This window comes from Dunckerocampus dactyliophorus, chromosome 15 (genome assembly GCF_027744805.1).
Source record: "Dunckerocampus dactyliophorus isolate RoL2022-P2 chromosome 15, RoL_Ddac_1.1, whole genome shotgun sequence".
NCBI lineage: Eukaryota > Metazoa > Chordata > Actinopteri > Syngnathiformes > Syngnathidae > Dunckerocampus > Dunckerocampus dactyliophorus.
In genome coordinates this window covers 511,733-800,090 of record NC_072833.1, presented here as the reverse complement: position 1 = coordinate 800,090, position 288,358 = coordinate 511,733, and the positions used below count along the sequence as shown (strand labels likewise).

At 44.5% G+C, this 288,358-nt stretch overlaps 11 protein-coding genes and 2 long non-coding RNA genes across 53 annotated transcripts in view; 4 read left to right on the top strand and 9 right to left on the bottom strand.

The window, feature by feature from the left end:
* Window positions 1–7,720, bottom strand: part of cacna2d1a (calcium channel, voltage-dependent, alpha 2/delta subunit 1a) — a 52,566-nt gene extending 44,846 nt beyond the window's left edge. The window contains exon 1 of the mRNA XM_054800474.1: window positions 7,506–7,720. Coding sequence (XP_054656449.1) covers window positions 7,506–7,585 — 80 coding nt within the window. The 5' untranslated portion in view covers window positions 7,586–7,720. The remainder of the gene's footprint in view (window positions 1–7,505) is intronic.
* A 3,391-nt stretch (window positions 7,721–11,111) lies between these two features.
* Window positions 11,112–52,267, bottom strand: pcloa (piccolo presynaptic cytomatrix protein a). Of its 6 annotated transcripts, XM_054800487.1 has the most exons (26): window positions 51,785–52,266; window positions 49,563–50,490; window positions 48,040–48,996; window positions 40,397–42,580; window positions 36,304–40,273; window positions 34,449–35,977; window positions 32,287–34,363; window positions 28,716–28,763; window positions 28,225–28,307; window positions 28,069–28,144; window positions 27,693–27,818; window positions 25,576–25,684; window positions 25,049–25,113; window positions 24,813–24,979; window positions 24,664–24,714; window positions 24,472–24,602; window positions 22,913–22,939; window positions 21,415–21,508; window positions 19,023–19,094; window positions 18,710–18,944; window positions 17,325–17,501; window positions 16,949–17,090; window positions 16,812–16,867; window positions 15,924–16,058; window positions 12,883–13,028; window positions 11,112–12,825 (listed from the first exon to the last, which is right to left on the bottom strand). In XM_054800487.1, the coding sequence occupies exons 1-26, from the start codon at window positions 51,991–51,993 to the stop codon at window positions 12,682–12,684; spliced, it is 13,938 nt and encodes a 4,645-aa protein (XP_054656462.1). In that variant the 5' UTR covers window positions 51,994–52,266; the 3' UTR covers window positions 11,112–12,681. The 6 variants fall into 6 exon arrangements, with proteins under 6 accessions (XP_054656462.1, XP_054656463.1, XP_054656464.1 ...); XM_054800488.1 differs by lacking the exon at window positions 22,913–22,939; XM_054800489.1 differs by lacking the exon at window positions 28,716–28,763.
* Window positions 52,268–56,722: 4,455 nt separating this feature from the next.
* Window positions 56,723–58,888, bottom strand: LOC129194943 (uncharacterized). The gene is made up of 3 exons (XR_008573831.1): window positions 58,831–58,888; window positions 56,987–57,124; window positions 56,723–56,835 (listed from the first exon to the last, which is right to left on the bottom strand). It is a non-coding gene; the product is annotated as an uncharacterized LOC129194943 (long non-coding RNA).
* Window positions 58,889–59,328: 440 nt separating this feature from the next.
* sema3aa (sema domain, immunoglobulin domain (Ig), short basic domain, secreted, (semaphorin) 3Aa) lies at window positions 59,329–103,966 on the bottom strand. The gene is made up of 17 exons (XM_054800956.1): window positions 103,444–103,966; window positions 82,076–82,236; window positions 78,249–78,311; window positions 70,747–70,866; window positions 70,526–70,616; window positions 70,342–70,461; window positions 67,115–67,257; window positions 66,344–66,458; window positions 66,200–66,269; window positions 64,920–65,064; window positions 64,188–64,407; window positions 63,980–64,071; window positions 63,851–63,892; window positions 63,011–63,168; window positions 62,102–62,169; window positions 60,893–61,047; window positions 59,329–60,757 (listed from the first exon to the last, which is right to left on the bottom strand). The coding sequence occupies exons 1-17, from the start codon at window positions 103,547–103,549 to the stop codon at window positions 60,098–60,100; spliced, it is 2,529 nt and encodes an 842-aa protein (XP_054656931.1). The 5' UTR covers window positions 103,550–103,966; the 3' UTR covers window positions 59,329–60,097.
* Window positions 103,967–124,054: 20,088 nt separating this feature from the next.
* tspan11 (tetraspanin 11) lies at window positions 124,055–199,628 on the bottom strand. Of its 9 annotated transcripts, none has more exons than XM_054753672.1 (9): window positions 199,393–199,628; window positions 189,782–189,889; window positions 188,498–188,689; window positions 186,118–186,192; window positions 185,939–186,043; window positions 185,700–185,858; window positions 185,537–185,623; window positions 183,107–183,140; window positions 171,588–180,902 (listed from the first exon to the last, which is right to left on the bottom strand). In XM_054753672.1, exons 2-9 carry the CDS (start codon window positions 189,866–189,868, stop codon window positions 180,754–180,756), a joined length of 888 nt encoding a protein of 295 aa, XP_054609647.1. In that variant the 5' UTR covers window positions 189,869–189,889; window positions 199,393–199,628; the 3' UTR covers window positions 171,588–180,753. The 9 variants fall into 9 exon arrangements, with proteins under 9 accessions (XP_054609648.1, XP_054609647.1, XP_054609645.1 ...); XM_054753670.1 differs by having other exon boundaries at window positions 189,782–189,892; window positions 199,393–199,627; XM_054753669.1 differs by lacking the exon at window positions 199,393–199,628 and adding an exon at window positions 191,373–191,501 and having other exon boundaries at window positions 189,782–189,892.
* Window positions 193,485–205,317, top strand: LOC129168419 (protein arginine N-methyltransferase 8-B-like). Of its 3 annotated transcripts, XM_054753668.1 has the most exons (10): window positions 193,494–193,913; window positions 197,694–197,906; window positions 198,288–198,443; window positions 198,682–198,745; window positions 199,423–199,565; window positions 200,767–200,854; window positions 200,928–201,043; window positions 201,454–201,604; window positions 202,683–202,804; window positions 202,887–205,317. In XM_054753668.1, exons 1-10 carry the CDS (start codon window positions 193,845–193,847, stop codon window positions 202,968–202,970), a joined length of 1,206 nt encoding a protein of 401 aa, XP_054609643.1. In that variant the 5' UTR covers window positions 193,494–193,844; the 3' UTR covers window positions 202,971–205,317. The 3 variants fall into 3 exon arrangements, 1 of the variants encoding a protein (XP_054609643.1); XR_008566255.1 differs by having other exon boundaries at window positions 193,492–193,913; window positions 201,454–202,804; window positions 202,887–202,922; XR_008566256.1 differs by lacking the exon at window positions 198,288–198,443 and having other exon boundaries at window positions 193,485–193,913; window positions 201,454–202,804; window positions 202,887–202,922.
* cracr2ab (calcium release activated channel regulator 2Ab) lies at window positions 200,568–217,001 on the bottom strand. 16 transcript variants are annotated; one of them, XM_054753664.1, is made up of 20 exons: window positions 216,856–217,001; window positions 216,204–216,390; window positions 215,820–215,983; window positions 215,216–215,460; window positions 215,033–215,144; window positions 214,289–214,475; window positions 214,072–214,218; window positions 211,707–211,797; window positions 211,551–211,646; window positions 211,300–211,487; window positions 211,155–211,226; window positions 211,034–211,082; window positions 209,949–210,028; window positions 209,286–209,832; window positions 207,720–207,855; window positions 206,615–206,696; window positions 206,380–206,494; window positions 206,210–206,311; window positions 204,557–204,633; window positions 200,568–204,484 (listed from the first exon to the last, which is right to left on the bottom strand). In XM_054753664.1, exons 4-20 carry the CDS (start codon window positions 215,360–215,362, stop codon window positions 204,397–204,399), a joined length of 2,316 nt encoding a protein of 771 aa, XP_054609639.1. In that variant the 5' UTR covers window positions 215,363–215,460; window positions 215,820–215,983; window positions 216,204–216,390; window positions 216,856–217,001; the 3' UTR covers window positions 200,568–204,396. The 16 variants fall into 16 exon arrangements, 14 of the variants coding, with proteins under 14 accessions (XP_054609639.1, XP_054609630.1, XP_054609636.1 ...); XM_054753655.1 differs by adding an exon at window positions 216,018–216,129 and having other exon boundaries at window positions 211,034–211,226; window positions 211,300–211,646; window positions 215,820–215,929; XM_054753661.1 differs by having other exon boundaries at window positions 211,034–211,226.
* On the bottom strand, window positions 216,499–219,243 carry ccdc59 (coiled-coil domain containing 59). 2 transcript variants are annotated; one of them, XM_054753679.1, is made up of 4 exons: window positions 219,007–219,243; window positions 218,412–218,766; window positions 218,232–218,340; window positions 216,499–217,345 (listed from the first exon to the last, which is right to left on the bottom strand). In XM_054753679.1, the coding sequence occupies exons 1-4, from the start codon at window positions 219,131–219,133 to the stop codon at window positions 217,163–217,165; spliced, it is 774 nt and encodes a 257-aa protein (XP_054609654.1). In that variant the 5' UTR covers window positions 219,134–219,243; the 3' UTR covers window positions 216,499–217,162. The 2 variants fall into 2 exon arrangements, with proteins under 2 accessions (XP_054609654.1, XP_054609655.1); XM_054753680.1 differs by having other exon boundaries at window positions 216,499–217,333; window positions 219,007–219,241.
* A 212-nt stretch (window positions 219,244–219,455) lies between these two features.
* Window positions 219,456–225,307, top strand: mettl25 (methyltransferase like 25). Its single transcript, XM_054753681.1, has 11 exons — window positions 219,456–219,732; window positions 219,843–220,129; window positions 220,195–220,686; window positions 220,745–220,892; window positions 221,419–221,513; window positions 221,586–221,615; window positions 221,925–221,998; window positions 223,895–223,988; window positions 224,055–224,129; window positions 224,339–224,410; window positions 224,578–225,307. Exons 1-11 carry the CDS (start codon window positions 219,519–219,521, stop codon window positions 224,701–224,703), a joined length of 1,707 nt encoding a protein of 568 aa, XP_054609656.1. The 5' UTR covers window positions 219,456–219,518; the 3' UTR covers window positions 224,704–225,307.
* Window positions 225,308–228,187: 2,880 nt separating this feature from the next.
* On the top strand, window positions 228,188–257,703 carry LOC129168416 (protein O-mannosyl-transferase TMTC2-like). 3 transcript variants are annotated; one of them, XM_054753650.1, is made up of 12 exons: window positions 228,195–229,450; window positions 241,031–241,613; window positions 246,662–247,472; window positions 250,349–250,463; window positions 251,037–251,122; window positions 251,839–252,023; window positions 252,087–252,165; window positions 252,275–252,396; window positions 253,141–253,222; window positions 253,544–253,658; window positions 253,741–253,804; window positions 256,018–257,638. In XM_054753650.1, exons 1-12 carry the CDS (start codon window positions 229,227–229,229, stop codon window positions 256,207–256,209), a joined length of 2,658 nt encoding a protein of 885 aa, XP_054609625.1. In that variant the 5' UTR covers window positions 228,195–229,226; the 3' UTR covers window positions 256,210–257,638. The 3 variants fall into 3 exon arrangements, with proteins under 3 accessions (XP_054609626.1, XP_054609624.1, XP_054609625.1); XM_054753651.1 differs by having other exon boundaries at window positions 228,188–229,450; window positions 246,662–246,959; window positions 251,839–252,165; window positions 256,018–257,703; XM_054753649.1 differs by having other exon boundaries at window positions 228,194–229,450; window positions 251,839–252,165.
* Window positions 257,704–259,148: 1,445 nt separating this feature from the next.
* On the bottom strand, window positions 259,149–266,353 carry LOC129194644 (protein mono-ADP-ribosyltransferase PARP11-like). The gene is made up of 7 exons (XM_054799870.1): window positions 265,493–266,353; window positions 264,939–265,059; window positions 264,814–264,883; window positions 264,665–264,743; window positions 262,805–262,932; window positions 262,424–262,575; window positions 259,149–261,585 (listed from the first exon to the last, which is right to left on the bottom strand). The coding sequence occupies exons 1-7, from the start codon at window positions 265,607–265,609 to the stop codon at window positions 261,269–261,271; spliced, it is 984 nt and encodes a 327-aa protein (XP_054655845.1). The 5' UTR covers window positions 265,610–266,353; the 3' UTR covers window positions 259,149–261,268.
* Window positions 266,354–266,502: 149 nt separating this feature from the next.
* On the bottom strand, window positions 266,503–274,447 carry LOC129194645 (uncharacterized). Its single transcript, XR_008573776.1, has 3 exons — window positions 274,305–274,447; window positions 267,995–268,068; window positions 266,503–267,838 (listed from the first exon to the last, which is right to left on the bottom strand). It is a non-coding gene; the product is annotated as an uncharacterized LOC129194645 (long non-coding RNA).
* LOC129194641 (sodium- and chloride-dependent betaine transporter-like) lies at window positions 269,055–285,419 on the top strand. 8 transcript variants are annotated; one of them, XM_054799868.1, is made up of 15 exons: window positions 269,242–269,588; window positions 270,350–270,484; window positions 270,799–270,939; window positions 271,032–271,149; window positions 271,420–271,473; window positions 274,347–274,476; window positions 275,013–275,147; window positions 281,859–281,962; window positions 282,031–282,155; window positions 282,219–282,331; window positions 282,409–282,546; window positions 283,497–283,599; window positions 283,687–283,787; window positions 283,856–284,002; window positions 284,082–285,419. In XM_054799868.1, exons 1-15 carry the CDS (start codon window positions 269,387–269,389, stop codon window positions 284,235–284,237), a joined length of 1,902 nt encoding a protein of 633 aa, XP_054655843.1. In that variant the 5' UTR covers window positions 269,242–269,386; the 3' UTR covers window positions 284,238–285,419. The 8 variants fall into 8 exon arrangements, with proteins under 8 accessions (XP_054655841.1, XP_054655837.1, XP_054655838.1 ...); XM_054799862.1 differs by having other exon boundaries at window positions 269,189–269,243; window positions 269,393–269,588; window positions 282,031–282,331; window positions 283,497–283,787; XM_054799863.1 differs by having other exon boundaries at window positions 269,192–269,243; window positions 269,396–269,588; window positions 282,031–282,331; window positions 283,497–283,787.
* The last annotated feature ends 2,939 nt before the right edge of the window (window positions 285,420–288,358 follow it).

The following is a 288,358-nucleotide window of genomic DNA, read 5'->3' as shown; positions in this document are numbered from 1 at the left end:
AGTTACAAAATGTTATCATTCGCCATGAGAACTGCTAACTAGACATGTTAGCGTTCACCATGAATAATAACATCTTTAGCCAGAAGTTTTTACGGGAAACATACTGTATTAAATATAATTATGAATGAGTTAGGCTGTTAATTACTGTTACATGTCACGCTTGCGAGCAAGTCAAGCTATTTTCTGGTTACACAGATCCTGTATAGCGCAACTAGACATACTAGAAACAGGCTTCTCGGTAAGTGGGCGTCATTAGTGACTCAGCGAGAAACGTGCGGGGGCCAAGAGGCTAGCGGTTCTCACGCTCGGCCGACTTTCACATGGCCGCCCTAGCGTCTGCCAGCCGAGGAAGGGATTGCAACGCAAAAGAGCGGAACAAAGCTGGGACGGTTTGCTTGGGTGTTCTCTTACTGCGACAAGCGCCGCATTCTTGGCAGCGCTGAGGAAGTTATGCAAGCGGTGTTGATGCTTATGTGTGGAAACCGCTAATTAGCCTGGAAGCGTCTTTCAGACGCTTTCAAAGTACTTATTTGGTTGGTGGCGTTGTGTGCTGACAGGACAGTCCACCGTCTTCCATCAGCAGCAAGCAGCTGTCCCTCGCAAAAGGCTAAATATGTCCGTCTCACGTTACACCGTAATTGCTTTAAATAAGACAACACAGTCCTGCACGGATCCTGTGTCAAAGCCCCCCCTCAACGCTATGGCAGGTCAAGAGGTTGTCACGCCGTAGGGAGCGGGGTGGGGTGGGGGGGCGACAGGTTAATTTTGACTCTAAGCTCATGGATTGCTTGGACTGGAGCTAGCGAAGGAAACAAACACACGAGTGCTAGGAACTTACTTAGTTATCCAAAAGCAAACGCTTTTAGCCGTTAGCGGTTTCAATGAGGAACGCTAACAACGCTAATAAGGAACGCAATACAAGTCATAGTTCTCACAGTGGATACCACCATATCTCACAGTATCAACATTCTACCATGACATTGTATCATGGTATCCACATTACACCACTTACCATATCTTTCAATATCGACGTTGTACTATCAGACATATTACCACAATAACAATATTATACCTTGAGTGATATCACTCTGTCTCACAATATCAACATTGTACTATTAGAGGTATCGCAATTAAAATACTGGACCTCAAGATGTTATTATTTTGATATCACAATATCCATATTGTACCATGAGAGATATTACGATATCCACATGTACCATTAGACACATCACTTTGTTGATATCACGATATCCATACTGTATGAATAGTGATATCACAATATCAATACCGTACCATAAGAGATATCAAACAATTAAGATGGTATCATTAGAAATATCACAATAATTATATTGTACCATTAGCGGCATCAAAATATTGATACTGTACCATTAGACTTGTCACAGTATGTTGCGATATTGATATTGTATGATGAGATATATGGTGGTATCAATATTGTACCATTGGATATCACTATAGTTTAAAATATCTCATATTGTATCAGTAAAGATATGTCCCAATTTCAATACTGTCCCAGATATATCGATATTGTCCCATAGATATTATCCCATTATTGATATCACAATACGCATATTGTATCAGTAGAGATATTTGCCAATACCGATATTGTCCCATTGGAGATATCACAATATCAATGCAGCACCATTAATGATATCACAACATCAATATTGTACTTTTAGAGATATCACAATATCAATAGTGTATCACTAGGGTTACTGTAATATCTCAAACTATCTCACATTATACCAGTAGCAATATTGCAATAACTCCCAATATCGATATTAGAGAAGATTCGCAATATTGCGCAATATCAATGTTGTACCATTAGCGATATCGCAATATCTCCCAATATCGATATTAGAGAAGATATCGCAATATCTCCCAATATCGATGTTGTACCATTAGCGATATCGCAATATCTCCCATTATTGTCCCAGTAGAGATATCACAGGCCGCACGGTGGTCTAGTGGTTAGCACGTTGGCCAACACAGTAACAGCCTGGAGATGGGAAGACCTGGGTTGGATTCTCCCTTGGGCATTTCTGTGTGGAGTTTGCATGTTCTCCCCGTGCGTGTGTGGGTTTTCTGGGTACTCCGGTTTCCTCCCACATTCCAAAAACATGCATGTTAGCTTCATTGGAGACTCTAAATAGTCCATAGGTATGAATGTGAGTGGTTGTCTATATGTGCCCTGCGATTGGCTGGACACCAGTCCAGGGTGTACCCCGCCTGTCGCCCGAAGTCAGCTGGGATAGGCTCCAGCATGCCCCCGCGACCCTAATGAGGATGAAGCGGTATAGAAAATGGATGGAAATGGAGATATCACAATATCAATATTGTACTGTTAGCGATATCTTGATACCCGTCAATATCAATAGTGTACGATTAGAGCAACACGATACCTCACTATAGTGATGTTGTACCATTAATGATATTGCAATATTGATACTGTACCATCAGCAAAAACACAATATTGTTCAATTCAAGGTATCATAATATCAATATGGTCCCAGTAGAGATATCACAATATCGACATTGGTGGTAATGCAATGTTGTGGCTATTTATCATAAGTATTTTAGTATAATAATAATAATAATACAATAACCACCACGGTGGTTTGAATGAACAAGCAGAAGAAAAGGCAACACCCCCATGCAGGCCACCATGTCCCTGGAGTACCGCCGGGCGTTGGGTGTTGGGCTACGTAGCTACAGCGCTAGTTCCCCCTCACTGTGCCTGGGCTGCTGTGTCTTGGTGCGGGGAGCTCACACGGGAAGTGCCGCTCTCACCGCTGGTTGATAAAAGGGACCAACACTACGAAACACGTCCAAACCTTGGACACTCCTCCGGTACGGAGCGGGAATGGAAGCTAGCGGGGTTCACTTGGTTTAGCTAGTGTGTGTGTGTGTGTTGTGTTTTAGTGCTTTAAAGTGAGGGCCACGTGAGTGAAAAAAGACGAGAGGCACGTTCATCTCGCACCCGGCGCGTGTCAAAAGTCAGTTGCCATTCTCAACACACACGACGCATTCCGGCTTTCAAAATAAGAGCGCTCTTTGTCACATTTGTCATTGTTGCAATTGTGCAAACAAAGAAGGGTGTCATTAAAATGTGTTGCATTGTGTATATCACACTTGTGTATATCACACTTCTCCCTGGCAGAGTAAATGTGTTGAGCACTTGGGGGCATTGAGATGTACAATTCTATCTGCTTTAAAGGCTGGACAGGACAGGGGGAAAAATAAAAAAATAAATAAATAATAATAATAAAATGTGTTCCATTAATAACGCGACTCATCCCGAGCATGGCCAGGACGTCCCGTTACAAGTGTTAGCTGAGCTGCCGTACATCCATTTCTCAATGACTGCAGTTTACAGTTCACTCTCTCACCCAAACAGCGAACACGCTATGCTGCTCAAACGGGGACAAAAGGGCAAAACAAACGAATTGTAAAAAAATAAAAAGGAGAAAACGGAATTTGGGAAAAAAATCAAAAGAGATTTCATTGGACCTGAAGAGTTTGTAAAAAAAAGTCATGTGTTGTAAATCATTCATGTTTTATTATTCTTATTATTCTTTTAATGCTGGTTTCATAAGCACTTTCATGACACTAATTCGTGTTGGGAACAAAAGCTGATTATTATTATTATTATTACTATTATTATTAAAACAAACTACAGAAAACCATCGGTACCGGATCGGATCGGCAAGACTTTAAAAAAAAATCGGATGGGATTAGAAGCCAAAAATATGTGGCTCGGGACGTCCCAGATTCCACTTGATAGCATCATTGAAAGTGATTGACCTTCCAAAGGCCCCCCCAACGCACCCAAACAGTCACGCTCCCCCCCCCCATTCTGCTCACTGTCACTTCCAACTGGGCTGCAGAGACCACGGGGATGAGCCCCCAGTCACCTCCACACATTGCCGCCAACGTCGCTACGCATCCATCCACTTAGCCGCTCTCTTCCCAACAACGCGCACACGCACACGAACACATGCGCACACGAACACACACGCACATGAACACACACGCACACGAACACACACGCACACGAACACATGCGCACACGAACACACACGTACATGAACACACACGCACACGAACACACACGCACATGAACACACACGCACACACACGCGCGCTAGTGTATCCAGTGTGTATAAATAGGCGGATTACAGCCAATCCAGACCCTCTTTGGACAAATTGTCCAATTAATGTGGACGACGTGGTCCCCTGATGGCTTCAAAAAGCGTCTATTAAACACTTCCTGTCTCGCCACTACCACTCCATTAAGGGGGAGGCCTCTCCACAAAGCCGTCACCGGGTGTCTAGTGCCCACTTTCGTCTGCCACACCTGGGAGGGGGGGCTCCTAGCACATTTCAAGCACTTAGAACGCCTCCGGTGCGTCATCACAACCGGGGGGCTTTCATTTACAGACCATGTGTACGCACGCAAACACGCTGTGCCGTTACCACGGCAGCCGTGCAGTGCAGGAAGCATCTGTAACGTTTTACACACCAGGCATGGCCGCCCCCATTTAGCCTTCTTTTCCCGACGTTCTCCAGCATGATGCTTGACTCTGGATTTGTTTGCATTTTGAATTCCTTTTCCAGCTTCAAAGAGTGTTTGCCAAACTCTCGTGTTTTTAGTAACCGTGGTTATTTGTCATCAAAGCGTAAAAAGAAGTTATACAAGAAGCTAGCGTTAGCATTGCTGCTTTTCAGCCTCACTAACAACACTAATCGGCGCTCTCTCCTGGACTTCCTGCCGCCATGTTTAGAGAGCCCCACCCCCTCCGCCTCCAATGCCGTCGTGTTCACATGAAGCGCCTCCTCACGTAACCACGGCGGAGGAGATTGGCCGAGACAAGACACGAGCAGAGCGGCGTGACTCTCTCGCTGAGCATGAAATGGACTTAGCCTTCACAGCAGGGTAGAAAAGGACAGCAGATAACGTGGAAGACGAGCGTGCTCGTGACATCAGGCTGCGTCGCTACACTGCAATCAATACTCAGACGAACTAGAAGATGAAGACGGTGATGTGGGCAGACATGACGTGGAGGCTGCACGGGTGGAGACCACCACTACGTAGCCCACTGGACTGCTTGGCACAACCCAAATGCTTCGTAGAGGTCACATGACAAACATGTCTGAGAATGTTGCATAAAGAAGGCTGCACATTATCATGGTGAGAGGCGGGGGTGGGGGGTGAGTGCAGCCCACCGCGCCCGCCCGCTTTTGAGCCACGGATCAATCCACTTAGCGGCCATGAAATATCTGGAAGTCTGACATCAGCGCACTGAGGAGCATTAGGCTGAGTGCCATCACGGCTCCCCCACCCCCACCCACCCCCACCCCCACCGAGGATGGAGGACGGCACCACGCCCCTTGACGACCATCTGGAACTTCCTTATTTGGGAAAAAACCTGCTGGTATTTGCAACTTCATCTTTGAATTTGGGCGCCAAAGCACAACTAATTAGCATGAAGGCATGCTTGGATGAGTTTGGTGTGGAGGAAACCCATCAAGCCAAGTCTCTCCCTGACCTGTTTGCAGTAGCACCTAAAAAGCAGTGGAACATTTTTGTCATGTAGACAATCTTTATCCTGTAGGTTCCTAAAAAACAGCTCAACTCTCCTGGGATGTAGAGGATCTTTGACTAGGTAGGTCCTAAAAAACAGCAAAACGCTCCTGTCATATGCCGCTTCTTTGACTTGCATTTTTGCAGCAGGTCCTTAAAAACCGCAGAGCATTCGTGTCATGGAGACAATCTGTGACTAGTCAGGTCTTAAAAAAACAGCAAAACGCTCCTATCACACTTTGACTAGGGTTCTTGCATCCTAAAAAAACAAAAAGCAAACATTCCTGACATATCCAGGACTTTGACTAGCATTTTGGAGTAGATCTTTAAAAACAGCAGACTGCTGCTGTCAAATAGAGGATCTTTAACCAGCGTTTTTGCAGTGGGTTCTGACAAAACAGCAGAGGGTGTCTGTCAGGTCCTTAAAAACAGCACAGCGCTCTTGTTGTATAGAGAATCTTTGCCTTGCTCTGTCCTAAAAAACAGCAAAGCGCTCCTGTGACGCAGCGTGTCTTTGACTAAGTTCTACAAAAACAGCAGAACACTCTTGTCATATATACCATCTTTGACAAGCTCCATTAAGTGATAAAAAAACAGCAATGCCGTGACGTTGACATTTTTTTTAGTGCCTAGGTCCTAAAAAACAGCTGGACATATGGACGACCTTGAAAAGTGTTTTTTTTTAGTAGGTCCTTAAAAACAGCAGAGCGCTTGTGTGATATAGCGCATCTTTGACTAGCTAGACCATAAAAAACAGCAGAACACTCTGTCTGGTAAGTTTGTTTGACCCCCGTTTTTTTGCAGTTGAGCCTTAAAAACAGCAGCACATTTTGGTAATCTTTGATTGGCATTTGTTCATAACCAGCATTTTTTTTCACATAAGGCCTTAAAAACAGCAGCACATTCTTATCATAGAGAACATCTTTGACCAGCTACATTAGATGATAAAAAACAGCAAAGTGCTCCTGAGATGTCGACAATTTTTTACTAGCTTGGTCCTAAAAACAGCAAAAAACAGACCTTGACGAGCGTTTTTTGGTCTTTTTTGGAGTAGGTCCTTAAAAACCCCAGAGCACTCCTGTCCCATAGAACATCCTTGACTCGCTAAGTCCTAAAAAAACAGCAGAACACTCCTTTCTTAAGGTTCTTTGACCCCAATTCCCCTGGTCGGTCCATAAAAACAGCAGCACATTTTTAATCATACAGGTCATCTTTGACTGGCATTTTTTGCAGTGGGTCCTTAAAAACAGCAGAGTGCTGCTGCCAAATAGAGGATGTACAGCACACGTGTCAAACTGGTGCCCTGGAGGGCCGAGACGCTGCAGGTTTTCTCTCCAACCAGTTTCTTCAGCAGGTGATTTCATTGATGAGCTCCTTCCCTCAAACTGAAGGTGTTGATCATTAAAATCACCTGCTTTAGTGACTGGCTGGAAAGAAAACCTGCAGTGTCTCGGCCCTCCATGGCACCACTTTGACACCCCTGGTCTACAGTGTGCCCAGTGCGGGTTGTGAGTGCTCCTGCCATGTAGAGAGGATCTTGGACTAGCGATTTCCAAACAGGAAGTACACACAAGAACGCTGTGATGTCAATAATAACTGTTGTCTTGTTGCGATGACTGTGAAGAGATGGGCAGCAAACACGCGAAGGGTGAACTTAAATCAAGAAAAAAGGATCAAGTTTGACACATTTGAACCCCCACCCCCCACCCCCACCCGGTGGGCACGCATGTGTCACGCCGCAGAAAATAGCTCCCCAAATATATCGGCTTTCACAAGTTGTGTTGCCATGTTTGTTACCTCCGTTTTAAAGCACGCTACCGGGGCGAGCACAAAGCACCCCAAACAAACTGCAATACTGTGCAATACTGCGAGGAATACTGCGATAGGACACTTTAGTGCTCACATGTGCGCGTTGGGGAACTGTCCGGTGGACACGCAGGACACGCTGGAGAGCAGCAAAAGTACACACACGCCGTAATCCATCGCTTTCTACAGCTGAAAACAAAGGGGGGAATATCCAAAAGAATAGTAAAGCTCCACAAATCCACAGCGTCGTCCTGCTGCTGCTTCTTCTCCGTTGTCGTCGTCGTCTTCTCCTTCTGCTGCACACAAATCACATCAGCCCGCCCCCACTCCCACCCCCACTCCCACTCCCAGTGGCTCCGTTACACTGTCATAAAAAGACCGGGAAAAGGGGGGCGGTGTCACACACGGGCTCCAAGTGTGGACATGTTGCACTACTGGTTACTTACATGCGCTTTTCAAACACTTCCATCTTCCAATAAGCGGTCCTAGGATAGCCACAGCTTATTGTTCGTGATGGTGACTGACTGCATCTGATAGTAAATGTATGATTGATATGGCGCGTACATGCTAACTCCTAGCAACTTTGAATACAGTACTGTATGGCGCCTGATTGTCACGACCTACACTAAAAGTGTCCACTAGACGGCAGATGGTGGCTTCACTTTGACTTGCTGTCCTAAAGTAAACTACTGCAGTATCGCTCCCTCATTGTGTGAGGCTTTTCAACTAATAACTAATAAATGATGGTTGACGATGGTCTATTATTAGTCAAAACTATTGAAAGACATGTTATATGTAGTATTGTGGTCACTAAGCATCAGTAAAGTTATGGGACTGGCTACTGAGCTAGCAGAGCCACGCCGAGGCTGAGATCGGGAGAAAAAAAGGTTCTCCTCTTGTTCCGTCTGGAAGTGGAAAGATTTTGTCTCCTTTGTACTACTTCCCCACTCCGTTTGAAGCTCTAAAGTTTTGCATAAGGACATTGGAGAAGCTAACTAGTTAGGTCGCTAGCTTGCTATGCTAGCAGCAGCCATCTATTTTGTCCCTGCAGTGTACCCGTAGCCGTTGCAATCTGACATAAACGAAGAATAACAGGCGCGCAAACGTGAATATTGGGGTGTTGTTTCATGACTACATGGTTCTAACAATGTTAACAACCGTCTTTAGAAAGTCATAAACAAGATTTTTATGCTCTACTACGAAAATAATCAATTTATTACCATTGACTCGTATATCGCGGACATTCAACGTATTAACCGAGGGATTATTGTACTTTTGTTGTTGTTTCCTTGCTACAAAGAGGAGTCAAAAGCCTGCTGAGTCACAAAGGTTTGTTTCAGCCGGAGGGAAAGAGCATCCGCCAAACGTCGATGCGAGTGCGCACGTCAAAGATAAGCTTGTTTTTCTGCGTGAATTAGCGATGAGTGCAACATGTGCGTGTGCGTGTGCAGCAGGTGTGGCCTCAGTCGCCAGCTCCCGACCCCACCCATCTATCCGGGGAATTAGCCAGCTGCCGTCTCCTAGCAACCCCTCTGCTGTCTCCACGCCGACTCAAGGATGTTGTTGTTCAACACAATTGTTGCATTTTTACATCTTTTAGATGCTGCATTTGAGCATCATTTTGGGTGTCATGGCGGACAGACAAGGACCTTATTATTATTATTATTATTATTATGCAGGGATATTCTTTGAAATGTTGGTGAGAAATTAAGTTGTTATAATTTACTTTTTAAAATTAATAATTTAGTTAAGTCGTTAAATTAAGCTAAAAAAAGGTGAGTAAATCAATCCAGGAATATTAACAATTTAAATCTAAAAAAAATGCATTTATACATGTATTTATTTCTATACAAATGTACATTCAGAAATGTCAATAAAAATAAATCTAATATTTACAATGGGGTGAATCTTATGGTTAAATCTAATCTACAAAAAATGTAAATAACAGTGAAATCCCAGTGGACAAAAGCCCAGTTAAAACCTGACAATTGAATAATTACAATAATAGAAATAAAATCTTTATAATGGGCACATTTTTGTTTTAAAAAAGGAGAAAAGCATTAGAAAAAATACATTTGTCAAAAAGGGATGCAACATGACCCAAATGTGTGACGTGTCTCACACTGAGTTTGATCTTAAAAAAAAAAAAGTATAAAAATGTTTTAAAATGGATGAAAAGGGAAAAAAAAGAAGGCTTTTGTGTCTTTTATAACGGGCCGAACTTAATAGGAAAAAAATATTTAATTAAATAAATAATTGCTGAGAAAATTACAAAAAAATCGGTTTTGGTTTTACCACAACGTGAAAAGCAGGTTTAATCGGATTCTGATCCAGATTTCCTTGTAAACATGACAAATCCCTTCACGTTCCATGTTCGCAATCACATCTTGATGGAGTCACGGGGACATTGTGGAGGTCATCACGTATTTTTTAAGTGGTTTTCCACGTCCTCGTCATGTGATGTTGGGTTGTCATCCTGGCGCCTGCATGGTTGACGGAGGCGAAGGGAAGCGACGGCGCTCGTGTGTTTGATATGATGCGTGTGTGTGCGTGTGCATGTGTGTGTGCGGACAGAGTGACTGGTCACATTACCATGAGGACAAGCTACTCTGTCAGGAGTCTGGGCCGGGCCGCGGGACACTGGAGGCATCCAATGACAGCAAGATGGCTCAGTGGTGGTGGGGGAGTGAGGGGGGGATTGGATGTGAAGAATCCTGACTTCCATCCATCCATTTTCCTTCGCATATCTGGGTCTGGGTAGCGGGGGCAGCAGTCTCAGTAGGTGAAGTCCAGACTTCCCGGTCCCCGGCCACCTCTTCCAGTTCCACCGGGAGGACACCAAGGCGTTCCCGGGCCAGCTGCGAGACATAATCCCTCCAGCGAGTCCTAGGTCTGCCCCTGCGATCCTGACTTGAACATGAGCGACCACGCTAACACTCAAGGAACATGTTTGTGGAAGACATGAATTGACGATGAAGATGGTAGTCAACTGGTGGACCAGAAACACCAACACACCGGCCCGCGTGTGTGCGTCTAAACTTTTCTAAAACAGGCAAAGAACTTATCCAGGACCTTTAAAGAACATTTTTGCAGTCGGTCATTAAAAACGGAATGATTTTCCCATCTAAAGGATCTTGTAGATTTGTTTTTTGCGGTTGTACCTTAACACAGACGGGATCTTTGACGAATGTTACCATGCTGTAGTGTACAACACCGCCCTCTGCTGGCCCAAGTGTACAAGTACAACTATCCAGTTTAGGACCACTAACTTTCCACGAAGCAGGCAAGAAAATCTAAACATTAGAAATAAATAAACATGGGCACAAACAGTGTATTTTTTTGTAATTTTTGTAACTAATTTGGACAAATAATGAAACATATTGACTATTGTAAAGTTGCTTATCCATCCATCCATCTTCTATGCCGCTTATCCTAATTAGGGTGGCGGGGTATGCTGACCTCGGGCGAGGGTACACCCTGGACTGGTGGCCAGCCAAAAAAAGTGAGACATCCACAGATGTTTTATGGTTCGTCCCAAAGTGTTCCTGACCAAGACGCAACAGGTCTCGTCAATATTTCATTACAATGTACAAGAGCACCCTCTGCTGGCTGACGTGTACAGGTGCAACCACCCGCTCACCCTCACCCAGAAGAACACTATTGAAGCCCAACCCCTCAAAAAGAACCAAAACACCACCATTGCTTCATTTGTACTCATATTTAATATATTTCCACATGGGGGGGAGAGAGGGCAACAGCCATTTTTACAGCACAATTTGCATAATGTATCAATACCTCCTGTATACAACCACAAAAGCAATAGACAGTCAATTTCTCTTTACTTACAAGTGAAAAACAAAACAGACGAGTATCATCTTTGTGCAGTCAGCATATAATCATCATGAATAAATACCCCCGCACCCCGCCCACTTGTTCTAGATCCTTCTCTACACCTCACTCTTTGTTTTCTCTAATAGTAATCCAGACACAAAAATATTATGAGCCACCAACGAAACATGCAACATCCAGAGTGAGCACATTGAAGACTGATACTGCCCTCGTGTGGTGAGTTTGCGCTGTACAGCCAGAAATGGTGTCTTTTTCACGTGGTCCCCGGAAGGACCTATTGCTCCTAAGCCCGGTGTTTTTAAAAAAGGTGACGTATTTACACGGCTGGGTTGTTCATCATGTGTGTTGGTGAGCCGATGACGCGTAAACGCAACTGAAACCAGGTCATAGAAAATACCCACGTTGACTTCAAAACCACAATCGGTGGACAAACGGTGCGTCTTTTTGGTCGTCGCTCCAAGTGAGGCCAGGAAATGATGAGGCGCTTTTATCGGAAAATTATTTGTTCTTTTTTTTTTGTAAACAGAAAAAATTCACTGAGTTTCCAAAAATAAAAGCATGATGTATACAAAAAAGCTCACTAACACCTGTAAACACTCCCGCACGTATGGGGAATAAATCATACATAATTCAATGAAAAAATAATGTTTTAAATACAAATTGACAAAAGAAAAATGCATGAAAATGCAGCTGTGCCACGTTTGAGTCTGGTGGAAAGATGGTGCTGACTGCATAGGAACAACATGAAAAAACACAATGAGCAAATACTCTGATGTTACTTTGCAGCACGATGCGTCCATATCGGATAATATGGTATCGCCGGGAGAGAAAGGATCTCACAATTTACATTCAAGGAGGAAAAAGTGCTAAAAAAAGCTTTTGTTGTGGAGAAATAAAAACAATCATTGAGACGTGATTGTCTGTGATAGTTAGTCATTTGTACTGTATATCTATATATGGATCTATTAGCAGTAGAATAGGACTTTCTATTTACAGCGTGTGAACCAGACTGACTGACACATGCGCATACATGCACGCACACACACACACACACACACACACACACACTAATTACATGGACTCCAGTTCAATATAATGCTAATAAATGAATCATCTCATCATTTCATAGAAGTCTGTTTAAAGTGAACACGCGGCATGGAATGCTAGGTGGTGTGAGTGTGTGAGTGTGTGAGTGTGTGAGTGTGTGTATCAGATGTCCTGCTTGGTGCAGACATGAAGAAGTGGTGATATCATACTAGAAAAATAAAGAATCATCGTAAAAGGCTTGGATGAAAGAGTGTCCCTGTATTTAGCGTGTGTTGTTGTACCTGCTCTTGCTCGCTTGGGCCATCCTGCCAACACTTCCTGCCACAACCCTTCAAATGTTTCAGTCCACAAAGAAATGGGGTGAGCCTCCCCCCTTCCTAGGAGTGAATCTGGGCGGTGCTGGCAAGCAGCTTGTGCCAGCTCACCACGCGCTTGCGGAGGTCCACCTTGTCCAGCCACACGTACGCTTCACCGATCAGCGTCTTCTTCACAAACTTGCCGCCGTTGGACACCAGGAAGAGCTAAAAAAAACAAAAAGGTTACAAGAAGTACCTTTTTAGGCGTGGGGGGGTGTTCACCTGTAAGGAGTGTCCGGCGGGGTTCATGCAGAAGCGGAAGGTCTCATTGAAGGACGGCTCGCGATCGTGCCGACACACCCGCGTCTTCTTCTTGATGATCCTCTTCTGAGTGGCGATGTTGACCACGTAGAGCTTCACGTAAAGATCTGATAAACACATTTCTATCACACGAGATTCACGCTCACTGACTGCTTATGTTATTCATACACGTGCACGCACCCACACAGTGTGTGCACTGCATGACACGTACTTCATACAGCATCCAACACCACGAGGACATCACACATATTCTCTCATTTTCAACATCAGGGGACCTTTGCACAAATCCAGGATGAAGGACGGAGCAGGGATGTCTTGGTTGCAGAACGGGGGGGCAGCAGAGAGTTGGATGTGTTCCGATGTGAGTTACACGGTGGATGGTAGATGGTGGATGGTAGATGGTGGCTGGTGGATGGTAGATGGTAGATGTGAGTTACACGGTGGATGGTAGATGGTAGATGTGAGTTACACGGTGGATGGTGGATGGTAGATGGTGGATGGTAGATGGTGGATGGTAGATGTGAATTACACGGTGGATGGTAGATGGTAGATGTGAGTTACACGGTGGATGGTAGATGGTAGATGTGAGTTACATAGTGGATGATAGATGGTAGATGTGAGTTACATGGTGGATGGTGGATGTGAGTTACATGGTGGATGGTAGATGGTGGATGGTAGATGGTGGCTGGTAGAGGGTGGCTGGTGGATGGTAGATGTGAGTTACACGGTGGATGGTAGATGGTAGATGTGAGTTACACGGTGGATGGTAGATGGTGGATGATAGATGGTGGCTGGTGGATGGTAGAGGGTGGCTGGTGGATGGTAGATGGTAGATGTGAGTTACACGGTGGATGGTAGATGGTAGATGTGAGTTACACGGTGGATGGTAGATGGTAGATGTGAGTTACATGGTGGATGGTAGATGGTGGATGTGAGTTACATGGTGGATGGTAGATGGTGGATGGTAGATGTGAGTTACACAGTGGATGGTAGATGGTGGATGGTAGATGTGAGTTACATGGTGGATGGTAGATGTGAGTTACACGGTGGATGGTAGATGTGAGTTACACGGTGGACAGTAGATGGTGGATGGTAGATGTGAGTTACACGGTGGATGGTAGATGGTGGATGGTAGATGGTGGCTGGTGGATGGTAGATGGTGGATGTGAGTTACATGGTGGATGGTAGATGGTAGATGTGAGTTACACGGTGGATGGTAGATGGTAGATGTGAGTTACACGGTGGATGGTGGATGGTAGATGGTGGATGGTAGATGTGAGTTACACGGTGGATGGTAGATGGTAGATGTGAGTTACACGGTGGATGGTGGATGGTAGATGGTGGATGGTGGATGTGAGTTACACGGTGGATGGTAGATGGTAGATGTGAGTTACACGGTGGATGGTAGATGGTAGATGTGAGTTACATGGTGGATGATAGATGGTAGATGTGAGTTACATGGTGGATGGTGGATGTGAGTTACATGGTGGATGGTAGATGGTAGATGTGAGTTACACAGTGGATGGTAGATGGTAGATGTGAGTTACATGGTGGATGGTAGATGGTGGATGGTAGATGTGAGTTACACGGTGGATGGTAGGTGGTAGATGTGAGTTACACGGTGGATGGTAGATGTGAGTTACACGGTGGACAGTAGATGGTGGATGGTAGATGTGAGTTACACGGTGGATGGTAGATGGTGGATGGTAGATGTGAGTTACATGGTGGATGGTAGATGGTGGATGGTAGATGTGAGTTACACGGTGGATGGTAGGTGGTAGATGGTGGATGGTAGATGTGAGTTACACGGTGGATGGTAGATGGTGGATGGTAGATGTGAGTTACACGGTGGATGGTAGATGGTAGATGTGAGTTACACGGTGGATGGTAGATGTGAGTTACACGGTGGATGGTAGATGGTGGATGGTAGATGTGAGTTACACAGTGGATGGTAGGTGGTAGATGTGAGTTACACGGTGGATGGTAGATGTGAGTTACACGGTGGATGGTAGATGTAGATGGTAGATGTGAGTTACACGGTGGATGGTAGATGGTGGATGGTAGATGTGAGTTACACGGTGGATGGTAGATGGTGGATGGTGGATGGTAGATGTGAGTTACACAGTGGACAGTAGATGGTGGATGGTAGATGTGAGTTACACGGTGGACAGTAGATGGTGGATGGTAGATGTGAGTTACACGGTGGATGGTAGATGTGAGTTACACGGTGGATGGTAGATGGTGGATGTGAGTTACACAGTGGATGGTAGATGTGAGTTACACGGTGGATGGTAGATGGTGGATGGTAGATGTGAGTTACACAGTGGATGGTAGATGGTAGATGTGAGTTACACGGTGGATGGTAGATGGTGGATGGTAGATGGTGGATGGTCTTTGCAATACTTTGCCACGCTTTCTCTCTTTTTTTCATGACTGTGGCGGTGTTGCCTTTTGCCTCCTCTATGAGGATTTCTGCTTCTGTCGGGGGAAAGTACGCACTCTCGTTGCCGTGGTGACTCGTTGACTCGGTGATCAATAAGTGGGGATTATGTTTCACCTGGCTTCATGAATCCGTGTCTACTCATCCTGGCTTGGCTTTTGTGCTTAGAAGCTCCTGCTGGGGTTTGGTGGAGCTCAGCTCAGTCATTTATCCTGGATGTCTCAATCCTAGCTTTGTGCAATCGGCCCCAGGACCAAAAAGTAACAACACAACAACAACAACAACAACAATAATAAAGAAGAACAAGGAGAAGATAAAGAAGCAGAAGAATAAGAAAAAGAAGAACAGGAAGAACACCAAAACAAACGAGACAAAAGCAAGAAAACCAAGAAGAAAAAGAAGGAGAATAGCAAGAAGAACAAGAACACAAAAAAGATCAAAGAATGAAGTAGAAGAATGATGAACTAGGAGCATACAGAGTGTAAGAATACAATAGTGTCGAGTAGGCCTATGTGTAGTACGTGTGTGTAGTCCTGAAATATGTGAGTATGTCCTGAAATACCCGGCAGGTGGTCTGCAGTCTTGAACTTGTAGGTGATGTTGCGACACTGAAGGATTTCCAGGACCAGGTGGTCTCCCTCCGTCCTCACCTCCTTCTTCAGAGCAATCTTGATCTCACCCATCACCTGAGACTTACCTGCAAGACAACACACACACACACAGTATATGATGCTCCCCTCATCCAGGATGTACAAAAGACACATGTACACGTCAATGAGTGTATATGCTAGCTACTCAAGCTCAGTAACATCACGTACTAACAAATACTAGAACTAGTAGAAACTACTGAACAATCATTTATTCATCCCAAACACTTTCATTTTTCTGCCATTTCATATGAAAAAAACATTTTCCCCACAATGTGCCAGTAGTGTGCCGGTATTGTACCAGTATTGTTCCAGTATTGTACCAGGAGTGTACCAGTAGTGTACCAGCAGTGTACCAGTAGTGTACCAGTAATGTACCAGTAGTGTACCAGTAGTGTACCAGTAGTGTACCAGCAGTGTACCAGTAGTGTACCAGTAATGTACCAGTAGTGTACCAGTATTGTACCAGTAGTGTACCAGCAGTGTACCAGTAGTGTACCAGCAGTGTACCAGTAGTGTACCAGTAATGTACCAGTAGTGTACCAGTATTGTACCAGTAGTGTACCAGCAGTGTACCAGTAGTGTACCAGTAATGTACCAGTAGTGTACCAGTATTGTACCAGTAGTGTACCAGCAGTGTACCAGTAATGTACCAATCGTGTACCAGTAGTGTACTGTTTGTGTGATGAATGAATAAGAAGTAAGATAAGAAGAAAGATATGAAGCAAGATAAGAAGAAAGATAAGAAGTAAGATAAGAAGTAAGATAAGAAGAAAGATAAGAAGCAAGATAAGAAGTCCTACCATCAGAACCTCCCACAGATGATTTCATCCCATCGGTACCATTTGGAATCTTCCCACTAAAGACAAACAAATAGCATTTTTACATATTTTGGAAGTGATATTGTAACGTTTTTAAATCCTTTTTGGATGGGACTCACAATCGTGGCACCTGGAAGATGGCGCTGTCCACCTCGTTCATCTCCCCGTCCTCGTCCAGCAGGCTGTAGGCGCTGCCGCTCAGGCCGCTGTCCAAGGAGGCGGCCGTGACGGGGGCGTCTCCTGACCTGTAGCTGGACCGTGCTGGGGGGCGGGGGCGGGGACAAGACGTCAACAAAGAGGAAAGAACGGCAGTGATGCGAAGATGAAGGTGGTGGTCAGAAGTAGCGCTGGCATGAGACGTGCACACGTAGAAGGATGACATCATTCATAGTTTAGATCACTTCAAGTTATTATTTCCTTATTTTGGTTCTTTGCTACTCTGCTGTCGTGCGTGGGACACGGGACTGGGGGAGGGGGACTTTGGGGGGGGCTCACCTCGGGCGACGGTGGGCCTCTCCTCCGACACGGCCTTCCTGAGGGTCAGGTGTCGGCCGTCTGCTCTGCTCCCATTGGCCGGCGCCAGCGACGGCAGGGCGGGCAGCCAATCAGACTGAGCTCTCTGAATGGTGAGCACGCCCACGACGCTGTGCCTCTGGTGGCCTGCTCGCTGGCCTGGCCGTGTTTGTTTTTTAGGGGGACCGGGTGGGGGGTCAGCACCAGGAGACAAATTTTGTGGGTCAAAGTTGAAGATGGAGGGCGAGGAGGGAGGGATAGAAGGAGCAACATCGCATGCAAGCCCCTCCCACATGGGGTGCGGCAGAGGTGCATTGTGGGCCCCATAGTTGTTCAAAGCAAAATGGGGGTGGGGGGGGGTCCATGCATAGCCATCCCAGAGGAGGAGCCTCAGAAATGTGCTTTTTTTGTTAGAAAAGAAAAAGAGGAGGTTAAGAAGAAGGGAAGAAGCGAAGCTTTCTTCTGTGTTTTCTTCCAAAACATCCACAGAACAAAAACAAACTTCTACTCTCAATAAGACTTCAAGTAAATACGAAAAGTTAGGCTTTTTAGGAGATGAGGTTAGTTGGTTTATGTTAGCTAGCAAGTTAGTCTCTTTAGCTTCACTTAAAGGGAGGAATGGCGTCCTCTAGTGGCCAACCTCTACACCGTTTGTACAGAAGAGAAGCAGTGGGGGAGCATAGAGTGAGTACAATGAGGGTGAGGGGAAACATTAGCTAACCCGGGGGAGAAAGAAAAACTGAAGAAAAAGATGGCGGCCATGCTGCGTCGGGGTGGGGGTGGGGGTGGGGGGGTTTATCTGCGTCTTGGTTTACTTGGTTGGAGGCGTTGAGGCGGGGGCGGCTGCTGAGGCTGCTGTGGGCCGTCGCCCGCTGTTGTTGCCGTTGTCGTTGTTGTTACGGCCACGCCTCCGCCACTCCCAGTGCCACCCTCCTGATGGCGTTGCCATGCGGCGCTTTTGGTGGGGCGCGAGTGAGAGTGTTGCGCGTGTCCATGGTGGGGGCTTTGGCTCTGGCCTTCGGACGGGGAAGGCTTGGATGTGCCGGGGCTACTGCAAGATTTCTCAAGGGGGGGCACCTGCGTGTCTAAGACAATCAGATTGAGCATATTACCAAATGAAAGCGGGTAAAGTTAGGCAGTGTAGTTGGGGGCATCTATCACATCTTAGTTCTATTTGATTTGATCCAAAGCCTTCCGCGGCCATGCTGCCCTCTGGCAGAGCCGGGTGACCATGGCAACCAAGAAGACAGACCATGGCAAAGCAAAAAGCATGACGCTGAAGCTACAATGTGTGGGTGGGCGGGTTGGCGGGGTGCGCAAACATCAAGCAGCAGGAGGGGGAGAAGTCAAGGCATGCTTTGCCCTACCCTTTGCCGGATCTGGAAAGATGCCGTGGCTTCGGCTTTTGATCACTGACGACTTCGGGGAGTCCTGGTCTTGGGCGGAGCCTGCGGTCTTAGGTGACGAGTGCGAGGAGGCTTTGGAGGAGCTGTGTCGGCCCTGGTGGGAGCGCCGGTGGTGGTCCCCCTCGGTTTGTGGCTTGAGGGGGAGCCAGCGGGGGATGTTGTCCAGCTGGGCCGTGTTGGACAGGTCGATAAGGACCTACAGATAGACACAGAGATATTTATTCACGTGGACAAATGATGAATCAATTAAAACAAGAACCTGCTTACTGCCTACCTCGCCCAGGAAGTCATTGGAGGAACACTTGTCGTAGTCCCACACGGTCACTTCCAGGGTCTTCTTCCTCAACTGAACACACACAGTCACACTTTCAACCAGCAGAGGGCGCACTACCTCTGGCCCAACCATGTGAACTAACTCTGACCACTCCTGTGGAACTAAGAGAGATCACAACGGATTCAGACCCAACTCTTTGCAGCCTGAATGGGCAGATTGCGGCCTCCTTTCACCTTTTCCCGCTGAGAGGGTTGGAACGGCTCCCCCGTCTTCATGCTGTGCTTGTATGGAGTGGTGCAGGTCATTACTATAATAAGCTTTGAAAGGGATGGCTGGTAGCTGTGTCAAGCGGACCTTACGTCCCAGCGTACGTGTTACCACACGCACGGGCTACGCAATTTTTGGGAACTGTGTTGGGCGTGGCCAGCACGTAGAGGAAGTAGGGCATCAGAACGGTTGCAAGGGTGTCGTACTTATGGAGGAAGTGATTCGCGACACCCACATGCTTGCCGCTCGCCCTCCGTGGGGAGCTTTTAGATGGTGAGTGTGGCGTGTGACTCGTGCGTGCTGCGTGCGCTTCATGTAAGGCCTTCGCATGTTTCATGTGCGTGTGGGGGCGTTGTACGAGGCTCATGCAGCCTGTTCACTTCAATGGCAAAATGGCCGTACTGGCTTCCTACAGCTATCGGGACCGGGAGAACCAGAGTGTACAGCTGGAGGAGTCGCCTGCCGCGGGAGGAGCCACTGCCATGGCCGGGCAACTTTTAAACCTGCGACACACACAAGGTCACGCACTCCTCCTCTGCCTTGCCCTTGTGACTTGGCTGTGCTCAACAAAAGCCTTTCCTCTCGCCTCCATTTATGGCTTCCGCGTACGTAAGCGTACACATGCACCACACCCCAGACTAAAGATACACACGTATAAGCCGTCTCCTACAGCGCATTGGAAACATTTCTATCAGCAAGGCTATGTTGTGTGGTCGCTAGGGGTCTTGTTAGATGGAAATAGTAAAGCTACACTCAACCAATAAGGAACTTTTACCTCATTCATTCATTCATTCATTTTCCATGCCGCTTGTCCTCACTGGGGTTGCGGGGGTGTGCTGGAACCTATCCCAGCTGACTTGGAGTGAAAAGAGTTCCTGGACTGGTGTCCAGCCAATGGCAGGGCACATATAGACAAACACTCACATTCATACCTATGGACCATTTAGAGCAGGGGTCACCAACGTGGTGCCCGCGGGCAGCCCCCCACGACCACATGAGGTGCCCGCAAGCCTGCTTTTCATTCAGGTTTTCAGTTAATAATGTGAGAACACTAGAAAAGTATTGTGAAACATAAAATGTGAGTTGTGGATACCAGCATTTTGTGAATGTTCTGGTAAAACAAGCACATTTGATCTGTTTGGGTTGAAATAAGCTATGAAAATCATTTCTACAAAAATGAGTAGCCCATTTTCATTTTCTAAAAGTAGCTCTCACAAGAAAAAACATTGGTGACCCCTGATTTAGAGTCTCCAATGAAGCTAACATGCATGTGTTTGGAAGGTGGGAGGATGAGGCACAGCCAGAGGAGTGAAATACATGACTCACTTCACCTAGCAGGTTGATCATAAAGTTCAAACTAAATGTGAACTTTGAGAGTGTTTAAACAAGAGAGAAATGTGAGAAAAGGTGAATGCCCGTCTGAGAAAAGCGGAAACAAATAAAGTTGGTGGCTGCACGGTAGTCTAGTGATTAGCATGTTGGCCACACAGTCAGGAGATGTGGAAGATCTGGGTTGGAATCTCCGTTGGGCATTTCTGTGTGGAGTTTGCATGTTCTCCCCGTACGTGTGTGGGATTTCTCTGGGTACTTCGGTTTCCTTCCACATTCCCAAATCATGCATGTTAGCTTCACTGGAGAATCGGTGAGAATGTGAGTGGGAATGGTTTTCTGTCTACATGTGCCCTGCCATTGGCTAGCCACCAGTCCAGGGTGTACCCCGCCTCTCGACCAAAGTCAGCTGGGATAGGCTCCAGCATACCCTCGCCACCTTAAAGAGCAGCATAGAAGATGGATGGATGGATGGATGGATGGATGGAAGGATAAAGTCGACTATTTGGTGGATTTGACTTATTTTGGGCTTTTTTGTGAACCTATCCCCCACGATAAACGAGGGAACACTGTACTCGCTACGTCCTGAACCAGCTGGGCCCAACTTGTTTGCTACCTAAACAGAACCAATGGAAGACATTTTTTAGTTTAGAACTTTGACTATCTAATGTTTGATTGAAGGAAGTTGCTAAACTTTGAAGGAACTGATATGTTTGATATGAACTGACATGTTTTCTTCTGGCTCAACTGGTTTCAGTTTGTAGCAACCGGTTGAGAGGGGATCAGTAAACAGTACCTGCTCCAGGTGGATGTTCTTATAGATGACCGTCTGGTTCCACTCGGGGTTGAGGCTCTTGCCCGCATGTTTGGACCTCCTCTTGTTCTCAGCACTGGTGGGAGCAAGGAAGGACGGGGTTTGGAATGAGGGGATACATTTCATGTTATTGCTTACACACAAAAGCAGCACAGGGTGCTTAGTGTACTGGACGTGGGGGGGGGGTTCATTTGGGTGGGAGGGGTGAGAATGAATGGGATGCACATTGTTAAGAAACAATGGCGCGGTCCAAAGTCAGGGCGTGCTGCAAGAGTGCATGAGTGCTGTGTCTTTGGAATGTTGTTTTTGTTGGACCATAAGCTAAGAATGTGTTAGCTTGTTAGCAGTGTGCAGGGTTAGTTGGGTTAAGACAAGGGTGACCCATATTTGATCAGAATGAGTGGGACCACTGCAGGCCACAACCATGGAAGAAGTGTTCACTTGAATGGGTCAAAGGATTAGAGGATGTGGGACATTACTGAGGGACAAAACGCTTGCAATGGTTAGGAGTAGAGATGCACGATATCTTTTCTTTTCAACTTTCTGCTTCTCAAGAACGATATGATACCGATAACACATTTTTTTTGTAGATCTCCTTTTTTACAATTTAGATTTACGTGTAGTTTGTGCACACCTGGAGGCATGCAGGACTCAAACAAATTAAGATTTGACTCTGCCTGTCATGATAAACGATGGATCGGTTAATCTAATGATAAAAAAAACAAAAACAGGTGGTAATTATGACGCCCTGGATAAACTGACATGTGCATGTATGCGTGTGTTTCATCTCTCTGTGCCACGCAGGCTGGATGCCAAGAGGGTTCACCCTGCATCTGTCTGTGCAGAGAGAGTGGGCCCTCATCCCATTCAGCCTCTTTGTGGAGGCGGGGCTACGAGTGACTGGTGTGAATCCACGGAGGTCTCTGGCAAACCTTTTGCACTTTTCAAACGCCGCGGCACAACAACATGCCCCAGGCGTGGTGGTGATGTGGCGTTTCGGGTGGGTGATAAGGTTTTTGGTGTGCTCAATGGGTTTTTTTCCCCTCCATTGCAGAGCAGCTAGCACACGAAATGTCTCTGAAACATTGAAACATTGAATGTTTGCTTACAAGTGAGCTCAGGGGAAGTTACGGAGGAAAAGCAGCATTTGATTTGCTCACCCGCACAGGGTAATCTTGCCTCATTGGAACATTTTTGTTCTTATGATCGGTTATTGGAGGTATTTTTAATTTATTTATCGGTATGACATCATACTGTGATTCCCTCACATCGGCCTGATAATTATCGGTCGGATAATTATCGTGCACCCCTAGTTAGGAGATTAAAAACCACACAATGAAGTCACTCCTGTCCTCTTAAATAGAAAGCAATGCAGAGGCTGGTCATCTACTGAGGAAGGTTAGTGGGACTGAATGTTCAGACCGTCACCAAACTGACAAAGCAAAAACACAACCAAAGAGTGTCAAAATCCATCACATACCTGGCGTTCTGGACAACCATGACCTGACTGAGGGGGGGGTCCAGCATGCATTAAATATAGAGAACAACATACAAAACAAAAACAATAGTCAGAGGGAGTGAGTGTGCCAAACAAGAGTGGGTGGGGGGATCTGACTTGAGTGTGTAAGGGGGAGACAGGAAAGCAAAATTCAACCCAAACGATGACAGCAGCTCCAGTATTTACACTCCGGTTTAGTACGTCATTTTGGATTCAAGTTCAGAGGAACTGCCCAACTTTCCACAACAGAACTGAAGACGTTGTTGCCGTTCCCGTCCAATTATTTGTGTAAGACTGGATTTTGGGCGCTGACCGCCACCAAAACAAGACTCTGCAGCATACTGCACCTGCTATCTTCCCTCCACGGGTGTGCATGTTGGCACCAGGAAGCGGATGATTACCTTGAGTGCAGTTCCAGGCTAGGCCTGGTATCATATTGCAGCTAATGATTTTCACACCCCACAAAAGGGGAACGACAGCAAAGCAGAGGCATAAGCCGCACAATGATGTGAAGCCAAAATCATGAATCTACAAACGGAATGTGAATGGGAACACCTCAGCAGGCAAGTTAAAGGAAAAGTGCACTTTTTGGGGAGTTTTGCCCATCATCCACAATCCTTCCGTGAGACATGAACACGTACGTCTTTCTCTCTCTTCTGTGCGTTTTAAAGATATAATGACAGACAACAAAAGGCAGCTAAGAATGCACGTGGTGGAACGCACCTATTCCGCCTATAAAGCCGTCTGCGAAAACTTCCCAAATGCACCAACAACGCTCCATTTACATCATGTGTTATACTGTTCGATTGTTCGTTATCTTTAATGCTTCCAAATAAATCTCGGAAACAATAGCTCAATTTTGGCAGTTTAAAGTACCGGGAAGAATGATACACAGCTGCGGGGGCTGGTCTTCTACATGAGTGCAGGAGCGAGTCCGAGGCACTTCAGGTCAGCCCTCCCGCCGCCTGCATGCCTTCTATGTGCGGCACAGAGGTCTTCGCTGGTTGGCGCCAGTCGCTTCTGAATGTGCCAAGGATTGTGATAATAGAAGAATCACGACCAAGAGATGGTGACAGCAACCAGACAGTCTGCTCTGGTCACACTAGGCCTTGATGTAACAACAGTACATCTCACAAAATGAACCAAGCTGCAGTGACTGTTATTATTATTATTACTATTAACATCTTTACACCCAAGAACTACTTTAACAGCGTCGTGACACCCCACCAGCTAGCTACTAGCCGGCTAGTGACTAGCTTCACCACACAGGATGTTGTGGTAATGCTTAAAATGACCAAAAATACTGTAAGTATGACACGTTATCATGAATGTAGCTCTTACTACATGCTCACAGCATGGATAGAAATACAGAAAACCTTGTTGGAGGTTTTTAGAGCGGGCTTTGAAGGCGGAACAGGTGTGTCCCATTACGTGCATTCATTTGCTGCCTCTTTTTTTTAGCTGCTTTTATATCTTTAGAAGGCAACGTTACAAAAAAGTGCAGTTTTCCTTTAAGTGGTATGAAATATCTTTCCACGTACCCTCGTCCCGGCAGGAGGTAGACCTTGACAAAGGGGTCTGAGTAGCCGTTGTTGTCACGCGGGGCGAGGTTTCGCGCTTGCAGGACATGGACGATCAGGTTGCCCAGCTGCTTGTCGTAGTGGATTTGAAGCTGCGAGGAGAAGATACTGAGTTTTGTCGTGTTGTGACTAAAAGATGGCGTCATCACTGACCTGTATGTCACCAGTGACAGGGTGTGAGGGGGTCCTGCTTCCATCTGCAGCCTGGGATCAAACAAAACAAAACAAAAAACCCCATAAATGTACTTACTTGGGACGGTTGTTGATCAAAGCACAATGGCGACAGCATGCGAGTGCCTTGCCTTGCTACTGTGCCGTTTCTTGCTGACTGACGGCGACCCCGGCTGGGCGGGGTCGGTGGTGGCCAAGGTGGTGGCGGCGGCGGACGGAGCCTGCTGTTGGGACACCTTCTGTAGCTCGGCCGCCAGCTGCTTGGGGTCCACTCCTGGAGACCTGGGCAGTCTGTCAGCTGCACAAGCGACACACAAAAAAACACGAGTAATTTAAGCTTCTACGCACCAACAATGCAATCGCTCACTTTTGCTCTGCTCCTGGAAGTCCAGGCGCTCGGATCCTTCAGACTCTGCCAGCATGTTGAGGTCTCTGTGAGGTTAAAGAAGACCAAAGCTCAGAAGATGACACAAGAATGCAGCACTCTGTAGGGGTGTCACGAGACTAGACGATACACAAGATTGGAGCGAGGGACGAGACGAGGCTTTAAGCGGGCCAGACATCCTGCTGTACGTGTTACCTCACGTCCGGGCTCTGCAATTTTTGGGAAATGTGTTGGCCGTGGCCAGCACGTAGAGGAAGTCGGGTATCAGGGGGGTTGCAAGAGTGTCGTGCTTATGCTTAACTGTGCTTAACTCTCCTGCCTTTTTGAGGCGACAGGAAATCAGATGCGCATGCACATGGCAAAGTTATCCAATTCATTTTCATATATTGATGAATGCGATTAATTTATTAGAGTCCCAGGCCGAGTGCCCACGATCTTGTCACGTTGTAATCTCGCAAGATCTTGTGACACCCCCGCCCCACTAACACACGAGGAAAACTTCTACTCACAGCCTGACGCAAACGTCCGCGTCGCTACACGCGTGGCCCACCAGCACTTGCACCTCTTCATAGGTTTTCCCCGTGAGGGGGACACCGTTCCACTCCAGGACTTGCATTCCTGTTGGAAGAAGTTCACACAGGACTTGCGGATGACACCTTTAAGGAAGGAATACCCACCCAGCATAAAACAGGTTATTATAACAACAGTTGACATGAAGTAGCACATAAACAAACAAATCCACAGCAATGTAACCTTTGGTCGGTTGGTGGTAAAAAGAGTTGAACCCACAAACAGCACTCCGTTAAAAGTCTCACTCCAGATTTAATACAGTAGGTTGTAGTGAGTCACACAGCACAGCAAAGCCAGACTTACACGGCCTGAAGCAGCTCATCAGCAGCGTCCTCTGCTTGCGTCGCACTGCACGCATGGCACATACCAGTTAACACAAGTACACAATGTCGCCCATCTTCACACCTGCCGTTCTGCACGCACGCGTGGCTGCACATGCAGCTCGACTCAGGAAGCAGGAAGCGGCTCCAAGTAACAGGGACAAAATGGCTTGTACAGTACTGCTGTGCTCTATTGATGCGTCTACGCAGCCATGAACCACTGAGGCGTACAACAAGGGATTGGAATCATCTGTCAATTCATAGTAAATTTCACAACTTTGGAGCAACTAGCATCCAGCATTATTGGTCCAGGCTCGTCTAGTTCAGGGGTCGGGAGCCTTTTTGGCCAAGAGAGCCATGAAGGCCACAATATTTTAAAATGTATTTCTGTGAGAGCCGTATCATACTTTTTAAGCATGACCAACAATTTTAGTATATAATAAGGATTAAAATGCATAAGGAAGTTTTTTTTGTTGTTGTTTTTTTTTACTCTGGGATTTCTGTTATGTTTTAATTTAAAGCTATTTCAGCTATTTGGATTGATACTCCACAGCTATTTCTTTTTGGAATATTAGGACTTTATTCCCACAGTATTACAGTATTCATTCCCATAATATTATAACTTTTTTGCCTAACCTAATATTTAAAAAATGAACATTTTTACTCATAGTATTACAAGTTTATTCTCATAAAATTGGGACTTTTTTTCTCTTAATATTTTGACTTTCAACATGTAAAATTACAGCAATTTTTTCCATTGCTGCTGTTTTGGTTTTTTTTCCCCAAATATTTCAACTTTCTTGTAAATTCTCTTCTCGTAAATATGACTTTATTGCTGTAATATTTTGACTTTATTCTCGTAACATTATAACCTTTTCTGCAAACAAATTTTCCAAAAATGACAACTTCATTCATTCATGTTTTGTTTTTTCCCATAATATTACCACGTTTAAAAAACAACATATGTTTTCTTTCATATTCCAACTCTGTGCAACTCAAATGAACATTTTTTTTCCTCATAGTACCACAGCTCCCCAATTCTGGCAGCACTCATGCACTATATAAAAGTTTCATTTTTATAGCATTGTCCCTTGAGAGGATATGCTGTCATAAAAATTCTTGCTGAAATGCGAAGGATGAAAATGACATAAGAGGTGGAAAAACAGGACGTGCAAAGACAATTGCCTGCACACGCACGCACACACACACACACACACACAGACACACACACACACACACACACACACACACACATTTAGCGAGCACAGACAGATGGTCTAACGTGCCAATGGTCCAGTGTCATTTTCGCCCTATCTCAGCATCCATACATCAGCCACATGGCAGCATAAGAAAGGCGGCCCATAAAGTCCTGACACGCTCAATGTGACGCCACGCTGACAATAAAGGCTGAACCGCCAGCAGACGGATGACTTCGCGGACTCTCCTCTGTGCAGAATCAATAACACCTCCTGAAATGTGCTGTTGTTCATGTAGTAGCACACCGCACTTGGTTCTGGTGGCAGCGTGTGAGGGTTGAGATAAAGGTTGCTTATCTTTTAGGTCAGAGGCCCACCCCAACCTTTTTGAGGCCACAGACCAGCTCGTTTCTGTCTAAGCTCTGACAAAACGCGAGAGAGCGTTGCGCTGCAAACCTCGTGGTAATCTAGTGCTACTGTCTTGGAAAGATTTATACAACAATGAAAAGCTAAATATCAAAATGAAAATTGTTGACTCACCTTCAAGAATCTTTCCCGTTTGTTCGGCGGCTCCACCTGGTAGAACTTTGGCAACGTAGGCTCCGATCTCCCCACTGCTGCCAGGCACATCTTTGCCACCAACCACGCGGATACCCAGACCATTCCCTGTGAAGAGAGAAGCTCCCGATGAACCACGACGGCTCCATTTTATGACACATGGTCAAAACCTCAATTTGTCCAGTTAGTTACGTGAGCTAATCGTGAGAGTGATAATCCTGCGCCATTTTGAGCATGGCAATGGCAGCCGAGGAGCGGAGGGGAGCCAAATGGAAAGGGTTGCCAGGAAAAGCTTTATGAAAGCACCAAGACTGACTGACTGATGAGGGATAACCGTGACAGATGTTAGCTAGCTTACCTGAGACACTGCGGTCTTTAGGATCTCTCTGCAGCTTGACCCTGAGGTGAGGGAAGGGGTAGTAGGGGCCTTTACCCTGTCGCCCACATATGATAATCATGTTACATCCTGTTTACACTGTAGAAGTCCATATTGTGTGTTTTTTGTATATGTCACCTGTCTCTTCTCGTGTCCATTCTCCGAGCGCCCGTCCCTGGGCTTGTCGAACCAGTCGGTCTCCTCTCGTCTCAGGTGGTAGGCTGGTAAACAAGAAGCATGAGAACGTCTACACAACACGCTGCACGGGAAAAGACTTCCTCAAATGAATGCATGCCTTTAATTCATGGGGGGAAACCAGCATAGATTTATTAATGCTTGATGTTCCTGTGAATGACGATGAAAAGTAATGGCAACTTTTTTTTCCTGCAGTACAGTAATGCAGTTTGACATTGTATGATTTATTAGTACACTGTGGTGTTATTTAAACCTACAGCACATCTACAAATGCAAATGTTGGGTATGCATTTACTTCTCATTTGTGTTTATTTTATTTATTGGCTTACATAACATGCATGTCCTTCTATAACATTCAAATGACAGTTCAAGATCATAGCATTTGGATGTAGAGTTAATAGATGTTAATAATGTGTTGTGAACTAATACTCTACCCTTGGCCGCATCGTCTCTGTTCAAAGGCATCAGGGAATCACTTAGGGCTGCAATCAAGGCAAACGAGTTTACACTGGGATCCATAAGCATCTATCAATAATAATGTTGCTGTTATGATGCATTCAAGAGCACAGAGCGGAGAGCTGTGTGCTTTTTGGGCAGATAAACAATTCTTGAATGTGAGCAGCCCATCTACTAAATATCTGCAGTATAATACAGAAGCAGGAAGTAGAATTGAGGGATATTGATGACTTCATACATTTGGAAATACTGTTGAATGCATGACACGTTATGCAAACGTGCACTTATTTATTTAGATGTATATTTATTACAGTGCTTCAAACAGACACCATCTACTCATGGAGCCATCATGTGTTTATTTTTGCCATTTTGAATGTGTCCATGTTTTGTCATACTTTGCAACTATGTCGATTTTCCAAGATTTCCCAAGATATGGGAGGCACTTGCCAGTTCATGCTTTCAGCAGCTTTAATGGAAACATGCACTTTTTTGGTCATTTTGCCTATCATCCACAATCCTTATGTATGACTTGAACACACATCTTTCTCTTGTCTGTGCATTCAAAAGATATAAAAACAGATAAAAAGAGGCAACTGAGGCCTTGCCCACACGGGAACGTTCTTGAGGTGATATTTTTTGGGGGGTTGAAAAAAAGTTGCGTCCATACTGTGCCGGATTAGTAAATAGTTGCATCCAGATGGAACAAATCACCGTGGAAACGATGTAATACACAAGGCACACCTACGTGTGGCGCTGTGAACAAACACACGGGTGGAAGCACGTGACACACCAAACCATAGAAGAAGAAAGTCCGTCGTCTTCCGCTTTTCAAGACTTACATCACTGCACCCAGGAAGGATTCAAGATTCAAGATGAACTTCATTGTTTCACAGAGAGAAATTTGTCTGGGGTCATTCCCCCCACACTGCAGCCACAATACACCACTTACCATATAAGACAAAGACAATACTGTACTAATGCGTCTGTGTAGGCTCTCAGTCGTACAGAGGTTGTCCATCGAGGGAAAGGCTTTTTGAGACGTCATCTGTACTTCTGTGAAGAAGGTGTCGGACGTTTCGCTCCTCATCCGAAGAGCTTCGTCAGCGAACTAATAAGTGCTGGTAGCCTAGGCCTTAAATACAGTAAGAGTGGGCGGAATTGGTGTGCCAACACCCTCCTCCTATTGGTTCCTTACACTAAGCCTGGGCGGAGTAGTGGTCTAATCCTCTCCTGCCATTAGCACCTCCAATAAAAGGGAAGTGTCGCTCCCTGAGTTGGGTATGAACGACTCTGGCTCGATACTGGCTCGTTAGCATCTATTGTTCTGGCTCGGCCCTGGCTCCACCTCATTTGCAAGACTAAGAGCTGTGGGTTTTGGTCTCAGTAACCTGCTGAACACAGGGTCCAAATTAAACCTCAAACCACCATTCACCAGTCTCACCCATAGTGGCGAATCTGTACATGGAAAAGATGGAGAAACAGGCTCTCACATCCTTCTCAGGGACAAAACCAAGGAACTGGTTTAGATACGTGGATGACACCTTTGTCATAATCAAAAAACAGGAAATTCAGTCTTTCACAGATCATATCAATACGGTGGACACCAATATCAAATTTACTTGCGAGGACACTAAAGAGAACCAACTAGCCTTCTTAGACTGCAAGGTAATTATAGGAAAGGACAGACAGCTACTTACAGAGGTCTTTAGAAAGGCCACACACACTGACCAATACCTGCTTTTTGAATCAAACCATCCACTACAACATAAACTAGGGGTTATTAGGACCCTCCAACATAGAGCGGAACAAATACCAACTAGTGCTGAGGGAAGGAAAAAGGAGACACAACATGTCCACAAAGCGCTCTCAACCTGTGGGTACCCGCGGTGGGCTTTTAACAAATGTCAAAAGAAGAGAGTAGGGAAAGAAACCCAAAAGCCCACAGAAGCAAAAAGGAGAGGAGTGGTAGTCCCTTATGTAGCTGGGGTCTCCGAAAAACTCCAGAGGATCTTATGGCAACACAAAATTCCTACCTATTTCAAACCAGTAAATACCCTGAGACAAAAATTAGTGCATCCTAAAGACAAGGCTCCAAACCAAAAACAGAGCAATGTGGTCTATTCCATCCACTGTAAAGATGAGGAATGCAAAGAGCACTACATTGGGGAAACTAAGCAAATGCTCCAAAAAAGGCTTTATCAACATCGCAGGGACAATTCTAGTGGGCCTCAATCAGCAGTACATCTACACCTTAAAGCAACCAATCACCCTTTTGAGGACAGCGAGGTAAAGATTTTGGGCAAAGAAAACAGATGGTTTGAAAGAGGAGTAAAGGAAGCTATTTTTGTCAAACAACAGAACCCATCATTGAATCGGAATGGTGGTTTGAGGTTTAATTTGGACCCTGTGTTCAGCAGGTTACTGAGACCAAAACCCACAGCTCTTAGTCTTGCAAATGAGGTGGAGCCAGGGCCGAGCCAGAACAATAGATGCTAACAAGCCAGTATCAGAGTCGTTCATACCCAACTCAGGGAGCGACACTTCCCTTTTATCGGAGGTGCTAATGGCAGGAGAGGATTAGACCACTACTCCGCCCAGGCTTAGTGTAAGGAACCAATAGGAGGAGGGTGTTGGCACACCAATTCCGCCCACTCTTACTGTATTTAAGGCCTAGGCTACCAGCACCTATTAGTTTGCTGACGAAGCTCTTCGGATGAGGAGCGAAACGTCCGACACCTTCTTCACAGAAGTACAGATGACGTCTGAAGAAGCCTTTCCCTCAATACTGTACTAAGTAAACATAAAAACACGAAGCCGAGGACTGCAAAACAAGGTGCTGTCACTACCTGTGGCATGGCATATGTTCCGCTGACGCTTAAAATGACCAAAATGAGGGCAAAATACTGTAAGTATGACATGTTATCATGAATGTACCTTTTACTACATGCTCACAGCATAGATATAAAACCATAAAACCTTGTTGGAGGTGTTTTAATAGCGGGCTTTGTGTGCGGAATTGATGTGTCCCATTACGTGCTTTAATTACCTCCCTCTTTTTTGCTGATTTTATATCTTGGCAACGCACAGAAAAGAGAAAGACGTGTGTCCTTATGTCTCACATAAGGATTGTGGATGATGGGCGAACCTAACAAAAAAGTGCACTTTTCCTTTGAGGGATTAACTCAAAGATTGGTTTGACTGATTTCAAAAGCAGAATATGAAAGTATGGCTACTGTGTCAAACATCTGAAATTAAAGTGTCAAACAGCGTATTTCTGTACATACTAAGCCCCGAGTGAGGTTGTTACTGGAGAACACCTCCCACGCACAGTGTAGCTGGAACACACATGCAGAGGACCAAGAGTGGATAATGTTACATAATATCTGAAGCATAGACAAGGAAGCATATGCATGCATAAAGGTACATTCCAGAAGCATCCCTCAGAAGACATTTTGACACCACAAAAAAACGGCAGATACAGAAAGTTACACACAGTGACAGCAAATGCATGCAAGAACAGAAAGGTAGTATGACGTGTCCATTCTTTACCTTCACTATCTGACATGGTGCCCTGAAGGTCATCCAGCAGCACATACCCCCTACCCCTGCTTGCTTCCTCCCTCATGTGCTGCTGCTGCTGTTGCGAGTCTTGCAACGACAGGCAAGAACCAAACTGGTCCCTGGAGTCGGCCGAGATGGGCGGCAGAGGTCCTGCCGAAGCACGGGCCATGCCCATGGGCTGCCCAACGGGGCTCAGCGGACTCTCTTCCTCAGAGTTTTGCGCCACAATGGGTATTCTCCCGCGCCCGCTTTGCACAATGGGCAGGCTGGTGGGTTTAGCGCGACCGGAAGGTGTTTGGAAACTGGGACCATCTGAGGAGGCTTCGCCGTCACCTTTGAGTCTCAGCGACGAGCTGGAAGGGTCTCTTTTGATGGACAAGTCCAGGCCATAGCAGGACGTAGGCCTCGATGAAGGTCTTGAGCGGCTACCACTAGGATAAGCAGAGTCCAAGCCCAAGCTCTGGCCCAGGTTTAGCGAAGCAGCCAAGTTTGCCCCCAAGGTGGACCCTAAGTATTTTTGCTGCTCTGCGATATTCTTACGAAGGCCAAAGGTAATCTCATCCTGCATGAGTCGGCTGGATCTTGGGGAGCCACCGGTAGAACCCAAATAGCTGGTATAGTCCATGTCCAAACCTCTGCTTTCAGTAATAGAGGAATACTTGGAGGAGAGCTTAGGATCTAATAATGGAGTCTTGTGTTTTTGGTACAACATTGACGCCGGGAGCTGTTTAGCTGCCTGCTTCTCCAGAGTCAGTCGACTGATGCTGTACTTTTCCGACTTTGGATAGTGTCTTTGGGAGTAACTGGAGACGCCAGAGCTTGGGGTATAGTAGTGTTGGGAGAGACCCGTCAGTGGGTCTAAGCTTTCTGTCCCACCTGTGCTTCTCCTGAACTCTTGTTTGAGCTGCTGCTTCAGGAGCTTCAGCTCATAGGGCTCCTCCATTGGATCCTCTTCATCTGGGGTTTTTCCATATGTATGCAGCCTGGAGGTGGACCCCAGATAGTCAGTTGACCCAAGGTCAGCAGCGCTGCGGTGGAGCAGCTTCTCTGCTTTGGCCAACTCTCTTTCAGCAAGACTATAAGATGCAGACAGACCCGTGGAGCTCTTAGCCAGCTCTGCAGCGTCTTCCAGTAGCAGGTAGCTCCTCGGTGTATGGTGATCAAGGTCGGTGTAGTAGGACTCAGAGACAGTTGACATGGGGCTACCTGCTATACTTCCTACATCCAAGGCTCTGAGGTCCAGGTGGTTGCCGTATTTGTCGTATTTCACACCGAGGTAAGACGACGATGCGGGATCAGACTGGCGGCTGATGACGTCATATTTGGTGGCATCCAGTTCTGAGAGGAGAGCGGCTTGTCTGGCAGCTTTCTGCTGCAACAGGAGCATCTGTTGGTAACTTTGCTGCTGGGAGCTGGTGAGCGAGGGGACAGATGAGTAGATGGAATGAGACTGGTAGGACTGGGGGGTCTGATAGAGTGACTGCTGCTGGTATTGGCCTTGAGAGTATTGGTACTGGGAGTATTTTCCATATTCATGTTTAGTTTGAGGTGGGACAAAGTCGTCCAATTCGGACTGAGGTGCCGTCCTCGGACGTTCAAGACCATGGCTGTCTATTTCCTCATCTTCACCGTCTACATGTCCACCTCTAGCCTCTCGGATGTTGCTAACCTCGCTGTCTGACATATAATCTCTGTCTTCAGCCACACTCTGCAAATAAGCTCTCTCTCTCTTCTCTCGCTCCTTCAGCAAGACGTCTTTCCGCCGATTAATGCCCATCTCCAAGTACCTCAGCTTGGCGTCTATCTCTTTCTCCTCCTCGTCCAGCTCTGCCTGTCTTTTGCGGAGTTTGGACGACTCGCGCTCCACCAGGTCGAGCTCACGATCGATGTCTTGCAGGATCTTGGCACGCGCCATGTTTGAATTGCGGCACATTCTTCGGCGAGCGGAACCGGTGCTATATGCCGTCTGTCCACTGGCTGTGGACTCCTCCTCTGAGGGGGGGTTGGGGAGAGTCCTCTTCACCTTCTTTTGAGTGCCTGTAGGTGGGCCACCCGAGCCCTTCCCCTGCAAATCAACAAGAGTACATTACCTTAATACATGACATACTGCATACACATTAAGTGAAGCTAATTTAACACATTGTACTCACAGTTTCACCATACTCGGTCCCAGATGTTGCCCTGTCTTCCCCTGTTGGACTCATGGGTTTCGGGTCAGACATAGATCTCTGCATGGGCTTTGGTCCCCTTGGACTTCCTGGAGAGACGTTTATTGGGTCTGTGCTTCCCCTTAGCTTCTGAGGACTTTTATCCCCCAGTGACTTATCATAAGATACAAACTCAAGTGACTTGCTTGGGGAAACACAGGGTGATAAGGGAGAGTAGAGAACATTGGAAGACTTAGAGGGGGCTTGAAGCGTGGAGGACTCAGCTTTGAGGTTCAACTGACTGATCTCCAAGGGGGTGAGTCGTTTCTTCGGCGAGGTCCTTTCAGAGTCGGAGAGTTCCATTCTTGTGTCCATTATGATGTTTCCATCAGTATCTGTTTGTATAGAAATCTCTGTGTGGGCTTGAAGAGACATTTCGGATTGGCCTCCCCTGTCTCCCCTGGCAGTGCGTGGACGATTCTGCTGGCTTCTCTGAGCCTCCCATTCCTCTTGATCTTCATCATCAGTCTGCACACAACTGTCAACGCTCTTTTTGACATTCTTCTTTTTCCTCCCTGCTGTGTATGCTTTGCTTAGTGTCTCATCCTCTTCATCCGTTTGACATCCACTATCTGTGATCTTTCGTGACAGAACTGTGCCATCAGGACCTAAGACAACGGCCTCTTGGACGCCGGTTCCTAGTCCCAAGTCACCACCTGGGTACATCTGACGAAGCTTTTGCTCTTCCAGCTGCATGCGGAGTTGCTCTTGCAATCGTTGAATTTGCTCAAGCTGCTGCTGTTGCTGAGCATAGGTTTCTTTTTGCATCATTAGGTGAGCTTGCCTTTCCTCTTCCTGCTGGGTCAAGATCTGCTGCTTCATGACCTGCAGCTCTTCCAGCTCCTTCTGCACCAGCAGTTGCTCCTGCTCCCGAAAACGTTGAATCTCCTGCCGCTCCCATTCCAGCTCTTCAGCGAGGCGCTGCTGCTTGAGTTTTTCCATTTCTAGTCTTTCACGCTCGGCCTGATACTGACCATCCCCGGGAACCATGGGTGAGGAAAGGGCCTCCAGTGAGGCGGCTATCGCCTCCAGGGATGCGTCCGTATAAGTGTCAAGGGTCAACGACGTCGCTGTGGCAACAGAATTACCAGTGGCATCCTCCTTAGTTAGCTCGAGGTTGAGAGGGGTGTCGCCTTGCTCTGCTGCTGTAGTAATGGACACAGTAGACAGGAAACTGTGGGATCGCGTCAGTGGCAAACTCTGGAGGTCAGACAGCGAAGGCATGGTATCACTGGTATGCATACTTGACTGACTGTTGTAGGATGTACAAAATATGGACCCTGGCTGAGTTGTTATTGCATACGTAGATGGAATTGGTGCAGCAACTGAGGAATAAACCACCCCATTTGATGACCTCAAGACACTACTTGTACCAAAAAGAGTTCCAACCCCACTTGTTACTCTGGCTTGGGAATAAGGAGGGATTGTCATTCCTGCATATGCCCCCTTCTTGGAGTAGTCAACGGCTTCACCTGTTAGGAACAAAAATAATAACAATAAACATTTGTTGAGGCCATATCATTCAGTTGGTTGAAGTAAATGAAGTGGGACATTCCTTACCCAAATCATAAAGCGATGGAAAAAGAGGGTAAAAAAAAAGCTCCCAAAAGTATAAAAAATGTATATAGAAAGAGCATGCAGGCACAAAAAAGTCACAACAAAAGGAAAAACAGAAACAAAAAAATCACTACCATGCAAAAAAAAAAATTAAAATGAAAAAAGCCATGTTAGCCATGGATGAGGGGTAGCAGTTCAAAATGACATTTAAGTGACAGGTCTGCAATGTCACAGCACTGACCTGCATCAGACATCTTTGTAGAGGAAAGATCTACCGCACCCTCTGTGGTGCCACTGAAATTATAGCTGTTCTTACTCTTGTAAAAGAACAGGCCAGCCTCTGCCAGGTTGGTGTCTGACATTGATGGTTTGATACCACCAAAGCCCCTCATGCCATAGGGCGAGCGGTCATACTGGTAGTGGTCATCACGATACCCAAAACGGTCTTCAGGCAGAGGTGTGGTGGGCTGCTGTGCGGTGCAGCTCCCTGCAAAGGGGAGCTTATACACAACATCGCAGCACACGGCTCTTTTCCCTGCAGTCAGATCTACTGGCTTGCCGTCGTCTTCTGTGATCACCGCTGTGATGACCTCCGTAGAGGCGGTGTCCATTGATACCATGGTATTGAATGGTTTCCCAGTGCTCAGGTCAACTGCTCCTGCCACTAATGTTGTGCCTGCCGTTAACCCATTCGCAACACAACCAGCGCTGGAGTTGGGTGCCATTATTACAGTTGGTGTCTGGAAGGTTCCACCACCTGTGCTGGATCCAACTGTGAGGTTAATGGGGATCTCACCAGAATGAGAGGGAGGTTGAGAGTCCACTGACCGGTACACAATTTGAGAGACTGGTTCAAATATTTTGTTTTTCGTTAGCTGGAGGGGAATTGAAGATGCTTGAGTGGTTTCTAAATTGTCGCATCTCTGAATGGTGGCAGCACAGGTCACGATTGTGATGCTATCAGTCACGATGGAGACTGTGGAGGATTCAGCGCTCAGGTTGACAACAGGCGACTGCACTGCACTGCTATGGCGAGTTACATCAGCAGCAAAAGACTGACGTCTTGAATCTGGACCAGCAGACAGATCCACTCCGTTCATGTCTGAATCTGCGTCCACCTTCATAGTCCTCAAATCCACCACCTCAGCAGGCAGGGCCATCTGTCCATTCTGCACAGCCAATGGCGTCTTTTGTTTTGCCAGGGAGATCGGTACCCCATTTGCCCTTGGAGTTGGCACAGGTGGTGGCGTCCTTTCGTGGACAACAGAGACGGTGGTTCTTTGGACCTCTGTGGTAACCACTTGAGAAATGAGGTTTGGCATTACCACAGGAACCTGTGCAGAGGCTGACACAGCCTCGATGATGTGACAGGAACTAGATACATGCTTTTCTGCGTTGCATATCTCTTGGCTCTCTATGGATTCCGTGACTCGAGTGTAAGCTAGAGGCATTCGAGTTGTATGAGGAGGGGGTGACTGCTGGTATGATTGTGGTTGAGCCTGTGGTTGGTGATAACTTTGGGGCTGAGCTTGGTGTGCAATTGGCGGGCCAGGGTCAGAGGGAGCTTCAGTTGAGATGCCGTCGACTGGAGAGCTGGGCTGAGATGGGAGAGTGATGACCACGTATGTATCGTGAAGATTCTTGGCGTATCTTGGGGAAGGAGACTTTGGTGAGGGTTGGGAAGGCTTGCTCTCTGATGAAGGGCTGAGATTCAAAACAATTTCAGAGGAGGCCGTGGTCAGCACGGTCGGTCTTGGTGAATGCGCGGCATGTGCGAGTGAGGAAGCCTGAGAGGAAGGTTTCGGTGCAATTGGTGGTTTGACATGTGCTGGTCTGTGGCCTTCCCCAATCCCAGCAGGGATGGAGGGCTTTGGGGGAACAGGAGGTGGAACATGAGGTTTGTATGTCGGTGTAACTGATTGTTTTGCTTGAGAAGTCACAATCACAGTCTCTGGCTTGGCTGGAGTAGCTGAAGCTTGAGGTGGGAGCGGAACCGGAGGTTTCCTGGGAAAGACTGTAGGTTTTTGTGGTGTGGGAGGAAGCAGTGGTGATTCAACATCTGCTTTTTCCTGAGAATTAGCCCGACACAGAACACTTGGTTTTGGGGGGACAGGCGGTGCGGTTGAAACAATGCTAGGAGTACCTTGTGCATACTGGGGGACTGTGGGCAAGGCAGTCACGCTTGCAGTTACAGAGTCCGATGTCATTGGAATTTCACTTGCTAAGTCAACAATGTCAGTGTGGGATGCTGTGACAGGGGTGCATGTTCGCTGATCTGATGGAGGAGACGTGGTTTCCACAGTTGATGTTGTGTCTGATATGACCTCCTCTTTTTTAATGATAGTCTCTTCGTCTGAGGACAACTCACCTGAAGAACACTGTGTGACTCTTAGGTCTGGGATTGGATGGAGAGCCTTTCTAGATACGGTGACTTCCACTTCTGGCTCTTGTAAGGTAGGACTTGTTCCAGGAGTCAGGGCTTTTTTCATGAGTTCCTCATATGCAGTTTCAGCATCCAACAGTGGTGTTCCGTCTTTTCCCAGAGTCACTCTACTGCCTTTGGGTGAGGTATTGTGAGAGGGCTGCAACACAATTTCTGGGTTTGTACTTTCTATTTTTGGTTGCATATTTTGGTATTCCTGTTCTAGTTTCATAAATTCCTTTCTTTTCTTTATCATGTCTTCATAAACTTCATCTGGAGATCTCAGCTTCTTCGGCTGAGCAGGAACACTCATCTTTTCTATCTCTCCCACGTCAATAACAGCATAATCTTCAATGAGCACACCTTCATAAAGAGAATCCTTTCCTGGCTGTAGCTCAACGTTTTCAACAGTAGGGGACTTTGCCCGCAGCATGATCTCCTCATAAGCTTCATCAGCAGATCGGAGAGGTTTTTTCGGTGCTTTATCTGTGTTTTGATCTTCTGTTGGCGAGTGAAGGGATACAGGCGTGGGTAATTGATATGTTTTCTGCACTGCTGCAATCTTTGCCGCATGGATTTCAAACCCTTCAGGGTCTGATTCAATGCTGGGGGAGAAATCAGAGCAGGATGAGCGCCTGATCTCCTCCATCTCAGCCTCTTGCCTCAGTTCTTCCGTTGGCGAGGCATCTTCAATTGGTGAAAGGTTGCTTGGTGGCGTCTTTGAGCGGTCACGTCTCCTCTGGCCTCGAACCTCCTCTTTGTCTTTCTTTGATTTTTTACCAGATCCCCTCTGTTTTTCCTGCTCCCTGAATAGCTCCTCTTCTTCACGCAGCTCTTCTTCCTCTGAGGAGTCCTCAATTGTCGGCAGCATTTGTCCAGGTTGTCTGTGTTTGGCTTTCCTGTGCTGCTTGCTCTCACCAGAGCGGACATGGCTGGGACTGCTGCTGTCGCTGTCCTCGTCCAGTGAGGATAGAGATGTTGGGGATGTCCCGGGTGTAAAGCTGGATGCGTGTAGACTGGATGACCCCTCACCTTTGGATCGATCATCTGGTGAGTCAGTAAGACTTTCCATCTCTGGCTCTAGATCAACACTGGGTATACACACGGGGCTGCTGGTTGTATTCAGCTCCATTGTTGGAAATATACGAACTGCAGTGCCTGGTTGATGTTCCTCTTCTTTTGGCTCTGCTGCCTCCACTACTTGAGCTTTACACAGAGAGCTTTGCAGTTCTTTATCTTCTTCATCGTTTGGACTTATAGAGTTCTTCTTGGTTAGCCTTTTAGCCTTTCCTGACGCACTCCTCTCCACAGAAGCTGTTTTCTTCTGCTCCACTTTTTTCCTCTCATCCTCTCTGATTTTCTGCCGTATTTGGTTCTCCTCATCGGACGGCGAGGCGTCCTCATTTTCACTCATTTCTATGATCTGTTTGCGGATGAAGTCCTCGTCATCGCCTGACATCGGGCTTTCTTTTCCAAAGCTTTCGCTGCTGTCGTCCAAAGAATCTGCCTTGACATCCAGCGGGACAAGAAGCTTTTTCTTTGTGTTGCTTTTACCAAGTTCTCTGTCATCTTCTGAGCAGGGGGAGTCAGGTGACAGAGGAAGGACCTCTAATTTGCGTCTGGTCTTCAGTGTGTCTGTTTGATTGACCTCATCACCCTTTGCTTGTGCCTCAAGAATGGGTAGGACTGTGCTTTCCAGCTTTGCCAGGTCTGAGGGACTGGTGTTACTGCCCTCCTTGATGGCACTTTTTCTTTCTGCAGGCTCCTTCAGGGTCTCATCATTTACGACCTGTTGGATTTAACAAAGATATAAACACGATTTCAATTAAAGTTCAAATGTCTTGTAAAACATAGCAGACAATAGTGTAAAACCACTACTTTTTCTTCTACTTGAGCTAAATACGACGGTCACCTCATGCATTGCATCTCCTTGACACTGCGTTTCCTGAGGCTCAGGTTGGGCCTCCTTTTTCTCCATCAAACTAGCGTCTTCTGTGTTCTGCTCACAAACTACAAAGTCTAGGCTATGGGTTTCTGCTAGAGGGGCTGAATCGACTACTGCATAAGTGTCGCTATTTTCAAAACCTTCATCTGACGCTGTGTTGTTCTGTGATGTCATGCTCTTCTCTGCTTCAAACTCCGCAGTGCCGTCTTTGGTGCTGACTACACTCGCCTCTGATATTGAAATAGATTCCTGGATGTCGCTTGTTACGGGTAATGAGCCAACACTGTTTTTGTTTGTGTCCCTCTGAATGGCGGAGTCTTTTTCCTGCATCTCGAGTCTTCCCTCCATATTGCCCGCTAAATTTTCACAGATACTGTTTGATGTTGATGTGGTTTCATCTGGGATGACTCTCTCCTCGAGGGTTTTAATACTGACTTGCGTCTGATTAATGACAGCTGAGGGAGAAACCAAGTCCTCGCTCTGAATTGGCTCCTTGGTTTTGACCTTTTCGCAATCTTTGGAATCTGGGACCACAGCTTTGTGAACGTCATCATTCTTTTTTAGCAAAATATCTTCAGCTTTCTCTGTCTTTTCTGCCTTCTCTGGGGATGAGTCTGTCTGGACAAGGCTCTCTTCAGCAGAAGGTGGCCTGTACTTTATTTGTGGCTCTGCCTCTTTAAGCACAGCTTGATTTTGAGTGTCATGATTGTCACTTAAAAGAGTGTTCCCTGACACTGTTTCAGTAGAAGCCAGCTCATTAAGAAGTTTCTGCTCATATGCCTTCATCTCGATTGTTTCTTCAACGGGACTTATTTTATCAGCTTTCTCCTCACTCGCTGCCATTGAAACTGTTTTTTTATGAACCTCTTCAAAGTTATCACACTTTATCTCAACACCTGCCTTCTCATCGTCGTTTCCCTCAGTGCCCTCCTTTTTGTCTGTATTTTTTTCTTCAATGGATGGGTCTTCTATTGTTTCTAGCTCAGCTGTGTTTTTCACACTGCCTTGCACGGATACTTCCTGATCGGCAGCCATAGTCAATGACGCATTTTCAACAGATGTGGTATCAGGAAGTGACTTATTTTCGGTGTGAAGTGGACTAACCTCTTGCTGCTTTTCTACAAATTCTAATTCATCCGCCTGACTTTTCTGCTTAGCAGTAGAGTCAGGTTGATTAGTGACTGATTCTATGCATTTTGATGGCTCTGACTCTGTTTCCTGCATCCTGTTGTGTTTAGGGCCCTCGGTTTCAGCTAACACGGGTGCATTTGCGAGAACGTCAACAGGAGTATCCTCTTTGCTCGTAGGCGCCCCTACAGCTGGTTTGGGCTCTGCGCTGATTTGACTCATGTTGTCTCCATTTTCAGCCTCAGTTTCAGGGGTGATATTTGTACGGTCCATGTTCAAAGTGCAATCCAAAGTCTGATTTTGTGGAGTGAGCTGGGACTCATCTATAGGAGGCACCTGAGTTGAATCCAACACTTCATTCTGGAGTTCTTTTGAGTCCAGCTGAGGGATAGTTTTAGGCTCTAGTGGATTAGTGTCATTATCAGTTAAGTCGCTCTTACTTATAGCGGGATTTACGTCTTTTTCTGCCTCTGCGGGTGTGGTCGCCTCATCAGAACCTGGATCAGACACCTCAGGAAGGTTCTCCCTCACCTCCTCAGAGGTACTTGGCTTTCCCTCAGCTGCTGCTATTCTGCTGTCATTCTGCGTCGTGTGTTCATCTATAGCGGCAGCTGTGTCTGAGTTAGGATTATGTTGCTCCACTACTGGGATTTCCTCAGCATCAGACCTTTCTATGACAGAGCTCTGTCGCTGCTGCTCTTGGATTTCAGGTGCTATGGCAGCTGCAGTCTCTGGGATGTTAGTCTCGGATGCTAGTGGTTGGTCTGACTGTGGCTCTTTGTGAACAGACTGTAGTTTGTCGTGGTCATGCAATATTGGTGCAGGTGTAACTTCTACCTTAGTCTCAGGGGCTGGTGGGGTTTGGTCTTCTACTATGGGTGTGCTATCTACAGCAGCAGGGGTGGAGGAGGGAGCGGGAGCGATAGTAGCTGGTGGCTTCTTTAGGGAAGCCATCTCCGGTGGTTGGACGTCGTCCGGCTGACTGGCTCTTCTCGTTTGACACTTGAGGCAAAGCCATTCTTTCTGAAATGACAATGAGCAAAATAATTAGTTAGTTATTCATATAAATGACACATTATGTATTATAGACCGTGATGGTGAGAAGTGAATTTCCACAAAGTAGTATTCCTTTTTTAGAAATGGAATATTTGCAAAGTTAGAGCATACAAAATCTGTTTACGACATTCTAAATATGGGTTTCCACACTATTACAGTACTCTTGACATGAAATAACACCCCCATTCAGTGTTCCCTCATTTAGCGCGGGGGATAGCCTCCCAAAATAGCCTGCAATAAGTGAAATCCGTGAAGTAGGCAACGTTATTTGTTTACAATGATTATATATGTTTTAAGAAAAAACCCTCACCATACACTTTTCTCAGACAGGCATTAACATTTTCTCACGTTTCTCTCTTGTTTAAACACTCTCAAAGTCCCAACCTTCATTTGAATTTTAATGATCAACCTACAAGGTTGGACACAAGAAAGTATCAAGTGACTCACGTGTATTTCACTCAACTGACTGTGTGTCTTTGTTCATATTTCTCCTCCCTTGTTGAGAAGAATTGTTTCATGTTTTTGGGTAGCAGGTTATTGTTTGCTTTATGCATCATTTTAGCTGTTTGAAAGTTTACCAGATCAGCGAATTTGAATAATTGTGATTTTCGGAATAAAGGCTTTGTATGTTCCCTATAAGCAGCATTATGGATTATACTAACAGAACTTTTTTACGGTACAGTTAGTGAGCAAAGTGCACTTTTGTAGTTATTTGCCAATATCTCCACAGAATAAGTTAGATATGGTGATACCAGAGAACAATACAGCGTATGGAGTGATTTTTGATCGAGAACAAATTTTGCTTTATTAAGTACTGAGGTTTTTCTTGCCACATTTGGACACCTCTGGTATATACAGTATACTCATATACACATAGAAATGGATTTAACGAGCTTGTCTGACCCTAGTATTGGTCTTTAATCTCAAATCTGAACAAGTGAACATCAAACAGCGTCCAAGAATGGGCTGTGTGTGTTTTTTGAGGCGCAACTGTAAACCACTTTTGCAGTGTCGTGACATGCCTTAAAGCAATTCCCATCTTCCTGATTTAAGGCCACGCATAGCTTCTACTTCAACACTGAGAAAATTCAACAAAGGCGTCTCATTCTGCAGCTCGGATGAACCACAGAAGTCAGTCTTTTCAAATCGGCGCCCTACAAGGACACACTGTGGGGCAAGGCACGCGTGCGGCTACTGACCGCAACACCCACAGGGAGCTGGTGACGATAGCGATGCCATACGCGGACAGCCCCATAAGAACTGCGATGCCTCGAAAAAGGACTGGCCACTCATTTTATCCACCCCAAAATAGTGAACTAACTGATCAGCAGCGGGTCAGTCAGAGTTCCAGACTAATCACGCGCCATCTAAGGACACAGGAATAAGGCTAATAAAAAAAACAAAACCTGAGCTGCAACCTTGTTTAAAGTATGGTGAAGGCATGTGCTGCTCTTTTATTAAGACAAGGGGCCCAATGAGGGCTTTACCCGTCTAAATTTAGACTGGAGGCTGGCACACAGACAAGGAAGATGGATGAAGACAGGGAAAGGAAGAAAGTGTGGTAGCAGTGCTGAATGGATGGTGAAGAGGCAACCAAACTTAATGGATGTTTGGGTGACTCCATACACACAACATGATCACGCTCTTTAGCCGTAAATCGATGGCCTATTCAGTTCGGAACAAGCGTCAGTTCACCAAGAGGGACTGTAAAGCTTTCCTAGCTGAAGCATCTTTCTTGTGTCCTTACTGCTAAAATACGAGTCCTTTCCCCCCCGCCTCAATGATGAGTCGGCGCTGGATGGGAAACACCACCTGGCAGCATGAGCCAAAAAAGATCTTTACGCGAATAAACATCCCAAATTTATTGATGGTGCTGCCTTTTTGTGCGTGGAGTTAATGTAACTCCCATTTGATTGATGAGGGTCAAACGTTACGAGAGTGGTGATTAGCTTAAATGCCTTGTGTTTGTGGCTGGCACGTTATGAGCATCATCTCCAAATAAAGGTGCATCAGGAGGATCTCATGAACAACTAGAAAAGTGGTATTTATTGCCAGGCGCTAAACCTTATTTTTGCTCTGTAAAATAAAATAACTCAAATCGTCCATCAAGTCTGTCCTTTTATGGTACGTGTACCTTTTCCCCATGGGGACCAAACAAAATGCAAAGAGAAGAAACAGGAGTGCGACAAAAAAAGACCTCAAACAGGCTGTTCTTTAGCTGATCAACAGGCCTTAAAAAGTCCAAATCCAAACCAAAATCTTTCTTGTCAAGTTCTGTCAGACACTCACGCTGTCATGACCTCCTGATGGCAAAGGCAAAAAGGCTTTCTGTCTTTGAACCGGGCAGGATTGTTGAGTTGCGCAAGCAGGTACTGCAGACGTGATCTCAGATGCATTTGAGTCACGAGTGCAAAGGCGAATATGTTGAGGGTGCACACTGCACTGCACTGCACGGATGGGCTCGCGTACTGTATCCTTCCTGACACCCTGCCTCCCCCTTCCCTCTCCACGCTTGCCTTTGGGATTCATTTTTCGGTTCATATCATCTCTCTCCACCGCGTGAACTACACATTAGCATCCTATCTGTCATCACGCTACACCATCCGCAGAATGTTTTTTGGGCTACTATTTGAAATGTGACTGCCACCTAGCAGTTTTTCACAAAACGCCACTGCAGTTTCTTTGGTGAAGTATTTGACTTACTGTTTCCACTCTGGGAGAGCTGCCACTGCAGTTAAGTGCATTGAGGGGGAGCCAGTCAGGATGTAAACACAACAGTCTGTGCTAACCGAACGTGACGAGTGCCAAAATGTGTGTGTGTGTGCTGTCGAAAGCCAGCCCGTCTGTCTCACCAGCGCCTGCGCTCTTTTTCTCAGTACCCAGGGTTCTAACAGCGCTACATGCGAGCTTTTATTACAATGCAATCAAATTTACAGCTTGTAACGTTGCCAAATGAGATGTCGCACCTCGTGAACAGACAGAAATAGCCTCACATGCACACACACACACATTTAAAGAGGTAAATGTGAATAGAGGGCACACAAAAGGATGTGTGTTTAATAGCGAGCCTGCCCCGCAGTGGCTCGTCTTGTCCGCCTTTGTGGCTCGTTTGCGGCCACGACTATTTTTATACGCTTGGGCCTCCTGGGCACGTGATGGGAGAGCTGTGAGGAAGCTGCACTGAATTTGACAAGGGAAGGGGGAGGGTGACAAATAACTGGACTGAATGTGAAATACACAGTCGTATGCAAAAGTTTGGGCACCCCTGTCATTTGACAGCTGTTTTGAGGACCCCTTCCTCAAAAAGAGCCCTTAATGAACTCACCAAAGCCATTCTGTGTTCCAAACAACTAGTGCGAGGTAGATAGAGGTATGACAGGGGTGCCCACATTTCTGCACCTGTCTATTTTTGTTTTGATGTATATTTCACATCTCATGTTAATCCAATAAACCACATTTCACTCCTGAAATCTTACTCTGTCCATCAGCTATTTGATGTATTCAGACGAAATTGTAGTAAGAAACACCCCATCCTTTAAAAATGAATGAAGTTGTCAGGGGTGCACGTATGACTGTACATGCTAATTTGTCTCTTACGATTCCTCGTGTTGGTCCACAACTGGTATTGATGGGGATTAAACACCTGAGGGGAGGATCAAGCCTCCATAGAAATAACAAGATTCCCGTTGGCTTTTAAATCCTTTTAGGAAACTGGGATTAAGTCCACGTTGGTGCACATGTGGCGCAGCTCCGTACACTTCTACACGGGCCGCTCCTTTATTTCCCGTCTATTCCAACAGGAATTATGAACAACACGTGAGCGAGAGTGTTCCGACCCGTTGTGACGGCGTTTCATGTAGAACAAGTGCAAGCACAAGTTCTTTGTGACTCATCCCGCAGTCGAGCGGAGCGGCCTCAATCGAATTACAGCCTAGCCATTTCTACAGCGTAATTACTTCTTGTGCTCGGCTGACTGATCGTACCATTCCGGCTCATTACGAGCAGCATTTGCAATTACAAAACTCAGAACTTTCTTTGCAACAATTAAGACCGCACACATAATGCTGACTTCATGAAAATGTAGCTTTCATATTCCGATAAAACCAATGGAGGTGAGATTGTGAGATGATTTCCCAGGAGAATGACGGTGCGGTGGCGCCGGGAGGTCATGTCCAGCTTAACAGAAAGACCAGGAGAGATTACTAAAGGATCGCCTAAACCGGAAGGTACCACGTGAAGCCTTGGATGGACTTGAAATAAGAGGGGGAAAAAAAATTGCATTGTTGCAGCATCGATCTTTTGCAGCCCCACGGATCGACTCGCTTGGTCTGACCGCTCAACCGGAAACACTTTTTGGCCTCCGTTCCTACAACCCAGCGTTGCTGCACCATAGCGGCCATCTGTTCCCAGCCTTGTGATCCGTGTGAGGAAACACACACAATGTGCTAACGCAAGAGACGCAGGTCAAAAGGTGTTTGGCTTCTTGAAGCATAAAAACACTATGTGTGCTTTCCACCACACACACACACACACACACTAGTCCCTCTCAGTGTTCAGTGGCGATGGCTTGAAGTGTTGCGTGATGGCGAGATGAGCATTTAAACAAGCTCATTTGTCTTCACCTGGCCTCACTCTCCATCATCTATCTGGTGTCACAAGATCGTGACAAAAATTCCTTGTTCAGAAAAAAAAGTCTTGTGGGCACTCGGCCTGGGACGATAATAAATGAATGGAATAATCATATAATAAATGAAAATGAGCTCGGTAATTTTGCTGGCCTCAATGTACTTGCCTCCTAACAGCATGGAAAGAGGTTTCACTCTGCATTGGTTCCATAGAACAACAGCATGAACGGAGTGAGCCCTTCTGTCAGTCATACAGTCTCTTTGTCTTGGTGGGTGGAGGCGGGGCCGCTAGCATACACACAGAGTGCAGAAGAGGGTAACGTAGTACTAATTATATTAGTAGATTGCAATATATTGTCATTGTGCTTTTTAAAAAAAGGAATGTTAAAATCCCGTCTCGTCCCGTTCTCATAGACCCAATCTCGTCCCGTCTTATGAACTGTCTTGTGACACCCTTAGTATTTACACTCAAGGAAAAAATTATACGTGCGCGCCCCCTATGGGTTGTGCTCAAAATGCTTTCGAAGACAGGCTAGCATCCACGTAAGTTACCTCCCGCAAAGACGCTTTGTTGATGGTGGCCAGTCCTCCTCAAATTTTAAACGGCCAAAAGTTACAGCAGGTTTGGTTTTGCACGGCGCACTGAGCTTTGTGAGAAAGTAGTCAATCCCACTTATGGGGGTTAGTAACAGCGCCACCATGTGGTGTATTGGTCAGCATAGGGGGGTGCATGTTGACGCTTATTCCCCCTTTTGACAAGGGTCATGAAAACATGATTGTGTGTCTGGGAGTGTTTCTTACCTCTCCTAAGTTGAACCCACACAGGTTGCACACAGTCTTCTTGCACTTGGTGCAGAGGCTGTAGTTGGGCGCCTCTGATGATGATCCAACGTTCAGCTCCACGTTGCAGAGAGAACAGTTGTCCTTAGTTTTGGATGTCACACCAGCTGCCTCTTGCTCCACAGAGATGGTCCTTGGTGCCTTCTTGGGTTTAGCCGGTGGAGTGTCAGGCGCAGAATCCGAATCAGGGGGAGAGCCTGGAGCAGAGAAGGGAGAATCAGGCGGGGAGCCTGGGGCCGAATCTGGTGGCGACCCCGGGGGAGAGGCTGGTGCCTTCTCCTCATCTCCAGTCACGAGGCTGGTGGCCGAGTTCAAGAGTGACGACCCAAAGCTGAACATCTGAGAGGCGGCGGCCGGCGGTTTCGATGCCTCCGACAAACCCCCGAAACCTCCAAACAGCTTCCCGGTCACGGACTCGTCCTGCTTCGGAGCCACCTGAGGCTTGGCCGACTCCATCAATCCACCGAAACCTCCAAACAGTTTCCCAGTGACGGACTCGGCTGCTTGTGAGGAAGCGGCAGCTGTCTTGGCCGAATCGGTCAAACCTCCAAAACTGATACCTCCCAACCCCCCAAAGAAGCTGGACTCCTGTTTGGCTTTAGCCGGTGACTGCTGCGGGCTGGACCTCTGCTGAACAGGGCGGCCGGTCTTGGGGTCGATCTTGGGGGAGCCTCCCAATGAGGACCCCGGGGAAAGTGGTCCTGGAGAGCTGGGGGATTTCTGCCTTGGAGTCGTCGGTGGTGTCAACCCTTGGTCGGTGGTGCTTTGCTGCTTGATGAGAAGCTTGCCAGGCTTGCCCGAGGCCTGTTTCTGCGGTGAGGGTGGGGCCGAACCTTGTTTGGGCTTTGTCATTCCAGGGGGGTCCATGCCCCCCATGGCTCGCTGCATCTGGCAGTTAAGACACAGCCATTCTTTCCCCTGGGCATCACAGAGAAGATAGTTAGAAGACACACTGCAGTCATACAAGCATATTCAAATAAATGGATAAATAAATAAATAAAATAAATAATGTTTTTATTTCATGTTATTGTTTTGTGCTTTTATACTGTATATCTACGGCAAATTAATGTAAATGTGTATCTATTTTGGACATGATCTGATTTCTTTTATTTCATAAATCATTTCATAAATATATAAGTCTTTCTTTACGCTTTATGCCAATAGCACATCTCTCTTTTTATTTTTTTAGCGGTCGCTCAGAGGTTTGACAGAAATGAGTCTTGTCTGGAAAAGGCTGGAGACCAGTGTGCTCTGTGTTTAACGTCCACTTGTGAGAGAATGTTCTGGCTGTCTGGCGAGCACGCTGTCTTCCTGTGGCCACAATATGAGTCACCGCCTTCAACATCCCCCCCACCTCCATATGCTGCCTCTGCTTCTTAAGGTCCCTGACACACTTGTGGGAAGCTCACGCAAACACTTGGCTAAGTCAGGATTCAGCTGTGCACAGCAAAGTGGAAAGGAGGAGACATGTACAGAAGACTTACTGCAGAGTCTGGAGGGCTGAATCCACACAGGCTGCACACTTGATTCTTACACTCGGTGCAATTGTTGTAATTTGGTGGGTCCTTAGATCCAGTGTTCAGTTGCGTGGTCTTACACAGAGGACAAAGCCCACCTCCGAGCTTCCCAGACCCTTGTTGACTCTTGGCTGGATCTCCAGGATAAGCGCCTGGGCCTGCTGGTCCTTGCTGTTTGGGTCCAGGCTTTCCAGGTTCTTTTTGTGGTGGAGGACCACCTTGTGTCTGTTTAGCTCCTTGCTGTCCTGGTGGACCTTGGCCTTGTTTGGGTCCTTGCTGTCCTGGTGGGCCTTGACCTGGTTTAGGTGCTTGCTGCCCTGAAGGCCCTAGTCCTGGCTGCCCCTGGCCTTGCCTGGGGGCCTGGCCAGGAGGTCCCTGAGCTGATTTGGGCCCCTGGCCTTGTGGTCCTTGCCCTTGCCTAGGCCCCTGTCTAGGAGGGCCTTGAACCTGTTTCTGCGGAGCCCCTTGTTGTGGCCCCTTTGGACCTGATCCTTGCTGGGGAGCCTTGCATTGTGGTTTCCCTTCCTGGCCGGACTCAGGCGTAGCTCCTTCATCCTCGTCTCCAAACAGTCCAAACTTGGGGATGTTGACGGTGTCGCCCATGGAGGAGATGGAGGAAGAGACGGAGGAGGTCATGGACGACACGGCGCTGAGGGGGTTGGCCCCGCTGAGGAAGCTGGAGCCAAACATGCCAGACCGCTTGCTTTCAGAGTCCTTAGGCTCCTGCCGCAATCGGGACTCAAAGAGGTTGAGCGACGAGGGGCTGCGGCCTGTCGCGGGCCTGCCGGGGGGACTCTGGTTGAAGGCGTCTACAGTGCGACTCTTACTGAGGCCTGTCGGGCCCTTGGAGGCCCCTGCCTGCTGGGGTCGCTGCTGGACACCAGATTCAGATGGTCTGGGAACAAAGAAAAGAGAAAGCAGTTGAAAAATATGCTATTTACTGTGATGCTAACTTAGCAGCCTACTAAAGGGAGATCAGGCCACACTGAAGGTTCCATAAAAAGGATGTAAGTTGGTTTGAGGTCGCCAAGGGCTAGGGCCAAAAGGGAATTGAATATGGCTGAGTGACACTGAGCGTACATCACACAGATGAAGAGGGTGTAAGCAAAGACGCCTTTGTTAGCGCTGAGACGAGAGGGAACCAATTCCATCAGTGCTGTGATGAAAGTGAAAGCAAGGAACCAACATTGGAAATGGTTTTAGTTCACTCGCTATACACCAGCACTGACTTCACATGCTTTGCTACACTATTAACAAGAGGAATATTGTTATTTTTAAGGCTCGCTGCACAACTCTGATGTTCACAATGCGTTGCAATGTAGCATTCAGCACCACGGACAGAGGCGGCACGAATGAGGCTTGCAAATATAAAAAATCTTCCTTTTAAAATGAAGAAAGCAGGAGGAGGGAAGTGACATTAACACTGCACTTCTATTTTTAGTCATATTAATATTGATGCACCCCCACTGCCTCCTCCATTGCCAGCTTACATACTTTTAACAAATCACCTTTCAATAAAGGAGCCAAACTAAAGAGTTGGCACCATTATTTGAAGAGGATGGAGGATGTTTGAACAAAAAATGTGTTTTGTTTGCATTTGAAGCCTTTAAATCCCTCCCACACTTTCTCCGCAAGCCATTAAAACCCAAGATGGGTCGACGAGTCTAATTGGCAACATTAACGTGGATACAAGCGACCATTTTGTGTAAAAAAAAAAAAAAAAAAACAACAAAAAACACCAAGTTGATTTTTTTTTTTTACCCAGCAGGCATTTCGACAATTTCTCACAAATACGGGAGGTGTGTCCCCTCCTCTGAGCTCACCACACTGAGACGCTGACATAAACAATTCAGCCATCTGGATGCATATTCTATGATATTAATAGAAGACAGCGCAAGAATCCAAGCGTGCACAACGCATGCAAAACAGTCAGCATGTAAAGATACACGCTATAATGACAAATAAAGCTGCAATTAGACGAGAAAGACGTTTTTCCGCCGTCGATCTGCACGGATGCTGATGATTAGCCATGGAAATTGGCTTTAGTAATGAGATCACGTCTCGGAGGATGTAAAAATGGGCGTGATCTGACTCCCTCTCTGCCACAACACATCCATCCACTCACGTAAAGGCAGTGTAATGTTGGAATATTCGGTTAGAAAGGTGAAATATGGTGGAAAAAGCCCTGCCTTCGTGCGGCCGCTGCACCCCCAGGCTGCCTGCCCTGCGCCCTTGACACCGCGGCGAGCTGCTTCCGCTGCTCCTCGCTCAGCTCCGCCAGGTCCACCGGAGCTCCGCCGGGGACCCGCACGAAGCCTCCGGCCCCGTCGGGTTCCAGCCCCTCGGGTAGCCCTGAGAGCGGGCCTTCGCCGCCTTCCAGGCTCGCCTCGTTCCCCATGATGAGACCCCTCCCGAGTGCGTCCTGGATCGATGCGCCGCGACCCAAGCTACCCTGGCACTAAGAGAGGGGGTTTAGCTCCGAAATGCGCAGCGGAAACGGCCTCTGTCGGCGTCTCGGTGCATGTCAGACAGTTGTAGCCATCCAATGATTACTTTCCCCGCAAGACTCCACCGCCTCTGGCATGTTTTTCTATGCAGAGCATCTCTGCAGCTTTACACACCAGCGACTAGCTTTCCTTGACTGGGGGGGGTCTCCCTTTCACTCCCTGGGCAGCCACCAAAAGCCACTTCCGGATGTTGTTTCAAAATAAAACCCCATTTACTGCCATTTCTGCCTGATATACAGTCGATCGATGCACATTCTCTTAGTCAATCACACGAAACAAGCAAACAAAATGTGTATTAATTCAAAATGATAGAACTGAGCAAAAAAAGTTATATTTACTACCATGTTTACGACCCAAAACCGTCACGGCATGACATCACTTCCGCGTTCTTACAGGAAACACTCGCTAGCTTGACCGCGCATGCGCAGTCTTTTGACAAGTGAACTGGATTCTCCAGTGGAGCAAAATGTGTCTTTAAAGGGTACAACCTCGTATTAATGAATTAGAATACAGGAAATGATGCCGTATTTGGGGAATTGTTGTGTTGTTTATGTGCTGAAGCTTGACTGCTGCGAGAACAACAGTGAAAGAAAAAATGTCACATGTCAAAAAGATACTCAGAGTACAAACACAGTGGAGCACCCTGGGATGACTCATATTATGAATAATAATCATTCACAGCCTTGGCTTTTTTCCCTTTTTGGCAAGTGTACTCGAGATGATAATATATTGACAGCTAGAAGGAGGAGGAATCACAGTTCATTCCCAATCCTTTCACATTTGGATGAAAACGATGTTGTTGTTCCGGTATATGATTATTATTATCATTATCATATAAAAATGTGGAAATGGCTCAATTCACTGTGTTGCCACTGTGATGAGAATAAGCACACGACACGCAGCCAGCATTACAACGCAACGCAACACGTCAGCTTCACTGAGCGTCAAGCCGATGTGTTGCAAGACGACAAGGAACGCTCATTTGCTCTGTGTGTGTGTGTGTGTGTAGCTCTGGGCCACATGTGTCCTCCATGCATGAGAGCATAGCCTAGAACCTGTAGAACCTAGTCTGGAGGCCACTGGATAACTAGTGTCTTGAACAACCACAAGAAGACCAATTGTTACCTCTGCCAAGGAGGCTGTTGGTTTTGGTGCACGGATCAAAGCAACATTTAGCACTTTTTCTCTCTCTGAATGTGCTCTGTGTTCGATTGGCTTGGTCTTAAAAGATGGAAAAGCTTTAAAAGGACGTGTAAAAAGTCACTGATGGTAGCATCAGCCCTCACATTTTGTTATGCTAACACTTAGCCCTGTTGTTAAGTATCATTAAGCATTCGCTATGGCTGATACTGCCAAGATCCTTCTCCTATCATCTATATCGGGTTGGGCAAACTTTTGGACTCGCGGGCCACATTGGGCTAAACAGAACGACACACTTTCTCACAGTGCAACGAAACAAAAACACAACAGAGCCACAGCAAGTCAACAACACATAACTTCAAACTGTTATTTCCAAATGCCCGCAAGGCATGCTGGGTAGTCCAGCTGCAACAACAATATGAACTATGAACAATAAAACATTGAATATCAAAAGTCATTGTCTGAAGTCATTACTTCAGACTCCTCAACATATTTTGCAATCAAGCAAAAAAAAAAAAAATGCGACAAACATGGAAAAATGTTGAAAAATGAGAAAAATGTACCACAAGCTACCCAGCATGCCTTGCGGTGGGAATATATGGGTGTTTTTTGGGCATGGGTACTGTGTGTAGATATTTGTTTGTATTCCCACATGGTGCAGTAGGTAGGTTACTTGTTGTGTCAAGTGTGTTGACGTGTTGCGTTGTTCGGATGGATTTTTTGTACAAGCTACAGATGGCATCTGATTATTTTGCAGACTCAAGGGTGCCACAATAGCACTGCAAGTCATGTTGCCGGCCACACTTCCCCGGTGGGCCAGATTAAGACACTTGGTGGGCCTGATGTGGCCCGCGGGCTGCAGTTTGCCCACCCCTGGTCTATATCGATACTCAAAAATCGCCTCGGGAAAATGTGAAACGTGCACGTTAGTAACATTAAATTTGAATGTATTTCCTTAACAATAAGGCTGATATCACTGCTACTGAAGATGTTAAAAAAAGTGTGTAGACAAACTATAAAAAGCAAAACAGTCGCTTTACAAAAACATGACAATATCATTTTATGGACTTTCCACTGGTCACAAGACACACTTCCCCCAACGTTTGTCAAGATATGGATCCTTTCACACCAAGAATTCATCCGGTATCGGACCGACTGGCACCAAAGTATGGATATGTCAGGATAGCGTGCTTTTTATACGCTTTGGGAAAGACAGAAATGCTAACAGACACGCTTATCGGATGCATATCCACACATGTAACACGACTCCGGTAACCGGATAGCAAACACTGCACACTGTTCATTAAATTTGAATAGCAATAAAAGAGAAGCTAAAATTGCACCTGAAACAACCAAATAAGTGAAAAAGTTCCATACCTGGATGTCCCTGCAGAGGACTGTGTGGTTGTCTGTGAGCAGAGTGTGCGAGTGATTCCTGCTGCGTTCCCCCTGAGCCTCCCTCATCCTGATTAGCGCCTAATTCCAACCTCCTCTCGCCGCCGCCAATTCCTCCTGACCGGCCCGGTGTGCCACACTAAAAATACCTTTAAAGTCACGACAACGGAGGAGGAAAGAAGGAGGGGAGGCGGCTTTTTTCTCCTTGTTGTTCCACCTGACACAAAACAAACACAACCACGTGATGTCAGACAAAGATGTACAAACTTAGGAGGAGGTGCCGCTAATCCTCTTTAACGCTAATCTGCCTCCTTGTACACTCGCCGCTTTCATTCCTGAGATGCTACAGTAGCTGACTGGATATCCTAGAACATTATTATTCATTGATGGAATAACTCATCCACACCTTTTGGTACCTCAAGGGCGGCGCTTAGTCACTCAGTCGTGTAACGCCACTTTTCAATGGTTTTAAAAATAGTACAACATTTAAAGGAAAAGTGCACTTGTTTTGGACATGAACACACATCTTCATCTTTTCTACGTTCTAAAGATATCCTTCCATCCAAGGGGGTATGCTGGAGCCTATCCCAGCTGACGTGGGGCAGGAGGCGGGGTACACCCTCGACTGGTCGTTCTAAAGATATAAAAAGAGATAAAAAGAGAGGCAGCTAAGTAAGGGTCCCTGACATGACTTATCAAAATTGCTTACATACGTTATATATTGTTTGTCATTAGCTCTCCTGCTAAGGTTTGTTCAGGGGTTCTGGAGAGGAGGATTTCCCAATAGTTGAATCTCAGACTCAGAAGGAGCAGTGTGGTGTTCTTCCTGGTTGTGGAACTGTGGAGCAGCTTTACACTCTGGGCAGGGTCCTTGAGGGTGCATGGGGGTTTGCCCAACCAGTCTACATGTGTTTTGGGGACTTTGAGAAGGCATTGGGCCGTGTTCCTCAAGGAATTCTGTGGGGAGTACTACAATTTACATTTACCATTCTGTGTTTTCAAGGCGACCAATCTTCATCTCCATGTCTTAAGGCTGAAGTGCATAGTCTGCAAGTTCTCCATTTAATCTCCAAACATTTCTTCCTCCACGAAAACTATGGACACATCACTCAAACCTTGGCTATAATCACTGTAAACATCCTCTGTCATGTACACCGCCAGGTTTGTTTGCCTAAGTGAAAGTACCCCAATAGCCAGGTTTGTTTGCCCAAGTGACAGTACTCCGATAGCCAGGTTTGTTTGCCTAAGTGACAGTACCCTGATAGCGTCGCTTCCAGAATGAGGCTGAACTGCAAGAGCTATCTTATCATCAACTTTAAATGTCATTTTTGCAAATTTACCGTTCGCTTTCAAAAATGGAACAATGCAGAACATACGTACAAACAATGCATAACATATTTAAGTAAAGTTGATGAATCATGTCTTGACCCTTGCATGTACGTATGGGACACAGCTATTCCACCTACAAAGCCGCTATTAAAACACCTCCAACAACTTTTAGTGGTTTTCTATCCATGCTGTGCATGTACTAACAAGCACATTCATAACATGTCATACTTGCAGTATTTTCACACATTGATTTCACATAGCAACATAGAAAGGAACGCCACACCTGGCATCAAAAACAAAAACACAGCAGCAGTGGCGGCAGCTCCGATATGTAGCGTTACCTTTGGCTAGTGGCCTCACGCATAGTGAGCGAGTGTGCGCTGAAGCTAGTCCCTAGCCGGCTAGTAGCTAGCCTGTGTGGTGTGGCGAGGTGTCACTACGCCAGTAAGGTAGTTATTGGGTGAACAATGTTAATAAGAATAATAATAACAATGTGCTTCATATGCAGCACATTATGGAAATGGATCCTTTTTGGAGTTTTTTTTCAGATGGCTTTTCAGGCAGAATACTCACATCCCATTATGATCATTCATTAGCTGCTTCGTTTTAGCTGTTTTTATATCTTTACAACGCACAGAAAAGAAAAAGACATGTGTTCATGTCTCACAGAAGGATTGTGGATGAAATTCCAAAAAAGTGCACTTTTCCTTTAAGGTGGAAGAGCATTTTTTTTTTTAAGTAAAAGATTTATTTGATCACATGACTTGTACATTTCTATGATAATTCATGAAATTAAAAATAACCCAGCAGTCAAATATCTCCTCCTCTTCCACGTTGACTCACTCATGGTGGATGCTGTGTTGCCCACGCTGAGCAAGAGGATGGGAACACACACACGCTCGCACACGCACACACACACACACACACACACACACACACACACACAAAGATTGAATGTGGCAGGGTGGCTACAAATCCCTCCCCCTTTGGGGAACGTCATGAATTATTAATGCAACCTACCTGTTGTCGCCACAGCAGTGCGTCATCATCGCTGTGCGTCGATGTGGCTGGACGTCTCCCCGGTGGCTCGTGGAGGACGTGACGTGGATGAGTCACACTGAACGCGCGCACACTTTGTCACTTTGTGACGCTAACAAGCTGCTGACAAAAAAAAATCTCTTAAACGACAACCAGCGGTGTTTCTTTACTCAAATTACAAATAAGACATTATAAGTTAGGTACAACGTATCCCCAAGACATCACCCGGGTTTTCTCATGCATTCTAATCAAAACACAAGCAGATAAAAGCACAAGAGCGTAGTGGTGCCACCTAGTGGACAAATTGTTGAACCACACTAACTGTATCCGGAACATATCCAGTATGTGAAGAAAAAAAGTGGTTTTGTGTATTTAATCCGCGGTTTCTTTGTCTATTAGCAGGATTGTATGGAAATTCGATGTGGATCCAGGAATTATTCTTCATTTTTTTGCGACTAATGGATGAATCTTAACAAAATTCCAATTAATGCATGAGGTGGTTGACATGTATTGCTTTCATTCTTATAACCTTTTCTGCGCTCATCCTGCTAGTTAATGTTCACTTGTTTCATTTTATAATCAATGATAAATAACTGTGGGCCGCTAACGGTCCCTGGGCCGCACTTTGGACACCCTTGCTTTGTGTGTAGTTTTAAAAATAAGGGAGAAAAAAAAGTGTTCATGAAAAAGTCATCTCCCATCAAGGAGCTCTACTCCTGGTTGCCATGGTTTCCTAAGGAGCTTCCTCTCTCCTGCAGGGCTTCTCAGTAGAAAATACCTTTGAATAGATACACAACTGAATCAGCGTCAACAACTGTCGATGTCAGACGGCTTTGCACGGCAACGAAAAGCTTCATCCGATAGGGGGCAGCATTCCATAGGGTTTGTCACTATTAAATATTCTTGCACGAGCTACTGACAGCTGCATCAAAAAGCAGTTTAATTCAACAATATGCTCACTGAATTGCAGGACTCCCTCGCAGTCCACATATAGAGTCTCAAGGGACGTTCAAGGACGGTTGCCACGGTAGCAAGAACAGCTTGTTCTCAACAAGTGTGTATCTTAAGAAGGAAGGGGGGCATGATTGCACCACTTGAATCACTTTAGTCCAAGAAAAGCATGAATCTAAATCGCAACTGTTTCTCTCTGGGGAATTGTGGTCTTTATTTTTTATTATTCTTTTTTAGAAAACACTTGTTATTACAAGCCCACGGTGAACACTGCCCTCCTGTGGTTCAAACAAGCACGGTCACCATTTGCTAGCACTGTGTGCCATATTCGCCGTAAACACAATTCATTTATAATTGTAGCTAAACAGTATACTTTTGAAATAAATTAGGTTGTACAAACTGTAAATTACTCATTCACCATTACTTCCGGTGGAAAATATCTACGTCATAAACGATCTAACCACAATTAGTGACAGGTGGCAGGAGTCGCTGCTGCCGCCTACTGGCCGGCGGTATTAACAGTCGTTATTGCCACAATGCTTTTTTGATTTTTTTGTTGTGGCAAACGGGTTAATAAAACTAATATTATGCGATTAAATGTATGTGTTAAACACAGAACTGAGTCTAAAACAAACTTTTAAGTGCCTCCAAGAGATAACGTTTGCGAATGACAATTAATGCTAACGCTGGCTAATCGCTACATAACATAGCCTACATGAAAACGACATATATGTCGTTATGGCTGAACAATAAAGAAGTAGCATGGTAAAATTGGGCTGCAAATATTGTTCAAACCCACCCAGTCGCTCTTTAAAAGCTGTCACCAGCTCAGTAACCTGTAAGCAGACACCTTTTAACGCAGTCTCGGTACACACCTGAGTATGTAGTTCTCCCTCACTCCTGCGAGTGGCGCTGTTGCATGAAACAGTAAAACCCGGCAATGAAAGCTATATTGCAGAAAATCAGCTTGTAACAGATTTTTATTGAGACAACATGCCATAAAGAAGTGTGTTTTACAGCAGCAGTCACCTTCAGCTCTCAGTGTTCAATTAAGGATACGCTAAATGTATTTTTTTCTGTGCCAACGTGTGGACGCTCAACTCCTTATTGTGTAAAAAGGGACATTATTTATGAACCACCAGCAGCTTTTTGCCAGCTTATTGTTATCATCATCAGGTTTTCGCAGCAAAAGTAATGCCGTTAAGGGTTAAGGGAGCTGTCTCACACACAAAAAACGCTTAAAAGACAATAGAAAGATGCACTTACTGTAGGCAGCATTCACATGCAACATAACATGTCTTCTCCTCTGACTAGTTTTCTGCACTATTTCTTACAGAGATTCACAGCTAACAGGGTTATTTTTTTTGGGGGGGGGGGGGGGGGGGGGGGAAGATGAGCTTACACATGAAGGATGGGAACTAAAAACATGTGTTGTGCTTATTATTGCTGGGTCTTTTTTAATGTATGTTCTGGATTACTATGTCAGTTGGTCCGAAGTTTCCCTTTCTAATACGCTGATGACGCCCCCAAAATAGCATAAATCAAAAATAAATGCACCCCTTTCACAAAAACGAGCAATAAATAAGGATCAGGTGTACTGTACATACACAGAGTGAAGTTTGTTGTGTATTTGTACACAGAATGAGCGTGTAATGTAATAAGTTACACGGGCGCGGGGGATGAGACCACTACAGTGATGCTGTTGAAGGTTTGGGTAGGAAAGTCAATATAAAAGAAAATACCAAGAAAAAGGCTCTAAAATTCCATAAAATAACTAGCTTATTAAATCATGGACAACATGCACAATTCTTTTCCTGCTTTTTTTTTGTTGGTCTGCATGTGATGCTGTAATGACACATGGAAGGCTCTTCAAAATAAGAGTTTTTTGTCACTAGGTGGGGTTCACATGCTCAAGTCAAAAGGTCGTGGAGAATGTGCTTTTTGTTTTTTACTTTGAAGCATCCAAGTCACAGTTTGTTGTGCGGCTTATCTGAGTAGCTTTTGTACAGGACGTGGACGTGTCCTTTTTCCACTTTACTCGCTCTTCCTGTCTTTGAAGCAGCGTGTATGGAGAGAATCCCAAACAATCTCTACAATGTGTGTGTTGTGTGCGCTCATCTTTGTGCTTCTTTTTGCCAGGTCTCAAACACTACGCGGGGGTCTCTGCAGCTCGTGGGTCCTCCTGTTGCGTCCCTTCTTGCTCTCCTGCACGCGTCTCCACTTGGCGGTGTGCTGCTGCTGCTGCCCTCCCGCCCGAGGAGCACTTTGGGTGAGGGCGGACTGCCCCTTTTGGCTGCTTTGCGTTTTGGGTTGGTTCTTGGGCGCCTGGACGCTGAGCATGCCCAGTTTCTGGTTAGCGTCCGCTGTCGGCGCTCCAGCCTGGAGCCACGCTTTGGCCTGCGCCGGACTCGCCTGCTGCTGCTTCTGAGAGTTAGGAGCCGCAGACTTGGGCCGTAACGACGGGTTGGCGTTAGGCGCCTTCGCCTTCTTCTGCTTGCGTTCCTTCTTCCACACCCGGTCGCAAAACTCCTCCACGCTGTTGAGGTCCGGGTGATCCAGGAGAGACAGGAAATCCCGGTACCACACCCGCTGCTTGCCCGAGGGGGCCGCCCCAACTGCGGGGAGCCCCGTCAGGATGTCTCCCAGCCTCTGGGAGGGAATGACCTGGAGGTTGAGGCGCAGGAGAGGCTGAATGAAGCCGTGCTCCACCGCCTGGCAGTGGTAGACGCCCGTGTCAGCCTGGGCAAGACTGCGGATGAGCAGGCCCTGGTCCGTGCGGAGCAACCTGTCGTCCAGCTTGATCTGGAGCAGACACCGATAAGTAAGAAGAAGCACATTTTATTTATACAGGCACATTTCATGCGGAAGGACTTGACAAACGGAGGTCACATTTCCCGAGGTGTAAAAGGAGCCGCTGTGATGACGGTAAAAGGTTACCTCCTGTTTGCGCTCGTCGTCGGGCCTCTGCAGCTGCCAGTAGATGAGCGCCCGCTGGGACTTGGGGCTGCACTCCAGGAACATGCTGCTGTTCTCCACGCCGTACACCACACGGTCCTCCACGCCGCCCACACCGCCACCACCATCCACGTCATCTGCTTGGACGTGAGCATGAGTTAGACCGCTGGTTCTCCACCGGTTCCATCACCCCTCAGTGACACGAGGTCACCCAAATGGCGGGCATTTTTCAACTCAAACTTCTCATGTATCTTGTACTTTTAGAGACTGTTTTCAACACAACGTGAACTGCAGGCGCTGAGTAAGAATAAAAACGCGCCGTAAAGAGACGGCGCGCTCTTATTCAGTGGCTCACATGTGTTTCACTCCTCTAGCCGTGCGTCTTCATCCTGGTGCCGCTCCGTTGTACTGCAGCGTTTTTTCTTCAAAAATATTGCTCCTGTCGTCGTATTTTACTCCTCCTTCAACCGAAGATTCCTTTATTCGCTTCTTCTTCTATTGCTTATTGACAGCTAGCAAGCAGCTCACACGCTTAGCTAGTTTGCTAGCAGCCATTGACCACAGCAGGAAACGGCACGAATGAGATTGCTTGATTGACAGTGGTCTACAGCCAATCAGGACAAGAAGACAATGGGCGGTGCAGACAGAAGAGAGACTAAGCAACCTTGTGCTAAAGCACAGAACCACAACACGCAACTTGCCACAATGCAGTTCTTCTTAAAGGGCCAGGCTCGGCCTGTAACTGCGTTCATATGTTGTTAAAAAAACAAAAAACATTCAACTCTAAAACATGCATCAATTTCAATTCAGTTTTGTGTGGAATTGTACAAAAATCCTTTTACAAAAATGAAAGTAAAACCCCCCAAAAAACTAAACCAAAAGTCTATTTTTGAATAATTAGCTATTTGCCAGGGGCCCATGGCCAACACCACCTATCATAAATACTTAGAAAAATGTTACTCCATGTGATCTGTATCGGTAAGGGACGATCTCACTCACGGATGATCGGTATCGGAATCGGCAGCATAAAACCCTGATCGGAGCACCCCTACCTGTGACCCACTGAAAACGGCTCTGTGACCCACTTTTGGGTCCCGACCCAGCAGTTGACAACCACTGAGTTAGACAAATACCACAGACATTCTAGAGAGTGTGTGTGTGTGTGTGTGTGTGTGTGTTTTGTAACGATACCGTGATGCTGCAGGTCTGAGCACTGGGAAAGCGGGTCTCCATTCCTGATGTCCTGTCGTCTGGTGCGCCTGTGATGGAATTAAATGGGATGACTTGCAATCCCATTTAATGAATAAGCAACACACAGCTGACATACATGCCACGTTTCAATGACGCAAGCGTGCATCACCCTTTAATGCCGCTAGGGGCCACTGTTACCCAATGCAAGATCTCAATCCAAAACCCCTTTTTTTTTAGCTCAACCTCCTCCTCTGTTAAAGTACTTGAGTGAAAAGGAGGGAAATTTAATGACCATCCACGCTCAGTGCCCTCTGATGGGCCGCTATGATGAAAGTCGCCTTTTTTTTTAACGACAATGGCGAGAAATGGCGACGTCAGGCGGTGAAAGAGTTTCCCTTGTTCCTCTTTATCACGGCTGAACAAAGCAGGAGGCAAGGGGGGTGAGCGTCAGGAGTCCCTTTGTGTGCCCTCAAGCTACATGTCCCCCATGGGGATCATTACTGGACTTCAAGGTCATTTCCAGCGTCAAAAAAGGTCAAAATCAAGTGTCAAGGGTGCAATAGTAGAACTTATAGTGCGGTAAACCTACAATGTCGCACGTTTTGTGGTGAGCACACGTGGTTCCCATTGTGGGAGTGAAAATACTTGCAGTGGAGAAGAAGAATGGAGGCGGAGGAGGCGGCACCCCTGCAGGGCGTGCCACCTCGGCCATATGCCCACTGGCCCGCTTGTGCTGCGGATGAATGAGCTGCGATGTGTGTGAGCTGAGGGTAATTTGAGGGTGTGTGTGTGTGTGTGTGTGTGTGTGTGTGATCGCAACTCCCGTCTGCAGGGTTAAGCGGTCAGACGGACAGCTATAATTTAGCATGCGGTGAGCACGGAGACGTGTATGCGGACATGCTCCTGTACCTCTTGGCGGTGGGAAAGTATCTGGAGCACTCGGCGCCGTCCCAGGCGCAGTAGGGGTCCCGAGCCAGGCAGCACTCGGCGCAGGCTTTGCCGTACACCTCGCAGCGGTGCAGGGGCATCTGGGAGACGCCCAGCGACGAGCCCAAGTATAATTGTTGCTGTGGAAAGAGTCAAAATGAGTGTTTTTCTTAAATCACGTCCGCTATGGACTTTCGTGCAGACATGCAGCACACAACCACACCCTCACGTCCCCTATTTGTCCTTGAGAAGGTTTTGGTGCACTGCCTCATGGGTTCCTAATATTTTGGCTACCTCATTTAGCATGTGCAACTGCATGAAAAAATACAGGTATTGTTACTCTCCAACAGCGTCAATCAAAGCAAGACAATTATGACTTTGTTTGCGATGATGATGTCTCATGAGCTACCAAGGTCTTCTTGTTTTTGGTTTCAATAAAAAAATGTAAAAAAAAAAAATTATAATTTAAAATAAACAATAATAATAATTAGTGCCGGGTCAAACAACATTGGCATGGAGTCAAACCCCCCCCGGATGTGAAAGATGGCACTAGCTGAATTTGTCTATCTCTGCACGCGCTTTAAAATGTTGCTACTCAGCTGCCGGTGTTGGTTACCATCAAGTTAACGCCGGCTGAGTATTCGGCCCCGTGCCGCTATTCCAACATTGGTTCTGTTGCTGGCTCATGAACGAGCATGTGCTCAAAGAGAGCTGTGTTCTCATTTGCACTTTCTCATGCACTCCAAATCATTATTCCATTTGAAACAGCCTCTTCTGATGAAATCAAATGCAGTATTCTTGCAGTACGTGGTTGTTGTTTACCTGTTTGGTTGACAGCTCCATGGCAGTGATGGTAGTTGGCTCCTGCATGACATCAACACAACCTTCATTTATAAACGGACCTCAGAAATAGTTTGGAAAATCATTTCTATTTTTCCAGTGATGGTTTACCCTGAAGACGGTCATTTCCTCCAACACCACCTCCTCCAGGTCATGCCAGCTCTCTCTGGGGATGGTCACCACCTTCAGCACCGTTCCTACGTCTGGAACAAATACCCACAATTCCCATCATTATCAGCACTTCTACACACACACGCACACACACACACACACACACACACACACACACACACACACACGCACACACACGCACACACACCCGTGCCAATGAACATCACGTCGTACTGCCCGTCCTCAGCCTCCACGCGGTCCACCACCAGCTGGGAGAACTGGTAGCCCACGTCCGTGCGCACCATGATGGGGCGCCCGCCGATGGGGTGCACGGGGTTGTACATGGCCGGGTGGCCCCTGGCGAAGGTGATGACATCATCTGGGAGGTCTTTGGTGGAGTCGAAGCCGCCAAAAGTCTTGCTCGGACACTGGGAAGAAGACACAGCAGGTGGAAGGACACGTCCTCAACGTCCATGCATCCACTTTCTATGCCGCCATGCTGGAGCCTATCCCAGCTGGCTGGTCGCAGGGCACATATACAGGTAGATACACTCCCACTCGATTTAGAGCGGCCATTTCACCTAACATGCATGTCTTTGGAGCGCCACGCACGCACCACCTCTCCTGACTGTGTGGCCAACGTGCTAACCACTCGGCCGCCGTGCGTCCATGTCCTCAATGTTTTGGTTTTTTTTTCCGTTGACGCTAAGCTCCAAATAAAGAAAAATATCAGATTTTACGTCGAGGACATCAAAATCATATAGTTTTCTTTAGATTTGGAGTTTAGAGTCAACGGAATTTTTGTTTTTATCTCGACTGTTTTCATCCAGAAAAGGCTTCTGATTGGCTGACGTGGTCTGAGCATTGCTCTGGCGTGCACGTGACCTGGAAATAGTCATTTGGTCTTGTATAACAGCCATCAACGAGTGCCTCCACTTACAGTGCCAGGTCGTGGGTAGGGCACCCTGCCTTGGAAGGGCACCCACTGGTAGTTGGGTCCGTCTCTGTGGGCATACGGACCCAGGAAGACCCTCCTGATGTCGGCCATGTTGTACATGCACACCGCCGAGCCTTTAAAGATGTTGCTGCGAGGAAGAAGGAAGAAGAAGAGGAAAGAAAATAAGACTGATAGCTGATTGCTTCCAGGTTTTATTTTTTCGACAGGAACTTTGGCCGGGAACTGCAGAACTTCCAAGATCAATCAATCTCTGAGAAAAGGGAAGCTCTTCTTTGCTATTTATGCTCCACTTGAGGTCATCCAGGAGGCGGCGTGAAAGCAAACAGGAATATTCCAGAGCTGCTGCGGACGTGGAAAGCTGGCCTCGCAGGCACCCGCCTCCGTCGCTTCGATATCGACTGGCAGACGGCGGCATTTGCAGCAAACCGACGGCGGTTCGGCAGCGTTCTTTGTCTTGCTTGCTGACGACGACGAGAAGTTAAATGAGACTAATTAGGGAAGTGCGGAAAATGAAAGGAGGGGCACTTGGAAATGCTAATTCAAGAGAAATTCAATTAACGTGCGATATCACATCTGTCTGTGCAGATATTTGAAAAGCGGCTCACAATCAAACGTCCATCTGCCTTCCTGCGCCGTTAGGCAGCCGTATCACAAAGAAGCTGTACTCTCGTCTGTGCAAACTGGCCGCTGAGAAAACCAATTAAGGCGTTCTCATTCCCCGGCGGCCCTCTTAATTGAATTTAATGTGTGTGCGCACGTGCCGTGCACTGACCTCCTGACTCCAACGCATGCCACAAAAGTGCTGAAAGACGTAGCATTAGCACTGATTGATGGCGAAGCGTTGGGACAAGATGCAAATGAATTATAAGCATCTGTGCAAGCGCAAGCCATCCCGCTGAGCCCCACACAGCGACTCTCATGCCCCCCTCCCCGGAGCCATGAGTCATGAGCCCGCTTCTCGGTGAAAAAAAGGGTGCGCAGGTAAACCGGAATCAGGGCCAGCGTAGGACACCTGTAAGTGGATTATGGGATGTGGGATGGGGGGGCGCTGTCTGGGAATGCAACAATAATAAAGGATGCTGGCAGAATGCTTCACAAGTGAAATAAGAAGCATGTGTGCCTTTGCTGTCCAGGAAGTACGTCTGTGGAACAAACATCAGCTCCTACTGGTCTCCTAGCAACAAAGCTAACAACACAAATATGATAGGAGGAGCTCCTCTGTGTGTGTGAGGAGGAAGATGAGGAGGAGGCGGCTTGTGTACCTGGACGTCGTGAAGACGGCGTAGATGACCGGGTTCTTGGGGTCCTTGGCGCTCATCAGGAACACGTCCTCTGAAAAGACAAAATAAGGCGTGAAGGTGTTTGAGTGCGCTGGAGCGGAGCGGAGCGAAGGAAACCACACTCACGTAGTTCATCGAAGTGCGTGTCGATGCCGTTGACCCCCGGCACGGAACACACGAGCCGGGCCTTGAGGAAGGTGGTCCACTTGTTGACCAGACTGCGGTGACCTCCCATGTCGTTCTGCAAAGAGGCGTGGTTAGCGCCAGCAAGTCTTCTAATGGCCAACGCCAGACAAATCAGCTTAGAGTAGTCAGTGTGCAGCTTTCATGTCCGCTGATAATGAGCCACGAACGCAGTGCGACATTCCGAAGCATAAATTGTGTTTTCCAAGATGATCAAGTGCCTTGCTAAGGAAGCTGAAGGTGGTAAGCGATTGGCCAAGTAGCATCACGGTCTGAGGTTGCATGAGTGCTGCTGACACCAGAGGAACTGCGGTTCACAGATAAATTCCAACATGTGACATTCAAGTGCCTGGCTGAGGAAGGTGAAGGTGACGGCGCGCAGACCTGAACCCCACTGAGCACTTTGGGACGTCCTCAAGCGGAAGGAAGGAAGGTGGAGAGCACGAGGTGTCAAACATCCCCCAGCTCCACCAGCCACGCGGTCACGACCTGTGCAAGCTTGGTGAATTTCATGCCCAAGAGGATCAAGGCAGTGCAATGCCTTGCTGACACAGCGTAGGAACACTATGGACACGATGTGGACATGTCTGCACAAGCTGTACACTGACTACTCTAAAGTACATCCGCTTGTCTCTTGAGGAGACATACTGTCATGAAATGTTTGCTGCAGTGACGTGATCATGACACAGGAGTCTGGGGGGGCTTTCATGTTACCTTACACAGTTGTCCGATGCGGGCGATGGTGGCCTTGCCCGTGTGCTCGCCGTCCATGGCGTTCTCTTTGAAAAACAGGAAGATCTTGTCGTCCTCGGGGTTGTCGCTCTCAGGGATCAAGTGAACCCCGACGAATCTCGGATCTGAGCGACATGAGAGAAGAGAACACTTGTGGTGTTACGATGTCTCGGGAGTCCAAATCCCAGATAACCGCATCCTCTCACAGACACGTGCTTCTGATTGTCCCGTGCGCCCTTCCAATAAATTCCTCCCCCCGCCTCAGGAGAGAGAGGAAATCGAGGGCGAGCGGGGATACATTTCTCGTCAAAAGCGGAAAAGCCAGCCAGCGCTGGAGTCCAACAAGCGGTGCCGTGTTACACCTCTTAAGGCCGTTTAGGATTTGGAGTAGCTGTGAAAAAAAGAGGGGGGAGCGCGGCCTATAAGTGGGAAGTGGATTTATAAGCCGGCTGCAGGTGTGAGACCTCTGCTATGAACGCCTCACACACCCCCCGTCGTGAATACGGGCCGTTAAATCCACACTTTCCGAAATGAAAGTCTACAAGTACGATTAGAAAGCAAAAGGCCAAGAGTGGGCCTGAACAACAAACCTTCTTTTGTTATGTTATTTGGACTTAACCCTTGGGGCAGGGGTGTCCAATGTGCGGCCAAGGGGGCCATTTGTGGCCCACGGCACATTCTAAAAATATTTAAATATTTAAAAAATAAATCAAACATAGAAACTATTCAATATAAAAATTGACCAGATGAATAAATATTTCAAAACCAACAACAGCAAAATGTAGAAAAACCAGACGTAATTTAATAAGAGGAAAATCTAAAACATGAAAGAAAACTGTTATTATTTGTAATATAAGTTGCAATATTATAGAAAAGCAAACAAAACAAATGACAATGTTAACAAATGAGGTTGGGAAAAAGTTTGAATGTTATGAGAATAAAGTCAAGACATGAGAGTCACGTCGTGAACACATGAAGGAAACAAACGTTTCAAAGGTTGGAAGAGAAAAAAAAGCAGCAGCAGGAGAAAAAGTCAAAAGAGAAAGAGAAAAAAAGTCTCAACTTTATGAGAATAAACTGGTAGTATTATGAGTAAAGATGAGAACATAAGCATGAAGCTGACATATTCCAGAAAGATGTTAGCATTTTTGAAGTTGCAATATGATGGAAAAACAACACCAAGAAATAAACAACAAATCAGGTGGTGAGAATAAAGTCCAACCAGGATGGGTTGTCAAAGTCATTTGACAAGCTGTCATTTTACGAGAATACAGTCAAAGCATTAAAAGCCTCAACCTTACGAGAAGAAATGTGCAAGATGAGGAAAAAGTATTAAAGAAAGCACACTTGTAACACGAGAAACAAACCAAACTGTTTACAAAAGTTGACATTTTTGTCAGATTAGGTTGGGAATAAATCATAGTCACAATATTAGAAAAGAACATTTAAAAATCCTCGCCATATGAAAGTGGCCCTCGCACTGCAAGACTACATTTCAAGAAAGTAAAAGAATATCATATCATTTATATCATTTGCTTCATGAACGCTACATACTGTAACTAACATGCAGGCAAGAAGACATGTCAGCTGCACGGTGGCCGAGCGGTTAGCATGTTGGCCCCACAGTCAGGCAGCTAGGCTCAAGTCCCTGTCGGTGGAACCCGTTGCTATTCTCTGTGTACTCTGGTTTCCTTCCACATTCCAGCAAGCATGATAGGTTCTGCCACAGGTATGAGTGGTTCCATAGTGAATGTCTACGGGAACACCTGGGAATAATACTCCTACATCTGGAATAGCTAAAACCATTTAGTTGAAATCTAGTCTCATAAAAGCTCATTTGACGTCAATGTAGGAGTCTTATAGGCCATCGGCAGGATCTTCTGCTTGAAATATGAAAAGTTGTGTCATTTTAAGATCATCCGGGCTTCTTTCAAGGATGGCTGATGCCATCCTTTCGTGCCTCCTTTCTTCATCTGCGGTCCTCTGTGGAAAACGTTTGGACACCCCTGCCTTCTTCAGTTCACAAACACATTTCGGACAGTTCTGTGCGTCCCATGTGACGAGAGTAGCGTGGTTTCGTGTTTGCACCGTCCGTTTGGCTGCAGAGTCCAGCCTTCGAAGCCACTCGACTTTGATCCAAAATAGCCGAAGCCGTCGTAGCTGCAAATATGCATGTGTTCTTTGATTTCCTGCTCCTGCGGTCAACCAATACCTATCCCCAAACGGGGCTACTGCTCTTGTTACATGCATGTGAGCCCCATGTTGATAAGTGCGTACGCCAGAGGAGTAAGCCATGTGAAAGATGGATGAGGATTAGCGTCTGGACGCTTTATTAACATCTCATCAGCAGCGCTTGTGTGGAGGATTTTTCAAGCTGGTGGCACAGGAAGAGGAGGAATTTGACTCCACAACAGGAAAACAGCTGAGAGTGGATTAGATGTGTGGGAAAGCAACTGAAGGGAGGCGGGGGGGGGGGCTTTTGTGGCTGGCTCGGATGCTGAAAGATAGCCGGAATGGGCACTGACGTGGCGCTGAGCTGACTTTGGATGCGCTCTGAGACTTTTTGGGGGGGGGGGTTGTTTTGGTAAATAAACAGGACTTGATGGAACGTGTCCTTTGTGCCAGTAGATGGTAATCACATGAGGAAGGGGGTGGGTTTAAAACTTCATTTGGGGTCGTCAGGTGGGCATGCTCCTTCATTGGCGTTTCAATGACAGGCCAGTGACACCCCCACAAGGCTCATCATCAACACCCGGGTGCGCCCCCCCTCTGCTTTGAGCCCAGCAAGGGTCCTTGCGTTTGACCCATAGCCTCTGGCTGCTTCTTTCGGCCGCTTCAGACACCCATCTTGTTGTCTGTGGCAGCGCCTGCCCATGAATGCCAAGGTCGTTCATGAGCCACAAAACCTCTGCATCCTACTTAGCTGGACAGACCTTGGCCTTCCACCCTCGTCGTCGTGCATCTGGTAGGTAGGCATCTTCGGTGGAATCCTCCCATGGGACCGTGAGCGCTATGATGTTGACCACTTTGAGCACCAAGTCAGGCCCGAGGGTGATGGTTGCCATCTCTGGGGCAAACATTAGTTGCTTGCCGATATCAACCCATGGCTAGCTGCCCATCTTCTGGTCTGGTAGGGGGTGGTGAGGCTGTTTCTGTCCCTCTCGAATGAATGTTGGCACAGAGAAGGCAGCTGGGGAGTAGTTTCTTACCATTAAGCCACCTGGAGTCGTGCTGCTCCGTTCTGACGGGATGATGATCGCCCAGCGTCCGGAAAATAGCAAAGTCCCGGCCCATGAAGTCGGCCGACGTGCCCGAGTACAGCTCCCCGTCTGCAAAGGCGTCGTTACATCAGGCAGGTCCGCTTGGCACGCAGCAACTCAGGACCCCACTCACCTATGAGAAGCGACGCCGAGAGCATTTTGGGGTCGTAGGGGCTCTTCCCGCGGCCGTTCTCGAAATGGGGGACGAGGCGAAAGACGCTGTCCTGCTCGTGAGTACAAAAAGAAGAGCAGTTTGAGAGAAATAATACCTGTCAATGTGCCACAATACACAATACACGTGCAATGCAGGCAGAGATAAACACCACAGGATTGTGTGTCTTCTCCACGCGCTACCTCAGCTCTCTTGCCCAATTCCAGGTAAGCGCAGATGGGATGGAAGGCTCCGGTGCCGCAGATGTACAGGTGGGTCTGGTTGTAGGGTTGGAGCACGCGGATGAAGTTGGAGCACTCTTTCTGGAGGACAAAACAAACCACAAACCTTATTTTTTAAAAAGCAGTCAACACAGAAGTGTCGTCCCTCGCTACGTCGTGGCTTTTCAAAGAATTCGTTCGTGAATGATCAATGTTTCATGGTTGAATGCGGCCTATTCTTAGTAACAAAAATGCATATTTAAGCTAATTGTTGGCATTCTTGGCCCAAATGAAGCATTTTCAAGCATAAAAATGGCTAAATGAAGGAAAATACAAATAAAAGGTGTTCAGAAGCTGTGTGCCTTTAAGAGGCGGGGCTTGGGAAGTGACGTGTGTGACGTCAGCTAGCTAGGGTTGACTGTTAGCTGAGTGCTAGCAACAGGTTAGAGCAGGGGTCACCAACGTGGTGCCCGCGGGCACCAGGTAGCCCCCCACGACCACATGAGGCGCCCGCAAGCCTGCTTTTCATTCAGGTTTTCAGTTAATAATGTGAGAACACTAGAAAGAAAAGTATTGTGAAACATAAAATGTGAGTTGTGGATACCAGCATTTTGTGAATGTTCTGGTAAAACAAGCATATTTGATCTGTTTGGGTTGAAATAAGCTATGAAAATCATTTCTACAAAAATGAGTAGCTTGTGGCCATTTTCATTTTCTAAAAGTAGCTCTCACAAGAAAAAACGTTGGTGACCCCTGGGTTAGAGAGTGGCTGACAGCAGCTCCTGTGTGAATGTTCATCACTGCGTATGTGTCCTCTGCTTGTTATTCTATTCTATTCTATTTCCACACTTCCAAAGCCTCCGTGGAACATCACTGGACATTCTTCCAGGTCGCTACCTTTCTCCAACAATGTTTTAACTTTGATTTTCGTATAAAATGTGCTTCTTGTTGCTCGTGGAAACTGGAGCGTGTTTACTTGACGAGAGCAAAAGCTGGTCAGCAAATGCCAAAAAAAGATGGCTTCTCTGCACTTGCTCAACTTTTTCCCCGTTATGATGGACTATCTTAGTAGGAGCGTTTTCTGAAAAACATATTTGAAGGATTTCCACATGCGAGAACGGCGCAACCGTGATAAACGAGGCTTGATTGAAAGCTGTGATGTCCCACTCGGTTTGGAAAGAAAGCAAAACTATCCTGAAGCTCTCTTGTTCAGCACCTGAATGTCTCCAATGCTCCACATGTTGGCCTTTGCTGGACGTGTTTGGCTAGGTGCTAAAGCTAAAGCTAAAGCTAAAGCTAAATCACAAGTAAGTCCCAATGCAGTGAGGCTGTTTAGCACCATGATGACCAGCAAGATGGCGTCACTCTTAATGACCTCCAGTGCATGTGTCAAAAACATTCAATCAGGTTCCTAATTATTCATCCAAACGAATGAAAGGTGCCCTCTTTCACGAAAATATCACATCTGTCATTTCAATAAGAAAGCCGGAGCCAAAAGACGGTTCGCCTTAGCCTAGCAGGAACGCTCCAAACGATCTCCCGAACAGTCACTACCTCTGACCACAGGCCTCATTCTTTTCTTTCAAAGTCTACGTCAAACCCTTGAGGGAGGAAACGTGTGCAAATATTCAACAATGCAGACTATGGAAGCCCCTTTCTGCCACTTGGAGAATAAAAAACAATGGCATGATTATCAGATCAAAAGTGGAAATGATGACATACAAACGGCGCATGCGCTGAGTGCCATGTGACCCATGCGCTGAGTGCCATGTGACCCATGCGCTGAGTGCCATGTGACCCATGCGCTGAGTGCCATGTGACCCATGCGCTGAGTGCCATGTGACCCATGCGCTGAGTGCCATGTGACCCATGCGCTGAGTGCCATGTGACCCATGTGACCAAGGCTCCATGCAGCTTGTATCTCATTTCCACTTTTCATCTCAGAGTTTTTATCTCTACTTTTTATCTCATAATTTCAACTTTTTATCTCATAACTATGACTTTTTTTTTTATCTCATACTCTAATTTCGACTGTTTATCTCATAATTATGACTTTTTTCCTAATTTGGCCTTTAATTTTGACTTTTTTATCTCATAATTTCAACTTTTTATTTCATAATTTCGACCTTTAATCTCATAATGATGACTTTCCATTGAGATATTTTTTTCTTTAAGTGGTGGAAACGAGCTTGCATAGAAGCTTGGAGTGCGTGGAAGCGCATGCTCTTGATGGACAGAATGTGTTAGCGTTGGCAAGCGCCAGGCGAGCCAATAACGCCAATAACAGTCACCAATATATATATATATTTTTAAACTTTTGTTCCACTGTTCCAGTGTGCTAAACGTTCCCCCAGTTCACCCGTTGGACCGTTGTTGAGTTGTCCCATGATGTATTGCGTGCATTGCTTCTCCATACGTGCTGTATATGCTGTATATATGCGCGTCCACGCAGCGCTGCGCCCACTTAATGACTTTACCCCGTGTCTTTCTCGTTGCAGCGCTGCAGGAGCACGCTCCCGACATCATTCTCACACCCTCGTCACACGTGGAAACGTCCCCTGGCGCTCCAAATGACTTACAGTATGTGTCTTGTCTTTGAGGTGAACAGAAGACCAACAACTCCAAAGAAAACATGGCTCAGGATGAGAACCTGAGCAAAAAACAGATGATCCAAATTGACTTAGCATAAGCGTAGGTCACACCAGGACGGAGGATTTTTTGGCTGCGCAATTTTCGGCGTTCCCCAAATTGTAGCGTTTGTTTTTTTTTTCTTTCTTTCACTAAAAAACAAAAAAACAAAACATTTTTTGTATGACTTCTTTTTACACTTTTAATGATGGTAAAAGTTTTGTGAAAACAAATCCTCCTTCCATGAGGTTTAATGGCTAAAGCTAATTAGAAGGAGACGAAGAAAACGTGTTTGAGAAGAGCAAGTCGAGCATCAGTGTGACTTTTTCAATATCATGTTTTTGTTTTCTTTATTCTCGTAGAATGACAACTGTTTTTTTGTCATTTCTGCTGTTGATGTTTTGTTTTTTCCAACGAAGATGTTCTTCTCAGAATTAGAACTTTATTCCTGGAATATTTTCACTTTATTCTTCTTCCATTGAAACTTGTTCCGCAACCAGGTTTTCCAAAAATGCCAGCTTTATTGGTTGTTGTTGCTTGTTTCTCATCATGTTACCACCTTGAAAAGCATATTTCATATTTCAACTCATTTTGCTTACAATAAGACTACGTTATTCTTGTTCAATTTCCTCGCTAGATTACAACTTTTTTTCTCTTCGTTGTAAAAGTACTGCTGATGTCTCCAGTTTTTAAAACGTTCCATGTTAAATTTGATTTTTAGAATGCGTCGCAGGCCAATACAAAACAACCGTGGGCCCCAAATGACCCCCGGGCCGCTATTTGGACACCCCTGCTCTAAATGGTAACAATAAAGAGTGAAAAAGTGAAGGTTTGCTCATAAAACACTTTTTGTATGACTTCTTTTTACACTTACATGACTATGAGCGCTGATTAAAAGATGAATCCGACCTCCATTCTTTTCCCAGGGGACGTGAGGGTGGCGGCCATGCATGGGGCATGTATGCCATGTGGGACGTTTGTACGTACGGTATTAGGATGAGCAGATGCAATCATAAAGCTCACGCGGCCTCCTTGGCGTTTCACAGCTGCTGCGTTTGAAGCGTCTTCTGCCGTAAATCGTGCTTCTGGAGAAATGTTTTGGAAAGTTGGAGCATTGTCCCAATCAAGACCCGCGCTGTGTGTTCCGCTCCATCTGCTCTCTCTGGCTCGCACTCAAGAGTAAACATTTTGTCTTTTCTTTTCTTTTTTTTTATTTTTAAAATGGCACGCAAATGTAACGCTGGATAATCCCTAAAACGCATCCGGCCGTGAAATTAAGATCAGATTGACGACCACGCAAACAAAAGCGGGGGGCGGATAACACAGTCCCACTTAACACATGCATGGATAAGGTTAGGGATGGCCCCATACACGCTTTTTGGCCTCTGATCCGATCCCATTTATTTTTAATAAGCTTTTGTTCCCAACATGAGTTTGTGTAAGTGGACATGGTTATGAAAATAGCATTAAAAAGAATGGAGGCAAAGTATTGCTGAATGTGCTTTTTATTCCACAGCATGACCAACAATACTGTTTGGCTTTTGGAACAAACCTGAGAGTCAGCTCCCTAATCCAATAAAAGATCCAATAAAAGTCCATCCAACAAAAGATCACATTGGAAAAAATGGGCGTGCTAAATACTTTCAGGGCAGGACCAATCATGTGATAAGGTTCTAGATCCATTTGTGCTGTGGTTTACAATATATGACTTTTATTTTTTAACAAACTCTCTTCAACACAAGTGTAATTTATTGACGGCCCCTAGTATAAACAACCAGCGTTTAGAGCGGCACTTCCAGCAGTGGTGGAGCCAGAAATGTTTCATTAGGGTGGCCAAGGTGAGCCCATTACTCACATAGGGGTGGCAATAAGGCCAGTGGGGTGGCCACGCCCGCCATTGGCCACCACGTAACTCCGCCACGCAGTGAGAGGGAACTAGCGCTGTCGCTACGTAGCCCAATATCCCACGTCCAATGTGAAACTAACTTCACCACGGTACACCATGGACACGTCTGCACGGTGGTGTTGCCTGGTCTTCTTCTTGTGGGTGGCGGGGGTCGAGTGGCAACCGGCTTTGGGGTGCACTGCAGCACCTCCCGTGTTGGAGCGTGGCCCGCAGTTATCCCATCTTCAAAATACACGCCGACACCCCTCATGATGTACAGCAGTCCCTGGACTTGTCTTCTTTAGACTGAAATACTCGTGTTTGTGCACGCTCGCCTCCACGACAGCACATCGGTGATGAATGACGCACCCACACACTCAGCACTGCGCACTAAGCATGTCCTTCAGTGAATAGCCCTTTTCGTTGTACATACACGTCATCAACTCTGAAGGCTTTTTTCTTTTTACGATAAGAAAAGTTCAAGATGACTGATGAAATACTGAAACAACCTGACTTTTTTATGTTTACCGTACATGCATGCGCAGGACTCTTCATTAGGTACACCTCGGCAATTAACAGCAGGGGTCTCCAACAGGTAGCTCGCCACCCATGTGTTTTTAATTAACACTAATTAACTAACACGCTAACTCAGACATTGTGCCTCTTTTCTAAAGACAACTTAGCACATCATAGAACCCCTGAGCAAGTGAGGCACCCATCAAATGTCTATTTTTGACACTCTAATCAAGCTTGGGCTATGAAACGGCGACCTCGCTCACGGTGCAACCACAAATACCACAAGTCACACGCGTGAAAGAGACAGTGTAACTGCTCCACACAACTACGGGGGTATCCAAATAAACACGTACACGCTAACATGCATGCAAAGCAACACTCGCTTGTGACGGGTAACTTCCTGTTGGGGGAAGTGCATGCGTGGTTGCTGTGCATGTGTATGAGTGTGTCAGCCTTTATTTGGATGTCCGCATAGTCGTGTGGTGCATTCCCATGGTGTGTTGCACATGTGTTCAAGAGATTCAAGAGAGTTTTATTGTCATGTGCATAGTAAAACAGCAGTTATACCATGCAATGAAAATCTTATTCTGTTCATTCTCCCAAGGAAAAGAAAGAAAAACACAAGAAAGAATAAGAACATAAGAAACATAAACACATATACATAAATACCAAGAAATTAAGCAACAACAGAAGAGACATTAATGCAAGTAAATAATACAAATAAATAAATAAATAAATAAAGTGCTATGAGTGTGTGTTGCGTGTGGCGTGTCTGAGTGCTTCATTGAGAAGCCTGATGGCCTGTGGGTAAAAGCTGTTTGCCAGCCTTGTGGTCCTGGACTTCAAACTCCTGTAGCGTCTGCCTGATGGTAGGAGTGTGAATAATGAGTGTTGTGGATGTGTGCTGTCCTTGATGAGGTTGTGTGTTCTGCGTAGGACTCTAGATGTATAAATGTCTTGCAGTGAGGGGAGGGCTGCCCCAACAATGTTCTGTGAGGTCTTGATCACCCGCTGGAGTGCCTTCCTATCACGTGTTGTACAGTTACCGTACCAAACAGTGATGGAGGCGGTAAGGACACTTTCGATGGTGCATCTGTAGAAGCAACTCAGGATTGTGGTGGACATGCCAAATTTCCTCAGTCTTCTCAGGAAGTACAGTCTCCTTTGGGACTTCTTCAGAATTTGTTGGGTGTTGTGAGACCAGGTGAGGTCCTCGCTGATGTGTGTGCCAAGGAACTTGAAGGTTTTCACCCTCTCCACCTCAGTCTCATCAATAAACAGGGGACTATGTGGCTCCTTTTCCCTTGTTCTTGGGTCGATGATCATCTCTTTAGTCTTATCTGTATTGAGAAGGAGATTGTTATCACGACACCAAGCTATGAGGTCCGCCACCTCTCTTCTGTATGATGTTTCAACACCACCAGTGATCAGGCCGATGACTGTAGTGTCATCCGCAAATTTAATGATGCTGGTGTTGTTCTGGGAGGCCACGCAATCGTAGGTGAAGAGCGTGTAGAGGAGTGGACTCAGCACACACCCCTGTGGGGTCCCAGTGCTCACAATTCTTGAGCTGGATGTGCGGTTGTGGACTCTGACTGACTGGGGCCTGCCTGTGAGAAAGTTAAACACCCAGTTACAGAGGGAGGGAGACAGGCCAAGTGTGAGGAGCTTATTTGTGAGTTTGTGGGGGCTGACTGTATTAAAAGCGGAGCTATAGTCTATAAATAGCATTCTGACGTATGTGTCCTGGCCCTGTAGGTGAGAAAGGGCTGTGTGGATGGCAGTGTTGACTGCATCATCCGTGGACCGGTTCTGGCGATATGCAAACTGTAGAGGGTCCACAGTTGCCGCCGGGATGCTCTTTTTGATGTGGGTCATGACTATCCTTTCAAAGCACTTCATAACAATAGGAGTGAGTGCTATAGGGCGATAGTCATTCAAGCAGGTCACGTTGCTCTTCTTGGGTACGGGCACTATGGTGGTGGACTTAAAGCAGGTCGGTACAGATGCTTGTGCAAGCGACAGGTTAAATATGTCAGCAAGCACATCAGCTAGCTCTGATGAGCAAACCCGAAGTGCACGTCCTGAGATGTTGTCTGGGCCTGCTGCTTTTCGTGGGTTTGTTTTGTTTAGAACCCTGTGCACATCAGCTGATGTCACCATGAGAGGTGAGTCCTGTGTGCTCCCCAGGTTCAGCCACCCTCTCTGCTCATCAGAAGTTTGGGTGTCAAAGCGGGCATAGAACTCGTTCATGTGTTGCTACTTGGTTGCACCGTGAGCGAGTTGGGCTCGATGAACCCCTGTTGGTTTGTGTTGTGTGAGTAAAGGTGCAAACGCCAAGCTGACGCGTGAATGTGCTGAGATAAATTGAACGTTTCTTCACTAACTAAACGAAGGAGCGCCATTGCGGAGCAGACGTATCATTTTGGTCAAGAAAAGAAAAAGCAAAACTTACCCCGAGGTCCTTCCCCGCCCACTTGCACTCGTCCCGCTTGGAGGGGGTGGCGGGCCAGGCGATCTGCGCCAAACAACACAAAGTAAAGTCACACACGGAGTGGAAAGAGAGCGTGTTTGAATGTTTCATGAAACAGGAAGGCTGTGAGTCACCGAGAAGCAAGTTTTGTATAATTAAAGAAAAACCAAGCTAATTTTATAGCTGGGATCCTGAAGGCCGCCTGCACCAAACATCCGTGCGCTTTGCACTTCGTCCCGCGTGTGCTTCACATGACGGGCGTTTGGCAAAGTTTGTGTGCAACATATGGACGCGCTTTGCCTCGTCTGACGTGAGAACAGACTGCACGCTCGAGCGCCGCCCGCCTTGGAAGAGACAACACACGACGTCAATGTAAATAATGGATTCATATTGTCCTTTCCTTGCTAAGCCATGCGTGCACACGTTCTAAACACACTCCAGTCTGGTGTTGTACACAACACTTACAGTACAGTGTTCCCTCCTTTATCACGGGGGATAGCGTCCCAAAATAAGTGAACTCAACTTTATTTGTTCCCAATGATTGTATATGTCTTAAGGCTGTAAAAGCCCCCACCACACACTAGATATGCTTTTCTCAGACAGGCATGAACATTTTCTCCCATTTCTCTCTTGTTTAAACTCTCAAAGTTCACATTTCCTTTCAATTTGAATGATCAACCTGCTAGCTTGGACACAAGAAATGATTGAGTGACTCACGCATTTCACTCCTCTGACCGTGCCCCGTCGTCCTGGCGCCGTTCTGCTGTACTGTAGCGTTTTTGTATCCTTGTTAAAACATGTTGCTGAAGAAAAGTCGCTAGATGATGTCATCTAATTTGCATATGAGGATGTAAAAAGGTGGAGGAAAGAAGCATAAACTCATAGGAGAGACAAAAAAAGTGAGTAAAAACACCTTCATTAGGTTTCCAACTACAAATAAACTTGATTCTTGGTGCGTTTATTTCAAATTGTCCATCATTCCATCAAAAATAAGGCCAGTTCGCCCACACATTGGCTGGGGAGAACGTTTTACACAGCCAATAAGAGACGATGCTGCGTGTGTTCTATGGCTCACATGACTGCATGACTCCGTGTGCTTTGTGAGTAGCGCACTCTTCTGGTGAATGATGTAACAGCAATTCATTTGCACTTGGGATGCGTAGAGCTCCACATCACGGCTTGTGACTGCCTTTGGGGGGGCAGACCTGTCAACAGCACCCGCAGCTGCTCAGTGACAACACAAAACGCAGAACAATGTGTGCTTTCACCATGCTAGAAAACTCCCCAACAATGCCAGAAAAAGTCGCTAGATTAGTCGCTAGCTGCTTTTGAGAACATATGCGCCAAGGGGGTAGGGAATGTCCTCAGAGCTACGGACAAAATCACCAAGTTCACCAAATCACCAACACTGCCTTCGAGCCGAAGGTTCCTTTACAAGCTAGCATGCAAGCAAGCTAGCGATGACACAGGAGACACGGCAGGGCAGCACAAAGGAGACTGATTGACAGCAGGGGGGGTCCAAAGTGCGTCCCGGGGGCCATTTGCGGCCCGCAGCTGTGTTTTTATCGGCCCTTGACACATTTTAAAAGTGCAATTAAACAAGAAAACTAACAAAAACAAGAACAGAAGTGTATGAAAGTGCAGTCATTTTAGGAAATATGCCAATAAAGTCATAATATTAACAGAAAGCATCAAGTGGTAACACCATGAGGACAAAACTAAACTGTTATTTGACTTAACATATTAAATAAAACATATCTACATGGGTTGCTTTACAAAATGTAAAATATCAAAGAGGCCCGCGTATTCTTTGATTTTATCGTATGGTGGGAAAAGTTTGGACACCCCTGCTCTACAGCCAATCAGGACGCAGAATACAATGGGCGGCGCAGACAGAAGAGAGAGAGAGAGAGAGAGAGAGAGAGACACCGAACTTCCCGCAATGCAATTCTTCTTAAAGGGCCAGGCTCGGCCTGTAGCAGCGTCATAAAAGAAGAAAGAAGCACTAAAACAACCCCCGTGATAGAGCGGGGGGGAACACCATACATACACCCCTAAAATTGCAGCAATTTCCATTTTGCACTGCTGGATCTTAAGGAGGTTCTACGTAGAGCTTCAAATTGCAAAAAGAAGAAATGGGAGTGAGATCATTATTTTTTGGAGTCAGCAATTGATTGCAACGAAGCATGAAAGCGAAACAGGCTGCTCATCAAACGCTTACGAGCACTCGTGTTGGAATCAGCCACAATCCTTGTGTGAGACACGAACACACGACTTTACATACGCTCTAAAGATAGAAAAACAGCTAAAAAGAGGCAGCTAAGAATGCACGTCACGGGACGCACATATTCCTCCTATAAAGAAGCCTTCTGAAAAAGCCTCCAAAAAGTGCCGACAACGCTCCATTCTATCATGTGACCTGCAGATCAACCAAGATACATTATTTTATTAGGGGGGCCACCGATCAGTATCGGCCACCGATCAGTATTGGCCAATTTCCGTGAGAAAGCACAGCTTTTTGATGCCAATCACCTTGCAGATCAGCTCCGCCCCCATTGTGGCATCCAGCCTAGAGCGACCGTCTCCCGCCCACGTCCCCTTCACAAAGCCAAAACACGCATGTCCCGTGTGGGACTTCCTGTCCTTGTGAGAGTGATAGAAGTTTCGCATCCTGCAAAACATGCCACCAAAAATATCTTAAAAAGCGGCATTGGGGGGCGGGCGCTTGGCAGGGTGTGCTGCGTGTTTACGGCTCGCGATGTCATCATCGGTCGCGGGGAGGCTAAGTTCCATCCATTCTCCTTGTTGAAAAGCAACCAACGTAACTAAGATGCCCACAAGATGCCCGTGTTGAAATATATTATCCGTGTGGAAGCATCCACGCTTCTCTTGGGTTCCAATCTTCTTCTCTCTTTACTCGCTTTCTGTCTTCCCGCTTCTGAACACGATTCCGTCAAAGATGCCCGTCTTAATGGTAATGTGGCCAAGTGGTTAGCATGTTGGCCCCACAATCAGGCAACTCGGGTTCAACTCCCTATCAGGACACCTCCGTACAGACCCCACACGCTCCCCCGTGGGTATTCTACGTGTACTCCGGCTTCCTTCCACATTCCAACAATAAAACAGTCCTGACAGCTTGATTGGAGTCTTTTCGTCCGTGTGGTACGACCAACATTTGACTTCAATCTAGCTGTGTGATTAAGAACAACTTGCTTATTTTAGGACTTGTTGTATTTTTCAAAGTCACAAGACAAATAGTGTAGACATTAGAATTCTAGCCACCAACATTTTGCTGACCCCACTGGCAGGATTCTTTGCAAGAAACAAGACAGGTTGTCTCATTTTGAGAGCGTGTGTATGGCTGATTTTGCAGTGAATTTGTGTTCTTCTGTGGAATGCTATGATGTGCTGTGATCATTAACCAGCGTTGTCTCCGCATTCACTTGCAATCGATGACACGTGAATGACAATTCCTCATCACAGCCACGTGCGAACGCGTCACCGTTGTCTATTTTTAGGCTTTGCGTCGTGGAGATGAAGCTGAGTTGGGAATCTGCATTGCAAATGTCAGGCTGACGACGTTGCACACGCTAATTACTGCTTTGCTTTTCTTTCGCATTGTAGTGATGCAGAGATGACAACCACATGAGAGCACAAATAATCTCTTTGCGCACTGACAAGTGTGCTTTTTCATCTTTCTGCAGCCTGCAGGCGAGAATGTGGCCGCCCTGTCTGCTGGGGGGGGCCACATCCAATAGAAAGATAGGGTGGACTAATGGAAGTTCTCAACTTTAAGCGCCACTGTTTACCTGTCTGTGGCCCCTGTTGATGTGGACCAGGTCGAAGGAGAAGACGTGGTCCTCGGCGCCCACCAGGAGTCGTCCTCGCTCCTCGTCCAGGAGGAAGGTGTCGTAGCCGGAGCTGTTGGCCACGCCGCCGAAGTTCACCAGGTTGCTGGACTCCAGCATCTCTGAAAGGACAACATGTGACGTTAAATGTCAGAAATGGGTTGAGTTTCTCTTTGCGGCCTGAACACGCATCAGACAGGCGTAGCGTGAGACATGCAGAGTGAACACAGCACGTCCCAATCAGGGACACGGGCCAGTCTCTTCATCTGTGTGATTGGCTGAATAATTCATGCGCCATTCACTGTGTGTGTGTGTGTGTGTGTGTGTGTGTGTGTGTAAATGTCCTAATATGTAAATGAAGACAAAGGGAAGCATGACTGGATGTGAAACACAGCTTTGTCCATCCAAGTGTGACAACACAAGTGCAGCTCGTGTGACCCTTAATTGACATTTCATTATAAAAGACGGGGCTCGCCAAGCCTGGAGAGTATTTTATGAACAAAGAACCATCCAGACACTAAACAAACCCCATTAATGCACATGTGTAACGTTAACCCTTTACTGCCTAACACAAGGCTTTTCCTTCTTTTTCTTCAAAACAATCTTTGTTGTTACAGTGTGATAGTACTGTACATTCACGATTCATTGCATATTGCTGCTAAAAATGTGTGTGGTCGTTATGGCAGTCAGACTTAAAAACTACTGATGTAGTCCTGCTTGTTTCTCTTGTTTTGTTATTGCCATTGCAGTTGTTCTTGTTGTCGTTCTCTGCATTGTCCCCACTGTCTTCTTTTCTCTTCTTCTCTATCGCCTCCTGCTCCAGTCCAGATGCTCCACACTTGCATAACAATAAACATCAAATAAAATCAGTATAACAGGGGAAGAGTACCTGACACAGAGCAAACTGGTCGAGCATGTAAGGTCATTTAGATCAACAATACTATTTCCTCGATGGCTGGACAGGACAATTACATAAATCAATAAAACTGCGTGTATCGCCACATATGTAGAAGAATCCATTAAAAAACATTAACAAATGCAGAAAAATGCATAAAATATGCATATAAATATGTGTATATAATATGAATGTACATAAATGATATATATATATGTAACACATAGTATCTTTTTCTGTTCATTTTATCCAAAAACAAAGGCATACATTTAATGTATAGTATCATGTATAGTTAAAAAACACACTGTGTTTTAATTATTCAAAAAACATGAAATATGATAAGTAATATATTGTATCTTTACATAATGAGTTTCTTTTTGTATTCACATTTTTTTAGAATGTTCTATTTTGATATTGCATCACTCATTACGTATTGTTGCCACACAACATGTTGTTCCCAGCGCGATGTGAATACGTGATTGAAAACCAGCTCTTCATTCACGGCTAACCATGGCTAACTAGTACTGTTACAGCTCTTCATTCACGGCTAACCATGGCTAACTAGTACTGTTACAGCTCTTCATTCACGGCTAACCATGGCTAACTAGTACTGTTACAGCTCTTCATTCACGGCTAACCATGGCTAACTAGTACTATTAACGCTCTTCATTCATGGCTAACCATGGCTAACTAGTACTATTACAGCTCTTCATTCACGGCTAACCATGGCTAACTAGTACTGTTACAGCTCTTCATTCACGGCTAACCATGGCTAACTTGTACTGTTACAGCTCTTCATTCACGGCTAACCATGGCTAACTAGTACTGTTAACGCTCTTCATTCACGGCTAACCATGGCTAACTAGTACTATTACAGCTCTTCATTCACGGCTAACCATGGCTAACTAGTACTGTTACAGCTCTTCATTCACGGCTAACCATGGCTAACTAGTACTGTTACAGCTCTTCATTCACGGCTAACCATGGCTAACTAGTACTATTACAGCTCTTCATTCACGGCTAACCATGGCTAACTAGTACTGTTACAGCTCTTCATTCACGGCTAACCATGGCTAACTAGTACTGTTACAGCTCTTCATTCACGGCTAACCATGGCTAACTAGTACTATTACAGCTCTTCATTCACGGCTAACCATGGCTAACTAGTACTGTTACAGCTCTTCATTCACGGCTAACCATGGCTAACTAGTACTGTTACAGCTCTTCATTCACGGCTAACCATGGCTAACTAGTACTATTACAGCTCTTCATTCACGGCTAACCATGGCTAACTAGTACTCTGGGGAAGCAAACATGGCTGCTGACTGATGCTTGTGCTTATGCAAATGAAGTCCAAATAACTGTGCTTGCTTCGCTCCATGTGCTTTTTATTTGCTCTCGACATCATCCATCATCACCAGTGTCAGCACATGGACACACAACGCACACACACACACACATATAAAGTATACTAACACACACACACACGTATACAGTATACTAACACACACACACGTATACAGTATACTAACACGTATACAGTATAATAACACGTATACAGTATACTAACACGTATACAGTATAATAACACACACACACGTATACAGTATACTAACACGTATACAGTATACTAACACGTATACAGTATACTAACACATATACAGTATACTAACACACACACACGTATACAGTATACTAACACGTATACAGTATACTAACACGTATACAGTATAATAACACACACAGCGGGTTGTGGTGTGATTGACGGGCGGTTATAGGAGCCATCTGTGGAAGATGTCTGCGCCCACATAGAAGAGGAGGAGGAGATGGAGGAGGTGGCTGACGACCACGTCGGTTGACCTATTGAGTATTGGGGGCGGCCGCCACCCCATAAAGGTGCTCGCAGCTCATCTGCTGAGGTCTGGGTGGGTGGGTGTATGTTTTTTGGGTTTTTTTGGGGGGGGGCATGAAAGGTGTGTGTGTTTGTGAGAGAGGGTCTGTACTCCACCACAGATGGCTTGAGCGTATGTGTGTGGGCTTGTGTGGCTTTTTCTCCCACAATGGACATTCCACCATGCTACAACGGAGTCGAAGGACGTTGTCATCATTGACACGCACACACGCACACACAGGAAATGACACGGGAGCGAGGAAGCAAGGAAATGCTATTTCCAGTCAACAGAACACGAGGAGGTCGTCTTATGTTTCAGTCGCTGGGAAAGATGCGGCAGGCAGGCAAGCAGGGTGGAGCTACAGTTTCATCCACAAAACACAGAACAGTGATGAACCTTCTCAGGGGTGGCCGGCCAACCAAAATGAGTCCAAGAGTGCAGCCATGAGGTCACCAAAGGCCTCACTTGCCTCAGTTAAGGTCAGTGTTGATGACTCCACCATAAGAAAGACACTGGGAATCAACGAGTTCCAAGAACAAAAACAACATGAAGGCTCGTCTCAATTTTGCCAGAAAACATCTTGATGATCCCCAAGACCTTTGGGAAAATACTCAAAAGTTGAACTTTTTGGAAGGTGTGTGTCCCATCACATCTGGCCTTTCAGAAAACGAACATGATGCGCAAGCGTTAATAACGCTAAAAGTTTTATCGTGAATAATGAAATAAGTTACTTACCGCCGTTGAAGCGCTATTTTTGACAGCCCTATTTCTAACATTATTAGACATGAAATAACATCCCATAGTCACCTTTATACTCCTATTATTCATTATTTACAGCACATTGCACAACTCCTGATGGACTCAAGAAGGCTGTGAGCTATCAAGCTAGTGAGCTAACCAGTTAGCCTCAAATTGATTTCTTCCAAACGTAAGATGGCAAGAATGTACCACTTCCACACAGAATGGGAGGAGAACTTTTTTTGCGTCTACGATGTGGGACATGACTTCATGCAGTGTTAAGGTAATGTCATGTAAGCTAAGGTCTCAGTGTTTTGTGTCATTACTGCTGCCTAGTGGCCACAATACCACATATCACTTGTATTTACGTGTGGTTTGAGTAATACTAGGCCGTAGTCTACCACCGAACCGCCATCATGAGGTTATGTTTTTGCTGGTGTTTATCTGTTTGTCTGTTTGCGTTCAAAATAACTTGAAAAGTTTGGAAGGCCGTGGCGCTTGGCCAGACCTTCTCTCATGAATTCATGCATTTCTGAAAAACCGCAATATAGCAAAGGAGCAATAATGTAACCGGGCTATTGCAAGGCATGTCTGTATGTCCAATCATGCCTTGAATTTATGCATACATGTCAGGAATTAAGTAGGATTGAACTGATATTGAGGAAAAAATGTCAATATTTTTTGCATAAGCAGGTTAGGAAAAAGAGGTTTGCCTCATATTTGGTTAATACGGTAATTCCTGCATTCTCACACAAAACCAGAAGCTAATAAAGGCCGCTTCATGTAACAACGTGTTTTATTGTGCTTGTGCTTCTCACTGCATCCTCAAGAGAGGTGTTTCTAATATTGTGGAAAAGCAAACACACACACACACACACACATGGGAGCTTTATCACGGGTGGGCTCTACTGCGGTTTTGCAGGATGTGAGTGGGGGGTAAGTGGGGCGTGTTCGCCTCACGACCTCCAACCTAAACACGGACACGCTCGTTTGGTAAGCCAACACACACACACGTGAAAAACTGAGCGCTGCGCAACTTGCACAAAACGCAACCAGCATCTCTTAGCACACACGCAAAGCTGCGCACGTTCACCTGAAAACACACACACACACACACACACACAAAAGAACTAAGACGCACTCTTTGCTCCCAGACTTGTAATCCAATCAGTGTTTTTGTGCTTATGCAGCACAAACCATTGGAGCGGCCAGCGCACACTCAGCAGCCGCCATCCCTCACACTCGCTCTTCCATACAACAGAACACAAAGTACGCATGCCGCTTCTTACATTGTCCTACAAAAACACACACACGCTTCATTCAAGAGGAAGCCTTCATAGCGGTGTGTGTGTGTGTGTGTGTGTGTGTGTGTGTGTGTGTGTGTGTGTGGAGGAACAAAGAAAAAGTGAGATGCAACAGATGGTTAATGGAACACCTAAATATCCATACACTGTACAGTATGTAAATGTACAAGTATACAGTATATATACAGTATATGTATCGTGTACAGCATCATGTACACACTACAACACTGCCTTGCATGGGCCGTGCACGGTGTCCCCTCGCTACATCGTGGTGGCAAGGGGAACACTGCTTTGCAGATTTTTTAAAGTGCAATTTAGCTTGTAGTTTGTGGTTTGAACAGCGTATTGTGTTGTGCGTTCTTGTGGCGTATATGAAAGATCTACGCTGCTCTGTTGTATGTGTCTGTTACTGCATTTACTACTGCTACCAGTACACTGAACTCCACCCCTTCCCAGTGTGTTCACGTGCCTGTACGAGCATATCAGGAACCCACGGTACACAACAGCCGGCTAAATATAGAGTCACAACCGTCCTCATTGGCTAAGGGAGAAGCCGCCTATTGTGTTCTGCGTCCTGATTGGCTGTAGACCACTGTCAATCAATCTCCTTTGTGCAGCAATGCCGTGTTTCTTCTTGTATGATCTACAGGGCGCCATGACGGAATAAATGAATCTTCGGTTCAAGGAGGAGGTGGAAGAGGAGAAAGAAATATGTTTTAACAAGGATACAAAGACCTATCCCCCGCCTTAAACGGGGAAACACTAACACAGGACATCCGCGGTGTCCAAAGCGTGGCCCAGGGGCCCATTACATTGGCCAAAATATGATTTGAGGAGAAAAGTTAAAAAACAACAACCGGAACAAAAAAGGGAAAATCTGCTGTAATTTTATAAGAATTAAAGTCGTAATATTATGAGGGAAAAAAATGAAATGAAAAAGTTGTAATTTTACGAGAATAATTTGAGGGAAAATAACATCATTTTATTAGCATAGAATAATTAATATAATATACACCTATTACTTTATTGCTTTACATGTATTACTCTATTCCTGAAATATCCATCCAGCGATTTTCTCCTGCTTATCTGGGTCTGGGCTGCGGGGGCAGCAGTCCCAGTAGGGAAGTCCAGACTTCCTGGTCTCCGGCCACGTCTTCCAGTTCCACCGGGAGGACACCAAGGCGTTCCCAGGCCAGCTGCGAGACATGATCCCTCCAGGGTGTCCCAGGTCTGCTCCGGGGCCTTCTCCCGGCTGGACACCTCACCAGGGAGGCGTCCAGGAGACATCCGGACGAGATGTCCGAGCCACCTCAACTGGCTCCTCTCCATGTGAAGGAGAAGCTGCTCTACTCTGAGCTCCTCCCCCTTTATTCCTGAAATATTAGGAGTTTATTGTTGTAAAAAGTGCTTATTCCCTAATTCCCGGATTACGACTTCATTCATGACTTCATCAAATTGAAAAGACTATTAACATTTTGACTGATTCACGTAAAATGAATCAAAAATGAATGAAAGTTTACGCACGTAATATTATGAGCTTATGGTCGTAAAACATCGTAATATTACAATTTCATTTGCACAACATCGAAACCATTCACACCATATCATATTGTGACTTTATTCACGTAATATTAGGAGTTTAACTACACATTTATGAATCATAAGTCGTCATATTATGAGTGTGTTATGTTGTTGTTTAGTCCATCCATCCATCCATTTTCTATACCGCTTCTCATTAGGGTCGTGGGTATGCTGGAACCTATCCCAGCTGACTTCGGGTGAGAGGTGGGGTACACCCTGGACTGGTGTCCAGCCAATGGCAGGGCACATATAGACAACCAATCACTTTCATACCTCCGATGAAGCTAACATGCATGTTTTTGGAATGTGGCAGGAAATCAGAGTACCCGGAGTATTTTGGGGGGGGTCGGCATTTTTTGTGAGTAAATTGAGAAGTAATCTGCATCAAAATGACAGGACATGCCATGTTTTCTCAGGGGGGGCAGGTATAGAGCAAACAGGATGGGCACAAGAATCCATCCCTGGGGGACTCCACAGACAAGGGGGGCGGCGGACGAGGTGGAGTCCCCAAGTCCCACAGTGAGGCATCTCCCTGCACCCCCCCAGCTTCCCAAGCGACATAGAAGACTAGTACGGTCCGCTGTGTCCAAAGCAGCAGTCGTGTCTAAACGTCATCTTGGCCGTTCCACATCTTTCCTGTAATCTTGTGACTTTACTCACGTCACATGACATGTGGATTCCCAGAATATAGTCCTAGATATAGTTAGGCCACATGTCCAAAAATAAATCAAATACAGGATAGTGCATCGCCGCCGTGCCGTGAAGAGCACGCATCCCCAAAAGTTGTCAATTTGACCCAACAAATGATTTTGTCAAATAAATTAGGAGGCAGAGCGCTTCTTTACGCTGCACAGCGACAACACAAGCATGACGGACGTGCCACGCTGCATACGGCACGGCGGCCACCTATACATCCTCATACGCAGCACATGCACTGTACTGGAACGTGCCACACGACACGCAGGCTCATTCACTCCAGACCTCGCTCCTTCAGGTCAAAGCATGCGAGGGGAAAAGCGGGTCGGTGCACAGAAAGCCGTCCGTCAGGCGGGATTTGAGCTTTAGAAAAGCAAAGACGTGCACCGTTTCTACGTTTTCTTTGGCGAGTCAATCCCTCCCGTCTTTCACCTCCAGCCCCGCCCTTTCCTTTCTTTCTTCTCCGTGTGTGGCGCGGCGTAGGTTTTTTTTTGTTTTGGGCCACAAAACACAGGTGTCAAAGAAAAGCCGTGGAAAATGTGCACAGCGTGCTCCACAAAACGTTCAAATATTATCCTAAGCTCAAGGATATCCAAAGTTCTCCTCCCTACCCCCCTCCCTCCCTTGTGGGGCTTTCTTCTCTTCTTCTCCCGCCTCTGTGAGCACAGTAGCAGGTGTGGGCTGGTTGCCATGGCGACCGCCTGAACAACACAACCAGGTGCCAGGTAGAAACATGGCGGTTTGCTCGTCTCCTTGCAGCAACGCTGTTTGCTTTGTGCGCCAAAGCGACGCCGTCAAGCGGTTGGCAAGTTTCCTGCATCGTGCTGCTTGGAATATTTCATGACATGTCATAGAGCATGTCTAGCTGTTTCACACGCAGTATTTCTATAGATGTAATAGTTGTATACATTGGACATGTAATATACTGTACATGTAATATTTGTATCTATTGTACATGTAATATACTGTACATGTAATATTTGTATCTATTGTACATGTAATATACTGTATATGTAATATTTGTATCTACATGTAATATACTGTACATGTAATATTTGTATCTACATGTAATATACTGTACATGTAATATTTGTTTCTATTGTACATGTAATATACGGTACATGTAATATTTGTATCTACATGTAATATACTGTATATGTAATATTTGTTTCTATTATACATGTAATATACTGTATATGTAATATTTGTATCTACATGTAATATACGGTACATGTAATATTTGTATCTACATGTAATATACTGTACATGTAATATTTGTTTCTATTGTACATGTAATATACTGTACATGTAATATTTGTATCTATTGTACATGTAATATACTGTACATGTAATATTTGTATCTATTGTACATGTAATATACTGTATATGTAATATTTGTATCTACATGTAATATACTGTATATGTAATATTTGTATCTACATGTAATATACTGTACATGTAATATTTGTTTCTATTGTACATGTAATATACTGTACATGTAATATTTGTATCTACATGTAATATACTGTACATGTAATATTTGTATCTACATGTAATATACGGTACATGTAATATTTGTATGTGCTCGCACACACACGAGCAGCGTGTGTCGAACGTCACCCGGCAGCATCATCCGTCTCACTCGGCCTAAACGCTCCGCTCCCCCCTCGCCACTTAGCGTTCCTGCGGGCCCCTCCAGAGGGAAGGTCAAAGTGCACCCCGAGAGAAGATTTGCAAGTGAAAAATGATTCCACGTATGAATTCAATGCAGTACTACGGTATTTCATACTTCGGTTATACTGTGTCTCCCTTTTTTGTAGAATTACAAAGTAAATGCTTTTGTTTGCTTTTCACACCCAACAAAGTTGATGGTAATTTTTCACAAAATAATGCAAAAAAATAAATAAATAAATACTACTCAACCAATTTTCATAAAACTGGTAACTAACATATATACAGTATATATACAGTATACAGTGTATGTATATATATATATATATATACACACACACACACATAGTTTTAAATAGTATTTATTTGATGTGACTAATATAAAATGCTAATTATACTTTTATGAATGTAGTTTTGTTCTGTTTATGAAAACTGAATGAACGATGCCACAAATATTTGGTGTATTTAGTGTTTTTTATTCGATGTATTTTTCATCCATTAATAAAAATGAGGTGAGGTGTGATGTGTCCTGAGTATTTGATCTACTTATTGATTTACTCTTGTTTTAATTTCACAATATATGTGTGTACTGTATATCTACATTATAATTGTCATAATGAATATCCATGTACATATACAGTATATACTGTATATATTATTTTTGATGATGTGAGGGGTGTCTCTTTGTGTGTTGTTCTACGTTGTTTTACATGTTCTCATTCATCAAAATGAGGTGAAATGTGTTCTTAGTGTTTGACTTCTTTCTTTTTTTCAACAATATGTGAATTTGCCATATTTACTTATTTATTGCATTTTTATTGATTTCATTTTCTTGTTTATTAAAATGAGGTGAAAGGTCTCCCTAATATTTGATCTTATTTATTGAATCTTTTTCCCCAGTTGACCATAAATGCTGTGAGGTGTCCAGGTCATAGTTTTATTTATGTATTTATATTTAGTTATTTATGAACATGAGGTGCTTGGTATTTCTTGATTAGAATTGATGAAATGATTCTTAATTGATCCTAAATGATGTAAGAGGTGTCCCTAATTTGGTGTATTTAGTTCTTTATTGTTTTTTTGTATTTTCTTGTTTATTAAAAGTATTTCATCTATTGTTTTTCTTCTGTCATTTTTTTTTAGTTTCTCATAAATGATGTGGGATGTCCCTAATTTGGCTTATTTGTTGTTTTTATTTATTTTGAAATGGATTTGCTATTTATTGCGATGAGAGGTATTTATTGATATGACTTTGATGAAATGATTGGTCATTTAGTAAAATGACGTGAGAAGGCTCCTTGGTATTTGATCTATTTATTCATGTTTCCTTTTTTGCTTTTCGATGAGTGTTTTAGTTGATCATAAATGATGTGAGAGGTCTCCCTAACTTGCTGCATTTAGTTTGTTGTTTGTTTGGTTTCTTGCCAACATGCATGTGAGGTCACGCTGGAGTGCATCTTCTATTTACACCTCCACAGTTCAACAGAGCTTTTCTGTGTTCTTATTTGTTCCAATGACTCATGTATTCCCATGAGTGGCAGGAGCACAAGGCAGCGTAAGGAAGACCTCCTGCTACGTGACTAAAACAACAGTCTGGGGCATCATCTGAAGACCTTTTGCAATCTAAACATGAGAAATGAGAGAAAACTGCCTCATGAGAGCAGCTGGAGAAAATGACACACACACACGGGAACCATTTGATTAGTGCGTCTCCTCCTGTCACCGCACGGCGGGACCACAGCGAGCGACTTCCCCCGGCGCGCCGACCACAGACAGATCGAGGCCCAATGGCGCCTACCGCAGAGATCCCACACTCGCGCACCACTAATGTTCACACTAACAAGCACGCTCTCTGCTTCTCATTTCAAGAGAACACACACACATCATGTGCTTGTCTGCAAAGCCGCGCTGCAGTGAAGATGATAGAAGCTGGAGAGGAGCTGTGGTTGCTGCACGGTGACCGGCGTGCTTGCGCGTGTCAGCGCTGGCGTTTTATTAGGGAAGTCATGAGGCCAGGCTGCCGATCAGACTGCAAAATAACAGCAAACGCAATCATGGCGGACGGCTCACTCAGACAAAATACCAACACACACACACACACACACACACACACAGCAGTGGCTTCACTCATTCATTCAAGCTAGCAGCAAACTGCTGTTGCAATTTTAGGTACACCCCCACAATCTAACGACATCCATGCTCACATTCTGCCTTTGCAGACTCAGTAATGCGCCAACTATGTCTGTCCCATGCTCATTATTGATCATGATTGTCTTATGACGTAGTAGTGACTGCTGCTGGACCACATTGTTACACCACCTGAGCGCTTTCCTACGTATTTTAAACCAGCAAGAAGTGAACACATGTGTGGCAATTGATGTACAAGGGATGGGGGACATGTGGACCCGTGCATTGTACTACGTGATGTACTCCAATGTAACCTGCATGCATGTCCAAATGTCATACATTTGGACATACTTCTGCCATACTTCTGTTGTAATGCGTTTGTCATTTTGCAACAATCTTTTTTTATATAATATTATACATTTATTTTAATATTTCTTTATTCATCTTTATTTTTGAAAAGTGTTTAATATGATTAATTAATGAATTTGATTTAAAATCAAATAAAAAACATGACCATTTGTCCTTGTAATACTACAACGTTCCACTTTCTCGCATGTTTTCTTTTACTCCTTTGCCGTAATATTTTGCGTATCCATCATGACACGCAAGTCACACACCGGCGCCATGGGGGTACCTAATGAACTAGAATATCATTATTGGTGCTTGTGCCATGTGTGCGTCTGTTGTCTATCAGTGCGTCTTCTGCTAATTTGTAACCCGATTCTGCCCGGATTGAACGCCCTCTCTCGCCGTGCACGCATGCGGCTGACGAGGCTCAGCAGGTGGCGGCACCCGGTCATACCCACGGTTCAGCTATCTGCACCCTCCTGTAACCCAAGCCCCCACATGGCAAACACAGACGCAAAGATGGGGTGGAGAGCTGCCCCTCCAACTTGGACCCAACTAGCCAGCTCACATGCTTGTCCGGGGGGGGCGGGTGGGCATTGCTCTGCTGCTTTTGTACAAACAAAACTGAAGCTCACATCCCAACTGCTGATGCCAGTGACCACCTTTCCAACAGGCTCGAACAAATGGCATTGTTTGGAGGAGGGGCGAGGAACTAACCCACAAACGTGATATTAGGTTATTATCCCTGGCTTGTGGCGGTTAACTGGTTCCGTGATGAAAGTAGGTTCCTGATTTCTAAATGAAATATTTCTGTTTTACGACCTTCTCCATACTGTTTTTAACATTATTAGAGACCTCCGGACTAGAAACAACACCCCCGTAGGGACCTCTACACTCCAATTAGCCAATACAGTCGACATAAGTAAGCCATTTAAGACATAATGTGTGTGTAGCAATAAATGTCTTCCGGACATGTGGACAGGAAGTGACGTCGGGGGTTCAGATGTGACTTTCAACTGGATTACGGCCACAACAGGAGCCCGTGTTATTGTTGTGATTATTGTGTTATTATTGTGTCTGTGCCTGCAAATAAAGCCTGTTGTTTCGGTGATCAAGTCTGCTGCATGTCTTCCTAGTGACACCTAGTGGCCAGCGTAGAATACTACACTGAATCGATCTTTGAATGCCTTATGCTCTCCTTGGTTGGACTTTAGTTCACTGAATCGTTTGTATGCTTGAAAATGCTTCATTTAGGCCAAGAACATGTCAAATTTGACTGAATATGCTTTTTAAAAAACTAATAATAGGCTGCAGTCAACCACAAAACAGAATAATTCATTCATTACGTTTTGGAAAAACACGATAGCACCATGATCACACTGCGAAGTGGCGAGGGACGACTGTGCGTGTGTATTTGGACACAGGCTGTCATGCTATTGGATGGGAAAATGTCTTCAAATGTAAAACATGGACATATAAAATATTTATATTCAAACTTATGCTGAATACGTTCCGTAAACCAACATTTGAGTTACCTTTTTATTGATTTATTTATTATTTAAGAAGATGAGGCCAGCTGAAAAAGCTATTGAAAAGGTATATGAAAATAATATTGCCTTTATTAGCCCCCACCCCCATAATAGAGACATTTTGTGAAAAAAGTGCAGTTTTTTTAATCATTTATTTACTTATTCTGTTTTTTGTTTTTTTTACATTATTTATCATAAATGCAAAAGTTGTCCCAAATTTGCTGTTACCTATTAAATTACCTATTAAATTAGGTATTTATTTAACTATTAGTATTTTCTTTTATGAAATTATTGTTAATTAATCATAAACTATGTGAGGTGTCCCAAATATGGTGTATTTTAGTATTTACTGTTATTAGTTACATTATTTTTTATATATTGTTTATTAAAATTAGGTGAGAGGTTTCCCTAGTACTTGATCTATTTTATTTATTTATTTGTCTTTCTTTTGTAATAGTGTAGTGTATATATAGTGTAGTGTATAGTGTAGTGTATATATAGTGTAGTGTATATATAGTGTAGTGTATAGTGTAGTGTATATATAGTGTAGTGTATACTGTATATAGTGTAGTGTATATATAGTGTAGTGTATATATAGTGTAGTGTATAGTGTAGTGTATATGTAGTGTAGTGTATATATAGTGTAGTGTATAGTGTAGTGTATATATAGTGTAGTGTATATATAGTGTAGTGTATACTGTATATAGTGTAGTGTATACATAGTGTAGTGTATATATAGTGTAGTGTATATATAGTGTAGTGTATATATAGTGTAGTGTATAGTGTAGTGTATATATAGTGTAGTGTATATATAGTGTAGTGTATAGTGTAGTGTATATATAGTGTAGTGTATACTGTATATAGTGTAGTGTATATATAGTGTAGTGTATATATAGTGTAGCGTATGTATATAGCGTAGTGTATATATAGTGTAGTGTATATATAGTGCAGCGTATATATAGTGTAGTGTATATATAGTGTAGTGTATATATAGTGTAGTGTATACTGTATATAGTGTAGTGTATATATAGTGTAGTGTATATATAGTGTAGTGTATAGTGTAGTGTATATATAGTGTAGTGTATATATAGTGTAGTGTATATATAGTGTAGTGTATAGTGTAGTGTATATATAGTGTAGTGTATATATAGTGTAGTGTATAGTGTAGTGTATATATAGTGTAGTGTATACTGTATATAGTGTAGTGTATATATAGTGTAGTGTATATATAGTGTAGTGTATATATAGTGTAGTGTATAGTGTAGTGTATATATAGTGTAGTGTATATATAGTGTAGTGTATAGTGTAGCGTATGTATATAGCATAGTGTATATATAGTGTAGTGTATATATAGTGCAGCGTATATATAGTGTAGTGTATAGTGTAGTGTATATATAGTGTAGTGTATATATAGTGTAGTGTATACTGTATATAGTGTAGTGTATATATAGTGTAGTGTATATATAGTGTAGTGTATAGTGTAGTGTGTAGTGTAGTGTATACATAGTATAGTGTATATATAGTGTCGTGTATATACTGTATAGTGTCGTGTATATATAGTGTCGTGTATATACTGTATAGTGTCGTGTATATATAGTGTCGTGTATATACTGTATAGTGTCGTGTATATATAGTGTCGTGTATATACTGTATAGTGTAGTGTATATATAGTGTAGTGTATATATAGTGTAGTGTATAGTGTAGTGTATATATAGTGTAGTGTATAGTGTAGTGTATATATAGTGTAGTGTATATATAGTGTAGTGTATATATAGTATAGTGTATATATAGTGTAGTGTATAGTGTAGTGTATATATAGTGTCGTGTATATACTGTATAGTGTAGTGTATATATAGTGTAGTGTATATATAGTGTAGTGTATAGTGTAGTGTATATATAGTGTAGTGTATAGTGTAGTGTATATATAGTGTAGTGTATATATAGTGTAGTGTATAGTGTAGTGTATATATAGTGTAGTGTATATATAGTGTAGTGTATATATAGTATAGTGTATATATAGTGTAGTGTATAGTGTAGTGTATATATAGTGTCGTGTATATACTGTATAGTGTAGTGTATATATAGTGTAGTGTATATATAGTGTAGTGTATAGTGTAGTGTATATATAGTGTAGTGTATAGTGTAGTGTATATATAGTGTAGTGTATATATAGTGTAGTGTATAGTGTAGTGTATATATAGTGTAGTGTATATATAGTGTAGTGTATATATAGTGTAGTGTATAGTGTAGTGTATATATAGTGTCGTGTATATACTGTATAGTGTCGTGTATATATAGTGTCGTGTATATACTGTATAGTGTCGTGTATATATAGTGTCGTGTATATATAGTGTAGTGTATATATAGTGTAGTGTATATATAGTGTAGTGTATATATAGTATAGTGTATATATAGTGTAGTGTATAGTGTAGTGTATATATAGTGTCGTGTATATACTGTATAGTGTCGTGTATATATAGTGTCGTGTATATACTGTATAGTGTCGTGTATATATAGTGTCGTGTATATACTGTATAGTGTAGTGTATATATACTGTAGTGTATATATAGTATAGTGTAGTGTATATATAGTATAGTGTAGTGTGCTGCTGTAAACCTGGAATTTCCCCTTGTGGGACTAATAAAGGCTTATCTTGTCTTGTGTGATCTGATCTCATCAATGAAGCCATGTTGAATGGATGAATTGACCAAAATAAAAGAACTGAATGGAAGAAGCTTCCATCGGGTTTACCATGGCCGGCTCTCGTAGAATGTGCGGCACGTTGGGCGTCTGCGCACGCTTGCCAAACACATGTGTGTGAGTCAGAGTCAGAATATGTGATCTATTTGGGTTTAACACACGGCCGCGTTTCAGAAAAAAACAACAAAGCCGCGGCAAAACACGGGTTTGGGGTGGTGGAATGTGTAACAGGACATTTGGTAAATGACAGCCAAGCGACGAACAGCGCTACAACCCAAACATCCTACTTATAGTCGGCACTGCTGTGGTTTCTCCGCAGGAGGAGGTCGGCTGAGAGGAGCGACACATAGGACGGCGTCTCCAACGCGGGCGAGCGTGGAGAACACCTTGTAATTATTCACGTCCGGCCGTCGGCGGGGTGGTTGGACGAGACCAAGAGAAGATGCTCCCTCGCGTACGGCAGACACGCTGATTCGCCAGCATTCCGAAAACATCCAACGATGGCCAGGCTGGCTTATTGTGGGGCCAGACTGCAGTGAATGCGGTTCAACACTGAGTGTCTATTTAGGAGGCTTGTCAGTCTGATCCAGATTCCGGGCCTTCTTCACTTCACAGTCAACGCCCATGCGAGGACATCACGTGCTGGCAGAGCGGACTCCATAATTACACCAGCAATTATCAGGCTGCTAAAGCGTTCCAGAGTGGCGCTTGGGATGACTGTGGGGTCACCCTTTGCTGTCTGACCCGGAGGAGAGGCTCCTGCAGGTATGGTGTTGAGGAAGGCATTGATCCATGAGAGCCACGCATTGAGCATAAGAGCAGGGGTGTCCACACACAGTGAACAACGAAAGGATGCAACTTTGTCACTTTGATATTTTCTAAAGATATGCTCTAAAGTTATGTCTAGTTCAAGAAAAAACTGCATCTCAGCTTTGTCATATACACTCGTCCCTCGTTTATCACGGAGCTCGCACGCGGTGGCAGAACTACGTGGTGGCCAATGGTGGGCGTGGCCACCCCACTGGCCATTTGGACATTTCAGGTATCAACTTATTGCCCCCCCACCTGAGTAATGGTCTCACCTTGGCCACCCCAATCAAACATGTCTGGTTCTATTTACTAACTACTACTGCGCTGATGAGAGTTTGTTAAAAAAAAGTCATATATCGTAAATCACAGCACAAATGGATCTAGAACCATGTCACATGATTAGTCCAACCCGAAAGGTAATTTGCACACCCATTTTTTTTTTGTTCTTCATTTTTCCAACTGTATTCTTGTAATATTGGAACTTTTTCCCTCCAACCTAATTTTCTCACTTTATTGTCATCAATTTACAGCTGTTTTCCCTCTTTTTAAAATTTATTTTCCATCTATTTCCACTTTCGTCTTGTATTTTTTCCCATAATTCCTCCTTTATTCCATATTTGAACTTCAATCTCGTAAAATTAGAACTTTTTCTGCATTTTGATTTGTTTCTCATAATATTCCAACTTTTAAAAGATGAATATTTCAACTAAAATGACATTTTTGTTCCTCATAATATTACAACTATTTCTTGTTGAATTACAACTTTTTTCTGTTAATATTTTGACTTAATTCTTAAAATTCTTAATTCTTAAAATTACTGCTGATTTTTTTTATGTTTGCTGCTGCTGCTTGTTTTTTTTAGAATGTGGCACGGCCAATAAAAAAACAGCCGTGTCCGCACTTTGGCCCCTGCGTTAGCGGCTTCCTAAAGGCGACCATAGAAGGAAAAGAAGTCAACAGAAAGTAGAAAACTATGACGATGTACTGCTGTGGAAGTCAGGTAGAATGTAGTACATACTGCAATACTGCAAATAACGTCAACACAGATGAGTGAAAAGCCAATGGAGTGAGGTTCCCTTCGTTGGCAAAGTTAGCACAAACATTTTGTTTGCATTTCATTTGTGTTGATGTGATTGAACAAAAAAAGTAATATAAATAGTAGAAATACTTAAATATTTAAATGTTACATTTGAATGGGATCTTTAGCTCGGAGCCTCCAAATTCATCAACAATTGAAGGGAAGTATGACGCATCCCCGCTTTTCCTGGGAGTTCTGTTCTGGGACCACCAGTAAATGGAGAAAACCCAAGACACAGTCCAAGCCTAAGTCATCCAAGTCATTCTCCTACAATTTCAGATCAACATTTGCAATAAAAGTGATTTCTTAGTATTACATTTGGCTCAGCTGCAGAACCCTCCCCTTCTCTCTTCAATTGCCATTGTTCACTTGGAGCACAATCCAGGTTTAAGCCCTATCATTTCCCCCCACTTATGAGCTCATTCAACACCAACAACGTATTTATACGTTTTTTAAACCCGAGCACCCGATCCCAAAGACGTATTTGAACCTCTTTTACGTTTGTTTGCGCCACGGGCAAAACGAGGTGACGATGCAACTGAGCACTGTTGCGCCATTTTAAGCCATAAAAACGGCCACTGGGTGGCAGAAGTGCATGTGATAAGAGCTCGGCAGCACTCATGATGATGCAGGAAACACAGAAGACAGGAAGGAGGAAGTTGGAGAGCACGGGGGGGAGTGAAGCGTACAGAAAGTTACCATTGTAGGAACATTTAAACGCACACACACGCAGGCAAACACGTGCACACACAACATGCTCATGCACACACACACACATGTACGCGCACACGTGTTCACACACATAGTTTAGTTGCAAATGTGAAAATTGTAAATAGTTGATGGTGTTATATTCGTAAAGAAATGTTTATTTTGATGTCAAAGAACACCCTTTTTTGTGTTGTTTATGTTGGTGTAGTTGTTTAGATATTTCAGCTGCCACAAAACCAAAATATATTTGTGTCAAAGTGAAAGTTATGCTTGGAATGTATCTTCTCACAAAAAGCTGGTTTTGTAGTCAGGAACTGATATTTTCCTGAAACGTGCCTATGTTCTACTGCTGATTACTAAAGAACAGAAAAAGGTAGAAACTTTTTTTCTGATGAAAGACGGGAGTCTAATGTTTCTTTTGCTAGGTTCCGTGTTTATACAGCCGGGGAACACAATATTCTGTGTTCCTTGAAGGATCAGTCAAAATGGTGGAACATGGCCGCTCCTGGAGGGGTTGTCTTTTGAAAAATGTCTGGGATTGAACAAGTAGAAGTACTACTCACCAGCAATGGGTGATACCGTAAGATGACTGGTGAACAGATGGAATCGTTTCGCTACGCCGCGTCTACATCATCATCGTCACCGTCGTATGCAGTACCAACTTGTTTTCACCTCGCTGCACGTTTTGAAGCCGGACTGACTGTCAATCAAAGCTAGTGCTTCTGCAGCAAAACAAACGTTGCCTTATTTTCAAATGCAAATGCTGACAGGTGGCCCACGAGGAGAGAAATTGAGTGAGGTTGCCCCGGTTGGCAAAGTTAGCACGAGTTGTGTTTTTATGAATCCGTGTGCTGACATGCGCAACTAAGAAGAATTCATAGGCTGTGAATACTTGCTGGCTTTTTTGTTGGCTTGTGTACTTGCATGGAGGTTTGGCTTGGAGCAGGCAATTTTGTACAAAATTGAAGGGAACTGTTACTTTCCTCCAGGGGCATCCATGAAGCAAAGTGTGGACCAGCTTCACTTGCACTTGGCTTTCACCGTACTTGTCACAGGAAGGAAAAGCCACAAAAAGAGAAAATCATTAACTCCTGTGATCATCCTTGTGCCTCCATGAAGTTATGGAGCATTTGGTTCACCCCCCCCCCCCCCCAACACACGCCCTCTGGGAAATCATTCACTCTGCACTTGCCGCGCCAGCTGTCCCGTGAGGACACATTTTATCTCTCCAACTGGCCGCTCATGCACTCCCTCTTACAGTATGTCCTTTCCACGCCGGCCTACAGGACCGACTTGGCCTCCTCGTGGAGGTGTTGTCAGAGCTCCTTTGAGGAGGTTGCTTCTCTGCGTGTGTTTATTTGACAGTTCCAAATTCACAGGTCCCGCTCGTTTCCGTCTTCTACGCCGACGCTTCACTCAGCACTCGTGCGGTCATGGCACTCTCTGGCTCGCCCTTTGTTTGACTGTCTCTCCCCCCCGTAGGATTCCGCCGTGTCGTTTATTTGACTTAATTACTACGCTGGGAGAGGAGATGAGTGACACCTCACTTGACGGCCAGCCTCCTTTCCGTCTGCGGCCGTCTTTCTGCCAGTTCTGTCTGCTTCGACGGGGCGGTCGTCCCATGACGGCCATCAAGAAACCTGTGGGTCCTGAGACGCGACGCACGCAATCAACGGCAGATTTGTCAGCAGATGCATACGCATAAAATCAGGCGTCTAATTACAGCAGCGAGCGTGTGACGTGACATATTTTTGTAGCAATCCCACAAAAGACGGCATTCAGTCCGATCACATCCAAACAAGGAGCTCGTCCTCTTACTCATCACTCGTGCACTTCATGCAGATACCGGCTGACATTTCTTTCCACGAGCTGTCAGGCATTAAAGTGAAGAGGATCACACAAGGGAATCGCATTCTTCACACAGATGGCTGGAAGAAGGATGACATATTACCCCCCCCCCCCCCCCCCCCCCCCCCCATCAGTGCTCGCAGGCCAGCCTCAGCACGAGATGACACGATGGCACCCAGGGGGACGCAGGTGAGTCCTGGCAGATTTATTCGCCGTATGCGTCATCATCACGAGCTGCACGCATAAAGCCAATCGATCCAAGGCTTTTGGTTGCCTTGGAAACGCCTCATGTAGAGTCCTCATCTGGACACTATCAGCATCCTTTCCTTCACAGTGGAAGTCGCGTAAACATCGCTTCAGCTGACCGACCCCCCACTTTGCGCCACCAGACAATCTATAAAAGTTGCTGCTTCCTGCTCCAAAAGAGCACAAAGCCGACAAAAACTGTGATAAAGGGAAACAAATCGACCCAAAATTACAACGTCGGAAGGATGAAACATGTCATATAGCAGGCCGCTAAATATAAGTTAAAGCAAAGAAGCCGGCCAAAGATAGAACACCAATTAGGATGGCAAACATCACATTCACCCTCAACACTGGATTTCTAAAATAGAGCACACAAGGGAACCTTCCACCGCAAAGTCCTGTTGTCTGTTGCAAATTGGCGGCGATTGATCATAAATTTTCCAAGGGAAAGATTTTACGAGAGCGCGCAAGACTAAAAAAAGATCACGCTCCACAGCCGGGTACTTCAGATCATGTTTTAGGGCGAGAACCACAATAGCCGCCCTCCGAACCTCTCCAAAGTATGCTGAAAATGTTATTATTCAGAGGGAGGTGGGAAAAGTTTGGAGGGAGGGAGGGAGGCAGCCGTGACGGGAGGAAGAGGCGGCACTCCGCAGTCTCCCCTTAAAATAACACAGGGGGGACGGAATGACATGTTTGCAGTGTACTTCCAAAATGTACACGTGCACCATTCAACATCCAAAAAGAAAATAAAAGCCTGTCATCAAAACTCCGGTTCCATTTTGGATCCACCTTAAAGAAAGGCCCTGTGTCAGAACTGAAGCCGCCCTCCACCCCTTCCACCTTTTTTGGGACAGAAGCCATTAAAACGGAGGCTCTGCTTGGCTGTCCAGAGCACTTAGCAGCGCTGCACAGTGCGCCAGCACCAATATATACATTTACCTTCAGGCAAGAGCCCTTTCCTCGGCATGTGGAACCAATCTGGATACACGTTACATGAAATTGTAAGAGAGAAGCCAAGTAACAGAAGTTCACGGGAGATGCTTTGGAAGCAACTACTGACCAAAATAGACAAAATCAGAGGAAGAAAAACTCAACATGAGGAAAAATGCAAGAGACCCGACAAGCTGACTGGAGGTGAATGGAGAACGGGCTTACCCTTGTATGACAGCTTTAGCCTGGGGACGTTGTGCTTGGGCTCGAGTCCTACTCCCGGCTGCACCGCCCCGCACAGCAGCACCACAAAGCCAAACAGGTAATCCATGGTGCTGGAGTGCTGCCGGCGGGCCTCCAGACCAGGGGGGCACTCACACCCCAACCAGTCCCCCGAGAAGAGTGGCTCCAAGGGGCAACCGGCCCAGAGATTCCCTCTACGGGAGTCCAGACGGTGGATGATCCAGGGATGGGGAGGGATCCAGCTTAGAGTGTTGGGGAAGTGGGGTGCAGCTCACATGGCTCCCCGTGTGGAGGTCCAGAAGGTAGTCCCTGTGGTTTATCAGTCAGGTCAAATCTCAGCAATAAGGTGCCGACCGCTTGGAAACGAGATGAATGACCAAATTCAATTTGTCCACTACGACCCCCTAATCTTCTGGAGAACTGTATGCTCAGTCTTCTGTCTGACACCACAGCAAGCCTCTAATCCTCGTGCGGAGCTCCAGCAGACTGCCGGAGAGAGAGAGAGAGAGAGAGGACTGGAAGACAGGGGAGGGGAGCTGAGCGAGAGATAGGAGAGAGAGCCATGGGGGCGGGATAACTTGACAGCGACCATGAAACACAAACATGAGTAGTGTTGTCTCATCCGCCTGCATTTCCTTTTTCTTTTTTTTTGTCATTACATGCTCAGCATTTTTGTTTTCTTTCACCCCGAGAGATGAGATTTCTTTTACAGGATTTTATTTTTAGAGATGCAGGAAACGGACTGAGAAGCCGACTAGAGTTTAACCATATCAACTTTTTATTTTGTCAGAACAAAACAAATGATTCTTTCAGTTGACATTCAGACGAAGCAAAGATTGCTCAAGTGTTTCCCGGACCAGAAGGGTCCACTTCATTTGATGTTCTATGTAGCGCCACCAGAGAAGCACGGACGCCATTTCCTATAGAACACGTCTCTATCTGCGTGCTGCAGGTTCTGACCTTGTGGATTATTCTTTCTGCTGATTTCTTTCATGAAATGTGACGGATATCACATTCAGTACAGGCCAAACACAACACAACCCAACGGTGCCAACGCCATTAACAAGGCAAGAAATTCCACCAAGTAACCCTGACAAGGCACACCTGTGAAGTGAAAGCCATTTCAGGTGACCTCCTGAAGCTCACTGAGAGAACGCCAAGGATTTGCAGTGCTATCAACATAATTATAACATAAAATATACAAATAGGATTTTAGTATCATAAACGTCAAACGTTGTGTTTTCCAATGATTGATGGATGGCATTGTGTCTTGGGGCTCTTTGGATCACTGATATCAATCTGTCATCATTAGTTTGCCAAGTGGGCCCAATGACAAGAAAACCACTTCAAAATGTTGTTCCACATTATTAAGCATGCCACAGATTTCAAGCAATATGGGAAAGAAAAAGGATCTCTGCTGACAAAAAAGCGTCCAATCTTGCAAAGCCTCGGACAAGACATGAAAATATTCAATCATTCACCAAAACTTTGGTACGGTGAAGAATTTTGTGGCTGATTGAGACGACAGGTGGGATTGTGCTGATGAAAGCATCATGAGAAATGTCTGTGCCAGACAATTGTATGGAATGAAGAGAGCGCCTGCTAAAAGCCATTACAAAGCAGCAAACAGGTATTTGAAGCTGCTGGTGCCTCTCGAGTCCCATCAACCTCCTCCACAGGCATGCAGTTCTACATGAACCTACTATCAGGCCACCCCTAACCAATACTCACAAGCACAAACACTTGCAGTGGGCCAACAAATACATGAAGATGCATTTTGCTGATGAGGGCCGTGCAACCTTCAGGTGGTCCGGATGGATGAAGTAGAGTACGGCCAGCGTATCTCAACAAGGATGTGATGTCAGCAAGGAGGCGGCCGACTCATGTTTTCATTGGGAGAGAGCTGGTAGGCCCTTTATGGTTGTTGAAGGTGTGAAAATAACCTCAGCAAAGTATGTAGAGTTTCTGACTGACCACTTTCATCCATGGTACAATATGAAGAACCACCATGAGCTTCATGCATGCCAATGCTGGTGTTCTCATGTGTTTAATGTGACTTTAAGGTGACTGTTTGTGACACTCAATGCTGATCTTCCCTATATCCGGGCAGTGAGATATGATTTTGCTCTTCACACGGAAATGTAGGCTCTCATTTGTGACCAAAATTGCTGAAATATGCATTGTTTTGATGTATTCATGGTTAGCTTACTGCAGGGATTGCATGCTCAGGAAGCCGCCTGCAGGTAAGGCAAGAGCCGTAGACATGGATGTGACCCACCTTTTAAATGGCTAATTAGAAACATTTTTAAACATTCAATGTTAAAATTTCACTTCCAACTCCAAGATATAAAATTAATCAAAGTGCAATAATATATAGATCATTACACTAACAATAAATACCTTTGTTTTTCTTTTGTCATGACCAAAGGAGCCAAGACAAGGAGGCTGAATGGAGCCGCTGGTTGCCTACCCCTGATGGTTGCTGTGGTATGAGAGAAAGTGGAGGTCCAGTGCAGCTACCACGTGGAAATACTTTGTCACGTCCTGTGTTATTCCTTGCAGTCAGAACTGGGCTTCCATGTGTTGAAACCAAAAGCGGGTGCTTTGTTGCCAAAAGTCAGGCACAGGTAGCACCGGCGTTAGCTGCCTTGTCAGCACTGAGCAGCGCCGGTACAGCCGCGCTATCGGTCGGCATATTACTCACGTCGAGGGCCACCAAATGTGGAGATGTGATGGACAGCGAGACCGGAGTGGAGGGTAAATGCTATAAAGCGTTTAGTCTCCATTGAACTACAAGCAACAACCACTTAATGACGTCTCAGTTGCTAACAACAATCACATGACCTGGAAATGGAAGTTTGTGGAAACGTGTGACCTGCACGTTCACCTCCATAAAAAGGTAACACGACAAGTTATTTTCTTTTGAATTATTTATATTGTGACCTTCTTGAGCTACTTGTTTTTCGCTTTGCTCTTTTTGAACCAAGAACATATTTATTGTCGTGACCTGCAGGATTAGCCACGGTAGGCTGCATTGGGAACTGCATTTTATTTGCTTATTATTTATTTAGAAAGAATTCCGTTATATATTTTTTTAACACAGTCGTCCCTCATTATGTCACGCTTTTTAAAAAAATTATGAATCAATAAATGGTGGCTGTTTCGTGGTTGCTTATGGCGTATTATTCGTAAAACAAATATTGAAATACAAGTTATGTGTGGTATTGTGGTCACTAGGCATGGGTAAGGTTGTGAGAGACGGACACGCCATGGCTGAGATAGAATAAAAAAAAGGTTCTCCTCTCATTCCGTGTGGAAATGGTAAGTTCTTCCCTTCTTTGTCCTTCTTCCCAACTCTGTTTGAAACACTTTCTTAACTTTAGAACAAGACACCTGGAGAGGCTAACTACGTAGTTAGCTCGGTAGCTTGCTCTGCTAGCGGCATCCGTCTTTTGTCCCTGCTGTGATCCCGTAGCCTGCCTAATGTGATGTAAACAAAGACTAATACGGGTGTAAAGTGGTTATCGGGGTGTTATTTTGTGTCTACATGGTTCTAAAAATGTTCTAACCTGTATTCAGAAAGTCCTAAACAGGTTTTCTGTGCTCTATCTACAAAAATATCTTGTTTATTAACATTGAATCCTACTTTGTGGAAATTCACTTATTGCGGTCCAGTCTGGAACCAATTAACCGCAATAAAGGAGGGATGACTCTACATATGTTCCACTTTCATCGCCTTGACTGTTATATGGTTTACGAATGACTGTTTTGACTTGACTTTTTTTCTCTTTTCAACAAATATATTTCAAAGTAACACATTTTAGAGCTGTAATGATAATAGCAGGAAACTGTGATATTTTTGCCCAAGGTTATCACCTTCTACGTTCTACAGTCATTTGTGTCTGTTTACCTTCCCTCTGCCCACCCCCGGAAAGCTGGTGCCAATAGGCGGTCAACCCGTGGAGTCTCTGGGAAAGTCATTCACATCAGCAACGGGGGGCGGCGAAGCCAACCTCCCCTCCCCAAGTCCACCACCACCCCCAGTTCACCCGCAGGTGGTTGGCTGTGGTGTGCTGCTTCCTCCGGGTGAGTGGGGGTGTTGAGGTGATAAAAGCTTTGATAAACACGGGCGCTGATGTGTCGAATGGCACGCCACAAGAAACTCAAAAGAGCCCCCCCATCCACCGGGCTCAGATAAGGGTACCGTCATGCTCCAGCACCGCCATGTTGGAATCTGTTACTGTCTTGGAAAGGTGTAAGCAAGTGCAACTGTTTTTCCGGGTTGGCGAGTGTTTTGGTCGAGTCTGCCAAAGTCTTTCAGCTTTTTGCCTTCCTTTGAGCGCTGGTTTCCATCCCCACGTCACTCAGCACGCCCGTATCTCATCACCCTTTTAGTCTAAATAGCCTTTTTGGCTGTTTACCCAAAACAACAAGATGTGCAGACAGACATGAGTGTCCTCTCCATCCATCGACCTCTGCCTCTACCGACCCACTCCCACCATTTGTCTGCATTAGCCCGGCTAATGGCTGCCCGGCTACCCGCATCGATCTGCTGGAACACGCCTTTGAGGGGTTGCCCTTTAGGGAGCGCAGCAACAGCCCGGCCTATCCTCGCCCCATCTATTTGAGTCGAGGTCTGAGTAATGACGACTTAATAAATGGTGACACGCCGCTGGCGGAGGAATGAGATGCCTATTGACGAGGGGCTTCCAGAGGCTTTCAGCGCCTGCTGGTAAAAATAGGGGGGACACTAGACACCCTGTTTATGTGGACATGGCGGGCAGGGCGGCTAACTGGCCAACTTTCACCCCAAAGTGAAATCAACTTATTAAATGAAATGGATATACACAACTGGTCAAAACTTTTACAACACCCCAATTTTTCCAGTTATTTATAGAATGTCATTTATTTATAGTTATTTATAGAAAGTCCAGGTGAAAAATAATGTGTATTTCAGAATGATACTGTTTCAGGGACCACAAAATGGGTCAACAATTGAAAGCTGTTAAATAAATGGACGCTGATCAAGCCTCGGCAGTGGGTGCAACTCATTCCTACAGGGGTTCCAAGTTCTGCAGTACTTACTACCTCCTCTGTCTGCATAAAAGCAGTGTTTCGAACACAGTGTGGCGCTACGGTCATGGAAATGATTAGACTACCCTTGTTTCTTCATTTTATTGATCCATTTCAACAACCAAAGGTACATTTGTTTGGACACATATAATGATGATCACATGATCACAGATCATATGAGTTTCATTTAAGAGCTGATATCTAGCAACCTAATAACCAACATCACCATGAGTAGCGATAGCACTGTGCTCTTATCAGCTATTTTTGTTGTCATTTTCATGTTTGTCCAAACTGTGTACCCTCGTGAACATCAGTTGAACAGGAGAAAGTCATTTGTTGCTACAAAAATGCCAAGAACAATGCAAGAGTGACACGCCATCTTAAGACCTTTGAGCAGCAGTGTGCATTGACATTTCATTCCTGTTATTTACAAACATAAAAAACTGTTCTGCCCCGCCCATGGACCACGGTGATTATTTTGGTAAACGTCCCACCCTGTCCTTCCACCTTTCACCTCCTCAACTGGAAAAGCACCCGGCTTGTATCACACCCGATGACGCCTCATCAAGTTCAAGGTACGAACAGCATCCACTTCCTTTCTGCCACTTCCTGCTCACTTTGCACTCGCCAACCCACCCAGTGCAGGTTACCATGGGTCACGCAGCAGCCTCTTTCTCAGCAAAGGACCGGGACGCCAGGATGAGGAAAAAGGTGCAAAGGCCGGTGGAGGAGCAGAGGAAGAACAGTAGCAAAGTTCTGACTTTTTGTGTCAGGCGGTGTGGAAAAGATGTGAGTGATTGGCTCCGACACCGGTATGCACACCAGGAAGTATCCGGGGGTCCGATTACGACAAGTGAGGGGGCGGAATTTGGAAAACAAAATGAGTGACTATTACTGACAAGGGAGGACGGGAGGGTCGGGAGATAATCGTGCAAGTCTGGACTTTTTCCCATCACACGTACGTGGCTGCGAGGGCTGGGGGTGTCACCTAATACATCACTGGCTGAACAAGCGGCATGTGGTCATCAAACATCTACCTGAAGGAACATCTGGATAAGCACTTATGACGGCAACTCTACAAAAGTACACAAACATCTTAAGCGCGTCTGAAGCGTGAGAAAGCTCATTTATGCCGTATTTGATCCCCATCAAGGCCATGAATAAACGGCCTTTTCACCGCTGGAAACACAGAAGCAAGGAGGTCATTTGTTCTACTCATAAGGACGGTAACAACGGGGGCTCCGATCCATCGGCCACCGATCAAAATCAGCCAAGTTCTGTGAAAAATGTCATATAGTCAGTAGCAGGGGTGCCGCCAGTAATTCTGGGTCCCATTAAAAAAAAATCATGTTGCCCCCCTTTATTAATTAAATGCTAATTTTATTAGTAACTACCCATTTTTTTGGATCCCTTGGCAGGCAAGGGACCTTGGAAGTGTCCTGACTTTTCCCCTTTATAAGGCACCCCTGGCCAATAGCACTATTAATAAGGGCATAGCATTATAAATCAATTTAAAAATGTATAATGAATCCATGTGATCGGTATCGGTATCAGTCGATTTCAGTCCTGGATGATCGGTATCGGAATCGGCAGCATTAAACCATGATCGGAGTATCCCTAATATTTACTAGGGCTGTCAAATAGTTACCATTTTTCATCTGATGAACCACATTTGCAACTACGTCCCACATGTGCCCAATTGCACTGCATTTTGTTGAAAGAGGATTTTTTTATTTGTACGTATTAACAGCGCCAAATCACGTCATTTTTATTTTTTATGTTTTTATCTAAGTCATATTGTTTTGTACTTTTAAGTCATTTTATTTTGTTATTATTTTTGTTTACAATTTATTTTATTTTATATTTATTAATTCATATTCAAATGATTATTTAGATTTTGCATACTTTTAAGTCAAACCAAGCCAATGGATTTTCAAAAAATGATCATCTTTTGAAAGTTACTACACACGATTGCATGTCCAAAGTGCATTTTAGAGGAATTTTTGATGGCATTTTGTCAAGGAAAAGAGGAAGAAGGTGACTACATTATTGCTTAAAATAATAAGTCAAACATCAGCGGTATATTCCATATTTCAATTGAATTTTTGACTCGCTGTCTGCGACCTATTTTTGGGTCCCAACCCACCAGTTGAGAACCACTGCTGTGCGCCACAGAAGCTGGCAATGGGAGGTTTCATCCCTTCCCAAGAGGTCACAGGTCAACCTCCGGGTGTACAATGGGGTCATGCAACCCCGTCACGGACAAGACAGCACCCAGATAATCTCTCTAGCGATACTTGACCGCCTTCACGTGGGTGCCCATCCCGTTCCCACATCCACTCTACAGGAACGAGTGCATAAATAAACAAGTGGAAGCACATTGCGGTGGGCAGAGAAGTCCAACATCTGGACTACGTAAGGGATGAGGGGGAAGTTGTTGTGTATTCATTGCTGATGCATTTCCATCCATCTTGCCGGACATTCCCCCCGTGGAGCTGTGGCTCACATGCACGTGTGTCCGAGATGACGGTGGTGATGAGCGGATCGGGAAGCGTTTACAGGATGTGTGGAAATTTGACGGTAACGAAACACTGATTCATAAAGCTGGCCGAACTCCAACTGAGCCTGAGGCTGCTGTGAGAGCGGCTGGAAACGAAGCATCACAGTAATGATAATAAAAATAATAATAATACACACATAGAGTACATACAGGGATACACTTTGTTCTGTTCTTGCTGTGGAAAGCCTACAGCAGCGCTCGTCAACTGGCAGCTCGCAGGCCAAATGTGGCACTGGAAGGACACGACTTCCTAAAAACAGCAGATACTCTTGTCATGTCGAGGATCTTTGACAAACATTTTTGCAGTAGGTCCTAAAAAAAACAGCACCACATCAACCCCCGTCATATAGAGCAGTAATCCCCCGGAACGGTTCCTGTTCCAAGAAACCTGTGGCTGGGGAGCCTGAGGGGGTAATGTAATGCACAATGGAAGCCTTCACAATTAAAGCACTGCACATTTATCCTGTCTGACTGCACCAAACAAAATAAGTGCCTCAGAAAAAGATCAAATTAAAAACAGCAAATGTTTCCAACAAAACAATACATAAAATGTATATGCATTTACCAAACATTCATTGTATCCATCCAGCAGTCTTCTATGCCGCTTCTCATCACTAGGGTTGTGGGCTCTATGCTGGAGCCTATCCCAGCTGGCAGGGTACACCCTGGACTGGTGGCCAGCCAATGGCAGGGCACATATAGACAAACAAGCATTCACACTCACATTCGTACTTATGGACAATTTAGAGTCTCCAATCAACCTCACCTTCTGCACCACAACTCCACACTGAGATGCCCAAAACGGAGATTCAAACCCAGATCTTCCAGATTTCCTGACGGTGTGGCTGACATGCTAACCATTAGGCCACTGTGGCCTAATGGTATTATATATTCAATGTAGTTATTTACAAAACTTGTTTTTTTTATTTTTTATGAAGTGTCTTTACAAATGCGTCTGTGTAGGCTCTCAGTCGTACAGGAGTTGTCCATCGAGGAAAAGGCTTCTTGAGACGTCATCTGTACTTCTGTGTAGAAGGTGTCGGACGTTTCGCTCCTCATCCGAAGAGCTTCGTCAGCAAACTAATAAGTGCTGGTAGCTTAGGCCTTAAATACAGTAAGAGTGGGCGGAATTGGTGTGCCAACACCCTCCTCCTATTGGTTCGTTACACTAAGCCTGGGCGGAGCAGTGGTATAATCCTATCCTGTTATTCACACCTACGATAAAAGGGAAGTGTCGCTCCCTGAATTGGGTATGAACGACTCTGATACTGGCTTGTTAGCATCTATTGTTCTGGCTCGGCCCTGCCTTCACCTCATTTGCAAGACTAAGAGCTGTGGGTTTTGGTCTCAGTAACCTGCTGAACACAGGGTCCAAATTAAACCTCAAACCACCATTCCGATTCAATGATGGGTTCTGTTGTTTGACAAAAATAGCTTCCTTAACTCCTCTTTCAAACCATCTGTTTTCTTTGGCCAAAATCTTAACCTCGCTGTCCTGAAAAGAGTGATTGGTAGCTTTCAGGTGTAGATGTACTGCTGATTGAGGACCACTAGCATTGTCCCTGCGATGTTGATAAAGCCTTTTTTGGAGCATTTGCTTAGTTTCCCCAATGTAGTGCTCTTTGCATTCCTCATCTTTACAGTGGATGGAATAGACCACATTGCTCTGTTTCTGGTTTGGAGCCTTGTCTTTAGGATGCACTAATTTTTGTCTCAGGGTATTTACTGGTTTGAAATAGGTAGGAATTTTGTGTTGCCATAAGATCCTCTGGAGTTTTTCGGAGACCCCCGCTACATAAGGGACTACCACTCCTCTCCTTTTTGCTTCTGTGGGCTTTTGGGTTTCTTTCCCTACTCTCTTCTTTTGACATTTGTTAAAAGCCCACCGTGGGTACCCACAGGTTGAGAGCGCTCTCTGGACATGTTGTGTCTCCTTTTTCTTTCCCTCAGCACTAGTTGGTATTTGTTCCGCTCTATGTTGGAGGGTCCTAATAACCCCTAGTTTATGTTGTAGTGGATGGTTTGATTCAAAAAGCAGGTATTGGTCAGTGTGTGTGGCCTTTCTAAAGACCTCTGTAAGTAGCTGTCTGTCCTTTCCTATAATTACCTTGCAGTCTAAGAAGGCTAGTTGGTTTTCTTTAGTGTCCTCGCGAGTAAATTTGATATTGGTGTCCACCGCATTGATGTGATCTGTGAAAGACTGAATTTCTTGTTTTTTGATTATGACAAAGGTGTCATCCACGTATCTAAACCAGTGCCTTGGTTTTGTCCCTGAGAAGGATGTGAGAGCCTGTTTCTCCATCTCTTCCATGTACAGATTCGCCACTATGGGTGAGACTGGTGAGCCCATAGCACAACCATGAATTTGTCTGTAGAATTTCCCTCTAAACTGAAAATATGTGGTGTTAAGGCAAATTTCCAGTAATTGGCAGATGTGGTCAGCACTAAGTTTTGTTCTCCGATGCAGAGTTGAGTCCTCGAGCAGTCTCTTCCTCACCACCGAGACTGCTGCTGAGGTGGGGACAGATGTGAAAAGTGAAGTCACATCATAAGACACCAAAGTTTCCTCTGGCTCCAATCTGAGGTCTTTGATGCTCGCCACAAACCCTTTTGTGTTCTCTATATGATGATCAGTGTTGCCTACCAATGGGGATAAGACTGTTTTTACATATTTCGCTACATTGTACGTGGTAGAGTCAATGCTACAGACAATGGGTCTGAGGGGAAACCCTTCCTTGTGGATTTTTGGAAGGCCATAGATACATGGTGTAGCCTCCCCAGGGTATAACCTATGATACATCTGTCTGTCAATTAGTTCTTCCTTCTCTAACTTTTGGAGACAGTGTATGATTTCTTTCTTATACCTACTGGATGGGTCCCTTTTAAGTTGCTCATATGTGTTGGCATCACTAATTAGACTTGTTATTTTTTCTTCGTAGTCCAATGTGTTGAGAACCACTGTGCATCTGCCCTTATCAGCCGGTAAGATGGTGATGCTCTCATCTTTCTGCAGAGCCGCTAATGCTTTCCTCTCACCTAACGTGATATTGGACGGTGGTGGTTTGGCACTACTGAGAAGGGCCGATATTCTCAGACGAAGGTCCCCTGCCTCTGTTCTAGAAAGGTTATTGTTCCTGATGGCCGATTCAGCTGCTGTGATATAGTCTACTGTGGGTATCGTTTTAGGAGTCACTGAGAAGTTGAGACCCTTGGTTAATACTGCCTTCTCTGTCTCCGAGAGGCTTCTGTCTGACAGATTTTTGATCCAATTTTCTTTAGTATTGGTCTGATTCCCCCCATCCTTAGTGTTTACGACAAGCTGTGGTCGATTTTCCAATAGAAGTTTCTGGAATTTTCCCTTATGCCTTTCTTTGGTTTTGCTATGGTGCTTCATATAACCTGATTTGGTAAATTCACAAACCTCCTGATAGGTTTCGTGCGTAAGCTTGGTTTGCAATCTCTGATAGAAGGTTTCTACTTCAGACTGTTTATTTTTTATCTCTATGTTAAGCCTCCTAATTCTCAAATTCTGTATTTTTCTGATGTAGTTTTGTTGCATTTTTCTTGCCAAGTGTCCTTGCTCAAGGGACGCTTGCCTCATGCATTTGGGGATTAACCTACTCTGCCTGCATCTAAGATTAAATCTGAGGTGGTTCCTTAAATCTGCTAATTTAAGAGTGGCCTTTTCTAAGCTACGTACCAGCAGAAGGATGTCTCTCCCAAAGTTGGTCGCAATGCGTCTGTGTAGGCTCTCAGTCGTACAGGAGTTGTCCATCGAGGAAAAGGCTTCTTGAGACGTCATCTGTACTTCTGTGTAGAAGGTGTCGGACGTTTCGCTCCTCATCCGAAGAGCTTCGTCAGCAAACTAATAAGTGCTGGTAGCTTAGGCCTTAAATACAGTAAGAGTGGGCGGAATTGGTGTGCCAACACCCTCCTCCTATTGGTTCGTTACACTAAGCCTGGGCGGAGCAGTGGTATAATCCTATCCTGTTATTCACACCTACGATAAAAGGGAAGTGTCGCTCCCTGAATTGGGTATGAACGACTCTGATACTGGCTTGTTAGCATCTATTGTTCTGGCTCGGCCCTGCCTTCACCTCATTTGCAAGACTAAGAGCTGTGGGTTTTGGTCTCAGTAACCTGCTGAACACAGGGTCCAAATTAAACCTCAAACCACCATTCCGATTCAATGATGGGTTCTGTTGTTTGACAAAAATAGCTTCCTTAACTCCTCTTTCAAACCATCTGTTTTCTTTGGCCAAAATCTTAACCTCGCTGTCCTGAAAAGAGTGATTGGTAGCTTTCAGGTGTAGATGTACTGCTGATTGAGGACCACTAGCATTGTCCCTGCGATGTTGATAAAGCCTTTTTTGGAGCATTTGCTTAGTTTCCCCAATGTAGTGCTCTTTGCATTCCTCATCTTTACAGTGGATGGAATAGACCACATTGCTCTGTTTCTGGTTTGGAGCCTTGTCTTTAGGATGCACTAATTTTTGTCTCAGGGTATTTACTGGTTTGAAATAGGTAGGAATTTTGTGTTGCCATAAGATCCTCTGGAGTTTTTCGGAGACCCCCGCTACATAAGGGACTACCACTCCTCTCCTTTTTGCTTCTGTGGGCTTTTGGGTTTCTTTCCCTACTCTCTTCTTTTGACATTTGTTAAAAGCCCACCGTGGGTACCCACAGGTTGAGAGCGCTCTCTGGACATGTTGTGTCTCCTTTTTCTTTCCCTCAGCACTAGTTGGTATTTGTTCCGCTCTATGTTGGAGGGTCCTAATAACCCCTAGTTTATGTTGTAGTGGATGGTTTGATTCAAAAAGCAGGTATTGGTCAGTGTGTGTGGCCTTTCTAAAGACCTCTGTAAGTAGCTGTCTGTCCTTTCCTATAATTACCTTGCAGTCTAAGAAGGCTAGTTGGTTTTCTTTAGTGTCCTCGCGAGTAAATTTGATATTGGTGTCCACCGCATTGATGTGATCTGTGAAAGACTGAATTTCTTGTTTTTTGATTATGACAAAGGTGTCATCCACGTATCTAAACCAGTGCCTTGGTTTTGTCCCTGAGAAGGATGTGAGAGCCTGTTTCTCCATCTCTTCCATGTACAGATTCGCCACTATGGGTGAGACTGGTGAGCCCATAGCACAACCATGAATTTGTCTGTAGAATTTCCCTCTAAACTGAAAATATGTGGTGTTAAGGCAAATTTCCAGTAATTGGCAGATGTGGTCAGCACTAAGTTTTGTTCTCCGATGCAGAGTTGAGTCCTCGAGCAGTCTCTTCCTCACCACCGAGACTGCTGCTGAGGTGGGGACAGATGTGAAAAGTGAAGTCACATCATAAGACACCAAAGTTTCCTCTGGCTCCAATCTGAGGTCTTTGATGCTCGCCACAAACCCTTTTGTGTTCTCTATATGATGATCAGTGTTGCCTACCAATGGGGATAAGACTGTTTTTACATATTTCGCTACATTGTACGTGGTAGAGTCAATGCTACAGACAATGGGTCTGAGGGGAAACCCTTCCTTGTGGATTTTTGGAAGGCCATAGATACATGGTGTAGCCTCCCCAGGGTATAACCTATGATACATCTGTCTGTCAATTAGTTCTTCCTTCTCTAACTTTTGGAGACAGTGTATGATTTCTTTCTTATACCTACTGGATGGGTCCCTTTTAAGTTGCTCATATGTGTTGGCATCACTAATTAGACTTGTTATTTTTTCTTCGTAGTCCTTCGTAGCTCCTCATCTTCGGATGAGGAGCGAAACGTCCGACACCTTCTACACAGAAGTACAGATGACGTCTCAAGAAGCCTTTTCCTCGATGTCTTTACAAATCATTGCTTTTGAAAGTTTTCCACAGCCCACTTCGGCACTGGTACCGCCCACTGGTACCGGGCCATGACCCAGTGGTCTGGGACTCCTAGTGTAGACGCTGTTAAGGGACCTACTACAAAAACGCTAGAGCTCCGTCATATAGAAGATCATCATGATCCTTCAATGGCTATGTGGAGATGTTGCAGGGGGGGTCCCTCGTGACTGAAGGCCCTCATCTGTGTGGTCATGACTTCAACACTTCACAAAGGACTTCTTCCAGAGGAATAAGCTCACTCTTTTGGACCATCCTGCGTGTTCCCCTCATCTGAATCCAATGGAGAGCATTTGGGGATGGATTTACAAAAACAGACATGAGTTCCAGACAGTGGATGCCCTCCGTGAAGCCATCTTCCCCACCTGGAGCAACATTCCCACCAGCCTCCTGGACACACTGGCATCAAGCACGCCCAAAGCCACTTTTCACCACATTTACAAGACTGGCGCAGCTACTCATTACTGCATTTTGCAACATTTTATTTGCGTTTTGGGGGTATTTCTGTTTTTTAAAGTTATGACCTTAAACTTTTGATCAGCTGATGGACAGTGTCACTCCTTAAGATTCAACAGAGCAAAATGGAAAGTCTTGCAATTTTTCAACTGGTGGTAAAATATTGATCAGGACTGTGTTAGCCGTTTGGGATTGTGACGGTAGGAGTCCAGACCCTGGTCCTTAGCTTTCTAACAATCCAGTTAGCCTGCACTGTAGTATTTCAATGAGAGCAGCTAACAAGCAACTTCACGCTAGGAGATAAAAGACTCCCAGGTTGTCAGGAGTCCAAAGGACGAGCACTGATGCGGAAAGGACCAATTGGAATTCTGGAGTAACGGGGGTGCGGGGCTAATCCCAGACTCCTTTAAAACGAATGTATGTGTAAAAAGCAGAACCAGAAAGTACTTGTGAATGGAGGTTTAGGGAGGGACACAACAGCAGAGAAGCTCATTATTCCCTCTTTAGAGTCAAATCGAGGGGCTTATGGGCCATGGGAGGAATCCGCAGGGTCTCACGCCTGCCTCCCATCTCCACCACCAGTCTGAGTGAAAAGGGCCTCTGGGAGTCTCCAAAGAGCTCTAAAAATTAAAGTGCAAGCTATTTGCACTTGGGGAGATGGAGGGGAAGTATTGATATTTCATGTGAATCTTCTCTCATAGAGGGGTACCACCCTCTGTGTCTTAGGCCCCTAAAGTTCTCTGAAGGCCTGCATCAAGTTCCGTTTGACGGTCATCTCCTGTTGATTCGGAGGGCACACGGTCGGTCTCCCAAACACGCTACAGTATAAAGTTCCATTTATTTTGAAAGGCAATAATGCAGTCTTATGGAAATTCCATTACTGTGCAGGCCAGTGCATTGACACACTGGGTTTGAATGGCTTTGACTGAGGAAGGGTGCTCTGCGTGCGTCACGATTGCATTGCAGCGCAAAATTACGAGCAACACAAGTCACCTGCAAACAATAACAGCTGAGGAAGTTCAGCTCCCCTCGGGAGAGAAGAAAGACAAATGTCGGTGGGGCGGCAGGAGGCTCAGGAGGGAGAGCGGGTCGTCCAGAAACCAGAAGTTGGAGGTTCGATCCTCGCATCCTCCAGTGCTGCCCACATATGAATGCAAATGATGGGGGGCGTAGGTGCGAATTGGCTACTGCAGGGTTACGGACGTAGTTTACCAAAAGTTTGTGACTATGAAGTACTTTGGGTGCCTTGATCACGAAATAAAAAAAAGTCAAAACCCACAGCACGCTCGCTCACCTGCAACAAATGGCTGCAGTCGCTCATCTCCCGAGTAATTAATGACAGCCACCAAGTTGACGAACAGAAATAAGACTGGAAAGGGGTTGAATGGCTTCAACTGAGGTAGGGGTCTCTGCATGCATCAGTATTGAAGTGCAGCACCAAAGTAAAAAAGCAATACTAGTCACGTGAAAATAATAAAAGCAACATGGATCCCTGCCGTGTAACGGTAAAGCCTTGGAAACATTCAATGGTGTATTCCAAGCTTAGCTGAAATAATGGACGCCTTCCTGCAGACGGCCGACGGAGCCTCCACGTGTTCCCGTGTGGTGATTCGCACCAGATGTGCGAACACGCCTGCACCTCCAAGGAAAAAATAGTCCTATCCTATTAAGACGGGAGCGCCACTCATCGACCCGTTTGTCGCCCCCCTCTCTGCCCCTCATTAAAAAGATACCACTGCTAAATATTATCCTCAGGCTCATTTTTAACAGCGTAAGTACCTCCTTTTATTTATTATCCCAGCCTTCTCCAGAGGTCATTAGCATGTTATCACCTTGCCTGCTTTATGTCTGTCACTTTAAGACCCTATGTCATGTAACGCTGACGGGGGGAAAAATGCGCGAAGGCCTTCCGAGTGGATGCAAACCATCTGTGTAAATACAAACTTCATGAGCGATGACTCCCGCCTGTACAAAAGTAGAAACGTACTTCAGAAAGCCACCACACAATCCACAACGTATACACCTGAGATAAGACTAATGCCCGCCATGACTCACTCCCAACTGGACGCGGTGTAATTGAAGGACATTCCGTCGTGGTAATGAATGATATATCCTGTCATCTCCCCTCACTCGCGGCGCAATCACCCGCACGCAAATTGATGCTTCACGTTGCCTCTCCCCGAGACACCTTGTAAATCAGGTCTAATTGACAGACGGGAGTGATGAAATGCAAAGTGGTGCGAGCAAATGACTCCATCAGAGCGGCTCCATTAAAAGGTCCGAGGTGGCCAATTATCTTTCACACTTGGCCAGCCAAAAAAAAAAAAAAACCTCTTCTCAGGGCTGCACTTCACATGGAAAAAGAGCTACGTTCAGGGCGGTGGGGGGAGTTTGGAATACTGTATTAAGCAACAATCCAATAAAGATTTACAACTGTAGCCACTTTTCAAAAGAGCACAGAGCTCTGCTCTTCCAAAAATGTTGACATTGTTCCCTTGGATCCAGAAGGCAGGAAAGGAAAATCGCATGCATACATAAAGCAGACTTTGTCTGACGAATGCTTAACACAAAAAAACACAAGGTGTTACATTCGTATGCACAAGTTTGGGAACTCCTGACAATTTCCATCATTTTCCTTATTCAATCATTGGGTGTTTGGAGCTACCATTACATTTGGATATATCACATAACTGATGGACATAGTCATATTTCAGGAGTGAAATGAGGTTTAATGCATATTGCATCAAAACAGGTGCAGAAATGCAGGCACCCGTGTCTTTTGTTGATTTGAACGTCTCTATCTACCTCGCACTCATATTTGGAACACAAAATGGCTTTGGTGAGCTCATTAAGCCTTGCTTTTCTCTTTGAATCTCCCATGAAGACGGGCAAAACAGCCGTCAAATGACCTGAAAATGTAGATTGTTCAACATGGAGGTTTACAGGAAGGCCACAAAAAGCACTTTCCGCTGTGAGGAACATCATGAGGAAATGGAAGAGCACAAACACAGTTATTGTTACGGCCAGAAGGCGTAGGCCAGGAAAAATATCAGACAAAAGACAGTCAAAGAAAACCGGAGAACTACAGCATCAACTTTCTGCAGATGGTGTCACTGTGCATTGTTCAACAATTAGAGGCTACAGGAAGCATCTAGATGCTGTTATGTTTGCAAAAGGAGGTGCTACTAAATATCTGTATGTCGTATAAATCCAATACACCTCATTTCAACCCTGAAACCTTACTCTGTCCATCACCATTTGATGTATTCAAATAACATTGTAGTAACCAACATCCAATCATTCATAAACCAATGAATGAGGGAAATTGTCAGGGGTGCCCAAGGCACCTTTGCATATGACTGTACATGGAAGTGCTTCCTTCTGGCTTTTTGGGTTTCAAGCAGGAGGTGTCAGAAAAGTTACCACAGGGATAACTGGCCTGTGGCGGCCAAGCGTTCATAGTGACGTCGCTTTTTGATCCTTCGATGTCGGCTCTTCCTATCATTGTGAAGCAGAATTCCCCAAGCGTTGGATTGTTCACCCGCTAATAGGGAACGTGAGCTGGGCTTAGACCGTCGTGAGACAGGTTAGTTTTACCCTACTGATGATGTGTTGTTGCAATCAAAGTAGACAGGAAGTAGCACATAAGTTGCACGGCTACTACATGACCGCTTTGAAATTTGAGGCTGTAAACTGCATGTAATGAACAGCATGAAAGTGTTTCAGGTCTAAATGCACCATCTCATGAGGACTATGCTGCCTTGAAGTGAACTGGGCAATCTCTAGACACGCAAATTAACCAAATTTGAAGTCAATTGCATGTGGAAACTTCTGCGTGATTGCTTTTATGCCCTCCATTTATTGGAGTTGAGAGCAGTAGCTGTCGTAAATGGCACCTCTTTGCCGCAGAATTTTGCAGTTAAAGTGTAAACGCAGACGCCATTGTTCGACGACATTTAAGGGTGTACTCACGCTAGGCCATTCAAACAACTTGCGAGGTGCGATCGCATTACAGCCATTCTATGACTCGGGCAAGCTGTGCACATGGAATTGTGGCGTGTCCATGTCAAAGGAGGGGAAGTGTTTCAAACTTGAGCACGGATCAGAGCACTCCAACTAGCCAAACGTGCACCCTTCCAATCATTCTGCTTTTCAGCTCAAGTCCAACCATTGGGTGTATTGCACATTCTAAGCATGTCCGTGACTCAATGTCCACACAGCAAATTAAACACCCCATTGCGCTTTACAGTCTTGTAAAAAAACCCAAAAAACAGTAGAACGTGTGCGCTGGTTCACGCTGTTGTATATTCTATAGTCCGTGCTACAACTTTCCAACAGGTGGTTTTAAAAAGCCCCCAGCTGAGGCTGCCTGGCAGAGGATCGCTCTCATTCCGAATCAGTCGGAGGCTCCTTTTCTTTGGCCTGTCAACGTCGGCATCTCAGGGAGCTGACGGAAGACGTGCAGCCTCGGGTCCTGCTGGTGAGAACTGGGCAAAACTGTCCGTGTCCACACACAGTAGTCACATGATGTCCACTGTACAAACAATGCAGTGCAGTGCAGTGCATGAAACAGAAAATAACGTGTTGCGGGCTGGATGGAGTGTAATGGAGCAGCTATTGTTGTCTCCGAGCTAATGGTCATATCACCGTCACCTCAGGCATCACATCCTGATTTTCCCGTGTCACAGAGGTCGGACAACAGTGACGCATCTGTACACCCCCCCGTATGTGTGTTTTTCGAAATGAATGATAACCTCCCGCTCTCCCTCTGATGTTTGGGCTCTGGATTATCCCTCAGCTCAGTGTGGTTGTTTTTGGTCGGATTCCACTCTAATCTTGTGTGCTTGGGTCACACGGCGATGAGAGACATTGCTATTGGCTGGAGGGGCTGACGCCAGCAGACGCAGGTGCACCACGGGACACAATACTAAGCCTTCCAGTGCAGTTTTTAAATCCTACGTATGAGCTTCCCAAGCAGAGATGCTGAAGTTGTGCAGGGACTACCCTCAGAAGAGTTGTGCTGTTTTTGTGCACTAATCCTTTAGAAAAGGGTGGGGTGTCTTAAAATAAACCACAAACCTGACAAGTTTCAGCTATTTGTGATCAACCGGGATTAGCTAAAACAACAGTTGTCAGTGGAAAAATGACGACGTGACTAAACAAGACCTTTGAGAAAATGCCTACATTTTGACTCACGCGGAGTCCCGCAGTCCACAAGCAGCCAGCTTTTATAAGCTACTACGTGAAAAATGCTAGAAACGGACTAGAATATATGAACAGTGTGGTCTGGGTGGCTGCTGTTTAATCCCCCCGTCCTTTAAACCTGACCAGGAACAGCATGTTTTGATTAGGGTGAGTGGAAATTATCCGTCGGAACAACATTGCTCCATGTCGGGGGCCAGGGGGGCGGGCGTCTCCCTCTTTACCCTTCTACCTGCTGGGGTGTGATGAGCAAACAGTGGCGCTGGTGGTGGTTGGTTGGTGGTCTGTAGCATTCTGTGGTTTGCAGTCCTGAAGAGGAGGGAGTGGGTGGGGAGGGAGGATTACCTCAATCCTCCCTCTCTGCTTGGCCCCATCCAACTCAACACTTCAGACTCAAACAAAGGATCAGGGGCTGAGGGCCTTGGGCTCCTGGCGCGCTCCTAATCCTATTCCAGCTGGACAACAATCCGTCTGGCCGGTGGCCCCCGTGGGTAATGTAAGATCTGGCTGGGTAAGGCGCTTGCTGGAGAAGTCAGACAGCTCGTCAAGGATGAGGACTTAATTAGCCATGCAAAGTCAACCTGCCTAATTGAAAAGATTCCATCCCGAGTGCCGCCACGGGAGCGCAAAAGTGGAGCAGAGCTTTTTGTTCAAGGTGTGCCAGGAATTCTGTTGGTAGCTCGTAAGGTTAATTGGGGTGGAATCAGTGCCAGGAGAGTTGAAGTGTTTTTCTGGCTTGAGCCTTCTCTGTCAAAACCAAACATCCACTGGTTGTACAGTATGTGTGTCACGGTGCTTTACGTGAGACGTTTGTGTACGCAGGTTGAGCTGATGTCAGAACTGTCAGCACTCAGAGGGGCAGACAAAGCGCACACACCCCGCTGAAATAAAACAGAAACTCTCTTGACCCCGTCGCCAACTCCATCAGCACTGTTTAAGCACGCCATCGTCGATCTGCCGTAATGTGTTTGGAAATGCTGCACACTGAGACCCTGTAATGCATTTAGTGGCACGACCCCCTCCTGTACTGCCTCCTCGCTCTGTCCCTCTTATCTGTAATGTGTTTGAATACGCCACCTCCGCCTCAACACGGCCAGTTTTAAAGAATGCCACACTCCGCCTCTCACGCTTAATCACAGACAGCACCAGCGACAGCAATCCTCGGCTCATTTGTTTGACAACGCTCGCTTCTGCCACTTAGGCCTAATGCGTTTCGACCGTTTGAAGTGCACACAAACACACACATTGGCATACACACATGGACCCCACATGGAACGGAATGGATGCACAAATAAACTAGTAAATGCTATTTCCCAACACACTCCTGTTTACGATCTTAAGACCAGCTGGAAAACGGCAAGAATGTACATGTTGCACTGTTGGATCTTCAGGAGGTTCTAAGAGTTTCAAAATGCAAAAAGACGAAATACGAGTGAGACAAATATTTTTTGAGTAAGCAATTTATTGTAAACAAGCATGTGTAAGAAAAAAAGAAAATAGGAATAATACTTAAAAAAAAGACTCAATAATGAGTAGCTGGTTAATCACCTTAAAAATGGCTTTGGGCATGCTTGATGCCAGTGAGGCTGGTGGGAATGTTGCTCCAGGTGGTGAAGATGGCTTCACGGAGGGCATCCACTGTCTGGAACTGATGGCCATTTTTATAAACTTCCCTTGCCATCCATCCCCAAATGTTCTCTATGGGATGTAGATGAGGGGAACACGCAGGATGGTCCAAAAGAGTGAGCTTATTCCTCTAAGATGTCTTTTGTGAAGTGCAGCGTTGTCCTATTGAAAAAGGCAGTCATGACCACACAGACGAGGGCCTTCAGCCATGAGGACACCCCCTGCAACATCTCCACATAGCCGGCTGCCGTTTGACGCCTTGCACAACCTGGGATCTCCTTGTCATGCCAGTAATGTTGGAAGCCATCAGGACCGTCAAGGGAGAATAAAACTTTCTTCCACCTTCCAACGTCCCAAGTGTGGTTCTCTCCTGCAAATTCCAAGGAGACATTAAACATTTGATCAGCTGATGACCAGCCTCGTCCACTTTAATGCTTCTTTGCAATAAATTACAAATCCCATTTCTTCTTTTTACATTTTGAAGCCCTACTTGCTCCAACAGTGCAAAATGTACATTTTTGCAATTTTTCAAATGGTCTTAAAATATTGATCAGGAGTGTATATTGGGAACCGAAGCTGAAATGCTGTCTGGAAAACGTGGACTTATGGGAAAAGTAGCACATTTTGGGGAAGTGGAAAAGGGTGAGCCCAAATATTGTGAATGGTTTAACTTTGAATATTTTGAATATGTTAATAAATGCGGAAGGGTTAAGAAGGTGAAGATTTAAGGGAATTTGTGTTAAGAAAAATACGGAATTGAGGGAAAACTGGGAATTTTTGGAATGCTCCAATAGATGCCCCGAATGATCTGAACATTTTGAGAATGGAATGGTCTGAGATTGGTTAAAAAATGTGGAACACTTTCTCTTATATTCCAGGACATTTTCAGCCACTCATGTTCATCCATCGTAGTTGGAGAAGACCGGGTACATCACATGAATGCTTTAGTCCAGTGTGACTCATCAGTCCAATGCGAGCATGCAAGGTTCTGGCACAAATTGGACATAGATGATCGCTTCGGTAGGTTGCTTTGGACTTGTGCAGCTCATGTTTCTGCTGAGTCAGCAACAACTCTGTGACGTTCAAAGGAGTCAGTGCCATCTGTTTCAGCCTTTCCATGCACGTCGGTCTGGGGCCAAAGACTCCCAGGTTTCGGTGTCGATACAGAACCCTTTCGGTGGCGCTTGGAGGCAGTCCTTATAGCGCCGTGCGAGTGTTCGGGAGGCATGTCGGGCATTCTGACAAAATGGCCAGCCCACCTGTCCTGGAATTTCTTGAGCGTGTGAATGCTAAGCAGGCCAGTTTGAAAGTGGACTTTGGTATCAGAGACTTTATCAAATAACTATTTCTAGTTGTTGTTTTTTATATAAAATATTTTGGTGCACAAGAACATAACTAAATGTGTGGACCAGAAGACTGCACTTCCAAGATGAATGTTATTCACTGAGAAGCAACGGAACATGGTCAAAAAATGACTGCTATGCTCGCAAACGTGGAAATCAGCCATAAAGACGGAGCAGCAATGAATGTGTGGCTAACATTGAGACAGATGGTTCTCTACAGACAAAACTAACACTCTTGAAGCTCATTTTAGTGATTAAAAGGGACATTGCAGGCAACATGGTGTCCATCTAATCAGCTCGCACTCGGGTTGCATGTTGTGCAGCAGCCTCCCGTAGCTGCTTCCAGACACAGCTGCAGCACATCGGCCCGCGCTCCTTTCACCTTTGATTGGATAAACGCAGTTTGACAGCCGCTCGTGGTTTTCATCTGAAAGCGTTACAGCATCGCCTGCTTTGAATTAAATAACTTCGGAGTTGATTTGTTACGTTGATTGTAAAGTCCTACTGATGCTTATTCATCACTTCTGCGCAGCTCACAATTTCGACTTGTGCCTGAAAGAAACATTTAAAACCATCTCCGGTTTCTGCTCCTGCACCATTGAAGCAAATCCACCGCCGAACTGGTGCTGACGAAAGCGATCAACCGCAGCTATGACGCTTATTGCCTTCATGGGTGACCATAACGTGGGCAGCGTGGTCATTTGGGATTAGTGCAGGTTTTCAGCACACGGACCTGCCACCCATACTGTGTGACAACTACTGCAGTTTTAGGATGTACTCACATTCGCCCAGTGGTACTGTGCATGGGGCACTTCACACCTTAAAGGGATAGTTGGGATTTTTTGACATGAAGTTGCATGACATCCCCATCAGCATTGTAGTCCAATAACAGCGACTTACCCCCCACTTGGTCTCCTTAGGCCAGTTCTGGTCAGATTTACGTGATGAAGAACGTAGTTCCACTAAGTTGCTGGGGACAATTAAGTTAAGAGTTTGGCTTCTAAAAACAGTATGTGTTCAACAGATTTAAACATTTGCATCACAAAAATGTCTTCTCCAAAACTCAAACCTCACAAAACGCTCAGCGTTATATCTGTCTCCCGTCGTATCCCGTATCCCGTAAACCGAACTCTTTATTTAACTTCCCCCAGCAACTAAGTGGAACTACTGTACGTTCTTCATCACGTAAATCTGGCCAGAAGTGGACTCAGGAGACCAAGTGGGGGGTAAGTCTCTGTCATTGGACTACACTGCTGATGGGGATGTCATGCAACTTCATGTCAAAAAATCCCAACTATCCCTTTAAGTCCAGCACGTTTGGAACCGTGCTCAAGTTCGGTACACGTCCCCTACTTTGGCACAATTGGAATGTGGGGGAGGCACATTTTATGCAGACGCACATGCACAATGTAGAATGAATGTAACGCAATCCAAGTCCAGAAGGATACGAATGGCCTCGTGTGACTATGGCCTTATACTGCATGCCTTTAAGCATGTAGAATTCATATGCGGACATACGCTTTATTAGCATAAGAGTCAACGCTCTTAGGTAACAAATGTTGTTTCCTTCTGGATGCAGCTGAAAAAACACTGCTGGTCTTTCAAACAATTAACCTTTCCCACTGTTTAAAATGGCTCAAAGGGAGAAAGAGGAACTCATTTGGGGTGAGCGTCCAATGAAAGAGAACAGAGGGGGGGGCAAACTGAGACAGGAGCAGGAAGGTGGAAGACAAATGTAATTCATGTGCAAGGGCAGTGAAGTTGAAGGAGCTGCTGGCAAGTGAGGGAGTAAGGGAGGTGAGACATGAATAAAAAGTAAATCAGTCAGAGTTGACATAAACACCTCTTTGTTCTTCGATACGGTGACGGCGGCCTCAGAGCAACGTGATACGCTGACCGCTCGAGACCCGCCGACATTCCCACACCATCGCCTCACGCAGGCCGCATACACACGCTGGAGCTTTGGAGCTGTCTACACACTTGGAGGCTTAATACCTCCTCCACCCCCTACCTAGCAGGCTAATACTCAGGCCTTGATAATAGACCACTGTGTGATACCTGTCTGCAGGAAGCAGCCATGAAATTACCTTCCTACAAATCAAGACACCTTTTGTTACAAGGAACTCACCAATCCTTCTTTAATGTTCACCATGATAAGACTCCACAAAAAGTCACCCCGAGAGTGAGAGCTTTACAGAAATCCAAGTCAAGCCCCTCCCGTGTCTTTTGAGATCTGGGAAGGAAAGTGCAGTGTGTGATTATACATTAACCTCCAAGTGGAGGATAAGCTGGGCCCTCATGCTCAGCGATGCTAAAAGGGGGTCTTCCACTGGTTTTACTTGGGGGGGTATCTTTCTTTTGTCTTCTTGGAGGCTTCAGATGAAGTTGAGGCTATCGGCTATTGTGGTCTTTACAAAATGATGACATGTGGCACTGAAACAGTGGCGTTCAATGACCCTCAGCGCTGCAGGTAAAAAGGGTCACCCTCTCTGTTTTTTAGCTTGAAAGGTTTCTAATGGCCCCGAGGTCAGCATGTCATGTTTGTCCTGCCTGGAATGAATAACAATCGCGCAGAGTGGTGATGGACACGGGCTGGCAGGTAGACAGATGATTAGATGGATGGAAGGATAAAGAACTGAATCTTATCAGCCAGGGACAGGCCAGCTGCTACCAAAGGACGGATTTTTAGTTCTTCTTGAATATTCTTGGCTTTGATTCCAAGAGATCAGATCTTCCTGGAGAGGCCTTGATGATTTTTTGATAAGTCATCAACATCATTTATTCAACTGAAGAGGAGTAGAACTGAGCTGATGGGCCCACGGATAGACCACTTTCATGATTACGCCCATGACGGGTCGATGCCCGACCAGGACTAACATTGACCCGGTTCCCTCCCGCGTCGACACATCATCACAGCCATCAATAGTGGGGCCCTTGCAGGCAAAAACAGAAATTGATCGAGGTGTGGACGTGCACGAGTGGCACTTGTGGAGCCATTGGACCTTGACCAAAAACCAACACCCATCACAAGTCTTGTCTATTGTCCATTACGGCTACGTTAAAGATCAGCACCTTTATGGTCATGTGGTAGTCACACCTCACTGCGGTACTGATAGAAAATCTCTCGTCTTCCAGAACAGTGGTACCCGACCTTTTTGAGCACACGGTCTGGCGCGTTTCTGTCAAACCTTTAAAAGGAAAAGTGCACTTTTGGGGGGAATTTTGCCCATCCTTTTGTGAAACGTAAACACGCATGTCTTTCTCGTTTCTGTGTGTTCTAAAGATATAAAAGAGGCAGGTAATTCATGCATGTAATGTATTTTGTGTTAATATTTTGGGTGTCTGGGATGGGATTCATTGGATTTATGTCATTTCCTTTGGGAAAAATTGCCTCAGTTTTCCTCGGACCTTTTGGAATAAATGAATGATGACGTTCTGCTGAAGTTTGTCTCTTCATGTACGCAATGGACAACTTGTGCCCAAGGTGACCTTGGAGTTAGATATTGCATATCTATTGCATATTATCACTAAATTGAACAAAGCATATTATTTCGGAAATTGACATCCATTAACATTGAATTTGACTCAATAATTTAAATTTAAAATAATAAAATTAAAAATAAAATAATAAAAAAAACATTAAAGGTATGTGTCTATTAATTTTCCTGTTTTTTGCAGTTAGTTGGGGACCCCTGTTCAAGTAATAATGCTTACATCCAAACAGAAATGGAAAATACCAAAGATTATATTCTGAGAGAAACACCTGGTCTATCATTTTCCCACACTGTCTGCTCCTGCAGTAAAACATTTTTTCATGGCAACTCGCACAATGACTAAACATGTTTTATGATGATATTTAAGCCATCAGTGCTCAGTTGCGTCTGAGGGAAACTTGGCTGATATTAACACAAAGATAAATCTCTAAAGTTTTCCTTAGGCTTAATTGAAGAAGCGTAGCGGTCTAAAGCAAACCACACTCAGGATGCAAATCCTGCTCTCTGCTGTCATTGTTCTGTTTCAGTAAAACCAAGCAACAAATCCCTTGTCGTAGCAGAAGAATGTATCCCCGCCCGAGACGGCCACCATTATCCAGGCGAGTCTGTCAAAATAAAAGTGTAGTATCTAAGCCAAGACCTTATCAGCATTTTCTCAAGGCCGCTCTTGTTAGGGAAGGCTGGAGATGTCAGTCAAGAGTACCTGCAGTTTACGATATTAACAGGAGATACGCACCTTGTGGCCTCGCATGAAGTGCAGTTTGACAACTACATTTATTTCAAGGCTATTTAGGACACTGAAAACAGGTGCCAGGTGCATTGCCTAATAGAAACAAATACTTCAAATGGCTGCCCTATGTTCACATCTGAAATGATCAACTCAGTCAATTGCATGCATGAGACAATCTGTGCAGAGTTCATCCTCACTTAGCTCCTAGAAACACCCCCGACTCATTTCCTCCCACTTGTGTGGAAGCACTCCAGCAGACAGCACCAATTTTCTGCTAATTGGGCTTCAGGAAATTGCTCCTTGTTTGAATTTACTGTCGGACAGCCATGAAGGCGTGTGATCTACTGCTGCTCTTCTTCCTCGCAGTGGGGTGGCACGTAAGCGGAGGAAGTGAAGGTACCCCGCATTATCTCTGGAAGTACGAAAGTGATGCCAAAGTTTGATGACGGGTGGCAACCACACAGAAATGAGTCAGCTTTATGGATGAAATGCAGTCATGGAAAAACTCTTCTGTTCCTGAACCGCTGCACACAAAGGGTGAACATTTGGCAAAACATGCAACCCCTCCTGTGTTGCCTGTGCTATTATTTTATGACAAATACACTCCTGATCAAAAGTTCTTAAGACCAGTTGAAAAAGTGCAAGAATGTACATTTTGCAGGGTTGGAAGTTCAGGAGGTTCTAAGTAGAGCTTCAAAATGCAAATGAGGAGGCATTTTATTGCACAGAAGCATGAAAGTGAATAGGCTGTTCCTCAGCTGATCAAAAGGTGAGGAGCACAGCCTTTAAAAGGCAAAAGGTTGGCAAAAATGTGGATTGAATGTGATTTAGATAGTCACACGGTCATGATCTCTCAATGACAAAGGCAAAACAGCTTTCTCTCTTTGAAGGCGGTGGGCTGGCTGAGCTGCATCAGCAAGGCCTCTGGCAGCGTGCCATGAATGCTGAGGTTGGACGCAGTAACACAGCCATTTCAAACTTCTGAAGAACATCCTAAGGCTCATGGAACAAAAAAAGTCAACCGGTAGACCTAAAAAAATGAGCCGGAGGATCCCATTGGCTGTCCGTCAAGATACGGGACCATCCTCGGCCCAAATGAAGGTTGTTACTACTGCTGAGTGCAGTCCAAAAACCATCAGACGCCATCTAGCAGAGAAGGATTTTAAGAAGAAAAACATCAATTCAATTGATTGGCTGTTTGGAATTGGCAGGACAGCACCAAACATAACAGAAAACAAAGTTTTATTCTCCCTTGATGGTTCTGATGGCTTCCAACGTTACTGGCATGACAAGGAGATCCCACCTGAGATGTTTTCCACACGGCACAGTGGACGGGGCGCCATCATGATCCTTCAATGGGCTATGTGGAGATGTTGTAGAGGGGGTCCCTCATGACTGAAGGCCCTCGCCTGTGTGGTAACGACAACGCTGCACTTCACAAAGGACTTCTTCCAGAGGAATAAGCTCACCCTTTAGGACCATCCTTCGTGTCCCCTCATCTAAATCCAATGGAGACCATTTGGGGATGAATGGCAAGGAACGTTTAGAAAAATGGACACGAGTTCCAGACAGTGAAGCCATCTTCACCACCTGGAGCAACATTCCCACCAGCCTCCTGGACACACTGGGCACGCCCAAACCCACTTTTCACCTCATTAACAAGACTGGCACAGCTACTCATTACTCACTCCTTTTTATATGTTTTATTTCTATTTTCGGGGGATTTCTGGGTGTTTTGATCAGCTGATTAACAGCCTTTTTCACTTTGTTTGTTTGCTATAAATTGCTTTCTCAAAAAATGTTTTTTGTCTCACTCCCATTTCTTCTTTTTGCATTTTGAAGCACTACTTAGAACCTCCTTAAGATCCAAGAGTGGTAAATGTACATTCTTGGCATGTTTCAACTGGTCTTAAGATTTTGATCAGGAGTGTCTACCACATGCTGGTGCTGTCATTAAAGCCCACAAGTGAGGACTGACGTGAAATTTCTCACCAAGCGCTATACAAAACGGTGAATCACCACCATATTTTGCACACACTTTTAGGGGACAAGCACTACGGCAACATTTGAGCAAGACTGGTTGAAAAGCATGGAGAATATCTGTCTTACGTGTACGCTAGCATGTCTTTCAACGCATTTTGTCCACAACCCACAACGTCACTTTAAGATGTCCACAAATCCCAATCAAGTCCTGCATGTCGACATGTCCGGCTACTTTTACAAACACCCAAGTGTGTTCACTGTAGTCACTGGAAAGTCTATTAACCTTTCCTATCTGGCAACAACAGACCAGACTGTGAGCTCACCCGGATCAAATGACGAGAGCCTGGAGGATTGCCGAGATAAGATTAATTACCCCAAAACTCACAAAAAAAGGCAACACGACTATAGAGGATATTAGCAATTACCCAGGCAATATCAAGGGGTAAATCGACACTGGGCCTTGATAGAGTGAGAGGCAGGAGAGACAGGTGTTCCCTCCTGCTGTGCCGCACTGGAAAAGTTAAGGCAGAGTGTCAGAAAGTTGTTGTTTTAGGTGTGTTTTTGCATGGCCCGTGGCTGCGAAAAAGTGGGCTTATTAAAGTGTCAAGCAACAGAAAGCATGTCCGTTTCGGCGTGGAGCGCTCGGGTGTCAGCTGAGGCATCCAAACTCCAACAAGGTTTAATGGAAAATCCCCCTCGAGTCCTACTTTGCTCCCCTTTTGTCTGTCATTATTTCAGCAAATGACACATGCATTTCTATTTTGCATCTACAAGGCAATACCGCACACACGAGTAGACGCAACCTTCGTTGACATTCATTCCAACACATCCGCATTGCCCCTGGAGGCCCAGTCTGACCCTCAAACTTCATCTGCATCCACTAATCAATACAAGGGCATGCTTTAGCCCAGCATCCCTCAATCCCTGCCTGTCAATACTGACATGTTCTCCTAGCTGAGCAGCCATCAGGCAGCCTGACATGTTTTTGGGGCAAACACCGCCATCCATCAAGGGCTGACCACTGTTAACCCAGCTACCTTGTATGAATCAATATGTTTTCACACATTCTATGCAAAGCTGTGCTCCACGCCGGCAGTGACCTCCGTTCAAGGAGTTTTGCTTGAAACATCCCTATTACGGTGCTGCATGACTGCAATTTCCTGGCGTGTTTGCTTCCATTTTGCAGAAGGTTCCACAGTTGACGCCGTAAAAGAGAAGCCAGCACATACACAGAGCTCATTACATGCACCCCGCTGCATGATGGCTGCTTGACAACTTAGCACCTTCCTTTCACACTTTCCAAACTTCCCGAGTGGCCGGCCAAGAAGGGAGGAAAGTAATGGCCGTCTTCCCTTCAATCTGCACCATCTTATTACTTTAAACTCCTGACTGTAAAACATGCTGGGCAAACAGTGCTGGTAAACCATTTCTTTTCCCTGAATGAACAGTGGTGCTGCTGTGCCTCAAGTCTCCATCCATCATACAGAGAGGTATGTGTCCCTCAAGGGGGCTTGAGCACTCTGTGGCCGTGGCAATAAAGTGGACCTATCAGTCAGGATTGGAGTCTGTGTGGCCTCCTGATTTGCTTTACGCACTCTGCAAACCTCCTGCTGGCCCTGCTCACTGTGCAAAACGCCAATGCTTAACACATGGAGTTAGAACAGCGGGGGGCCAAACCCCGGGGGTTGCGGAACGCGCGGCGGAGGTGGAGCATTTCCGCCTGACAAACGGCCGCTACTAAGACACAGTGAAAGACAACAATCATTCTCGGGAATATTGCATTTGGCGCAGTTGTAAATAATATCTGTGCTGATGTATGGTGAAGTGGTGTCCTGAAAGGGTAAAGACACAAGCATGTGCCTGAGGGGGTCATCGTTTCAATCTCCGGAGTGGGTGGCAAAAGTAAAAATCTTGTTCGTTTGTCGCCAGGTGCTCGACCCAATAAATATCATATAAAAACACACGTGGAAAGTGTTAAAAACGATGATGTGAGCTTCGACGACAAGCCAACATAATAGCTGAATATTTCGAATGTCATGACTCACCGCAGGCGACGTTCTCACGGTATTTTCTTGTCTTAGACTCCCAAAATGGTTTGGTGTGTCACCGGTTCCGTCTGCGTGTCTGTTCACAGCGCCACATGTAGGTGTGCCTTGTGTATTCCCTTCCGGATGCAAGTACACTGGGTCCCCAACTTATGAACACCCGACTAGCGAACATTCGCGGATACGAACACAAGCCGACTGGTCTATATTTCCATCCATTTTCTATACCGCTTCATCCTCATTAGGGTTGCGGGGGCATGCTGGAGCCTATCCCAGCTGACTTCGAGCAACAGGCAGGGTACACCCTGGACTGGTCGCCAGCCAATGGCAGGGCTCATATAGACAAACAACCATTCACACTCACATTCATACCTATGGACAATTTAGATTCACCAATTAACCTCACCTGCATGTTTGTGGAATGTGGGAGGAAACCGGAGTACCCGGAGAAGACCCACGCGCACACGGGGAGAACATGCAAACTCCACACAGAAATGCCCAGGGGAGAATCCAACCCAGGTCTTCCCATCTCCAAGCTGTTACTGTGTTGGCCAACATGCTAACCACTATTTACATATATACACATATACTGTATATGTATACATGTACATGTAGTACCTATATCATTGCTAATATTACCTTTTACCCGACTTAAGAACGATTCAACTTAAGTACGGTCGTCTGGAACCAATTGTCTTCATTAGTTGAGGACTTAGTGTACTTACTAATCCGGGACAGTATGGAAAAAAAAAATCTCAGGAGCTTTCCTGTGTGGACAGGGCCTGCGTGCGTGTGTGTGTGTGTGTGTGTGAGGAGGGTGGCTGCATGCAGAGAACACAGTTGAATTTGATGATGTTTTTTTAGTTCGGCCGTCAGTACCCTGTTTTGTTTTTTGCAATAAAGAGATCGACCGCCTCTTTGTCATCCGGGGAGACGTTACAGTGTGATTTGTTCCTTAATGATGTCCGCGACAGTCCAGTGTTGACAGTATTGGCTACTTGTGAGCCGCACAAGGTGTATATTCTGCTGTAACGACCATAATTTCCAGACGTTTGAGCGCACCTGAATACTAGCTGCACCCACTAAATTTAAAGATGCACCCACTAAATTTAAAGAAACACAAAGACCTGTACATACTGTATATGGGCCGCACCTGTCTATTAGCTGCAGGTGTCCACGTCAAAACAAGGTGTATTTAATGCCGAACAGTGCGTGTAAGACGTCTGGTTAAACAGTAGCCCACCACTGATCACCGCCGCATCACATGCACCCCTCCATATGTTCTCCATGATGAGGGCGCGTGCACAATGCCCAAAATGACTGTTTTGAAGCATACGAGATGTCGCGAGACAAGAATGCGACCATAAATTAGCCACATCGCTGCATCGGCCGCAGGGTTTGAAGCATGAGAAAAAAGCAGCAACTTGTACACTGGAAATGATGGTACTTCGAGCGCGTCCAAAATGACATTTTTCATTAATTTTTGGAAGCATATAAATAACCACAAAACTCCATAAAACACCATAAACCAAGGACCACCTGTATCTGCATTACCTCCACAGGACGGCTTGAATCATGGCATGCTCCTGCTGCACCTGAGTGTGCTGAGTGACGGCACTGCAGGCCATCTACATGTTCAAACGCCCTGTGGCTGCTAAGAGCGCTTGCTCCAACACCATATATCCCACCTGACAACTTGTAAAGATACAGTGAGAGATGGATTGAGAGGAATGTTGATGCCCACAATTAGCTTTTGTGGGTTATGGCCGTTTCGGATGCTTCACAAAAACCCTCAAAATGACATTTTGAGATGTTTCTCCAAACGGCATTTACTGTAAGTCACCTCCGGCAAGAAGTTCACACGTGGCCGTATAAAAGTCCATTATCTGTACGGGTACCGAGGGACGTGCTGCTGCAGGGGGTACATACAAAACACGATAGCTATTATCTCTTTTGTCCCCTTTGCTGGGAAGGTCCTCTTTTAAAGGACTTCTCTTTGGATGAACTATAACAGGAATGTTAAACCAGTGGTTCCCGAACTTATCACAGTCGCGTACCCCCTCAGACATCTGACTTGAAGCCATGAACCCCCTACTCCTGCACACTTAAAAAACAGAAAGCTGTCTTAATCTTTGTTAACTTGAAAGATTGAACATGATGAATTGGTGAATTCTTTTTATAGTAGTAAAAGTAACTCTGGTGGAAACATGTGCATTTGGCATGGTGAGATTTGACATGAGCGCTAATAAATGGATACGTATACGTCCTACATATCTTTTATTTCAACCGGATGTTGGGATCCTTCCCTTTTCAGGGGTTGGACTTGAGCTTCACTTTTGTCCACTTGCAATCGCTACGATTGAAGTCCGCATATTAATTTGATACCAAATTGAAAGTGAAAGTTCAACAGACATGACAAAGCAGTATCCAAAGTACAAAAATGCATACAAGCAGCGATGAAGCCTCATTTTCTATATGACGTGCGCAACCATTGGCAGGGTTTCACAGTGCAGGGATTGGAATACCAATATGAACTCTTAATGCACAACATAATCAAACTTATTTACTTGTTCACATAAGTCACACGAAGCCATACCGAACTTTATGCTCCGTCTCCTTCCTGCTTTCTGTGCACCCTGCGCTGTGAGGCGTTCAGGTGCATTCGTAATTGTGAGTGTTTGGCGCTAGTTGATTCATTCTTATTCATGTACCCCGATGACAATTGCCGTTCCCTACTTTGGGAACCTAGGTGTTAAAGTCAATTGTTCTGGCAGCCAGTCACGTCAATGCAAGGCCCGACCGTATGGTCACATTTGAAAGCTACTGAAGCAACGTGGCAGCATTTTTGAAGGACCTACTGCAAAAATGCTAGTCAAAAATCCTTAAAATGACAAGAACGCACTACTGTTTTTAAGGGTGTTCGGCAAAAATGCTAGCAAAAGTATAACCCCTCTGCATGAAAGAGGCTCTTTCATTCAGGTTAGTTGCTCCCACGTTTGAGCTGAACTCATATTGAACAGCTATGAACTGTAGGTTTCTTGCAGCTTAGTACAATAACCATCTTGATAGCAATCACCTGTCATCAGATGAGCCAGGCAGTGCTTTTATGAAGGTCTACAGGGCCTTGGGGGGATTCACTGGCTTAAGTGTTCAAAATAAAAACTCCTTAAAATATCACTGGGTTCCCCTGAGGGCGAGTGAACCGATGACATTCGACCTCAAAGGTTAGGTGCCTAATTAGCCAGCACCTATGAGGTGCTGTGGAATGTTACATGAAGAAGGGGGGATTGGGCAGGGGTGGGGTGTGACTATTCCCTGGACTGGAACAAGAAACACTCCCAGGAAGAAACTTGGAAACAGGTGATTATGATGTGTTCACACTTGCTTCTTGTGTCAAGCTTGCTTCCTTCATTTCAACTTTCATTTGTTACGTTCATCCTGAGCAAGCTGCTCTGCAAGAACCCTCCATCTTCTCCAGATGGAAGCCATGAGCTGAATTCTAATGCCACGAAATGGTCCGTGTCGGGCAGCAGTTCATGGGCTCTTCAAGGGCGTAATGACAGACAATGACCATGCATTACACTTCGGAACATGGCCCCCATTAGGTCCAATAGGATCTTTCATCTTGCAAGTTCCTGCTCGTGGCCAAGGGGAGGATTCTATGTCACTGTCACAGCGCTCCCAGTGCGGGAATCAATTCCAGGCCGCCGTGACAAAGAATCCGGTCTGATTGATGGTAATTGCCTTTTGTGAAATGTCATGGCCGCTCTTTATTTCCTGTCATGGAGCAACTAAAATACGTTACCTCTTTTACAGTACACAAAGAAGTGGGCCAGGTCTACTAAATGGCTTATTTTGGCTGATGTGTTGCAATTCATCTGTCTAATTGGGGCTGGAGGTTGTGGTGGAGCAGGAGCAGATTAAGACGGAATAAAAAGACAATTATATGCACGAGGATGAACAAGGAACATGCACGTAAAGGCCGACAAGGAAACTGAAACCAGATGTGTGCACATTTTAGGTCCTTTTGTGTAGAATTCAGCAAGATACTTTGTACAGAGGAACTACTTGAGGGTACCCACTATCACCACTTCATGACGAGCGGCAACCCAAATTCAGGACATTTTCAACTGAAATTTCTGAAATATATTTTCAATGAAAAGACATTTCATGTGTAGTAGTGATAGTAGTAATGTTATGATATTTCATTAGGACAAATCAACAGGTACACTTGGTCAAATCCTAATTTGTTCCACTCCTTCTTACCTCCAGGTGTGCACAAACTACAGTTAACTCTAAATAAAAGGTAGATATAAAAAGTTATGTTATCGGTATCATATCGGTCTTGAGAAGAAGAAAGCTATAGATATGGATTTGAAAAAAAAGATATGGTGCATCTCTAGTTTTTATCCTCAAACTCAAAAGTATTTGCAAGAATTGGGATGCTTCCAGGTCGTATCCTTGCAGCATTGGGCCGTGCATTCTCATGCTGCCAGATGAGGTGATGCTCTTGGATGAATGGGCCTCAGGTTCTCATCACAGTAACTCTGTGCATTCAAAATGTCATCAATAAAATGCACCTGTGTTCGTTGACTGTAACATAACCCCACCGCCATCATAGGTCACTCGGTCCTGCAACACAGGACAGCATACTTACCAGATATGTCACCCATTGACCGTGTTTGGAATGTTCTGGATCTGTGTATATGGCATTTGAGGCAAATGGTGCTCACATCAGATACTGACTATTTTTTGTTGAGTAAATAAGATCCTGAGACACTACTCGGGATGTTGCTGGAACAGGAAACAGCCCGAAATGTTGTCTCGACTCAACAGAGCAGCCCACACTTGAGAGGTGAATATGTCAAGACTTGACATCCTGAATGCATGTCACCATCACAAAAGAAACAGCTCAAATCTCAAGGATGGCCTGCAGCTTTACATTGTCCATTGTCCTCCTGTAACCATATGGTGCAATAGAGCACAGTCTCTGCTTAGGGACATCATCAAAGTGCTCTGGCAATGCTCAGGCTAGCCAGGAGACTCGTTCCACCAGTGCTCCACAAATGTCCCCTTCACTTGTGGCTTGAATATTTCCACCAGCGCCAAATAAAATTGTTCCAGGTGCGCCAATGAAATGGACGGGATGACTTTCCTCAACGTGAGGGCCAAAGAGCTGTTAAAGCAGAGTCCAGCCTTTGTAATACTGGCAAGCGGCCCCTGTGAGTGTTGACTGGCCACCCTCACAACACCCGCAGGCGTTTAATTTGCATGGGTCTGCGAAGCATAATAAGACTGTAATGATAGAAAATGTGCTGTCCTGTAATGCTTTTCTCTCTAATGCCCAGGTCACATGGAGAGGAGCTTTCTGTCCGAGGCTGATCAGCGCCAACAAGCTGAAACATGAGCAGGGGGAAAAAGGGCACTTTCACGTATGGAAAGGTTTAGGTGAGCGGTAACCTCCTTCTCACGGGCCTGATGAGAAACACCTGGATGTCTGAGCAGCGACATCAGGCAGACAAATCAAAGGCAGAATTGATGATTGAGAATGAGGCGGTGCAAATCAAGAGCCCTGATCAAACAAGGAAAACTGTCACGGGGCGGGCAGGCATGCGGGCTTACCCAATGGCGATGGAATGAAGGCCAAAGTCCAACTGAAAACTTACTTAAAAAATAACATTCACTCTTGATCAAAAATACTAAGGGGGGAAATCACAAGTACTTGCACTTTTTTTTTGCTGATGATTTAAACCATATTATAAGTAGAGAATCAAAATGCAAAAATTCGAAACAAGAGAAAGTGACAAAAAAGAGAGTCTGCAATTTGTTGACAAGAGGCTGTTCATCAGCTGTTCAAAAGTTTGAGACCTTATCCCCCTAAAGGTAAAAAAGCTTTTTGTCTTTGAACGTGGCAGGATGGCTTAACTTCACAAGCTAGCGGCTTCATACAAAGCGCCATGGCTGCACAGACTGGGCCCTCAGACAGGATGGACGCCCGCTACAACTTACTCCACATAACCAGCCGCCAATGCACAACCTTTCACAATCCATCACACTTTCACAAGCCCTCATCTGGCAGATGCTGTCTTAAAGTTACTGGGCTGCAGTAAGCATCAGTCGGGGCACTTCCTTTGGGTCGAGGATCCGCCTGTGTCTTCATGAACAAGCCTGGAGAATCCTGTGGCTTTGGACAGGTGAATCTTTTCTAGGCTTACCACTAGGCTTACCACTTGACTGATATTTCTCATCGCACTCTTTTGAAATTGAAAATGACTGCGTCCAACCTGGGCAGCAATTGCGTGTTTCAAGACGCCAAGACAGAAAGCCTTTTTGCTTTTACCAGGAGGTCATGAGAGTGTGAATGTCTGACTGAAGAGTGATATGAAAGCGAGATACTGTATTAGCAAAGGGTCCAGCATACCCCTGAAACCCTCGCGAGGACAAGCGGCAAAGAATGATCTAAAACTCATGATCCGCTGATGAACTGCCTGTTTAAGTTTCAATAAATTGCCGATGTCTCTCTTCTTTGTTCTTTACCTCTCGTTTCTTCATTTTACATTTCCATGCTGGACTTCCAATCTGATGACAGCGCAAAACACAAATCCTTACAATTTTGCCCCAGTCTTATGATTCAGGAGTGTATTCATCTTTGTGCTTCAAGTGCTGAAAATCAATAGATGAACAGTTTAAACAGGACAACCATGTTTTCATTTCCTCCACGTGGGATTTCGTAAAAGAAAAAGTGTTCATGAAGGGAAATGAAACACACGGTAATGATTTGTTTAAGCTGGCACCACATGAATTATGTCCTTCTTGAGGCGTGTAAGTGCATGGACACTGTGTATTTTTGCAGCCATGAGGAGAGATGTCATATTTTCCCCCAAACTCTGTGTGTTATTTTCTGTCTGCTTTTCTTGCGTATTGGCAATAAAAAGTTCTTAGAGATGGTCCAATATGGCAGATTTCCCTTGTGTGAGCAAAGTGAACTTGAAGTTAAAAATAGAGACAGTTTCTTGGTATCACTACCGGTCACCTGGCTTGAAACACTCTCCCATCAATTCAGTTCTCTGCAGAAAATGTCAAAACAACAATGCGGCTTCCTACCGAGGTTCGAGCTCGGTCCGAGAACACACACAAACACTGCTGTGTTGTCCCTGCACATGCAAATCCTGAAGGTCACATTGAAAAAAAAAACTCCCACTGTGCTCCCCAGATGAGGTTGTCTACACAATGGAGCCAGCGGACGTGGACCCCAACAGGAGGTTTAACAGGAAAACCCGCATGGCACCACGTTGGTCTGCCAGCCGAGGTCTCACAATGAAAACAAGTCACAGCAGAGGAGCCTCCGCTGGTTGGTTACAGCAACTACTCCTGTCTGTGGTCTGCAATGAGTGCACCAGACGTGCTTTCATTGTATGTGAATTAAAGTGGTGACCTCACCGCGCCAGAGCGGACCACCCTACAGTGAATATGCATGATGATTCTCCCCAACGGGTGCCAGTATGCATGAAGTGCACCTGGAGGTTCCGTACAGTTCTGAGAATGTGCACACAAAACAAACTACAGAGGCCAGACTTGCAAAAATAACCTCAGGGTTATTCTCCCACATAATGAATACATTACTTCCCTTCTCGCTGAAACCCTTTAGCCCCGAAACAAAACTGCATTGATATTGAAAAATGGAAGCCATCCATCTCTGTCTCAGGGGCTCTTATTAATAAATACAGGCTAGGCACGCCTAAGAGAAGAGTGCATGCGCTTGCCAGAGATAACCTCTGTGAGAAATCTTGCCATGCGTGTCTGGCTGTTGCAGGGAAGCTGTTTGTGGACCACAAGACGGGTCGAAGGCGTTCCAAATGACACTCTTTCTGCCTCTGTGCTGGTTCAGCAGCTTTTCAAGTCCGCTTCATTTGCCATCCTTGATTGCATCGGCCTTCTGTCCACCCCCGGACATCGATTCCCAGCCATGCACTTTTCTTCCTGTTTGCTGCCCTCTCAATACTGACCACTCCAGGCGTCCTCAATACTGGCACCGCCACCTGTATTAAGAAGCGAGGTCACCGGGTTCGTGAGCGGACAGTTTATCTTTAGCAGAAGATCCATGGGGCCTGTGTTTGACGTGACGGCTTACGTTGCGCTGCAATAGTGGAGCAGTGCTGCCTGAAGGTCTGCAGGAGCTGTTTAATCGTTCCTGAGTCCAATTAATGGTGCTTGACACCACTTTGCTGTAGGTTGTTGGGGTTTGAGGTAAGGTGCAAAAATACTCCGATCATGAAACTTTAACTGGTGAAATATCCACTTTACTATTGACTCACCTGTGACTGACCCTCAAGCTGTGAAACTGATACAGCTTTAAAAGAGTGACAGATCTGCTCTTTACCATACAAGCATGTCTTTGATAATGATCTGTCCAACACTACAATGAAGACATGTCAAGGCTGTGATATATACTGTCTATGACACGGAACCTCATCTGGTTTCTGCGTCTTTTCCACCATAAGTTTTAAAATGAAGCGGCCCTCCTAGTTTAGTTCTGTCAATCACGATCTGATATGAGGTTTCACAATGGACAAAAACATGGAACCTGACACAGGAGTTGCTAAGTTCACAAAATATTGTGTGAATGCAAACAGGAATGAGGAAGTCACGCCGTCGGCTATGGGGAATCTGATCGGTCCTTCGCCATCAGGCAGCAAAAATCATTGAGGTGCGTTTGAAAAATCTGTGTTCAGCGTTAATTGTTTTTAATTTTTATTCATGTGCCCCCTATGACAACTGGTGTACCCTTGGGGTACATTTACCCCACTTTGGGAACTTAGAGTCTATCACAAAGAGATTTACATCCCTACAAAGAACATTAACAAGCTTTCTCATTGGGGCGGGTGAACACACTTGTCAGGCCAATGGGAGTATTGGGGAGACAGGAAAGAAAAATTCCACACAAATTATGACAGCAGCTATACTTCAAATATGGTTTTGTCGCTTCCAGGCATGCCAATGGCATTCATTTTCATTTGTTTTGGATTCAAGTTCAAAGGAACTAGCCAGAACTTTCGACAATGACATCACATATGTTCTTACCATTCCTTTCCAATAATTGTGTAACAATGGCTTTCCCCCCACCCCAGATGCGTTAGTGACCACTGGTGTACGTGTCCCAAACATAGAAATAAGAAGGCATAGCTGAGACACAGAGAAGATGCTACAAGCCCTCAACCACTAATGAATTCACTCAACCAAATGGCGAACCACATTAATGAAAATCAATAGAGTGATTCTCTTCTTAGAAAGCCCTATCCTGCCGCACTGATCCCCTCATTTCCTTGCAGTGCATTTTCGATTATTTAATCAAGGAGCACACCCCAATGGCATCTCAGCACATTAAAAGTCACCTTCAGCATGTGAGGTCAGTCTCCAACAACATTTATGGCGATTTAACCTTCCTTCATCCAAAGCTCACAGTTTTGTGATAATTCCTTCTGCTAAGACAAAGAGGCGGCTTTGAGTTATGACTTAATCAATGCAGACCCTCAGACGTTGAGGTCAAATCAATATGATTACAGGGGCTTTCTTTTCCCAATTGTGCTGAGCAGGCGGTTAAAGAAGGTGCCAATAGGTTTCAAGGTCTTGCGTGAAGAAAGTTGAGGTGTAAGCTAACCTCTTCCGTTGCCTCACATTGAGCATTCATGCTTCGATCTGTTGGCATGTGCCTTCACTTCTCTACTCGACTTGACTATTCCCATCCTCATTAGGGAGGGTCGCAGACCATGAGTTCCTGTGCCAGTCTTCTCCGTTCCCATCGATCCTGTGCAGTTCTTATACATGAAGTCAATGATTCGCTTGTCCAGTCCTTGATGTCGTCGCTCCACCGTCTCCGCTGTCTACACCTCTGGTGTGTCGTCCGTTAATACGGCCCTCAAAAATGTGGGTGCAGAGGTTCTTAGCTCTTACGACGTGGCCAAAGTATTGCAACGTACGTTTCATGTTTCACATGATGTTTCGTTCCGTTCCCATTTCTTTCAATACAGATTAACTGGTTCCATGGGCCGTCCAGCCAATACGCAAGGCTTGCCTAAAACAGTTCATTTTGAAAGCTCGAATCGCTCGTATCTTCAGCTCTGGGGGTCCATGCTTCACATACATAAAGCGCCACTAGCCACACGAGCGTTTTCAGCAGTCCTAGTTTGATGCTCTTGAGTGCGCTGTCTCGCCACAACATAGCCTCACTTCTACTAAATTACTGCAATTTCCCTGACTTGGTGGATTATTTCCAGTTTTATTTAGAATCCTTACTTGCAAGAGGAAAGATTATGCACATGAGCGTGGTCACGGGTGAGTGAGCTTTCCGTGAGTTTTGACTATTAGATTATTTTGAGTCTTTCCATTTATTTCTATTATGAACTTTGCCAGTTATCATTAAATGATCGCACTACAGTCCTCCTGTGAAACGCAAAGCTTTGCACAAGGAGGCATTCAAAGCACTGAATAATCCAGGGTGTTAACCAGAAATCAACCTCTGTCCGTTCTCGCTGCGTGTACCTGCCAAAGTCTATAAATCCACTTTTATCATGTGCTAGAACTCCATAACTCTCAATATGTGCATGAAGGGGCTTTCATGCACCAAAAAGCTATTCAGGTAGCGTCCAGATGAAGCTTGTGCAAAGGTCTCTATGTTTAGTATTTAATCCATGGTCCGATATGGGACTGAGGTAAGCGCCAGATGATTGTCACTACTAGCTGGTAGGTGCTCATTTCCATTTTACGGATCATCGTTCTCTCTCGCTTCATGTTGATTTCTGGCGCTGGAAGTGACGTGGAGGCGGGAGCCGAGTGCAAGAAGAAAAGAAAGAAACAAACCGATGGAGACGTTGAGAGGGAAGGACAGCAGGGCCTATATGGTTACCTGATCAAAACACATCTGGAGCAGATATGTTGGAGGCTCACTGCTTCCCTCTCCCACATTTTCCTGACGTACGGTAATGAAAGAAGAAAGCACATTTGATATTACCGTGGTCGCACTTCATAAAAATAAATACACGTCAACAATACGACTGACTGAGAAGATGAAATGTGGTTCAAAAGACTCCTCGTGTTTCCTCTTGGCCGTCTCCTCTTTACTAATCCCATCTAACGCTAATCATGCGAACAATGCCGGGCACTGCACGGCACAGTGGTTCACAGCACCGATCACAGATATCTGTTCACAGAAGAGGTCTCGCAGCAATCGGAATAAGTGTGCTTACCTCAGGGCACGCAGACGACATGTGCGAAGGGGGATAAGCAATGACTAACTGGGCAATATTTTTGGCATGCATATCGGATATTACTTTCATTTTGTAATAATAAACTGGCTCATAGCTCGGAAAAGGCGCGATCCCTTCCTGAAATGAAATACCAGGCGCCCACGGCATCGCTCCAGCTTTGTACAGAAATTCTATTAGAGGAATGCCTCATGGAATGTGAGAGGATGCAGGAAGACATACATTCATCTTAAGAAAAGTTGCATACATGAGTACACACGAGCCAACCTCTGTGACATAACCGTGTGTGGATGTGATCATTAAGTGAGTGTGGCAGGTTGTTTTTGCTCAGGCTGCCCTAGCTGCATCTGTTCCCTATAGTGCCTCATTACTGGAAATCCTCAGGGAACTGACGGACAGGTCACGAAGAGGGTCCCAGACCTCCGACGTCAGTGTCTGACAGGCCCAATAATACTCAGATGGGGGAAACGACACAAAAAGGAGGGGGTGCTAATCCCAAGACCCTGACCTTGCTGCCCATGATCCGATGAAGAGGTGATGCCAAAGAGGCCCGTGGATGCCAGCATTGGGGTCATCCGTGTGAATGATACGTTGTAGTGATGCCAACACGAAACAATGTCTAAACCTGATAGCCAGTGTTGTCCTCCCCCCTACCTCCCCAACAGTAGACACACCACAGATTTCTGGAAGAACTGAATCCTTAGTGCGCCACAGACAAAAGTAATGTATTCCTCATTTGGTTGAGTGCTCATATTTCAGCATACTCCTCTGTGTACTTGGACTTTTTGGACCAACTTGGACTGTCTGCCGTTTATTTCATAATGTTTACCGTCAGATGCGGCCTGCTCACTGACTCACTCTCAGTCGGCAGCTCAATGGTCGCTCATGTAATCACCGTGACTCACAGATAAATATCACTAAACAGTTTGCAACGCTTCCCAGCTGTTTTTTATTTTTCCACTGTCTTTGCGGGTCTGTCGGTGTCCTGCAGCCCTTCCACAGAACACGATACCGCTTGACTCCCAGTAGGCCTGTCCAATTTAAAACACTCCTGTTCCTGAATTAAACACTTGCCTGGACGTATATACACTAATTTACAGTTAAACTTAAGCATTTATACACCAAGGAAAAATAGCCCCTGCAGAACAGTGACAGTGTTATGGTTATGGTAAGGATTTGTATCCATTTTCGGATCGACTATGTGGTCCAAAAGGTGAGCGTGAGTGCACAGCAAGTCAATGCAAATGAACAGCTTTCACTCACGATTATACTCAACCTTTGGCTTAAAGCTAACCCCCCCTGGTCACACTTATTCAGGATCAGCACGAATCGAGCAGAAGCAGCCACAATGACAAATTGTCGAAGTTCATGCCACATTCGGGAGAGAAGTACTATTTCCTAAGAACTCTGTTCGAACACTTAAGATTACGTTTCAAAGCCGCGTCAAATCATTTTTGCTGGAATGTAGTTGAAACGCTGTAGGAATATTAAGAATACTGTTAGAATGCAGTCAGAATATTTACAAAGCACTTGGAATGCCGTACAAATGGTCATTCGATTGCTGCCCGGAGTCTGGTCCGAAGGTGCGGGTTCATCAAGAATATTTCTTGGGTTGCAGCACCTTTACCATGTCCACGATGGCGGCTGGTGGTGGAGTTGGCAGCATGACATGAAGTGAATATGGCGGCGCTTCAATGGTGAAAGACGTTTCATAGCAGCCGGCTGCATTTTTATGTGATTATGCAGCGTTTTAAAATTCCATCCGGACTCATTCCAGAGATAATTGGGATATTTCGACCGCATTCGAGGAGCATTCCAGCAGCAATCGAAAGATTATGACGGCATTCAAAGTGCAGCTGAATTCTTTTAATATCGAAATAATTGGGATTCATTCCAGCTGCATTCTGGCTAATTCCAGGCACATTTGGAGAAAGTTTGGCAGGATTTGAAGTGACTTGCTGTTTGAGTTCTCCCTTGAACATGATTAGAATGTTTGGAATGTTGTTGGAATACCGTAACAATAGTTAGAATGCAGTCAGATTAGAATACCCTTCAATTGCTGTCCAATATTTTTCCACTTGGAAGTTTTTAGCATGAGCAAAACATTCAGGCTGGCCACAAGAATGGGCCCGAATATTTGGAATGCACTCAGAATGAGGTCAGAATTTTTAGAATGCACTTTGAATATCCAGGAATAAACCAGGAATTTTCATTCCGCCTGTAGTGTGACTCGGGCTTAACTAACCCCTCCAAAGTAGGGAGTCCAAGATGGTGAGTCTTGAGTATCTTTAAATGTGTATAAATTGTGTGCAAACAGAAAACAAACCTTTGATTCTTTGCAATATGAATGATCTAATCCTTGGGCGTGTCTGTACAACCTAAGCATTGGCGGGTACTCCCAAAACCTGCATGGACATAATGATATGTGACGGCTTATTTGAAAGAGACCTCAAATATGAAACTGTTCTGCCTCCGACTATCCCACCAGGCTACAAACATCCAAATAAACATGTCACTTTTTTCCGCTTTAACGCATTTGACAGGCCACAGTAGCTTAAGGCCGTCAGACACCATCGTGGTGCGCTCAAATATGAATAAAACGTTCAATAGAGCAAGTCTTAATATAAAATGTAATCCTTCCTCCAATTTTGGATTGACAGACTTTTTACAAGAATTTCAGCTGAAATGCAATTGAATCCAGATGTAGCCCGGCTTACGGTCAGTCAGGATTGGGGATGTGGATTTGGAGAAAGGGGGCTCAAGGAGGTGGTTTTCGGCACACTCCATGTCACAGCGAATAAACATGACCCTGCTGTGACCTGGAGTCAGCCTCGCCTCCAGGCTGCTTCTGCGGGTCTGCTAGCGGCAGACCTGCCCTGTTTCAGACTCAATACAGCTGAAGGCCATAACCTCCTGTACAGCAGACAGCCCAAGCACGAAATTGGGTTTTTGCAAACAATATCCAGCACACACGCTGTTGAAATGTTGAAAGGCTATTTCTTTTCATCGAGGCGTTGTACAGCCACTGTAATGACTTCCTGCGGCTGCGCTCGGTCTTTCCGCTCAAGTTGGCGGGCCGCATCGTGAAGACACACTTCAGACTTGAACGTGCGAGCGGTGACGTTCTCTCGTTCCGTCAAGTGTAAAACAAAACAGACGATACGCAACGTTGATCTTGAACAGCCGAAGAACAATGTAAGGATATTCCGACATGTGCTGGGATTGTGAATGACGACTGCGATGTGATTTCAAGCCAACAGTTCAACCTTAGGAATGCAAATGTTAGCTTTAGCATGAAAATGAATGAGTAATGAAAGCGTTTCCTTTGATGCCGCAATGCAAGAATGCCACCTCAGCACATCTTATGTCTGCAACCTACTTTTGTTTCCATGCTTGCAGTGACTCTGCTCTCTTTTCGCAGCACAAGGCTGTTTGTTGCAATTTTAAAAATGCATAACTGGTAAGGCAAGATAGACACGCAAGATGACACTGACCAATACCAGTGTCAAAACAATACAGGCTTCATGAACACAGGGCCTAAGGGACGGTAAAAACTATACAAGGCTACGTTGCGGTACAGAGGAGAACATTTACATTCCCCGTGGCTGAGCCCCGACTGGGACTGCTACACACGAGGGCAATGAAATCAACAACTGCACATCCCAGCGTCTTCATTGCGGCTCTCACCCAGTGTGTGGCAGCCACAAGAGTATTTGGATGCTTGTCAAGGCTTTTAAATTGAAAACCACATGGCTCTGGAAGGCTTAGCCCTAACCCTTGACTAATCAGACTGGAGACACAGGTAGTGGACCAGAAATGAACCCCTCCAAAGCTCGAGGCGGGATCCGGGGCGTATGGATTGCGGTCGCTGCATTTGTGATGATCTGTGGCGCTCAAGTTCATCCGAACCACCTTGTAACTGGTTTTCACCACCAAAAAGAAATGTCTGGCTTTTGAAGACCACCTATGTAAATAAAAAAAATCTCTGCATAGATGAAGAAAATGATTGGGCTCCACTCAACCGCTAATTGGTCTAACACACTAACTCGTGCCAGATTCCCAGGGCTTGCAACTTGATAAACCTCGAAAGAGCCACAGCGATGCTGCAGCAAACAATGTGTAGTTACCGTCGAACGTCATTGAAATGATCTGTCTACAAATTGCTTTGCGGGCTGGCGGCAATGTGAGGCCCAGTGCAGGAGGGGCGGAGAGACGGACAGATTCAAGTCCGGTGAATAATGCGGAGTTGGTGTGGGCCCAGAAAGACATCATCACTGCACATATGATCTCGCTGCGATCCCAACCGCTGACATAAAGGAAAGATACGGTGCTGCGAAACACCAGATACGCTGCCGCGGCTCTCCTTTCAGATTCCGTACGGATAGCTTGTGCTTTTGAGAGATTGCCAGATGCCTACAACTTCCAGCGACCACGCACTTTGTATGTTGTCCTTGCAGGTTTATCAAACTGAAAAAGTTTGGTTTCTTCAGTGCAAAAACCAAAAGCATAGGCTGCACATTAAAAGATTAATCCCAAGAACTAAAGGAAGGGGGGCTATGAGTTCTGGATGTGTTTCATTACAACTTCTCATATATCCACAGTGATGGGAGGCCAGGAAGGTCCATTTTGGCTCAATGAAGGACCACAACTAAGCAATTCCACACCACCTGCTGCCTGGGATAATAATATTATTAGTTTCTTATTCGCCATTGGTAACATTTAAGAGCTTTAGCCTTACAGATGGGTTGTAATTTCCATTCGTTCCAAATCTAATGTTCACAGCAGTGGTATGATTTTACATCTGGAGTTCACTAAAGACATTTTCAGACATTCTATATGCACCAAAGCATGCAAAATGCCGATTAAACCAAAGACCTCGGCTTATAGGCTTCAAATACAGATAGGCAGTTAACTGACATGTCAACACCTGTGTCATCTGCAAGTCAGCAGGTGTTCGCTTTGTCTGCTAAAAAACAAATCAGCACTTTTCTCCCACGAAAGACACTGACCTACAGTATAAGTTCAGCCCTCTGCTGCCCTTAAGGCCCTTAAGGTCAGAGGAGTAGCGCACAGGTGGCAAAGCAATCACAATAAAGCCAGAACAGTCAAATCAGACGGGAAGCAGTCGGCAGATATGAGCTGCTTGTCCCTCTGACCACCAGGGTCATTAGAACTTTCAGAGCGGGTCCCAGCGGGGAATCAGGACGTTGGGGGGGGTTTGATCTCGGCAAGAGTGTGTGAAGCCGTGCAATGTGGGGGCAAACCCTAAACCGTGGGGAAGGGTACAAATGGTAGAACGATCACAGGGCTTAAAGAGGTCAGGTGGCTTTTTCATCTCTGCAGAAGGCGCTCGGCAAAAACCGAAGCAGTCCACAAAGGACGGCCACTGTGTTGATTGACAGACGCTAAGAGGAGCGGGTTAATGCTATTCCGCTTTCGTCCATACAGCCCACAGAAAAAGGACAACAAAGCAGAAATAACAAGGGGAAGTTTTTGCGGAAGCATGAGAAATTGGACATATTAAGTGGTGGATGCTAAACTGTCAGCTCTAATAGGCAGCAAGGCGCTAGCAATTCAGTCCAGGAGAGAACAGTCCAATGATCAACACAGGGGAGCCAATTAAAACAAAAACTTTGGCAGCCAACTACAATGCACGGACCCCTCAAGTGACACTGGAATCGCATCAGACCCATGAAAAGGTTGGGTTTTTTTCCCTCCCTTTGTTGTTTTATTTTCCAGCAGAAAGTCAGCCTTATCGATTGGTGGTCTCCTGCTAAATCACTGAGCCTCCACTTTAATTATTTCTAGCCGCTGAGCTTCAGCAGAGCGCAGTTTTGTTGTGGCGAGAAGAAAGGAGGAGTGCTGACATCACCGCCTCTTCTGATAAGATGGAGAGCCTAATGACAAGGTCACCGAGGTGGAGGAGGTGAGGCGGCGCTGGATTGTGAAGATAACACATCTCAGCAACGGTTTCTCTACGATGGCGTCTGCTGGGATCAAAAACTGAGGCTGTTTTCTCACATCGACGCTTGAATTTCCTTTCTCTAATTGGAGACTGGAGCTGGAACGGAGAAAGGTCACTGATAGGAACGTTTCTTTTTTTTTTTTAAAGCTTTGAAAATAATTCACTGGCACCATGTTTTGTTTTGTTTTTTCCTCTCTCAAAAGTTCCCCACAGACAGCAAGGTGTGTTTGAACTGAGAAAAATCTGCCAGGTGACCACACGCCAAGTGACAAGTGTATGCTTAACACAATCCAGTTATTTTTGTATGGCAATATTAATCCCGGCTGCTAATTAGATGTTATGCAATCAATCTTCAATCAGTCACAGCGCTGTTTCATGAAACTACAACGACAATGACTTCCATCCTGGAGCTTTACTCTGAAATCTAAGTGCTTTTTTTTAAATGAAGACTTACTTCTTGAGACCCGTTTCCAGTACAGCGGTCCCTCGGTTATAGCGGTTAATTGGTTCCAGACCCGACTATGATACATTCATTTCCGTGATATAGGATTCAATGTAGAAATGTTACACAATCAAGTCTGTGATTAATCTATCTGAGAAAGCATGACATGAACTTTAATTTGATGCCTCATTCACTTGTCTACCCCAAATGTTGAAGACGTTAGAGCAGATAAACAAAATAGTGCCTTTGGTCCCCATTGCTAGCATGGTTTTGTCACAGTGAAGCAACACAGAAAATGGGTGGATGGATGGATATCTAAATTATTCATATTTTATTATCACATTTTTTTTTCACACAATCTGATTTTACTAAACTAAATCGGCAGATAGATGTTAAAGTGTATTAATATCCCATATAAATTTTATCTTGTCCTGAAGCGCCAATCCATGCTTTAAACGGCCTAAAGTTCTACTTAACTTTCCAAGCACTCTTCTGACTTGATGTGGCCCAACACTCAATATAAATCCAATACGAAATGGAAGATAAAGAAGTAATCTACATAACAAACATTGCATACCAATGCAAATACACCCGATATCATATGAAAAAATTGCATTTTTAAGGACGTCCCCACAGACCCTCCTAACAAGAGCGCACACGCTCAGTGTCAAATTTTTGCAACACTAAAATACGGGTTTTGTAACAATGCTATACAATGTTAATAAATGGAAGATTTTTGTAGTTTGATCAGGCTTTATAGGCAGAATATGTGTTTCCCATTACATGCATTCTTAGCTCCATCTTTTCATCTGTTTCGATAGCTTTAGAATGCACAGAAAAGTGAAAAAGAGAAAGACGTGTGTGTTCATGTCTCGTAAAAATTGTGGATGATGGGCAAAATTCTAAAAAAAGTGCCCTTTTCCTTTAAGAAGCCAAAAACGTACCACTTCCACACTGAATGGGAGAACGTTTTTTCCCACTCTATCGCGTCGGACATGCCACGGCTGACTTCATGACTAATGGGCTATCCACATGGAAATATTTTCAGGTCAAAACAGCAAAAGTATTTTATGGTTTCAGCCTCTCGTCCACACGGGAACGGCGTACCGGGTGCCTTGAACCGGTATTTTTTTTTAAACGGCTTCCAGAGTGGGAAAATCTGAAAACGCCGGCTTGTTGTTTTCGTGTAGACAGCCGACACAAAAACGATGATGTCACCGACGACCCAGCACCATGTGACCAGAAGTGATCTCTGACGACAAGCCAACATAATATCTGAATATTTCCAGTGACATGACTCAGTGGTCGACATTCTGCTGATAATTTGCTGTCTTATTCTCCATAATGACTCGCAGAAGAAATTCCACTTCTCGTAAGTTTCGATGAGACTTGGAAAGCGGGAGAGGACGGGCTTAAGCACACGGACTATGGTTTGGTGTCTCCATCTCAAGGTAATGTAATGTAAGGTAATGTCTCAGCAATGTTTTGTGTCATCACTGCCGCCTCGTGACCAGAATACTACACATCATTTGTATTTCAATATGTTTTGACTAATAATGGACCATAGTCTACCACCAAAAAGCAATCATGAATTCATTCATTTCTGAAAAAACACGGCATAGCGTGGGAGCGATAATCACACACTCTACAGCTCTTTGTGTTTCCACTATCAGAGGTAGTGATTTTGTGATGACCTGAACTGTGCCACTAAATGGAAAATGTGGCTTCAATTGTCCCCGACGGAGCCTGCATAGCAACGTCCAAGGGAGGTGGTCTGAAAATAGGGTCCCCTGACAACACTTTCTCATTTTACACCGGACGGACCCTGTGTGACAGCCACAAGGATGTTGATATTTGTTTTCTGAAATCACACCAGAGCTCAGCGAGAAATCACACGGATCATTGTAGTAACCAGTAAATGACAGTGTCAGGTGTTTCAGTCCTTTGTGGCGGGCCATCAAGCAGCTGGACCCCCACCCTGCCTTCTATCTACCATGTTGGTCTAACATCTGTTTACCTCAGTGCCAAACATCTTAAACAGTGACTGATTGAATCATGCGGCCACCATGCACATTTCACTAAACACAGTATTCCAGATATGGGAGAGTGGTCTCACTTGTCTACAGGTCAAAGGGTGCCTGTCAAGTGGTACATCTGTCAAGAAATATTTGACATCTCCATCTTCCGTTCTGAGTTATGAGTGTCTCCGCTACACTAGAAGCACAAACATGCCTCACATGCGTCGCACTGGAATCCTAAGGACGTTTAAACAGGTCAGACGGCGCCCCATCAAAAGAGCCTGTCCATCATCGGACATCAGCTTGAAAGGGTTTCGTGAAAATGAGTGTGAATGTGAACAACATGCTGCGCTGATCACAACATGGCAATGAAATACTTGGAAAACAATACCCCATCACGCACTGACTTGTGAACATTTTAGTTCTAATCTCAAGAGTCTGGTCAGGGTTTGGGAATCATAATGCATGGCTGGTGGGAAACTTCTCACCCACACTATTTTTGGGGATGCTGTACAAACAGAGTCATCTTTCCAGTTGTGAGAATTCCAGGCGGGCGGGCAGAATTCCTTTCACCTAGTTTGGGGATTGACCCTGTGCCCTTTCGCCCACAAATACTCAGGTCCACAGGTCATTTACTGTAGCAGTCCATGATGACTGTCCATGGGCCAATGGGCCGTCACGCTCCATTGGGGGAGACAAAAAGAAGGCAGTCATGTTCACGTGTCTTTACACAAGAACCTGTTGCACTGGCCCTGATAACAAAGATGCTAAAAAGAACTACACCATCCGACTATGGGCTTATGGAAGCGCCAACGAAAACAAGATTTATTCGAGCTGCGCTCTCTGCTGCAGTCAAAAAATCACTCATCAATCTGCAAAGAGCAACTCCACTGTCACTGGCAACAGACAGCTGGGGGGGAAAGGCTGTAATTAAACAACTCCAGCTCTGGTAATTACCCCTACACCGGCCCTAATTACGCCATTCTCAAGGGTGATTACAGCCCACAGGGGGAGGGCACCCAGTGCCTCTTTGGCAGCGTATGTAGAGACAAATCTCTTTCTGGAAAGGTTGAGGGGCGAGTTTGCTGTAATTTAACAGAGAGAAATCTTGAAACTTTGCCAAACTATTATGCTACTACTGCCACCATTTTTTCCCCAAAATCTATCTGACATGGATCGGTGCCGCTCTACTCTGTCTCAGCATCTTTGGGAACACGATGGACTATGCTGCCATTAGCATATTGCTCATGTCTTCTTCTTCCTGACTGGGGGAGGGACTGATGTACCCGTCAATTCAGCACTCGGGCAACGTTAAAGGGAAAGAAAGTCACATTCCCGACAAATTAAAAGGAGTGGAGTCATTTTTTCAAACCGTTGACATCAGCTTTGAGCATCCTTGTGACGTGCATTTGCATGTGTTTACTGTAAGCTAGCAATATCTAAATAAGACCTATGGTGCACTCACACTAGGCCAACCGCTTGGCTAGTGCAAGGGTCAGCAACCTTTCACGTGAAGAGCCATTTTGCCTCCTCTTCCAGTAAAAACAAAATAGTCTGGAGCCGCAAAACATTACATATGAATTTACAGTACAGTGTTCCCTCGTTTATCGTGGGGGATAGGTTCCCAAAATATCCCACAATAAGTGAAACCCACAAAGTAGCCTACTTTATTGGTTTACAATGATTCTATACGTTTTAAGGCTAAAAAAAACCCTAACCATACACTTTATACACATTTTGAACACTATCAAAGTTCAAACCTTCATTTGAATTTTAATGATCAGCCTACGAGGTTGGACATAAGAAATTTTTAAGTGACTCACACGTATTTCACTCCTGTGACTTCGTCCTGGCACCGTTCAGCTTCACTGTAGCATTTTTGTATGCTTGTTAAAACATATTGCTCCTGCTGTTGTCCTCTTTCAACATTCATTTATTCTGTAATGGCAACGTCTACCTTCCTTCAGAATGCCCAAAAGTCCAACATTTTGTGCGATGGTTAGCATCCTCCTCTGCCTCTTGGGTGCGACCGCAGGTGCCTTTAACGGTGCAGAACGTTTCTTCGATATTGTGGGTGTTGTCTGGGATAAAACTTGCTAACATACAGCACTTCAGAGTCACGCTGCTAGCAATCGAACATTTATGTGAATTTGACAAGCTGAACACATTCTGTACTGCAGAGGAAGGCATGGAGGAGATTGGCTGACAATGGTCTACAGTCCCTTAGCCAATCAGGACTCAGAACACAAGGCACTGTTGATGTACTACACTGCTGATGGGGATGTCATAGAACTTCATGTCACACAGATATATTTCATAAGAAAAATCCACAGAAAGAAAGTCCAATCCCACTTGCAAAATGCTCACCCACTCCAACATTCACGTGTGTAATAAAGAGACTTCATGAATGCGATCGCTCCTCTCGCAAGTAATTCATGACAGTTTCCACCTTGCACAATATGAATATCCAGAACGACTGGATAGAATTCACAAAGTCGCAGTACCAGCAAGGCGTGAGTACGTCCTTGGGCAATGAACATATCACTGTAATGCTGTAGCATTATCACAAGTAATATCATTAGCATTGGGGAGTTTCATTAAAAACAAGAACTGAGAAGCTGCTTGCACCTTGCAGCCATAAATGGGGATTTGTGTTCCCAAATGTGACAGAACAACATCATTAGTGTGAATTTGGCATTATTTATACGTGCGCTGTGAGATCAGTGCATCAGACATCTGCTTTGTGTGGAGTGGGGCTTGTGTGTGTGTGTGTGTGTGTGTGTGCGCGCTGAGTGCAACTGATTGATGCTGACGTCCCGGTGGTCCCATTAGCGACTACAGTCAGCGTTAATGTCGCACCTGTCGGCCATGACGGAAGACTGAGGACTGCAGTGCGGATCTAAAAGAACGGACGCTGGTTGAAATTAGGTCTTGTGAACTCGGCATTCATCAAAAGTCAATATTACTCCTTTGTCCTCATTGTTTGCCTGTTCCCAGCTAGATTAATAACGCGGCAGCATGAAAACATTAAATGTTGCTGTGATATGATATTCTCCACATAGGGCGGGTGTTGCGTTTTGCCTTGAATGAGCACGACTTTATTGCTGCCCGTTTTCTCTCAGGTGAGTAATGTGATGTGGTGCAATATCAGGTATTTACTGCATGTCTCCTGCATAAGCGCGGCGAGACAACATGTCTGCTAGTGTCTGACATATGCTCCATGTAGCAAAGTAGCACGACGCGACTTGACACGATCAGCTTCAAAATCTGCTAATTGTGGTTGCAACAGAATGATGCGTTTATTTTGTGTTATTTTGTTTATTGAAGGGTTTGTGGGTTTTTTCACAAAACTAGGTGAAAGTGATGTTAAATGTTCAGTTGTCCATTATTTTTGCATCATTTTTTGCAGGTAAAACTAGAATTATTGTCTATAAAATGTGTGATGTGTTGACTTTGCATTATTTTCTATGGGAAAATTTGCTTAGATCAGAGTGGTTTGAGTCGGACCTTCTGGAACAAACTAATGACGTTAACCAACGTGCTGCTGTTTTTTCTGGCTCAGATTTCACAAAAAGCTTCGACAACATACTTTTAAAGATCACTGTTGCCACAAAGTCCTCAGCCGTGAAAAATGGAAATACTTACATGCTGCCGTGATGTGACATCTTCCACATAGGGCGGGTGTTGCTTTTTGTTTTGAAAAAGCACAACTTTATTGCTGCCCATTTTCTCTCAGGTGAGTAATGTGATGTGGGGTATTTAGTGTATGCGCGGTGAAACACTATGTCTGCTAGTGTCTGACATACTGTATGCTCCATGTAGCCAAGTAGCACGTCGCGACATGACACAATTAGCTTAAAAAACGACACTCTAATGTGTTTGCAGAGACATAATTTACATTGTCAATCTAATTAGCCCTCCCGACGGAGCTGTCTGCGGGGGAAATAGAATTGACTTCACGGTAATGAATATGCAACTCAGCCGAGTCGAGGGAGTGTGGATATTTGGAGCGCTCCGACCACTGAACAACTGGAAGACTTGAGGTGTTCTGAAGTGTGACGTGTGCTAAAACAAACATGCCAAAGGTTTAGGTGTCAGGAGAGAAACATTGGCTGCTGTTACAAGTCATATTTGTTTGCTGCTGTCTTGCAGTTTGTGGAAAAAAGCAGCAGAGCTTGCGGCTAACAAGAAGGCATGGAAGCTTGACTCTGCAGTCAGCCCGCGATTGATCGTGTTGTGAAGAACGATGGGCCTCAGAGCGGCCAGAGAACACGAGTGCATGTTCTACGTATTCTCATTTGGCTCCATTACTGATAGCCCTGCTTGCATCCTTCGCAGAAACGCACAACCCTGTTTTTTTTCCCTCCAAAATTAGGCAGTTTTTTCCACAAAAAACACTTCTCATTCACCCTAAGTCGGTCATAACCTATGAATACATGATAATACAGCTAAAATGTACAACACACATTTACTACCGTGAGAAAGCCAACACTTTTTACATGTTTATGTCTTTATGCTTTAGGAAGTCCTTTAATGCACCATAATTGAGTGCTGTGAGACGCAAACGTTTGTGTGGCTACTGAAGCGCTAGCTTCAGTCTGGCCTCAAAAGAGAGGTGAATACAGTTCATATATGATCATAAATACAGGAATTACAAGAAGCTAGCAGTGTGGACTATGTAGACGCCGCTTTCTTTCTCAAACATCATCTTATCATTCATTGGTGGTGATTACCTGTACATATCATAAGGGCTGTAAGATGTTTCCTACTTTTCCATTCCACTACTTTTCTGAAGCCTGATTAATGTGCCCATGTCCTGTTTGAGCCTCGGCCCACACCGTAGTTTGAGGGAACGCAGCGGTGGATGTGCAGCCACAAGCAGGAAGAAATATTGAGGAGAAATGGAGAAAGAAAAGGGCATTTTCAATGGTAAGTTTAGCTTCAAAGCCCTGGCAGATGGCTCTCGCAACAAGGCCAAAGTTATTTGCTTTGAGTTGACGTGTCTTGGAGTACGTTGACTGCCGGAGAGAAGTGAGAAGATGGAGCACTGCCGGTATTTTTTATTGTCATTAAAATAGTGGCATACGAGTGTCCCAACTAACAAGTGTTTTTTAGATGCAAGCCATCTCTCGGCTGATTTTTTGCTTTGAACTGCAAGCTAAAATTTGGGTTACGAGCAGCTGTTTACCAGCAGGCATAGCCGAGGACAGCTATAGGGGGCTTGTGTCAATGGGACCATGGCTGAAGACCGGAATGGATACAAATAGCATTAGCAGCGCACTGAGGGGGCTTGTCCCGATCACCAAAAAAGCCTGCCAGTGACGACTCGGGGGGCTAAAGCCATCTGTGATTTGGACGACAAATGACCAACCCTGGTCATGCGGGCCGCACGGTGGTCTAGTGGTTAGCACGTTGGCCAACACAGTAACAGCTTGGAGATGGGAAGACCTGGGTTTGATTCTCCCCTGGGCATTTCTGTGTGGAGTTTGCATGTTCTCCCCGTGTGCGCGTGGGTTTTCTCCGGGTACTCCGGCTTCCTCCCACATTCCAAAAACATGCAGGTGAGGTAAATTGGCGACTCTAAATTGTCCATAGGTATGAATGTGAGTGTGAATGGTTGTTTGTCTATATGTGCCCTGCGATTGGCTGGCGACCAGTCCGGGGTGTACCCCGCCTGTCGCCCGAAGTCAGCTGGGATAGGCTCCAGCATGCCCCCGCGACCCTAATGAGGAAGAAGCGGTATAGAAAATGGATGGATGGATGACCAACCCTTTACCATCGTACACGATGCAACAAACACAGAAAGGTGATGGAGCGTACCGAGACAAGGGTGCAAGGCCTCTCAATTTTAGGCTTAAAGAGAAGACCGTCATCATTTCTGGGGTATGTAAATGTGACAGGAGTGGCTCAGTCATTGGCTGCGGTGCATACGCATCTACTCCATGCATGGAGGGTGATACTCCGTGTTTCTCCCTCTCATTTTACATGCATAACACTCATTTGTGCTTCCAACAACAAAGCATAAGCTTTGAACCTTAGCTAGGCATGTTCACACCATCCACAGTCAAACATGGCACACGGCACCACACACATTATAAGGCATCCTCCCTGGCACACTTCCACAACATCACTTCATTTTCTATATTAAAAACAGGGTACAACGTTGCTATTTAGTTTGATTTATTTTTTTACATTTTTGCAAATTGTGGTTGCAGCAGAATAATGTGATTATTTTTGTGTTATTTTGTTCATTGATGGTTTTGTGGGTTTTTTCCAACAAAGCTAAATAAAAGTGATGTTAAATGTTCAGTTGTCCATTTGTAATTATTTCTGCATCATTTTCTGCATGTACAACTAGAATTCTCTATAAAATGAAACGTGTCAAGAGAAAAACTGCCAAATATTTGAGAAAAATCAAAAGGTGAAGCTCCCAAGAAGCCATTCTCCTCCTGTGCTGTCATATGCCACAACTGGAATCTACCTGGGGTGTCCAGACGTACGGTACGTGGTGTTCAGCGCTCAGAGACATGGCCAAGGTCAGAAAGGCTGAAACCCCACCACCACTGAACAAGACACACAAGTTGAAAGGCTACGACTTGGCCAAGAAATATCATTTCCAAAGTTGAATGGACTGATGAGGTGAGAGTGACTCTTGCTGGAGCAGAGGGGTGGGCCCCTGGCTCCATCAGGTGGAGGTGGGGTGCTGGGAAGGATGGAATGATTCAAAGATGAGCTTGTTGGGCCTTTTCAGGTTGAAGATGGACTCAAACGTTTGTCACACAGCGGTACAGGAAAAAGCGTGCATCTGTCAAGGAGACCATGGTTTCTATGCAGGACAATGTCCATCTCATGCATCCACGTACTCCACTGCAAGAGGGGCTACGTAGTGAAGGTCTTCAAAAATAACGACACGACGTCCTGGCTCACCTGACCTAAACCCGATTGAGTACTGAAACGTAAGATTTACAGTGAAGAAAAGAGGTCCACCACTGACCAGTGTCTGGGAGGCTTTGGTTGATGGAGTCCAAGGATGGAAGGCTTTTCCGTCTTCTTGAAAGAAGGGAGGCTCTATTGGTCACTCATTTCTCTTTGGAAATGTCAGAAATATTTATTTGTAAAGTTTGTGTGGTTTGTTTATCATTCTGACTTAAAAAAAAAACAACCTCACTTTCACTTCCTTAAATATTCACGTTTTAGGTTTGTTAACATTTTGGATTGACCAAGAGCACTGCTATTGTTCAATAATACAACTAATCATCAATAATGCAAATTGCCTAATGATTGTGCACACCGTGTATATGTCCTGAAACAGCCCGTTGGTTTGCAAGTATAAAAAAAATAATGTCTTATGTTTGGGGAAATGCTGTAATACTATAAAGTAGCCGCATTAACGACGACTGGCTCTGTGATATCCACGATCGATACCAATGAATGATGCTCCATGGCTCCATATAGACAGCATACATCAGGGACTTTCTTTGTAGGAAAAGCGCACACATAGAAACGTTTCACGGCAGTCCACGCCTCGTAACGCAGGCATGCGTCTGTGAAGCTGGTGGTGCTCTCCAAAACAAACCCGTTTTGTTGAAGCGCTACCCGGGCAGAACATGAGAAGAAGCTTGGCAGAGCCCGAGAAAACACAAGGACACATTGCAAAGAAAGGGGAGGAGGGGGACTGTGGGGGTCTCCAGTGGGGGAAAAAAGAAATAAAAAAATCATCATCAGCAGCATTATGGAGTGTGGCTCAGCCCGCCTGACATGGGAGGAAGAGGCCTGTCATCACACACAAAGACTTGGATCTTGGACAAAGAATAACGGGAGCAGAGAGGGAAGGAAGGGAGGAAATAAGAGGCCGAGGGAGGTATTAAGATGTGTAATATTTTTGTGGGATTTATGGTACGCTGTAGACATTTTCATGTGGACGCACGTCACGCTTTTATTTGGAATGTGTTGACTTTTTGTGAGGTCTCTGCGATTATGACAACTCGATCCATTTTTTTGATAAAGTACTGGAGTACAAGTTGTCTTTTAGGATACATCATGGCTGCTGACACGGCGACGATGCAAAGTACTTAGACGTGACAACGCACAAATCAAGTGAAGAGATGAAAGATGCAGATGATGCAATAAAAACAGACAATGGAGAAAGAAGGTGGCAGGCAGAACAAGAAAGACAAAGAATATGCAAGACAAAGCAGAAAGCGCGTAGAGATAAATCCATTAGAATGACTTTGGGAGGAACTATAAGAGGCAGAATTAGATGAAAAAGTATCCTGTCTAGAAGTCTAGAATCACAGGTCCCAGTGGTGCCATAGCGGACAAAAAAAAAAAGGTGACAAAAGTTCACGGTCAGTACGTTTCTATGAACTACACGAGCCACATTACTGAAATCATTTGGTTTCTCCAGTCTTCACACACCAGTGTGACATCCCTGCTCATGTGCAATATTGGCCATGCGCTGTGTGCCTCCCAAATCTCTAGATGGCGCTTGTGCGCCTTTCAGTTTGGCTTTTCCGGTCGACCTGTTACATCATATAAATAGGGCTGGGTATCGCTTGAATTGGAACGATTCAGGTCCCGATGCTCGGTTTTAATTCCAGTTCCTAACCATTCTCGATTGTGATTCTTTTAAGAGGCGGCATCATAAAAGTTTGCATGGTTTAAATGAGGGCGCTAACCCAAGGCACATAGTCAAATGTACAATTGCATATAGCCAACTGTATACTACAGTGGTGGGAAAAGGTGTTTGCCCCTTCCTGATTTCTTATTTAAACGTTTCACATCATCACACAAATGTAAATATTAGTCCATGACAACACAACTCAACACTTGATGCACTTTTTAAATCAAACTTTTATTATTAAGGGAGAACAAAACCCAAAGCTCCATGGTCCTGTGTGAAGAAGTGATGGCCCCCTACAGCTAATAAGTGGCTGGGCCCCCCTGAGCAGCAACAACTGCAATCAACTTGCAATGAGTCTCTTCCAGCGCTGGGGAGGAATTTAGCAGAATTGTTGTCATTCAGCCACATTGGAGGCTTTTCCTTTCTAAGGTCATGCCACAGCATCTCAATAGGATTCAGGTCAGGACTTGGACTAGACCACTCCAAAGTCTTCAGCCATTCAGAGGTGGACTTGCTGGTGTGTTTTGGATCATTGTCCTGCTGCAGAACCCAAGTTGCTTTCAGCTTGAGGTCACCAACATTCTCCTTCAGCAGAATTCATGCTTCCATTTATCACAGCAAGTCTTCCAGGACCTGAAGACCATCACACTACCACCACCACATTTTACTGTTGCTATGGTGTTCTTTGTCTGAAATGCCAGATGTAATGGGACACACACTTTCCAAAAAGTTCAACTTTTGAGAATTTTCCCAAAGGTCTTGGGGATCATCAAGATGTTTTCGAGCCTTCATGTTGTTTTTGTTCAGCAGTGGTTTTGGTCTTGGAACTCTGCCATGCAGGCCGTTGTTGCCCAGTGTCTTTCTTACGATGGAGTCATGAACACTGACCTTAACTGAGGCAAGTGAGGCCTGCACTTCTTTGGATGTTGTCATGGGGTCTTTTATGACCTCTCGGATGAGTCGTCACTTTGCTCTTGGAGTCATTTTGGTTGGCCGGCCACTCCTGGGAAGGTTCACCACTGTTCCATGTTTTGGCCATTTGTGGATAATGGCTCTCACTGTGGTTGGCTGGAGTCCCAAAGCTTAAGAAATGGCTTTCTAACCTTTTCCACACTGATAGATCTCAATTCATCTCAGTTATGTTTTAACAGGGGGGCAATTACTTTTCACACAGGGCCATGTAGGTTTTAATAATAAAATGTTTCATTTAAAAACTGCATTTTGGGTTCAGTTGTGATACGGTTGTATGCATTTTTTTTTCCACATTCATGAGCGACCTGGCAAAAACAATTCAGATCGTAGCTAACGTTCCATCCACCAAACACATATTAGCAGCTACAGCTAGCTAACTAACTAACTAAATAACTAACTAACAGCTACAAGCAGCAAACACTGAGCATTGACACATATTAGCTTGAATCGCTACTAGCAATGTGCATACAGCTGACATTTAACAATTTCTACACAATCATGACCCACTTGACCACAGTTAACTCTGGGTTACATCCCACCGTGAAGCCTGGTGTGTGCACACAACTCCAGCTCTGCTCCATCTATCAGTGCGCACTTGCATCATCGCGCAAAAAAAACTAAAAGACGTATAAATACGTTATAAATACGTTTTTACTCATTCGTTTACTCAATGAGTAAAAACTAAGTTTGAAGCCATTTTTTTGCAATAATTTGTTTTTTTTTAGTGCATGTGAGCCACCACAACCGTCCTCATCCTCAACTCCCACTATGTCTCAGTCCCTCCATCTAAAATGGACATGAGCAGCTGCCGCCGGGCGGGCATTTAAGTTGGAGGTGAGACACCCAGCGGGGTAGCACCTGCCCCTGCTGGGCATGACTGACATGTGGCAAATAATGGGGGGGTGACAAGCAGGATGACTGACAGGTCCTCAAAAAGATGTCAAAGAGCTGGACCGTGATAAATTCAATCAATGGTGTTCAAAATCAATGACCGGCCACTTCCTGAGGCACTCACACCACCCAAACGTGCCGGACTTCAGGCACCATATGGGAGTATCCCCAAATCAGTGGTTCTCAACTGGTGGGTCGGTAGCTAAAAGTGGGTCAGGGATCCATTCCGGGGGTCAAAAATGAAATTGAAATCTGCAATATAAAGTACAACTCATGTCTGCCTGATTCTGAATTAAAATGGATCTATATTTTAGGCACATTCCTCCTCATTTTCTTGACCGGATGCCGTCATAAATTCCTCTAAGATGCACTTTGCACATGTAATGAATGTACTTGTACTATTATTGTTTCCATCTGCTTGCTTTGACTTTAAAGTATACAACATAAACAAAGGAAGGTAGAAATACTTTCATAGCAAAGAAAAATGACTTCAATAAAAGTGCAGCCATATAATAAAAATAAAAATGACAAACTAAAATGTGTTTTTTAAAAATACATTATGTCTTAAAAGCATACAAATCATAGAAATAAATACAAATTAATCATGACTTCAAAAGTGCAAAATACTACAAAAAAATAAAAAAAATAAAAACAAAATACTACAAACAAATAAAAATAAAAGTGAAAAAAGTGTAAAAGAATCCAAATAAATAATGAATTAATTAAAAGTGCAAAAAATAATACAAATAAAAAGGACTTTAAAAACGTAAAAAAAATGACTCCAGTAAAAGTGTAATAAAATGCTAATTAAAAAATTACTTAACAAAACGTAAAATATATACAAATGACTTCAATAAAAGCATAAAAATAATAGAAATACAAATTAAAAATGACTTTAAAAGTGTAAAAAAAAATACAGATAAATATAAGTAAAAAGTGTAAAAGAAAATAAAATATAATAAAAATAAGTGTAAAAAAAAAGTGTAAAAAATAACACAAATACAAATTACTTTATGTAAAATTAATAAAAAGAAGTTAAATAAAAGAGTAAAAAATAAAATAAAAATTATTTAACAAAATGTAGTAAAAACAAATAAATAAAACTGACTTCCACGAAGCCTAAAAATAACAGAAATAAATACATATTTTCAATAACTTAAATAAAAGTGTAAAAAATAATAAATCAAAAAATGACCGATATAATAAAATGGCGTGTGACCCTTGGAAAACGTGGGTCCCAGGTTGAGACCACTTGAGAAGCCCCGCCCTAAATGTCAAAGAGAACTGCACGTTCCATCGCTTCCAGTCGCACACTGCCGCTGACCCGCAGAATTATTACAGCCTCAAACCCCCAACCCCCCGGTCACGATGGCGGCCGCTCACCTGGAACGGTTAACAACTTTTGGCTTAAAAAAGGCAAAGGAAGAAGCCAACTGGCCTCCTCATCTAAAAGCCGTTTGTGACCATTTCACTTCCTGCTCTAACTCCCCTCTGCAGACCGCTGTCTAATAAAACCTCACATATGGTCGCTTTCTTATCTCATTGCTTCTGGCCCACAGTACAAGTACAGCTCCCTCCTGCTGCTGCCTGCAGGTAAGACACACACACACAAACACAGAGGAAGAGGGAAAAAAAGCTCAACTAGCAAGGGAGGAACAATCAGTGGTGACGCAGGTTGTGTGGAGATTAGAGCTCCTCTGCCATGTGCTTCTCGTTAGAAAGGTTGCACGGGACGGGATTACATAATGAGCAACGTGGGCCACTCGGAGGTTACACTGAATTGAAAGTGATGAAGCATTGTGGTACAAGGCCGCCACCCACCCAGCCTCTTAGACTGTACGCAACACCTCGTCTTCCGCTATCATCACACAACAGCAGTTGGTCAGAGACGGACGAGGTCCATCTCGCCAAATGGTGGCATGGAAGAGAGAGAGAGAGATGCCAGGCCTGCTTCTGTGGAAGCATCACACCACCAGAAGACACGCTGGAATCCTGGTCTCCATGGTGATTGTTTTAGTGCTTCACTGTGAACTTGCCCCCTCGCATCTGCGTCAGTCGTTTGTGACTCAGACTACTACAGTGGCTGCAGACAACAATGCAAGGGAGCACCTTCGCACAACAACCACCATCAACCAGCGGAATAGTGTCCTTTTGTAAGAAACCAATGAGCGTGGCTGCACGCACGCATCTGATCAGCAGATGCCAAATTAAACAATTGGACCGCCGAGCCCATCTAGTGGATGATATGAGAACTGCACTCCTGCGCTGGCCCAGTTCTTGGAAAGGAATGGGCAGATACTGTAGCTACTGGATCTAGAGTATGTTTGCCCAAGCCAACTTCTTCCACCAGGGCCACATAGTGGAAAACGAAAGGATGCAACTTTGCTATTCTGTAAACACCACACAAGTATTTCGAGAAAAAACTGCATCTGCAGCTTTGTGAGGCCCGTTATTCCTATGAACTACACACTTTACCGTCCCGTTTCATTTGATCAATATTTCAACTTTATTCTTAAATCAGCTTCCTTTCTTTCGTATCATAATATTATGACTTTATTCCCATCATATGATGACTTTATTCCCATGATATTATGACTTTATTCCCATCATATGATGACTTTATTCCTATCATATGATGACTTTATTCCTATCATATGATGACTTTATTCCTATCATATGATGACTTTATTCCCTTAATATGATGACTTTATTCCCATAATATTATGACTTTATTCCCATCATATTATGACTTTATTCCCTTCATATGATGACTTTATTCCCATCATATGATGACTTTATTCCCATCATATTATGACTTTATTCCTATCATATGATGACTTTATTCCTATCATATGATGACTTTATTCCCATCATATGATGACTTTATTCCCATAATATGACGACTTTATTCCCATCATATTGTGACTTTATTCCCATCATATTGTGACTTTATTCCCATAATATTATGACTTTATTCCCATCATATGATGACTTTATTCCCATCATATGATGACTTTATTCCCTTCATATGATGACTTTATTCCCATCATATTATGACTTTATTCCTATCATATGATGACTTTATTCCTATCATATGATGACTTTATTCCCATCATATTATGACTTTATTCCCATCATATTATGACTTTATTCCTATAATATTATGACTTTATTCCTATCATATGATTATTTTATTCCCATCATATGATGACTTTATTCCTATCATATGATGACTTTATTCCCATCATATTGTGACTTTATTCCTATCATATGATGACTTTATTCCCATCATATGATGACTTTATTCCCATAATATTATGACTTTATTCCCATCATATGATGACTTTATTCCCATCATATGATGACTTTATTCCCTTCATATGATGACTTTATTCCCATAATATTATGACTTTATTCCCATCATATTATGACTTTATTCCTATCATATGATGACTTTATTCCTATCATATGATGACTTTATTCCCATCATATGATGACTTTATTCCTATCATATGATGACTTTATTCCCATCATATGATGACTTTATTCCCATAATATGACGACTTTATTCCCATCATATTGTGACTTTATTCCCATCATATTGTGACTTTATTCCCATAATATTATGACTTTATTCCCATCATATGATGACTTTATTCCCATCATATGATGACTTTATTCCCTTCATATGATGACTTTATTCCCATCATATTATGACTTTATTCCTATCATATGATGACTTTATTCCTATCATATGATGACTTTATTCCCATCATATTATGACTTTATTCCCATCATATTATGACTTTATTCCTATAATATTATGACTTTATTCCTATCATATGATTATTTTATTCCCATCATATGATGACTTTATTCCTATCATATGATGACTTTATTCCCATCATATTGTGACTTTATTCCTATCATATGATGACTTTATTCCCATCATATGATGACTTTATTCCCATAATATTATGACTTTATTCCCATCATATGATGACTTTATTCCCATCATATGATGACTTTATTCCCTTCATATGATGACTTTATTCCCATAATATTATGACTTTATTCCCATCATATTATGACTTTATTCCTATCATATGATGACTTTATTCCTATCATATGATGACTTTATTCCCATCATATGATGACTTTATTCCCATCATATTATGACTTTATTCCTATCATATGATGACTTTATTCCTATCATATGATGACTTTATTCCCATCATATGATGACTTTATTCCCATAATATTATGACTTTATTCCCATCATATTATGACTTTATTTTTATAATATTATGACTTTATTCCCATCATATGACGAATTTATTCCCATCATATGATGACTTTATTCCCATCATATTATGACTTTATTCCTATCATATGATGACTTTATTCCTATCATATGATGACTTTATTCCCATCATATGATGACTTTATTCCCATAATATTATGACTTTATTCCCATCATATTATGACTTTATTCCCATCATATGACGAATTTATTCCCATCATATGATGACTTTATTCCCATCATATGATGACTTTATTCCCATAATATGATGACTTTATTCCCATCATATGATGACTTTATTCCCATCATATTATGACTTTATTCCCATCATATGATGACTTTATTCCCATCATATGACGACTTTATTCCCATCATATGATGACTTTATTCCCATTATATTGTGACTTTATTCCCATCATATTGTGACTTTATTCCCATCATATGATGACTTTATTCCCATAATATGATGACTTTATTCCCATCATATGATGACTTTATTCCCATCATATGACGACTTTATTCCCATCATATGATGACTTTATTCCCATCATATTGTGACTTTATTCCCATCATACGATGACTTTATTCCCATAATATGATGACTTTATTCCCATCATATGACGACTTTATTTCCATCATATGATGACTTTATTCCCATCATATTATGACTTTATTCCCATCATATTATGACTTTATTCCCATCATATAACTTTATTCCCATCATATGACGACTTTATTCCCATCATATTGTGACTTTATTCCTATCATATGATGACTTTATTCCTATCATATGATGACTTTATTCCCATCATATGATGACTTTATTCCCATCATATTATGACTTTATTCCTATCATATGATGACTTTATTCCTATCATATGATGACTTTATTCCCATCATATGATGACTTTATTCCCATCATATGACGACTTTATTCCCATCATATGATGACTTTATTCCCATCATATTGTGACTTTATTCCCATCATATTGTGACTTTATTCCCATAATATGATGACTTTATTCCCATCATATGATGACTTTATTCCCATCATATGATGACTTTATTCCCATCATATTATGACTTTATTCCCATCATATGATAACTTTATTCCCATCATATGACGACTTTATTCCCATCATATGACTTTATTCCCATCATATGATGACTTTATTCCTATCATATGATGACTTTATTCCTATCATATGATGACTTTATTCCCTTCATATGATGACTTTATTCCCATAATATTATGACTTTATTCCCATCATATTATGACTTTATTCCTATCATATGATGACTTTATTCCTATCATATGATGACTTTATTCCCATCATATGATGACTTTATTCCCATCATATTATGACTTTATTCCTATCATATGATGACTTTATTCCCATCATATTGTGACTTTATTCCCATAATATGATGACTTTATTCCCATCATATGATGACTTTATTCCCATCATATGATGACTTTATTCCCATTATATGATAACTTTATTCCCATCATATGACGACTTTATTCCCATCATATGACTTTATTCCCATCATATGATGACTTTATTCCTATCATATGACTTTATTCCTATCATATGATGACTTTATTCCCTTCATATGATGACTTTATTCCCATAATATTATGACTTTATTCCCATCATATTATGACTTTATTCCTATCATATGATGACTTTATTCCTATCATATGATGACTTTATTCCCATCATATGATGACTTAATTCCCATCATATTATGACTTTATTCCTATCATATGATGACTTTATTCCTATCATATGATGACTTTATTCCCATCATATGATGACTTTATTCCCATAATATTATGACTTTATTCCCATCATATTATGACTTTATTCCCATCATATTATGACTTTATTCCTATATTATGACTTTATTTCCATCATATGATGACTTTATTCCCATCATATCGTGACTTTATTCCCATCATATTGTGACTTTATTCCCATCATACGATGACTTTATTCCCATAATATGATGACTTTATTCCCATCATATGACGACTTTATTTCCATCATATGATGACTTTATTCCCATCATATTATGACTTTATTCCCATCATATTATGACTTTATTCCCATCATATAACTTTATTCCCATCATATGACGACTTTATTCCCATCATATTGTGACTTTATTCCCATCATATTGTGACTTTATTCCCATAATATTATGACTTTATTCCCATAATATGATGACGACTTTATTCCCATCATATTATGACTTTATTCCCATCATATTGTGACTTTATTCCCATCATATGATGACTTTATTCCCATAATATGATGACTTTATTCCCATCATATGACGACTTTATTTCCATCATATGATGACTTTATTCCCATCATATTATGACTTTATTCCCATCATATTATGACTTTATTCCCATCATATGATAACTTTATTCCCATCATATGACGACTTTATTCCCATCATATGATGACTTTATTCCCATCATATTGTGACTTTATTCCCATCATATTGTGACTTTATTCCCATAATATCATGACTTTATTCCCATGATGACTTTATTCCCATCATATGATGACTTTATTCCCATCATATGACGACTTTATTCCCATCATATTATGACTTTATTCCCATCATATGATAACTTTATTCCCATCATATGACGACTTTATTCCCATCATATGACTTTATTCCCATCATATGATGACTTTATTCCTATCATATGATGACTTTATTCCCTTCATATGATGACTTTATTCCCATAATATTATGACTTTATTCCCATCATATTATGACTTTATTCCTATCATATGATGACATTATTCCTATCATATGATGACTTTATTCCCATCATATGATGACTTTATTCCCATCATATTATGACTTTATTCCTATCATATGATGACTTTATTTCTATCATATGATGACTTTATTCCCATCATATGATGACTTTATTCCCATAATATTATGACTTTATTCCCATCATATTATGACTTTATTCCTATAATATTATGACTTTATTCCCATCATATGACAAATTTATTCCCATCATATGATGACTTTATTCCCATCATATGATGACTTTATTCCCATCATATCGTGACTTTATTCCCATCATATTGTGACTTTATTCCCATCATATGATGACTTTATTCCCGTCATATGATGGGAATAAAGTCATCATATGATGGGAATAAAGTCGTCATGATGGGAATAAAGTCATCATATGATGATGTCATCATATGATAAAGATTATTCCCATCATATTGTGACTTTATTCCCATCATATGATGACTTTATTCCCATCATATTGTGACTTTATTCCCATCATATGATGACTTTATTCCCATAATATGATGACTTTATTCCCATCATATCATGACTTTTTTCCCATAATATGATGACTTTATTCCCATCATATGATGACTTTATTCCCATCATATTATGACTTTATTCCCATCATATGATAACTTTATTCCCATCATATGACGACTTTATTCCCATCATATGATGACTTTATTCCCATCATATTGTAACTTTATTCCCATAATATTATGACTTTATTCCCATAATATAATGACTTTATTCCCATCATATGATGACTTTATTCCCATAATATTATGACTTTATTCCCATCATATGATGACTTTATTCCCATAATATTTTCACTTTTCCCAACCTAATTTATCAAAAAATCACAAATTTGACAAAACATGTTTTCTTTAATATTTCAACTCGATGCTATGATGACATTATTTTGCCTCATAATACTGCAAGTTTATCCTCATAAAATTGCAACTTTTTTCCTCTCAATATTTCTGCCTTTATTCTTGTAACCTTACAGCTGTTTTTTTTTTTTCATTTCTGCTGCTGCTGTTCTTTGATTTTCTTTTCTTTCTTCTTGTAATTGCATGACTTTATTCCCATAACATTGTAACTTTTTACACAACCTAACAGTCCAAAAATCCATCCATCCATCCATTTTCTATACCACTTCATCCTCATTAGGGTCGCGGCAGTCCAAAAATGACAATTTTATTTGTTGTTTTTGTTTCTCATAATATTCCATTTTTCTTTCATATTTGAACTAAATGCTGCTAAAACTATGTTATTAGTCCTCATAATATTACAACGTTGTTCCAGTAAAATCAACCAATTACAACAAGAATATTTAGACTTTATTCTTGTAAAATTACTGCTGATTTGTTAGTTGTGGCTGCTCTTATTTTATTATTACCATGAATATTACTCATTTATATAATTACACATTTAGTATTATAATGATATATGTATTATGATAATTCAATCCTATACAAAATTAATAATATTATAAAATGATATCATTAATGAAATATTTGTGGAATGTGGCGTTGGCAAATTAAAAAAAAAGGCTGCGGGTGGCAAATGGCCCCGGGGCCGCACTTTGGACACCCATAGCCTCAGCTAACTCTTCCACTCCTGAATGTTGTAAATATGCCCAAACACAAACCTGCATGACTTGAGCAATAAACGTTTCACCGTCTTGCAGAAAGACGAGTGGAATCTGTTATTGTTGGTAATGCGTGGTAATGGTTTTTACAGTTTTGCAACATAATTGTAAGTGGGAGCAGGAAGTCGGCGTACTAGTCCCGAGCAGGTGAGACGTCACTGAGCCTTGATGTTCACGTACGCAAACATCCGCTCACAAGACGCCAGGAGCAATGGCAAGCATGCAGGGACAGCTATCAGGTGACTTGCATGGTACGGCGTGGCCATTTACAACCTAACAGTTCCAGTGTCCTGTTTGTAGCTTATGCTAATTCTGTCTTCTCGGGCTTACACAACATCCTCTTTCTTTGCACGAGCGTTAATGCCGCCGCGTCACGCTCAGCCACGCTAAAGCCGTACATATGGTGTCCAGCGGTTTCTCAGGCCCGGGCCACTGAGACATTACAACTCATGTTTACTGGATCAATCCGGAATTATGCGTACACACTTTGAATGATGGCCAGTGTGCGTGGAAAAGGGGCTCCAGATGTAAGCGGCGTGGAAAAGCCCCCACACAGCTGCGTAACTTACGGGCCGTGCATCCTGCAGGAAAGTGGCCGTGTGACACACAATACTATGTTTACATCTGCAAAGCTGCATTAAAGCTTCACAAATGTCCACAATCGCATGCATGTGGATTTGGTCACGATAAAAGTGTCAATTAAAATATTCCTTTTCCATAAACACGCCATGCAGTGAATGGCAGCATGAGAACGTCCATATGCTTCTTCTACCTCTTTTACTCCCAGGAAGTATGAAGGCTGAGAGAAAACCCCAAGTCACCAAACAAAGTGTCAATCAGCGGCCATGAGAATGTGTATGAAAGTAGAATTAACTTCCACTCTGGCGTTAATGTGCTCCTCGGCGTCTGTTCCACGCTGCTTTCTTTCTCCACTTTGACTTTATATCAAACTAACTTCCAGCTTACATTGCACCGCGTAGGTCGGGTCATCAAGTCATTTTTACTTTTTGATTTCTATTATACAGTATTTTATACTCTTTTATGTGTCACATTTGTCATGTGTCATTTTTATTTAGTTATATTATTTCCATGCTTTTATTTAAGCCATTTATTTTTGTAAGGTTTTTAAAGTAATTTTTATTTATTTTGATTTTTTTACACTTTTATTTAAATTTTATTTATTTGTTATTTTCTTACATTTTATATTAATCTTTATTTTTTAGTATTTATTAATATTATTAGGATTTTAATTTTTTTTTTTACACTTTTGTCATCTTTATTGTTAATTATTGGTACTATGTTTTAACACTATCAAGTCATTTTAATTTTTTTTACACTTATAGGACATTTTTATTTCTATTTTTAATTACCTTTTTTAATTACCTTCATTTTATTTGTTTTTTTTCTTTTAAGTTATACTTTTTATTTATTTTTATTATTTTAAGCATTTGTATTTAACTCATTATTTTTGATTACATTTTTATTTTTTACAGTGGTAAGTCACTTTTGTTTTGCTTACACTTATTTAAGTCATTTTGGATTTGAATTCACGTATTGTTTTTACGCTTTTATTAAATTCATTTTTATTTATTTGCATTACTATTTTTTGCACTTTGACGCCATTTTTATTTATTTGTATTATTTTTTGCACTTAAGTGAGGATTATTTGATATTTATGTCTTCATGTGTTTTTAATCTTTTGAGACATGAATGCACATGATCACAACACATGCCCAAAGTGCATTTTAAAGGAAGTTATTGGGCATTTTGTCAAGGAAATGAGGAGGAAGATGACTAAAACGTAACAGGAGCGCTGAGTATCTGCTGCATCATTCGCATAGTTTTCCTTCAGCGCTGAAGGAAATGTATCCAGTAAGTCAAAGTTGAACTCCCAATGCACGCTCGGGGGGAAACGTCACTCCCATAACCACATCAATTACACCGCTAACACCACCAAAGCTCTTGTCCTGACATACGGCAAGCACGGCACTCCACATCCACATGAAAGGCAACGCCAGATCCATCACTTCGGGACGTAACAGCGTCAGTTCAGAGAAGCTTGATCCGACTGGGCACCATCGGGCTACCTGCACTGTGAGCACATCGCAACGCGGAACGCCATCTGTTTGGTATCAACCAGTGCCCCCTTCATCATCATCATCATCATCATCAGAGTCCAGCAAAGTCGTCTTGAAACACTTTTCATCACTCTCCCACGCACACATACAGCTCTCAAACCACTGCTGAGAACCCAGCGGGTACCCCTTTTGCCCCCTCCCTTTATGCCAGTGTTTCCCATGCATTCCTTTATTAGTGCACCGGCCCCCTAACAAATACATTTAGATTTGGCGTGACATGTTCGCCCTCGCTCAGAAACAAGACACTCATTAGTAAACGATGGCTGTTTACTGGTTGACTACGGCCTACTACTCGTCCAACTAAATGCATACTTAAGCAAACTGGCCCAAATTAAGCATTTTCAAGCATCAAAATGGCTAAATGAAGTAAACTACAAACACATGAAGTGACCCCCTTTCAACTTGTGTGTAGTATTCTATATTGGTCACGAGGTGGCAGTAATGATTGGGACGTGATGGGTGAAATCATCTCCCAACAGGCACAATAATAACAGCATAACAACAACAAGCAAAAACTCAACTCTGAACCCCCGATGTCACTTCCTGTCCGCCACAGAATCTGCTTGATGTGAAACTGATGAGGGGTAGGATTAAATAAGCTTTGCTTCTTCCTACTCCTTTTTGGACATGCAAAACTGTGAACTGTATTATGTGATGGGCTACTGTTTGAATTATATGCATGTTCAAGATGAATTAAAACCATGAACCATGCTCCCCTACAAGGTAAACTGTCCTAAATAGCTTAATAACAAAAACAGCTTAAATAGCTGATTTTCTCCCTGGCAATATGGCAGTTGGTTTATCGCTACATTGCGTTTATTCTGAAATGAATTCATTAATGATTACCGTCTGGTGGTAGACTATGGTCTACTATTCGTCCACACATATTGCAATGCAAGTGATATGCAGCGTTCTGGTCACTAGGCGGCAGTAATGACGTCCATCCTTATTACATGACCCTACCTTGCACTCCATGCAGCCATCCATGCATGCAGACTGAAAAAAGGTTCCCCCACATTCAGTGTGGAAGTGGTAAGTTTGTGGCTTTGTCCTTCTTCCCCACTCCATTTGAAATGCATTCTTAAGTTTAGAAGAAATACATTTGAGGCTAATTAGTTAGCTTGCTAGCTCGCAGGCCATCTAGAGCCCCTGTAGTAAAATAGTTCTGCAAACTGTGGTAAACAATGAATAATAGGAACGTAAAGGTGACTATAGGGCTGTTATTTCATGTCTACAGGGCTCTAAGAACGTCAAAAACTGTTTGAACTGCTTAAACAGGTTTTCTGTGCTCTAACTACGAAACATTTATTAACATTGAATCCTATATCACAGAAATTCATTTATGGTGTCTGGTCTGGAACCAATTAATCGCTATAAACGAGGGATGACTGTATATGCTACACTGGGTAATACAAAAGTCAGGGTGAATATATGGTAGGCCTGTCATGATAACACATTTTTCTGGTCAATAATTGAGCCACAATTTATCGTCGATATTAGATATTATCGACATTTCTTGAGACCATTTTTTCATTAATTATTGTCATGAGAGGTGTAATTCACATTTGAACCACTAGATGGTACTCCAGTATAGTGTACGGTAGGGACTCTAGTGTATGGCAGGGGTGGTCACACTTTTTTAGCCTGCGAGCTACTTTTAAAAAGACCAAGTCCTAAAGATCTACCTACTGCTTTGAATATAGAAAGTATATATATTGACTATATTTATAAAAAAAATATGAGTATGCATTATGTATGTTATACATGTATTGTATATCAGGAGTGCACGCACTTTCTCAGCATGCAAGTACAAGTTCAAATGATCTACCTCTTCTATAAAACATATAACATATACAAAATGTAAGCAGTAAACTCTGAAATTCTATTGTAAATATTCATGATTAGTATTTTACATTCACATGTTCAAAGTTTCCAGGTCATCAAAGTAGTTGCTATCATAATTCACTTCAATATTGGAATAAAGATCATTGCACAAAATCCTAAATAGTTGTGTACTAGTGAGTGAGTACTGCTAATATGTCAGTCACATTAGCTACGTAACGTTCATTAGGACACACAGTTCACGTATTACATCCAGTTAGCAATTGCTATCAAACATTAGCCATATACAAGAATGTAAAATGATGATGCAAAAGACAATGCAGCCCAAGTCAAGGCAACATATTGAAAAGGTTTCACCAATGGGCACATTTTTCATTTCATCATGAAATAATAGTTGAAGAAGCCAACATGTAGAAAACACTGATTTCTGTAGTAGAGTTCATGACGCCAAGCAAAGCCAGTAAACATAGCTAGCCGCTACAAGTGAACAGATAACTTTAGTTATAGATATAGACATCTTAGAACAGAGTTAGTTCATCCATAGTCACAATCATAAAGATGATTGATGATTCGTGTGTAGCTTGAAACGCTGCAGGGGAGCGAGCGTGAATCAGGAGGGGAGCTTTATGTCAGCTGACTGATGTCATATGACAACTACAAAGTGACGGTTATGCCATCGACCCAAACTACCTTGGCGATCTACCGTTAGCTCGCCATCGACGTAATGGCCACCCCTGGTGTACGGTGTACCTGTGTGAGACATTAGCTGTATGTACTGTATGTTTTTCTAATGTGAGTGTGCACCATTTTGCACTGTTTCGTTTGTATTTGCCAACCAAACGCCTTAATAAGTACTGACTGTCAGGATGAAGGCTCCGCTGCCCGAGTACCTCCATCGCTGTTTTTTTTTTCCCAGTTGAGAAAACTGTCCGTGTCGGTTGTCATGGGTGTTCATGTGCTCACCGTGTTCATTCTGTTTAAAAGCCAAGTATAACCACGCTGGGGCTGTCGGCTGTGGCGTTCGCCTTAAAAACTTTCAAAAATGGCTTTTGTGGCGTCATTCATGTTAGCGTATGCTGCCTCCGAAGCTTACTGTTAAACCCCCTGTAGCCACTCACTAGTAGCACCGCCTCCACAAAGAGGCTGACTGAGATGAGGGCCCACTCTCTGTGTTCATTCCACTACAGAACCAACGTGCACAGACAGATGCAAAGTGAAGCCTTGTCATCCAGCCTGTGCGGCACAGAGAGACCAGCAGATGAAACCCACGCATACACGCACATGTCCATTTATCCAGGCAGTCATCATTATCTACCTATTTTGTTGTATCGTTTGATTAATCAATTTATCGTTTCTTGTGAGAGGCCTACTACATGGGTGTTATTTCACGCCTAGATGGCTCTAATAATGTTAGAATGACATATTTTGACAATTGTAAACAGGTTTTCTATGCCATCAGTACAAAAATATTCCATTTATAAAGAAGGAATCCTAGTTTGTGGAAACTGACTTATTGCTTGTCAGGTCTGGAACCAATTAACCGCGATAAACGAGGGATTACTATATTGCACTTCTCAATGAGCACTCATGCAGCTCCGTCTTCTTTGGGTCACAAATGAGTCATTGCCAATTATGCAAATTGGACATTTGCAACCCAGCGGCACCACAAATAGATTGCAGTCCCATGGGAAACAGGCTACTATACATGCTGGCGAGCATAAAAATTCACCAGGCTTGTTGGGTTGCTCTCAGACACTTAACACGTCTGCGCTCGAGTGCTTCTTGCAAGACAAAGCATTCCTTCGTGAAGGACTTTTTTTGTCCCGTAATGAGCCCCTCAGTATGCCCGGGGCCTTGGCAGGGCACTGCGGTGGCATCCCGCTCAAAGACTACCGAGGTGTTCTGTGAGAGAACACAGGAAAACGTACACATACGTGTTTTTCTAGCTGACACATGACAAATAACAGACACTGTAACGGCTTACTGGCGTTCAAATCCCTGTGACGTGTTTACATCACTTTAGGCACGACTAATCAACTGCGGCCAAACAAACCTTGGACCCCGATGTCTCCGCACAGATGTGTGGACGAGCACTGGACGTAAAAGTGTTCCCATTACGCTCCAGGCGCCGCACATATTGAACGCAGGTGCACTCGCAAGAGTCAATAGAGTCAAGAGACAATAGCATGTGCTAGCATAGCTGCTCCCACGGCAACACCCACGTGAGTAATAGCTTGCTGACATGCAAAAGACGCAAACAGAAGTTCTTGTTTCATGTGTTGTGAACAAAACCATGGGGGAAAACCTCTAAATCAGTCTGGATTGTGATAGACCCATGAAACTTCAGCCGAACAACACTTTAGCATCGTGTTCGAGACCCTGGCGACCCTGCGGATCTTCACTCAAGCATCCAAAATGTTGGAAAACATCCAGACCCCTTCCTTTGTATTTGTCCCTTCAAAGGTCGACCGAGATGGCACATTCCAGGCCGCCTTGTAAGAACCCTGGAGCCAAGGGCGGACAAAACAAAGAATAATACACACAAGTCATATGGGAGCAATACAGCCCTAACAATAGGATCCAAGCAATTTATGTGCAAGGCACAGAGGTACTTCCTATAGAGTTTCCCTTGAACACGACCCCTCAAAAACCACATCAGCGCTCTATGAGGGATACATGTGGTTTGAACAGGGACCACGGCGGAGTTTGGAGACATGATGGTAGTGGGGGACCCCTTCAGTTAACCAGCACATTGGCTTGTAATTTACGTGAAAATCAGTGGAGACCGAGACCTCATAGGAGAATGTCATCTTTGACAACGTGCTCATTGTACGTGAAATATTACACAATAAACAACGCAACGCAGGGAAGGACCTGCGGGGCTGACTCTTACCCAAACGTAAGCTTTTTGTCCCTCTAGTGGACAAAAACAATTAGGATTATTTCAGCAAAATTGGTGCACTTTTGAGTTTTTGTAGTCCAGTTGGAGGAGATGAGTAATTTATCTAAATTCCACAAAGTAGCACACGTCATTTTTAATTAATTGAGAAAATACATTTTTAAAGCTCCTTTAAGGCCCCAATTAAAGCCAGTAAACAATCACTGAATACTTTCTCCCCAGTTTAGTGTTGAATGCGAGTTTAATCATGTTAACCGCCAGGTGGCAGTATACACTCAAAGCACACTCTTTGGTTTTCATGTCATTATGTATTTACAGTATAGGTGTACTGTATACCCGCCCATCCATCTTCTATGCCGCTTATCCTCACTAGGGTCGCCATCCCAGCTGACTTCGGGCGAGAGGCGGGGTACACCCTGGCCTGTTGGCCAACCAATGGCAGGGCTCATATAGACAAACAACCATTCACACTCACGTTCATACCTATGGACAATTGGGAGTCGCCAGTGAAGCTAACATGCATGTCTTTGGAATGTGGGAGGAAACTGGAGTACCCAGAAAACCCACACACAGAAATGCTGATGTGGATATTGGAGCCCACGTCTTCCACATGTCCTGACTATGTGGCCAACATGCTGTGTCTTTATAATAATAATAATAATAATAATTACTAATTATTATTATTCATACATAATGATGAACTAAATAATAAATTACATCAAAGTCAGACTAAAAATCATCAAATTAAAGTTAAAAATATGAATATTATTTATTCTATTTATATTATTTCATTTTATTTTTAGATTGAATTTAACTTATTTTATTCTATTATATATTAATCATATATGATTATTATAAATATTTACAATTATAAATATATATAAATCTAATAAAAATAATACATAATATGACTATATTAGTTATATTTTCTGCAAGGCTGCTTTGTTTTTTGAAACCGTTATCAGGATGAAAGTTGTGAATCGTCTTCTCTAATTAGATTGTTAAACTGCAGAGCTGAAATCTCAAACATCAGTGAAAAATTGGCATTAGCGTCATCATGGGTGTTTCCTCAAAGACTGAGTGTAGTTCTAGTTAAAGATGATGGACATGCTCCTGGAACACGACAGGAGGAAGCTAAGCCAGCGGAAAGAGACGCTCTCAGTAAGGCTCCATCTTGATCCTCCTGTACAAGCAGCAGGTGAGCACCATCCCACAGATCTGAAAACAGGGAGTGCCAGGTCAATGACGATGATAACGATGATGATGATGATGATGCTCAGCCACCGCTTGCATGAAGCTGGAAGAGATGAGGAGGGGTCCAGATGCAGACAGCAAGGGAGATGTTAGTGGTCTTGCACGAGCCACACTGAAGCGCCAGAGGGGTTAAAAAGCGGCCTCGCTCACTACTTAGGATATTATCTCCTCCATGCAGAGTAATTATGGGAGCATAAAATCCACAGGAAAGCTCCTCAGCCCACAGAGCTGCTTGAAGCGGTACTGACTGAAGCCACTGACAGACTTGACAAACAGTCTCTAAAAGCCTCGTATTGACTCATCACAAATATCGGCTGCTTTTTCTGTCATCGTGCAGTCGTGACAAAGCCCAGAAGACATGTTTAGCCCACAGGATGCATGGGAAACACATATTTAAAAGGAGGGGAGAAATAGCAGGGAATGAATTCAAATTCCTTAAAAAAGAAGAGAGAATATGACATGACATAAACAGGACAACAATGGAATACACTCAGGAAGTGACAACCAATCAACACACTGCCATGTGTCAAACTCCACCCCTTTGGGGGCCCTCTGACAACGACAGTTTTTAAGAAGCAATTTAGGCTGTTCATCAGCAGATCAAACGTTGAAGAGCACAGCCTTTAAAAGGCAAAATGTTGGCAAAAATGTGGACTGAATGTGATTTAGTGTGGTCATGATCTCTCGATGACAAAGGCAAAACAGGGGAAAGGCTTTTTGAGACGTCATCTGTACTTCTGTGAAGAAGGTGTCGGACGTTTCGCTCCTCATCCGAAGAGCTTCGTCAGCGAACTAATAAGTGCTGGTAGCCTAGGCCTTAAATACAGTAAGAGTGGGTGGAATTGGTGTGCCAACACCCTCCTCCTATTGGTTCCTTACACTAAGACTGGGAGGAGTTGTGGTCTAATCCTCTCCTCCCATTAGCACCTCCGATCAAAGGGAAGTGTAGCTCCCTGAGTTGGGTATGAACGACTCTGATACTGGCTCGTTAGCATCTATTGTTCTGGCTCGGCCCTGGCTCCACCTCATTTGCAAGACTAAGAGCTGTGGGTTTTGGTCTCAGTAACCTGCTGAACACAGGGTCCAAATTAAACCTCAAACCACCAATCCGATTCAATGATGGGTTCTGTTGTTTGACAAAAATAGCTTCCTTTACTCCTCTTTCAAACCATCTGTTTTCTTTGGCCAAAATCTTTAGCTCGCTGTCCTGAAAAGAGTGATTGGTTGCTTTAAGGTGTAGATGTACTGCTGATTGAGGACCACTAGAATTGTCCCTGCGATGTTGATAAAGCCTTTTTTGGAGCATTTGCTTAGTTTCTCCAATGTAGTGCTCTTTGCATTCCTCATCTTTACAGTGGATGGAATAGACCACATTGCTGTTTTTGGTTTGGAGCCTCATCCTCATCCTCTTCGGATGAGGAGCCAAGGCTCCTTGGCTCCTTGGAGCCTTGTCTAAAGACAAGGTTTAATTTGGATCCTGTGTTCAGCAGGTTACTGAGACCAAAACCCACAGCTCTTAGTCTTGCAAATGAGGTGGAGCCAGGGCCGAGCCAGAACAATAGATGCTAACGAGCCAGTATCAGAGTCGTTCATACCCAACTACAGGGAGCTACACTTCTAAAGACTTGTCTAAAGACAAGGCTCCAAACCAAAAACAGAGCAATGTGGTCTATTCCATCCACTGTAAAATGAGGAATGGAAAGAGCACTACAGCTCTTAGCTATGGTCTTAAACTTTTGATCAGTTGATGAACAGCCTATTTCATTGTAATGCTTCTGTGCAATTAACTGATGTCTCACTGCCATTTCTTCTTTTTGCATTTTGAAGCTCTACTTAGAACCTTAAGATCCAACAGAGCAAAATGTACATTCTTGCAACTTTTCGACTGGTCTTAAAATGTTGATAGGCGTACCAAAGAGTGGTAAACTGAGCAGTTACGGCATAAAAACGAAAGAGAAACCAAAAAAATGTAATATAATGAATTCCAACAAAATAATGATGACAATGAGTAAAATGAATAAAACAGAAACAAATGGAGAGTTATTTAAGGCAGCCATTTGCAAATGCAGCTGCATGCATCACATGACAAACACAAACATGCGTGTCACATTTTCCACGATGGACTCCGCAGGTGAATGAACAAGAACGGAGTGAAAAGCAGCGCTAACCATAATCACAATGTACCCAAGTCCTCCAGTTCTTCTTTATAGAGAAGATAGATAAAGCAGGCGGTCAACACTGCACCAGCCAGCTATGCCAACACACACACACACACACACACACACACACACACACACACACACACACACACACACACACACACACACACAGTATACCCATGGGTTAGTGTGTTACACAAATCATAGTTGAATCTATTAATTATATGGGGAAAAACTAAAAGCAGGTATAAGGACAGACAGGGACAAAGTACAGACATCAAGAACTTGTGGAAAGTAAGCAGAATGGGTTCACACACAAAAGTCTTAACTCATAAATAACTACTACTAATAATAATAATAATAACAACTATTAAGAGTCACTCATTTTTGTTGCTTTGTTCTAGAGAAATAAAAAGACAAGACTTTTCCTTTTTACTCCCGTTTTTGTGACACCAATACAGACATGTTCTAATGTGAAATAAATAATTATTAATAAAGTGTTTACCAGGCTCGCAGCCGCAAGTGGAAAAGAATTGACACAGCCGGTTGCTTATTTGAAGCGAATTACAACTAATTGCATTTTTACTCATGTAGTCCTGTCAAAATAACATTGTGCTGGTCAATAAATGTGCGACAAATTATCGTCGATAATCGATTTTATTGACAACGTTTTTTGAGACCATTTTTTCATTAATTGTCATGAAAGGTGTAATTCACATTTGAACCACTAGATGGTACTCCAGTATAGTGTACGGTAGAGTCCTTGAATGTACTGTAGAGAGTTACGACAACTGAGATTACGCCGCCATGTTGGGGCCAATTCAAGCGTGCACAGTACGACAATGCATGTAAATTGCAATGTCTCTGCACAAAGGGACGGGCGGGTTAACCACGTACAGTAACACATCCAAGTATGACCAGGGAACCTCATTTCGTGGGGCACCTCATTTTGCGCACTTAAAAATACACAAAATGGGGAAAATTCACGTATGACCAAATTTCTATGTGGGGTTTAATAAATCTGATCTACATGAGGATTACCTTCTCAAAATCATGCAAAATGTCTGTTTTATAATTATTTATAGATCTATATTTTCCAATGTGTAATATGGTATAATTTTGCCATCTTTTGTTAAAACATTGAGATTTTATAAGAGTCAAAATATTACCATGTTCTCCTCATGATACTAGAATGAAAATAAATGACAGAGATGTAAAAGCCCCAATATTTAAAATTCACAACACCAAATACAACACATGGGACCGAACACTCTCAATTGACCTACCTCGCACAGCTTTGAAGACGAGTTCGGCTTCCAGCTCAAACGGTTGATTTGTCCTAAATTGTCCGTCTGTTGACATCTGAAGGGAATCTGTACAGCTTGAAACCCTTGTCGTGTCTATTTGTGCATCCAAATGCACAACAACCCGGCATTTTTGATGAATAAACAACAATACAGCCAAGAATACTGTTGTATTCTGGTGTATAAAGGCGAACGCAAACACGAATTTGGCCCCAAGATGGCTCCACGAGTCACTTGACAGTATTTTTTTGACTCGTCATGTCGTAACTCTCTCTATGAAGGGACTCTAGTGTACGGTACGGTACGGACATTAGCTGTTGCCTGTAGGTATGTTTTTGCAATGTAGCCAGTGTGCAACACTTTGTTTATATTTGCCGACCAAACGCCTCAGTAAGCGTTGACTGTCAGGACGAAGGCACCTCCATCAGTAGGTTTTTTTCCCAGTTGATAAAACTGTCCATGTCCGTCATGGGTGTTCATGTGCTCACCGTGTTCATTCTGTTTAAAAGCCAAGTACAGTATTCCCACACTGCGGCTGTCGGCTGTCGCGTTCGCCTCAGAAAACATTGCTTCTGTGCCTTCATTCATGTTAGCGTATGCTGCCTCACGAAGCTAACTGCTAACCCTCGGTAGCCACTCACGAGTAGCCCCGCCTCCACAAGAGGCCGAATGAGATGAGGGCCCACTCTGTGTTCATTCCACTATAGAAGCAATGCACACAAACAGATGCAGTGAAGCCTCTTGTCGTCCAGCCTGTGTGGCACAGAGAGACCAGCAGATGAAACCCACGCATACACGCACATGTCCATTTATCCAGGCAGTCATCATTATCTACCTGCTTTGGTTTTTTTTGCGTTGGATTAATCGATTTATCGATTATCTTGACAGGCTTACACTCATGAAAAAAATAATCTACATGTTTATGTTTGTTTAAAACAAATATTTGTTTTCACTGTTAATATGATGTTAGATGTTATTATTATTATTTTACAAATGCTGTTCATCTGATATAGCGAAATTGTTTTGTTTTTGTGATGTTTAATGGTTTTACTTTATTAAGTAAAATGCATTATTATTAATTACATTCAGATGTATTTATTTTTATTTTATTAAATATATATTTCTGTCTTCCTACCTGCAGACAGGCCACTCCAATCCCCACGGCTCCTATGACCAACAGGTGGTCGGCCAAGAACTGCTCCAGCTTGGTGATGCAGCCACCCTGCAGCACCAGTTGCAAACCATTACAGAGGTTCAACGGTGAACGGTGATGATGATGTTGATTATAAGATGCTCGCCTCCACGTTGTAGATGTTGGACGGGTGGTCCCTGACGCCGCAATCGGGAGTCATGGACTTGCAGCAGCTGTCTGGAACCAGCCTGCCTCGGCCGTGCTTGGACATGATGTAAACGCTTGTGGTCCAGTCTTGGTAGTTGTCGCTACCGCAGCACTTGAACTGCAGAGGACGAAGAGTTGAATTTCCTGCAACACAAGAGAGACGCAAGTATCTGTAAACATGCGTGCGTGCGTACATACGTCCTGTTGTAGTTTGTCCACAGCCAACGTGATAGCCTCCTTCCCTGGTTGGGCGTAGTTGTCTGTCATGGTTTGCTTCAGATGCTGCTTCAGCTCCTCGCTCAGCTGCAAAAAATCCAATGAAACATCACGAGACGCATCAAAACTCCACCTTTCCGATGCTCGCCCTAAACGCTCACCCTCTGGCAGTAGACATACGCCAGGACTCCAGCCACCAGCTCGATCAAGAAAATCAGCAGCAGGCCGAAGAAATACTGCGGATGAAGAAATATGATATTACAACTGTCAACGTGTTGTATCTGTCTCTCCTCTTCCCATGGCGTGGCATGGAAGAGGCAATCGGAAAGACATGACGCAGCAAATGTGATTTCTAGCTCCATTATGGGTCTAATTGACTTCAAAGCACAAATGAAGCATTGCTTCTGGATTCTAAAGGCAATCATAGTAATATGTGTAGTTACCCAAGCTGGGGGATGAAGCAAACACTTAATGGCTCTAATGGTGAGTAAAGACTTGAAATCCAGAGCGAACTTATTAAGCAAGCTGCAAAGTGAACAACCCGCCTACTCATCTCATTTATCATGTGTTGCTGAATGCAAGCTCTCACACACTCAAATAAAACAAGCAAGAGCTCCTAAAGCTCACGTCCTGAAGCGTGGGCGACGTCCTGCAACAACGCAGGAAAACACAAAATACATGTCAAGGTTTGACTTTTGCAGCATGTCACAAAACAATGTAACCCTGCTGTGTAACTACTGGTAACAGGACGAGTCGGTGTGTGCCTGCTGCCCACACATACGCCATCATTACTGCGCATATTACACATGATGGTAAAAGTGGCCTATAAATAGCAAGTGAGCGTGACTGAATGCAACACAAGACTCCCAATCTGGCAAATACTCAATACATGCACTATTTCTCCTTTGGCCCCATCCCTTCCATCTACAATGAACATGAAGCTATAAATAGTCCTGCAGCAGCAAAGGTTCGCCTCCTGGCCACCTGCCGGCGTAAAATAACGAGGGCAGTAAGTTCCATTTGTCACTTTGTCTCGTAAGAATATGTTTCAGTTGCTCATGTGATGGTTGTGACCTCAATAGACACAAATAAACAATAGCATAGAAAAAAAATCTATGTATATATATATATACACACACACACGCACACACACGCACACACACACACACACATACAAATATATATATATATTAATTCTATCTTAATATACTATAATAATAATAATAATGAATATAATATAATGAATATGAATAAATGAATGAATATGAATAAATAAATAATATACAAATAAATATACAGTGTTCCCTTGCTACATCACCTTTCGTGGATTCGCATTTTCTTTCAGTGCAATTTTGCTTCTTTTTTTTTTAACAGCGTTTAAACACACATTGTGTTGTGCGTCCTTGTGGTGCATTAGAGTGATCTAACAGTGCTCTGTTGTATGTGTGTGTTGGGTGCTGTATACTCATGTGAGTTGAAGACTGTGCAGCTCCACCCCTTCCCAGTGTGTTCATGTGCCTGTACCAACATATCAGGAGCCCACCGTACACAACAGCCGGGTAAATATAGAGCCACAACCGTCCCTATTGGCTAAGGGAGAAGCCACCCATTGTGTTCTGCGTCCTGATTGGCTGTAGACCACTGTCAATCAATCTCCTTCACGCCCTCGCTAGCTAACTGCGTGCGCTGCCTGCTAACTGCCAATAAACAATAGAAGAAGAAGAAGCAGCAGCAACTAACTGGCTCAAGGAATCTTCGGTTCCAGGAGGATGACGAGGAGGACGGCAGGAGCAATGTTTTAACAAGCATATAAAAACACGACAGGCGAACAGCGCCAGGACAAAACACGGTCACGCCTGAGCCACATAATAATTTATTGTGTCCAAGCTAGTAGATTGATCATTAAAATTCAAATGAACTTTGAGTGTTTAAAATGTGAGAAAATGTTAATGCCTGTCTGAGAAAAGTGTATAAAGTGTATTGTGATGAGTTTTACAGCCTTAAAACGTATATAATACCCGTGAACAAATATAGTTGGCTACTTCATGGATTTCACTTATTGCAGGCTATTTTGGGAACCTATCCCCCATGATAAAAAGGGGAACACTGTACAGTAATAGCATATAATTTTATATATTGGGCCCTATATTTGAATGATCACAATTCAGCCAAGTTAATTGTAGATATTATATATATTTTTTTAAATTAAGTAATTAAGATGCCATGCCCAAAAACACTAATATAAACACTAATAAAAAAAACTAATAAAAAGCAAGTTTTCCGTAATTAGTGTGATTCAGTCATTAACTGTCTACTTTTGACTTTTGTGGCAGAACGTTTAGGCGGAAAACTTTGATGTCTCAGCTGGTTTCTATCAGGAAGTGAAATTTGCTGCTCCAGAATTGCTGCAAAATGAACCCGACTAATTATTTTAGAGCCAATTCATCATTCCCATTACACAGAAGCATAACAATGCAACTCAAATGAGCGATTCAAGGCCCCTGTAGTAGCCCACTAAAGCGTTGGCACCCCCCATTTTACCATGGACAGACAGCGCCTCTGCTCCCGGATGACGGCGCAGCAGCCCAGGAAGCCCGTGACCACTACCAGCCCCCCGGCCAGGATGAGGATGTAGGCGGAGACGGCAAAGGTGCTGGAGGCCAGCAGGCTTAGGAACTCGCTCTTCTCCACCAGCGTCCACACCCCCACACCTAGAACGGCCGCTCCTCCCACCTGAAGGACAAGATGAGTTTATGTCAAACTGTAAATATGACCACCAAGATGGAGAAGTGCAATTTTTTTTTGCTGAGGAGAAAACTACTGAGGCAGACTTCCTGCATAACAATCAAGGGAGGGTGCTCTTCTAAAACGTGGAGAGGAAATTCCTGCCAGTGTCGTTTGCCTTCCTTAGGAAGTGTCCCAAACTCAGACGACTCATGGACTGCACCCAAAGTGTGCATGAACCTTTAAATATGTCTTAAAGTGGCCCAAAGAGTGTTAAGTTTAGTGCCAACATGAGACAAGCTCTTAAAAGAAATTGATGAGTCTTTATGCGCCAAGTCCATTAAATCCAGCATGGCGCCGTCCTTTTAGCCTTCAAGCAACTTTGCAGGGAGAACTTTTAAAGCATATGATCATCATTAGTGCTTTCCTCTGCCTGAAACGCGAGAAAACAAAGAGCGACAAAGAGCCGTCTGTACTTCCTCAGAAGGCTGGCGTCCTTCAACATGTCCAAGAAGCTGCTGCACATCTTCTACCAGACTGTGGTAGCTCGTAGCTAGTGTGCTGGGGGAGCAGCCTCAGGAAGAAAGACGCCACACGCCTGGACTAAGTGGTGAGGAAGGCAGGCTCTGTCACTGGCACTGAGCTGGACAGCCTGGCATCTGTGGCAGAGCAAAGGACACTGAGGAGGCTCCTTTCCATCATGGGCAACCAGCATCATCCACTCCACAGCATCGCCTCCCCACAGTTTCAGAGCAGTTTCAGTGGCAGATTACTATCACTGCCCTTCTCAACCGATAGAATGAGCTGTTCATTCCTTCAACACAACACAGGGGGAGGACTTATTACCTTATGATGTATCATTATTATTATTATTATGTATTCTTGAAATTGAAATGATCTGTTATGTATTTATTTATTCTTATTCTATTTTATTATTTTTCTTAACTCTCCTATTTTGCTTTGTTTTGTTTTATTTTTATTTGATTACGTTTATTAGGACACTTTTGCAGAGCTGATGGAAACGTGAAATTCTCTTGGAGATAAATAAAGTATCTATGTGTCTATCTATCTATCTATCTATCCATCTATCTAATATCTTACCCAAAAGAGTGAGTTGAAGACAAAAAGCAGGTACTTGAGGCACACCGTCAGCCAGTCTTCCTCGACGTCTTTGTACGCAGACGACATCTTCTTCCTTCCTCCAGTTTGCTTCTGACAAAACACAATAAGGAAAAAAAAAATCAAGCAAACTCCTGCTAGTTGACAGCTGTGCATAAAGCATCTGCCAATCAAACGTCACCACGGACGGAACACTTACAGCCTTGTTTATGATAGGGGTATGAAAATAATCTCTCATCTCATAATGTCTCATCCTGTGGTATTTTCATCAGATATTTCCTGAATTATTCACAACACGGAACAGACCGTAAACTCTGAATCAATAATCGGTGCACACATCTCTGCAAATAAACAACTTCTTATAGTGGGAGGCACTTAGAACCGCAAACATTGATCTGCACACCTTCATCTACCAACTGCTGTACTACATATTCCTAACCGCAGTGCATGAAAGAAGAAAAGCCACAGTGTACCTACATAGCACTCATCGTCAAAGTAAACAGTTGAATTTGCACATACTACTTTGACTAATGATGTAATATTTGCTAGTACATGCTACTGAGATGTAAATTACCACATTAAACAACAGACTTGAATAGTGAAGCGTCGGTCGCGAACGAATCGGCTCTGAGAGCCGGCTCTTTGAAATGTGTCCACACTGAGCAGAATGAGGGGCAGGGTTAAACACACAAAGCAGCACACAAACAAGATGGAGGGAGGGAGACACAGGTTGTGGAGAAACAGAAAAAGGAGTTTTTGAATGCCAGTCTTCAGTAAACACACAACTGTTACCTGGATGCTGCTTTTTCTTTTTGTTTTGCACTTTTAAATGTATGTTTTGTTGTGTGGCGTTTTGTTGATGTTGTGCTGTTGATTGTAAATTGTTAGAAATTTGCATGCTGTGACTTGGTCTTTGTTTTTGTATTTTATAATATACTATTATATTTGTTTGTAGCTGTTCATTGAGGATTTAAATACATTCATTTACATAACAAACATTTGACATAATGTATTTAATACATTACTATTTCAGAAATTCATTTAAGGCAACAAAAAAATCTGAGGAAACACTTGGGAGCCGAACGAGCCGCTTCTTTTAGCGAGCCGAGCCGAAAGGACCGGATCTCTAACACGCGCCGGAATTTCCATCACTAATTTAAACTAGAATTTTGTGAACTAAATAGACGTAAACGAGCACTTCGATGTGAAATTGAACCGTACGCTGTCGTAAACTGCTTAAGTGACGTAACGCGTTAAATTGACGTAACGTTAACTGGTATGATGACGTAGCTAACTAATCAATCAGGATGTTTTGGCTAATACCAACAAGTGGCGTCTACAGTTGAAAGCTTCAAACAGTCCCAATACAGTTTCAAGCCATAAAAAAAAGTAAAAGACAGCCATTTGGTCCTCATGTTGTTTCTATTCGATGGTTTTGTTGTGAGCAAAGCGTCCATATTCTAAACATCCTCCCCACCTGCGTCACTAATGCGCTGCACAAAAGTTCAAACAAATAGCCTGACAGCTAGCTCGACAAAACAACGGTTCGCGTCATTGAGGACAACATACTCACCGGTTCAACGTGAAGAGGAGATAAATACTCCCTTATGATCCTTATTTTTGATGGGGTCTGCGCAAGTGGGTGGGGGCGGATCACCACAGCAGTCAAGTGGCTTGTTGCTAGCGGGCTGTCCGACAGAGGTTTATGATGCGTTGAGGTACAGCTCGTAATTTGACACTTCAGACTGTTTCATTTGCCGCATAACGATATTAACGAACACACGTCTCTTTAAATAACTGAATCATTTAAGTGTGTGTGAACAAAAATATCTTAATAAAACTATGGAGTACTTTGAACGTAATATTCCACGACGTGAAAGCTAGCTTTGTTTGCAAGTATTTCACATTTCTTACAGTCGTTGAAGCGTCACATTGTGAACATGTGCATAAGGTCAAAACGAGGCGACAAAAGTCAACAAAGCTGCTTGACAGAATGAATTCCTCCGTGCCTTTTGCAACACAGCCCTGGTGACAAGGAAACCACGAGGCCTCTTTAGAATTTCACAACCCGTAATACAGAAACAAAACACAGGTAAAGAGAAGAACAGGAAAAAGCTGCAGATAACAGCAACACTAATAGTTGCATTTTGAAAGCAGTCTATGACATTACTCATTCAATGTTTGTGCCTCGCAAAAGAACAGTACTTGGAAGAGGGTGCCAACAAATGAATATCCAAAGAGAACACAAAACAACTAAATTAACTAACATTCTGTGAATTCGTCTGGTTTCCACGTTCTCATATTTGCATATCTGGTAAGAAAAAGAGACACTTGGTTTTCCTCCACTGCCAGCTCATTTTTATGCTCATTCTGCTGTCTGCTCTCATGCCTTGGGGATTACACTCCCTCATTGGGAGTGTAGCAACAATGATAGCAGAAATAGTGCAAAATATAATATAGCGACAAAAAAATTGTGTCATTAAAATTCATAACACGGTTGCCAAGTTTTGACATCTGCTCGGTTGGACACGCGCCTGTCTCGCCTGTTGAGACACCTGGGTGGGCGCAAAGTAGTGCAGAGCTGCTTAGATTGAAAGTAACGAATGCCGAGAGAAAGAGCTCCAATGCAAGACTTGCCTAACAAATGTTGTCTTACTTGTTTTACAAATGTAATGATGCTCTCTTTCAAGTAACAACAATGTGTGTATTATTGTAGCTTGCAGAGCTGCGCTGCATTATCTCGAGAGGTGTCAGTGTAACCAAAATAGCAAACAAATTATTAAATTCCTTGTTTTTCTATGGAGTTTTGTATTGGATCCCGTTAGACGGCACACCAAATTTTGTGTTAGTGGATGTTAAAATTGAAAATGTATTCCTACCAATTTGAGCGCCTGTTGAGACAGCTCGGTGGGCGCAAAGTTGTAGGGCTGGTTAGAAGTAAAGTAATGGATAAATCCAATCCAATGAAAGCCAATGCCAGTGTTACATTCAAAAATCTGCTTTTCCAAATATAATAATAATCACTTTCAATTAATAGCAGAGTCTTTGTTATTTTAGTTTGTTGAGCAGGACTGGATTATTCGGCAAGTGGCTTTGACTATTTTGACACCCTCATGTACAATATTTGTACAAGGAAAGCCAAAACGACAGTACGACCACAATAGAAAACATTATTTAATTTGATATTTTTCTATGGACATTTTGTATGGAATTTCATTGGCTGGTGCACCTATACTGTGACAGTGGCTGTTTAAATTGCAGATTTATTTGTACAGATTTGAGCGCCTGTTGAGACAGCTGGGTGGGCGCAAAGTTGTGAGGGCTGGTTAGAATTAAAGTAACGGATGAATCCAATCCAATGAGAGCCAATGCAAGAGTTGCATCCAAAAATCAGCTTTTCCAAATATAATAATGATATCTTTCAATTAATAGCAGAGTGTCTGTTATTGTAGTTTGTTGAGCAGGACTGGATTATTCGGCGAGTGGCTTTGACTATTTTGACAGCCTCATGTACAATATTTGTACAAGGTAACCCAAAACGACAGTACGACCACAATAGAAAACTTTTATTTGATATTTTTCTATGAAGATTTTGCATTGAATTCCATTGGCTGGTGCACCTATACTGTGACAGTGCTTGTTTAAATAGCAAATTTATCCCGACAGATTTGAACGCCCCTCGGCAATAAGAGAGGGAGGGAGACAGAGAGCGGTCCATGCGCGCACACGCTCTCCAAACTTCGTGGGAGCCTTCACGATCACGCAAGAGTCTCCTCATGTGGACTTTAAAGCGTTTTCTCTTGGATTTCAAATGTGCACGGTGGAAGAGGGGATCGAACTTGCAACCTCCCACCTGCCCGCACACCCACTGACAACTCTCCCAGCGTGGGTTACCTTTCGTGCAGCATTAACTTTTTTTTTTTTTTTTAAGAAGGTGCATTTTCTACACCAGCAAAACCGTGCACGGAGTGAGTGGCTTTCCTAGCGAATCGAATCCCTCCCCCCGCAGTTGCACGGAGTTGGTGCGGAAATCTCGCCGCCTCTCATGGGACTGGGTCATTCGTCGCGGTGTTTGCTGCTACGGCGGAAGATGGCGGAGGCGGACGGTACCGAGGTAGGACCTTGGGGTGTCCTGGACCCGCTGCATGCACTCACACATAATGTTATCATGCATTGTATTGCAGCCATTATGTAATGCGGCAATAATGTTCAACTGCTCTCAGCAGTAACAATAGTGCACGTGCTTTATTTAAAGTGGAAATGTCGCGTTCGCATTTAAGAACCCTTGCGTCCACTGTCCTTGGTGCTGAAACCAAACTGAACATCTTTTTACGCTCACTTTCCATTTTATTAGGCACACAAACCAGTGCCATCCGAATTAGTCATGACTGAGGCGGTCTACCGTCACACGATCTCCGAATGTTTGTGCTTCTCTCGTGCATTCGAATGAAAAGCGACTAAATATTAGGAACACCTCTGAAAGTTGCAGAGAATCTCCAGAACAGCCTCCAGGACGACGATGGCATCTACTTTGCGTGGTGTTACATTCATGGAAGCGCACCTGCACCCTATGTGAACATCCCAAACAAGAGAATGAGAGCTGTTTGTAATCATTTGACCCTCTCGTGCTGCACAACAGCTCTCACAGAAATGAATACCTCTTATTCTCTTCTTTTGGATGACAATAGATGGTGCAGGTGTGCCTAATTAAGTGGCACTCCTAACGATCATTACTTGGCATTCCCCCATAATTATAATACGATCAAATAACAATACGATCTCCGTTTTCAACTAACGTTTTTGTCAAAAATGTTGCCTCGGTTTGCGTACACTGTCTGGGTTATTGTACAATATTGCGCAGAACAAACTAGTCCCTTTGCCGTGTACTGTATCAAAGCACCCTACGCGTTGGTGGCTTGCTGTTCCTACATTCTTCTATTGGATGCAACTGCTAAATAACCCACCATGGGGCCAAAAGAAAGTTGCGATTGCCAGCAATTTCATAAAGGTGGTGAGAAACATGATCCAATTCAATTTCATTTGTCATTTATAATTGTTTGCCATTGCTTTCTGCATGTAAAACTATGATTATTCTCTTTTTTTTTTTTTAATTATTCATATTTCTGGGTTTGGAACGGATGAATTGGATTTACAGTGGTGCCTTGGTTCACGTCATTAATCCCTTCCAGAAGGTCCAACTCAAACCAAAATGGACTCTAACCAAAGGCAATTTTCTATTAGAAAATAACGTAAATCCAATTAATGTGTTCCAGACATTTATAGACACCAATTATAGTTTTACATGCAGAAAATGATGCAAAAATAATTACAGATGACAAATGAATGGACAACTGAACATTTAACATCACTTTTGCTGGAAAAAAACTCACAAAGCCAACAGTTTACAAAGTAAGCACATTATTCTGCTGCAACCACAATTTGCTAAAACGTAAAACATATATCAGTGTTCTACAACCAATAAGCATGTAGTTTTTTGAAATTTTAAAGCTTCACGCAAGATGCACATTAAAAAAAAACATTAAAACAAATTTTGCACATCTGTTGTGTCCCTGTCGACTCTGACTGCACTGAAGCCCGCTATTAGCTCCGTCTGGGACGCTAGCTGTTAAATAAGCAGCACTCCATGAAGGTCTGATGTTCTGTCAGCTCGTGGATCTTCCTCAGCAGCGAATTCACGTTTCCCCTGATAATCGAAAGTACCGAAGGCTTGAATCTCCACTTCCTTGCTAGCCGCTTAGCTGTCATCTTAGCCCCGCCTCTGCTGCCTTGCATGCTTCGTGACTTTCGATGCGGGACCTCGCTCTCATGGCACGTGAAAAGGCGCTTGAATAAACAATATATCCATAGGACAGAATATGTTCCTTAATAGTCGAAGAACAAACAGAGCTGCTTGAAAGGCTGCCACTGTGGCGGTGCTGGTTAAGAAATACAGTCAAGCCTGTCTTAGCGGCCACCTTTATAGAACAGCCACCTGCCTATAGCAGCCACTAAAAATCCCCCCCAGCAAATGTACATGTTATAGACCCTGTGCATAGCAGTCACCTGTCCAACGCAGCCAGCGGCCACCCATTTTGTCTCCCTTGGTCAATATCTGACCGCATATAGCAGCCAAATTACCAACTCAAGTAGAAGCTTCATGCACGAAAAAGTTTTGTTTTTCAATCAATGACGGCGTCGTGTGTAGACTTTAATTACTGAGTCCTAGCTCAGTCACAATCATTCACAAGATCCACACAAACTGTCAGTTGTTCCACATAAAAAAGCCGTCTTCTTTTGAGCTTGCTATTTCCTGGTCAAACATGTAAGTTTAAGAGCATTTGCACCAAAACATTACCGCAAAGTAGGCTGGGAACAGGACGTGCTCCCAGCGACGCTACAATACAATACAATACTGGATGCACGCTAAAACCATGCTAGCATATGTTTTTAAAAAGCCAGCGGGAGCAAAACTGAGTTGGGTTGTACTTAATTGAAGTATTTTAGAATGTACTCACTTTATTTTTCATCAATCCTCATCCACAAATCCATCAAAGTCCTCATCTTCTGTATTCCACACAAACAAAGCCGTCTTCTTTTCCGTTCGCTACTAGTCTGTTAACTTGTCAGTGTTATTCAGCTCCGAAGCAAAGAAGGAAACTTCTCCTGTTGCTTCTGCCAACTTTATTTATTGAACGCGGCCACCAGACAGCAGCTCAGAACACACACACATCTCTCAGCATCGTCTCTCCTTCCTGCTTGCCCACAAGGCAAAGGTTAAACAAGCCCCACTACATAGCTGTCCAGCCAATGCCTGTAAGAAATGACACCGTTTATTTCCTGGTGTGCACTGGTCAATACTGTAATGCCGCTTGTTGTGGGGAAGGAGAGACTCACGTCGCCGATGCACTTTAATGGCTTTATTAACAGCGGAGAACACTGCAGGACTTTACATCCACGCCAACATAAACACACTTCCCAACTCTCTCCAAACTCACAGCTAGCACTGAGCCTAGCTCTCCTGCTCGGGACGCCCACAGTCACTTCCCGTCACTTCCTGATGAACTAAAGCTGTAATGACACTCTGCCGTATAAAAAGTAAAATATTAAAAACAAGCGTAAGACATTACTAGCACAGCTTTGTTCTGTGGGTGGTGGATATATTCTATCAGTTATTATTAAGCCTCTAGCTTCCTTTTAGTAAGTAAAAACCTTGGCTATGATTGCACTACATTGTCATGTAGACCTACAAAGTACACTTGGAAGAACAAGAGGTGAATAAATGTATTGCAACTGATGTGAACCTGATGAGGGGTAGGATTAAATAAGCTTTGCTTCTTCCTACTCCTTTTTGGACATGCAAAACTGTGAATTGTACTATGTGATGTGCTACTGTTTGACTCATATGCATGTTCAGGATGAATTAAAACCATGAACCATGATAATAACAAGCCTAGTAGTGCTGTACAACTTTTATCCGCAGTCCGCAGTGCCCTCTACTGGTCAACATTCTTGTTATTATTATTTTCCCTTTTTTTTCCTCTACTGGTCAACATTCAAACTGGACGCTAACCTGTCTATAGAGGTCACCTGTCTATAGCGGCCACTTTTACAGACTCCCTCTAGTGGCCGCTATAGACAAGTTTGACTGTATATAAAAAGTATATCTGTATTGGTTGATATCGGAAACAGAACTGGAGAGTTGGATGATATCGGCATATCCGATATTGGACATCCCTGGTTCTCAGATAGCATTACAACTTTGAAGTATGATTTAAATCCAGTATACCGCGGGACATTAAAACATTTGCTGCGGGCTGCAAATGGCCCCCCCAGCATTGCAGTATGTGAACAGACGAGTGGGATGTAATAAAGTGACTCCTCTTCCCCTCACTAGCGGCACCAAGCCGTCACATCCCACATCTCCCAGTCTGCCCAGCCGCCCCCTGTGCCCAAACCAGTGCCTAACAACAACGCCCACCATGTGCCCTGCGTCGCTGCCCTGTCCGCCTCTTCCGCACACGGCAAGGGCGCCAAGTTCATGAGCCCCGAGGAGATGACGTCGCGGGACTACTACTTTGACTCCTACGCCCACTTTGGCATCCACGAGGTAAAGCCACATCCCAGTATGGCGTTTTGTTGGCAAAAGAGAGGACATTTCCATTAGCACATGCATTGCAATCATCCTGAACTGTACATTCAAACTTAGAAGCTATTTAAGGAACAACTTTGGCTGGAAAAAAGGTGCATGTTAGAAATAAAATGGGGACATCTTTCTTTCTCCCAGCGGCGTCCAAATTTAGCACGTAGATAAGGCCTTTTGCTCACGCACAAAGCGAGCGCCCCCGATTAGAGCTGGAGAAAGTAGGAAGGAAGAGATGGTCTTTCTCCCTAAGGAGTTGTGATACGCTCCTGTCTATTTCAAGACACTGACAGCGGCTTTTGACCCACATTCAACACAAAAAGTCAACTTCCTGTCTGACTCATCCAGGAGATGTTGAAAGACGAGGTGCGCACGCTCACCTACCGCAACGCCATGTACCACAACAAGCACGTGTTCAAGGACAAGATCGTGCTGGACGTCGGCAGCGGGACGGGGATTTTGGCCATGTTTGCTGCCAACGCCGGCGCCAAACACGTATACGGGGTGAGCTCATATTATGGACAAATGGGGGGGAGAGAAGTTAAACAACTTGTAGAAAGTAGCACACATTTCACTTCCTGTGAGGACAGTGGCGTCCCATTACATTTGTCCACACAGCGCACCATAGCGTTGCTAGCATGCAGTGACGCATGATGCATTGAAATGACAAAGAGTATGTTGAATCCCATCATCAGCATGACAGCAACACAGCAGCTTGAGCTTTTTCACCTTGTGCCTGCAGATTGAATGTTCCAGCATATCAGAATATTCCGAGAAGATCATCAAGTCCAATCACCTTCACAACGGTAAGCGGCGCGCGACTAAACAGTTGCATATTTTCATCGTTACCGTCAACACCCCGACCACATGAGTCACAGCTTTGAGGGTGAATTCATCCTAATAAGTCAAAAAGACGTCAACTCACTCGCCATCAGATGTCTGCGCAGATGGGAGATGAAGTATGAAAGCATGAAAGAATATTTTGACCTTTGGGAGTCATTACTGATTTAGTACAGATCGCACAAAGGGAGCGAATGCAATTGCTTCAAAAACGTGATTCATAAGGGATGGAATGAGGACTAGAATGCATAGCAATACACAGCCACTGCCCCTAGTGGTTGGAAGTGGTATAGGAGATGACATCAAGGCAATCTGATTGGACGCAATGCTGTGACATCATTGCTTTTCTGATTTTACCTTGCAAAAAGTTACAAAAAAATATATAATTGAATGAATCCATTAGGGCCTAACATTTAATGAAATTAAATAAAATCAAATAATCCCTGGCAAAATGGACACTTTGTTATTTGAACAGTCTGGAGATGGGAAGACCAGGGTTGGATTCTCCCTTGGGCATTTCTGTGAGAATGAATTGAATTGTCCTGCAACATGAGACAAACATCAGCCAACATCCTTGTGGGATGGTTGTTCCATCCCGAGATGGATGACTCACCTGTAGCGTTGCGTCTTTTCTTGCATGCAGTCATCACCATCTTCAAGGGCAAGGTGGAGGAGGTGGAGCTCCCCGTGGAGAAGGTGGACATCATCATCTCCGAGTGGATGGGCTACTGCCTCTTCTACGAGTCCATGCTCAACACGGTCATCTTTGCCAGGGACAAGTGGCTGGTACGGTACGCCAAAGGAGGACGACTGGGGTGGGTGGTTCAGACTAACCGCCGTTTCTGCTTGGACGCATTTGACTGCAGCACACAACCTTCCTGTTTTGTGGAGGAGCTGCCAATAACAGCGCGTCTTGCATGAAGTGCAGGCAGTAGGTCAGTTTTCCATGATTACTTTGGTCGGTTGCGGTCAAGTTTTCTCACTACGTTGATGTTGACTTCCATTGTGAAGCGTGATTCAGCACATATTCATGTGTTCATACTGGAAGCTCTGTAGCAGCATGACGGGGCATGTCAACCAAGGCAGTGCAAATGTTTCATTGTGGTGGCCAAGGTGCGACCGTGGCTCCCATAGGGGTGGCAATAAGTCCACACCTGAAGTAGCTCCGCCACTGCCTTTGGAGCGTCTATCCAATCAATCAATAGCAGAGCAGTGTGCCGAGGACGTGTTGTCAATGCATAGTTTGCGGATTCTACTCCCCTTCATGGCGGCCAACCCCACACAGGGCATACTATGGAAGGGGATGCCGATGGCACTCTTGGTTTACCTCTAGACTGCTTGGTTGACACCCCCTCATGCTGCTACAGAGCTTCCAGAATGAACACATGAACAATATGAACACATGTATGTGCTGAATCACGCTTCACAATGGAAGTCAACGTCAACGTAGTGAGAAAACTAGAAGAATCACTTCGTGCAAGAAGCGCTTTTATTGGCAGCTCCTCCCCAAAATAGGAAGGTTGTGTGCTGCAGTCAAATGCGTCCAAGCGGAAACGGCGGTTCGGCTGAACTAATGTTCTGCACCACAGAGCCTCGTTTGACAAAATTGTCCCCTGGCCGTGGGGGTGGCCACTGGGGTGGCTGGAGAGTGACGAAGGGTAGCTCCGCCACTGAACCAAGGAGTCTAGAGTTAGCAGGAGTCCCCTTCCGTAGAGTGCCCTGCGTGGGGTTGGCCGCCACGATGGGGAGCAGAATCCCCAAGCTATGCATTGACAACATGTCCTCGGCACACTGATAGATGCAAAGGCAGTGGCGGAGCTACGAGTGGGGGGGGCATGGCCAGCCCACGGGCCATCTAGACAATTGAGGTATCAACTTATTGCCACCCCTATGGGAGTAATGGTCTCACCTTGGACACCCCAATGAAAAATATCCGGTTCCGGCCCTGCTGTTGCCTTCTGTGTGCTGAAGTTCTTGTCGTTCTCAGAAACATGGAGGCCTGATGTTCCCCGACCGTGCTGCTCTTTACGTGGTGGCCATTGAGGACAGGCAGTATAAAGACTTTAAGATCCACTGTGAGTTCTTCTGCTTTTGTCTGCTTTGTGTGTTTTTGTCCAAATAATGTACCTTAGCTGTGTTTGTGTACAGGGTGGGAGAACGTGTATGGCTTTGACATGAGCTGCATTCGCAACGTGGCCATCAAGGAGCCTCTGGTGGACGTGGTGGACCCCAAGCAGGTGGTCACCAGCGCCTGCCTGCTAAAGGTCACGACCCCCCGATGAAATCAAAATGAGCGTTATTCATCCTCGTAAAGGCAGGACTGATATTCATGTGACACACGCACAGCTTCGTGTGTGATCCTGAACACACCCACACAGCATGTGTAGTGTGAGCGGGTGCTCGTTAGCCAGCCGTGATTCAACCTGTGGGCTTTCACACACACACACACACACACACACACACACACACACACAAACGCGCACACACACACACACACACACACACACACACACACACACAAGTGAATAATAATCCTGCAAGATATGGTAAACACGTACATGTGTGTGCGTGTGTGAGGGTGGGAGTGTTAACTTCACAAAGAAATGAAAGCAAAGCAAGATGACGTGTTTTTGTTTTTTTTGCTACCCCCCCCCCATACACACACACACAACAGGAAGTGGACATCTACACAGTGAAGCCAGACGACCTCTCCTTCACGTCGGCGTTCTGCCTGCAGATCCAACGCAACGACTACGTGCACGCGCTGGTCACCTACTTCACCATCGAGTTCACCAAGTGTCACAAGAAGACGGGCTTCTCCACAGGTGAGGAGGCGCTACGCCACTCGGAACGCCTCATCAGATACACCTGCACCATCCAAGGATGGAGAATTGCAGAAGACTGCATCATGCATATCGTAGCGTTTGTTGTTGAACGACAGCGGGAGGTGTCCGCCTTAAACAAAACAAAACACAACACAACAATGTGTTTTTCTTCATTACTCTCAAGCTGCTACACCTGCCCTGAAGTCCTCCTTACGTTTTGAAAACAGCTGTTGTTCAACCCCACCTCCCTAAAAAAGCTTTTCTTATTTTTCTTAAGCTGCTGCGCCTCCCTTGAGGTCCTCCTGCTTCAACCTTGTAAAATACAGAAAATAACGTGTTTTTCTTCCTTTTTCTCAAGCTGCTGCACCTTCTCCTCTTTACACTTGGACAACCACTGTTCCTCAACGGGAAAGAAACTGACAATTAACGTTCTTCATTTTTCTTAAGCTGCTGCACCTCCCCTGATGCCCTCAAACGTTTAAAACAGCCGTTCTTTAACCCAGACACCCCCCCCCAGAAAAAAAAAGCTGTTTTCTTAATTTTTCTCAAGCTGCTCCACCTGCCCTGACGTCCTCCTGCTGACACTTTGAAAATTGCTGCTCTTCGACCCCCAAAAGTGTGTTTTTCTTTATTTTTCTCAAACTGCGGCACCTCCGTTGACATCCTCCGCATGAAAAATGTCATTTTTCACGGTGCTGAGCTAAGGTAAGCGATGTCAAGAACCAAACTGATTGATGTTCAGTCCCTGGTGAAGAAGACGTGGCTAGAAGGCTTAGAAGGCAGGTGTACCTAATGTTGTGGCTTACAGTACACAGCCAACACTTCGCCGGGGCTGCGTGCGTCTCAGCATGGCGTGCAGAGGAAGTGCGCTGTATGACTGGCTCTTATGTAAGCTAATGTTCACACGTTAACGCTTACATAATATGCTGGAGAGGAGCTTCTATGTTTGGCTCCTACTGTTGGGCCCCGAGGCTGAGGATGACCACAGCTAACATCTGGGTGATGTCCTCCACGCTCACACGTCGTCTAGAACCGCTCCCTTCCTCTCAAGCTCTGTTCTTTGGTCTCCCGCCGACAGCTCCAGACGCTGTGAGCACGCACTGGAAGCAGACGGTGTTCTACTTGGAGGACTACCTGACTGTGAAGAAAGGCGAGGAGATACTCGGCAGCATCGCCGTCAGGCCCAATGAGAAGAATGTGGTAAGAAAAAAGCGTCAATGCACCTTAAAAAGCGTCCTCCTGCGCCAGCTGACGCTTTGTGTTCTTGGCTGCACCTCCGCAGCGAGACCTGGAGTTCACACTGGAGCTGGACTTCAAGGGACAGCTCTGCGAGGCCGCCATCTCCCACGACTATAAGATGCGTTAAGGGACAGCCGGGCACACAAAACTACCCTCAACCAGGCCGCACGGCCTGTGGCAAGGGCGAGCATCACGCCGGATGCCATCCGATCCCGCCTACGTGATGTCTTCAGCATCAGCAATAACACAAACCATGAATGTAAAGTCCTCAATCAACTTGACTTCCTCACGAATGCGCTGTTCTTATGCAGCTAATGGAACGTGGCCGAGGGCGACGTTGACGTTTGACTTTGTGGCGTATTTGTGCTTGCATGAGAAGAAGGCTTTTGCTTGGTTACGAGAGACCTGAAAAGTAAATGTTTAGTGAAGCTCAAAGTGGTGAATAAAACTCAGCGTGCCATTTGCTGCATTCATGCTTTTATTACTGCTGGCATCGTTATAAAACGTCATGACACCGCAAGTGGAGATGATTGGCGCTTGCCACGAGCAATAACAAAGTACAGTCGTCCCTCGCAATATCCCCGTTTATCCCAAAAGTTATTCAATAAGGATGGATGTGTCATGGTTGACTAGGGCCTATTTTTAGTAAAAATTTGTGTATTTAAGCAAATTGTTCTTATTCTTGGCCTAAATGAAGCATTTTTCAAGATTTGAATTGCGAGGAACCGGAATCAAAACGACTATATTGGCTAATAAAAATGTCAAGGCGACTATAGGGGTGTTATTTCACGCCTTGAGGGCTCTAATAATGAAGGTTTTCTATGCCATAACTACAGAAATAATAGCAAAAGCTCACTGATCACGCTCGGGTCTGGAAGCAAATAACGGCGATGAAGGAGGGATCGGTGGACATGATCTTGTTTCACTTCAACCTAACTACAGCGCCCCCTGCAATTTCATGCAGAAAGCCAGGAATACATCACAGCATATCATAGCATTTGTCACTGGAGAACTGCGCTTTTCAACACTTGAGGCAGAGAGAGGCCTTCAGCAGCCGCAGAAAAATAAAGAATAATAAGGAATATAGGCTGGGGTTCTTGATTTTGGCAGGAAAAAAATGTTTTAACTTTCTAAGAATATGTTTGTAATTTATTGTTGTCGAGAAAAAATGCTTCTCTTGTATTTCAAATATTTGTTTAATATACAAAAGAAATGATTGGCAATGAAATCTATGGGATGAGAAAGCTTTTTTTCTTGATTTGTCTCAAGCTGGCACGCCTGCCGTGAAGTCCTCCATCTCACACCGTGAAAGCAGCGCTTCTACAAGCCAAAACAAACTTTCAACGCGTGCTTTTCTTCATTTTTCTCAAGCTGCTGAGTCAAGTCCTCCCAAGTCCTCTGCCTCACACTTTGAAAGGCGACGTTTTTTGACCGCTCCCCTCCTCCCAAAAAACCCCCAACAGAACTGAGCGTGAACGTGCAGTTTGCTGCGATCCAAAGGGGGTGTCCTTGCTAAATGTGTAACAGAATAGCAGACCTCCATGAAGGTGTGTTCACTGGCAGCAGGCTTTCTTCTTTAAGGGCTGAGCGCTCAGTAGGACAGTGGTGTCTCTCACCCTGTCCTCTTGCTCCATCAACACTCTACACGGACAACCAAGAGCGTCAAAGCGCTTCACGTTGGGCTGCAGCTACACGCTAACGTCATGAGCGTACCTGGCCAGGTGGGTGAGGGACTCGGTCACGTTCTTGCTCGTGTAGGCGCTGACCTCGTAGAACATCACCTTCTTCTCCTGTGCGGGAAATAACAACCCGTGAGAGGAGAACCCCCGTGTCTCACCATTCACCCTCGAGATGGCCTTCAAATACCGGTAGCCTCATTACTTCATAAAAATATCATGACAGCCCCTTTCCGGCACTGGAAGGAAAAAATATCCCATAATTATCAGACAAAATCTCACAATGACAGAATTGTGAGATTAAGAGTCAGAATTAAGAAAGAAAGTCGTAATTCTGAGATTAAAAATTCCAATTATAAGATAAAAAGTCAGGTCTACATTTTGAGATAAAAAGTCCATCCATCCATTTTCTATACCGCTTCTCCTCATTAGGGTCGCGGGGGTATGCTGGAGCCTATCCCAGCTGACTTTGGGCGAGAGGTGGGGTACACCCTGGACTGGTCAACCTTGCAGGGCACATATAGACAACCACTCCCATTCATACCTATGGACCATTTAGAGCAGGGGTCGGGAAGCTTTTTGGCAAAGAGAGCCATGAAAGCCACATATTTTAAAATATATTTCCGTGAGAACCATATCATATTTTTTAACATTGAATACAACCAAATGTGTGTATATTTAAGGAAGACCAACAATTTCAAAATATAATAAGTCTCTGAATTTATTTTTTTTTAATAATGTTATATCGAAGCTAACCAAGAATAAATTAATGACTTCTGGTGCTGCATGGTTTTGCGCCCTACTCCGTATCTTTCTTTCCTTTCCTTTTTCGTCAAAAGGGTTGTCTCTGCACAATTAGCTAGCTGACTATTTGATTAAAGGAGGGACGACCCCGATAATAATCAAGTTTCAGTGTCTGACACGGAAAATATGGGAAGGACAGCTAGCATTGCGCTACAAAATCAAATGGGTGGATTAAAATGCATTAGAATGCATATTTTTAATGTTATTTTTAACACTGTGATTTCTGTAATGTTTTACTTTAAAATGTCAGGAAAACAAATGAAAATAAACACATTTTATGGTGTTAAGAAATGTCTGAGAGCCAGATGCAGTCATCAAAAGAGCCTCATCTGGCTCCCGAGCCGTAGGTTCCCCACCCCTGATTTAGAGTCGTCAATGAAGCAATTGTGACATTTTGTGTCAGCATGAGGACGGAGCGTTGGGGTATTATTTTCCTTTCAATGGTGGAAACGGGCTTCCAGAGCTTCCCAAAAACTGTAGTAAAAATAGTTGAAGAAAGTGTTGAGTATGTTTAGAAATGTAAGTGATAGCTGTAACGTGCTTGCCTAAGTGTTTTTTTCACGCTACTTCATTATCCAACACAAACAGCAACATAAACACGCTTCAAAGGTGACACATTTTTCTGCATGCTTTGAATGGGAAGAAACAGCACCATCTGGTGGACAAAAATAAAACGTAGCCTTGAAAGCCAGCAGGCCAAATGGAAACGTTCCATAAAGGATTGCATAAGTTTATGTTCAGATCAATGTGGGATGAAACAAGGCGGTTCCTACGCCTCATGTTTGTGTGACTTTTATTCACCTGTTTTCACTCAGCACATTCAAAAAACCTGAGTGGCAGAAAATGCCCCCAGTCGGACCTGTTAAGGTTTCTGAACGGAACCAACCTGAGCCAGTTGTTCTGCCTCTTTGAAGGACACCTCCCTGTCTCCGTCCATGTCCATCTTGTTGCCTAGCAGCAGGATCTGGACCCCTTCCCCCGCAGCGTCCTAACGAGACCAGCGGATGTCAAATTGTCAGCGTCTGTCCCACTTCGGGTGGGGGCCGGAGGTCAGACCTTGACGTTGGCGAGCCAGGGTCTCACGGCCTTGAAGCTCTCCTCCAGCGTGACGTCGTACATCACCACCACGCCATCGGCCTTGCGAAAGAACTGCTTGGTGATGCTGCGGTACCTGTGCCAAAAAGAAGAGAGATTTATCTCCGCTTTCTGCTGAGCTGACACATTGGCGTGATGCGTGACGTCGGGAGATGAGATGAGGTGAGATGGTGGTAGGAAAAGAATGGCCGCTCACCTCTCTTGACCTGCCGTGTCCCACAGCTGCATGGCTACCTGCATGTTGTTGAGGGTTAAGGTCTTCACGCTGAAGTCAATCCCTACAAAGAGTCCAGCAGGATGCATTAGTTAGGAAAATACCACGCAAAATGCTAAAAAAAAAAAAAATGAAAATTGTGAAATCGAGCGTCCTGAAGGAGCCTTGAAGTCCTTTATTGATACTAAATTATGATTTATTGATGCTAAACTACACTATATACACATGTTAATAAAACATCGCTGTTTCATGGTTCAATACGGCCTATTGGGAGCAAAAATATACATGACTATGCACATTTGAGGGTTTTTTTGGCCTAAATGAAGCATTTCCAAGCATAAAAAAGGCTAAATGAAATAAACACAAATATGAGGCATTCAGAAGACGATATGTAGTATTGTACACCGGTCACTAGGTGTCAGTAATGTTTCTGTAATGTTTGGGCATCTCACACATTTAAAGCAATGCATGTGAGTCTTATTTATGTCTTATGTTCTCTTATTATGTCTACTATATTGGCTAGGAGTGTAAAGGTGACTATAGGGGTGTTATTTCATGTCTAGAGGCTCTAATCATGTTAAAAAGTGGATGTAGAAAGACGTAAACAGGTTTCATTCATAAGGAATCATCCTTGTGGGATCAATAATCAATTTGTTTGTTTCACATAAAATTCTCATAAAAAACTTTTTAAAAGTCTTTTTTATAATATTCCAGCTTTATGCTACTACAACAATGTTATTTTTCCTCATAATATTACGTCATTCTTGTGAATTTTCGACTTTTTCTTTCTTAATATTTTCACTTTACTCTTGACAAATTACTGCTCATTTTCCCATTTTTGCTGTAGTCTTTCTCTGTAAGTTTTCTTGTTAAATTCAGGCTCCCTGGACCTGCACTTTGGACACCCCCGGTATACCGTGTTTTAACACAGTGATACACAACAGCCACCGGGGGGCGCAAACGAGGAAAAAGTGCAGAGATGAAAGCAAACAAGAATCCCATTGGACATAATGTTCAGCAACACGTGTGACTGGACAAGCCGTTCCATGTGACACTGGAACAATGCAAAGGAGGACGTGCTTCTCACCCACAGTAGCCGGAGTGGACGGGTGGAAATGTCCCTCGCAGAAGGAGCGCAGAAGAGAGGTCTTGCCCACGCTGGAGTTTCCGACCAGGACCACCTTAAAGAGGCGGCTCGGGCCGAGCAAGGGCGTCTCTTCTGCCTTTTAATGCGACAAGACAACACAATGCAGTACGTACACATCACCACTGCACCACTCTGACAAAATGTACATTTCCTGGGACCGTTTTTTCATGACTATGTGCTAAAGCAGGGGTCACCAACGTGGTGCCCACGGACACCAGGTAGCCCCCCACGACCACATGAGGTGCCCCAAGCCTGCTTTTCATTCAGGTGTTCAGTCAATAATGAAAGAACAGTAGAAAGAAATGCATTGTGAAATACAACATGTGAGTTGTGGACACCAGCATTTTGTTCATGTTCTGGTAAAACAAGCATATTCGCTTCGTTTGGGTTTAAAATGAGCTCTGAAAAGAAATGTTAGAAAAATGAGTAGCTCTTGGCCATTTTCATTTTGTAAAAGTAGCTCTCACAAGGAAAAACCTTGGTGACCCCTGTGCTAAAGTGTACCCAAAATCTGTGAAGTAGCCAAGTGTATGTTTGCAAAGATCTCCCCATACATTAGTATACTACTACATTACAGCAGGAGTGTCTTTAATATGTTCTCACATTTCTCTCTCGTTTAAACTCTCAAAGCTCACGTTTCCTTTGAATTTTAATGATCAACCTGCTAGCTTGGACACACAAAATGAAGTGACTCACGCGTATTTCACTCATGTGACTGTGCCTTCGGTCCTGGTGCCGTTCAGCTGTACTGTAGCGTTTTTGTGTACTTGTTAAAACATATTGCTCCTTCCGTCGTATTTTACTCCCCCTCCTACTCCTCCTCCTCGAACCGAAGATTCTTTTAGCCGGTTAGCTGCTTCTTCTTCCTCTTCTACTGTTTATTGGCGGCTCGCAAGCAGCTCGCACGCTTAGCTAGTTTGCTAGACACCAGTGACCACAACAGGAAACGGCACAAAGGACTGACAATGGTCTACAGCCAATCAGGACACAGAACACAATTGGCGGGTTCTCCCTTAGCCAATAAGGACTGTTGTGGTTCTATACTGAGCCCCATTGTCTACTGTGGGTCCCCAATGTGCTGGCGTTTGAAAAGTGCAAAAGGTTTGCCAGATAACCTCCGTGGCGTCACACCGGCTGCTCGGAGCGTGTACCCAAACACAGCGCACCGTGCCGGGCCACGCCAGGTGGCTCCTCCGCCCTCCTGACCTCCATGGGGGCGTTTCTGTCATTCTTTCGTAATGCGAGGTCACGGAGGAACATTTTTTAGATGAACAAACATCAACAAGTTAAAAACACGTCACACTCGCTCACTGCATGGACACGTCAAAAGAAAAGCCTGTTAATTAATTAATCAATCGGCAATGGTCGCCAGCGCGCCTCACCGCCCGGCGGCAGGTGTACCTCGCCCTGGCAAGGGATGAGGGTGTGTCGGCTGTCGAGTAGTTTTTGTGCGTGGCTAACAGAGATAAAGAGATGGGGGTGTAAATAAATGCTCGTGTCACCTACATGCTGGGTCTCCTTCCCCACAGGTTGCCCCCGTGGCGACATGGGGGTCTTTTTTGGACGGAATAACTGGAGCTTCCGCGCTTGTGTGGTGGCGTCCAAATCGTTCTGCACTTCCTCCACGTCTTCCTCCTCGCTGAGCTGGTGCAGCAACAGTTGGGGTCCACCTTGGAGGAGGTGGGGCAGGTGGTCCTCTTCGATGGAGATGACCCGCCTGAGGGGCCACCCGCCCGGGGGCACATCCAACACCTCATCGCCGACGTCCACCTTCCTCTCCGCCTCCGGCCTCTTGGCCCGCTCCTTGGCACTCCTCCTCAAGCTGGAGGACCTGGCGATGGCCTTCTTGGCTTTGGCCCGCACGTTGTGAACTTTAGGTGGGGCGGGGGCCACATAGCCGTTGGGCAATTCCACGCTCTTCTTCACCCCGGAGGGGGTGATGGCGGCGGCGTCGTCCTCACTACAGGAGGAGGAAGCAACAAAGACGATTTGAAGGTGCTCTACAGGCAAGGCCTCCAGAGATTGGTAGGAGCCCTCCAGCACCACAGGGGATCTTTGGAAACAGGAGAAACAGAGGATGGTCTCCATGAAGATGTGACTTGGTGACATTGCACAGCGGCAGATATCCTCTGTTTGTCCTCTTTTATTGTGAAATGATGCATGAATCACCTTTTGGCAGGCTGGCTCTTGTCAAACGCGTCGGCCAGGCCGGCTCTCTGCTTCTGCTTCTTCCTCAGGGATGTTCTCGGCTTTTGGGGAGGAAAAGAAGACATTCTTAATGGCCTTTTCAGTCACTATTCTGCAGCGCATTCAAAAACACTATGGGATGCAAAGAAGTGGTGGGCGGGATCAGTGATCTGATTGGCTGAACTGCAGTGAATAAATGGGGACTGGAGGCCACCGATGCCGCTAGCAGCTGTGCTAGAATCTGCCATATTTACGTCTGCAATGGCTGCTTTAATACGCATCGGCCCTCAGGAAGTCATTATAAATGTCTTAGCACTTAAAACGTCATCAAATCTAAGTACTGTACATTCATGACATGCCATTATTATTATGTTTTAATTAGTTCATAGAGCAATACCATCCAAAATGACATGAAATATGTAAGATGTATACTGCTGTGCTTCTTCTTAGCAATAGTAGTAGCAGTAGTAGTAGTATCATTTCTCTTCAGGCGTACTTCATTTTAATGATTTACTTCATATACTGTAATTAAAATGTCATAAAATAAATCAATCATTCATAAAAGACAAAGTAAATGAGTGACATGTGATTATGATGATTATGATTGTATGTTTTTTCATGAATTCATATGCACTCCAGATGAAATATATAAATCAATCAGTCGTATCCAACATTAAATACAACAAATTATTATTACTGCTGTTGTTCTTGTTAGCAATCATTATTAGGGGTGTCCCGATCCCATCTTCAGGATCGGGATTGGCTGCCGATCCGCTGTGTTTTGAAGATTGGATAATATCAAATTCCGCCACGACATCGGGCCGATCCGGTTGCCGTATCACGGCGGTAACTCTGGGCCACACAACAACACGAAAGGAAAAAGCCCCTAAAAGTCAACTACGCTTTGGGAGCGAGTGTTTGGGTTTAAGTAGTCGTATAAATGCGTCTTTGGTATTGAAGGAGTTAAAAAGGCTGCTTTTGGGTGACACAACGTCACGGGTTGTAACGAACCCTGTGATATTGCACCGTATCACACAATGGAAAGGCACAGAATCAGTCAGGCTTACCACTCTACTGCATATGTCCCGCTCATCCTTCAGGTGTTTGTTCATCTCCCTGGGAGGATTGACGAGAAAGAAAAGAACTTTCTGGCACCTAAAAGAAGGAGTTTTTTCTGTACGGATGTACCTGAGGAGGTCAAGCTGCTTCATGAGGCTCTGCTTCTCTCTCTGGAGCCCTTCTGTGACTCGGTACATTTCCCTGAAATCACCGTTTCCATTTAGCTATCTGCTTCCTGCATACAGTGCTTCCTCAGCTACAAAAATGGCCGCACATCTCTTTCTCCTGGTGCAGCCGGGCCGCCTGCTCCTGCAGCACGGCCAGTTGCTCCTGGGCGACCAGCAGCTCCTGGCTGGTGGTCTCCAGCGCTCGTGACAGCTCGTCGTTAGTCATCTTCAGCTTGACGTTCTCCACGTGGCTCTCCTGCTTCTCGCTGTTCAGCTCGCGGCACTGTAGCTCCAACTGGAGAGGGGACCAAACAAGCCAACACCAACCATGTGATGTTAAACAGAAGCCGTCACTAACCCTCATCTGCTTCTGGAAGAGCTGCTCCAGCTCCTTCTCCTTGGAAGACAGCTGGTGCTCCAAGTCCTGGCTTCGCCACTGGAGGCGCTCAGAGTCCTGAAAATCAGTAAGTCAAAGGTCATGGGAAAGGGGGAGGGGCTTGTTGAGGGCTTGTACCTTCAGCAGAAGTCTGTCTTTCTCCGTTTTGATCTGTGCCTCCATCTCCTCGTACAGGTGTCGGATCTCGCTGTCGTGCGTCGCCGCCTTCCTGCAGTGGAGAGCGCCATCCCATAATACCCTGTTTATTGTTGTCCATTACAAAGTTGGATTATTTGAAACAAAATCCATTGTAGGTCAATATTCAAAGAAAACATCCACGTCTGGCCTTCAAGTTGCAGGTGCCAAAGTTAATGAGTGGAATATACGCAGCGATGCAAATGATACTGTACTGTATGGTCCTCTGATCCTAATAAAGAAATGATACCGTACTGTACTGTATGGTCCTCTGATCCTGCTAAACAAATGATACTGTACTGTATGGTCCTCTGATCCTGCTAAACAAATGATACTGTACTGTATGGTCCTCTGATCCTAATAAAGAAATGATACTGTACTGTACTGTATGGTCCTCTGATCCTAATAAACAAATGATACTGTACTGTACGGTCCTCTGATCCTAATAAACAAATGATACTGTACTGTATGGTCCTCTGATCCTAATAAACAAATGATACTGTACTGTATGGTCCTCTGATCCTGCTAAACAAATGATACTGTACTGTATGGTCCTCTGATCCTAATAAAGAAATGATACTGTACTGTATGGTCCTCTGATCCTGCTAAACAAATGATACTGTACTGTATGGTCCTCTGATCCTAATAAAGAAATGATACTGTACTGTACTGTATGGTCCTCTGATCCTGCTAAACAAATGATACTGTACTGTATGGTCCTCTGATCCTATATGTGCCCTGCCATTGGCTGGCGACCAGTCCAGGGTGTACCCCGCCTGTCGCCCGAAGTCAGCTGGGATAGGCTCCAGCGACCCCGCGACCCCAATGAGGAGAAGTGGTATAGAATATGGATGCATGGATGGATGGATGCACTCTTTCTTCCACATGATTGTGCCCAACACATCTTCAAAGCATTTCACTTGTTAAGAAGCCATAACAGTCATTGTTGAATTTGCAGCATGAGGAGGTCATGTTTACTGAAAGCAAAGCTATTTCAATCACTAGCATCTGAACAGGCCAAGTTACATGTTATACGATAAGATCCCTTCTTCCATCACCTGCACAATTCTTCCATTCAACTTAGGACTTTTAGATTGCAGCGTTTCTGCTTGGACTTCTTTGCAAGATACCAGAATAGCCTCCCACAGCTGCTCTTTTGTTGTCATATCATTTTTCCTTGATGATGCTCCATAGGTTCTCAATTGGGTTGAGGTCATCAGGGGAGAAAAGGGGGCCAAACCATGAGTTTTCCGTCCTTTTATGGCCATAACAGCCAATGACAGAGAGGTACAGTCGGTATTCTTTGCATCGTGAGATGGTGCATTGGCATGCATGAAGCTCATGTTGGTTCTTCATATTGTACCATGGACAAAAGTGGTCAGTCAGAAACTCTACATACTTTGCTGAGGTTATTTTCACACCTTCAACAACCATAAAGGGCCTACCAGCTCTCTCCCAATGAAAACATGAGTCGGCCGCCTCCTTGCTGACATCACATCCTTGTTGAGATACGCTGGCCGTACTCTACTTCATCCATCCGGACCACCTGAAGGTTGCACGGCCCTCATCAGCAAAATGCATCTTCATGTATTTGTTGGCCCACTGCAAGTGTTTGTGCTTGTGAGTATTGGTTAGGGGTGGCCTGATAGTAGGTTCATGTAGAACTGCATGCCTGTGGAGGAGGTTGATGGGACTCGAGAGGCACCAGCAGCTTCAAATACCTGTTTGCTGCTTTGTAATGGCTTTTAGCAGGCGCTCTCTTCATTCCATACAATTGTCTGGCACAGACATTTCTCATGATGCTTTCATCAGCACAATCCCACCTGTCGTCTCAATCAGCCACAAAATTCTTCACCGTACCAAAGTTTTGGTGAATGATTGAATATTTTCATGTCTTGTCCGAGGCTTTGCAAGATTGGACGCTTTTTTGTCAGCAGAGATCCTTTTTCTTTCCCATATTGCTTGAAACAACAACAATAATAATATTACAGTAATATTATAATAACACTACAAGATACAAACTATGCTAAGAAGTTTTATTGATTAACATTTGCACTTCTTCTCGTTATCTTACGCCTTGTTATTCTATTTTTTCTTAATTTTTGCTGTGACTTTTGATGGTCTAAATCACGCCTCAAGATCACCACTTGGTGTGTTTTCTCACGGGCATCGCTGCAGATTAGCGGTCATCAGACGCGGCTGGAGGGTTATTCCACAAGGACTCTGCATGTAAACACCGTGTTACGTCACAGTACGCTCATTAACGGACGGGAGCCTACAAGTCAGCTAATGTCACACATCTTCTCACCTCTGGAGGGCGCTCTCCATCTCCCGCTTCTCCTGGTGGGCCTCCTTGATCTGATGGGTGACCCTGGCCAGGAACTCCTCAAAGTTGGACAGCAGGTGAGGCTCGTCCCGTCTGAGTTGGGCCCACAGACTGCGCACCTCGTCCGGGCTGCAGGACCGATCAAAGGTCAGGTGACCCAAAACATATACATAAAGCCGGATGAGATGATGTCACTCACTCCTCAAAAACATGACTTGCTCCCAAGCTCTCCAGCAGCATGCAGAAGTGCTCCTCCTCGTCCTCGCCGCCCGACAGCTTGGCTTCCCATTGGCTCTGGTAGAGGGCCTCCTTGGTTCTCAACCCTGAACTGGGGGCCTGGTTGGGCTCATCGGGCACCGAAATCCTCCGGCCTTGAAGGAACTGACCTGAGATAAACCCACATGGCGTTTTTACAATGGAAAAGGATGCTGACTAAATCATCGTCAACTACAACCTGAGCTCATGAACTTTTTACAAAAATATACAAAAAATATAAAGTATATCTGAACACACTAAACGGGACTTTTAATATTGCATGTTTTTACATATATTTTTTAAATTGGGTGAGCTTTTATACTGGTAGAACTTTTTTTGTTGTTTACATACTTTATATATTTTTCCACAAAATACATACATTTTCATGGCATTTTTCAGTGTAACTAAATCATGTCTCCAATTATTATTCACGTCTGTATTAAATATCTGATTGTTGAATATTATTTTTAAAACACACAAAAACAATCAGGTAAATGTTGGTTCAACACAAATCATATCACATTTATCAACTGTGCAGAACTTTTTCACAGGATAATATTAATGGTTGACGTTAAATCCTCATAAAAATATCAAAATATATGAAAAAGTGCAGACCAGAAGCAGCAAACACACAAACAACGTAAAAGTAGCAACTCCCAGACAGTGGTGGTGATTTTGTCAAACGTACTGAATCCAGAGGAGAAGGCATCCAGCGTGAGGTATCCAGCGCGCTCCGCATCCAGAGAGTCAAAGACGTCCTCCAGCTCCTCAGCAGACAGCAGCAGCTCCCTGTGGAGCCTCTGACAGCAACACAACAACCTCAGACACTTTCTATCAAACAAACAACCAATTCAAGCCCATCTCCTCTCACCCTCATGTCGGTACGCGTGATGAAGCCTTTGCCTTCCACGTCGCACGTCTGGAAGAACTCCTTGGTTTTGTCTAGCAGGGTGATGTGACCCCAGCCTGAGCTGCGTCCGAGGCCTTTGGGTCTCCTGCTGTCCTGCTGCTCGTCCATGTTTGGTCTCCAGCGGCCAAGAGGCTTGTAGGTCAGTGTGGAATCGGACGCCGGGCCTCCTCACTGGGTGGTGCTAATCGCCTGAGCCTTTGTGGTTGCTGTGGCGACAGAGAAAAACAGAAGCATTGATGCCAAGCATGTGCTGTTGAATATGATGAACTACAATGGAGGCTGTCCAACATCTCACCTCTTTCATGGGCTACAAAGTACGTTGCTTTTTATGAACTTATTTCTAATTAGATTTCTTTATTTTAGTTTGAATTTGTTTTTTAAATTTTGTTTTATTAAAAAATGTAAAAAAAAATAAAAAACAAATTATATATATTATATAAAAATATATTTAAAAACTAAAAATATTGACTTACATTATATATGTATTTACATATGTATATTATTTGTATTTACTTATTTTTTGAATATCTATAAAATCTAAATACATAAATAAATATACACTTACATACTTAAGTAGGGAAAGATCCAGGAAGTTGTTCCAGCTGCAAAAACGTGGGCAACACTACAGTTGCCATAGAGCGTACCTCAAAACTGGTTGCTTTAATGTCAAAGCAGCTGCAAAATGCCAGATTTAGTTGTGGAATAAGGCCTGGTTAACATTCTTCTAACCTGAGAGGTACGGAAGCACAGTGGAAAGGCTTACCTTAATAGCTGCCCATGCACAACACATGACCACGTAATGCTACTTATCATCATCATGCAGGACTTGTTAACGTGAGTTTAAAGGAAAATCTGCATAAGCTGAAACCACACTCCTGCAGCACAAAAATGCTAATAATGATGTTATGAAAGCAAACAGTACGTGTATTTAGTCAGAGCGAGGTCTTACCGTGAATAACCGACGGCCGCACAAACGAATGTGAATTAGCAAGTCAAGCTTCTGTCGATCAAAGTTACAGTCATTGTGCACCCACGTGATGTCATGAGGAAGCGGCCCCCCCGGGCTTGTTTCAGCCTCCTCCACAGCACTAGGAAAGGTAACCCCTCCTTGCCAAGCGTGCGTCCATTGGTTGCTGCTTTACAATTGCAAAAAAAAGGCATAAAGGAGCATTGTTAGACGTGGCGAGGGGAAAGAAGTGCAGACGACAACGTAGCCAATGGAAATATGAACCAAACACACGCCATTAGGGAGAACTTGCACATTTATTGATTAAAAAGACAACATAATATCACACGGGCACAACTTCCAACATCTGCTTATCTGACAAAGCCATCTTGTGGTAAAAGACACTTAGTCGTCCCTCGTTTATCAACAGAACACTTTCGTGGTTAGAGCATGACTGTAATACGAACTTTAACATTATTAGAGCCTGTGGACACGACATAATACTCCTATAGTCACTTTTACACGCCTACTGTTCTTTGTTTACATCACATAACAGATGGCAAGCTAACTAGTTTGCCTCTCCGGTTTACCTATATTAAAATTAATAGCGTCTTAAGTGAAGTGGGGAAGAAGGACAAAGAAGCCAAAAACTTACCACTTCCACAAGGAATGAGAGGAGAATTTTTTCCACTCGACCGCAGCCACAGCACGTCCGCTGGGTTGTGCTGGTTCAGTAGCCAGTCTGTCTCCATGCAGTGTGAAAGGTCATGTAATCTATCGTCATGTTTCATAACGTTACTGATGCCTAGTGACCTCAATACTACATAGAACTTGTCTTTCATTCCTTTTGGACTAATAATAGGCCATAGTCAACCACAAAGCAGTGCTCATTTATTCATGAACGGTGATGTAGTGAGAGAGCAATGTTGGAGACTATGTGTACAGTAGCGAGGGAAGACTTTTTAAGGTCTTTCTGAGTTTTTCTGTAACTTCTGAAGCAAGTAGTCCATCTGAAGATTGAGGTTCGGTTGTCCCTTCTTGGTCTTTTTGCACAGCATCTGAAACGTCTCCACCTTTCTCTGCTTGTACTTCCGGATGGCCTCCTCTCGCTGCTGCTTGTTCATCAGGTACTCCTGACGAGACAGCTATGGATTAGAACAGGGGTCTCATACTCAATGTGCCTGGGGGGGCCGCTGGAGGTAGAGTCTGGGCTGCATCAAGTATTGGGAGTACTGGTGGGAATCTCAGGGTCCCTCATGATACGATATGATACATGGCTCACGATAACAATAATATCTTGATGTGAAGCAAATACATAAATACATCATTTCATAGTTTAGATTTTAGCTGGGATAGGCTCCAGCTTACCCGACCCTAATGAGAACAAGCGGTACAGCAGCAATGCTTTCCATTTAGTTTCGCCATTACGTGCAGCTTGTTTACTTTTTTTATTCCGATTTTCTTTCTTCTTCTGTGTCTTCCACCCAAAATGGTGACTCCAATCACTGACAAGGAACGGTGATAAAGGTTTATAGCGGCTGTGTTTTAATAATAATAATAATAATGACTTCAAAAACCACACATGGCGACAGGTATGGATAATCCATAGCAGGGTTCGATATGGTGATAGCTGGATAAAGTATATACGTAGATGTTTTATCACCGCCATAACTGGGAGTTATCCCGGCTCCCAGCATGCATTGCGGGATTTGGTTTGTAAAAAGTTGCTGACATTTTGTGTGCAGAGTTGTTTATTATTATTATTAAGAATCAGCCATGCATCTGTAGATGAACGTGTTGTGGAGACATGACAGAGTGCCTTTTAAACAACCTGCCGGAGAAAGGATTGCTGCGCATGCGCCGTAGCTTGCCATGACGGAAGGCGAGAATGGATTCCAATGGAATTGTCTATCAAAACAAGATTTACATCTCTAGTTCTGTCCGGTGACCCCGCGAGTTTGAGACGCCTGGATTAGAAGATGAAAAAAAAAAGAAGATGAAATACAAGCACCAAAATGCAGGCGGTCTCACCTCTTTCTTCTTTCTCCGCTTCTCTTTGGCTTTTTCGTACTCCTCTTTGGACCTCTGGAAGGATGTCGTCATCAGCATTTTCTTCTTCATGCGGTTGCTCATGGGAAGGCTTGAAGGGAATATATAAGTGGCTTTAATCTGCCCCTGAAGAAGAAAGTACACTTCCTATAGAATACTAACATTTGTGCTGCTGATGTTGTCTTCTCAATAGCCGTATCTGCTGTCTCAGGTGGGCCTTCTGGATCAGGAGCAGCTGTTTCAGGTTCTTGTGCTTGTGCTTGTGTAGCATCGTCCTCCGTCTCTGCCTCTCTGCCCCGTCCTTTCATTCTCAGCTTGGCCCTGTTCGCTCGGTTTGTCCACGCCTCACTCTTCAGTTTCTCTGCCTCGGCCATGTATAAATGTTTGAGGTGTTCTGGGTACTCCTCGCGGTACAGCGATGCAGTCTGTGGGGTCGTTTTCTTCTTCTGCTCCTTCCGCAGAAGTTTGTTGTACTCATGCTGTACTTTCTCCTTCCGCTTCAGCGCAAAACCTTTACCTGCAGTGTGGTGATAAACGTATATTGAAGAGCATTTAAACATATTCATGAACATTGTTATTGTGTGCGAGTTCTGTAGCAAGCTTTTACAACAGCAGTAATACGACCTTAATTGCAGTACAGTAAGTTGCAAAACAAGAAGCTAACGTGTAAATTAGCTAGTCTATAGCCAAAGTATACATATATAAATAACGACACACTGGGTATCGTAAATCTGTGCCAGGCTAACACGAACCGTACCTTCATTCACACTTCCCCGAAATACTTTGTTTTGCGGAACCCATTTCTTCTTCTTTTTGACGCCATCGGTTTGTTTGATTGACTTTTTCCAGTTTACTTCTTTCTTTTGGAGCGTATTTGTCTTCATTTTTTAATCTGTCGATGCAATTGGACTTACCAAATGGGACCTTAGAATGTTTTCACGCGTGGACGGAATGAGTGTTTTCTTGCGGTCGCGGAATGATGACGTTTAAGGAAAGACATGAGAAACCGATATCAGAGCAGCAGATCGATATTGTATAAACCTTCCTTTCTCTACTCGTTTTGTTTGAACAATTAACACTAAATTATTAATATAGTACCTTAAATAGCTATAACCACTATTTTATGTACAACAAAACTTCAGAAGAGGCCCTACAGGCGTCTAAAGGTAAATCGATTATAAGTTTTCAATTACTAACTCCTAGAGTATATAGGAAGTTGACGAGAGGCTGGATTCGCTTCAGTCTCCCTCACTTTCTTTGTATTTCAACATGATTCCCTTCTCCATCGACCTTACGGAGGTCCAGCAACGGATAGATGAAGTCACTCGGTTTGTAGGCGCAACTCTGAGCATCGCCAACGCCCACACTGTGGAGTTTTACACCCACGACGTGTGGAGCCGTTTCGTGGCGGTGTCCCCTGAAGAGGTTCTGGCTGCCTTTGGCACAAGTGTCCACCAGAGGGAGACAAACGTCCTAAAACAAGGTGACTCATTATTGTTTACACTGATTCATGAAATATTGATGTAATGAAATGAAAAGAAAATATTATGGCCAACTACTGCATTACTTTTTAATTTTTGTTCCTCTAAACAGATAAATCCAGGAGCACATTTGGCTTTTGCCAAGATACAAACCGGCTGGTTGATATACATGAACTGTTGCAAGAAGCCAAGGCCCACTCACTTCCTGGTTTGAGAGTCTGCATGAGCCGGGACGAGCTTCTGGAGGCCCTCAGACGAAACACGTCGGAATCGGGAAATACTTCCGCGGTTGAGCTGGAGCCAGACGAGTTTATGAACGCAAAGAAATCCCATGAGGTCCAAGCCATGTCGGAGGTGGTGGACTGTTTGGCCAAGCACTGCGGAGTCAAACAGGAAAGTGTAATATTTGAACATTAACAGGTGCACACTGTTTAGGCTCATGGAGCTCCATGTCATTCATGCAGGTGATAGACGTGGGTTCAGGAAAGGGCTACCTGAGCTCCTTCTTGTCCCTGCAGCACGGCCTCCGGGTCTTCGGCATCGACTCGTCCTGCACCAACACCCATGGCGCCCAGGAGAGAAACCGCAAGCTGAAGAAGTTCTCCAAGGTGTACCACAAACACAGGAAGGCTAAAAAGGCAGAAGAAGAGAAACCCCTGGAAGAGCTTGCAGAACTACAGGTTGGAGATGAAGGTGGGCCACAGGAGGCGCTGCAGATACCAGACCCTGCAGAGGACACAGAGGAGCTTTTTCTTAGCGCCTTGTCACTGGACGTGATACCACCTGGGAGAACGTCTTCTGGTTCACTGACTGATGAGGAAAGACAGAGGAGGAAGAAGGAGAACATGGAGAGGAAAGCCCAGAACAGGAGCAGCAGTGCAGACGCCGCCTTCTCACCGCTCACGTCGTACGTTACCGCGGAAACGGAGCTCGGGGAGCTCATCGAGGAGCTGGAGGTGAGCAAAACAGATGTTGGGCAGCTAGACTGTTTAACCAGTTTGCCGTCTCTCCCAGGACGCGATCCTGGTGGGACTGCACACGTGCGGCGACCTGGCCCCCAGCACCCTCAGGATGTTTGCGGCTAAAGCGGAGCTGCTGGCCGTCTGCAGCGTGGGATGCTGCTACCACCAGCTCTCTGAGGAGTTTCAGCCGGACGCGCGGGGTACGTGACATCATGTCTTTGATGAAACATCAAGAAGGTTACAGGACCTGCGGCTCAGAGCTAAACCTCTTCACAACCAAACGCGCAAGCTAACTGGGACAAAACGATAGCAGCATCCATCCCGGTAAGTTAAAGGGATTGGGGTGATATCGCTATGCTAACTTGGCCAACCTCGGGAGCCTCACTCCATTCAAGCTTTACTTCTAAAGTGCTTTTCATGCGTATCACACGCAGCCCAAAGTGCTTTACAAGCCCCCGTAAAGACACACGATCCCTGCGAGCTCTTAGCCAATGCACTTCTGCCCCCTTGTGGCCGTCGGTAAGGCTTAAAAGTGCTCTGAAATGTTCATAGTGGAGAGTTGCATCATCACCTGATGATGGTCATAAATGACTAAATTGTGATGAATTATGAGTTAACTATGGACTTAATGTGGTGAATCGTGATTAAATATGTCAATCTAGTGTTAACACATGCAAATGGGTCTTGCCGTCTTAAGTGCTCATGACTCACTATTACCCTCCACAGAGTGTTGGGGTTCTGCGTTCGGGTTCCCCCTGAGTCAGCACCTCCGCCGTCTCTCGTGGTTCTGCGGCAGAAACGCCCGCATGTCGGCGTGCTTGGTGAGTGGCCTCACGTCAAGCGCAGCGTGCAATGGCAGGTCGTGTTTAATGAGGTGCTTCCTTTCCGAACAGGCACTGGAGAGAGTCGCAGTGGGCCAGGGGGTGAGTAAGCGCGTCATGTCATACATCATCAGTCATCATGGGTGCGCGTTGTGGGAGTTCAACACAAAAATCAATCACATCATTTCCAGCGCCACTCGCTCAAGGCGCCATTGTTTTGGAGCCCGCCACGGAGCGCCTTTGTTTGGGGAGAAGTGGCGCTGGCGACAGCAGGCGCCGTTAATATGGAACGTTTATAAATATTCATGCAATCACGCCGAGACGGATGGCTCGTGGGAAGCCCGCATGCCAAAACAGACTTGATTGGATTCAAGAGAGCCCAACAAGTCTTAATCGTTTTGTTTCATGCAGATTCAAATGGAGTCGCTCTTCTACCGGGCGGTGCTGCACGTTATTCTCAGGGATCACTACCACACTCATAAAAGGTAACAGGAAGTGGCTTTGTTTAGTGTCCAAACTACCTACTACTACTTCCACATTTCTCAACCCATTCAGTCCAAATTCTCAACTCATTCGGGACATTTAGCCTTCCCGGTACGTTTCGCTATCATGCTAGGTCTGTGTAGGCTCTCAGTCGTACAGGAGTTGTCCATCGAGGGAAAGGCTTCTTGAGACGTCATCTGTACTTCTGTGAAGAAGGTGTCGGACGTTTCGCTCCTCATCCGAAGAGCTTCGTCAGCGAACTAATAAGTGCTGGTAGCCTAGGCCTTAAATACAGTAAGAGTGGGCGGAATTGGTGTGCCAACGCCCTCCTCCTATTGGTTCCTTACACTAAGACTGGGCGGAGTTGTGGTCTAATCTTCTCCTGCCATGTCAATCAGCAGTACATCTACACCTTAAAGCAACCAATCACTCTTTTGAGGACAGCGAGGTAAAGATTTTGGCCAAAGAAAACAGATGGTTTGAAAGAGGAGTAACGGAAGCTATTTTTGTCAAACAACAGAACCCATCATTGAATCGGAATGGTGGTTTGAGGTTTAATTTGGACCCTGTGTTCAGCAGGTTACTGAGACCAAAACCCACAGCTCTTAGTCTTGCAAATGAGGTGGAGCCAGGGCTGAGCCAGAACAATAGATGCTAACGAGCCAGTATCAGAGTCGTTCATACCCAACTACAGGGAGCGACACTTCCCTTTTATCGGAGGTGCTAATGGCAGGAGAGGATTAGACCACTACTCCTCCCAGTCTTAGTGTAAGGAACCAATAGGAGGAGGGTGTTGGCACACCAATTCCACCCACTCTTACTGTATTTAAGGCCTAGGCTACCAGCACTTATTAGTTCGCTGACGAAGCTCTTCGGATGAGGAGCGAAACGTCTGACACCTTCTTCACAGAAGTACAGATGACGTCTCAAGAAGCCTTTCCCTCGATATCATGCTAGGTGTTACCATGTTAACATAAGCATGTTAGCATTTCAAGCATGCTATCTGTGGCATACTATCATTTTTAGCTATTTTCATGGGTAGACACATACACAAACACTTAGCACTATCATGCTAGGTGTTAGCTTGCTAATGTTAGCATGTTAGCATTGCTAGCATTAATTTTTAGCCATTTTCATAGCCAGACACTTATATAAACACTTACCACTATTATGCTAGGTGTTAGTATGTTAATTTTAGCACGTTAGCTTTGCTAGCATGCGAACAGTATCATACTGGCATTTTTAGCTATTTTCATGGGTAGACAAATATATAAACACTTAGCACTGCTATCATGTTAGGTTTTGGCATGCTAACGTTAGCATGTTATCATTGTTAGCATGCTAACATTAGCATAGTATCATTTTTAGCCATTTTCATAGCTAAACTTATATAAACAGTTACCACTATTATACTAGGTGTTTGCATGCTAACATTAGCATGTTAGCACTGTGAGCATGTTAACATTAGCGATCTAAATATGTAGATAACATAAATGTACGACTAATATTTATGTTGTAAATCACAATGCGGGAGGAAGTATGGCGTTTGGTGGAGGTCTGCGCTGTCACAGTGCTTTTCTAGTTCTCTTTATTCTCCTAATATTTTGCCTTTGTTCTTGTAAGGTTACTGCTCCTTTTTCCATTTCTTCTGTTAGTTTTTTTAGTTTTCCTGTTTAGTTGTATTTTCAGAATGTGCCGAGGTCCAATAAACAAACAGCCAAAACGGGTCACACTTTTGACACCCCCGGTTTATGGCGGTCAATCAGCATAGCGGGAGAGGGAGAGAAATATATACTTTTTAAATGTGTTTTAAAAATATTTATCAAATGAATTGACCCAGTTTGATCTGTTTTTATGATTTACCTTGCGAGTAAAGTGACTTGGGCCTCTGTCTTCAGTGGAAAGCGAGTGGGGAACGTCTACGCCAAGGCCAGATCCTTCGTGGATTACGTTCGGCGGGCTCTTGGCAAACTGGACCTGGATGATTCACAAGTGGGAACCACAAGAGATGAATTTTATGTTTGTGTTTTCAAATGAAAAGCGTCTCGCTGCCCGCAGCTTTCCGACGGGGACATCCAGCGGTACCACGATGCCTACAGCCCCCGCCGCTCAGAAATGCATGCCTTTAATCTGGTGAGCTACTCGCACATCATCATCATCATCATCATCGGGTAAAACCCTTTCATCCCTTCTCGTAAAGCCGGGCCAATAAAAGGGGGGCTGTGAGAAGAACTCATTACACTGTGATGCACTGATGATTACACGGGATGGCTCGCGTGGCTGCGGTAGACTTTTTGATGTTTTTTGATGCGTGTAACCAAAACGTGCCTTCATGTGTGCAGCTGAAGGTGGCTCTCGCTCCCTGCATCGAAGGCCTCATTCTCCTGGATCGGCTCTGCTACCTTAAGGAGCAGGTAAACACTGCAGACTCGCAATAGAACGCAATGACAACACCTGGAGACTCGAGCAACGAGGTTGCAGAGACAGGAAGTGATGGTGTCGCGTGAAAACGATCCAACAACATGCACACAAACACAAGGACTAACTCATTCAAGTTTGGACTTGGTTCCCTTTTCGACAGGAGGACGCATTCTTTGCTGCCTTGGTGCAATTTTTTGACCCACTTCTGTCGCCAAGATGTTACGCAATCGTGGGACTGAAAGACCACAGGAACAGGAAGTCACCAAAATGTCATTGCATTGGATGATTTTTAAAAAGAAACGGATGTTTTACTGATGGATTGTCCCGATAAGGGGGTGAGTGAAAGTGATCCATGTGGTGATATCACCCAAGAACAAAGAGAAGAAGAACTCAGCTCTCCAGGAAATATGTGACTAATGAGGCAAAGGTTGGACATTTTGGACAATTCTATTCTACAGGAGGACGGATCCTTTGCTGCCACTTTTTGACCCACTTCTGTCGCCACGATGTTCCACTATTGCCAGGCCGATGGACCTCGGGGACATGCGTTGCCAGTCATTCCTAGGATTTTCTTGCCAATAAATTGAGATTCTGCGAGAGTGTCAGATGGGTTGTCTTGATAAGGTCGTCCGATCAAAGAACGGATCAGGAAGTGATGGCGGCGTGTGAAAGTGATCCATGCGCTGATGTAATCTAAGAACATGTTGCAAAAATCACGAATAGAAACACTCAGATGGATCAATCAATCAAAGGATGCATCCGCTGTTTGACCCACTTCTGTCGCCAAGACGATGGGACTGAAAGACCACAGGAACAGGAAGTCAAATGTCTTGCCAGTCAGTCCTAGGATTTGCTTGATATGTTTTTTTAATAAATTGAGATGCTGCTGATGAGCGTGTCGGAGGGATTGTCCTGATAAGTCGTACATTGACAAAGCTACCGGGAGTGACAGGAAGTGATGGCGGCGTGTGAAAATGATCCTCCAGGCCAATAAAAGTGTCGATGAAATCAAAGAAGATGCTGCTGAAAGCCCAATCGTAGCCTTTCTATGTGCCCTAGGTCTATATGTCAGCAGTTCCACAGCCAACACTGACGATGCTGCAGAAGTTGTGCACCACATGGCTGGAAAACACCTGGAAAAAGCGCCGGTCCTGTTTCTGATTGAATTATGTCATTTTTTTCTTTATGCTTGAGCACGTCAGGGCAGCCGGGGGCCCTTCGGGGGTGTTTTAGGTGGACCCGGATGGCCTCTGTTGTGCTGTGCGGGTCTGGAAAAAGCATTTTGCGGTTCCCCCAGTGGCGGACAAGACGCCTTGACCCCCCTTTAATCTGTACAGCTGCTTCGCTCGCTCTCGCAATCAATCACGGCGGGCGTACGTGCTGGGAAATAAATACGGCAGCCCAGCAGACGTAGGAGTTCTGAATGGAATCGGACGTCACGTCGAGCTGCAGAGGTTGGGGTGACCGCAAACGTCTTGTTGTGTTGTTTCCCAAAATAAAAGTACACCGTTTCACACGTGCGGTCAGGAAATATTAGAAAAGAACACATTCCCACTAGTCAGGGTGAAGGTGGGGGCAGGGATTATCCAATCAAATAGAGCCAGTTCCTTTCTTATCTGCTGCGTTGAGACCGGATGAACACCATCAGTGCCATTCATCTGCATGGAAAACAACAACCTCTGACACAGGAAACTGATCATCACAGCTGGATGATCAGTTTCCTGTGTGATGTTCATCTGTAGGGTGAAGAAGCAGTGGTTCCGGACTAACTAGCACAGGAAATGACTCGCTATGTTTGGCCTACAGCGCAAAGGAAAGGAAATCTCTGCATGCATCACTTCTTCCCCCGGTAGATAAGCTAAGACATTCAAGCCCTACTTGAAGTTGTGTGACATCCTATCAGCAGGGTAGCACATTGACAGCGGCTAACCCTCCCACTTGGTCCCCTAAGTCCAGTTCTGGTGGGAACGTAGTTCCAGGTAGCGGTTGGGGTCACACAAGCAAGGAGTTTGGCTTCTCGAAGCAATGAGCCTTCAAAAGATGCTTCCTCCAAAACATCTGACCTCACAAATGGCTCGGCGTTATGTCCTTGCTCACTGCCGCCTCTCCTCTTGTGTCTGTGATGAAGACACTCGCATCCTCTTCCGCCGTGTAAACAAGATGGCCGCGGTGCTCTGTTGGGGAAGAAGCTCCACCTCCTACAGACAAGCAACCATTCATACCTGTGGACCACCTTTAGAGCGCCCAATCAACCTGGCATGCATACGGCTGGGGTGTGGAAGGAAGAAGCCAGAGTACGCAGGGAATACCCACAGAGGGCATTTAAACCCGGTCCAACACGCTGACCACTCGGCCACCGTGTCTTCTTGTCGGCATGTTAGTTATGTTGGTCACTCTTCAGCGAGCATGAAGCAAACGAAATGGATGGAACTTTTTCATTTCAAAAGGAAAAAGTGTGATTGTCTTGAAATTCACTTCTTTTAGGAAAAGCCATTGTTGGAGGAGGGATTGATGTCATTGAAAATGGGGGCGTTGCAGTAGTCCACCCTGGAAGTGATCAAGGCATGAATGGCTTTTTCAAGGTCAGCAAGGTTTGACTCCTGAGAGGAGCCTAAAGCGGGCCTCACATCCCCTCCTACCTGCTCCTACGTGCTCCTACCTGCTCCTACGTGCTCACCTGCTCCTAGGTGCTCCTCCTAGACACGCACATGGCCCACATGGATCTTCTAACCCGCAGGCCCGCACACAAATGCTGTACTGTAGGAAGGAAATTGGGATGCTAATTAAAATATAATATAATATAATATAATATAATATATACTGTATTATAATATAATATACAGTATACTGTATGATAATATAATATCATAATAAAAAATAATGAGCATCCCAAGCAGGTCACAAGGACAAGGCAGAAAAGGCGTGTGTGACCCTTGCGTGTGTCTCAGGTTTAAAAGTTGCCCGGCCATGGCAGGCGGCTCCTCCCATAGGAGGCCGTAGAAAGCCAGTGCGGCCATCTTGCGATGGACGTGAGCGAGCTGCACCAGCCTCATACGATGATTGTACACACTTGTACGTCCCCGGTGAGCGAAACACACGACATCCCTACATGAAGCGTGCCTAGCACGCACGAGTTGCACGCCGCACTCACCATCTAAAAGCTGGCGCTGAAGGGCCAGTGGCAAGCACGTGGGTGTCACAGATCACTCGCTCCATAAGTACGACATCCTTGCAACCCCTCTGATGCCCTACTTCACATTTCATACACATTTCCCCAAAATTGCGGGGCCCGTGCGTGTGGTAACACCTGCGTCGGGACGTAAGGCCTGTTTGACACTGGAGTCCAAAATAACACCCGAGTTCCTCACGTGCAGGAAAGTGCAACTGTGCCGTGTGGGTCTTGTTTAGCACGGAGTGCAGCAATGTTGTTCCTGACGCTTCCTAATCCTTAATCGCTTGTGCTGGCAGGAAGACGCAGCGCGGCCCACCTTCGCTTCTCCCTGCGGGTTGAAATGAGGGTGCACTTTTAATCCCGGCACTGTAAATACCGTGGAAAGGAACCACGCTATCGAAACGCCGTCTTCTTAATTACAATACCCAACCTCAGCCTATCATGCCTCGTCCCCGTCTCGCCCTGTGCATCCTCCTCCATCTGTTCTGTGCTCCCTTCTGGATTCCTCCTCAAAAACCTCCGACAGCGGGCCAGGCTTTGGTGCAGCTGGTCGTCAGCGTGACCGGGCTGGCGTCCATATGTGCCCTCGCCGTAGGACGCCGTGCTTTCACGTTGGCTGTGGCTGCATGTCTTTCTCATAACATGCAAGCGACTCCCACTTTTCTATAAATCAGCGCAATAATGACCTGCTTTACAGAGCGCACGGCGGCTGTGCTGTGCTGCCCCCCCAAACTGCAGGGGACGCTTTAAAAATATCACCACGGTACTTCACAGCACGTTCCTAATGTCAGCGCAATGAACACCCATGAAAGGATATTCAAATATGGAGGCCGGTGATATTTCGGCTGAATTACAGTTTAGATTTTCAAAGCGTGTGGATTTCAAAGGGGTCGGCGATGCAGCTGGAGAAAAATAAAGAAACTTTAGTTATGTTTAACAGCACAATGAACTAATATTTCATTCCCACAGTGAATGAATGCAATCATAAACGCAGTATTGAATGATGAATGAAGGTTAGTTAAAACCGTGTGGAACATTTGACACATGCACACGTACACGCGCTTCTTCACTTCTTCATTTACATTGAAAGTTATTATTATCATCATTAGCAGCAACTCCATCCTCCGTATGATCCAATACAAAAGCCATACAAATTATATATATATTTTTTGAAAGGTATTAGTAATATCTATAAAAATAACAGCCAGGATAGCAACAATAAAAACAGATATAAATGAAATAAAAAATTAAACACAATATAAAATACAATAAATAACATCAATGATTCTTATGATTAAATTAACATATTTAATTAACGAGTGTATTTTGTAAGGTTTATTCATTCATTTTTTAAATAACTAATGGTGGCAAGCTATTGTTAAATCAAAAAAATATGATTATTCTGATAGTTTACAGTATTTTTGATGGCGCAACAAAAAAAACCCCGTTCCATCGCGCTGCGAGTGCGCATGCGCGGTCCCCCGTTGAAAACCCCACGCGTGCCTCTCTCGACTGCTGTCGGCCCGCTGATGCTCACACTGACAACACCACGCCGGAACCGAACCTAGCGATGGCTCCTCACCTCTTGCCGCGGTTCTGACCTGCTACCGAGCGGCCCGGAGGGAGCATGGCCGGCTATGACACACTTTACTCGGGTTGGGAGAAGCCCTGGCGAGCCGCGCTGCCGAGCGGCTGAATTCCACACAATAAGAGGCTGCTTCACCCTCCTCCTCCTCCTCCTTTCTGTCCTGTTTGCATCGGAACACACCCCACGAGAGATGATCACGGAGCTGCTGTGCAGCGCCGTGGCCGTGGGTGTGTACGTGAACACGCTGGACGCTGACTTCTGCTACGATGACAGGTAGGGGTCGACTGCCACCAGCACCCTGGTTACCATGGCGACGCTGCTTGTTGGCGTGTCCTATTGTGCCTGGTTATCAATCAGTGCATGCCTCGTGCTCTAAAGGTGTGGGCATTCAAACCTCTTTAAATGCAATCAAACATTTGCGATCTTATGGAACCATTCCTGCATGTCAACCTGATGTTGGCCAAAGCAGGAATATCGTGGAATATCTCTTCCATCTGACAAAACAAAGATCTAATAATGCACTCCTCCCTCGTTTATCGCGGTTAATTGGTTCCTGACCGACTGCGAGGATTGAAGATTAATAAGCATAGAAAACCTGTTTAGGACTTTATTGTTAGAGCGCTGCAGACATGGAATAACACCCCTATAGTCACCGTTACACTCCTAGTATTCTTTGTTTACACCACATTGCTAATGCACCTCCAGGTCCGAGTCCATGGTTCTCACTCGGAAAAGGGTGGAGTGCCATCTCCGGGTCGGGGATGAGAAGTGGAGGAGTTTAAGTACCTTGGAGTCTTGTTCGCGAGTGAAGGAAGGATGGAACGCGAGATTGATGGTCAGATTGGAGCGGCGTCTGGAACCACAAGTTGGCGCCGTTATTAATCAGCTTTTTCTCACAGCGCTCTGCAAAACACCAACTGTAACTTGAAGGAAAGGCGCACTTTTTATGGAACGTTGCCCATCATCCACAAGCCTTGTGTGAGACATGAACACACGTCTTTCTCGAAGATATAAAAACAGATCAAAGATGCACCTATTCTGCCTGAAAAGCCTTCTGAAAAAAGGTCCAACAAGACTCCGTTTGCATCATGTGAGCTGCATATGAAGCACATTGTTATTATTATTCTTATTAACATCGTTACACCCAAGAACTACCTTACTGGCGTAGTGACACCTCGCCACACCACACCGGCTAGCTACTAGCCGGCTGGCGGCTAGCTTCACCACACACGCGTTAACAATTCATCAGGCCGCTAGCCAAAGTAACGCTACATATTGGAGCTGTGTTTTTGTGTTTGATGCTAGGTGTAGCGTTCCTTTCTATGTTGCTATGTGACACCAATGCACCCAGGAAGGAAGTATTCCATGTTATGATGAATGTAGCTGCTACTACACGCTCACAGCATGGATGGAAAACCACTACACCTTGTTGGAACCTTTTGGAGGTGTTTTCATAGGCGAGTCCCATGGCGTGCATTAATTAGTTGCCTCTTTTTTTTACATGTGTGTTCACGTCCCACATGAGGGTTGTGGATGATGGGCAACATTCTCAAAAATAGTGCACTTTTCCTTTGAGATTGTTTAGGCCTATCACCACCAAAGGTTGGTACACACCTTCAGGGGACGGACAAGCACGTGTGTGTGAATGTGAGCAAGACTGGTTGAAAAACATGGCCGCCATCAAGGAAAACATCAGGACTGAGCAACTAATGCAGGGTTCCCTCGCCCCATCGCGGTTCGCCTTACGCAGACTCGCCGTTTCATTGGCTTCTTTTAGTGCAATTTTAGTGCTTTTTTATTTTTTTCAGCGTATGAGCGCACATGGTGTTCTGCGTCCTGATTGGCTGAGGACCACTGTCAATCAATCTCCTTCGTGCTGGACGGCCGTGTTTCCTGTTGTCTGATGGCTAGCAAACAGCTTGCAGAGACTCCGAACATTGCATGCTTGCACGTTTCCTCCCAAACAAAATCCACAATGTTGACAAACGTTCTGCACCCGAAAGGCAGGAGAGGATGCTAACCATCGCACAAAACGTTGGACTTGTGGACATGCTGAAGGAAGGTCGACGTTACGCGGCTGTAGGGCGCCATGACTGAATAAATGAATCTTCGGTTCATGAAGGGCAACAAGGAGGAGTAAAATACGGCGACAGGAGCAATGGGTTTTAACAAGGATACAAAAAAGCTTCAGCAGAGCAGCACCAGGATGAAGAGGCACTGCCAGAGGAGTGAAATATGTGAGTCACTTCATCATTTGTTGTGTCCAACCTCGTAGGTTGATCATTAAAATTCAAGCAAAGGTTAGAACTTTGAGTGTTTAAACAAGAGAATGTGACCAAAAGTTCATGCGTGTCTGAGAAAAGTGTGCAAGTGTTTGGTGAGAACTTTTACAGCCTTAAGACATGTACAATCATTGGAAACACATGAAGTTGGCTACTTCACGGATTTCACTTATTGCAGGCTATTTTGGGAAGCTATCCCCTGCGATAAAGGAGGCAACACTGTGTAGCATTTGTGTAACGATGGTAAAACTTTGAGGATATTACATGAATGCTTAGCATTTTGAGCACAACCCAAAGGGGATGCCACAGATGTCATGCGGCTCGAGTGCTGCCTAGACCTCTTTCAGGGGTGTAGTCACGCCATTTATCACTTCTTTGCTCATCTATCAGTCTAGTCTGTCCACTGCGGCGGTTGTCCGAAAGCCTCCTGGTGGTGACAGATTACCGAGCCCGACACTCCATCTTTGCCGTGCAAGTTCAGCGTCCTCCAATCGATCAACGTCACCGTGGTTGTTTTTTTTCCACGACGGAGGAGAGCGGCTTAGCAATAAGAGGTGTGACCCTCACTGGCTCTCCATCAAACGGCGCTCAGGGTCAAGAGTCGCGTGCTGGCTGGCTCGGGCTTCCTTTGGCGGGGGAGGCCTGGAAGAGTTCTGAGCGGTGAGAGCAGCCGTTCGCTCTGTTGTTGTCTTTGCGCTCTGCAAAGCTTATCTGGACCTCTGCTAGCTAATCAAATCCTCCTTACGCCTCACATGCAGTTGGGAAAAGCCCAGACAAGATGGCCAGGCGGATAATTCTTGTCGCTGCAACTTGAAGGGATGTTCTGCTTTTTCAAATCAAGTGTTTTACAGGAGCCGTGGACCACAGTTCTTGATGCGCGACATCAAGGCTCGCGTCTGCTTCACTAATGTGCCGTCTACGGAACATCATGACGAGAGCACTCAAGTCGGGAATAATTTGGAGGTGCATTATTCAACCGACACCCCAAAGTGAAATATGGCAGCATGGCGTAGCGTAACGCATCCTAAGTGGCCTCCCACAGTCATGCATCTCCAGGCTTGCAGCAGTCCTTGAACACAACTCACTCACAAATGCATGGTGGGCTCTGTTAGGGTGTGATACTGCCCTCAGGGAATGCCCTTGACTGATCATGAATTGCCTTCTTAGGCGCTTCAAATGAGCAAAGAAAGATGCTTCTCTTTCTGCTCAGCTTGTTTCTGGTGCTTTTTGTGGTTCAAATCTACCAAGATGTACCAAATTAGAAAAAAGATCACTCGTATTAGCGTAAATGCAGGGGTCATGTGAGGGCCCAAGGCAAACCCGGTCATGGGGGCCCTCCACATCCTTGTGCTGCACTGACAAAAATAGTTTTTTTATTTTAATTTCAGTAATTTAGGGCCCTTTTTTCCTGAAATGTGTTCCAGTTATCTGTAAGTTGCTCGTTACCTTGTCATTCTTACGCTAGGGATGTCCGCTGCTGAGCCGCTGTATTTTGACCCGGCTGCCGCATCACGTTGGTAACTGCGGGCCACACTCCAACACGGTGGGTGCGGTAATGCGCCTGGAAGCCGGTTGCCGCTCGATTCCCGCCACACGGAAGAAGAAGAAAAGGCGGCACCAGCATGCAGACGTGTCCGGAGTGTACCGTGGTGAGGCTAGTTTCACGTGGGACGTGGGACATTGGGCTCTGTAGCTACAGCGCTGGTTCCCCCTCCCTGTAAAGCTGCTGTGCAGAAATGGAGGTTGATCAAGCCTCGACTCATTCTGGAGTACTTCCTACCTCCTCTGTCTGCATAAGAACAGTGTTGGGAACACGCTGTGGTGCTATACGCTCACGAGCATCACGTCAACAGCTTTGTACTGGACAAAGTTAGCTACAGTGAGTGTTCGAAAACCTTTGAGCAGTAGTGTAGTTCTCGGGCGAGTCTCGTATTCACGGACCAAAATGAAGGTTGATATCATTTATGGGACAGCAAGGTTGTAATCTAGATAAGCAGTAGTGATGTGAAGGTCATGAAATAAGGAACCATAATGTTTAAGTTAGAGAATGTACGTCTATGAGGACGTCTATGAATATTAGTGCAACATGTAGGCCAACAAGACGCGTGAGCAAATGTTATATATTTATATGCTAGCAATATCATGCAGCTTGCGGCTGCCAGGAGGAATGTTCCTTGGATAGCTATGAATAATATCGTCTGAAGAAGATTGCGTTTTAAGCAGAAACAGGCCAAAGGCTTGAAAAGCGTGTCACTGTGGTGTCGTATCGCCGCGTAAGCTTTCACATGTGCTTTTATTCACCGCCCGCACCGCTATTGATGTCTTGTTTTAGAAGATCCGGTTGGAACTATCTGTCACAAACAATAGCGAGGCATCTCATCTCGATTACTTGCAAATTCAGTGTCACGTCAGCACACGTTGTGGCGCCGAGAAAGGCGGAAAAAGCAGCAAATAAGCACTCCTGGCGGGTTTCTACGATGCTCGGCAGCTTGGGTTTCTTCTACGCCGCGACAAACAACAGTTCCTGTTTGTAGCGTTGGATTACACTGGAGGCTGACCTTTACTTTGTGGAAGTGTGCTACTTCTAAAAACAACCAGGCGGCGTAATCCAAAACCCGTTCTTTCTGTCATCAATAGCTGTGAAGTTTGCTGTCTGGCACAGCTGAAGGGTTTTGTTTTCTGCTTTATAAGCTTGGCTGCCGACTGTGTTTCATGCACGCTTAAGTCTTGTAAGACGCATCCACACCCTCTGTTGGCCGGGTGGGAGGGAAATAATTTGGTGCTTCACACCTCATAAAACCACCGGGGCATCGACCCTCCCTTCGGGCACTTTGCTAGCTGGCACGCATGAGAGGTGACACGAGGTGTGATAGCGTCGCTATTTGTTTGCCTGCAGCATCACTGGAGCGTGATGTCCTTAAATGTTACGCCATTACACGTGGAGGGGCCAAGGAAAGAGCAACATTTCAGCAGGAAAGCACCCTGAACCCAGTGGATATCAGGTGCAGCTTTTCCTCAGTAAAGCTAGCAAACCTTGTTGCGAAACAGGACTCATCAGCGCTGGCTGTGATATTCATGGATGGCAGGCGGTGGAGTGTCCACCACAGCGTTTTATCTCCTTTTTAATCCACTGCACCACGCTGAAGGTCACTCAATTCTGCATGTCCTGATCACCTGCTTTGTCACACTTTCCCTTTTTCACCAGCAATATGGCACACAAGTGAGTACAGCCCAAACATTTCAGCAGTACTCTAATTTAGGACGAGCCAGTGCATCCCCACACCTAACTCAGCTCATTCACGCCAAGGCGGCAAAAATTTGTAACTACAGTCAAACTTGTCTATAGCGGCCACTAGCGGGAGTCTGCAAAAGTGTCCGCTATAGACAGGTGGCCTATATAGACAGGTTGGCGTCCAGTTTGAATGTTTGGGATTATTGTCCCTGTTGTGAGATCATTCAAAGCTGCAATAAAAGCCTGTTGTTCTGGCGATCAAGTATGGTGCTTGTGTGTCTCAGCCAACATTACAGTAACATTACTGGCCCCTAGTGGCCAGTGTAGAATACTACATATTATCACTATGTCTTTAAACGTATCTTGCCAATACAAGTATATATGCCTTATATTTGTATTTTCCTTCATCTAGCCATTTTATTCTTGAAAATGCTTCATTTAGGCACAAAAAACACTCATTATTCACACTCCTACCGTCAGGCAGACGCTACAGGAGTTTGAAGTCCAGGACCACAAGGCTGGCAAACAGCTTTTACCCACGGGCCATCAGGCTTCTCAACGAAGCACTCACACATGCCGCACGCAACACACGCACACACTCATAGCACTTTATTTATTTATTTATTTATTTGTATTAATGTCTCTTCTGTTGTTGTTGTTTAATTTATTGGTATTTATGTTTCTTATGTTCTTATTCTTTCTTGTGTTTTCTTTCTTTTCTTGGGAGAATGAACAGAACAAGAATTTCATTGCATAGTAGAACTGCTGTTTTACTATGCACATGACAATAAAACTCTTGAATCTTAAAAAAAAGGCCAACCATGCATCTCTTTTGACCACTTATAGGCTGTATTCAACCACAAAACATTTATTCATTCAAATATTTTTGCAAATTGAAAGCACAACGTGGCGAGGGATAACTGAACGTGATAATGCGCCGCATGCTAAGCTAGGATGCACTGCTGCCTTTTTAACTGAAAGGAAAGTCATGCATTTGAAACGCCCGATAGACCACCCACTAACACTTTCATCCAGTCTCATGTCGTCAGCGAGAACTCCCTCACGACTCGTCACGTTTTAGCCATCAAAGAGCCACGTTTAGCTCGTCACCGTCTCGTTTTCGTCATGAAAAAAAAGCTTCCTTCACAAAATAATATTGGACGAAAGCAACGCTGCTGTACTGTAGCTGAGCATCACTTTTCAGTGGATGGTGACGTGTGATGCTGATAATGTTTTACTAACAAACGGCAAACACTGGCTGGAGTCCTTGGAATGACATCATGTTCCACTTGTTCATCCCCGAGAGGAACATAGAGCATTTTAATGACGCCATATGTGCTTTCATCACGCAGTGTGGGACATATGTTGGACGTCCATGCGTGTTTTACATGCTGCGCTCGTCATTTATAGGTTGTGAGGACCTTCAGAGGTCAATTCCACTTTCAGGAAGACCTCATTGCCTCATTGGCTCCAGCGTGGAAGCAAACGGCTTCCTTGTACTCATCACAAGATAATTAGCACAGATACTTGAAAAGATTTAGGTTGGGTTGGCCCCCCTCTGCTGGCTTGCTAATGCTGGAATGTGACGGTTGCGCAGAGAGAAAGGAGGGCCAATAGCAGATTGGCTGCAGCGCTGCATGCCCTGTTAGCGGGACGCAGACACTGAAAGCCGTCAAAGCCGAGAGAAGCCCGAGAACTCGTGCAACGTACTGTAGGACCGTTCATCTACTGCACACGATCATCTGGTTAGGAAAATACTGACTCCCGTCGCACAAAAGCCTTGAAATTGCCAAAATGCGGCAAGGAGCGCACACACCCGCAATCTTTACTTCCGTAGACACACGGAAATGCGAGGGACGTCGTGCTTTTGCGCATTTGCGTTCACATGGACAAGTCGCATTTCTTTGCTAATATGAACGAACACATAAAAAAATCGGGTTTTAACAAAAAATGCGAATTGGGCGCCACACCCTGCAGTGTGACCGCAGCCGAGGTCTGAGCACCTTGTGCTCCGTGCTTTATAAATCAGTGCAGCTGCATCGTTCACTTCAAGTCACTGTGCAGCAGCCGAGGTGTCAGGTCATGATTCATACCCCCGAGCAGGTACGCAGCTGTGCTTTCTCTACTTTTTGGCTAACAGGCCATGCTCCAGTTTTAATCCCATTTATCACCGTGCAAGCAGCCAGCGCTAATTAGTGCAAGCAGTCAGACGCTGTAATTAAACAGCGCCGGATGCAGAATTTGGACGGCGGGCTGATTGGCCGATTCGTTTCCCTCGTTACCCGCCGGAGGGGCTTTCCTGGCTGGCTGGGGTGTGTGTTTAAAAAATGCCATAAAGCACCATGAAAAGCGCATGGGGAATTATGGGAAATATGCACATGGGGAATTGATTGGGTGAGACGTTGTCAAGAAGCTACTCAGGAGCTTCATGACCGCGGGGGAAACGATTCCTGGTGGTCTTTCGTGAGGATGATGTCCGTGAAATAAATGAACAGCAGGCGTCCCTGACGTTACTTTTATTATGTCGCAGCCTTAAGGTTCATCACAGGCTTGCACTGACATCACCACTCAGGTAACGTCACGGAGGCACTGTTCTGCTGACGTGGGCGTCGCCTTCTGTTTAGTGCGAGCGATCGATCGTTCCCGAGAATGCGATGAGACTTAAATCAACCTGCTAAAGATAAATGAGGGAGTAAACCACGCCAAGCAATGCTCGCAGGTCTCAGTGGCGTGCCGACACATTTAGCCGTGTCTTTCTTCACAGTCTTGAGTGTGGGAAAGCGGTGACGCCACTTCTGGTGGAAGCATTGTTCTGCCAGTGGTGCCGCTGATGTTGGAACACACCCGTACGTGTGTGCGCTCACTTCCTGGTTGAGCAGAAAATCAGATAAACAGCCTGCGGATACAAAGAGAGAGGAGGAAATATTCCCTCAGTGTCTCTCAACGATATGGCGGCCATTCTTATTTAAGTGTCTCAAATAGGACGTCCCACCGTGGCGAAACCAAAGTGTGCTGTCCAAAATCTTGACTTTAAAAGTGCTTTCAGTAAGTACAGTTGTCCCTCACATATCACGGTTCAGTGATTGCTCCCTCGCCATACAGTGTTCCCAAAATAGCCTGCAATAAGTGAAATACACCAAGTAGGCAACTTTGTTTGTTTGCAATGATTCTATGTGTTGTAAGTCTGTAAAAGTCCTCACCACACACTTGATACACTTTTCTCAGACACGCATGAACATTGTCTGGCATTTCTCTCGTTTTAATTGTTTCATTGTAATTACTCTCAATCATCAATTGTAATGATCAACCTGCTGGGTTGCACACAAGAAGTGATGAAGTGACTCCCGTGTATTTCCCTCCCAGGCCTTGCCTCATCCTGGCATCTTTAAAAACGTCTTTAAGAAGTACAACAGCTCGACCCCTGACATTTGTGCACGTCGGGGAGCGTGCAGGGACTGGAAGATCACTTTCTAATCCTTTTCTGCAGGAATGAAGTGATGGTGTGATGGGGGGGTCATGACACGCGCACTCATTGACTGCAGTGCCGCTGCTTTGAGGGCTCAGATGAGAAAAGTCCATTTAATCAAAGCTGCTTGGACCGTTTGGTGTTTTCATAGTTCTTAGATCGGCTCCTTGCAAATTCGACCATTTGTGTGGCTGCTCTTGGCGTAGAGAAACCCGGATTAGCACGCAAATTGCACAGCAAAGCGGAGGCAGCTAAATGGAACTGGGCCAGATGGGGGTTATTCAAAGGGGGAGGTGATGCTGCCGCAGATGCAGTTGAAGATAAGACAGCAGCAGGATGATGGATGGGGGTTACCACGGAGAACATATAGTATCTTCACAATGAATTCACGTGGGAATGGCTGGAATCACCTGCCAGCTTCCGAAACTAGGAAAGGAAACACTTGGTGTGGAATTGTATCTCAGCCAGGCCTGACTACATGAAGCCCCCCCAAAAAAGTCCCCTTAGACCTGAAAAGACCAAAGCGATGCTGTACTTTCAGGGCTGTGAATAGTCCAGCAGCCATGGCCTAAATACGACGTCTGAATACAAAAGACCCCCCGCCCCAAACTTGGCTCGCTACGGGAGACCCCTCTGCTGCCTCAATGCTGCCATCACACGCTCCCCAGCACAAAAACACCTTTGCTTCCTTTATGCACACACACGCCTCGTTCCTCGTCGCCTTCTTCTTCTTCTTCTGCTGCTTTGAATCTGGAAATGATCTCCTAGCGTCTTTTCAGGTGAGCTTCACGTACACGCCGCACGATGTCATGAGGGGCAACGCCACGACGCCGCCCTCCAAAAGAAACACTTGGTGGGGAAACAATGTTGGGAATTAGCTCAGGCGAAGACAGCTTTATGGCCTCGTTTAGGAAGCTACTCAAGACAGAACACGCATGCACCGTTATGTCCTCCTTTCAGCGCTCACTTCTCCCTTTTTTGGCACTAAAAATGTACACTCGCCAAACAAAGGACCACCCCGTCTCCTCCTCCTCCTCCGCTGTGCACAAAGACAGAGCGTGCGCTAATGATGGTCAGCATCCCCCACCGGGAGACGGCAGGCTTATTTCTTCGTTTCTTCATTTATTCCTCCTTTCACTTGCTTTCAGATCAACATTTATCACCAGGAACACGCTTGGGGGGGGATCTTTCATAGGAATGGTTTATTGGTGTGTTTGTTTCAGACTTGCCAAATACATTTTTCAAGGTTTGGGGCTTTGTGGAAGCAAATCTGATCCGGGTTCACCGTTGTTTCCCCGTTTTTGTCAATAGTTGGTTTTGCATTTTATAATTTATATATTTTTTGTTTATATTGTCATATATTTTGGCTCATATTTCTGTGCATATGTTTGGTATATATATATTGTTCATATAGTATATTTTTGTTACTATTTTGTATATATGTTTGGTATATTTGGAATATATTTCTTTTGCTTGTATTGTCATATATTTTTGTTCATATTTTAAGTTTATATTTTTTATTTAATTTTTTGTTTATATTGTCATATATTTTTGTTCATATTTTAAGTTTATATATATATATTTGTTTATATTGTCATATTTTTAATATTTTACACATATTTTTGGTTTATATTGTGGATTTTTCTTGATGCTGTCATATATTTGATTTACATTTGTAGACATGATTTTTTGACATACAGTAGTAGCTCGCATAACGTAAACCTCCTTTTACGTCAATTCCACTGAACGTAAAGAATTGACGTAAAGTTTTTGCTTCGTATTACGGAAGAAATTCCATATAACATAAAGCGTCAAGTCGGTGCAAGTTCAGAAATTCCATTTGAATACTGTAGCTCGCGCAACAGAGAGAGGGAAACATTTTCCATGACTAACAGAGTACCCTTGGTGACGCCTTCTGACGCTTCACGCTGTCATCTCATTGGCTGACTTATACAGCGCGTACGTGAGTTTGTGTGAGAGACAGGCTTCTCCCTTCCTCATCGTAGTCGCCCTGAAACTAGTTTGCACGCATTGAAATCTCTTCTTGAATATTTTGAAGTGGCAAAGGGGGAGTTTGGGAGGATCTTGGAACGGATTAGGCTATTTACATGTATTTTACGCTTCGTATAACATAAAACCCTATAACATAAACGTTCTCAGAACGGGTTATTTACGTTGTAGGGGCGGCTACTGTATATTGTGAACATTTGATGTGCATGTTTGCATATTTTGATCATTTGTTTATATTGTCATTTATTTTGGGTCATTTGGTCACTGGTTTCTATTTTTCAATCATATTTTGTATATATATTTTGTTCATGTAAGTATTACTATATCTTCACACATTCATCTTGCCAAAATGAGTTTAGGGTGTCATCACCCCCCCTCCCCACAGTGTGTTCTCTCTTTATTCTGACAATTGGATTCATTTTGTCCCTCAATAACAATTTCCCTAAAGCTAAAAACAGCAAACAGTAGCGTCCTCGTTGAAGTGCACTGAAGGGTCTTTCCTCCGATTCCCTTATTTGACCGCTTCCTGCTTCCTGCTTCCTGTTTCCTGTGTGCATGTGTTCGTTTTGTCAAGGAATCACGTCTGCTCGCCTCTGGAACCTTCTAGCTTTCTGCTTTTCGGTCTGACACATGCGTACATTCCTGGAATGTAAATGATATTTTCTTTTCCACTTTCTCATGCACTCCAAATCATTATTCAAGTCAATCATTCCTTTGTTTGTGAGTTCCAAACAGTCCCTCTCCGCTTCCTGCCTGCTTCCAATCCGCAGTTTGGCTAAAATGAGAGCATTTTCACGACGTCACCATTGACAAACACCCAAAATAAAAGAAATATAAATCCACTTTTTCCTCTCCGTCCTTAGCCGAGCCATCAAGACCAACCAGGACCTCCTCCCAGAGACCCCATGGACCAACATCCTGTACGACGACTTCTGGGGTACCCTGCTCACCCACAGCGGCAGCCACAAGTCCTTCCGCCCGCTCTGCACCCTCTCCTTCCGCCTCAACTACGCCCTGCATGGCCTGCGCCCCCGGGGCTACCACCTCCTCAACGTAGCGCTGCACGGCCTGGTCACGGCCGCCTTCACCGCCTACAGTCGCCCACTGCTGGGGGGAGGACTGTGGAGTCTGCTGGCCGGTCTCCTGTTCGCGACCCACCCGGTGCACACGGAGGCGGTGGCCGGCGTGGTGGGCAGGGCAGACGTGGGGGCTGCCTTGTTTTTCTTGCTGTCTCTTCTCTCCTATGCGAGGCACTGCGGGCTGCGGGGGACGCTCCACACCCGACGGAGCTGCTGGGCGTGGATGCTGGGCAGCCTGTGGGGCGCGGCAGCGAGCATGCTTTGGAAGGAGCAAGGGGTGACGGTGCTGGCTGTGTCGGCCGTCTACGACCTCTTCGTCTTCCACAGGCTCACCTTCCGTCAGGCGCTGCTGCTCCCGCTCAGAAAGGTAAATAAACTGCCTCCCCAGACCTCATCTACTTCATGCTTCTTCTGCGGAAATTGCTTGTTTGCCTTCATTAGGGGTGCAATTAGGGCAGCTGCTCCTCAGCAGAGGTCTTCTGTCATATAGAGGATCTTTGACTGGCGTGTTTCCATCATGGTGCTCGTTTAGAAGACACATTATCCTGCACGTGACTGCTAGATGTTTACTAAAGACAGACGCCACACTCCTCACGGGAAACTCCTTTCCCTGTAGTGACTTCTTATGGGCCATTCACTGAAATGAATCGGGTACACGATTCACTTGAGTCACTCATCACAAAGCACATGCACATGTTGCAACAGTGAATCAGTGAAGCTTGAGTCTTCCTTGAGTCTCCGCAAGTCAGTGCAACTCGCAAGCTGAGTGAGTGAATGGTTGGTTTCGTGGTTTGGGTTTTGCCTGTGGTGCAGTTCGGGCAGGACGGGGACAGGAGAAGTCGGTTTGAGGCGAGGAGCGGATGTGCTAATGTGGGATGATACGTGCGCTTAAATAAATAGTCACCTGTTGTCCGGTTTCCTTTTTTGAACGAGCTAATGGAGACGGCTACCTGTGATTCGTGATTCAGTAAAAACTCCGTTTTGAGCGACTCGTTCTCGACTGGCACATCTGTACTTGATGGGCTACCAAACAGCACGTGCACGCACCGACGAGAGCAGCGGGTCCTCATGAGACAGCACGCAAGCTAGCACAGAGAAACCAGGATGATGGATTGTTGCACTGCACCAAAAGAGAAACATCATTTGGAAACTTTCCCTCCACTTTTGTCCTCTTTTGTTCTGAACGGCCTGGAAGATTTCATCACCCCCGGTGAGAAATCCTTCAGTGCAGCCATGCCAGGGTGCCAGGTTCCACTGCCCCCCCACATCCGTCCACCACATCTGGCTCATTTATCACAGCTCCGGTGCCCGCGCGAGGGCTCAGTCATGGTTATCTTGGCAGGGGGGAGCTTGTTACTCGGCGGGCTCGGCCGCCGGACCAGTGGTTTCCTGGATAACGAGCCAGACGTCTCAAGAAGTGAAGCTTGGGAACACAAAAGGGGAGGGAGACTATGCTCTCACTTCTTTATCTGGTCCCGGTCTTGGGAATGGATTTGAAGGCTACAACCGTCTGCCCTTCATGAAAAATGCAAATGAGCTCCAGCCAGCGTTCCATCCCTCATTCCGTTTCCTCCCTAATCAGAGTGAGACGACATTTCAAACGAGGAACGGTGGGACGACTAGCCAGTGGAGGATGGGGTGGATGGAGACAAAGGAGGGTGTGGTGTTGGCACCGCAGTCTACCGAGTAAAGAAAAAACATTGTCCTCCCCCATTCTGCGATTGCCGGCTACATTTCAGGGGCGGTCTTTAGCTGCATTTCCATCAGTCGGCATGGACTCACATTCATGGGCAATTAATAGATTTCAACCCTGATCTTCCAGATCTCCTGACTGTGTGGCCAGCATGCGCCCTAACTGATGACCCGTTACTGGGAAACACTTAACAGTCCTGGACAGCAATCCCTCCTTTATGGCGATTAATTGGTTCCAGGCTTGACCTGAATATGAATAAATGGAATATTTTCGTACTTATGGCATGAAAAAACCTCTTTACGATCTTCTAAATACGGCTTTTGACATTATTAGAGCCCTCTAGACATAAATAACACCCCAACAGAGTAGATGCAATCATTGAAAATCAGATAAGAAGAAGAAGATAAGATAACAGACTCACAAGTTAGCAGTTCCTTGATGTTCTTTTCTGAACGTACTTGAAATGGCTTCCCACTGGTATTAGCCAATATAGCACACAGAGTAAGAGTAAGTAAGCCATGTAAGACGTAAATAAAACTCCTGCTCCAGCAGTGTCACAGTAAATGTGTTCCCTCGGAAACCTTAGTGAGGAGTCTAGTGCCTGTCTCATCAAACACCGACACCTAGTGGCCAACGTAGAAGACTACATTCACAATTACAATGCTCCTTCTGCCTTGTTTGTGTTTGAGTTCATTTAGCCATGTTTATGCTTGAAAATGCTTCATTTAGGCCAAGAATAAGCACAATCTGCTTTATCTGATTCTCAACTCACAACCGGAACAGTTTTCAGTGGGTGGCGGGTCTACGCCTCGGCAAAAGGAATGAAATGAGTGCAGTGATGCGATGTCCATGAACGGTGCGTGCCATGTTTATGGGCGACTTTGAGCGGAAGGGGAAGGACATCGACTGGGGACTTAACCTGCCGTCCGACCGACACACAGCTGCAGATATCTGCTGGAGAAGAGCGCACCATAAAGACAGGACAGCAGTTTTACAGTACGTCCTTCAAAAAGGACGTGTGTAACTACACAACACACTTTTTTCTTTTTTTTACAGCACGCTGTTCAAACGCCGCACATGGTCGACTCCAAGCAGTTTTTAATCAAAAAAGTCTGGAGGACGTTTCCCGGCGCTTTGCAGATCTCAAGCTTTTGCACGTGTGAAGCCAACAGACGGACTCCTAAGGGAAGCAGACGTGGCAGCCGTCCACTTCCCCCACTGACACCAAAGAACGACAACGATAACGCAACTTGGGAGATACGAAGCAGCTCAAATCTCTTTCCAAACAAAACTCTTTTGTTTCTGCAGCCTGACGTAAGGCTTGCTAATTATCTGCATCAACTATGGTGGTTAACCACCTCCGGGGGGCCACTCCCAGCCAAATTGTGTGTGTTTATTTTAGCCGCAATCGACTTCAACGGCTAATTTGTGCTGCTGTAGAACTTTACTGCGTCACGCTCGTTGATGCTGCTAATTCATTCCGCAATGTGGTTGATGCTGAAACAAAGCAGCGCGTGCAGTCCACCTCAACATGCCAAACCCGTGCAGATACGCTACAGCGGGGGCCTCCGAAGTGCAGCTGGGGGGCCATTTCAGGCTCACGGCTGTTTTTCTGTTGGCCCACGTCAAATAAAATATCAAAAGAAAAGAAAAAAAATAAACCAGCAAAAATGGAAAAATCAGCCTTCATTTTACAAGAATAAAAGTCCTATTTTTATGAAAATAACATCATGTTGTGAGGAGTAGCAGAAAGATGTCATTTTGGGAAAATTAGGTTGCAAAAAAAGTTATACTAATGTTACAAGAAAACGAGGCAGCGAGAAACCAACAGTACGAGCAACGCTAGTCTTTTTAATGATTTCATCTGCTTGGAATTTATTGTCTTTGATTTCCTCATTTATTGTGACATACATGTGCTGCCGACCTCCTGGAAATGACATCTTGGTCTCCATGGGATTTATCTGCTTCAATAAATACAAATATTATGGGAATCACGGCAGAATTAGTCAATAGTTGGAAAATCAAAAAAAAGCAAAAAAAAAAAAAAAAACAGGCAAAGAAAAGAAAACTAAAAAAACAACAGCAAAAAATGGAAAAATCAGCAGAAATTTTGAGAGAATAAAGTCAAAATATATATTTTAAAAAAGTTGAATTCTAACAAGAAAGAAAGGTCACAATTTTACAAGAATAAACTTGCAATTTTACGAGGCAGAATAATGGCAGCATATTTGAAATAGTAAAGAAAATATGTCTGTTTTTTTGTAAAAAGTCGTAATATTCTGAGAAAAAATAAAGTTGTCATTCTTGGACAATTAGGTTGGGGAAAAGTTATTAAATATTATGGAATAATGTCACAATATTACCTTTTTTCTTACAAAGATTCTTTAAAAAGAAAGATCAAACATTTGGAAAATTAAAAAAAAAAACAACAGCAAAAATGAAAAAAAGAAGAGCAAAGAGTGAAGTCGATACTAATAGACAAAGCTGAGATGCAGTTTTCTCTTGGACTGTAGAGTACTAGCATGTCTAATCCCACATATCAAGGTAGCCCTTGCATCCTTGCACTTTTCACCACGTGCCCCACACTGGTCCAACTGTGGACACCCCTGCTGTGCTTTGCACCTGCAGGCTGCTCCTGCTGCTCACTGGATTGAATTGCTTGAAAGGTGATAAGTGTGAGGATTCACGACCATGCCTGAAAGCGAGGAGCATCAGCATAAAGCATCTCGATGGCAATTAAAGGACAATTTAGAGACACATAAAGCAGTTAAGGCTTAAATAAGGCTCATCTACTTCCATGCCACCAATGCTGGACTCATTTATGGAGCAGCTGTCAAAGTGCTCCCTTTTAAGAGCATCCTGGAGCTGGGGAGCGGGGAATGGCGGTCTTGCCTGCCCCCGTTGACCCTTTTCATGTTTTTTTCCACTTCTCATCTGGAGGAACCAACAACCGAGCTGGAGCTAAACCTCTTACCATAATCCTAAATGTGGGTTTTCCACCATGGTGGTATCTTACACTTCCATAACAGGATGTGTGCATGGGGCCGTGTTTAAGCGGAGGACAATAAACGCATCCTAATCTAACAGACAGAAAAGTCATCACCGTGTAGAAAAAGAAGACAAGTAGCTCGGGGGTTGAAAGTGCTGCGTGACAGGCAGAATGAACGCTCTTTGAGACGTAAACAGCGTCTGCATGCCAACACCGTGACTTCTAAGCTGATTAGCAGTCACCCACCCAAGAAACTCGACTACACCGCGGTGCCAAGGCATGGAAGCATAATGTATGTTCTTCTCAAGGGCGACTGTACCGCAGCGTACGCACCATCCATGTATACACAAACGCCTCCCTTAGCTCACAGTGCAAACAAAAATAACACAAGAAGTAAAACGTGGAACACACAATGTAACAGCACCACTCCCCCAACAGGAAGTTACCCAGCATGCTTTGCGAGTGATAAACTGTATTGTTTTGCATGTATGTAGAGTTCCACACCTGACCGCGCTAAGTAGGATTGGGATTACGGGACAGTGACACTTGGGTTACTTGTGTTCTTTGCAGGGATCCGCTGTGCTTTTCAAAGTAAAGTTGAATATGGTTTGTCGTCAGTGTGCAGCTCGTACGGCAGGACCGGCGAGCCCACGTCACGATTGTCAAGGAGCTGGCAACTCAACAACCTGTTGGCTAGAAGTTGATTCTCTGCATGATTTGTCTTCCCTTCCAGAAGAAGAACCCAAAGCTTCTCCTGAGCCTGTGCGTTCTGGCGTGCTGGGGCGTCATCCTGCTGTCAGGTCGTATCTACTGGATGGGCAACAAGCCTCCCAACTTCTCCAACTCGGACAACCCTGCCGCCGACTCCCTGCATCTCCTCACTCGGATGCTGACCTTCCTCCACCTGCCTGCCGCCAACGCCTGGCTGCTCCTCTGTCCCGATAAGCTGAGTTTTGACTGGTCCATGGACGCGGTGCCCTTGGTGAGGTCCTTGGCTGACTGGAGGAACCTCCACACGCTTGGATTTTATGGTGCGTTGGTCCTCCTTGCTTGGTTTGGCTTTCATGGCCCTACTTCTAAAGGAAAGGAGGACGGGGAATGTGTCACCAATGGGAATGGCTACCACGCCCTCGACACCAACCAAAGCACCAACTTGTGTCCACCAAAGGTGAACCTCAATGGCTCAGGCGGACTTCACATCAAGCCTCCTCGGATGTCTCTCCCCCCGACAGAAAACCTTGTCATCTTCTCACTAGCCTTACTGTCACTACCTTTCCTTCCGGCATCCAACTTGTTCTTTTACGTGGGCTTTGTCATTGCTGAGAGGGTTCTGTACATCCCCAGTGTAGGCTTCTGTTTGCTGGTGGCCACCGGTGCAAGAACTTTGTATGTTAGACTCAGGAGAAAAGGCTTCAAGGCTTTGCTGCTGGCTTTTTGTTCGGGGTTGGTGCTGCTGAATGGGCTGAGAACCATTCAAAGGAACAAGGACTGGAGCAACGAGGAGAAGCTCTACAAGTCTGGGATTAGTGTCAACCCTGCCAAAGGTATGCTGGCCATGTGGTCCAACACCTTCTACCTCCGTCAAGCGCAAGCGAAATGTATCATTGGAGTGGCCAAGGTGACACCATAACTCACATGGGGGGGGGGGAATAAGTTGATACATAGTTTGTGGATTCTGCTCCCCATCACGGTGGCCAACCCCGCGCAGGGCATAATACGGGAGCAGATGCCGATGGCACTCCTGGTTTACCTCTAGACTGCTTGGTTGACATGCCCCCTCATGCTGCTACAGAGCTTCCAGAATGAACACATGAACAATATGAACACATGTATGTGCTTTTATTGGCAGCTCCTCCCCAAAATAGGAAGGTTGTGTGCTGCAGTCAAATGCGTCCAAGCGGAAACGGCGGTTAGGCTGAACTAATGTTCTGCACCACAGAGCCGCGTTTGACAAAATTGTCCCCCGGCCGTGGGGGTGGCCACTGGGATTGACGGAGAGACACGTACAGTATATTGTCGTCTGTTTGTGTTCAAAGCTACTTGAAAAGTTCTGAATGGATTTGGATGACATTTTCAGGAATTGTACTGTATGTGTGTTATGGTGACAGGACTACTGTATGTATGTGTGTTATGGTGACAGGACTACTGTATGTGTGTTATGGTGACAGGACTACTGTATGTATGTGTGTTATGGTGACAGGACTACTGTACTGTATGTGTGTTATGGTGACAGGACTACTGTATGTGTGTGTGTTATGGTGACAGGACTACTGTATGTATGTGTGTTATGGTGACAGGACTACTGTATGTATGTGTGTTATGGTGACAGGACTACTGTATGTGTGTTATGGTGACAGGACTACTGTACTGTATGTGTGTTATGGTGACAGGACTACTGTATGTGTGTTATGGTGACAGGACTACTGTATGTATGTGTGTTATGGTGACAGGACTACTGTATGTGTGTTATGGTGACAGGACTACTGTATGTATGTGTGTTATGGTGACAGGACTACTGTATGTGTGTGTGTTATGGTGACAGGACTACTGTATGTATGTGTGTTATGGTGACAGGACTACTGTATGTGTGTTATGGTGACAGGACTACTGTATGTGTGTGTGTTATGGTGACAGGACTACTGTATGTGTGTGTGTTATGGTGACAGGACTACTGTATGTATGTGTGTTATGGTGACAGGACTACTGTACTGTATGTGTGTTATGGTGACAGGACTACTGTACTGTATGTATGTTATGGTCCTGTACTGTATGTGTGTTATGGTGACAGGACTACTGTATGTATGTGTGTTATGGTGACAGGACTACTGTATGTATGTGTGTTATGGTGACAGGACTACTGTACTGTATGTATGTTATGGTGACAGGACTACTGTATGTATGTGTGTTATGGTGACAGGACTACTGTATGTGTGTTATGGTGACAGGACTACTGTATGTGTGTGTGTTATGGTGACAGGACTACTGTATGTGTGTGTGTTATGGTGACAGGACTACTGTATGTATGTGTGTTATGGTGACAGGACTACTGTACTGTATGTGTGTTATGGTGACAGGACTACTGTACTGTATGTATGTTATGGTCCTGTACTGTATGTGTGTTATGGTGACAGGACTACTGTATGTATGTGTGTTATGGTGACAGGACTACTGTATGTATGTGTGTTATGGTGACAGGACTACTGTACTGTATGTATGTTATGGTGACAGGACTACTGTACTGTATGTGTGTTATGGTGACAGGACTACTGTATGTATGTGTGTTATGGTGACAGGACTACTGTACTGTATGTGTGTTATGGTGACAGGACTACTGTATGTGTGTGTGTTATGGTGACAGGACTACTGTATGTGTGTGTGTTATGGTGACAGGACTACTGTACTGTATGTGTCTTATGGTGACAGGACTACTGTACTGTATGTATGTGTGTTATGGTGACAGGACTACTGTATGTATGTGTGTTATGGTGACAGGACTACTGTATGTGTGTTATGGTGACAGGACTACTGTATGTATGTGTGTTATGGTGACAGGACTACTGTACTGTATGTGTGTTATGGTGACAGGACTACTGTATGTGTGTGTGTTATGGTGACAGGACTACTGTATGTGTGTGTGTTATGGTGACAGGACTACTGTATGTATGTGTGTTATGGTGACAGGACTACTGTACTGTATGTGTGTTATGGTGACAGGACTACTGTATGTATGTGTGTTATGGTGACAGGACTACTGTACTGTATGTGTGTTATGGTGACAGGACTACTGTATGTGTGTGTGTTATGGTGACAGGACTACTGTATGTATGTGTGTTATGGTGACAGGACTACTGTATGTGTGTGTGTTATGGTGACAGGACTACTGTATGTATGTGTGTTATGGTGACAGGACTACTGTATGTATGTGTGTTATGGTGACAGGACTACTGTATGTGTGTGTGTTATGGTGACAGGACTACTGTATGTATGTGTGTTATGGTGACAGGACTACTGTATGTATGTGTGTTATGGTGACAGGACTACTGTACTGTATGTGTGTTATGGTGACAGGACTACTGTATGTGTGTGTGTTATGGTGACAGGACTACTGTATGTATGTGTGTTATGGTGACAGGACTACTGTATGTGTGTTATGGTGACAGGACTACTGTACTGTATGTGTGTTATGGTGACAGGACTACTGTATGTGTGTGTGTTATGGTGACAGGACTACTGTATGTGTGTGTGTTATGGTGACAGGACTACTGTACTGTATGTGTGTTATGGTGACAGGACTACTGTACTGTATGTGTGTTATGGTGACAGGACTACTGTATGTATGTGTGTTATGGTGACAGGACTACTGTATGTGTGTGTGTTATGGTGACAGGACTACTGTACTGTATGTCTATGTCTTCCGCAGCCTGGGGCAACTTGGGTAACGTGCTGAAGAGCCAAGGCAAGATGGCAGAGGCGGAGAAAGCCTACAGAAACGCTCTACACTACAGGAGCAACATGGCCGACATGCTGTATAACCTGTGAGTGTCGGGGGGAAAGCTGGATGATGCATCACAACAACACGACACCCGCAGGGCGACATACGCCCCCACTGACTGACAGGGCAGGAAAACACCTCACGCTGTCATTTATTTATTGTCATCTGCTGGGGGCCATGCCGCCGCTTCATCAATACCGCCCTATGCGCTTGCACGGGGGGGTCGTCCTTATGTTTATTTATGTGTCATTTGGTCCTGCTGTCTTTGAAAGGGATAGTTGGCATGTTTGAACACAAAGTTGTATGACACCCCCACCAGCAGTGTAATACTCTACATCAACAGTAACAGCCCCCCCCCCCGCCACTTGGTCCCACGAGTCCAGTTCTGGTCGGATTTCCGTGACGAGGAATGTAGTCATTGAAGTAAACAGGCTTCTCAAAACAAAATGCATTCAAAAAGAGTCACATGGTCTGATTTCTTTCGAGGAGGCATTTTTAGGATGCAAATGTGTTCAACGCATGTCGTTCTGAGGAGCCAAACTTGACTTGAATCCCCCAGCAACGAAGCAGGACTACGTTGAAAAGCATTACTGATCACACGTCTTCTATCTTCCAGGGGTTTGCTGCTGCAGGAGAACCAGAGGTTTCCCGAGGCGCTTCACTATTACAAAAAGGCCATCGGGAGTCGGCCCACGCTGGCATGTAAGGAACACAACGGAGAGCCTACCAATGCTCGCTGCTTGGATGGCGCTGACGGAGGGATGATTATTCCCAAGCATGAATGAATACTGTATGTCCACCCTGCCAGGGGTCCCATGATGAAACGGCCAGTTTACAGTAGGTCTGTTTATGCAGCGTCACCACCAAAATGTCCCAAAGGAAACCATTAGCAATGTTCTTCAACATGTACAGTACAGCAGGGGTGTCCACAGTGCGGCTCGGGGGCCATTTACGACCTGCGGCGCAGGAAAACTAAAAAGAAACAACAGCAAAAATGGAAAAAAAGAGCAATAATGTCACAACAATAAAGACAAATAGTGTAGTGGGAGAATAAGGTCATTATATTAAGAGGAAGAAATAGCATCAGCTTGAAATATTAAAGACTTAACATTGAAGTTTGCAATTTTAGGAAATTGCAACTGGACTCCCTGGACGCCTCGGCTGAAAGTGGTGAACAGAGCGGGGGACGGAGGGCAGCGTCTAGCAGGAAGCGTTTGTGTTGCATGAAGGAGGTCACGTAGGAGCTATGAAGCATCCTGGCTCTGCGAGGGTTCATGCTGTGCATGTTTCACCATCAGTAACACTTCAAGTGGAAAAACAATCATACCTTTACAGCACTTTTGGGAAGCAGACATTTTTTGTCATGGGGGGCACTGAAAGGTCATCTTAAAGACTTAACCAAGCGCTCCGTGTTGCAGCGGCCTACCTGAACATGGGCATCATCTTGATGAACCGGGGCAGCCTGGAAGAGGCCAAGCGGACGTTTGTGACTTGCGCCGACATCCCCGACGACAACCTGAAGGACCCCCACACCCACAAGAGCTCGGTCACCAGCTGCCTGTACAACCTGGGCAAGATGCTGCACGAGCAGGGCCGGCAGGAGGTGAGCCGCCGGAGCGCCTGGCCGCCACCACGCCTGCTAAATGGCTTTTTCTCTCTGCCGCAGGACGCCATTTCTGTTTACAAGCAGGCAGTGCAGAGGATGCCCAGACACTTTGCACCACACAGCCTCTTTAACATGATGGGTACGCTATTGAAGCACCTGCTTGCGATGCTCTGCTTGTTTCGTCAGGTGGACGGACCCCAGTGATGTCTTCATTCATTCTTCAAGAATAACATCTTCTCTTTCGCTAGGAGAAGCCTACATGAGGCTGGACAGGCTGGAGGAGGCGGGCCGCTGGTACAAGGAGTCCCTCAGGGCCAAACCAGACCACATCCCGGCCCACCTCACTTACGGCAAACTGCTGTCCATCACGGTGAGGGAACCACTCCATGTAGTCCAGACATGCTGCCAGACGGCAGTGGGTCCAGTGGACGGGCTCACATACAAATGATGGAATTACTGGGCTTCCTTCTTCCATTCAATGAGCAACACGTGGCACCAGACTGGCGGCATGGACCCCCAATGCACACACGTTCTTTAAACGTCCCACATTATCTAACATTTCAAATACATCCAATTAGGCTTCATAATTACAACAGTTTAAAAGCCATGTAGCTTTCATGCTAATGACAAGTCTTGGAGTGTGTGTCTCCACACACTTATTTTCTCTTATCATGTCTACTATATTGGCTAATAGGAGTGGAAAGGTGACTATAGGGGTGTTATTTCATGCCTAGAGGGCTCTAATCATGTTAAAAAGCGTATTTAGAAGGTGGTAAACAGGTTTATTATGCCTAATATGTCTTTTATGCCTATAACTAATATCTTCCTTCCACTTCAAAGAAGTTGAAAGATTCAAGATTGAAGAGTTTTATTGTCATGTGCACAGTAAAACAGCAGTTCTACTATGCAATGGAAATCTTATTCTGTTCATTCTCCCAAGAAAAGAAAGAAAACACAAGAAAAGGGACGTTCAGCCCAAAATGAAGCCAGCAAGTGAGGGAGATGATCGTTTTTTGTCACGTTTGGTGCTCCTAAACAGGCTCTTGGGACACATTGCTGTTAGAACGTCATCCTGCTGGTGTCTACCCCAAAAAATACTCCTTCTTCCTTGCAGGGTGAAAGGACGGAGGCGGAAAAGTACTACCTGAGAGCCATCGAGCTGGACCCCCTGAGGGGAAGCTGCTACATGCACTACGGTAAGATGTCCATCTCCAGCATGTCTGATGTCCTCCAAGCAAATCAAGTCAGGACATTGTAGGCTATCTCCTTCCTGAGGGGGCCATTGTGCGTGTCTTGTAGCAGGTGATATTTATTTGGGGGGGTGTTATCTCCCATCTCTCTTCCATGGCTGAGCTCATGTTAATGGAGAGACGGTCAAGACCAGCAAGCGTTTCCTTCCATTGTTGTCAGCCTCCAGCACGTTCTCCTCTTCCTAACATCTGCAGACAGCGAAAGGGACAGGAAGTTGTTTTTGGAGGCTCTCCTCTTTTTCACCTCCACTGCTCCTCCATCTGCAGGCCAGTTCCTCCTGGAGCTCTCGCGACTCCCCGAGGCGGCGGAGATGGCGGAGAGAGCGGCCGAGTTGGACGGCTCAGAGTTTGATGTTGTCTTCAGCGCGGCGCACATGCTCAGGTGTGCGTAGACGAGTGTGGTGTCCAGCGTGTCTGCAAGGTGCTGTCCTTACGCCAACACATGTGCTGGGCTTTTTTGGCAGGCAGGCCAGCCTGAACGAGGCGGCAGAGAGGCAGTACAAGCGAGCAGCCGGCCTCAGACCGGACGTGAGTAGAACCCCATGGAGGAAGTGGGGCACCGTGACATCCTGCCCCCGCTGTTTGACTCACTTACTTCAAAGGCGAGCTTTGGTTGAGGAGACGCGACTGCCATTTATCTGTCTGGTGCACTTGACGCGTTACCGCTTGCTCGTCCATTAGCCGGGAAGATGAAACAACCTCCAGCTTACTGCTCACGACAGACATAACGCAAAAATCTAAAGCGGAGGGGAACACTTGGAGTGGCAAAGATGGCGTTCCGTGCGTGGGTGCTTTAGGACCAAACATCAAGTTAGCAGACGTTAGCTGGACTCATGTCAAGACGTAGGACACATAACAAATGGAAGGGAGGTTTTGGGCCACGTCGAGAGAGTTGACACAATGTGAAGTGGGCTGGAAACTAACAAAAGACTTCATAAATATGGGGGGGGGGGGGAGTCGCTGGAGAGAGAACATTGTTAAAAATTGCACTTACATGTATAATGTATCCATCCATCCATTTTCTACACTGCTTCTCCTCATTAGGGTCGTGGGGGCATGCTGGAGCCTATCCCAGTTGACTTCGGCTGACAGGCGGGGTACACCCTGGACTGGTGTCCAGCCAATGGCAGGGCACATATAGACAAACACTCCCATTCATACCTATGGACCATTTAGAGTCTCCAATGAAGCTAACATGCATGTTTTTGGAATGTGGGAGGAAACCGGAGTACCCAGAACCCCCCCCCCCCCCCCCCCCCCCACACACACACACACACACACGCACGGGGAGAACATGCCAACTCCTCAAGGCAGAATGGAACCCAGCTCTTCCCCATCTCCAGACTGTGCCTGTGTGGCCAACATGCTAACCACTACACCACCGTGCGGCCCCACGTGTGTAATAATAAGAACATAAAAAATCTGTATCATAAAGAAAAGGGTCAGTTAAAATAAAATAAGGTGAATAAAAACACACTCAGACAAAATTCAACAAAAATACGACTTGAAATATGAATATGAAATAAGAATAAAGACCATTCATATTATGTATGTTTGCTGACCGCTTGACTGATTAAAATCAACTTTGCTCTCCCCCCCCACACTTTTTTCTTTATTTTCCATATATTTCAGCTTTCTTCTTAAATCATCTTTGGAAAATGTATTTTATATTAGGACTTTATTCCCATAACTTTACCACATTTTCCAAGAATGGCAACTTTATTTATTTTGCTTTGTTTCTCATATTAGCACTTTAAAAAACACTTTTTTTAATCTCATATTTCAACTCTGGTGACATCATTTTTCCTCATCATATAGCAAGTTTGCTCTTGTGAAACTGCAGCTTTTTTTCCTTAATATTTTGAAAATTACAGCTATTTTTTCCATTTCTTTTTCCTTTTTTCCTTTTAATTTTCCAACTATTTCAACTTTCTTCTGATAAATGTTCTTTTTCCACAACCTGATTTTCCAAAAATGGCAACGTTATTCATTGTTTTGTTTGTTTCTCATAATATTACGACCTTCCAAAAAATAACATCTTTTTTCTTGCTTTCTATGCTACTTAAGTATTTGTCATCATAATATTATCTGGTAAAAGTACTGCTGTTTTTTTTTTTTAGTTTGTGAAGTTATATTTTTAGAATGTGCCACGGGCCACACTGCTACTGTATAGTACTATTCTTTTTGCAATAATAGTCATGAAATAATAAGCAGAAATACTGAATAAAAATGATATCACTTGATATCATTTGACTTTGAAAATACTGCATTCAAATATGAGCAGAAATCTAAGAGCCAACGGCAACACAATCATTTTCTCAGACTGTACGATTTCTAAGTGTGTGTTTGCCAAATCCCAAATACAAATATTTGAAATAGCAGGAAAATGAAAATGAAAAACCCCCAGCAGAAATAAAAAAAACAGCTGTCATTTTATGAGAATAAAGTCAAAATATTCGAGAAAATGTACGAAGAAAGATGAAATACTTATTACTAAAAAACCATCAAAAATGGGGCTAGAAAGAGCAAAGAGTGAAGATGACGGTGCTAGTAGGCTTTTTCATCCCAGTGACAAAGCTGAGATGCATTGAAGTCGTCATGTCTCCAAGTGCTGTTTTACAAAGTATCCTTACATTTGTCAGCAGGGGGCCCTTGCTGGAAAGCGTTTGGACGCCCCCGCTGTAAGAGCACATCGTATAACACGTGTGACTTCTTCTCCTTCTACCGTCTGCTCTTCCCAGTACCCGGCCGCCCTCATGAACCTCGGCGCCATCCTGCACTTGAACGGAAGGCTGTCGGAAGCCGAGGCCAACTACCTGAGAGCCCTGCAACTCAAACCCGACGACGCCATCACCCGCTCCAACCTACGCAAGCTGTGGAACATCATGGAGAGGCAAGGCCTGGCCACCAGGAAGCTGGAAGAGCTTCCATAACAACCTTCTGGTCCTGCCAGAGGAGGAGCTTTGCGGTGCGCCTCGGCGTGCGTCAGCAGATGACTCAAAGCAAAGTCGCTGCTTTCATCAAGTCGTGAAATCCACTGACTTTTCCTGACAGGACCTCAATGAGGTGTTGAAATGAAGAATGAAGTGACTCCTTTGGCTGCTTATTGTCTACAAAAACAACAGTGACTGCCCTCTACTGGTGATGTTTGACGTGTCACTGAGGTGCAGTGCACAGAAAAACAACGCAAACAAACACAACGTGGTGCCAAAGCCTGTACGCCTTTTGTGCCCGCTAACAAGTCCAATCATACGGCGCCTTGCAGACCTCGTCACCCCGCCCACAACTTCACTTTTCACAGTCACAGCCGCGCTCCAAAATGGATTCAATTCATTTTTACCCCTCAAAATTCTACGCAAAATGCTCCGCTGTGGCAAAGTGGCAAAAATGTTTCAGAAATGTTTGCAAATTTGTCTAAAATGAAAAACTGAAGTATTAAAAATGCACGCATTTTCACAGACCCTTCACATTTTACACTTACCTCTACAGCAGACCCCCTCTGGGGGGGTCAGTTCACGAGAAAAGCACAACGAAAATATGACAAGATATTGCAATTGTCTAACATCATTTCTACTACGTTACACTCTTCTGCACGCTGTGTGTGCATGCTAATGGCCCCGCCTCCACCCACCAACACAGAGAGACTGTATGACTGACAAAAGCGCACGCACACGGCAATATATCGAGGCCGGCAAAATGATCCAGTTCATTTTCATTTATTGTGTGATTCATTCATTTATTTTTTATCATCCCACTCAAAAAAAAGTCAAATAAAGCAACACCGTATTGAATACACGTTTTTATTTTGACTGAATTTGCAAAAATCAAAAACAACATTTCTCCCTTTCTCATTCTGGGTATTTTTCGTCAAATTTTCAGGGTAAATCATTGAGTTCATACAATGTGGAATATGGCTGTAAATGGGGGGGCGGTGCTGACTTACTTCTTCTGCAAGGCACCGTGTGCGTGTCGTTTGTCGTTTGGGATGCACTCACGTGATCAAACTTTATTTATTAGTTGATGCTGTTTATGTTTGTCTAGTCAAAGCCATCGTGATGTCAGCAATTGTTTTAGAAACTCAAGCCTAACCTTTTCTCGTTTTTGACATGGTAAACAAGTCACGCATTGATCAGACCGCCCTCTTGTGGACAGTTGGTGAAGTGATCAACTATTCAGACCTTAAATTATCAGCAACTAACACAAAAAGGCAGTCAGTCACTCTGAAATGTTCTGTACTCACAAAATGTTACATTCGATGTATTTCATGGGTTGTGCTGTCTAAATTATACCAAGTGTGGTGTTTTGTAGGAACCTTTTGTCCAGAGTAAAAAGAAAAAAATGACCGAATGTTGTTTTTCATGAATGAATGATGATTCTTGCAAGTGTGTTCCTCGTGAGCGAAGATGACAAATCACAGCAGTAGATGTGTAATTTGCAGTCAGATTATGATAGATAAGCAGATTATGCATCAACTCTTACATTTGAGTGTCCCCGGTGTGCGCAATACAAACTACTCACATCTGGCTTGCATTCCCGGCAGGCAGCAGCAGAAACACCTGCTTCTCACGCACACAAGGAAGGAAGCCAGGCAGATGAAAGATTTCCTCCTCGGCTCCACTCCATCACTCATCACTCATCACTGTGCAATAGAAGAACATCCTCTGTTAGGACTATTTATGTTTCTCTAAAGCATCTCTCAGGGACATTTTTTGCACAGCTTACACAGTATTTTGCAGCAATAATAACTATGCACATGTATGTTTATGCAACATCATAACTACATCGATTCAATATATAACTTAAAGAGTGTGTAGTAGACATGAAGCTGTAAATCAGCTACTGCGTCTGCATTTCTGAAGGAAATGACGGCGATAATTACAATTCATCTTAACCTATTGTCCAATTCTGTATTCGGAGTAACAATGACCTCTGTTGGACACTTAGGTAAACTACAGTCACAAACTATGGAGAGCCCTTAAATCTTCGAAAGGTCTCACCTGTAAGCTTGTCGTCCCGGTGGAACAAACTTATGTGACTTATACATCTTAAATAGACATTTTTGCGAGCAAATGATCACATGAAATATGCGTTAATTTTCTGATTGGAAAATTGGCATGAAGTTAAAGACAAGCGTGTCCTCTAACATCCGGGTATGTTCAGTACTTCCGTCCTCGTGTTTGGTGAAACGTCATCATTTCAAAAACGCTTAAGCTATTTTTATTATCACATAACTACTCTTGTGTAAGACTGCGTTTTTTATATATATATAATTCTTGCTTTACATGTACTGTCCAGTACTACATTAACAAAAAAGTGTTTATTTAAAAAGCACCCTTACAGTACCCGGATGTTTGTGTGTGGTCTAGCCAGTTCGCTACATACACATAGATAGCACTGATCTGTACTAATAAGTCTGGATAGCTCATACGTCGCACGCCGGAGTGCAAGCCGCTGAAGCCAAAGAGACGCCATCTTACCACTCACATCTCGACTACATGGGCACAGCGTACATAGTGTACAAAGCAGATGAAGAGGCTAACAGAACATCTATATTTGACATTAAAAAGCGGGGAGATTCTCCCATTCCTTCAAGTAACGCAACCTTCGTCCCTTAAAAACCATTTGATACGTTATTCTCTATCTTTTGGTTATATTAAATGTACTTTCCCCTTCCAATTCTCATTGCCTTTGGGACAAAATTCTACTGTGCCCCCTGGCTCAGCACTCCCCTATAGCAATGATAGTTTTACTCCTCTAGAAAGAGATTTGAACTGCATATCCCATCCCTTTTTTCCACTAAAATCCATGGTCATTATCCTTTACTTTTTATTCTTACTTTCATACAATTCACTATGCTCTCGTCTGTACAAAATATGAATCATAAAAGAGACACGTTTTAAAATCATTTCACATTTTGCTGATTTTTTTTGTTTGTGTTATGAAATAGAAATAACCTATTTTCTGATATAGAAATATATTTGAACAAAAACCACAGGAATAATATGTGATAACCATAATGTGTAATAACCATAAACACAAACACCAACACACACAGAGAAAACAACAACACTGAAACAAAACCATATGCTTTGGGTAAGACAATACGTTGTTTGCCATCTCAAACATACCGGTATGTATGTTCAGTAATATTATTTTCCAGAACATATCATATGAATGAATTCTTTTATGTCAGTCGTCCCTTAAAGAAATACATATATCATGATATAACAAAAAAGTACGTACATTTCCTCTTAGCTATTATAGAGCTATATAAACCTATCAATTCTGGACATACATTTAATCAGAGGAATTTTGCACGATCGAAAATATCTGAGAGATGGACAGTTCAAAACCCTTAAATTATCAATCATCAATCTACATTTCAATCATACTTACACGTGAAATGTTCGTCCACAGCCTTTGAACTGGCGATTTGTGCAGTTAATAGCTGCACATGCAGGCATCTTAAGTCGAAATGTGTGTCCAATCCGAATTAATAAAAGAAGTTCACCACGAATGCAAAAGCTTGCCCGAGAAGTGTTTCTTGCGAGTAGCAATATGGCGGCCGTTTGCCTTCACAAGTCATCGCCAATGAGCTATCCAGATATACTATACAGATCAGTGATAGACGCCGCTCTGAAGCTGTACTTCAAATCAATATCCTCTGCTAATAACAAGAAAGCTATCAAGACTATAAATCGGTGCTCCCACTTCAATATCCTTAATTCAATTTAATTTTCATTGCTCATGTCCCTTGGTGTATATTACTTTAATTATTATTATCTTTATTTTTTATACATATATATTTTTTAATTTATTTATTTATCATTTTCTGGTACGTTTTTATTTCTTTAATCTCGATTTCTGTATGATTTATTTTATGTGTTTTTGTTATCCAACTGTTATTTTTTTAATGCCCATGGTTTCATGCAGTTAATGGAATTTGTAAGGCGTTAATAAAGTTGATTGAAAAAAAAACATAGATAGACGCCGCACCCAGTGCTGAGCTGTACGTCAACGTCGCCGCCATATTGGATGTGCCAAGGCTGCGCTGTTAATGAGTACACTTGAATGTACTTACTTTCATAAAGCGCCTTTCTACAAAGAAATTTAAGTTAATTCCTCTCGTTTATACATTCACACACGCACTAATATACTTGGAAAACAGTTAGGCATCTTGTGTGTGCGTGTGTGAACGTATAAAGGAGAGGAATTAACTTAAATTTCTTTGTAGAAATCGTAGAAAGGCGCTTTATGAAAGTAAGTACATTTACTCGCAATCATTTATAGAGGAGCCTTGACAGATCCAATATGGCGGCGACATTGACGTATCGCCGCAGTGGACAAACCCACTCAATGCTGCGCCTGTCTGTGGTTAGCTATCCCACGATGCAGTGTTGATTTACGTTTATCTCACGTGCTAAAACAACGACGGTAGAATAAATAGCAGCCACAACCTAACTAATACTATTTATTTAGTTTCACTTTGAGGTGCTCTGACAAGTAAAATTATTCGCTTCACAATGTGCAAATAACAGAGACTAAACACAAGGTTCTTCTCTTAATTGACTGAGTTTCTCTGAAACCATATTTTGTACTATTGCGCCACCTTGTGGCGATCCCTTTTGGCACCTCCCTCATAACAACCACAAAGAAATGTTTACATCTTAACAAGATGACTTACGATAGCAACGCTGTGGTTAATAGCCATGACATGTGTGAAGACAATGGCAATGTTCTGCATAAATGCATACACAAAACACCCACTAAGATCTATACCAGGAAAATCAGACTTTTTCTCCCAAGTCCACCAGCTGACAGTGCCGGCCCATTTCTGTGCGGTATAAAGTTGTCATTGTCCTCTCGAGCTGCTGTCCTAAAAGGCACTTGAGATTATTCATGTTCTACTTAGGCACAGGATTATCACGACATCCCTCGAACTGCCTCTCTTCTGGAAATCTGCGCCCATTCCCGTTACGAAGCGCAGCAAGCTCAGTAGAACTCGATCAGGTACTCGGGGTAGATCTGATTGCTGTCGAAGATGACGTAGATCTTGGGGTTGGCCGTGTCGTCCACGCAGCTGTCGTAAAAGTTGGTCAGGCTGGTGTCCTTGGAGGGTGGCCTGCAGTAGAAGGCGTGGCCAAGCGTGTAGTCGCCCACCAGCACCCTGGCCAGGAACATGCTCTTGTAGGACGGCTCGCTGGCGAATATTGGCGGGGCGAGCCCGTGCCGCTGCAGATTGTTGTTGTGCTTCCCCGTGCTGTGACAGTACTTACTTGAGTATTTGGCATCCCGGGCAAAGTAGCTCCCTGACAGGAAGGATGTAGATCATGAATACAAAGCAGTGTTTCCCATACGCCACTAACAGAGTCGGTGCTCCCCCTTAAGCCTCGTTTACACCTGCACGCACTTCCCTGCAATGGTACGTAATTTAGCGTGCGTAAAATTAAACTGGTGGTTAACAGGTGCGAGGTATGTGTAAACTGTGCGGGGGCAGCGTGCCAGTGTGCAAAGACAATGGCACGCATAATTTCCGTGAACTAGTCGTGAATGCAACATGGACGCATGCTGCAGGTCCTCAAGACAGCCGTGAGCTAGCAAGCTAGCGAGCTAACTCTAAAATGTATTTTTTTACTAAACTTAAGAAGCCAAAAACGTACCACTTCCACATGAAATGGGAGAAGAACTTTTTTTTTTCCCCCACTCTATCATGCGGGGCATGCCATGGCTGACTTCACAACTTCATGCAGTGTTAGGGTAATGTCATGTAAGCTAATGGCTCAATGTTTTGTGTCATTACTGCCACCTAGTGACCACAATACTATATAGCACGTATCATTACTGTATGTTTTGACTAATAATAGATCACAGTTTACTATGAAAGAGCCGTCATTTATTCATTTTGTGAAAGACCGCCATACAGCGAGGGACGACTGTATCACCCCCCTCCACCCATCTAAAAGCACTCGCAGGGTGCTCCGTCTTGCTTGTGACATAAAAAAACTCCACAAGGAAGCTACAGAACAAAGTTAATTTGTAGATCTAAGCATATTTGTTTTGCTCCCTTTTTGGCGTCACCTCCCTCCCTCCCGCAGCCACACATGGATTGCAGTCCTGTGGGAACTAACAAGAAAAAAGGGGCTGTACCTTTGCCGTACACGTCGCCATTGCTTCCTGTGAGCCGCCAATCAAAGTTAAACATGCATATGGCCTGTATGTTGTTGTGTCCCGTGCCGTGGAACAACATGCGCTCCTCAATGTCTAGAGTGCGCTTGACTTTCCTCAGCTGCGTTTTCTTCCTTTGGAGAGGGGGACACAAAAAAGCACACACACATTTGAAAAAGTGACATTGTTGCATTTCAAATGGATTCGTCACGCCTCATCCGTCCCTGCTTTCTGCTAAAAAGCTCTGTGCACGCTACAAACTGGAGGAAACGATGTGAATGTCGTCCCGTGGCCCAGCCGGGGAATACCCACCACAAAAGACAACAACAGCAACACACACAGTGACTCAGCGCTGCAACATACCTGCAGAAGAACTCCCACAAGTCCAAGTTCTGGATCCTCTGGATGGATTTGATGGGACGATCCATGGTCCTCTCGTAGAGCCTGGCCACTTCTTTGAACTCGTAGGTGTCCCTGCCCAGCTGGATGAGCTGTCATGCAGGAACACAGACACGGACATCTTTCTTCTTCTACTACTTTTACTTGCTTCCTCTCCTTTGGTCCTCCAGCTACAGTACATCTAGAAAGCTCCTCTTTGGTCTTCCCTTCTTCTCCTCCCCGGCAGCGTCTACCAATATAGTCACCGTCCCTCCTCCTCCTTTGCCAAGTCATGTCAGCCATCCCCAATCAACTGGCAGATCCTCACCGCCACCTGTCTCCACGTCTACCTGAAGTCCTCACAGCAGCTCTCCTTCCTCAACGGCCACCCCCCGTGCGGCACTGCTCTCAACACACCACTTAATGTTGACGAGGGACGTCTGATATTGGCTTTTTTGCTGATATCAGATATGCCGATATTGTCCAACTCTCAATTTCCAATACCGATATCAACCGATATGTGCATCCTGTCGTGGAATCAACACATATCTGTTGTGGAACTAATGGAGACAGCATCAGATATTCGCTACTCAACACGGCTGCAAACAACATCTTGCAAACTACAGCGTCCGCCTGCCGCTATTTCCTCGTTTTTTTACATCCCCGTTGCCCTATAGACGTACAGTATGAATGAATTAATTAATTGTTTTCCACATCTGCCAATGATCTCTTATTCTTTCATTTGTTTTCTTTCTTTTCTTGGGAGAATGAACAGAATAAGATTTTCATTGCATGGTATAACTGCTGTTTTACTATGCACATGACAATAAAACTCTCTTGATCTCTTGATGCTCTCAAAACGATGTTATAATGGCCAAATACTACCAAAGGTGCTTGTTAAGTCTTACCTGCGGACAGAGGCGGAGCCACACGTTTCATTGGGGTGGTCAAAGTGAGACCATCACTCACATGGGGGGACAATAAGTCCATACCTGCATTGTCTAGATGGCCAGTGGGGTGGCCAGCCCGTAGCTCCACCACTGCCTTTGGAGCGTCTATCAGATCAATCGATAGCTGAGCAGTGTGCTGACGACGTGTTTTCAATGCATAGTTTGTGGGTTCATGGCGGCCACACCCACAAAGGGCACACTACACCAGTGGATAGCGATGGGCACTCCTGGTTTCACTCTAGACTCCTTGGTTCACATGCCCACTCATGCTGCTACAGAGATTTACACATTTATGTGCTCAGTCACGCTTCACAATTAAGTGAAATCAGTCAACATAGTGGGCCGCACGGTGGCCGAGTGGTTAGCATGTTGGCCGCACAGAATATCTGGGTTCGAATCTCCGTTGGGCATCTCTGCGTGTTGTTCTCCCTGTGCGTGCGTGGGTTTCCTCCCACATTCCAAAAACATGCATGTTAGGTTGATTGGCGACTCTAAATTGTCCGTAGGTATGAATGTGAGTGTCTTCATGTGCCTTGCCATTGGCTCCAGCATCCCGGCATCGAAAATGGATGGATAGTCAACGTAGTGAGAAAACTTGGCGGCGACATTGACGTAGAGCCCCGCGTTCGATGTGGTGTCTACATGTACATGTATGTGTCTATGAGCTACCCCGCTCACCATTCACAGTGTTTTGACGAGCCACCACGTCCTGCCGCATTGGCTCAAGTATATGCTGCGTGTTGACTGTTATGGCGACACCAGTGTTGCTTGTGGCACATAAAGGGCCATATCGTCTTCATTGCAGGGAAAAAACAGATACTGATATTGACCGATAGTACATTTTTATGGCAATATCGGGCCGATATTATCGGACATCCATAATGCTGACACTAACCTGGTAGGGCTCGTCCGTGTTGATCCTCTCCCAGTGGCACGGAACAGGTAAGGCCAGGTTGTCACAAATAAACCTGAAGGTGAACCAAGCACACAGACGATGAGACGTGTTTTTATGCATTTTCGTACAACGCCGCTGCCCACCTGAAGCCGGTGGCCGAGTGGAGGGAGCGTTTGATTGGCCGCTGCTTCCCTGTGGTGAGGTTGATCTGGCGCATGACTGGAAAAAGACGGAATTCATGAAAGATGAAACGTCACCGACATCACGGTCGTACCTGAGAAGTCCAGCCTGTAGGTGTACTTGGCCGTGTAGAACTCCATGACGCCACGCTGGTTCCGGTTGTAGCACTGCTCGATCTGGGCGCTGGTCACCGAGCAGGCGGCGCTGGGGTCAATCTACCGTGGGAAGGAGTGAGAGATAATAGTTTGATATTGCAGCTCAAATGCCGGTGACTAATACAGCTGTATCTTTCGCAAGAGGAAAAAAAAGATACTACAGGGCTTCAGGGTGATTATTCTAAGTTGCCAACAGAAGAGCCTTGTGATTGTCATTGCTGAGTTTATCCTCTTCATCGCAATCTGTTCCAAAGCCGCACACAACACTAGTGCTGGAGGACTAAGAAGAAACAAAACTATCCTTGCAAGAACAAACTGGTCATTTTGTGGGGAAAAGGTCGTAATATTACGAGAATAAAACTGCAAATTTGTCAGAAACAAAGTTGTACTTCATTTGTTCTAAGAGTAATTTTATTGCGGTTCCTAGCATTTGCATGATGACATACATCCACAACACACCACCCAAGTAAGGCAACGAGCTTCTGCGCTGTACCTCAAACATGTGCCACACCCCACATTCGGCCAGGTAGAACCAGCACCAGTTGGGTTCCAGGGTGTCCATCTCCTCCACCTCATGGGACTCATCTTCGGCTGGTCTTGTGGCAAGCATCGCTAATATCTAAAGGCTAAGAAGACACCACAAGAGGAGCAGACCACCAAGACGACAGACGAAATGGGCTCACGGTGGCGTTTTGGATTCAGTCAAGGCTTGCCGATCGCCGAGCGGAGTCATCATTCAGGAAAGCTCCGTCCAAACACGGAGGACAATTAGCAGCTACATGCTGCTATATCACCGGGGAGTGGTGCGACTCTGACGGCGCCACACACAGGAAGCCATAAACCGCAGACTTCGAGGTTAAACCAGCCGCTTTCGACGTTGACTGTCATTTCCTTGTTTTTGCGGCGCAGTTAACGTCACCAAGTAACGCACCAATCAGCTGCTTCAATTTTAACTATGCCCTGATTTTCACTTGCACGGCTCTATGTTGCCACATAGGGTAAACTTTACGCTGTTTTTGTTCTGACAAACACAACAAATATTTAAGACGGATTTTTTCATCTAATATGCTCGCTCTCAATTCAGTCTTATCGAAGCCCGTTTCCGCCGCTGAAAGAAAAAAATATTTCAATGGTGAGTCATAATTATAAGATAAAAAGTCGAAATTATGAGATTAAAGAGTCATTAGTATGAGCCAAGAAAGTCATAACGATGAACGAAACAGTCGAAATTACGAGATAAAAATTCATAATTATGAGGTAAAATCTTGAGATGCAAACTGCACGTGTGACGCCTTCTTCGCTGGAGCATTCGTCACTCCGCACTGGCGCACTTTGTGTCACATAATTATGACTTACCATTGGGATACTTTTTACAATGGCCATTGGAAAAAAAATCCAATGGTAAGTAATAATTATGAGAGAAAAAGTCATAATTATGAGATACAAACTCGAAATTATGAGCTATAAAGTCGAAATGACGAGATACAAACTGCACGTGTCACAGGTGCCGCCTTCTTCACGTAGCAAAAATGGCTCCACATTGTAAGCAAGATGGGTATCCTGAGTGTTTTGTAAATGTTGGATGTTTGCTTCATGTGTAATGAGTTGTTTAGTCTTCTGGTGTAGTACTATACATGAGCACTATGGAGCTATTATCAATCAGATACACTATGTGAGGTATTTCACACTACATTGGGGTGCATTGCTATCGCCGGTCTTGGTGACGTGGGTTAGTTTAAATACAAGGAGGACCGCGTGTGCTGAACTATGTTCTGCTTTGCACATGGTCAGTAGCACAATGTATTCGTTGAGTCAGATAATGACGAAGGATGGCGGAATGTTGCACTTTTTTTAAATCAATAAAATAGATCACTGTACGCCGTGACCAAACCGTATATGTCGGGCTCGCTGCTAGCTAGCATGTCCAATTACTTTTACTTTGCGGTCCGGAAACACAACAAATTGTAAACAGTGAGCGTCACTTTCTGTCCGTGTTCCTCGTTGGAAATGACAAATGACATGACGTTGCTTCGGACCATTTACTACAATTCCAAGTGTAAATCATTACCACAGGCGGTGTATTCTGTCTGTCTTGCAATGCAATGCACTCTTTCTTACATTAACGAAACTAACAGCGCTATTGCAAAGCAGCTTCCACTGGCAGAACACCAGCTTCCCAAGTCCACAACTCACAATCACCTTACGGACGTCCCTCCATTTTGCATGCAGTCCCACATCTACTGTATATGGAGGCAAAGACGATATGCACCCTGTCTGCGTTGAAGAGAGCAAAGACTTCCCATGTGATGATGATGTGTTTGATGTCTGTGTGGACTTGATGTCAGGGAGCAATCTCAAGATAAATGATGTGTATGTGAAACAGGTGACCTCTATATTAAGATCACAGAACTGATAAACAATGAACTAGTTTTATATTTCTTTGATATTATACTCACATTTTATATTTCAGAAATGTTTGCATACTTCATATATTTGGAGCTACTGTATATACAGAGCCATTTCAGTCAAGTTCTGTTTTTCAAAAATCCTTCTGGACAGTCAACTTTTCTGGATCCACCTACTTTTATGGTACCTGCACAAATGTCCCTTCTCTAAAACGCAAGCATCCCATCTCAGTTCTTTGATTCTTCTGAGCCTTCTTGGGAAGGGCATGATGCTTTTTCTCAGATGTGACATGACCCACTTTATTTCTTGGGAGCTTTCAAAAACCTTGGACTTCCTACTGCCGGATTATTTTCCATTTCATCTGCAGTATCCAAAAACAGCCACCCAATCGGCGCAGGATGGTAAGATATTCTTTCAGATGCTCGTCAGACATCTAAAATGAAGATAGATGTGATGACTCCTTAGGTCAAGTGCATTACATCATAAGCAACCACAAATGATCTTCATTCAACTTTAATACTTCAAGAACATGTTTGTGATACTTGTCAAAATGAAGCCTTCCCTACAGTATATATAATAAATACAGTACCTTGTCCTCTTCCATTGGCGTGCTGTGTCCTCAAGTAGTCCGCTATCTCATCCATGTTGTGATCTTCTGCATTTCTGTTGAATAAATGCAAAGCTTAAACAAGAGCTTTGCCAAAATCTATACTTTGATTCTTTTCACAAAAATCTCTTGTTGCTAGTTTGCTATTCATGCATGATCATAGCAGGTTTGTGCTTAAGCATGCTCTTCATTCTCCAACTCAGGAGGAAGTGCTTTCACGTCATGTGATTCCATACAGTTCAGGCTGTCTGAAGTCTGACTGCTAAAGGTACAACAGTCCATACGTATTTGTCACACAATTGTAGCATCAACAATTCCAATATGTCATCATTTACCTCTTGATTACAGAAATACAAAGACATAAAGGATACATCCCGCACTGAGTCTGACTTGCATTGCTTCTGTACAGCCAGATGGGCGCGCTGTTCTGCCAGGAGAAGCTTCTTTCCAACAGTGCTGTTATAATTTGCTGTAAGAGCTTTACTGTATTAGATATGCTAGACCGGCGATAGCAATGCACCCCAATATAGAGTGAAACACCTCACATAGTGTACCTGATAGATAATACCTCAATCGTGCTTGGACTACACAACTCATTACACATGAAGCAAACATCCAATATTTACAAAAGACACTTAGGATACTCACCTTGCTTACAATGTGGAGCCATTTTTGCCACGTGAAGAAGGCGGCACCTGTGGCACATGCGCAGTTTGTATCTCATCGCTTCGACTTTTTAATCTCATAATTATGACTTTTTATCTCATAATTTCGACTTTCTTATCTAATAATTGTGACTTCGTATCTCATAATTCTGATTTACCATTGGGATTTTATTTTCTTTTTAGTAGTGGAAACGGGCTTCCATATACTTCTGACCTACCACTGGGATATTTTTTTCTTTCAGTGGTAGAAACGGGCTTCCATTGCTATCTCGTCCAAAATAGCGTACGACAAAAAATCATTTGAAGACTGCTCAACTTAAATGACCAGGGCTCATCGTGAGGCACAATAAGCACATTCAAGTACTACAAGAGCACTGATTCATGGACGATCATATGGTTCTGCAGCACAATACTCCTCAAGTTTGGCATGCCTTCACTTTCTTTAGGGTCTTTCTCTCTCTAGTTTTCTTGTTGTGCATCCTCCATGGACACACCCCACTTCAGAAAAAGCCTTTCCCTGGAAGTCCTGCTCCAGTGCTTCATTTGCGGAGTCAGGAAGCTCACTGGTGAGTTCCATGTCTGCTTATGTCTGGTGTTTGTTTGCTTTTATTCAAAGTTCCTTGTTGCTGAATTAGAGAGTTGAGCATCCTGCACATGAGATTACGTGGGAACATGTGGTGCAGAGGTTAGTCGTGGTTCTTGTGTGTACATGCAGCAGACCATGACTGAAGAAACGAGCGGAGGAAGCCCCGGTAGACAGAGTGATCCAAACAAAGTGGATGCTGATGGAGGGGGTCCAGCCAGAGGGAAATGGGCCAACAAATGGGAGTTTTTGCTTTGCATGACCGGAGAAATCATCGGCCTGGGAAATGTTTGGCGCTTCCCTTATTTGTGCTACAAGAACGGTGGAGGTGAGGGACGTTTGGTCTGCATGTGCATGAAAGTTGGGGAAGGCAGATGTCGGCTGCGCTCCAAAATTGCTTCAAGATGTTGGGCCAAAGCCATTTTAAAAACACTCCTTTCTGTGCATTCTCAATCCTGCTGCAGCTATAGCGCCATCACGTGTCCCAATACTTTAGACCACAGACTGGAGAGGATCCTCTATCGACAAATTCTTACAATAACAAGGCTGTCAAAAATAGCACGTTAACCACCTTCATTTCATTCATGAATCTAATTGACGCACAGGCATCATGGCAAGCCACGCTTCTGTTATGACAACAGGAGGGGGCACAGTGTGGCCCCCACACCGTCATAGTCTGACGCTCTTTTGTAACTTGTAACCGACCTGAACACAACACCATACACTGTACGTATCTCCAACTCACACACATGTCTCTGTTTTCTGCTCATCCTGGGACCTTGTCACTAGGCAACCACGAGATGCGTTTACGCACACTCTGAACGTCACAACGACGTCTTTATTACGCGTGTACGTGTGTAAACGTCTAAACAACAATGACATCGATATTCTTGGGGGGTGTAAGTCACTGCTGATGTACTACACTGCCGATGGGGGGTGTCATACAACTTCATGCCAAATCCCAACTATCCCTTGAAGAAAGAAACACCAGAATGCAAACTGCAAATGGTGATTAATTCAGTGGAAAAACGTGATGAATCTGATGACATCAGCCTTAAATAATAACACTAATAATAAACCTGCCTCTAGGGGTCTTCCTCATCCCTTACTTCACCTTCCTGTTCTTCGGTGGCATCCCCATCTTCTTCCTGGAGGCGGCGCTGGGCCAGTACACCAGCGAGGGCGCCGTGACCGCCTGGAGGAAGATATGCCCCATGTTTCAGGGTAAGACGAGAATGAAGAATGAAGAATGCTGTCCGTGTCGTAAGGGGGATGAAAAGTATCCACCTCAGCGTCGGTATAACTGACAGGCGATTTAAAAGAGCTTTTGTTCCTCGTGTGTGACATTCCCAACTTCCAAAACACACGTAGCTTGTTTGCTGAGGGGCGTTCTCAGCTGAAACACTTATTAGTTGTGGTTTGATGCAACAGCAAAAAACAAAACCTGATGTCCCCCCATGCAACTCCCGGCCACCAGGGGGCATATTTTCACCCTTTTGGAGGGAATTGTAACAAAAGAAATATTTCACGTACTGTAGGTGTGGGGATCGCCTCCCTCATAATCGTCATCTACCTGAACATCTACTACATCGTGGTGCTGGCCTGGGCTCTCTTCTACCTCTTCAACTCCTTCCAAAGCCCCCTGCCCTGGTCCACATGTGAAAACTGGTGGAACACCGGTGAGAGAGAACATCTGGTTGCCATTAGCGGCTCTAAACTGACATCAGAGGAGAGGTTCTCAGGGTTCTCATCCCTCTCTATCATCCCGCAGACGTCTGTCACGACCGCGCTGGTATTTTCACCAACCCCCATCTGTTCCACCCCGACTCCAACTGGACCTTCCTGAGCAACATCAGCTCGTACGACTACCTGGAGAACACCACCGACATGTGAGTAGCTTACTTGCGGGCGCCTGGGAGCAGCCTTCATCCAGACTGGAGGTCGTATTTCATCATCTTTAAGCTTTCCAGCTGCTGGGACAATTCCAAGATCCAGGATCAGTACAGCATACTGTAGATCTCCACCAAGGCCCAACAAATGTAGTATGCATTCAAAGCAAACCACATCCTTTAGTCATGACAGCATCCACACAGAAAGGGGATACACTGTGGTCGTCTAACGTCTTGCATTTGTTAACTTCCATTTGTTTACATTGGCAGGATGCTCAATGAAACCTTCCTGATGGTCAAGTCCCCCGAGGAGGAATTCTGGACGTGAGGAATGCTTTTTTTTTCTGTCAACAGTAAAGTCATATCATGCTTGTTGAGTACATTGACGGGGAAACACAAAGAACGTCAAAGATCACCGCTTTTCACGTCGAAAGGCGAATGGTGAAAAAGTGTCATTCATACGCCCATGGAAATGTTTATTTCTGACACACGGCTCGCTCTTACCCCTTTAAACCCTCCTGCTGGCTTGGCCTTGACTTCTCAAATTTCCCATCGACCTGCGCGATAAAAATGCAGGAGGCAGCCCCCCCGCTCTGCCCTACTTGCCATCAGAGAAGGCATTGTTGCTGTTGGAATTCTAGTAACCACTTACAATCAAATATTTACTCTTTATGTCATTCTAAATACAGTTGTTGACATTAGTAGAGCCCTCTAGACATGATATAACATCCCTATAGTCACTTTTACACTCCTACAACCCAGTATCACAGACATAAGAGAAAATAGGACACATAAGACATAGTTAACCTGTTTACCACCTTCTGAATACACTTTTTGATGATTAGAGCTCTCTAGACATGACATAACACCCCTATAGTCACTTTTACACTCCTACAACCCAGTATCGCAGACATAATATGAGAAAATAGGACATATAAGATGTAGAACACCTGTTTAACACCTTCTAAATACACTTTTTAACATTAGTAGAGCCCTCTAGACATGATATAACACCCCTATAGTCACTTTTACACTCTTATAACCCAACATGGTCGACATAATAAGACATAAACAAGACTTGTGTTGCTGTAAATGCGGTCCGGTGCTAGCGGAGGACATGAAGTGACAGGGGTTCAGAGTTGAGTTTTGGCGTGGGTTATAGCTGCAACAGTAGCCCGTGTTAGGGATTATCGTGCCTGTTGTGACATCATTCAAACCTGCACATGCAAAAACTACATTTCAAGAAAGTAAAAAAAGTCCCATTTTAAGAAACAATTTCTCATTTTTTTCCTAAAAAGAAAAAAATATCTTGTCTAGCAATTTTCACTGGAGACAAATAATCTTTTATTAAGAAAGTAAAGCTAGCCAATTCTTATGAAGGTATTGTTGCCAGAAATGAGTTGTTTGTTCTAATAACAAGCTACAAACCCTATTTGGATAACCGTATTCTTCAACAACACATGAAGAATATTTGCCTTCAATGAAGAGCAAAAACTGCTTTGTAGACTTTCTAAATGTAAGAATGGACTCACACATTTCCAGGAAGTGAACAAGTCCCACTTTAAGCAACCATTTCTTCAAGATTTGCTGATTCGGGACCAATGTGAAGGCTGCACGGCAAACTTCATAGAGTGTACCAAGACTATATATTACATCTAGTCCTAAAATCTGTCTAAATGTGTGTAATGACTGAACTTGATTCAAGAAAACATGACTCTCTTGTTCTCTAGTTTATAAATGTAAAAACGAGTGACTGCACATGCAACTCATGCTGTGATAGTGTTTAGGACCATACAATAGCTTTTCCTCCATGAAGGGAACTTTAGATACAAAAAGGTTCCATCCATATCATTTGCTTCATGCTTGTTGAGAAGCTCAGACCGCTGAAGAAGGAACCAACATAACTAACGTGCCGACAAGAAGACACGTGGCCGAGTGGTTAGCACGTCGGCCCCACAATCAGGCAACCTGGGTTCCTGTGGAAACACGTCTGTGCGGAACCTGGGGGGTATTCTCTGTGTACTCTGGCTTCCTTCCACGTTCCAACAAGAATGAAATCATGATAGGTTCATGGGAGGCTCTAAAACTTGTCCATGTTGTAAAAAGAGCATCTTACTTCAACCCAGCTACGTCATTAAGAACAACTTGCTTATTAAAGGACTCATTGTGTTCTTAAAAGTCACAAAAAAAATGTGGTAGTTTCAAGAATTCTAGGCTAGCAAATGTTGCTTACCCCACTGCCAGATTGTTTTGCTTGAAATAAGAAAAGTTGTCTTCTTTTAATATCATTTGGGCTCCTTTCAAGTGTGTTTTTGCAGTGCGATAGAAGCGTGTTGTTCCTGGCAGCCAAGTGTGGTGCTTTACTGACACCTAGTGACCAGTGTAGAATACAACACATCATCACGTCTTTCAATGAGTCTTCTGAATGCCTTAAATGTACTTTAGCTCATTTAGCCATTTTTATGCTTGAAAATGCTTCAGTTAGGCAAAAAAACGTAACATTTGCTTATTTTTCTACTGCTATTCGGCCGTATTCAACCACGAACCAGCGTGATTAATTGTTATTTTGAAAAACCGCGATCGAGTGAAGCCACAGAATTCGAAGCGTCGAGGGATTACTGTCACTTTTGCGTCTCACAGCAACTACGGTGCGTTCAAGAACAGCTGCAGAAATTGCAAAATCTCAAAAACATAATCAGTGAAGCATAAAGAAATAAAAATGGTGTGCATGCCGTACATTTGACGGATTTCATCATTACCGACGTATGGTGAAAAAACAGCTTATTTTCAAAGTAAAAGAAAAAAAGCAAAAATGATTTTTTTAACTACAAGAAAGGAAAAGGGAATTTGCGTGGATGCGATGCATTCCTTCCAAAGCACATGTAACCACTTGAAATCCAAACACGGATGAAAGCTGCATGCCGCCCTCAGTTGGAAATATTTTGATGCGACCCATCTGTCATGTACAAATACATTTTAAAAAAAAGAAGTGTTATTTAAACGCTGAGAGGCTGTGCTGCAGATGTTTGCGCTTCCTTTTGATTGTCCTTATTTCCACGTGGAAGAAAGGCTTTCATGCGCATGTTCTCTTCATGGCTGCTTTTCAACTGGCAGCTGCACGGTGCGGTGTGTTTAAATGCGTGCATGCGATTTACCACAGTGGATTCATGCAGTCCTGTCCTCTTGCCGCCGCACAGAAATCGTGTGTTGAGGATGTCGGACTCCATGTCCCTCGGCAAGGTGCACTGGGACCTGGCGCTGTGCCTGCTGCTGGCCTGGGTCATCTGCTACTTCTGCATCTGGAAGGGGATTAAATCCACAGGCAAGGTGAATATACTGTACACTTTCTAGCACTGAAAGAAAACATAATATCACAATGGTAAAGCAGAACCAGGACATAACAATGAGAAATTATAAGCTAAAAAGTAGAAAGTGTGAGATAAAAAGGCAAAATTATGAGATAGTCATAATCATGAGATAGGAAAATCATAATTATGTGATTAAAAAGTCGAAATTATGAGATAAAAAGTCAAAATGCTGATAAATCAAAATGATGAGGTAAAAAAATCTAAATGAGAAAAAAGTAGAAAGTGTGAGATAAAAAGTCTAAATGATGAGATAGAAAGTCATAATCATGAGATAAAAAGTTGAAATTATGAGAGAAAAAAAACAAATTATGAGATAGAACGTGTGCATGTGCCGTGTTAATTTGGACATGTTATGTGATAATGCTGACTTACCATTGGGATATTTTTGGGGCTGGTCTCCTCAGTGTTGCTACTGGATGCACAGTAACCTCTTCCAGCCTGTAGGTGGCGGTCATGCACATTAAAAACGTATTTAATGTTTGCTGCTAAACACAGGTGGTCTACTTCACCGCCACCTTCCCTTACCTGATGCTGCTGCTCCTCTTCTTCCGCGGGGTGACGCTGCCCGGCGCCGGAGAGGGCCTGAAATTTTACCTCATGCCCGACTTCCACAGGCTGGCCGACCCTGACGTAAGACATCAACACGCAAAAAGTACACACACAGTATTGTCTGCAGTACACAGCCTTCTATTCCTCAACCGTTGCACACAAAAGGGCGAACATTTGTCTAAACAAATGCAACACATGGTGGCGCTGTTCATAAACCCGGAAGTCGTTGTGACTTGGAACTTCTCACACAAAACACCCACTGAAACTTTAGGGTTTTGGCCGCATCATGCTCGAACTTGGTACAGACCTTCATGGGACTGGCAAGCACACGTCTTTCAAATCTGAGCAAGATTGGTAGAAAAACATGGCCGCCATCAAGCAAAACGTCTCTGACTTTGCAACCCCAGCATTAGCGCGATGCTAATAAAAGTTTGCAGATATGTGCATTACGGTGGTCATGTGAAAATACTGGGCCACCCGTGACGCTACCTTGGTATTGTCCCTCAGCGCGCACATAAAATGCATGTCGAGCTACGCTCAGTGATTGTGTCTCGTGGCCACGAACGCATCAAATGATATTTTGCAAGTCGAATCGTTTCAAACCAGGAGTCAAATACGCTCTTTGTATCGTTTGCTGTGTGTCTGCAGTTCAGCAAAGAGGCAATGCTCCTTCTATGTTTTTTTAAAACCCCCTTAAAGCATCAAGCACATGACGCAGGCCGTATCCTTTCTTCCTGCCTCGTAACAACAACAACAACAACTGCAAACCAAGAAAGACCAGCACATTTCATCAGCAGCATAGTCCCTTCATTCCATGTACACTCCAGTATGTGCTGGAATGACACAAGCATGGACGCTGTCAGCGCAAACATGCATGTCTAACCACTTTAAAGGGGACCCTGAGGGGGGAGTAACCACACTGGATGGCTGGCATGCTTGAGCACGGGGGTGTCCAAACCTTCTTCCAGCAAGGGACACTCAGTGAAGAATGAAAGGATGATTATTTTGTAAAGCAACACAAGTAGATATGCTAGCAACTTATTTACAGGATACTTCTTCTCAGCTTTGTCACATACGGTGGTGGGAAAAAGGGATTCCTTATTTGTTTGCATGTTTGTCACACTACCTCTGTCACACTACCTGTCACCTACCTACCACGTGTCCACTTATGTCCTCTCCTTCCTGGATCCCTGCTAGAAAAGACACAAATGTTTTATGAACACGCCTTGTATACAGTACAGTGGTGGGGAAAAGTGTTTGCCCCCTTCCTGATTCCTTATTTGTTTGCATGTTTGTCACACTTCAACATTTCACATCATCAAGCAAATGTAAATATTAGTCAACGACAACACAACTCAACTCTTGATGCACTTTTTAAATCAAACTTTTTACTATGAAGGGAGAACAAACATCCAAAGCTACATGGTCCTGTGTGAAAAAGTGATTGCCCCCCCATTAAAATATAACTTAACTGAGATGAATTGAGATCTATCAGTGTGGAAAAGGTTTTTATAAAGCAATTTCTAAATTTTGGGACTCCAGCCAACCACAGTGAGAGCCATTATCCACAAATGGCCAAAACATGGAACAGTGGTGAACCTTCCCAGGAGTGGCCGGCCAACCAAAATGACTCCAAGAGCAAAGTGACGACTCATCCGAGAGGTCATAAAAGACCCCATGACAACATCCAAAGAAGTGCAGGCCTCACTTGCCTCAGTTAAGGTCAGTGTTCATGACTCCATCGTAAGAAAGACACTGGGCAACAACGGCCTGCATGGCAGAGTTCCAAGACCAAAACCACTGCTGAACAAAAACAACATGAAGGCTCGAAAACATCTTGATGATCCCCAAGACCTTTGGGAAAATTCTCAAAAGTTGAACTTTTTGGAAGGTGTGTGTCCCATTACATCTGGCATTTCAGACAAAGAACACCATAGCAACAGTAAAATGTGGTGGTGGTAGTGTGATGGTCTTCAGGACCTGGAAGACTTGCTGTGATAAATGGAAGCATGAATTCTGCTGAAGGAGAATGTTGGTGACCTCAAGCTGAAAGCAACTTGGGTTCTGCAGCAGGACAATGATCCAAAACACACCAGCAAGTCCACCTCTGAATGGCTGAAGACTTTGGAGTGGTCTAGTCCAAGTCCTGACCTGAATCCTATTGAGATGCTGTGGCATGACCTTAGAAAGGAAAAGCCTCCAATGTGGCTGAATGACAACAATTCTGCTAAATTCCTCCCCAGCGCTGGAAGAGACTCATTGCAAGTTGATTGCAGTTGTTGCTGCTCAGGGGGGCCCAGCCACTTATTAGCTGTAGGGGGCCATCACTTCTTCACACAGGACCATGGAGCTTTGGGTTTTGTTCTCCCTTAATAATAAAAGTTTGATTTAAAAAGTGCATCAAGTGTTGAGTTGTGTTGTCATGGACTAATATTTACATTTGTTTGATGATGTGAAACGTCTGTGTAGGCTCTCAGTCGTACAGGAGTTGTCCATCGAGGAAAAGGCTTCTTGAGACGTCATCTGTACTTCTGTGTAGAAGGTGTCGGACGTTTCGCTCCTCATCCGAAGAGCTTCGTCAGCAAACTAATAAGTGCTGGTAGCTTAGGCCTTAAATACAGTAAGAGTCTCCAGTCTCAAAAAACAAGAAATTCAGTCTTTCACAGATCACATCAATGCGGTGGACACCAATATCAAATTTACTCGCGAGGACACTAAAGAAAACCAACTAGCCTTCTTAGACTGCAAGGTAATTATAGGAAAGGACAGACAGCTACTTACAGAGGTCTTTAGAAAGGCCACACACACTGACCAATACCTGCTTTTTGAATCAAACCATCCACTACAACATAAACTAGGGGTTATTAGGACCCTCCAACATAGAGCGGAACAAATACCAACTAGTGCTGAGGGAAAGAAAAAGGAGACACAACATGTCCAGAGAGCGCTCTCAACCTGTGGGTACCCACGGTGGGCTTTTAACAAATGTCAAAAGAAGAGAGTAGGGAAAGAAACCCAAAAGCCCACAGAAGCAAAAAGGAGAGGAGTGGTAGTCCCTTATGTAGCGGGGGTCTCCGAAAAACTCCAGAGGATCTTATGGCAACACAAAATTCCTACCTATTTCAAACCAGTAAATACCCTGAGACAAAAATTAGTGCATCCTAAAGACAAGGCTCCAAACCAGAAACAGAGCAATGTGGTCTATTCCATCCACTGTAAAGATGAGGAATGCAAAGAGCACTACATTGGGGAAACTAAGCAAATGCTCCAAAAAAGGCTTTATCAACATCGCAGGGACAATGCTAGTGGTCCTCAATCAGCAGTACATCTACACCTGAAAGCTACCAATCACTCTTTTCAGGACAGCGAGGTTAAGATTTTGGCCAAAGAAAACAGATGGTTTGAAAGAGGAGTTAAGGAAGCTATTTTTGTCAAACAACAGAACCCATCATTGAATCGGAATGGTGGTTTGAGGTTTAATTTGGACCCTGTGTTCAGCAGGTTACTGAGACCAAAACCCACAGCTCTTAGTCTTGCAAATGAGGTGAAGGCAGGGCCGAGCCAGAACAATAGATGCTAACAAGCCAGTATCAGAGTCGTTCATACCCAATTCAGGGAGCGACACTTCCCTTTTATCGTAGGTGTGAATAACAGGATAGGATTATACCACTGCTCCGCCCAGGCTTAGTGTAACGAACCAATAGGAGGAGGGTGTTGGCACACCAATTCCGCCCACTCTTACTGTATTTAAGGCCTAAGCGACCAGCACTTATTAGTTTGCTGACGAAGCTCTTCGGATGAGGAGCGAAACGTCCGACACCTTCTACACAGAAGTACAGATGACGTCTCAAGAAGCCTTTTCCTCGATGATGTGAAACGTTTAAATAAGAAATCAGGAAGGGGCAAACACCTTTTCCCACCACTGTAGCTGAAAAACCGTATTAGGCTATTATTCACTTGTTGCAACACTTTCTTTTACATTTTCAAATATTTCAACTGTCTTCTTAAATAGCGGTAGTGTTGTATGATGACTTTATTCCCATCATATGATGACTTTATTCCCATCATATGATGACTTTATTCCCATCATATGACGACTTTATTCCCATCATATTATAACTTTTTCTCCAACCTAATTTTCCAAAACTGACAACTTTATTTTGTTTTGTTTGTTTCTCAGAATATTACATTTAAAAATTAACTTAAAAAAAAAAAAAAATAAGTGCATGGCTCAGATCAAGGGTACCCAAGTGTTACATTTAAAAATTCAAACTGGTGGATAGACCTTGATAATATTATCAACACAAACTTCAAACATTGCAAAACACACACCCAACATACCAGAGCTGGAGACATCGTCCATTTCCCATAGCAACCCTCCCAAGTTCACTCTTTCTTAAATGTAAAGTACATAACTCGGTGTCCACTCGGTGTTAGACTTTTGTTCAAATAATCTTATTTTACTCTTTTATACACAAAAAATCACTTTAGTTGCAGAGTTGAGTAATTATTCCATGAATATATACCATTGTAATCATCATGGGGTTTGTTTTTCCATGGAATTATGTTCTTCAAAATCTTTATCGGCAGGTGGACACGAAGGTGATGTACTTTTCACTAATGATTACACAACAGTTATTTCTTGTTACACTGAGAATATTTGAATAAAACACATTAGAAACCAATTTCAGACATCATTCTTTAATTCTAAGTAGAAATCATGAAAAAATGATCAGAGAAAATATTGTTTATTTCACAACAAAAGAAGACATGCTTTACATGGAACATTTCAATGTCCAAATATAGACACTTTTTTACAACATAGCCGTGCTAGCGCAAAATAAAAACATGAACAGGCTTAATTTATGGTTTGGTAAGCTTCCTCACTCTATAAACGTCAGAGTGATAGGGATAGTACACATTGTTAGAACAACAACTTCAAATACTACTCAAGTGAAGTTGAAGACAGCAGAGGGTACCCTTGATCTGAGACATGCACATATTTCAACTGATAACTGATATGCTAATAAAATAACTATCCAAATTATTTTTGAAGTGCAACTGTTTTTCTTGTTAGAATTCAACTTGTTTCTCTTACTTTATTCTCCTAAATTTCCAGCTATTTTTTTCTATTTCAGCTGCTGTTTTTTATATCCCAACTATCCCAACTTCTTGTACAGCTTTTCGTAATTAGGACTTTATTCTTGTAGTATGAGATCTTTTTCCGCAACCTAATTTCCCAAAAATGACAACATGATTTTGTTTGTTTGTTTTCATAATATTGCAACTTTTAACAAATATATTATTTTAAACATCAACTCTATGCTACTAAGACAAGATAATCTTCCTTCGTAATATCACCTTATTTTCCTTCTTCTCGTTAGATTACAACTTCTTTCTCTCCGTCCCGCACTTTGGCCACGCCTGCTCTAGCGAGATAGGAGCACGTGTTGCACGACATTCACAGTCTTTCTGTCTGTCGCTTCTGTCTTGCCTTTGACAGCCTGCAGCAGGCTTCCAGAATTCAGGGGTCGAAGGGTGTCGCTGTGTGGGGTCACGCCTCAGGCAGTCAGGCTGTGTGTGTGTGCGTGTGAGGGGGTGTTCACTTCCTGCCACTGTCTGTGTTTGTTTCATTCATCATTCATCACAAACCAGCATCAAATGCATGCTGTGGGATAACAAATGCAAAAGAAAAATGCTGCAAATAGCAAGAACACACACACACACACACACACACACACACACACACACACACACACACACACACCCTAAACCCTAAAAACCCTAAAAAGAAGGGTCCTCAGTGTCCTCCAGCGTGGACGCACGTACCTTTGCCACCTGAAGCTAAGAAGTGAAAGACTACATTTACAGCTGACGGCAACAATTTTCTTTTCAACCTTGCAGCGTGTCTGTGATGGTTTTGGTTCTGGATCATGTCTGTGTTCGGAGTGCTGCCCCACTCGGCCACAGAAACCCCCCCTTGAGTGAGTGTAGAGCGAGCATGCCCCAAATGCCTCAACAAGACCAGAGTATGTTCCTAATGAGTTTGCAGGAGATGTGTTGCAGTGAGCTGTGGCTAACATCTGTTTTACCAGTCAATACATCTCCTTTGTCCATGAAGCAGCGGCCCCCCCAGAGAATCAAATTAAACCTCACAGGACGTAAGCCGTTCCTCTGTGTGCGGTGCAACGTGAGGCTGCCATACATTTTTTGGGGGCTGTGTCATCTCTAATGGAGACCACGTGTTGGCCAAAAGACAAGCGAGGATGCAAGGACCCCTCCAACTCCCCTTATTAGAGCCCTGTAGACCTGAATAACACCCCTATAACCCCCCTCCACTCCCCTTATTAGAGCCCCGTAGACCTGAATAACACCCCTATAACCCCCCTCCACTCCCCTTATTAGAGCCCCGTAGACCTGAATAACACCCCTATAACCCCCCTCCAACTCCCCTTATTAGAGCCCCGTAGACCTGAATAACACCCCTATAACCCCCCTCCACTCCCCTTATTAGAGCCCTGTAGACCTGAATAACACCCCTACAGCCACATACTCTCACCCCAAATCAGCTGGGATAGGCTCCAGCATACCGTAGTGAGGATAAGCGGCAGAGAAGATGGATGGAAGACATTCAGCAGCTACTTCCACCAAGCGTTCCAACATCAAAGATGGACACGTTCCTGCACGCATTCACATGCAAAGAGTCATGAGACCGCAACCATCCGCTTTTTACTTCTGCTGCCATTTCTTGTGATTGCTATGATTGGTGGTAAAAAGTGTGTCCTTGTCCAGGTGTGGCTGGACGCCGGGACGCAGGTGTTCTTCTCCTACGCCGTGTGCCAAGGAGTGCTGACCTCTCTGGGAAGCTACAACAAATACAACAACAACTGCTACAGGTGCACGCCGCCCCATCCTGCTACCACCATCATGTCATGTGATTGACAGCCACCCACCTCCCCCCCAGGGATTGTGTGGCGTTGTGCTTTGTGAACAGCGCCACCAGCATCTTCGCTGGCTTTGTGGTGTTCTCCGTGCTGGGCTTCATGGCACACAGCCTGGGCGTCCCGGTGGAGGACGTAGCTCATAGCGGTGAGTCGGCCGATCAACAAACACCCCCGCTGTACGTTAAAAGTGTTTTTTTTCCTCCCCCAGGTCCAGGTTTGGCCTTCATCGCCTACCCGAAAGCTCTTTCAATGCTACCCGGCTCGTCCTTTTGGACCGTGCTCTTCTTCCTCATGATCCTGCTGCTGGGCCTGGACACTCAGGCAGGTCCAACGTCTCACACGCCCTCAAACATGTTTTGTTCTTCTCTACAAATAACAAGAGTTGTTTTTCTTCCCAGTTTGTGTGCGTGGAGAGCCTGGCAACGTCCATCACAGACCTGTTCCCTCGCCAGCTGAGGAGGCGCGGCGCTCGGGAGATCCTGGTTCTGGTTATCGCCGTCGTCTGCTTCCTGCTGGGCCTGCCGCTTATCACGGAGGTGAGCAGCAGGGGGCGCCCCCGCGTCCATAGCGGGACTTGGCTTTGGAATTGTTAGTAATTCATTCATTCCACAATTCTAAGCAGCTGCTTTCATCATCCCCATGCCCACCTTTTCTATCCCCCGACTCGACCTGCCTTTGGCAACCCATTCCAATGGGCCATCAAATGGTTCAGCTCATTCGGGAATAGTGTGCTGTGTATTTCAAAACTAAATTCCCATTCACAATTTTTCCCATTGAAAATGAATGGGCCGTTCTTCAAACCTGCACCAGTCGCACATTTCTCAAGCGGTTCCAACCATGAACCCATTCCACTCATTTGGGGCTTTCAAAGTGACCCTTTTTCACATTCCAGATGTTTGGTTTTTCACAAAATGTAACAACTCTCACTGCTGCCACATTTCTCAACCGATTTAAAGCATTCCAAAGTCAAAATGAGCAACTCAATCAGGACATTTAGCGTTCCTGGTATATTGCGCTATCATGCTATGTGTTAGCATACTAGCAGTTAGCATTGCTAGTATGCTAACATTAGCATAGCGGCATTTTCTGGTATTTTATTAACATACTTAGACACTTAGCACTAGCATGCTGGGTGTTGCAGGCTAACATTAGCATAGTAGCATTTTTAGCCATTTTTATACGTAGAACTCAGGCACACATTGTGCTAACATGTTACGTGTTAGCATGTTAGCTTTACTAGCATGCTAACATTAGCATAGTAGCATTTTCTGCCATTTTTATGAGTATTAACATATGTAGCCACTTAGCACTACCATGCTAGGTGTTACATGCTAACACTAGCATCGTAACATTTTAGCCGTTTCCATGAGTAGAAGCTTATATCAGGACTTAGTGCTATCATGCTAGGTGTTAGCATTCTCAGTAGTATTAGCACATGTAGACACTACAGTACCACGCTATTCAATAATGCTTTGCAATCGTTTAGGGAGGAATAGTGCTCTTCCAGCTGATTGACAGCTACGGGCCAAGTGCAACCAGCCTGCTCATCATCGCCTGCTTTGAGACCATCGTGGTGTCCTGGGTGTACGGTAGGAAGCGTTACTGCAGGTGCACCACTTTCCTTCCCGTAGCGGTTTTACATTTCATACAGATTGGATTTTCTCACGGTTGTGCAGGCGCGGACAGGTTCTATGACAACATAGAGGACATGATTGGGTACCGGCCGTTCCCCGTCCTCAAGTACTGCTGGTTGTTCATCACACCGCTCCTATGTGTGGTGAGTGCATCGTCGTCCGCCGCTTCCTCTTTGTCGTGATACGTCTGAGCGTGCTGCCGTCCTTCCAGCTCACGATGCTGTACGACCTGGCCAACACGCACTCCCTCATGGTGTACGACTACAGGCCCGGCACGTGGGCCTCCGCCTTGGCCTCGCTGCTGGTGCTCACGCCGCTCATCTGCATCCCAGCGTTCATCCTCATCACGCTGTGCAGGGTGAGTTCCCTTCTCCCCCAGAAACCTCCTCTCCATCCTCCCCGACTGCCTTTTCACGCCCAGCATCTCACTCGATCAGAACCCTCAGAACATGGCGGTACCGTCGAGCGAGCTACGCCAGGCCCGGCCGCACAAGCCCGTCCTCACGTTGGGTCAGCATGTCGTCTTCGCCGCTTCCAGGCCGCCCGGCGGGAGGGACGATAAGATAGCAATGGAGGAGCCCAGCGCCGTTTGATGGACCAGGACTATGACATCATGGCCATATTGTTCCTAAACGTAGTGAGACATTCAGGGACCTGCTACAGTGTTTCCCATATAAGCTCCGTATCTTTGTTTTCACACCCACAACTTGTGCTTCTCAAGACCCGTACTGATAACCGTTTTCAATGTCGATGGAAGTGTACTTTAGAAGGCTAAGGCAGGTAAGAAGGACCGCAACAAATGAGAACCTGTCGGTTAGTCCTGATGAAACATGATGACATCACTGCTAGCAGCAGAACCAGACTATAAAGGGGGAGGAGCCACATGCTGTGCCCAGCAAGGTGCACTGTATTCGGGCACACGCTCCGAGCGGCCTGTGTGACGCCACGGAGGTCTCTCTTTTCAAACACCGTGCCGCTGGCGCTTCAGGTGACTGACTGCTCCAAGGGGTTTTTGTACCCTCACGGAGGAGCATTTGGTACAACTAGCAAGCTATATTTAGCCACCAATCAGACCCCAATCTGATGTGTGTGTTCATCGCCAGTTTATCTTCTATTTGTCATGTTGGGAAAAGTTATGTGTAGGTAGCACTTTTGCGTCTCATAGTGCATAACTGTAGCGTTCAAGGACTGAACAAAGACAAAAGCATGTGAAATGTGTGAGCTTTCCAACAGAGACTCTGACTTGACAACACAAACGCTCTTCTCAACGAGCAGCAGGTGCCTCTGTGGGCCCCTGCCCAGCTCACAGGTGGCTCCGTCTTGTTTGTGGTGTTAAAACGGTTCATTTGTAGTTCCAGCTTTACCTAGTTCTAGCTTTTTTTAACTCACTTTTTGCCTCCCGTGGTATTCCTCTCTCCTACAGCATCCAAATTAGACGTCACATCACCCTCCAACCCACCACTGCCACACGTAGATTGCAATCCTGTGGGAAACACTGTACTATTTACTTTTTTATGCTACAAATCCAAAGCAATGAACATATATGACGGTTTTTAACTGTTTGTGTCACCCAATAGCAATCAATACAACATCTTATTGAAGGAATTTCATGTAGTCTTGCCCTATAGTACAGTACAGTACAGTATGTACAGTACAGTATGTACTGTACAGTACAGTATGTACAGTACAGTAGGTACAGTACAGTACAGTATGTACTGTACAGTACAGTATGTACAGTACAGTAGGTACAGTACAGTATGTACAGTACAGTATGTACTGTACAGTACAGTACAGTATGTACAGTACAGTACAGTACAGTATGTACAGTACAGTATGTACTGTACAGTACAGTACAGTATGTACAGTACAGTATGTACAGTACAGTAGGTACAGTACAGTATGTACTGTACAGTACAGTACAGTATGTACAGTACAGTATGTACAGTACAGTAGGTACAGTACAGTATGTACTGTACAGTACAGTATGTACAGTACAGTATGTACAGTACAGTAGGTACAGTACAGTATGTACTGTACAGTACAGTACAGTATGTACTGTACAGTATGTACTGTACAGTACAGTACAGTATGTACAGTACAGTAGGTACAGTACAGTATGTACTGTACAGTACAGTACAGTATGTACTGTACAGTATGTACTGTACAGTACAGTACAGTATGTCCACTCACTAGGTACAGTACAGTATGTACTGTACAGTACAGTACAGTATGTACAGTATGTGCACCACCCAAGTTGCCCGTTATAGCGCATGAAGGGCCATAAAACTGTATGTACTACAAGCGTGCACAGTGTAATGTTGTAATGCTCAGTGCATGTCTAAATACACGTTTTTCTTCCATATCATCAGTTCCACTGCATCTGATTGTTGCCATAGCGACATACAGGGCGAGGCTGCGTGATGTCACAGCATGAGCGTGTAATGTCCCGCCGAGATCGGTCATGCGTGGGATCCGAAGCGGCATTCAATTAACAGGCAATTCCGGCCGCTAATTTTTTTTCTTGTAGCGGATCAACACACACGCACACACGTCGTGACCCTCACCTCATCTTGGGAAATCCAGCGGGGGGGTCAGCGTGGAGTTCCACAAGTGATGGAGGACAGTGAACCGGCTGCCGCACTAGTTGGACTAGCTGAATAAAAGCACGCTTGCTATGCTCGTTACGCGTGATGATCTGATCAGAAAAGGCTGGACTGGCCTTGTTGGGGGGTTTCCATAGCGACAGCAACCTCTGTGGTGCTGATGCTGGGGCTTCTTAATTAAAGGCGATGACTTGTCGTCAACACAATGAGACGAAGGAGCAAATGACAATAAAGGATGGGATCATCGGAGGGAAATGATGGACTTGAAGTGAGACTTACTTGAATGAGCGTATTTCCTTGTCGCTGTGACGGTGCACGGTCACGTGCACTCCTGCTTTTGTAGCCTAAGAGATGGAAGACAACAATTCATGACTGCTCCTTTAGCTCATTGGGAGCATGCTAAGTATTTATTTACACTTGCACATTCCACACATCCCAGGAAGCAGCGCTTGTTGAATCCGTGCCTCAGCAATTACTGATACCGTGGAACCTCAGTTAGTGTACGCCTTGGTTAGCGTGTTTTTAGGTTAAAGTTCATTCTCTGTTTTTTTTTTATTTTGTTTTGTTTTGTTTTACCCCTGTCCTGTCCAGCCTTTAAAGCAGATAGAATTGTACATCTAAATGCCGTCAAGTGCTCAACACATTTACTCTGCCAGGGAGAAGTGTGATATACACTTCCCCTGTTATACAGAATTTATTTGACTTTGATGCTTGTTATTAAGCAAATTTGGAGCGACCGGACCAGAGCAGGAGGGGACAGAGAAGATGAGAAAAGGAAACGGGGGGGGGGACAAAAAAAAGAGACAAGGACAACAGCAGCAACAACAACAATTGTGACAACAAGAACAGAACAACAGAAACATACAGAACAACATCAGCAAATAAATGTTCATTCTCTGGTTAGCGCACAATATGCAGCGCATCTTGTGTTCTTCATACGCGGCACGAGTCCAACTGTTCCTCATGTATTTTTTTATCCCAAAAGATCCTTGTTAGCATCCTATTAGCATGCTAATGCATGGAAACAGGAAGCAGATGCCAACTCTGTCACTCTTCTACTGTATGATGTCATGTTTTTAAACACTGGAACCTTGTTAAGGGTACTTTTTACAGTGGCCCCCCCTTCAGACATTTGACCTGAAGCCATGTGCCCCCTACTCCTGCACACTTTAAAACATAAGCCTTTTTATCTGAATTGACTTGAAATATTGAAGGTAATGAATGGGTAATTAACGTTCTAGTAATTCCGGGTCACCAATGTGCATTTGATGAAGTCTGCCACCAGCACTGATACATGAGAAGCCATCATGCTATGTATCTTTTATTCCCGTTTGATGTTGTCATGCTTCCCTTTGAATGGCTTGAACGTGAGCTTCACTTTTTTTGTCCACTCACGATGGTGTGCATATTAATTTAATATAAAATCGAAGGGGGAAGGTTGACAACAATACATACAACCAACCATAAAGCCTCAATTTAGAGGGCATTCCCGCTCACCGTGACAGGTTTTCTCCGCTGCGCCGTGCGGGGCTTTTCACACCAACATAAATAAACTCTTCAAGATTTAAACACTCTTAATGCACAAAATAATCATCAAACTTACTTATTTGTTCAAATGATGCACACAAAGCAATGAACAACTTCGTCCTGCGTCTCCGTTCTGCTCCATTCCCCTTGCGCCGTGAGGCGTTCAGGCGCCCTAGTAATTTTGTTTCGTGCTAATTGTTTTTCATTTTTATTCCCGTACCCCCAATTACAGTTGGCATAGCCCACTTTGGCAACCTAGGCTGTACAATATGGCGCGGCTTGTCATGTTATTAATACACTGCTTGAGTCCAAATGTATTCTTCATGTATTTTTATCACAAAACGTCCTTGCTAACATCCTTAGCTTGCTAACAAAATGGCAACCGAAACCGGATGTCAGCTACGTCGCCCGAATATGACGTAATCAACCGTGGACTCAAAAATTTTATCACAACATTAACAGGTTTTTAGCATTTTACATGCAGAAAACCATTTGAATTGTATAGAAATGACAAATGAAAGAGATAAATTAATATTTAAAGGATTCCTGACACAATTAAACCACTTTGCTTAAATATGTAATAT

Bases quoted from the DNA above. Each gene is read 5' to 3' on its own strand.
- pcloa (XM_054800487.1), bottom strand. From the start codon at position 51,993: ATGGGGAACGAGGCGAGCCTGGAAGGCGGCGAAGGCCCGCTCTCAGGG. The intron at 22,940-24,471 runs GTACGTGGAAAG...CCCCCCCCTCAG, and splicing joins TACCTCCTGCCGGGACGAGG to TCAGGTCATGGTTGTCCAGA. The intron at 17,502-18,709 runs GTAGGGCAAAGC...AAACACGGCCAG, and splicing joins CTTTCCAGATCCGGCAAAGG to GCCAGCGAGCAGGCCACCAG.
- sema3aa (XM_054800956.1), bottom strand. From the start codon at position 103,549: ATGGATTACCTGTTTGGCTTTGTGGTGCTGCTGTGCGGGGCGGTGCAG. The intron at 82,237-103,443 runs GTAAGCCCGTTC...TTGTCCTTTCAG, and splicing joins GCTAAAGCTGTCATACAAGG to AGATGCTGGAGTCCAGCAAC. The intron at 70,617-70,746 runs GTAGCGCGTGGA...ACTCACGAGCAG, and splicing joins AATTGGGCAAGAGAGCTGAG to GACAGCGTCTTTCGCCTCGT.
- tspan11 (XM_054753672.1), bottom strand. From the start codon at position 189,868: ATGTCGTCTGCGTACAAAGACGTCGAGGAAGACTGGCTGACGGTGTGC. The intron at 186,044-186,117 runs GTGAGCGTTTAG...GATTTTTTGCAG, and splicing joins CGTATGTCTACTGCCAGAGG to CTGAGCGAGGAGCTGAAGCA. The intron at 180,903-183,106 runs GTTAGCGCTGCT...CCCTGTTTTCAG, and splicing joins TTGGGTACATTGTGATTATG to ATCTGTGGGATGGTGCTCAC.
- LOC129168419 (XM_054753668.1), top strand. From the start codon at position 193,845: ATGGGACTGGGTCATTCGTCGCGGTGTTTGCTGCTACGGCGGAAGATG. The intron at 197,907-198,287 runs GTAAAGCCACAT...TGACTCATCCAG, and splicing joins CCCACTTTGGCATCCACGAG to GAGATGTTGAAAGACGAGGT. The intron at 200,855-200,927 runs GTGAGTTCTTCT...GTTTGTGTACAG, and splicing joins TAAAGACTTTAAGATCCACT to GGTGGGAGAACGTGTATGGC.
- cracr2ab (XM_054753655.1), bottom strand. From the start codon at position 215,362: ATGGACGAGCAGCAGGACAGCAGGAGACCCAAAGGCCTCGGACGCAGC. The intron at 210,029-211,033 runs GTAAGCCTGACT...CCTCCCCAAAAG, and splicing joins GGGACATATGCAGTAGAGTG to CCGAGAACATCCCTGAGGAA. The intron at 209,833-209,948 runs GTGATTCATGCA...CTGTTTCCAAAG, and splicing joins AAGAGCCAGCCTGCCAAAAG to ATCCCCTGTGGTGCTGGAGG.
- ccdc59 (XM_054753679.1), bottom strand. From the start codon at position 219,133: ATGAAGACAAATACGCTCCAAAAGAAAGAAGTAAACTGGAAAAAGTCA. The intron at 218,767-219,006 runs GTACGGTTCGTG...ACCACACTGCAG, and splicing joins TCGGGGAAGTGTGAATGAAG to GTAAAGGTTTTGCGCTGAAG. The intron at 217,346-218,231 runs GTGAGACCGCCT...TCTAATCCATAG, and splicing joins AGCGGAGAAAGAAGAAAGAG to CTGTCTCGTCAGGAGTACCT.
- mettl25 (XM_054753681.1), top strand. From the start codon at position 219,519: ATGATTCCCTTCTCCATCGACCTTACGGAGGTCCAGCAACGGATAGAT. The intron at 219,733-219,842 runs GTGACTCATTAT...TCCTCTAAACAG, and splicing joins GACAAACGTCCTAAAACAAG to ATAAATCCAGGAGCACATTT. The intron at 221,616-221,924 runs GTGAGTAAGCGC...TGTTTCATGCAG, and splicing joins GAGTCGCAGTGGGCCAGGGG to ATTCAAATGGAGTCGCTCTT.
- LOC129168416 (XM_054753649.1), top strand. From the start codon at position 229,227: ATGACACACTTTACTCGGGTTGGGAGAAGCCCTGGCGAGCCGCGCTGC. The intron at 250,464-251,036 runs GTGAGTGTCGGG...TCTATCTTCCAG, and splicing joins GCCGACATGCTGTATAACCT to GGGTTTGCTGCTGCAGGAGA. The intron at 253,223-253,543 runs GTAAGATGTCCA...CTCCATCTGCAG, and splicing joins AAGCTGCTACATGCACTACG to GCCAGTTCCTCCTGGAGCTC.
- LOC129194644 (XM_054799870.1), bottom strand. From the start codon at position 265,609: ATGCTTGCCACAAGACCAGCCGAAGATGAGTCCCATGAGGTGGAGGAG. The intron at 262,576-262,804 runs GTATGTTGCAGC...CCCTCTCCAAAG, and splicing joins TTGTGGGAGTTCTTCTGCAG to GAAGAAAACGCAGCTGAGGA. The intron at 261,586-262,423 runs GTACAGCCCCTT...CCTTCCTGTCAG, and splicing joins TGGCGACGTGTACGGCAAAG to GGAGCTACTTTGCCCGGGAT.
- LOC129194641 (XM_054799861.1), top strand. From the start codon at position 269,387: ATGCAGCAGACCATGACTGAAGAAACGAGCGGAGGAAGCCCCGGTAGA. The intron at 269,589-270,349 runs GTGAGGGACGTT...ACCTGCCTCTAG, and splicing joins GTGCTACAAGAACGGTGGAG to GGGTCTTCCTCATCCCTTAC. The intron at 284,003-284,081 runs GTGAGTTCCCTT...TCACTCGATCAG, and splicing joins TCCTCATCACGCTGTGCAGG to AACCCTCAGAACATGGCGGT.